The following is a 267573-nucleotide window of genomic DNA, read 5'->3' on the forward strand; positions in this document are numbered from 1 at the left end:
GGTGAATAAACTAACAAGGAAGGAACTATTATAGAAAGGCAAAGGGGAAGATAGTCCACGGAAAAGTAAGAAACGGAGGTAGCTGTGAATAGGAATGGGGATGCCTCATCCCTGGAACAATAAGGCAAACTGAAGCAGTGGGAGTTAACTGTTCTGTTCAGGAAGGAATTCGGGCACTCGGTGAGAGCACAGGCTTATGTTTTCAATTTGTGTGGTGAAGTCATCTAACAGTGGGACAGGCTCTGCTGTTTCCGAGACAGGGTGTGGAAGGAGGACAAGGAGAATGTGAGACGGGAGGTGGAAAGAGTGCCAGATGGCTGGGTTTGTCCGTGAGGGGGAAAACAGAAAGGGGGAGTTTCTTCTCAGGCTCTGTACGAACACCACTGTTCATGACCTCAGTGTCCTCTGGGCCTCTTCTGGCTTATCTCCCCAGCTCAGCGCTGTGAGGCCAACTGTGTCAGGGTTGTGATCAAGAATGATATGCTTAAGTCTGGGCATGGTGGCTCTATTCTGTAATCAGTCCTTGGGAGACTGAAACAGAAGCATTTCGGGTTGGGGGTTAGTCAAATAACATCTTTTTTCACCTTTAATAGCCTTAAGTTCAGTTTTGTGTTTTTCTTTTCAGAAATTTTTATTTTAATTTTTACATATGGGTGGAAGGGTGCCTGAGAAGGCCAGAAGAGGTCATCAGAATCCCTGGAGCTGGCGGTGAAAACGGATGTGGGTGCTGGAAACAGAACTCCGGTCTCCTGGGAGAGCAGCGAGAGTACTCTTAATCATTGAACCATTTCTCTAGTCCAGTGTTTTGTTTTTGCTTTTGGGTTTTTCTGTTTGTTTTGATTTTTGAGACAGGGTTTCTCTGAATATCCGTGGTTGTCTCCATCTGCCTCTGCCTCCCAAGTGTGGGATTAAAGGCCTGTGCCACCACCACAGGGTTTGATTTTGTTTTTTAATGAAGGTCAGTTTTTGGGAGAGAAGTTCTTGAAAATCATATTCTTGCACAGCTTATATATCTTCTTGTAAGAATTAACGATTTGGTTGTAATTACTAAATAGACAACTTTGTCTTTATCAAAAGGTTAACAGAAACCTAATTCTGAAAGATTCACTAATATAGTACTTTCTCATATAAGGGTGAAACCCAAAGCAAAACGATTCCACAGTAAAAGTACAGAGCTTTTCTTAGGCAGGGTCTAAGTGGCGTAGATCCCTCAAACTCATAGAGATCCTCTTGTCTCTGCCTCCAGAGTGCTGAGATTAAAAGCGTGGCCACCACGTCTAAACTAAGAAGCGTGGACTTTTGGTTGGCAGGTGGAGGTTAGAAATCGTCATTTGGAACAAAACCCCTTGCCCCGTGGAGGGGCCAGCTCCTAATAAAGAAGCTTCTCTCCGCCCTCTAGAAGACTGGGAAGGCGAATATCCGCAACAGACCGAGCCGCGAGACGAAGGCGACTGAAAGGGCCAAGGCTTCGCCTTCTGTCTTCCCCAGAACTTCAAAGGAACCCGGGCAGGAACCTGTCTTATCCCCTCAGTTGGGCCATCCGCTCAACCGATGTCAGCAGCACCCCGCCTCAGCACGTCTCACCCGGGTCAGCAAGCGAGCGCCGGGACGCGAAACCGGAGCCCCCAGGGGGCGCGCGCGCCACGGCCAGAAGACGGAAGTCCCGCCTCCCGTTTCCGGTGGCAGAAAGGTGTGGGGCTGGCAGCGGCTTCCTGTTCGAGTGAAGCTGTGCTTTAGGCACGTGTGTTACTTTCTCCGGCTCCTGCGTCTCCCCCTTCCCGTTGATCTTGTCTGCGATACTCCTCGCAGGCCCAAGGATGAAGGCAGTAAGTGCCCTCGGGTCCCCGGCCCCCGTGACTTACGGTTTCCCGGGTTGACAGGGTCCCCGCTTAGCTTGTCTTTACCGTAGATTTTCCACTCTGGTATAGGGGGCGGTGGCCTGTGTTGGGGCTCCTGGCGGTTCTTTGCACCATCAGCTTCGGGTCCATACTGGGCTTTTGCTTCCTCGCTCACGGTGACCAAGCACGGCCTCACGGAGCAGGTGTGAGGCCAGCAGTGAGCCCTGCATCTGAAGGATGTCAGACTGAAGAGTCTTTCCAGACTGCCTCTCAATCCTTTTCTACACGTGAGAAGCAAGTCCAGACTTCTTGAACCGGACCCGGAGAGGACCCGTTTCCCACTTAAAGTTTAAGGAGATAGGAAGGCTGGTGATTTCCGAGATGGAGAGGGAAATTTAGAAGGAGTCTTGGGATTTGGATTATAAAACAACTACCAGCAAGAGAATTGGAATCCAAACACATAATTCAGTTTTACCCTCCTTAGATCAGGGATCTTCATTGAGTTGCATGATTTCTGTAACCTTCACTTCCTCTGTTAATGTGACGATCATTATATGGGCGATTGAGAAGTCTGAGTGCTTTGGGATTAATAAAACACCAAGTAAATGCCAATTGTTATTGTTAAAGGTAGCCATTATTTTGCTCTGTTTGTGTTACGGTACAAGTGTTAAGCTACTCTTGAATAACCATGCACCGCAAGATAAGAGATTCATAACGTTCTTCATTTCAGGTAGAATCAGGTTATGGAAAATTCTGTCATGAGTCACCGATGCTCTAGTGCTATCCTGTGGGATGAGTTACTACTGCCTTATGTTGGTTTTAGTTCTTATACAGGATCCACAATTGTGTGACATTTGTGAAATTGGTCTAATTTGTAAGCTATTTTCCTTAACGTGATTTAAGAAATAATTTAAGTTTCTAAGTTGCAGTGCCCCTTCTATTGTTTTCTAGAGGAGGAATAAAAAGCAGGTCCCAAGCTTTCGCAAGCTGATAAAAACTAGTAAAGTGAAACTCGAAAACAAACTGAAGAATAAGCAATTTAAGCAACAGAGTACTATCAAGAAGTACCGAAAAGAGCAGAGGAAGCTAAGGCAAGCTGTCAAAGATGCCGTGTCCAAGAAACCAGTCCCCTTGGAGGACCCAAAGAGCAAATGGCCAGGTAATGAGAGCCTTCACTCACCCTAGTTGTCTCTGGTTACGCTGAAGTGTTCTCTGTGGAGGTGACTTGTGTTCTCGTAACATTCGTCCTGTGTTCATGGTCTAGGTAATGATAGAATTCCTTTATGCTTTACCACAGTCAGTATGAGAAAGCATTTCAAGATGTATGCACTGTGAGAAAGCTCGCTTCTGCTTTTAGTTGGTCTAGACAGCAGATCTAACAATGTAGTACTTGGCAAACACCCCGAGTAGCTGTGTAAATAAATTCTGGGCTACGCGTCGGCGCTGTCACCTTCCCATTCACCGAGAGCCGAGTTCAGACTGCTTTGCATTCATGCATTCTTCACCATGTTGCCAATAGGTACTTCCTTTTCTTTTTTTTATTTTTATTTTTCCAGACAGTTTCTCTGTGTAGCCCTGGCTGACCTGGAACTCGTTCTGTAGACTAGGCTGATCTCGAAGTCACAGAGTTCTGCCTGCCTCTGTCTCCTGAGTGCTGAGATTATAGGCATGCATTACCACTGCCCAGCTGGTATTTCCCTTTCTAAACTGGTGGTTTTCTTTCAGCTTGTAGACTTGGGCAGAAATTCAGCTCTAATTGTCTGGGTTATTTTGTAGAACTATCCAAGAACTTCAGATACTCAGAATAGGAAAAGAATGTGACCATTTTGAATCAGGCCAGTTCTGAAGCTGATTTAAAGAACTATTTGTTTTTTTTCTGTAACCATCTTAATCTCTTAATCCTGACATATTTGACCCAGTAGTAGCATTATTGTAAGGGATATATGATCATTTGCTTGGAAGTCAGGAAATGTGGGCTCTTCTTTTGATTTGTGATGGTAACCATGTGGTCTTGTTTGGTCACTCAGCCTCCAGTCTAGGAACAATGAGTTGATTATAGATACTTTTAGAGAAAGTATCTAAAACTTCTAAAGTTTTACAACCTGAAAAGTGTAATGTGCTGCCAGATGGTGGTGGTGCACACCTTTAATCCCGGCATTCAGGAGGCCGAGACTGACAGGTTTCTGAGTTTGAGGCCAGTTGGTCTACAGAGGGGGTTCCAGGACAGCTGGGGCTACACAAAGAAACCCTTTCTTGAAAACGAGAGAGAGAGAGAGAGAGAGAGAGAGAGAGAGGAGAGGAGAGAAAAGCAAGAAAGAAAGGGGGGGGAGAGAAGAAAGAAAGGAAGGAAGAGACAAGTGTAACGTGCTAATAGTTCCCTTAATAAAAGTAAAAGGGAAAAAAAATTATTTTTACAGCTTAGCATCTAAGTGAAATCATGAGAGACGGATGAATATAAGAAAAAGATGGAGGCAAACACTGTTAAGTCTGATATGAAGAAAATCAATGATTTTTTTTTTCCCTTGTAGCCTCACTTTTCTTACTAAAATAGCAGAGTAGGTCTTTGGATGAAATGTGGCAGGTGAAGGAGCTAGAAGTGCAGTGATAGAAAAAAAAGAGTCAACAGGAGAGAAAAAATTGGCTAACAATATACACCAATTTCTGGTTTGAGAAATGCAATGTCCTTTAAAGTAGATAGGAGTTTCATTCTGTGCCTGCTTACATAGTAGTATTTATCAGTCTTACTGCTGTTAGGAAGGTTAAGTTTTGTTAGTGAAAACACTAAGGTTGTCTTGTTCAAAGTTGAATCTAATGCACTTCTAAAAGGGTTATATATAGATATATAGATACAGATATGCACACACGTATATATCATATAGACACACATGAATAAAAAGGTGAATAAAGGGAACACAGAAAGTGAGCAGAAAAGGAAGTTAGAATGATGAGTGAGGTTGGGATTTTGTTATAGGATTAGTAACTTTAATATAGAAAGGAAAGTTTCCAAGGGTGTAAGCAGGAGAATGGTGGAAGTGTAACCCTGCAATCTAAGCCAGGGAACAAAAGCAGAACACTCTAGTGTTCAGAACAGCAATGGTTGAAGAAATAGACGTCTATATGTGTAGTTAGTAAAACAGTACATTGGAAGTAACCAAATAATACTGGAAGGACAGATGGTTGTGGTCCAAGAATGAGCACCAAGGCTTGGGACCTGGCCTTTGGAGAGGGCCGCTGAAGTGAAGCAAAGGTCACAGGAGATGAGAAGGTGCTAATGAACTCAGCCGTTGGTTCTCAGTTCAGAATACAGGCAAACACTGATTTCTAGATTTCAGGAATCAGATACTAAGCTGCTAGCCCTTTGCTGGGTGCAGAGCATCTCCACGAGGAAAAGAATTGTCACCGGCATGTCAGTAGTGCTTTCATGGGGAGTACTGGAGGAAGGGGAGGTGAGATAGAAAAAAATGCAGGACTTTAATACTTCTTTTTTCTTTTTTGATGGAACAGTTAAAAGGATGGAGAGGGAAGAGGAGGAGGAGGAAGAAGCCCTTCCCTTAGATATGATGGATGAAGATGACTTACAGCTGATGAGAGATTTAGGACAAAAAGCATCTTTTCTTACAAGAGATCTTTCTTCTAGGTAATATTTCATCTGAATTATAAGTGTTCACATTTCTGTGCGTTACAAATGTGGTTCTGAGCATCAGACCCAGGACCCTGTACATAGCTGAAGATGGACTATAACTGATGGTCCTCCTGCCTCAGCCTTCATAATCCCCAGAGGGATTATAGGCACGTATCATCTTGCCTGGTTTACAATAGATTTTCTGACGATAGCCTTTAGGTACATGTGCTGGTTAGTTTTTTGTTTGTTTTTTTGTCAACCTGACACAAACTAGAGTAATCTGAGAAGAGGGACCTTCGCTTGAGACCATGTTCCATCAGATTGGCTTATAGCAGTGATTCTCAACCTTTCCAGTGCTGCAACCTTTTAATACAGTTCCTCATGTTGTGGTAGCTGTTCGGTTGGAACCGCCAGCTCACTCCTGCTAGATCCTGCAAGCTTCATGCCTGTCTCTCCAAACCCGGGCAGCATAGAGTCTCTGAACAAAGGAAAGGCAGCAAAGAGCCCAGTTCCACATTCTTGGCTGCACTGCAGCTTCCTCCCTTGAAGTTGCCCGCTGCCCAAGTCCCTGCCTGATGCTTTCAGCTTTTGACCATATTTGGGTACAAACCCACTTTGTGGGGGATATGTCATGAACCCTCGCCTACAACCTATATAATCTCCCTGCTTTAGGTCTGTGGGCGGCTTCTCCGGCCTTGATCTCTGGGATTGGAGAACCCACCTGGGATTTGCTTTGCTCAAATAAGCCTGTTATACTTTTTAAATTCAGCTTGATCTGGCTTACTGAGGCAGCAGAGAAACATATTATTGGGGGACAGAAAACCTATTAGTGACCCCCGATCATAAAATTGTTTTCATTGCTGCTTCGTAAGTGTAATTTTGCCACTCTTATGAATATGAATTGTAGTGTAAATATTTTTAGAGACAGAGTTTTGACAAAGAGATTGGACCCACAGGTTGAGAGTTGCTGGTTTACTGGCAAGCCCGTGGGGGCATTTTCTTGTTTTATGTTAGTTGGAAGGGCCCAGCCCATTTTTGGCAATGCTATCTCTTGGCATGTGGTCCTGGTATAAGGAAAACTGAGCAAGCCAGGAGGAACAAGCCAATAAGCAGTGTTCCGCCATAGCTTCTTCAGTTTCTACCTTACGTTCCTGCCCTTCATAAGGAACTCCAGTTGTAAGCTGGGAACAGATCCTTTCCTCCTCGGGTTGTGTTTGGTCATGGTGTTTATCACTGCAACAGAGGCCTATCTAGAAGAATACCCTTTAAGACTGAAATTGAACTTGTTTCTGCAGTGAGCCAGTTCATATCAAGAAACGAAAGCATGAGAGTGTGATAGCTAAATATGAAAAAGTGCCAAGAACTCTGCAGACCGCCCCTGAGAAGGAGCTGATTCATTTGCTTCCTATCAAGGATAAAAGTGGTATAATCCCACAGACTAGGGAGAAGCCAGGTAAGTCGATGGCTGACTCCCTAGTTACAATTAGATTTTACTCCTAGAACACACTTTTGTTTTTCATTCAAAGTTTGGCATTTGGCTTTTAGTCATATCTGTAGAGTAAGAGTAGCAGCCATTAGCATATAGTGGACTTAGTAATTCTGGCCAGGGTCACAGATAGTTCTTTTGGGAATCTGTTTCATTGAGAATGCAACTAGAGCTATAAGGTTTGGGTGATTATCTCTTCAGAGAGAGGGGAATGGGGCAGAGGTAGAGAAAGAAAGAGAAAATGTGTTTGTGAAGTAATAGTAAAAGACAAAAATCAAAGACACCATTATAGTGATTTGTAGCAAAGCATGTACTCGGGAAACGCCGTCTGGACAAACACTAAATTCTGCTAGCTCCCTCCCTCCCTCCCTCCCTCCCTCCCTCCTAGTTATTGCTTAGCCTAAGATCTGTGGTAACCACCCCTCTGTTCCTTCTCTGTTCTGTTTTACCACTTAATGTTATCACAGCTTTAATATGTAAATCTGTCCTCCAATAGTCACAGACGGCCAGCAAGAAGAAGAGGATGAAGAAGAACAGGAAGTTGAGGAAGGTAATAAGACATATCTTCGTAGTTGACTGTGGTCTTTTTTTTTGTTTTGTTTTTGTTTTTGTTTTCAAGACAAGGTTTCTCTGTAGCTTTGGAGCCTGTCCTGGAACTAACTCTTGTAGACCAGGCTGGCCTTAAACTCACAGAGATCGCCTGCCTCTGCCTCCCAAGTCCTGGCATTAAAGGCGTGTGCCACCACTGCCCGGCTGATATACTTTTTATTATGGAAAAGTGTGCACAATTACATTTTTCAATGGCGAGGCAAACATGAAAAATTTTAATTGTTACTGTTTTGAATCCTTCTAATTATAAGAAAAGGACCTACTTAACAAAAACAATTACTTTTGAAAACAGCAAAATTGATTTTGTGATGTACAATCTTTTTTTTTTTTAAGGACGGTTGTGCTTAGTGTATGTCTTTTTCAGTTACTGAAATGTGTGTTTTTAACATTTAAAAACATTTAACATTTAAAATTGCTGCTTATTTAAGTTAGTAAAATTATATTTTTATTGTATACGTATGCATGTGGAGATCAGAGGATTGACAGCAGGCTCCTTCTACCAGCTGAGCCATTTCACTGTCCCCACCCTCACCGTTTTTTTAAGACGAGGTCTCATATGCTCAGGTTGACCGGAAACTTACTGTGTAACCCGGGATGGGTTCAAACTCATGGCAACCCTGCCTCAGCCTGCCAAATGCTGAGATTACAGGTGTGAGCCATCATACGCCATGCCTAGTGGAATAGTTTTAACTAATCAAAATTAACCTGGAAATACATTTTATATGAAACTACTGTTAAATTTTACTTCAATTTATCAGCCCTCATTAAAAATGTGTGTGAGATTATAGACCAACCGTTGTAGTTAGCTGGTTTCAGTCACTGATCAGATGCGCATCGCAGGTTATTCTTGTGTGTTTATTATCTAGTTTCCTCTGAGTCTTTCTCTTGGAACTCACATTGCAGACCAGGCTGGCCTCAAACTCATAGAGATCTGCCAGCCTCTGCCTCTCGGCATATGCCACCACCACCCAGCTCCTGTGAATCCCTTAACATATAATTCAAAGCCCTACATAGAGTTGAAAACAAAAGTATGGTATTTTGTAACTTAAGAAAATACTAAGTCAAGAGTGTTTCATTAGCTAATGAAGTTGTGGGCTTGTTAGGATAGTATTTAAAAATTTGAGCGTGGGCTTTGGGTCCATTTCTGTTAGGTTTTGAATTTGAAATTGAAGTTAGCTAAGCTGCTTTTTTAGCTTTAGTTTTTGCATTTGCAAAATAACATGTACGTGTGTGATAGTAGACTGGTGGGTTATGCCCAACAATAAACATAGATGCCTACTGCCATTGTTAATACTTATATAAAATGAAAGGTAAAGTAAATGAAATGAAAAATGAAATGAAAGTAAAGGAATATTTAAGAAGGAAAACCTAATTTCTTTCAGAGGTCATTGAAAACCCTGTTCCAGAGCTCACCATAGAAGAACATTTAATTGAGAGAAAGAAGAAACTACAGGAGAAGAAAATACAGATTGCAGCCTTGGCATCTGCCGTACTGTCAGATCCAGAAAATAATGTGAGTGGTATTGATTGTGTAAACCACAGATTGTTGAAGAGCTCTAGTCTCCTTTAACACACAACACCGAAAGGAATTAACTAACCATAAGCTGGAGTTGAATGAAACAGTAGACAGAATCTTAGCTTCATCTCGCATCTCAACCTGATTTCTTTCATGAGCTTAGAAAAGCCACTTAGACTCTAAGCTTTGTTTTCCTCATTTGCAAACAAAGATACAGGACTTATTTTGGCAACTCGGAGGGTGGTAAATATCTTAAAGTTACTGGATTAGGGAGGAATCTTCCTGCAGATTTGTCTCACCAGTCAGTAGAGGGTGTGTGTGTGGGGGGCAAGCTTCTGTCCCCACACGTGTGCATGCACATGTGTGAGTGTGTGCCTGCTGCTGTTCATCCACCTCTCTGATTGTGCCTTTCTGTGTCAGTTTTCCCAGGCTTGTCTCAAACTTGTGTTCCCGCCTCAGCTTCCTAAGTTTTGGGATATTAGGTGTGTATCATCATATCTACCTACTTCAAGGTTTTAGTGAGGAACATTCTGTATAAAAGTCAATGGAATTAGTTCAGAAATATTTGTAGTTAGAAAATACTGTACAAGGCTGATAGTGTACATTTGCAACCTTAGCACTAGGGAACTTGAGGCAGGAGGATTGCTACTAGTTCATAGTCAACCCATAAGTAAGCTCCTGCCTCAAAAACCCAGAGAAACAAAGAAAAAAGAGAGAGAGAGAAGGAGACAGGGATGGAAATGTGAGAGGAAGGAAGAAGAGAACAATACGAATGCAGGAAATGCTTTGAGTGAAGTTCAGCCAGAGTCTCAAAGGAGACTGCCCTGAGTCTTGGGTACATGGTGAATTCAAGAAATCTGGGGTTCAGTCTTGGCTCCCCTAAGTGCTGCTTAAGATAGGTTAAGTCCTTTTTCCCAAGAGAACAGCATTTCAACACTGTTGCGAGAATTAAATATTTCACATTAAATGATATCGTTCTTGTTATGTTGACTTTCCCAGTATCTGAGTGTGACAAGTATTTATCTATTGGATGATAAATTGGATTTTGCCTCTAAACATTACCTGCTGTTGTGGAGGGAGGGATGTGTCATGGTAATGTGGAACACCTGTGTGGACTGGATTCTCTCTTTTCCTCTTTACAAGAGTTCCGGGGATTGAACGCAGCTTGGTAGTCATGTATTTTGCCTGCCATCTCCCTAGCCCCTGTTATTTAGGGTGAGAAATGTCATGTGGGCAAACTTTGAGTAGTACTTGTCTTTTTTAGTTTAAAAAAAGGTAATATATGGACCAGAATCAGAGAGGGGAATGGGGAGTTAGGATAATTTTTCATCTCTGTTTTCTTATTTGATCACCATAGAACTATAGAGATATTCTTATTTTAATTTTTTTAAAAATAAGTTTATTTTTGAGAATTTCATAAATCCCCCCATTTCTCCCTTCCACTGCTCCCCAGATCACCCCTAACAAATCCATCTCCCAATTTCGTGACTTTTTGTGGAGGGGGTTTGGGGAAAAGGTCTCGCTATGTTACTCCAGCTGGTTTGGAACTCAGTGATCTGCCTGCCTCTGCTTCTAAAGTGCTGGAGTTAAAATCTTATGATGTCACCATGCCAGTTTTTTTTTTATTGTTGTTGTTTGTTTTATAACCCATGAAGTCTAATTAGTGCTGCCTAGATGTACGTGGGGTAGATTTGTTTTGTTTTTGAGACGGGGTTTCTCTGTGTAACAGCCAGGGCTGTCTTGGAACTCACTCAATAGAACAGGCTTGAACTCAGAGGTCCAACTACCCATTTTGATAGCCACATAATTGGGCTCAGGTCATCTGCTACTCCAGAGGCTTATGCCTGTGCTCCACAATTTCAGGATAGTAAATAGATGAAGGCCCGTTTGTCCTTGCTGTGGGAAACATTGCTAGCAAGCCAGAGTACTGCTCTTCACTCACTGTTCTGCTCCAGTAGCAGTAGTAATTCAAAGGAAGCATGTTAATTGAAACCAACTCCTTATTTATTTATTTCTAATGGGATTGTTTCACATCCTTACTGACTACTCTCTGCATCTTTCCAATTTTAGTGTATGTGCTGCTGAAGTTAGCACCAACTTAATACTTTTGTATTTTATCATGTAAATTATCTTCAAATCTTATTGCAGTTAATATAACTTGGCTCAATATATGTATATATTTTCCCTCCAGTATCAGGTATTGAACCCAGGACCTCATGTATGATGGTCAAGTGCTCTACACTGAGCTACAACTTCTGTGGTTATATATTTGCTTAATTTAGTATTAGTAGTTTTGTTTGTTTCTTTTCTTTCTTTCTTTTTTTTTTTTTTGATACAGACTTTTTTTTTTTTTCTCTGTGTAGACCTAACTGTCCTGGAACTCACTCTGTAGACCAGGCTGGCATTGAACTTAGAGAGATCTACTTGCCTCTACCTGCTGAGTGCTAGAATTAAAGACATGCACCACCACTGCCTGACGCAATAATTATTTTTATTGTGTGCACATGGGTGTACTAATGCAGTTAAAACTTAGCTCTTAGGAGTTGGTTCTTCCCTTCCACCAAGGGTTCCTAGGATAGAAATCACAATCATCAGGCATGCTCTGTAAGTACTTTTACCTGCTGAGCTTCTTGCAAGCCCAACTCTTCCCCTCTCCTCCCCTCCCCTCCCCTCCCCTCCTCTTCCCACCTTACCTATCCCCCCCCCCCAAGATATAGTCTCACAGTGTAGCTCTGGCTGCCCTGAAATCAGAACCCACAGAGATCCACCTGCTTCTGCCTCCCAAGTGAGTACTGAGATTAAATGTGTGCACAGTCACACCTGACTCCTAACCTATTTCTAATAGTTTGTACTTGCCTACATGGTTGAAGTATGGTTTTCCTTTAACTTGATGTGTCCATTGGAGTTTATTGCAGCTTGGCTCTGTTAGTCTTTAGGTGAATTCCACTTAGGATGTCAGATGCAGGGCTGTTGTCTTTTCTCTGAAGTGTTTTGCCGCCAATTCTGTAGTCTTACGAATCATTTCTTTAACAGATTAAAAAACTGAAAGAGTTGCGTTCCATGCTGATGGAACAGGACCCTGATGTGGCTGTCACTGTCCGGAAGTTGGTGATCATTTCCCTGATGGAGCTATTTAAGGACATCACTCCTTCCTATAAAATCCGGCCTCTAACTGAAGCAGAAAAATCCACCAAGGTGATGCTAGAAAAAATTATAAGCAAAAAATTTTGGAGGACTAGAGATGGGAAAATAGGGAGTTATTGTTGTTATTTAATCCTTGTTCTTCCCCCAACCCAAAGTGTAAGGCACTCGTCTTCTTGTCCGTTTTTGAAGTTAATGTTCTGATTTTTAAATCTAAAATAATTTTGGTCTTTTCAGATCCGTAAAGAAACCCAGAAGTTAAGAGAATTTGAAGAAGGCTTGGTTAGCCAATATAAATTTTATTTGGAAAATCTGGAACAAATGGTTAAAGGTATATTAAACTTAGACTTTCTCTGTGTAACCCTGGCTGTCCTGGAACTCATTGTAGAGCAGGCTGACCTTGAACCTGGAGACCTGCCTGCCTCTGTCTCCCTAGTGCTGGGATTAAAGATTGTGTCACCACTGCCCAGCTTTTTTTTTTTTTCTTTGTCTTATTTTTTTTCTCTTTGATATAGCCCTGGCTGGCTTGGAACTCAGTTTGTAGACCAGGTAGCCTCAAGTGTACAGAGAGCTGCCTGCCTCTGCCATCTTAGGGCTGGAGTTGAAGACTTGCACCATCATGCCTAACACGCAACCATGTCTTAAAAGAACATGCATATCTAACCTTATATGATCACAAAGGTAACTTTATATTCTGCTTTATGTGAGAGGCAGTCTAAAGTCAGACTGGGACTGTAGTGCAATTGGAAGAGTTCTTACTTAGCGTTCATGAAAGCTTCTGTCTCTGGCACTGTTTAAGCCAGGCATAGGTGGTGGTACACACAGTGATATCAGCATAGGGGAGGTGGAAACAGAGATACCAGAAGTTCAGGGTCATTCACACCTACATAGAGAGTTCAAGTCCGTTGTATGCCAGAATGGAGACCCTGTCTCAAAACACAGAAAGACTTCCAGAGTTCAGCCTTTCTCTACCATTTGCATAATAGGTAAATTACCTTTCTGTGCTTTTTTAAATCAATAAATAGTAATAATATTGTTTACCCTATAGGATTTACGAGAAGCAGTTTGATTTATAAACATGAAGTGTTATTAGTATTAGCATTATTATTTCTGTAGTTCTTTGTCTTTCCTTTTATGCTGCTGGGGACTGAACGCAGGAAAACATGCACACTACCATTGAGCTATGTGCTCGGCATGCTGTAGTCCTTCATAAGTAGTTATGCATTTGTTGCATTTATGAATAGTTGGGATTTCTTCTTCTTATTATTATTATTTTAAAACTGTAGACAAAAGACTATATCTTGAAATAGGTGTTCATGTTTTAAAAGCAGACTTAAAACTTAGCTAGGATGATAAGCCTTTTGAATACCCATTTCCAAAAAAAGAAGGGCATAGTGAAAATTGGGTGGTGAATGAGAAGAAACCCAGATTCCTAGTTCATCTCACTGAATTTCTTTCCTGAGTACTAGGACCAAGGGTCACATAGTTCCCAGCTGAGACAGTGCTACTGAGCCTCCTGTTGGCCCGAGTGGGACAGAGAAGTGGTAGAGTGGACACTGGGTGGAGAGGGGAGGCTTGGATATTGTTTTTATGCTTTGGTATCCATCTGGAACATACTAGGATTTGTTCCTGGAGACTCTTACCTGGCCATTGACAAGCCCAAGGACAGGCTCAGTAGAGACCTTGTCTCACAATATAATGTGGAGGGCCTGGAGAGATGGCTTAGGAGACCTAAGTTTGGTTTCCCAGACCCACATCAGGCTGCTCACAATTGCCTATGACTCCAGCTCTCAAGAATCCAGTACCCTCTTCAGACCATGTGGATACCTGCATTCAATGGTGCACATACCCACATTTACCCATTAAAAAAGTAGGGTGAAAGGTGACAGAAAAAGACAGGTTTTGACCTCTGTCTTTGGCATGCGTATGGATGTGGGCACATAGTCATATACTGTGCACACACACAAAAGAATGTAATGTAACTACACTAAAAATGAAATTAAGTTTAATATTAAGTTAAATACCAAATTACCATTTCTTTGGACGGTGGTGGGGCACGCCTTTAATCCCAGCACTTGGGAGGCAGAGGCAAATGGGTCTCTGTGAGTTCAAGGCCAGCCTGGTCTACAGAGTGAGCACTAGTATAGTCAGAGATGTTACACAGAGAAACCCTGTCTCCTACTACCCCCCCACAAAAGAAAGAAAGATACCCCAAAGTACAATTTCTTAATTTTTTCTTTAACATATATTTATTTGTTTTGAATGTGGGTATACACTTGGGTGCACAGATGGCATTGTGGGAATGTGAGTGTCAAGAGGGCACCTTGGGGGAGGCAGTTATCTCCTTTCTTCCTGTGGATTCCAGGAGTTGACTCCTGAGCCAACTTTTTAGCCCCACTTAACCATCTTGGCATGTAACTAATTTGAAAGATTAGTAAGATGATTTATGTTCTCTCTCTTTTTTTTCCTTTTGGTCCCAAGATCAAAATCCTGTTATTTTACAGTTTCTTCTTTATGTAAGTTGTAGCTTCTGTCTGAGACCATGAAGATGTTCTACACAGATCTGACCATGCAAATATTTTATAGTTTGATAAAGTTTGGGAATACATGTTAACTGTAAAACAAAAGCCAGTCAGTTTAAGCTCTGACCAGTGACTAAAGTAACTGCATTTGTGTTTTACTTAGACTGGAAGCAAAGGAAGCTGAAGAAGAGCAACGTGGTCTCCTTAAAGGCCTACAAAGGGCTGGCTGAAGTGGCTGTGAAGAGCCTGTGTGAGCTGTTGGTGGCCCTGCCCCATTTCAACTTTCACAACAACATCATTGTGCTGATTGTCCCTTTGATGAATGATGGGTCAAAATTGGTGGGTTTTTCTAAAACTGGTTTATTGCTCTTGCCCTTGTTAGGAAGATTACACACTGCTTCATCTTACCCCTAAATTCTTTATAAGCGATTAGTAGTAATTAGCAGTTTATTATGCACCTGACTTGAGCGTTAGTTTAGTGAGTAGTTCTCCTTGGAGGCTTTTAACCCAACAGCAGGGGTCCTCGGCCAAGTGTCAGCTCTACTTTACTGTCACGCTTTCTTTTTCAGATATCGGAAATGTGTTGTGAAGCAGTAAAGAAACTCTTTAAACAAGATAAATTAGGCCAAGCTTCTCTTGGTGTAATTAAAGTGATTTCTGGTTTTGTAAAGGGCAGAAATTATGAAGTTAAGCCAGAGGTAAGCCTTTCTTTTCTTACTTTGAAGTTTGTTTTAAATTTTCATTTGTTTACAAAGTTAATTTTTTACTGTTTCAAGAAATTCATTTACAGACTTCTATAAGGTGGAAAGTTAAATATATATATTCATTAAGTAAGTATTGCTGACAGTTTGTCGTGCATATCTTCCTAGATGTATTGGTAAAGAGATATATGCATCCTTGTTTCAAAACTTAAAAAAAGTCTTCTAGTCGGGACCCTTTTCTGCAGCAGATTGGTATGATGTGCGGTGAGCTTCAGCATCCCACACACAAACATACAACACCCTGCTTGGTAGCGAGTTGTCTCAAGAATTTTCCTGGTAAGCCGGGCGATGGTGGCGCACGCCTTTAATCCCAGCACTCGGGAGGCAGAGGCAGGTGGATCTCTGTGAGTTCGAGACCAGCCTGGTCTACAGAGCTAGTTCCAGGACAGGCTCCAAAGCCACAGAGAAACCCTGTCTCGAAAAACCAAAAAAAAAAAAAAAAAAAAAAAACAAACAAGAATTTTCCTGGTATAGTCAGTGTTGGAGAGGCCACTGTTCATATTATTATTATTTTTAATATCGTGAGTATTCTATAAATTCTTATTAGTGGATCCAGTAGTAATTACATTTAAAAATGAGAGATTGCCAAATGGTTTTCTAATAATGTGTCTTTCAATGTCATTAGTGATTAGAGTCATATCCCAACTGACTGCCCAATACTGAATGTTGCTATTTAATTTTTTTGTCAGTATGTAAGGTGTAAAGCTGCCCACATTGCATGTGTGTTTATTTGCATATTATATGTGTGTGATATTGGAGTTGCTAGTGTGGGTCTGTGTATGCGTGTGTTCAGGCACACATGTAAGTGTGATTGTTGATGGTACAGGTAGACTTTGAGTATATTCTTTGATTGCTGTCCACCTTTATATTTTTGAGACAGGGCCTCTCACTGAACCAGAAGCTCATTGATTTGGCTGGTCACTGAGCTTTGAGATGTGTCTGTCTCTGTATAGTCCCCCCAGCACTGGGGGTATAGGCATACTGCCACACCCAACTTTTTAAATGGGTACTGGAGATCTGAACTCAGGTCCTCATGCTTCCATGGCAGGCACTTTGGTGAGGGAGCCATTTTTCTAGTCATTTGTACCTGTTAATTAATAAAGTTTTTCTTCTCTGTATACTGTTTCAAAGATGTTGCTTTACTAAAAATTTAAATTTATATAATGAGACCAATGAAAGATAACAGACAAAAATAGAAAAGAAACTCAGTGGGAATGCTTGTGTATATCAGTGTGTAAAAACACCCACATTTCAGTAGCATTGCTAATCAGAAGAGGAAACATGTCTGTAAGTAAATTTGAAGCAGCAGTTCCTAACAGAACATAATCAGGGATTAAAAATCTCAAAATGCTAGGTGCTTAGCCAGTAGTCATTACTTTTTAAGTTTTTAATATAGCATAACAATATAGCATCTCAGTAGCATTTACTGAGATTTAAATGTAGAAAATATAGAGAAAGTCTTTGTTTTTTTTCTCTTCTCCCCTCTCATGGGTCCCATTCTAGTTTTCTGCTGTCTATTTTCTTTCACCCTCATGTAGACACAAATATAAAAACCTCCTTCCAGCCTGTTGACTCTGTGCCATCTTGTCTGCCTGTTTTTCTCTTATATTCATGAATGAGCTGTTTTGAATTTTACTCAAATACTGGTGTCCTTTCACAAACGGATGTCTGAGTGTGATTTTCAGAAGAAGACAGAACTCTGTGTTAATCTAATAAAACATTTAATACATTTGGTATACATTCTTTTCTGCAGAGTCTTTGGGGATGGTGTAAGTACTAAGCCGTGTGTTTGTTGTTGTTTTTCTTTCCAATATTAGATATTAAAAACATTTTTATGTCTGCGAATTAAGGAAGTAGAACTGAAAAAAGATACAGAGGACATTAACAAGCCAAAAAAGTTCATGACTTTTAAGGAAAAGAGAAAAACTCTATCAAGAATGCAAAGAAAGGTTTGTTTTATTTTCTCTTTCATTTCATTTAAGTATTCTGCTTTAATTGATCTTGGATATATATACACACACACACACAATCTATTCTGATTACCTTCTACTGGTTTTTATTCTTTTTTTTTTTTGTAATCTTTCTATCTCTATTAATCCTTTGCTCCTGCAGATATACACAGTAGTCTCTTTCTCTGGCTCATTTTGTGACCCATTTAGTTTAACCTGGGCCATCTGTGACCACTTGAAGTATCCATTGGAGCCTGCTTGGGTCTTCTGTGGGTATAACAATTGAAGGCAGTTTTCCCTCTCTCTAAGTCTGTTAGTAGCAAATAACTCAGCAGTTAGTGGTGAGCCTGTCCAAGCTCTTTTCCATCCAAGCCTGACTGTTGACAGGCATCCCAGGGGTCATGAACTCATGATTGCAGCGGTTATGTGTTGTTCAGAAATGACATTTCATAGATCTTCTTCCTATTTTCCCACTCTTACAGTCCTTCCTCCCCTTAACCACAGTGTTCCCTGAGCCTTAGAGAGGATGATAAAATTGTTTGCCTTGTGCACTTACTCTCATGTACTGCCGTGAGTCCATGGACTCACCACTGCTCACCTGAAAGAAACTTCTCTGATTAAGGCTGAGAGTAACATTCATCTGTGAGTATAAGCATAAATATTTGGAAGGCAGCTTGAGGCTATCTATGTCAGTTTAACTAAGTAACAGTATTCACTTCTTCCCAGTACTGTGATCTCCCCCTTCATAGTTTTTTGACTATGTTTACAGTATCAGGCTTATATTCTGTCCTGTGAAACAAATCTTAAGTCTAGGCAGAGAGCAGAGCTGCTCCTATAGCAGGTTACTACTGCTCACAAGTGTCACATTTTGTTTGACTAGTCAGTCAAAAAGAGGAGTCACAACTAGATAAGATCATTGCTTCTTTTTCTCCCCCAGCAGCTGAATAGCGCCTCCAGGGGCTGTGAAAGTTAGCCAGCAGGGAGGACTGCTCAAGCTAAATTCCAGCTTGATCTCCCCTTATTGTGAATACAAGGTGTATGGTGTCTTCAGCAACATTGTCTTATTGTTTAGCTCTAGTGGTTACCTAAGAGGAATGGCGAGAACCTGCATTGCTTAAGGACTTCTGGGGCTCTGTGATCCTGGGCAGGTAGTTTGTCCCAGCAATGGCATTTTTGTTTAAAACCTGACAGCTTCTGGGAGTAGTTTTTTTCTAGCCATGCAGGGTGTCTCCCTTCAAACTCTTGCTTTAAAACTTAGGAGGCAGAGGCAGGTGTGAGTTTAGTGAGTTCAAGGCCAGCCTCATCCACAAAGTGAGTTTCTGGACAGCCACAACTGTTACACTGAAACCCTGTCTCGAGAAACCAAAACCAAAAAAAAAAATTTTTTTTTAAAAATTTAAAAATTTAAATTTGTTTGCAAGATAGGTATCTTAGGATTTTTTTTATTGCTGTGAAGAGACACTGTAACCATGGCAACTCTTATAAGGAAAACATTTAATTGGGGTGTCTCACTTACAGTTTCAGAGGTTCAGTTCATTATGATGAGGACCATGGCGTTTATGCAGGCAGACATGGCACTGGAGCTTTGAGTGCTACATTTTGCAGGCAGCAGGAAGTCAACTGTGACACTGAGCGGTATCCTGAGCATAGGAAATGTCAAAGCCCACCCCCACAGTGACACACTGCCTCCAACAAGGCCATACCCACTTTCAACAAAGCCACACCTCCTAATAGTGCTACTCCTTATGAGATTATGGGGGCCAATTGCATTCAGACTACCATATTCCACCAGCAAGCCATTAACTGGCACTCCTCCATGACCTCTGCTTCAGCTCCTGCCTCCAGCTTAAAGCCCTGCTTGAGTTTCTGTCTGACTTCCTCCAATGATGGGATGTGATCTGGAAGTATAGCCCAAATAAGCCTTTTCCTCCCCAACTTGCTTTTTGGTTTTTGTGTTTTGGAACAGTAGTAGAAACCCAAGACAATAGGTTTTTATATTACTCTTTCATATGTCTCTGGTTTGTTTAATTCTCCCTCCCCATCATGTTTCCCCTGCTTAAATCTTTCTAGCCCCAGTATTCCCCACTCTGCTTTTATATTATTGCATTCTACCACCTCCTCCTTTAAGGCTTTTCCCTCCCAGTACCTCGTTGTAATTTCCATGTCCTGGCTGTTTTGGAACTCACTCTGTAGATCAGACTGACCTCAACTCCTCCCACCCCCTGCCTACAGGTGCTCTTGAATGCACAGACTTAGAGTTTGGAAGCTAGAATCACATATATGGGAGAATGTGTGACATTTATTTATCCATTTATTTATTTGTTTGTTTGTTTGTTTTGTGCCTAGTATAGTTCTCTTACTCAGTATAATTTTGTTTCCTGAAAATTTTGTAATTTCATTTATTCATCTATCTGTCTGTCTGTCTATCTATCAATCGATTGATCTATCTATCTACCTACCTACCTATTGCCTAGTCCAGTTTCCTTACTCAGCATAATTCTGTTTCCTGCAAATTTTGTAATTCTATCTATCTATCTATCTATCTATCTATCTATCTATCTTGTGCCTAGTCCATTTCCCTTACTTAGTATAATTTTCTGTTTCCTGCAGATTTTGTAATTTCATTTTCTTTAGGCCTGAATAAAATTCCATAATGCGGACATTCAGGCTGTTTCTATTTCCTAGCTGTTTTGAATAGAGCAGCAGTGAACTTGGATTAGCAAGTATCTCTGTAGTAGGCTATATGTCCAGGAGTAGAATATCTGGGTCACATGGAATTCTGCCTCTGGCTTTTTGAATAATCTTCCACACTGATTTTCAGTGTGTGTATCGGTTTATACTCCCACCAAGAGTGAGTGAGCAAGAGTTCATCTTTATTCCTTCCTTCCTTCCTTCCTTCCTTCCTCCCTCCCTCCCTCCCTCCCTCCCTCCTTCCCTCCCTCCCTACCTCCTTCCCTCCCTTCTCCTCCTCCTATTTCTTCTTCTCTTCCTTTTCTTCTCCTCCTCCTCCTCTTCCTCTTCTTCGTTTTTATTTTTGTTTATTTATTTTTGATACAAGGTTTCTCTGTGTAGCCTTGGCTGTTCTGGAACTTGCTCTGTAGACCAGACTGGCCTCAAACTCAGAGTTCTACCTCTGCCTCCTGCATCCTGGATTTAACTGCATGTGTACAACCGCCTAGGTGTTAATAATTTCTTGGTGATAGCCATGCTGACTGGGTAAGATGGAATCTCAAAGTGCTTTTAATTTGTGTTTATATCATAGTTAATGATGTTAAAAACTTTTTATTTGCAATTCATATTCTTCTTTTGAGAATTTTCTTTTAGATTTTTTTTTTTTGAAACCTTTGGCCCACCCCTTGTAACACACCTCCATCAAGGCTACATCTCCTAATCTTTTTTAGTTTTATTAACTGTGGACCAAGCATTCAAATGTATGAGCCAATAGGGGGACATTCTCATTTAAGCTACATCATCTCTCTATCCCCTCATTCGGATCTTTCTAAAAATTTTGACAACTAGGTTCTCTTCGTCATGTTTGGCCTTGGGACCAAACTCAGGTTATTGGGCTTGGTAGCAAATGTCTTTACTTGCTGAGCCTTCTCTCTGGCCCTTTATCTATTTTTGGCTGAAGTAGTTGTATTCTTGATGTTTTGAGTTCTTTATATTTTAGATAATAATCCTCTGTCAGATATGTAGCTGGCAAAGTTTTCTTCTATTCTATGAGCTTCACTTGACTGGATTTTCCCTGTACAGAGTATTTTAGTTTCCTAATGGCCTTATTTCCCAACAACTAAAGTTCTCTTTAGACAGTCCTCTCTTATGTCTATGCTGTACCTTCTCTTCTAGTAATTGTGGAATTTCAAGTTTTACAGTAGATCTTTGATCCATTTGGAGCTATTTTTTATGCAGGGTGAAAGAGAGGGGTCTGGTTTCCTTCTCTTTGTGGAAATCTGGTTTTCTCTGCCCTGTTTGGTGATGATGCTATCAAGAAAGGACTTATTTGAGACAAGGTTCCACTATGTAGCCTGTGTTGGCCTTGGGGTTTTCCTCTTTTGTTGAAATACGGATCGGCGGGCTGTGTCCCGCCACCCAGCTAGCTTTACCCGAAATAATTACACGGAAACTGTATTCTTTTAAACACTGCCTGACCCATTAGTTTCAGTTTCTTATTGGCTAGCTTTTACATATGGATCTAACCCATTTCTATTAATCTGTGTAGCCCACAAGCTGGCTTACCAGGAATGATCTTAACCTGTGTCTGTCTGGAGTGGGAGAACCATGGCGACTCCCTGACTCAGCTTCTTTCTCCCAGCATTCCGTTCTGTTTACTCCGCCTACCTAAGGGTTGGCCTATCAAATGGGTCTAGGCAGTTTCTTTATTAATAAGAAATTAGTCCCACATCATTTCCCCTTTTTCTGTTTAAACAAAAAAGAAAGGCTTTAACTTTAACATAGTAAAATTACATATAGCAAAACAGTTATCAAGCAAGAATTACAGTTACAATATTTATATCTATTTTATCTTTTATCATAACTAAGGAAAACTATAACTATCTATTTATTCTTCAACTCCATCAAAGACTCCAGAAGGATATAATACTACCTAAGTAAACAAGAAATAAGAAAACTCTAGAAATGAGAGAGACATCTTGCTGCCTGGACAGTCACCCAAAGTTCTTTTGTACCTTTGGGGCATCCATCTTCAGCCTTCAGGCCCAAAGTATCCAGCAGACATTTCCATGACGCAGGAAATTCCAAAGACAGTTCAGTCACTATCTGCTGTGTCCTGCAGAATGTCTCGCAGACTCTTTCATGAGTCATGAACCCTGAAAGACCATCTCACCTTTAGGCAAGTTCAGCAGTCCTCTCTCTGCGGGTTCTCTGTGTCCATTTTATGCAACAGTCCAAGCAAGAGCAGTTTCTTGCCCAAATGGCTATCCAACTCCATAAGGATCCTCTTCGATGCCCATCTTCCTCTTGAAGTAGATTGGTGCCGCCAGGAGCAGATATGTCTCATTGTCATGAAAAGTCCTAAGTTATTAAAACATTAAATGCCATATTCTGTAGTCTTTGAAAGATATGAAGAATGTCTATCTAACTGAAATGTGTCTCTATATATCTAGAAAATCTAACTAACATGACTACAAGCTTGACTATTATTGATGATTAACCATTAACCTATATTTCTTAATTATACATTACATTTTTAAATGAACTACACAATCACAATACCTTAATCAAGATCAGAAATACATATACATATAACAAAATTGACTGTAAAATCCACACCAATGCAAATTACTCATACCTATATCATTTCCCCCTTTAAATGTAAAAGAACATTTACAAACAATATTTTGGGAACATGGGCGCAGTTTTTTCTCTCCAAACTGCTTCCTGCTGAATGGGGGCGCTGTTAATCAGATCATTTAGGGTGTAACCTGTGTGCCAGGTTTATCTCAGTTGCCAGTTGAGTGAAGTAATTTTTTGAGGGTGTTCACAGGAACTTTTCGGGAGGTCGTGGTCTATCATACCATATCGGGATAGATGTAATCCATAGGGTCTGGTCCTCTGTGAAAACAAAAGAAGACCCTTTCCAAAGCATCATATCCTTAGACCCAAATTCTGAAGTCATACCCTCATGATATCCGTTTTGGTTCCACTTGGCAGCCCATAGAATGAAATGTCTCTCTGTACTTAGCTCCTTCACAGTCAAAAATTTTAAAGAAAACACAATGTACATAATCCAGACTCTCTGTGAATTTTCCATTTTTACGTGGCTTATTTTTCTTTATTTCTTTTAATTTCTTAACTATCTGTACTCTGTCTCTTTAAAGACTTTACCTTTTTTTTTTTTAACCATTAACTTTATTTTCTATATTGTTTTTATTCTCTCTCTCAAGTCTATGTGCATTCATCCAACAGTGTGGTCTTTTATGTCTGAATCTGTTTTATTGTGAATCTATAACATTTTTTTACTATCCAGGAACATTTCTTAAAATGTTAAGCAGTTCTTAAAAACTTAAGTTGCACCATGTACAGGTAATACAGTACCGTCTGTGTCCTGCCCAGTTGAAACCTTAACTGCGCTGTTTTTATGGTAATTACGGTAGTTCCTGCCTGAGACCAGCACAGTTCAGCATGGCATAGCTGAGCCCAGCTGCTCCTGCCTCAGAGCCATTTGGTGCCCCTGAGCCACACACAGTTACATGCACATAGCAGTCCACATTGCCATCAAGCAAGCCGTAGAGCTTTACTCCAAATGCTCCATTCAAAAGCTCTGTCTCCCGCAGGAGCCAGACAGAGATCGCAATGGCGGCACAGCCCAGAAAGCCGACATTTTAAAACAGCCAGTTTTTTCCTGCTGCTGAGTCAGGACAATTTCTTTGCGGACGCAACCCACAAACAGCAAAAAGCTGTCTTAAATTCTCTCTCTCTCCTTTTTAAGCCCTCTCAGGTTTTATGTGGAGTTCATTAGCATGTTGGGCGCCACTCTGTTGAAATACGGATCGGCGGGCTGTGTCCCGCCACCCAGCTAGCTTTACCCGAAATAATTACACGGAAACTGTATTCTTTTAAACACTGCCTGACCCATTAGTTTCAGTTTCTTATTGGCTAGCTTTTACATATGGATCTAACCCATTTCTATTAATCTGTGTAGCCCACAAGCTGGCTTACCAGGAATGATCTTAACCTGTGTCTGTCTGGAGTGGGAGAACCATGGCGACTCCCTGACTCAGCTTCTTTCTCCCAGCATTCCGTTCTGTTTACTCCGCCTACCTAAGGGTTGGCCTATCAAATGGGTCTAGGCAGTTTCTTTATTAATAAGAAATTACTCCCACATCACTCTTTTACCTTCAAAATGCTGGGTTGTAGGCCTCTTCTACCATGCCCAATTTTAAATCATACTTAAGTCATAAAAATAATTGAAATCTGGTAGTCATATGAGATTATATATTCCTAACTATATGGAGGGTTGACGCAGGAGGATTGCTTGAGTCCAGTTTGAGACCAGCATCTGGAACCTAACAAAATTTTCCCTCAAGAAAGAAATAAAAACAAGTTTGAAATCCAAAGTATTTAGAGAATTCCATCCCCTCCCCCCCTTTTTTTCTACAAAAACACCTTATTTAAAAATCAACTTAGACTGACAATTGTTGAGAAAGCGACAGGTAATTTTTTTAAACTATGTAGACTTATCCTTTAGTTGGTTAGAGCTATTTTTAAGCTTTTAATTATTTTTCATGTATGCATATATATGTACACACGTGGATATATGTGAATGGTGTGGTATGTATTTGGAGGTCATGTGGAAGCTCTTTCCTACCGTGTGGTTTCTGGGAATTGCTCCCAAGTTCACAGACTTGGCAGCAAGTGTCTTTCCCCACTGAACCATAGCCACCGCTCCCAATTTGAAAAAAGTTTTTCTATATTTGCTTATTTATTTACTTACTTATTTGTGTGTGGGTGTCTAGGAGAAGCAGTTTAGAGTCATGAAATACAGATTTCATTTTCCTTGACAGAAAGGGTGCACTCACTTGAGTTTTTATTGATCCACTTGTTTTATGGACAAGTTCTGGTCTCTTAAATCTGGCTTGAAATCCAGTCACTTTTCCTTTCTGACACTTTTGAAGAAGGGCAAATAGTACCTACTGTTAGGGTCAGTTTACAGTTTATATGAGATGATACGTGTAGCACATGTAAAAAGTTCATAATGCTGAGCAACCTTTTGGTTTTTTGAGATGGTTTTTCAGTAGCTTTGGAGCCTGTCCTGGAACTAGCTCTTGTAGATTAGGCTGGCCTTGAACTCACAGAGATCCTCCTGCCTCTGCCTCCCCAGTGCTGGGATTAAAGGTGTGTGCTACGCTGCCTGCTAATGCTGGGCAATCTTTATAAACATTCACTTGTTACCAGAGTTAGAGTAGGAATCCTCTCTGTCCCTCTTTCTCTGATTTCATCCTTCCACCTTTTTCCTAGGGGCAACCAGCGTTACCAATTTAGCTCGCTTGTGTATCATATCTATTTTTTTTCTGCCTCTGCTCTTATTTATATTCTTAGACCATAAGTGGTCTTACCGTGTAGAGTGTTGACACCCTACCCCATTTTTGCCTTCACTGGTATGTATTTCTTACCCACCCCCTGCTTTGTCTTTTCAGTGGAAGAAAGCAGAGGAGAAACTGGAGCGGGAACTTCGGGAGGCTGAAGCTTCAGAGAGCACTGAGAGAAAGCTGAAACTGGTAGGCACTTCCTTCCACTCTGTCATACTCCCAAGATGTTTTACTAAATGACTTTAATTATAAATGGTTTCAACTTAAAGTTATATCATTTTGGTTTATTTCATGGGTCTTAGCTAGATAATGTTTGTGACATATAAGAAAGTACAATGAGATGCCTTCAGGTTTTGAGATCACTAGACGTATGTCTTGTTTCAAAGTCTGAATTGTGGGAGGGATGAAAAGGGAAAGGAAAGCTGAACTTGTCTCACTCAGGAGAGCTACTTGCTGCTTCTAAGGTGCTCTTTTCTGATTTCTCTGCCAGCACACAGAGACTCTGAATATTGTGTTTGTGACCTACTTCAGAATTTTGAAGAAGGCCCAGAGGTCACCTCTTCTGCCAGCAGTTCTGGAAGGTCTTGCCAAGTAAGGACTATGTTAGGCTGAACCCTTTAGACCCTTTGCACATATGTACTGGTAGCAAAACTGTCTCTCTGCATGTCCCCGGTGCTGTCCTAATGCTCCCCTTCTCATTCCTTTTTTATGCAGCAGCCTTTCCTTGAGGGGGTTTTGCTTTTCTCATTTCAAACTTTTTTAAAATTTCCCTTTTTTTCTTTCTACTTTATATGTTTCTGGAATTCTTAAGATTCACCACTCAGTTCTTGATGCCATTCTACAGATGAAACTTGAAACTTTAGCCATATGACTGGAGAGATGGCTCAGAGCTTAAGAGCACTGACTGTACTTCCAAAGGTCCTGAGTTCAATTCCCAGCAACCACATGGTGGCTCACAACCATCTGTAATGAGATCTGGTGCCCTCTTCTGGCCTGCAGGGACATATGCAGGCAGACCACTGTATACTTAATAAATAAATAAATCTTAAAAAAATAAACTTTAGCAATGTTAGCCATGTTTAGCAGCAGAGATTTAGAAATCATCTTAGAAATATATCTCTGGCTGGAAGCAATAGTTCTGGTCTTTACAGCCACTTGTGACTGGAGCTCACACGCCTGTGCTTCCCTATGAAACGTAATGCCATTGTCATTGGAAGCCTCCCAAGAAGACGGAGCAAAGGAGGGATTGTTTCTACTGCAGTGATTTTGTTTTGCTTTGACTTGGATTTTACTCTGTATTCCAGGCTAGCCTAGAAGCTGCCTTTAACTTATCGCATGGAGGTGTGAACCATCATTCCTGGTTCCTGACATCTGTTTTTTTTTTTTTATGGTTAATTCCCTAATTCTTTAAAAAAGTGGGCTTTCTTATTCAAATAATATATGCTTATTTTACAAGCCCAAAAGAATATGGAATTTAAAATAAGCTTCTGCTCCCATGTATGTGTTTGTGTTTCTGTCTCTGCTTGTCTTTTTTGAAATAAGTGGAAGACTGTTTTGTAGTATCCTGTACGTTCCTTTAAGTTACTCGGGAGATTTTTCCATGGTAACATGTAGGGACCGTTTTTTTCGGACTTTTTTTCTTTTTATCTTTGGGACTTTTGAAGAAAGGCCTCAGGTAGCCCAGGCTAGCCTCAAACTTGTGTAGTCAAAGATGACCTTGAACTTATGATTATTCTGCCTCCACTTCCCAAGTGCTGGGGTTCTAGGCATACACCACCATCCAGTTTATTCAGTGCTGAGGCTTGAACCCTGAACCTTGTGCATGCTAGGCATGCAGTCTGCCAACTGAGCTACATCCTCAGACCAGAGAATACATTTATGTCTTCATGTACTTGTGCACACATATTTCCAGATGAAAGGGTGTTCTCATTTTAAATTATGGTTAAAAAAAATGCCACATTGCTTCTCACAAAATTGGTAGCAGTATGTGTGGAATCTCTCACTTCTTTGTTCAGAGGTTTACACAGCTTTAACAGACTTTTTTTTTTTTTTTTTTGGTTTTTTGAGACAGGGTTTCTCTGTAGCTTTGGGGACTGTCCTGGAACTAGCTCTGTAGACCAGGCTAACCTCGAGCTCACAGAGATCCGTCTGCCTCTATATCCCGAGTGCTAGGATTAAAGGCGCGTGCTACCACCGCCCAGCAGTACTTTTGTGCCTGATGTTTAGTAGTGTAGAGTATGCTAACACTTCCCAGCTGAGAAGATTCCTGAACTCTGCTGCCTTAGTCATAGACGCCTAGGGCAGTCAAGTGACGCAGTGTAGTGTCACACAGTCATTAGTCACCAGTGCAACAATGTTTCCATTTTATTTTCAAGCTGTAATAGTGTCTACATTCCCAGGTTAAGTACCAAGGCTTGAACCTGAGACCTTGTATGTGCACTACCTGGCTGTAGCTCCCTCAACCACCAAAGTCCATGTTCTCATAAATGGCAGAATCCTTTCTTTCTTTTTTTCTTTTTTGTTTTATTTTCTTTTTTGAGACAGGATTTTTTGTGTAGCCCTGGCTATCCTGGAATTCACTCTGTAGATCAGACTGGCTTCGAACTCACAGAGATTCGACTGCCTCTGCCTCCAGAGTGCTGCGATTAAAAGCATGCGCCACCACCGCCCAGCAGAATTCTTTCTTTTTTTACTGCTTCCTGTTTCCTAAGAAGTTATTTCTGCTGCCTCCTTGTGGTCTGTAGAACCTAATGCATTTAGTCAGGGCAGTCGTCTGCTCTTGGTAAGGTGTTTCTCAGGACAGAGTATTTTCACTGAGGCCTCATCTATTCCTACCAAGTATAATGTCTAGCAGTGTGAGAACTGTGTAAAAGGTCAGTCTGGCCAGGCGATGGTGGTGCACGCCTTTTAATCCCAGCACTCGGGAGGCAGGGGCAGGCCAGGCTGAATTAAGGGAAAGCTGTCAGTGATCTCCTATATCCATTATGACTAACAGTTTGAAGTAAGTAATATTTAAAATGCAGTTTTAAAGTCAAGCTATTTTTACTTGTTTTATTTCTGCTTTTGGATTATTTAGTAACTCAGTTTTATTTGACTCTAGGTTTGCACATCTTATAAATGTGGAGTTCTTTGATGATTTGTTAGTGGTTCTTCATACCCTAATTGAGTCTGGTGTAAGTAGCTATTAGTGGATTGTTTTTTCATGATAGAAATGGTAACAATCATTCTTAGTTGCCAATTTTTTTTTTTTTAAAGAACCTAAGTTATCAAGAAAGTCTTCACTGTGTTCAGACTGCTTTTCATATTCTTTCTGGACAAGGTGAGTTGCTGTCTTAGGTTTTATTTGCTTTATTCCTGAAGACTGTAACTTAACCTAATTTGTGTTGTCATCTCAAAGGTGATGTTCTAAATATTGACCCGATGAAATTCTATACACATCTCTACAAGACATTGTTTAAATTACACGCAGGTATGTTCTTAGAAGATTCTTTTTTGGTACGTATGTGTAGTCTGAGACTATGTTATGATCATAATTGTAGCTGATGAGAAATAGGATCTGGTGCATAAAATGCGGGCTTATTCTTGCTGTGTCTGTAGTTAATGTTATATAAGACTTGGGGGTAAAAGAACTTTTGGGGTTGACAGGGAGTGCTGTAAATGCAGCCCGGAGCATCTCTGAGCATTGCTCTACTGAGTAGGAGGATGATTTGCAGCAGGATAATGATTCATCTTGCGGGTTTTCTGGAGTTCAGGTAGTTGCATAATAAAAGCATAATGACATTGACTCTGAAGGATGTCTGTTCTAGGTGCTACCAACGATGGTATTGAGATTGTACTCCACTGCCTTGATGTCATGCTAACCAAGCGCAGAAAGCAGGTTTCTCATCAGCGAGCTCTTGCCTTCATCAAGCGCCTCTGTACGCTTGCTCTGCAGGTTCTTCCAAATTCAAGCATTGGCCTTTTAGCGACTACCAGAATATTGATGCATGTAAGTACCGGTGTGAGGAAATTGAGCCAAGTTTTCGTGGTGTGCTGCACTGTGCTTGTTTGTGTGTCTCTGTCCTTGATAGTTATCATTGTTACTAAAATAATTCCTAGCCAGGTGCAGTAGTTCGTACCTACAGTTACACCGGGGACTGATGCAGGAGGACAGCTCAAGCCCAGGAGTTTTAGGCCAGTCTGAATAGCAGCCTGGGAGCCTGTCTTTCTCATTTGAGTCAGGGTCTCACTTTGTAGTGCTGGCCTGGAACTAGCTATGCAGACCAGTCTGGCCTCAGACTCACAAAGTACCTGACTGCTTTTGCCTCCCAAGTGCTGGGATTAAAGGCACATGACACCAGCTTAGTAAGATCACATTTCTTTTAAAAAAAGGGGGGAGGGAACTCATATTTGTAACAAAATCAGGTACTAACAGAAACAAAGCAGTTTACGATACCCCCTGAGGCAGCCATTTTCACCACTTGGTGTCTGTCCTTACTGCCCTGTATGAGCGTCTGTGCAGCATACAAGCATGGAAAGGACGTGATGTGAATTGTGTAATATACTGGGTTTAGAGTGAATAATAAAAGATATTTTCATGTCAGTATAAATTTCCTACTTTATGTTTTTAATGATTAAGGTTTTTTAGTCCTTTGTTTCACAAACACAGTTCTTACAGTGCACTTATCATTGTTACAAGCTCTTCACAAACAAGACATTACTTGGTTTTTATAACTGAGATAACTCTAGCAATTCTTACTCGTTCCGCTTTTCAGCTGGGCTAAGGGTGCAGAGGAGGGAAGTGACTCAGCCAGCAGTCACAGAAGTCACTCAGCAGCGGTGCTGGTGGACTGTAAAGGTGGAGCAGCCGGCATGCCCTAGTTACTGTCCAGCTTATTGCCCACCCTGCTGCCCACTTGCAGTGTGCCCGATACACTATTGTGTGTTAAGAAATAGGCAGAAGTGGGTTCCTCATTCACAGCTGCTTCTTTGTTTTCCTAATGAATATAGAAATTGCTCATAAGTAATGCTATATGCCTTGCTCAGCCTTGATGGGGGGCGGGGAGGGGCTTGGTCTGCCTCAACTTAATGTGCCAGGCTTTGTTGACTCTCCATGGGAGAAATGGTTGGGGGAGTGGATGAGGGATGGGTTGGGGGAGTGGAATGAGAGGAGGGAGGGGATCTGTAGTAGTTGGTATGTAAAATGGATAAAAAATTTAAAAAATAAATAATGCTGTAATATTTCTGTAACAAAAATTCTTTGCCAGTTGATGGTGGCTCATGCCTTTAATCCCAGCACTCAGGAGGCAGAGGCAAGTGAATCTCTCTGAGTTTGAGGCCAGCCTAGTCTGCAGAGTTTAGTTTCAGGACAGCTAGGATTGTCCTGTTTCAAAAAGCCAAAAAAAAAAAAAAAAAAAGATTTGCTAAAGTGAGATTGGAAGGTGGAAAGAATATGCTATCTTTGAAGATTTGATAAATCTCTCCAAACCAAATGATACAGATGTAAATTATTTCTTATTAAAACTAGGCTTGAAAGATGTAAAATTGTAGCCCTTAGTATAACCACAAATTTAAATGTAAGAATGGGCCAGTTTCGTTCTTTAACTTAGTTAATTCTTCCTTTTCATGTGATGTTGCAGACTTTTCCCAGGACAGATCTGTTGCTTGATAACGAGTCTCAGGGCAGTGGGGTGTTCCTGCCTGAGCTGGAGGAGCCAGAGTACTGCAATGCACAGAACACCGCACTGTGGGAGCTACATACACTGCGGGTGAGGGGCCCTTCCTTCCCTCCGTCCTTCATCCCCTCCCCCCTCCTCCTTTCTCCTCTCTTTCCTCACATGTTACTGCCAGAGCGCTCATATATGTGCTCTGGAATGTCTTCTCTTGAGTAGTTTTCTGAAACAGGAGAGAGTGTGGTAGACTTGTCATGAGCTTATAGAGATTTATTGAAGATTCCCTAACACTATTCAGATATTTCTTACCAGGCGTATTTATACTGTATTGGATCCTACAAGGAGACTTCGATAGACTCCATTGCAAAGGAGGTTCACCTACAGTGCCAGGATCCTATAGTGAGGCCAGCATTAGAGTGAGCCCTATAGAAACTGTGGTAAATTATTTTTCACTATGAAATAGAAACTGTCTTTTGATGGTTCTTTTATATACTGTTAACTTGGTCATTTCACAAATGTGTATATATTTTTTTTACATTATTTTGTGTATGAGTGTTTTGACTGCATGTATACAAGTGTACCATGCATGCAGTGCCCATGGAGGCCAAAAGAGGGTGTTGGTTCCTCTTGGAATTGGAGCTACAGACAGCTGCCATACTGGCGCTGGGAATCGAACCTGGCTCCACTGGAAGGGCAGTCAGTGCTCTTAACCACTAAGCCATCTCTCCAATCCCCAGATATGTATTTTAATCCTGAGAATGAAGGTATTCTGTTTTGTTTGAGTCAGGGACTCTTTGTATCCCTGGCTGTCCTAGAACTCAGAGAACTCTGTGAGACCTCTCCCTCCCAAGTGCTGGTATTAAAGGTGTGCTCTACCACACCTGGCTAGTAATTTTCTTTAGCCTTTTAAAAATTTTACTTTTTAAAATTAAAGAATAGTTATATCATTTTCCCTTTCCATTTCTTTTCTCTATCCCCTCTCATGTCCACCTCCCCTAATTCCCTATCAAATTAATGACCTCTTTCTTTATTGTTTATATATATGTGTGTGTTTATATATATATACTTATATACACACAAACATACATATACAAATTATATATAATATAAATACATAAATACTTACACATAAATGCATAAATACAACTTGCCAAATCTGTTGATCATTTCGTATATATTATGATTTCAGGGCCAACCACTTGGTATTGGATAACCAGTTAAGGCAATCAACCCTGGGGAAGACTAATTCTCCCACTCTCTGCAGTCCCTAGTTACCTGTAGCGCTTTGTCTAGGCATAGGGCCCTTGTCAGAATGTCTCCTTTCACATTGGCAGGCTGCCCTTGTTTAGGCAGCCATACTGTTGAGGTACCATGGGTGAAGCTTCCCTGGCATTTGTAGGAGATTGAATCTCACAGCAAATTTCCTGGTCCAAAGGCAATACCCTTATGTGATTTGTATACATGTTTTTGTTTTTTTTAAGAAAGTTGCAAAATAAGCTGTAGCTTGTGTTTTAGGAAGTACTGACCTGCGAATAATGTCTCTTTCCTCTTCAGAGGCATTACCATCCTGTCGTGCAAAGATTTGCAGCTCACCTGCTCGCTGGGGCCCCGTCTGAAGGCTCCGAGGCCCTCAAGCCTGAACTGAGCCGAAGGTACCGTCTGATAGTGCATTGCTTTATGTTTCTGCTTGTCGAGACAGGTTCTCACTGTGTCACCTTGGCTGGCCTGGAACTCAGAAATCCACTTGATTCTGCCTCCCAAGGGCTAAAATGTGTGTCACCTGACCTGTTTAGGATTTCTTTTTGTTTGTTTTGTTTTGGTTTTTTGTGCTTGGGATCAAACCCAAAGCACCAACTTATTCTAAGACTTAAAAAACTCTGTAACTGGACTTTGCCCTTTTATATTTGTGTGTAAGTGTGTGTGTGTGTGTGTTTACAGGTGCATGTGTGTATAAGAGCTTTGAGAGGCTAGGGGTCAAATTGTCTATTGTTCCTCAGAAGCCAGCCACGTTATTATTTTGAAATAGGATTTAGACTTGCTGGCCAGTGAACCCCTGCCATCCAATTTGGGAATTACAAATAACTACACGTGGCTTCTTTTATTTTTCTTTTTAATATGGTGACAAGGATTGAACTCAGATCTGCGTGATTGTATGATAAGCATTTTAGCAGCCAAGCAGTTTGCCCTGCACCAGGTTTTTCTTTTTTCTTTTTATAAGCCCATAGATTTTTTAAAAATTTAGATATCATATGAATTTTAGGCTACTGATTTCATACTGTCTTTAAAGTCTGAACAAAAATGGAATTTTGTTTAATTGTTCAAGACAGGGTTCATGGAACCCAGAATGGCCATAAAATTAACCATATAAGAATGTATTTATGTGTGATGAACTTACACTCTTGATCCTCTTGCCTCCACCTCCCAAGCACTTGGGATTACAGGTGTGCACCACTGTGCCTGGCTAGTTGTTACCTTTTAAGATTGGAAGAATTCACTTAAAATTCACTTTTCGTGCTTGTCTTGAAATATTAGATTTAGTTATTTCAAATGAAAAAAATTAGATTTATTTGTGTTTATGAGTGTTATGCCCACACATGTCTGTGCACTACATATGTGCTGGGTGCTTCAGGGGGTCAGAAGAATGCATCACATTCCCTAAAATTAAAGTTAACCACTGAATCAACCTATTTTGTATTTTTAAATTGCTAATATAGTTAGCTGCTGTGCCCTCCAAATGAGGGTCAACTTTACTGATTTCTATAAGTCCTTTGTAGGAAATAGAGATAATTCTTGGCCTTACCAAATACAGAGGCTGCTTTTTCTTTTTCACAGCCTCCCATGTCTACCTCTAGCCTTGTTCCTTTTTTTTTTTAACTTGTGCATCACAAGGAACATAAGTATAGCTCTGGCATGCACTGGCTAAGCGCTGTTCATTGAGTCATGTCCTCAGCCAGACCCCGACTAACACTCCTTTTTTAAAAAGGGAAAAGAGTAGATTCTTCGTCATTGTTTTTAGTAATTCTTCTGTGTTTTTTCATTAATCGTCTTGATCATTTGCCTCCTCTGTGCCAGTTTTCCTTTTCTGGGGTAAGATGAAGCCCAGGTTTGTCTGTAAGGCTTGGTCAGTGGAAAATGCTTTCTTCTCTTGGGGAATGAAGCTTGGGGTGTGAGTGCAGTCCTTGCGTCTCTCATTAGAGTAATGTGGCTCCTAGTAACCCCAGCTGACCAAGGTTTACTTACATGGTCTGGGTATTGACATATTTTCTGTTGTGAATGTCCTGTCCTTGTTTTTCATCCAGGTTAATAGCTGAAGGGTTGAGTGATATTTAAAGTCAATCGATGACAAGTCTGTTTCCTTCCTCTAGTTCCAGTGACAGATTTAATTGCTTATCATCAATATCACTAGTTGAAATTGGATTCAATCATACGAGCTGGTCGACATCTGCTTAGCAATCTTCCTGGGCTGTAGGCCTGCATTTCTGAGTGTGAATACTAGATTTTTCTGAGGTAACTTTAGTAAGATAGTGTTGATACTACAGAGGAGTTAGGTTTTATTTATTTAGTGTTGAGACAGGGCCTCTCTAAGTACCTCTGGCAGTCCAAGAACTGCTTTGTAGACCAGGCTGGCCTTGAATTTGCAGAGATTCGCCTGCCTCTGCCTCTAAATTGCTAGGATTAAAGACATGCGCCACCAAGCCTGACTAGTTTGTATGTTAAATGAATGAGTTGGTTGAATGCTTGATGTTATTCTTCAGATACAGTGTAGCTCTTAAAAAGTCATATACCTAACAGTAGTTTCTCTGCAAATCTTAATATTTCTTAAATTATAGATCTTCAGTTGAACTTTTTGAGACTTACAGCATGGCAGCAATGACGTTCAATCCTCCTGTGGAACCTTCAAACTCTAAAAAGAAGGTATGTGATACTTTTTTTAATAGAGGAAATAAACATTAAATCAGTGTATTTATTATCAATTCAACTGCCAGTTTTCTTTTCTTTTTTCCTTTTTTTGAGACAAGAGTATTGCTTTGTAGTCCATGGTGACTTGAACTTCCGATTGTTTTGCCTTAGCCTTCCATGAATTGATACTACAGGTATTGACCGCAAAGGCCTGGCTCTAGGAGTTGAGGAGTTGGTTGGTTGCACGGGGCTGAAATTCTGTAGAGATGGTTGATAGTTGATAAGATTTTCTTTCACTATGGGATGGTCCAAGACCTGACTGGACATCTCTCATTACTGTATTTCTTTTTTGTTGTTCTTGTTTGTTTGTTTGTTTTGAGACAAAGAAACTCACTGTGTTTAGCTCTGGCTGGTCTGGAACTCACTTTGTAGACCAGACTGGCCTTGAACTCACAGACCCACCTGCCTCTGCCTCCTTAGTGCTGGGATTAAAGGTGGGTGCCACCACCACCGCCTAGCACAATATGAGTAGTTTTAACTATTAATTTTAACCTTTTTTTTCCAGGATAAATTTTTACAAGGAGACTCATTTTTGAATGAAGATTTAAATCAACTAATCAAAAGATATTGCAATGAAGCTGCTACTGAGACACCACTGGATTTCACCAAATGTTTGAAAACATCTTCACAGTAGCCTAAAGGTGAAGAGTCAGTGGACTGTCTTATATATTTATTTGTATGCGCATATGCAGAGACACATACAGATACATGAGGGCCTTTTTCTTTGTGTACAAGGAAAACTTTCTGGGAACGATTATATGAGAACCGAAGCAGAGGCCACAGAAGACGCTGCTTATTGATTTTTTTTTTTTTATGGCTTGCTCGGCTTACTTTCTTATACAACCCAGGCCAGCTTACCCAGGAATGGCACCGCCCATGAGGTGTGGGCTGAGCCCTACCACATCAGTTACTAATTTTGTAAGTACCCTACAGACATTCCCATAGGCGAGTCTGATGGAGGTAGTTCTTCAGTTGGGGTTCCCTCTTCATGGGTGACTTTAGTGTATGTCAAGTTGACAAAAACTGAGCAAGACAGTTATTAAATCCTCTTTATAACTAAATAAATATTGTGATTGCAGCACCATAGATGAAAGCAAAACCATTTTGTAAGGATAAAAGAATAGCTTAAAATTAGACTCTTGTTCATTGGCTTCTATTGAATGATACATGTAATAACCAGATCTGACCGTTAGAAGGAATGAGTATTGCCCGGGGTGTGTGGGTGCATCACTTTAACCCCAGCACTCAGGCAGAGGCAGGCGGATCTCTGAGTTCAAGGCCAGTCTGGTCTACTGAGTGAGTTCCAGGACAACCAGGACTGTTACAGAAACCCTGTCTCTAAGAAACAAACAAATAAAAGGTGAAGGAATGAGTGCTCTTATGGCTAGAAACTTTCAAAGAAAGTTGAATGTGATTCTGGAATCTTTGAAGTTGTGTTTATTCTTTTACACTAGAGTGATGGGGGAAAGTTGCTCAGTAGGACGCAAGTAGGGCTGAGATGTCTGTTGTGCTATAGCGACATTGGTGCTGACTAACTAGTAAAGTGGGTTTTTTAAAAATTCTTACAGATAAAAACTGTATATGCTTATAAATAGAGTTATGAACCATTATTTTATATAGTAGCTATTGCCATATTGTAGAGGTGACTTATGAAATGTGTACATAGATATTTTCTGCTATTAATAGTTGAATAAAATAGCTTCCTTTTCTACTTCATAGTCTTGTTTTTTTTCACTGTTAGTGAAAAGCAGTTCAGGTAATAGACTGTTGATTCAGCAGCACAGAAGTCAGTCTTTCTGAGCCCGAGGTCTCTTTCCTAATGAAAATATGAAAACCGAAAATCCTCCTGCCATCCAGCAGACTCGGGAACAGTGACCAGTTAACCAATTTAAAGCCAGCTCTTACTCCTTCTGAGAGTTAAGCTGGGTGTGTGGGTGTCTGGGCAGAGAAGAGGTCAGCAGGTGTTGGAGGAGAGAGCACTGGGGGATTTGAACATGGGCGTATTCTTTTTTTTTTTTAATTTATTTATTTATTAAGGATTTCTGCCTCCTCCCTACCACCGCCTCCCATTTCCCTCCCCCTCCCCCGATCAAGTCCCTCTCCCTCATCAGCTCGAAGAGCAATCAGGGTTCCCTGACCTGTGGGAAGCATGGGCGTATTCTTACATTGAGTTCCAGAAGTAAATCAATATCTCTCTGTCTCTCTCTGTCTTTGTCTCTCTCTGTGTCTCTGTCTCTCTCTCTGTGTCTCTGTCTCTCTCTCTGTCTCTCTCTGTCTCTCTCTCTCTCTCTCGTCCCACTTTATAACTTGGGCTTTACTGGAACTCAGGAGAGCTCTGCCTGCCTCTGCCTGGGATTAAAAGTGTTCACCACTATGCCCAGCCTAAAAATATTTCTGGAGCCACTTTGTTTTTGTTTTTGTTTTTCGAGACAGGGTTTCTCTGTAGCTTTGGAGTCTGTCCTGAAACTAACTCTTGTAGACCAGGCTGGCCTCGAACTCACAGAGATCCACCTGCCTCTGCCTCCGAGTGCTGGGATTAAAGGCATGCGCCACCACCGCCCGGCTTGGAGCCACATTTTTAAGACTTTATTGTTTCTTGTTTTGTGACAGGGTCTCCCTATGTAGTCCTTGCTGTCCTGGAACTCACTATGTTCACCAGGCCAACCTTGAACTCACAGAGAAACTCTTGACTTTGCCTCCCATTACACCCAGCTAAGGCTTGATTATTAATGATGAGAAAAGGTATGGTTCAGCATACAGCTTTCTTAAATTCTACTGTTTGACTAAAACCATTTCAGGAATGTTAGAAATATTTGTATGCACAACCAAAAGATCTATCTGTATATATGTATCAATTGTTTTCTAACACCGATACATTTATGCTTCACTTTAGCGACGACATATGTAAGTGAAAAGCCAGTTTTAAAATAGAAATGGACTGGTTATTTCATGACTGTTTTAGACTTTTCCGTTTCTTGTCACAGTTGGACCATAAATCTATACAGCTAGCATTTGAATGACATACATATTTGAGGGTGAACTATATGTGTACATTAACTTTTTATATAGGCTTATTAATGTTTCCTTTCTTGGAGATAACTTTATAGGCATTAATAATCACAGGCACATATACCTTGAGGGTTATATTAAACTACAGCCTTAATTCTTTTGAAGACAGATCTTGAGCACCTACTGTGTGCTCAGCAGCACACCAGGCACTTAAAAGTAAGAGTGAAATGGCCTTGGTCCTCCTGCATCTTTGATGCCAGGTCAGGAAATTCATAGATTAAAAATGCAGCGTTACCCAGCCCAGTGTCAGAATCATTTGATCTCCTTCATTTATAGAAACTTGATAAAATGTCTCCAGGATTTGTTTTAAAAATGCGGCAGTGCTGTGCACTTGTTACAGACCTATTCCTTTATTTCAAAGAGAACCGTTAGTGTCGTGCAACTGCCAAAATGAGAATAGTCTGAGTTTTGTTGGCAAGAGGACGGTGGCGCAGCGGGACTCTTCCACCGACATGAAAGCTCTGCAGTGTATTCTTGACAGGTCTCCTTTTAGAATGTGCAAAGAAGGGATTTTATTCATTCTATAATTGGTAAAAGAAACTCTCCAAGCAAAAGTCAGGATTTTTAGTGTGCTTTATAATTTGAAGAAAAATGTCTTCAAATGGAACGATGCCAATAAGAAGATAAAATGTAGGCTTTACTCTGAAGGAACACCTATTTCAGTCAGGTAAGTCACAATGTGCTTTGTTTCAAGAATGAGAAGAATCCATTGCACTTAGTTGACTTTGCTGGTTTTTCGTTTTGTTTTTCGTTTTTCAAGACAGGATTTCTCTGTGTAACAGTTCTGGCTGTCCTGCAGCTTACTTTGTAGATCAGGCTGGCCTCGATCTCAGAGAGACCCACCTGCCTCTGCCTCACAAGTGCTTGGATTATAGGTGTGCACCACAACCGCCCAGCTAGTTGACAGTTTTGTGATGGGCAGTTTTATAAATAATTTACATCAGATGGCGAGTGTGACTCGGATCCGTGGCTCTTCAGTAAATCAGACGCCATTGCACTAGATGTCTAGCACTTTTCATGCTCAAATGTTTTATTTTTAGGAAGTCTTGAAATAGATTGAACTAATGCTTGTAACCATAGCAATATCAAGAAAGCTATGTCTAATAAATATACAAGTACAGTGTCAGTACAAACATTGCAAAATAAATAAGTCTACTTTAAACATCAACTTAATCTGCTTTTGCTTTTTAAAAATGATTAGTCTTATTAAGACGTCACAACTCAGTAGATATTAAATTGTACATCATTCTAAATTCATTTTGTGAGAACTGAAATTGGAACAATCTGTGGGCATATGAATACTAGCTTTTGAAAAAAAGAATGTTTCTATTTGCAAAACGGCAGCCTAAAGAGTGCACCTTGGCACACAATATAGGAACGAATTTGAATAATTGTTAACAAACCTTACAGGACATATTTACATTTCCAGTGCCCTAGGCTTCCACTTCTCATTAAACCTATGGCCAGTTCTCGAGGTTTTCCAATCTCTGTGCCTCTGGTTCCCAGTTCTCCACGTTGGGTCAGCCAGCTGGTCCTTGGGCCAAGTTCATGTGTTTTTGTATGACCCTTAACCTTAAGAATAGCTTTTACAATCTTAAGTGGTTGGAACACTTGAAAGATTTGTGATACGTGAAAATGATATGAAATTCCAATTCATGTGTCCATAAATAAAATTTTATTTTCAGTCATGTTCATTCTTGTACCTGTTGTCAGCAGCTGCCTTTGCACTCCTGTGACAGAACTGAGTCAAAGCCAGCCGAAGCCGTATGGCCCCGACCCTAAAATGTGTACCGCCTGTCCCTTTACAGATGACGCTGGTTGCCTTAAGCTTGGGCCTGGCTTTTCCACCTGTAACATCTGCGCAATGCCCTGCGTGTCCTTGCTTCATTCCTCAGGAAGTCAGCTGGCAGCCCTGTGCCTCTCTGCTTGTCCTCCGCATGTTCCTCACATTAGGTGTGAAGAGGGCAGGAGTTGAGAAACCATCACTTTGCAGTTTCCATGTGATGGAAGTAAAGTATGTTTTCTCCGCCATGTTCATTCTTCAGCGCTTCTCACCAAGGATCTTCACCTGTAACATCCACAGGAGCTTATTAGTGGGTTGAACACAAAGAAGCACAATATTTACAGCCTACCCAGGTTCAGTTGTTCAGCTACAGAAGCCCACAGCTCTCATGGCTAGTTTTGAAGGAATCACTTTCTACAATGCAGTGTTAAAACACAGTGTCCATTGAAGGTAGAACAATGTTAATTCTGTCATGACACACATTTCTTTTTTTTTTCTAGACTTTATTGTTAATTGAGCGATATGTTTATTTCCCACTTCCCTTCCTTCGTCCCCTCTCCCCTTCCACACCCTCCCACCACCACCTCCACTCCCAATTTACTCAGCAGATCTTGTCTTTTAGACAAAGCAAAGAATAACCAGCCTACAGTCCACAACCCCAGAGTACCTAAACAACAAAGAAGAGGAAGGAGAAAAAGACAAGATTTTTTTTTTAATGATTTATTTTTAGTTTGTGTACATTGGTGTTTTGCCTGCATGTGTGTCTGTGTGAGGGTGTTGGAACCCCTGGAATTGGAGCGATAGGCAGTTGTGAGCTTCCATTGTGGGTGCTAGGAATTGAACCTGGGTCTTCTGGAAGAGCTTTTAACCTCTGAGCCGTCTTTCCAGCCCCAGGAATACCACATATAATTTCAGAGCCCAGGTACTGTGTTGAGGTACCATTTCCACCTTCATGGAACAAGCCCCTTGAAAAGACACGAGGCTCCCATCCTGTGTTACAAAGTACTTTCTGTTGAATCTTGTTTCAAACTGCTACAGTACCTTAATATACCTGAGTCAAACACGCTGCCCTCCGTCACTGCTGGTGACCCGCTGCGTCACTGGGGGACAAGGCACTCACAGGTCTCTCCTCCTTGACCTGGACACTTTCTGAGGCCACAAGCTGAGGAGGCGAGGTGAGTCCTCGGGGCTGCTTAGTGGACTTAGTGAGTTTCTTGAGTTCACTTGCAAAGGAGATGCCCCTCCTTTTATCTTCTCGGGATGCCTACATAGAATAAAAGAAAACCTTTGATGGAAATGTAAACCCAGGCTCCTGAGTCCCATGGCATTCTCAGAGAGGAAGTATGTACTCCTTTGTACTTCTTGTACAAAGTAAAGATTTGGGCAGACAGGCCAAAGGCCTCTATCCCAAGATCTTTTAGCCACACAAGAGCATGATGCTTTTTGTCTTTTCTCCCCTCAGAGTGAAAACAAAATAATTACCTTCCAACTACTCGACTTACAAACTTTCTAGAGATTTCACCGGTTCCCAGATTGAATTGATATGATGCGACTGACCATTGAGAATTTATACAGACGGCAAAGTCACTTTCATGTTACCTGAACCTGCTCCTTTAGCTTTAGGATGAATTTCCCTGCACCTTTCCACTTGCTTTGGGCTTGAAACACACACTCTTGGTCCAAAAGGATCCTCTGCGAGGGCTTTGGAGCAGAAGACTTCTTATTGGGTACATCTTTCATCACCTCTTCCAAAAGCACATAGTCGCCTGGGTTGGGGTTGTTCAGGATGCTGTAGGAATATTTGGCTTTGCATAACGTCTGAAAGATAAGTTAGGGTCAGTTTAGTCAAGCGTCTCCCACGTTTGCATCCCTCCTGGGTGAAATTTTAAGGTGGGAAAGTGGCTCAGACTCTGAGCGATGGGAAAGGTTTTCAAATCTGGTCCCTCAGTGCCTCGCTTTCATTTGAGTTGCTATGGCTTAGAACACTCATCAGGCTACCTCACTTGGCTTCCAAATGGTCCGACGTCAGACACAGGAGGAGCATTTACTCAACAGAAAAGAATCTGAGCTGCCCCCCCCCCCCCCCGGCATACCCGCCAAAAGAAGTTTGTCAGCACACTGTAAGTCAGACACAGCCCTGAGTGAGTAAGGGATAGAGCCGGGATTGAACCCTCAGCCGTGTGATCAGGGGTCTGTGCTGTTTGCCATGCGATATCACTTCTCAAGCAGGGGTTCAATGAATGCAAACCTTGAGGAGGGCATGAGGAACAGTTCTCTGAAATCATGTTTTAAAAGCAGCCTGACCTAGAGGAAAGGATTTGGTCAACAATCAAGAGTTGGCCTTCTCCTTGTGTTCTGTGGCATCTTTCAGAGATGGTCATTTGGTATTTACTTATCTGTTTCTGGGGTAATTTCTGCAATGTCACCTCCTAAACCCATTATCAGCAGAGATCCAAGCTCACTGTAGATGTTAGCTAAATATCTGTTGCACACTGAGCAGCTATTTCCCATCCTTAAGAGACATATTCCCCTATCCAGCTCCCCATTGCCGAGCCTCACTCACAAATGAACTGTCAATACCCACATGGTTTGTTCCAGTCATTTATATCAATAAGGGGCATGGAGTGAGGAAAGGAGAGACTCTTTGTGGCCCAGAACCCCGTGCCTGCCAGGCCAGAGAAGTCCAGAGCCCCGTGCCTGCCAGGCCGGAAGCCCAGAACCCCGTGCCTGCCAGGCAGGCAGTATCTCTGAACTGCACCTTGGTCCCCAAGGAGAATTTTACCTGCTGAATGACATCCTGTGCAGTGCTGACTCGGGGGGCTTTGATGACAGTTCGGGGTTGCTCTGGAGAGACATCATGAACGTGGACAAAGAAACTCTCTTCCTCCGAGCTCAAGACCGTCACCTCTTTGTCATCTTGGACAATGCTTTTCTCTTCTAGGGTCTATATATTTTTTTTTAAAAAGGAAAACATGAGTAATTGGTAAGATGATTCAGAAGACAAAAAAATTCTAGTAAAAAATTTGAGTTGTATCTTGGTATTGTGAAAAACATCACCTTAGTTGGATAGTTCATACATTAGCTAGTAGTTCATACTCTATACTAAAAAGATGTACCTGCTTGTGAGGAGAAGAAAGGCTTGATGCTGACACACACATAGAATAAACCAGTTTATAAGTGCCTGTTAGCTGTGGATTTTGAGAGACCAAATCAATTACAAACTTTTAGAAAGAAAATATACTGAAAGCCCAGTAAGAACACAGTAGGCTCCATTGAAGGGAAGTTTATTCCCCAAACACCATTAACATTTAAGGAATATTAGACACGGGAGCTGGTGAGATGGCTCAGCGGGTGAAGGTGCCTGGTATGCAAGCCCGATGACGTGTGTCCAGTCCGTGGGCTGTGTGTAAATGTGGAAGGCAAAAACCAAATGCACGTTTTCCTCTGATCTCCACCCACATGCTGTGGCGCACGTGCCCCTTCCCCCTCTTCCCCTCCCCCCCCCCCTCATTTCAAGGTACAAAAAAGAAATACTAGACATGGAACAGGAAACATGGCATACTCACCCAGGTGGGCTAAGCAAAGCCCACAGTGAGAAGGCCAAACAATGGCTGCAGGTAAGCCACACTTCGGTGGATAGAATTCCCAATACTATGAGAATTATTATCAGGCTAATTGGATTTGGATAAATTTGAGTGAAATCCAATTTCCCTCTCTCTTGTATGCATCATCTTTACAAAAGGTTTCTTTATTTAATTTATGCATCTCTGCTTGTGTACTACATGAGTGCAGGACCTTTGGAGGTCAGAAGAAAGTGTTGGAGCCCTGGACCTGGAGTTACAGGTAGTTATGAACCACCATGAGGGTAGTGAGTGGGAGCTGAGCCTGAGTCCTCTTCAGTAGCAGTGCTGGCTTTTTACTGCTGAGCCATCTCTCTAGTTCCCTACTTTCATTTTATTAAAAAAATCGAAATGGACTGGAAAAATAGCTCAGCAGTTAAGGGTACTGGCTGCTCTTCCAGAGGAGCAGGGTGTGATTCTCAGTACCCACATGATGGCTCACAGCCATCTGTAACTCCACTTCCAAGAAATATCCAATGATGTCTTCTGGTCTTCACGGGCACTAGGCATGTATTTGGAAACAGATATATGTGTAGGAAAAACAACCAAATGCATAAAAAACTTTTCCCAACAGTCAATGTTGTGAAAGTGTCATATATCAATCTGTTGATTTCATTGGTTAAGTAATAAAGAAACTGCTTGGCCTCATAGCTTAGAACATAGGTGGGTGGGGTAAACAGAACAGAATGCTGGGAGGAAGAGGAATTGAGCTCAGACTCGATAGCTCTGCTCTCCTGGGCAGACGCGATCAATGCAGCTGTTGTTAGGTGGTGTATCCCTGTGAACATCATCCATGGATACATAAGTGCATCTTCCAGCGTGTGAATAGACAGACACAAAATCCTGGAATTGTGTGGATAGGGTTATGATATATATAATCTTCTTCCATTTATCAGCCCCCCCCCCCCCTCTTTTGAGACAGAGTCTCTCCGTGTAGCCCTGGCTGTCTTGGAACTCAATCTATAGACCAGGCTGGCCTCGAACTAAGAGATCCTTCTGCCTTTGCCTCCCAAGTGCTAGAATTAGAGGTGTGCACCATCACTGCCTGGCTGCACCATTTTCAAACGACAACAGTTTAAAGTTATAGTCTACAAGAAAGTGTACACAGGAAAAGAGAGACAGAGGCGATAGTAGGCGACCCTATCAGATGTCAAGACTTCATGTAGGAAATTCTATTCCCAGCATTCTTGTAACCTGATCGCCACAGACAGACTACAGAAATGATGCTAATTAGCCAGAAGAATTCAAGGTTTGCTGTCACTGGCCTGCAAGTGTCTGCTGATCCCATCACTCAGAGGATTGCTCCCGTTGATACTTAAGTCAGACTGGGAAACTACCACCAGGTGGTGCCAAACTGACTGAGCCTGGAAAGGATCTGCGCGAGCTTCTTTCAGAAACCTGAAGTCACAACCCATACAGCTTACGTGACCTGAGTTTCCGACTTTGCTCAACCTAACAGTGGAGGTGGAGCAGTAAAAGGTGTTTTGCTGGGCTGTCAACATAGCCTACTTGGTGAGATCCAAATCCTGTGAGAGATCCTGTCTCAAAGAAAACAAGGCAGATGACTTCTGAAGAATACGTGTGGTGGTTCTCTGGCCTCCACATGCACAACTGTACATATGAGCGCGTGCGCGCGCACACACACACACACACACACACACACACACACACACACACACAGAGGAAAATTCTAAGTTGCTTCATAAGATCAGCAAGAATGCATATTTTCCTAGGTGTGGTGGTGCGCACACCTCTAACCCTAGCACTAGGAAGGCAGAGACAGGTGAATCTCTGTGAGTTCAAGGCCAGTCTGGTCTACATAGCAAAGTCTACATAGCTAGTCAGAGCTACATAGTGAGACACTGTCTCAAGAAAAATTTATGGTTTTTTTTGTTAGTTTTCCTGTGTGTGTGTGTGTGTGTGTGTGTGTGTGTGTGTGTGTGTGTGTTTGTGTATGGAGGCCAGAGGTCGACATTAGGCATCTTCCTCTGTCGCTCTCTCACTGAACCTGTAGCCTGAGGATTCTGTACAGCTGGCTGGTCAGACAGCTCTCAGGATCTGTCTGTCTCAGCACCTCCATGATGGGTTACAGATACACCACTGTACTTGCTACTTTTATGGGTGACTCGAACTTGGGTTCTCTGTAAGAGCAGTATGTGCCTTAACTGCTGAGCCATCTCTCCAGCCCTTTATTTATTTTTGAGACAGGTTCATAAAGACGAGGTTAGCCTCAAATTTTCTATGTGGCTGAGGCTGACCTTATTCTTCTGCTTCCATGGCCCAAGTGACAGAATACAGAATACACCAAGCTCTTTTATTTTAAAATTAATTTTTAGGCTTAGTACATAAAGTAATGGAGTCCATGGTAGAAGAGAGTGTGTCATTTTTGAACCTTAGAACATTATTTAGAGTTTCTTTTCTTTCTTTTTTTCCTTTTTGAGATATAGTCCCTCTATGTGAGTTTGAGGACAGCCTGGTCTACGGAGATTCTCCTGCCTCTGCCTCCTGAGTGCTGGGAATAAACAGATGCACCATCATACATGCAAGAGTTCATTTACTTTTAAAGGTATTTTTTGCCTTAGATGGTGAATAGAGAAAACAACAGTGGCCTCAATGAAACACTTTTTAACTAAGCTTTCCCTACATACTGCACACATATGCACTTTATGATCACTTGGAGAGGATAACCTGCTGCTGTTTCCAGATTTTACAGGCCAGGCTAGCAAGTCACAGAAGTTAGGTGATGTGAATGCAGGTAGAGGATACACTGCCTAGAACATCAGAAGAGTATAACAGGCAGGGAGAAGAACGGAGAAGTTACCAATAGAACCTGGAAATATTTTTTTTTTTTTTTTTTTTGAGACTGGGTCTCTACATAGCCCTGGCTGTCCTGGAACTCAAGAAGCAGACCAGGTTGATTTTGGACTCACAGAGATCTGCCTGTCTCTACTCAAGAGAGTCTACTGGTATTAAAGGTGTGCACCACCATGCCCAGACAAACGGCTTGTAGAGATGATTAGTTTTACCCTATAAAAATAAATGCAAATCTTTGTAGTGATGATAGTGCCCTCTAGCATTCAATAATTAACGAGATATTAATTAATGAAATAGTAAGTATAAGGATCAGTAGATACTGAAACACAGCACCCTTGGGCAAGCTAGGTATTTGCTTTAGTGCTATGTATCACCTCTGGCCCTAATAAATATTTATGAGGCATCACTGCACCAGGCAAACCTAAATCACCAAATATGACTCGTTTTCCTTTGACATATATTTCAGTCATAAAAACCTCCTCTCCACAAAGGTATGTGAAGGAGAACTACTACAGTCTACTCACCAGGAAAAGCCTGAGAAATCCCTAGTGATTTACCTTCCCTCTCCTTCAGACTGCTGCTCTCCCCGCGAGTTCTATTAAGCATCCATTCCAGAAGGCTTTACTGCCCGCTGTCACATACATTAGGCTACACACTGGCATCATAAACTCCTCTGTCTTTCCACCTACATAACGAAGTCCATGCTGATTGCCCCCTGTTGCCTCCCATAGCACAGGTCTGTGGGTAATCCTCAGGGGCTGAGAGTGAAATTCCTGCCTTGGCAGCAGAGGATGGCAGAAAGTGCATCAAGTCACAGCCACAAGGCTCGTTCTTTCTGTCATGACCCCACCATTGTTTTAACGCTTCTGAATCTTAGTTTCCTTTTGCACAAAAGATTCCTATTACATAATGAGGACACAGAAAACGGGTGTTTGAGCCCATTCAATTCTCTAAAGTTTAACTTATTTACTGAAACTGCCACTTAGGGCCTACTTTTTTATAGGTAGCTAATTGATGAAGCGAGACATTTATAAACAGGAAAGACTTAGGGAGAAATTAAAGATGGCTTCAAAAGTCTACCTGAGCCCTTTGATGTTTTCCCATAAAGCACTGTGAGCTTAGTCTCTGCCTTCACACACCTGACAGAAAAAGTGAGGAAGATGACCATGTTTCTTTGCTTAAAGCATGACCTTTTATGGTCGGAGGCAAGATTGGAGAAGGAAAGTGGTGGCTCTGAGCCCAGACAGAAGCTGGTGTTGTGTCTGGCTAGCAGGCCATGCTTGCAGTGGCTAACTAGAAAGTGAAAATGGAAGACCTGGTGAGGAGTGCTAGCTCACCTTCCCAGCACACATGTGTTTCTGATGGGCATTCAACTAGTCAAAGCCCTGTTATACACTAAAGACCCTTGACCGGGGGAGGACCCAAAACAGGGTCATGTACACATTGGGTACTTATCAAATATGTGTTTAATTAAATTGTTGAAACACTTTGACTGTTCATCACTTGACTTGTCGCAAGGCCTGATGGTATAAGGCTGGAGCAATGGCTTTATATCCCACTGTAGAAGGGAATAGGAAGGGAGTGGGCACTACCTAGGTTGTTCTGCGAAGAAAACTGCTCCACAGACAATCTCAAACAAGGGTCAACGGATTAGGAGTCAGTATGAAAGTTGCTGTTTACCTTCCTTCCATGGGGACAACCACAGGGTATCAACACATATAAACTTGTACTAATTCTGACTAAGTGTGAGAGATGATCTAGACTATTTTAAAGACACAATGAGCGAATGTAGAAGCCAGAACCTTTCAGATGTTGATGATCCCTTGTCTGAGAAACTTGGGACCCGATGGGCTTCAGATTTTGTCATCTTTCAGATCTGGGAACCTTGGCCCAGACTGTACAAGCTGGATATGCCCGGCTAGGCAAGAGCTTTATCAGACACTAAGAAGAGAGTCAGCAGCTCCTGTGCTACGCAGTGTGGTGGCTCCCCTCACCTGAGCCTTTGCTTTCTATGGTTTAAAAATATTAAGTGGAAAATGCCACCAATAAATAATTCATAAGTTTTTTTTTTTTTTTTTTTTTTTTTTTTGGTTTTTCGAGACAGGGTTTCTCTGTGGTTTTTTTGGAGCCTGTCCTGGAACTAGCTCTTGTAGACCAGGCTGGTCTCGAACTCACAGAGATCCGCCTGCCTCTGCCTCCCGAGTGCTGGGATTAAAGGCGTGCGCCACCACGGCCCGGCAATTCATAAGTTTTAAATCACATGAGTGGAAGAACAATATTTCTTGCTGTTTTTTCTGTCCTGGGAGGTAGAGGTGGTGTAGATGTGGACATGACTCACCTGTGTCCATCACATCCCTATCGGACTACCTGCCCACCAATCTTCACTATCTTGGTGATCAGATCAACAGCCATGGCATCATCACACGTGGATACCAGTGACTGGTGCTATCTGAAGTTTCAGGCATCTATAGGGGAGGACAGCCTAGGCCATTTCCATAGGGCTGCGGGTTTAAAGCAACCCTTACAGCAACAGCTACACACTTACAAATACAGCACAGACTCACAGCGGTGGCCTCGCACAGGAATCCTTTAGGTTCCTTATTCCTTCGTTTTACAAAGGATGTTGCTTTTAGACTGAGAGTCTTCAGTTAGCTATCTGACTATGTGCAAGAAATTAAAACCATTTCCCCATGTTTACTTGAGAAGAATAATCTGAACGAGGTGTCAAAGGCCAGTCATTCAGGATCTCAGGAAGGTATTCGGTGGCTGCTGGCTGATGACACACTGAGCGGTCATCACGCATGCTGAGTCCAGGTGGCACTTACTTCCTGCTGGGACTTTAAGACGATCCTGCCTACGTAGCCTTCTTCTGGGAACCAGCTGTTTAAAATCTGCACGATATCTTCTTCTGGACCCACAGCTCTCTGGAATGGCTGTTTCTTGCACTCACTCTTCTCCTTAGATATAAAATGCTTCTCTTCCATCAGAAAACAGTCTGTGGCGGTGAGTTTGTTGTCTTGGTCTGTCACCAGAATCTAAAGAAGAAGCAAGGGCAGCATTAGGTACATCTCTGAAGAGTGGCACAAACTTAGCACGGGTCTGTTTTCCTAAGCTTCTGACAGGTTTGCTGGGCAGTTTATAAGCGATGCCTACTTGGGAGTGTGGCACAATTCTTTCCAGAGCTGTAATAATTCTTATATGTCCCAAACGGATAGTTTATGCTCACTCTGGGCAAAGGCACAATTTATTTATAAACCCCATACAGCATAACTATTTTTTTCCCACTGCTGCAATGAGAGATTCTATTGAATTAAAACCTCAGGTTTCTTACTCCGTGAACTTGGTTCTTTGAAACATTGCAACAAAGGGCTGATGCAAAGAACCCTGTGCAGCCTGAAAACACCATCTCTTTTTTCACTGTGGAAACAACCATCCTGTCGTGGAAGGCTCACAAGGCTAAGGTCTCATCTGGTAATTCTCCTTTCGGGAGATTCCTGACTCTGTGTCCAAAGAGTTGTTTCTCTGTGGACTCTGGCCTGCACAATCCGATGGAGTGGTTAAGACAGAGCTTTGAAGTTAGTCCTAGGCCTCAGATTTCCATTTAAGACTTATTTGTTTTGACTTGAGAACATCTCAGTGGTAGAGCACTTGCTCAGCTTAGCGTGCATGAGGGAGTGTATCTATAAAATGGGAATGCTCACAGTAACAATCTATTCTTTGGGCTTATGATGGAGGCATTAAGCACCATGCAAGACATTAGGAGCACTCAACAAGTGCCAGCCATCATTAGAGTCTTGCTGGTGTTGTCTTTCTCACTCCTGTCGTATAGATCGCTGATGAAGTGACAGTAATAATGAAGACATCTTCTTGTTCCCTTCCCGTGAGAGGAGGCTGCATGGTGGGAGCCTACTGCCACCACCTGGCATGGATTAAGCCAACACCATCTCTCCAGGTTCCTCAATGATGAAATGGCCATAGTTAATATTTCTCACGTGGCGGGGAAGCACAATGTAAGGTGCTAAGGGTGGTAGGAACAGAAAATTCTCCCAACTCTTATCCCTCTGCTTGAGCCCTTATCCTAAAGCTGCATGCTAGTAATTCCATGGGGGCCAAGGTAAACAATTTGGATCATGCACACATATGCTTCTATAAGAAGGAGTCAGGGTGGCGAGTTTCCAAAGGTTCTCTTGGTGCTGTCATCTCCTCACGAAACTCAACACCCCTTTCTCTCAGCACTGAGGACTCATCTGTTTATTTGAATGGGGTGAAAATATGGTTCTGCTTTCATTAGTGGCTGTGGGAAGTTCCCTTGATTTTATAGACTCTTTGTAGTGATTTGATACTGAACCTTATGAATTAATTGACTAAAAAGCCATCAAGGAAAATAAAACCAAATCTTTGGCAGTAGTTTCTGTTTGGTTGTCTGTAAAATTTGGACCTTAAAGCTGTTTACTATGATGCTACTTAAGTCAGTTATAAAATATTGGGCAAAATGCTGCACTATCCAGATAGATGTGCTCCTAAATGATAGAGATAATTAATATTAATAATATAATAATATTAATATTTATGCACTACTGCTCAAATGGCTTTTAATTCTGCCATGCATCATATGGTTCCTGCTACGTTTCACCATATACATCGACTTTGAAGGAATGCCCAGGGTACTCCTCTTGGTCAGTGCTCTTCTTGGTCTACCCTCAAGGAGTAGTAGTTCTAAAACAGGCTAACGATGAAAGAGTGTGTGGGGAATCTCCTAAGGTTGAGCTAGCCTGTCTAGTGGTACCAAGAACCCTGACACTATTCTTAGGATTTCAAACAATCCAAAGATATGTCAGCAAAGCCAGGAGGACTGTAAATTTAAGGTCAGCTTGGGGGAGTCCTGTCTCAAAATTAAAATAAAAGGTCTGTGGTTGTAGCTCAGTGGTAGAGCACTTGCCTAGCATGCTCAAGGCTGTAGGTTCAAGCCCGACCATGTAAAGATAAACAAACGGACTATAGATAAAGAAATAGAGGATGTATCATCAACATGGACCTTTACGGATTTATGTGAATACATATATGCATATATATTTGCACACACACATACGTTTTGGAGACTGAATTTCTTTAACCATGGGTTCAGTGGACTTGCCTGTTGGAGAAGCTGCTTTGCCTTGGTGCCTCCATTTATAGTGAAAACAGCAAAGGGCTCTGGACCTGGGACACCATGCACGGTGACTCTGTGAGTCTGAGAACATTTCCTCTCTTCAGAATTAAACATCTGTCAATGAAGAGCACATGGTTTTTCGTGCATCCTCAATAACACAGAAGTTCTAGGCTCTATTCAACACAACATTTCTAGGACCCACGTGTAACCTGATGCATGCTGATGCGGTGGTCTCCTCACCAGCCATGAGGAAATCCAGTCACCAGAGTACTAACTTCCTGAAATGACAGCTTCTTTCGAGCATGAGCGGGGATTGCTCTCCTATGAAACACGTGCTGGTTTTCACTTTTTAAAAAAAATATTTATTTATTCATTATGTATACAATATTCTGTCTGTGTATATGCCTGCAGGCCAGAAGAGGGTACAAGATCCCATTACAGATGGTTGTGAGCCACCATGTGGTTGCTGGGAATTGAACTCAGGACCTTTGGAAGAGCAGGCAATGCTCTTAACCTCTGAGCCATCTCTCCAGCCCCCTAGTTTTCACTTTTTAAAAGCTCCTTGGGTGATACAAACGTGAGCCAAGGTTTTTATAGTGTGATGCAAAAAAGAAAAAAAAAAGGAGAAAGGAAGGCAACCCAAGAAAAGAAGGGCAGGGGTACACAGAGAAGAAAGAGAGAGGCAAGGGAGAGAGAGGCAAGAGGAGAAAGCAGGACAATATAAGATGAAGGTGGTCCAAGAAAGTGCCTGAGCCTGTGAACACAGAGGGAAATTGGACACACTGTCACATATATTTTTAATTTCTAGAGGAAGAAAAAATAGAATTAAGCAGTAAATTAGAGCAGTGCCCTTGTTTAAATAAACGACCCCAGCTGAGAGGGGCAAGCCCTGGTCCAGTGGCTCTTCAGCATCACTGGATGTGGAGTCTTAACCAGTGCATTAGGGCGGATATAAGCACCAAGTGTCAGCCATTGGTGTTATCATTTCCATGGCTGCCTAATTAACGACTCCTTGGCCCCTCTGTTGTACCACAGGGGAGTCCCTCGTCAATGTAGCAGTCCTGTAGATGTATGCTGGGTGAAATAAGAACTTAATTACCAAAGAGGCTGGCATGCTACTGCCAGAGGTATTTTCTTCCATCCTTCTGCTGTTGATGAATAGGCTGGAGATTTCCAATATTTCGTTGTGGAGGTTCCGCAGCTGAAGATGTCGATAACCTGGAGGGATGCGGAATTGGGGAAAGCCTGTTAAGCAAGCCCAGCTGAGCTCTACAGATATTTCCATGGACGTCAATCCATTTCCAGAATGGGCAGTGGATGGTAACAGGCAAGCCAGCAGAAATCGTTTCCTGTGAGAGAGAGCTGTCCCCTGGGGGAGGTTCCTGCACTGTCAATGAATAATCAACTTGTCCAGTACTCTTTCTAACTTAGACTCAAATAGGCAATCATTAAACTCAAACGACAAAGAAATAGAGAATCCTGATGGTTTTGACACCAAAGCAGCTACTATCTCTGCTTTACTAAAGGTTAATATCCACTTTAGAAAACCTTTCATTATAAAATATTTTTTTTTTTTTTTTTAAAGATTTATTTATTATGTATACAACATTCTGCCTCCATGTATGCCCGCATGCCAGAGGAAGGCACCAGATCTCATTACAGATGGTTGTGAGCCATCATGTGGTTGCTGGGAATTGAACTCAGGACCTTTGGAAGAGCAGACAGTGCTCATAACCATTGAGCCATCTCTCCAGCCCCCTATAAAATATTTTAATAGCAAGAGATCATATATAAATATAAAATGCAGCAATATGCAGACAGTAAAAATTGTACTGGAGCTGTATGATTATTAATATAGGAAGGTGCGCACTATACACATTAAAAATAGAAAACCAGGAAATCTTAAAACATTAGGATTAGGAGGAAGTCTATTTGCTAATCGTGTATCTCATTGCCATACACATGGGCAGAGGAATAGAGCTTGCGATGGATGCTTATCTAAAGTGATTAGACTGGGGAATGACACACAGATACTCTTGAAACAACTAACTTTTGCTTCTCTGTCCTTCCTCACACTTCTCTAGTAATTGTGAAGCCTTAATTATGGACCCCTGCTGGGAGCCGTGGACTTCTTTGGGGAACAATGCCTGAGAATAGCACTATTGGCTCTCCTTGGGGCAAGACCACCGCAGGCTCTACCTCGTTTTAAAGCTTTGAGTGGAATGATTCTCTGAGCTGTTATTGCCGAACTGTTGTTTTCCACAACTGCAAAACGAAGAAACACAAGGTCTTCAAAGTGAACCCGGAAGAGAAACTGTTCGTTCCACATGGGGTTAAGAGTGTTTCGGTGGATGGGCTTCGTGCGGAAATGGCAGCTGTCCAGCGGCATGCCCAAGACGTCAACCTCGATGCACGAACTTCCGGTGCTGTTACTGGGGCACACGTTTTGGCCAGAGATGATCTGAATAAGGACGATAAAGGATCAAGGTCACAGAGACAGGAGAGAAGCACAGAAACCACCAGTTCTCTTAGCTTCTGTCCACAGAGAACGCTGCAACGGATACGGTGAGTGATTAGTAAAAATCCTTGAACAAACACAGAGATTGTCATCAGGTAATCATGTGGCTAGAAGGCTAGAAAATCCTATTGTGCTTATATCATTCACCTGAACTGAACCTCTCGCTGGACAAAGTTTGAAATATGATAAAAAAGAAACAATGACATGAAATGGCATTTCTTAGATGCCAAGAAGAAAGAAGACCTATTTCATGCAAACAGGAGTTTGCCATTTATTTTCTATTTTAAATGCTGCAGAATTATATTTTACAACTACAAAATCTTCTTCAATAGTTTTGAAGCAAGTCATGGAATACTGCTAACAAAAATTAATTCATAGCTGAATAAAAGAAACAGATGAAATGGGTGTACAATGCTCTAAGTATGGGTCTGAGGAGAAGTCTTATTGTAGATGTGAGGGAGAGTACAGTCAGAGGCATCGGGAATGGTTCAGACTGAACATGGCTGGTAGACTGAACTGGACCATGGGATGAGAGGGGGAGGGGAGAGGGGAAAGCCAGAAGCCAAGAGCCAGGAGAGTGGGAACCAAGGAGAGGCAGCCAAGAGACAAAAAGGGCAAAAGGACCGAGTAGCCAAAGTAGCTAGGTTGTATAGGAATCAGAGAAGCTGGGGATAGGGAAGTCCAGCCTTGGGCTGGAGAGTTTAGGATAGGGGACAGGGTAGACATCTCTGTTGCTGAGAGAGGCTGGCAGACAGCGACCACTTTGCTGTTAATAGGCACCTTAGTTACCATTCTCCCGGGTTTCCGTGAGACCTACAGTAGCCTTCGGTAGAAAGATAAACCAACATTCTACCCTTACTAAAACGGTCTAATACAAAACAGACAACTGCTCTCCCAGCCTAGGGCAAGAGACAAAGTAAGTTAGGTGATGGGAGAACGTGTGAGCAGAGTTATCGCGGGGATTTGGAATGTCATGAGGATACTTCCTTTGGGAAGTGAGGAATGAGATTTAAAGATGGAGAGAAGAAATAACCTCGGTCTCTCTCTCTCTCCCCTCTCTGTTAGCTAAGAGGGAACAAATTTTTGAGGAAGTAGAGGTGACTAATGACCTGCAGTCCACTATTCGAAGGCAGCAATCAGCAATCTGGAGAGTTTTGCCAACCATTTCTAAGACAAAGCAGGAATCAAATCGAATAATTCCACCTGCTTGTCTCAGAAACACAGAGTCTGTGACAGTGTGCCAACCTCAGCCACTGCTTTCTGAGAAACAAGAAATTATTGTGGGAACCTGCATGCTCTGAAACACGAGCAGTTCATATTTCTCCCAGAGGCTTACGTGTTACATGGCTCTGGCAACAGGAGTACTCACAGTTAAAGAATAGATAGCTGGGTCCATGTTGTCCAGGTCTCTTTCCAGGGGAGAAAACTTCTGGTACATGGGGCAACTTTTATCCCACAGGACCGGGGGCTTCAAAACGTAACCGCAGCCACCATTTGCCTCAAACATTGCAGCATTTAAATGTAAAGGAAGATCTGCAGAACAAACAAGGCCAAGATTACCCGTTACTTCATGAAGAAGAGACAATTAGCCATTTGCTCTGGGCTGGCTAGTTTTTGTCAACTTGACACAGCTGGAGTTATTTGGGAAGAGGAATCTCAGCTGAGAAAATGTCTCCGTCATATTGCCTGTAGGCAACGCTGTAGGCTATTTCCTTGATGAGTGACGTGGGAAGGCCCAGCCCACTGTGGGTCATGCCACTCCTAGGCAGGTGGTCCTGAGTTGTTTAAGAAAGCTGACTGAGCAAGCCTTGGAAAGCAAGCCAGTGAGGCATGTTCCCATATTGCCTCTGCTTCACTTCTTGCCTTGAGTTCCTGTCCTGACTTCCCTCGGTGTGAAGGAGTGTGAACTGGGAGCTGTAAGCAGAAACATACCCTTTTATTCACCGTGCTTTTGGTCATGGTATTTTAGTAACAGACACCCCGAGACACACTCCGTAGCAACTGATGGTTGCTAACTATGTTCCAGCTTGTGTTAGCAGGCCCAGAGGTACAGGGGTGCAGCAGGTAATAGGGATGATGATGATGGTGATGACGATGACGATGATACCTCACCACCACCAGAAAAACCCTTTCCTCATAGTTGCTGGAAATGTCCCATGTTCCAATGCCAAGCTAGGTTCTGCCCTTAAAAACTCCTTTTACAAGGAAAATATCATCACATACATCAGACATCTTGCGTAGAATCCCTTATTTTATGCTGGTTTGGAACAAAAATCATTATTTTGGGAAAGAATCATTCGATTTTCTCATCTATAAATACCAAACCATGCAGATAATTTTACGGCAAATTCTCGCTATTTCAAAAGTAAGATAAAATGTGAAAATCAAAAGTAAGATAAAATCTTAATGATACAAGAAAGAAAAACGGTATTTTGTTGAAATTGTAATTTCAGGCCATAATTCTTTTTAACCTCTCTTTATAGTTAAATATGAAAAAGTCGTGACATATGATTCACATCATTTCCAGTCTCCTCAATCATAAACTTTAGGAACCCTTACAAAGATTTTGAGTGTTTTGTCGCCAGATTTTATTTGGCGCAGTTTTTGATGAATGACTGCACCGTTTCTGGACTCTTCCACGCTCACATGCTCATCTGATGGCTCAGTCTGTATGAACGTGGCCCAAGTGAGCAAAAGGTTTATGAGACACACCTGACAAATGTTCCCGCTGGTAGATTCCTTCCATGTGCCGAATGAACTTTGCTTCATGAGCCGACATCAAGGAAAAGTGCACTAAGTGCGTTTGAACAACAAAGGCTTGGCCCCTACTCTGGTGTCTTGAGTATAAATTTTTTCTACGCATCTGAGGTTGGCCAAGAGCATGTGCAGGAATTCCTGGAGAAGATGTACTAGGCACATCAAGCTCCTTGGGCCTTGGTCTCATCTGTTGAATTGGTGCAAAGCACCCATTTGTCAGGTTCCTTCCAGGGCTGATGTGACTGGACTTCAAGAGGCTGTGCTGTCCCTCCCCTGGCCACTCTGTGACCATGAAACAGACACAGCTAGGGTGGCTGAGGGAGTGAGGCAAACGAGCTCACCTGAGGTGGTTAACTATGAAATGGATATTTACCCAGTTTGGAAACACAGCATCCGTAATCTCAAAATCCAAAACCGGATGCAACTTTATGAGCACCGATCTGACACCACAGTATAAAAATCCCTGTCTGATCTCATCATGATCAGGTGCAGTCAAACAGTCTCTGTCTGCATATATTCAAAAAATCTGAAAGGGGGGACCCCAAACCCACAAAACTTCAAGCTCAAACACTTCTGGCCATAAGCATTTTAGATAAAGGATAACCAATTAACATTCTTAGCAACAGTAACAGTGGCTCAAACTTAACAACTTTAACTTCAGGGTTTGGAGCCAGACCTTCCTAGCACTGTGTCTAACTTAATCACTTTTATTTTATTTTATTTTACTTTTCAAGACAAGGTTTCTCTGTGTAAAAGCCCTGGATGTCCTAGAACTAGCTCTGTAAACCAGCCTGGCCTGGAACTCACAGAGATCCCCCTGCCTTTGCCTCCTGAGTGCTGGGATCAAATGTGTGCACCACCACTGCCTGGCTCTATTAGCTTTTTAAAACTTTTCTTTTTAAGACCATGTAGACCATGTGTAGACCTGTGTAGACCATGCTGGCCTCAAACTCATAGAGACTGGTCTGCTTCTGCCTCAGGGTGGCAGAATTCCAGAGACAGGGATCTGCCTAAGTCTCATTAAGTGTGCCACTTCCAGCTTGTAAAACCCCTAAGGCACCTTTTTTTTATTTAATTTTTTTTTTAAGCTAAAATCCCCTTTGGTACTACAATATGTAAAACTGATTTCTGTGAATCTTCTCAGTTTGAAATGAAGAGGAGCTCAACTCAAATCTAGTCTTCTTATTGTCTCCTCGGGGAGGCCTAATGGTCATCTGCATTTTGGCAACCTGTGTTTGTAACCAAATGCAAGAAAGTACATGAATCAGTCCATCCTGATTGGCCCATCTGAATCAATGACTGTGAGGGCAAATCAGACGTACCACTACCTGCATGGTCTCCTGATGCTAAAAACACTGTGGTAGGCAGATAGATGCTGCACTATGAAAACTGCATATCTAATCCCATAAAGCATAACAAACGCCTTTTAGAAAGTTCTTCTGACTGGGGTTGCAATGCTTACATTCTTGTGGGATCTGTGTATGGAGTGGTATTCATTCTGGCCCAGAGGAAAGAACTGGGTGGAGTGTTGCCAATAGTAACCACAGCTTCACATATGAGCTTTAGGTTTGCAGGCTCAATGGTCACTTTGATTGAGCATGGACCTGCTGATCTCTCCTGACCTTCTTGGAGTTGACAGTGGGCTGGAAGCTTGGGAACGGAGGGTCCTAGTTTCATAGACACCCCTGGAAGACACCAAGCTCCCCTGACATCTACAAAATGGCAAAGTAACTGAGCCCAGTGAGATAAGGAAGCTGCCGGGCACAGGAAGAGTCTTGGAAGATCAGGAGCTTCTTCACCTGGGAATTATTTTGAATAACTGAGAAGTAGTTGTTCTGATATTGATGGCCTAGCTGTCTGGATTCTCAAGCCATAGAGAAAGAAGTACCTGGAAGATGTCAAGTTAGTGTTTGAAACTGTAAGCTACCATCTCAATTAAATGCTTTCCTTTATAAGGGTTGCTATGGTCATGGTGTCTCTTCACAGCAAAAGAAACACTAAATAAGACACCTTTCTTTCCTTCTTTCTTTCTCTTTCGCTCTTTTTTATAATTTATTTACTTTTATTTTATGTACACTGGTATTTTGCCTGCATGTATGCGGGCTGTGTGAGGGACTCAGACGATATGGAACTGGAATTACAGACAGGTGTGAGCTGCCACGTGGGTGCTGGGAACCCCCATTTTTTTTTTTTCTTTAAGTGGCTTCTTGTCAGGTATTTTTGTCACAGTGGGGATTAACTAAAGTGTCAACATGAAAAGTAACAGATCTGGGTCAAAAAACAAACAAACAAACAAAAACCCCCAGACCCATAGGTTCAGATTGCAGTGAGGCTGACCAGGACAGACTGCTTCAGCTCACAGCAACTCATATTTATTGATCATCTACTGTGTACAAAGTGTTGAATGAGACTTCAGTCCCGATCGCATGAATGAAGGCCTGTCTTACAAAGGGACCCGTAGATGCTGCACGTGGCTAGTGCCGTGTACAACAGCAGTGCATGTGAACTGAACCGAGAGGGATCAGAGGAGAGCACTCCTCCTTGGCTGCCAGGCTGTGCAGAGAACCTTGCGGATGGCCACGCAGCAGTCATCTGCGTCCCTTGAGTGGGGCAGCCCCAACAGGTGCTCCCTGCTTGATCTGGGGAGACTGGAGTCTGCAGAGGGGAGTGGAAGGCACTCAGGTTCAGTTTGCGTTGGGAACTGGTGTGTGCTCAAGAGTGGCAGCTTCTTATGTTCCCTTTAGCCAGGGTGCCCTTTGCCATCCTTGGAGCCAGCATGTCTGCGCCAGTCCTGGCACTTCAGGAGCAGGGCACGTCCCAAGCCAGGCGTTCGTACATTTCCTTAAGGAAAGCTTTCTGCTAGCTTTTTCAGTGCATGTAAAAACTTAAGTAGCATAATAGCCCAGGAAACCCTGGACCCAGGGCTACAGACAGAGCCAAGGAGGTGAAGCTCAGGCCACTAGCGACAGAGAAGAAAAGAAAAAGAAAACTTTTACGACTCTGAAAGTATTTTGCCATTATTTCCATTTGTGAGTCCAAATCATCCTGCTTTTACAGCTTATCAAATGCCCTTAAGGAGAGTGAACATTTGAGCCGCGCTTTTCCTGTGCTAGGAGCTTTTTGAGTTGCTGCTGCTTCTACACCGTCCTAGCTACGCTCAGCTGGAAACGGTAAATACGATTGAGGGTGAAATAAAGCATGGCGAATATTGGTAAGCTGGTGTCTCTGGTGTCTGACACCAGAGACAGGCACCTCGCTAACCCGGAGCTAAGAGCTGTGGTCTGATCTCAGCTCCAGGCGAGGCCACACTGTGGTTTCTGGGTCAGCACAGGTTCAGATTTGGGTCACGTGAGATGAGCCGTGGGGCTGCTGGCACCTCCGCTGGTCAAAGGAAAGGCTAGACTTCGCACGAGTTTCTAGGAAACATCACTCATTTTCTTTCAGCACCACATGCAAACAAAATGTCTTATTCCCCAGACTCGCAGAGATCCTGAACTTAATCACTGCAAGGCTCTCGGCAGCCTTGGAACCAAGCATCTGAATCTACTACGTTTTTCTTTGAGACAAGCTCTCTATGTCGCCATCCTTGGGCGTGGCAGCTTTGCCCCTCAGCTTCTGGAGTGCTGGAATTTGAAAGAGGTACGGCGCCACCCTAATCACAGAGCTTCTTTCTGCATTGCTGGAACAAGGGGTTAATTAAGCGATGGTAGGAAATTCCTGCCCTCGTAAAGCTTTAAATTTCAGCTGGCTATAGGTCAATCAGGAGCAGTTTGAGTTTAAAAGGTGCCCTTTAAAAAGAGTCACCGCCCACTTCTCTATCAGATCAACTCCGAAACATCAGGGGCTCAAGCCCTATCAACTTCCTATTTCCCATCCTTTGTCTTCCTCCCCCACAGATGTGTGCCCCAGTCTGGGACTCGATCTCGAGAAAACAGATGTTTATGGGATTGTGTTTGCTGAACATGAGAAGATGAAGAGAGAGGTGAGGACACAGGTCCCTTACCATCCGTCTGGTAGTTGAGGGCTACAAGCTGTATGCCGTGGAGCCAAAACATGATGGGGTTGGGATTGGATGAGTCGATTCGGGTCGCCGCGGGGTAGGTCCTCAGCAGCTGGCAAGCTGTGTGCTGGATCAGTTTCTGAGAATACCTGCGACACAGACGTTTGGCGGCATTTTCATTCAGTGATGAGATATGATAGCATTTGGGAGTTCTAATGATAGCGCTGAGGGACGTGCTTGGGCTGAGTGGAGAAGATTCCTCCCAGGTTTGTCGAATTCCTTCAAAGGAACCTAGACCCCCCGAAAAGATCAGCCTCTGATTAATGTCAAAAACCTCAAAGATTTTAGAAAGAGGAATCTCAACAGCACACCAAATGCACAGATGCAACAAAGAAACAGAGCAGATTACACCTTAAATTTTACTTGTGAGTTAGTTTGCTGCCTTGAACATGGTGGTTATTGAGTTTTAAAATGAGGGTAGCAAGATGGGGTGTGACTCAGTGGTAGGGCTCACACCTAGCATGTACAAGGATCTGGATTTAATTGCCAGCACCAATAAGTAAGTAAGAAAGTATTAAATAAATAAACAAATGAAACAAGTAATAACATAAAGACAGCAACACCAACTTAAATTGGACTTCTGGAAGTCCTTTTGCCTCAGTATATCACTTCTCTGTGGGTAATCTTTACAAACACAAAGTCTGTGTGTAACTGTATAAAACCCACAAGAAAACAAAGCCCCTAAGCAAAACAGATATTCTATCAGTGACATAGATAAGTATTCTTAAAAAAGAAGTAGCACCCAGGCACAGAAGGAGATAAGGCGGGAAAATGTGCAGACAGGTGTGCAACATCTGAGAGCAAGCAAAAAGTTACACAACTCTGTTGGATTGCATCCTGTTCGGATTTTCTTTAAAAGAATTTTATTTTTTCAAATAAATTGTAATGAACATCCCAGTGTTCAACTCTGAGAAACAGCATTAGGGCACTGATAATAGACAGGAACTTTAATCATCTTATGCATCAGCGGGGCTTTTAACTAGGGGGAATTTATTACTTTTGCAATAAAAGGTAATTAGAAATAAAATGATGTATCTTGTGGATAAATGGCACGGTTACAGGAACCGTTTGAACGGTGGAAGGTGCTTCCAGTTTTATTTTTGAAGCAAACAATGTGAGACGGTCTTCAGTTTAAAAAAAATGCTATTTTTAGTGAGTTAAAAGGATAAATTAACAACCAGAAGATATTTATGCTGTACTTGGATAGTGTAAACATCTATGAAAATAAAAGTGAATTTCAAAATTCAAGGGAAGTTAGACAGCAAAGTATCTGAGTCACCCAGCATGCAAGACCAAGCGAAGACACCGAGAGAAGGTGAGTTTACTTTTTCCACATGTTCTGGTAAATGATGCTGTCTCCCCTGGGCTCATTCTGCCAGGATTGTTGCCAAAAATGGACTTCCTGCTTTTTCTTTCTTTCCCTCTGCTAGAGCCAGATGAATTTAGAGTTGACAGGCCTGTTCTCATAAAAAGAAAACAAATAAGCCAAAAGCCACAGGCAAGAGAGCCCCACATTTTCCATCCTCATTAATGTTTATATTGAAGTCCTACTAGTCCCCTGTTCCACAGCACAGAAGACCCATTACACTTCAACATGGCTGATAACAGTATTGTAGGCAATTAGAGCAAAGTTTATTTAATCTCTAGACAGATGCAACCAACATTGTGTGGTTATTAAAGAATAATCCCTAAATTACAGCACACATACAACCACACACACACACACACACACACACACACACACACGCCTAATAAACTGCGTGCCTGAAAGAGTTTTAAAATTACACATACAGAAAATGCTACAGTTAAAATTTAATTCCTAGAGGCTAACAACTTAACTTGGGGAGATGAAAGAATGAGTATGAGCCAGGGAGTAATACTGTCGACATTATGAGCCTTCTGTATCCTTTGTTGAGGCCTTGTGGGCTTTCCCCCATTCATATTAGCATGCTTATTGCTGCTGTCTTTGATCAGTTCATGCTGATGAGACTTTATGGGTGTAGCTTCTGACATTCCTAGGAAACACAGTTTCATAGCAAACTCTCGGGTCCTCTGGCTTAGTATCTTTCTGCCCCTCTTCTGTAGCTTTTTAAAAATTAATTTATTATTTTATGTGCATTGGTGTTTTGCCATGGGTGTTGGGTCCCCTGGAACTGGAATTATTCAGCTGTGAGCTGCCATGTGGTTGCTGGGAATTGAATTTAGGTCCTTTGGAAGAGCAGTCAGTGATCTTAACCACTGAGCCATCTCTCCAGCTCCAGCCCCAGCTCCTCTTCCACAATGATTCCTAAGCCTTAGGTGCAGGAATTGTTTTATAGCTATATCCTTTGGGACTGGGCTCCACAATTCTGCCTTCTGATTGGTTGTGGTTTTCTGTAATGGCCAATTAAGGAATGCTGAAAGAGGGAAAAATATTCATTCCCAGGGAAGAGCACACCAACTGGTTGTCTGATACTAAATGGTCATCCCCAAAACATATAGAAAAGTAACATTATAAGACTGAGCAGGTTGTACTACATTTAGGAATATACATGTATGCATGCATACACATACATATGCACACACACATACACACACACACACACACACACACACACACCAACAATTAATGAAAAAAACAGGCCATAAGTTTGGAAGAGAGAAAGGAGGGCAAAGCAGGATGGTTTGGAGGGAGAAAAGCAAAGGAGAAAATGATGTAATTATAGTCTCAAAAAATGAAAGAAATAATTTTAAAAATCCTTCTGAAGCCGGGCGATGGTGGCGCACGCCTTTAATCCCAGCACTCGGGAGGCAGAGGTAGGCGGATCTCTGTGAGTTCGAGACCAGCCTGGTCTACAGAGCTAGTTCCAGGACAGGCTCCAAAGCCACAGAGAAACCCTGTCTCGAAAAACCAAAAAAAAAAAAAAAAAAAAAAAAAAAAAAAAAAAAAAAATCCTTCTGGCATAATCTTTGACCAAATCTTCTGTTTTTCTGTATCTTAAAAAAAAAATGGGTGGGATTATAGGAATTTACTCCCAGGGCAGGTCTGAGGGTTCCGTGGGAAAGATAATATGATGATGATGTTTCATATCTTTTCTTTCTCATTTCTGGTCCAATCACTCCCTGGACCGTTTATGTCAGGCATGGTGCCCGGCGCACAGCAGGAACTTAGTATATATTTGCTAAAGGAGAAAAATGAGTGCACACCACAGACCCAGCTCTAGCATAAGAAGAATAACTTACAGGCTCCAAGGAAGCCAGCTGACACAGAATCACCCCTATTGCTCATGGCTACACGGTTGGAGAGTGACTCTTTATGCTGCACAGTTTGGAGGGCTTCTTCAGAAAATGGTGACCCTTCAAAGAACACCAGCAGACGATCAGATCCAATGCTGTTGGGGTGGCCAAGAACCAGGGACCAGATAGCCCAGAGACAAAGGGTAAACAAAAGTCTATCGGCTAAAAAAAAAAGAAGCAATGAAATGATCCCTAATGATATTCTGCAATATTCAGCCATCGTCAGAGGAGCCTGAGGGGATGGAGGGCACAGGAAGAACAAGGCTCTTTAAATCAGCTGAGCAAAGGTCATAGGAACTAACAGACGGAAGCGGCAAGCAGAGGGCTTGTCAGGTCTGCAACAGGCCCTCTGCCTATACGCTCTGGTTTTCAGTTTAGTGTTTTTTAAGGGACTCTTGAGTGTGTGAACAAGTGGGACTCTGATTCTTATACCTTCTTGGGCTCTTTTCCTTCTGTTGGTTTTATGAGCCAACTTTGATGTGACAGCTCTTGCTTTATCTTATTGTATTTTATTGTCGTTCTGTTGCTATCTCCTAGAAGCCTGTTCTTTTCTAATGAGAGACAGAAAGGGAGTGGGTCTGGAATTTGGGGGATGGGAATCTGGGAGGAATGGAGGGAGGAAAACTGTAACCAGGATATACTGATGAGAAAATAATCTATTTTCAATAAAACCAGGGGGAGGGGAGGAGTACAGACAATGGATTCAAAAAACTAAGGCACAGAGAGGATATTGGTGTTGGCCAAAACCACAGATAAGAGCCATGATAAACCTTGCCTAATAATTTTCTCTGCACATACACACACACAAACACACAACTTGGTAAGTACTGGGGATATTTGCCATCAGAAATAATTAGAGACTAGGCAGGGACACAAACACATGCCAATAACTACATGCAGAGGCCTGCAAAAGAAGGCACCAAGATGGGCTGAAGACTCTCAGATTCTTCATAGAGACTCTTGGTCCTGGAATTTGGGAATTCGTAAAGGGGATTAGAGAGGATTGGCCGAACTGAGAGCATTCTTATTTATTCTTTATGATACTGGTTGGTTCAGGGCCTTGCGAATGCTGGCAAGAAGTCAACCACTGAGCTGCATCCTCAGTTTGAGTATATTCTGTCTAAGCAAAAGGCCAGGGAATGATAAAGCCACAGAGTATGTCTGATGAGAGTTGGGTATACAGGAGGGCTTGCTGGGAACTATCCAAAAATTGGGAAGGTGAGTAACGTGAGAAAATACCATGCCTCCCTCTGCCCTTTTCCTATTAGAAGGAGGAGGAAAAGGCATGTAGATGTGATGTAAGGATTAAATGTAACTGAGAAATAAATCCTATGCAGATATAAAACACGAAGCCTCAATTATTTCCTTGATCCCAAGAAAGACCACATCTCTGGGAATTGAGACACCCAAGCTCTGCTTCTTGCTGGGCCAATGAATAAGTTCACAACTGCGCAAAAGTTATTTTACCCTATTTTTTGTTGTTGTTTTGTTTTTTGAGACACGGTTTCTCTGTGCAACAGTTGTGGCTGTTTTGGAACTTGCTTTGTAGACCAGGCCGGCCTGGAACTCACAGACATCCATTTGTGTCTGTCTCCTGCATGCTGGGATTAAAGGTGTGCACCACCACTGCCTTGGTAGGTCACCAAGGTTTGGGTCACCCTGCACTCAGTAGGTTTTGTGGGGTGTGTGTGTCTGTCCGTCTGAATTTTTAGCACAGGGGATTGAATCTTGAGTCTTTACAAACACCAGAAAAGTTTACTGGGCTAATAATCCCACTTTAAAAAAAAGTTTGAGAAAGGGTCATTTTAAGTTGCCTTGGATGGTCTTGAAATCATTCTGTAGATAAGCTTCCAATTCATAATCCTGCCTCAGCCTCAGAAGCAGGTGGACTACAGTCTGTGCTCCTGGGACCAGATTAGAAAATGCTGAAAAGTGAGATTCACTGAAACTGATAAGGTAACATTAACTCATCAAACACAAAACCAGCAAGGTAACAAAAACATTTTATAATTTTCTCCTGTACATCGGAAAAATTTATAATAACAGTTACTTTTTAGAAGTTATTGTATCAGTGACTTGAAGGACATAGTTTTAGTTAGTCTGAGAAAGGAGATTAAAATTATAGACAAGGGAGAGAAACTTCAGTTGCTAACAAACAGCACATACAGTCTGTGTGCTGTGTCAGGTCGGAGGAATGGCTCACTGGCGAGGAGCACCTGCTGCTCTTGCAGAGGACCTGAGTTCAGTACCCAGTACCCATATAGGGTGGTCCACAATAGCTTGTGATGCCAGCTCTGAGGATCTGAGACCCTCTTCTCATCTCTTGGGGCATGTGTGAAGCATTAACATTCAAGTGCACACACACCACACACACACACACACACACACACACACACACACAGCCCAAAATAATAAAAATAAAATCTTAAGAAGATAATAGGTGCTTTGTAAATGTTTTAAAAACAATATGCCAGAAACAATAGCCTGGCGTGGTGGTGCATTCCTTTAATCCCAGCACTCGGGAGGCAGAGGCAGGTGGATCTCTGTGAGTTCAAGGCCAGCCTGGTCTACTTAGAGAATAGTCAAAGCTATATAAAAAACACACAAACAAACAGACAGACAAAAAACAACTACAAGCTCATCCTGTACTTCAAGTCAGGAGTTGGCCAAATGACCCCCTAACACTATCACAGTTCTCTACCTGTTATAACTTTATCTTTCCCACTGAATTGAAATATCTATGGGAATTTGTGCTCCTGGTTTCCTCAATACTTGAGAAAAGACAAAGCCAGTTGAATTGTTTCTGTATTTCTAGTGTTACCTGTATTTATAAAGAATGAAACATGAAGCAATAGTGATTTTTTTGAGACAGGGGCTCACTCTATATAGTTCAGGCTGGCCTGGATTTACTACATTAGACCACACTGACTTCAAACTGTGGCAATTCCCTTGGCTCTGCCACCTGAGTGCTAGGATTACAGGCTTGTGTTGGATTCTTGAACAATATGGCTTTCATACATGATCTGATGCTGACAGGTTAACTTTCTTCCTCTGTAATGAAATCATCTTTACTGGAATTAAGTATGACCATAGCATACTTAATCATATGATATAAACTATGCCCTGTGGAACTAAAACGTTTAAAAAAAAATTAGGTGCATGTACGTGTGCCTACTTGTGGGTATGTGCAACATGTGAATGTCTGGAACTCAAAGAGGCCAGAAGAAGGCACTGGATCTCCTGAACTGGAATAAGAGGTGGTTGTGAGCCATCTAATGTGAGTTGTGGGACCCAAACCTGTAAGACGAGCAAGTGCTCTTATCGCTGAGCCATCTCTCCAAACACATAAAGCTAAATTTAAATGTTACCTTCTTGTATGTTTTGAAATATTTGCTGCATATTCATTTATATCTACTTCAACAGGATTTACTAGCCAATGAGCAGTAGTAACTGCCAAAAGTTTTATAGTTTCTAGAAGAAAACTTAAAATTAAGAAAATTCTATGATCTTTTTCTTATGGTGTATAAGATGGGCACTATTATCTTAAGATCTACATCTCCAGTATTGTATAAGACAGCAGCTGACTATCTCTGGCCCCTTTGCCATGTGCAATGTGAGAAGTGATGCTTGCCAGGACCTGATTTCAGCACATCTTGAAAACATGAGGGTTGGCATTTTGACTCCTCTGTCCAGGCCAACTTTATATGAGCCATATCCCGACATTCAGACAACCCTCCGATCCTAGCACTTTTCTCTTCTCAGAATCTTGGGCACCAGAGTTTTTTTTTTTATTTGTTTTGTATGAGATTATTATTTGCTGACTTCTACCTTTTTACTTAAACTTAATTTTTCCCCTCTTGGTCTCCATTTGTGGGACACAAGATTGGGTTGATAACACACTGATAATACACTCTGATGAGAAAGGCAGAGTAGATGTTGTTTAGGGAAGGACTTTGGAGACAGGCTTTAGATTTATAGACCTATCATTACTAAATGATGAGTACACCTTTTCTCTTTCTTTCTTTCTTAGACAGGGTTTCTCAGTGTAACAGCCCTATCTGTCCTGGAACTCACTCTGTTAACCAGTCTGACCTTGAACTCACAGAGATGGGCCTACCTTTGCCTCCAGAGTGCTGGGATTAAAGGTGTGCACCACCACTGCCCAGCTGAATACATTTTGGAAGCAGTTCATCACATTGAGTTCTTTGTGTGTCTAGAAATGGCCAAGTGGGAAAACTTCCTCCTTTCCCACAACTTCTTTCAGTTGGTTTGGGCAGAACCTCAACTCCACAGTTTAGGTGTGGGACTACAAAGCCCAGGCTAGCCTTGAACTTGTGGCGATCCTCCCAGTACCAGACATTCAGACTGCAGCCCTTCAGTCACAGGAGTTGGTTAAGGTTTGGGAAAATAACTCAGTGGGAAACAGTAACACTTCTGCTGGGGATTCTGAAGAAATCTCAGACTGAACTTGAGTCTGGAAGTCTCTGGTGCTAGTTTGCTTTTGCTGCCCTTCCCAAACACAGTGACTGGCAAGGGAATGATGGAGGGACGGCGTCTGCCCTGAACGGAACTGGACTGGAGACCTGAGTATCTGAGCGCTACATTTTTTTTTTTTAAGTACATCAGCTGCAAAATTTCTTTCTTTGCTAAAGTGTGAAGTTTTCAAATAAGACTCTTTGCAAGTATGCTCTGAAATCTTGGCGAAATTACTTGTTTCTGAGAATTTGTTTTATTCAGAAATGTGTGAGAGGAAGCTGGGATGCTGGCTCGCCAGTGAACACTTCCTGTTCTTGTACAAGATCTGAGTTCAGTTCCCAACATCTGTATGGTGGCTCACAGATGTCCATAACTCCAGTTCCAAAGGGTCCAATGCCCTTTTCTGGTGTCTGAAGGTACCGGGCACACACAAGATGCATACATACCCACACAGACAAAACACCCCTTGAGTATAAGATAAACAAATAATTTGAAAAATACAAGTGGAAATCCACTAACCTTGGGGAATTATTATGAAAAGTCAGAGATCATCTATGGGAATTATTTATTTCAGTCACACAGTTCAGTATTCATAATGCCCCATTAGACAAGCAGTGCACTTTTAACCTTTAGTACTTTAAATGTTAGAGACGATATTGACTACTCTTACCGGGAAATTTTACTGCCTGGCAGTAGATGATGAGGTCAGAGAGCTCCGGTGCAATCTGCCTGCTTTCCTTTTTGTTCTGAGGGAGGTAAAACTCCTCTCCCAGTTCCATGTCATACACCTTTCAAGGGAAAATGACACCATTTAACCAGAAGGTAGAGTTCCCTTCTTCCGGATCCCCAAAGCACTTTCTCTGTAGTCTGCCATGTTGCTAACCTGCTTCCTGGTACTCAGTATTTCTTCACATTCATACGCCAGCACCTTTCTGAGAGAAAGGAGTGTGTCTACTTCATCTCCTATGTCTTCAGGAAGAAGCCATTATCTTATATATACATAGTCTATGAACATTTCTTAAATTAATAAAAGATTGATGATTTACAGGTCTTGGCCCAGTTTTCTGACACCGCGGCTGTCTGAAAGGATTTTTTTCAGTGTCTATAGGCGATGAGGCACCTGAGGACGAGGCCTGGGTGCCTCATGTTATCTTGCTAACTCTTCATAATCTGCTTCCTTTTATTTTCTTGGTGTAAATGACTTAAGAACCTTCCACAATTTCTTGAATAACCAAGTTGTCCTCTTAGCCTGAATGCCCTGCTGGGCAAAACTTCATTCTTAAACAGCGTCTTTCATGACAGTCTGCCCTTGATCTGACCGACAATACAATGGGATCACTCTGCTTTTTACTTCTCTCCAAACATGATTTCCAGGTCTGTCTCTACCACTAAGTCATCCATCCCCTGCCCACTCTAGTGCCTGCCACACATATACCTCCAGTAGGCACTGACCGAGGGAGATAGTGACAAGTGGCAGGCAGGTGTCTCACAACATCACGACACGGTGTTTGGCATGTGAGGAGTGGAGTCCCAGAAGAAAGGGACAGACTACCACGGTTCAAGAACCCATGAAGAAGAGCCGTCTCCTACCTTTCCCTTACTGCAAGAAGAGTTATCCGCTTTCTTTATCCTCTTGGGGATTTCTTCATTGTACTCAAACTGAAGCTTGTCAGCACACGCTTTGTTTTCAGGTTTGTCTTCCAGAATATTGTCTAGAAGTGAGTTATTAGGCCTCAGTGAAAAAGAACTGAATGTGTCCTTCAGGGCTCTGTGAGAGGGTGTCCAGCCACCTGCATGTACTTCCAAGACTGAGGGGCTGGCTATGTGCTACTAAAACGATAGCTTGAAGCACAATCTTGAAACTTGGGTTATATATTTAGCTTCCGTTTTATAGGCTCATTCACCGGTAGTTTTGGTACCATTCAGACATCATCTGAGTGAAAAGGCTCATCTTGCACAGCTGGTTGTATCCTGTGTCAAGAACCTGAGGGCATTTGTAGGTCTCAGGAGGAGCTAGAGGCTGAATCATTTCTAGGTGGCACATTCATGATCCAGCCTTCCTCCGAAATGAAGCTATTTGCTTCTTGAAATGTCAAAGCCAATATTCATGGGAGAAGACTTATGTTATGCATGATACAAAGCTTCCCCAAATTAAATTAATTGGAAAGTAAAGTTTTCATGATTGTTGCTTTTAAGTTATAATCTTAAGAATGCAAATATTTTTCAAATTTATTTATTTTTAGTGCATTAGTGTTTTGCCTGCATGTATACCTGTATGAGGATGTCGGATTCCATAGAATTAAGCTACAGACAGCTCTGCGCTACCATGTGGGTGGAATTGAACCTGGGTCCTTTGGAAGATCAGCCAATGTTCTTAACCACTGAGCCATCTCTCCAGCCCCAAGAATGCAAATATGTCTAAGCATAGTAGATAAGCTTAGATTTTTGCCATATTTCACATCTCTATTTAGAACAAGTGTAAAAGTCTGAAAAGTATATTATGATTGTACTCTTTTAAAGTGAAAAATAGGAGAGCTAGTATCTCATTCTAGATTTACCCTCTTTTTGGACCACAAATGCTTAGAGCAAAATATCCTTATAGCAAATTAGGGCCATGCAGCTTACCAAGAGAGCAACAATTTCACTGCATTGCTATGCACAGAAGTGCCACAGCTTCATGCTAACCAGACTCAAGACAGTAGGGACATAATGCAGACATCCATGCAGTTAAAATACCAGGTTCAAACGGTGTTTACCTTCCTGACTGTTAGGAACAGGGGAAGCAGTAAGGAGATCTGCTACAGAATCAGAAAGAGAACACAGGTAAGGAGAATTAAGACAGAGCCAGATAAATCGAATGAAGGTGTGGAGCAAAGCATTGGTTACAGCAGCTTAGATCACAAGACAAGTGAAATGGAAGTGTCTCGGAGACCTAATATTTTGACTGTCGCAGATACAAGGACTAACAATAAAAGAAATGCAGCCAGTCCTGGTCCTTGGGTAGTGAATGCAAAAGGACCAGGACTTCAAGGTCATCTTTGACTGCATAGAACATTCAAGGACACATTGGGCTGTGTGAGACAATGTCTCAAAAAAAAAAAAAGAGCAAACATTGTTAATGCTAATCATACCATAAGCTGCCCACTCGTGTTACTAGTTAGTGAGGACTATAACATTCCGATTCGTCTTTAATTAAACTCAGAGAGATGACAGAGGCACTGCAACCACCATCAAAAGCAGGTTTGCTAAGGCATTTAACAGTTGCCTATGTGAGCTGTCATGGGACAAACTTCACAAGGCCTATTTGGAAACCAGCTAGCCAGAGGGATCTTTGAATAGCAACGACAGTTGACTTTAGCTGTTATAGGTCCCAGATGTTTGTGTTGGAAGTGTTTGTGTGTGTGTCCGGTGGGGGGGGGTTGGAGAGGAGGACATCACCAAACATTGGATAGAACTTTTTCATGACATATTAGAGAGACTTATGGCTCATAGTGATGAGAAATAAGTGTCTAAAGTCTCACACACCATGGGAGTAGAGCCTGGCGGGCTTTCGCTTTCAACAAGTCCTCTACCCCAGCTTAAACAATGCATACAACTAATTCAAAAATTCAGTGGGGAGCAGAGTTAAATTTTACTCCTCTGCACAAAACTAAACCGGAAAGATCTTTCTCTCCTAGATTCATTTTGCTATTTGCAAACAAGCAAACAAATAAATACTGAGAATGATAATTTAAAATGCCTGCATTTCTGTTCTCAAAAGTACAAAAAAACCCAAGAGTAATTAGTGATTGAGAAGAATTTATATTCTGGAGGGCCAACTTATTACAGGAACAAATAACACCTGAATTGATTTCCTCTCTCTCTCTCTCTCTCTCTCTCTCTCTCTCTCTCTCTCCCTCCCTCCCTCCCTCCCTTCCTCCTCCTCCCTCCCTTCCTTCTTTCCTCCCTCCCTCTCTTTCTTCTTTCCTCCCTCCCTCTGTCCCTCCCTCCCTCCCTCCCTCCCTCCCTCCCTCCCTCCCTTTCTTAGTCTGTGTTTCTCTGTATAGCACTGGCTGTCCTGGAACTCACATTGTAGACCAGGGAAGCCTCGAACTCAGAAATCTGCCTGCCTCTGCCTCCCAAGTGCAGGGATTAAAAGCAGCAGATTGGCTAATTTCTTAAGTATAATTGTTCATTTAATCTCTGAATCAATTTGTTTTGCTATGGGGCATGCATGGGTCAGTATAAAACGTTTTGCATTCTCATGACTTTTTAGGACTAGGACGTTAATAGATTGTCTTGACTCCATTCAAATTTTATCTTTTTTATTACCTCATGGCATTTCACACCAAATAAGTACGCCTTTAACTGATGGCATGAACCAATCAGCTATTGTGAAGGCTAAATTTAAATGGATATTGCTCAGTATCGTATTTAGACTGTCACCAGTAATGGAAGCCCTGAACTGAACATAACTGGAAATAAACATGAGATGAGAAGCTGACATGTGGGGTGGCTTAGTGGTCTTTACATCAGTGGCTACTAGTGTGGGGTTACTACACATTCAGCAAATAGTCTACTTTAAGCAGCAAGTCTGTGCCAGGGATTACAGGGCCTTTGTTACATGAGACAAATGCTCACCACTGAGCCAAACCCTCGGTCCAATATATAAAGCGATGTAGGAGATGAAGTCAGGAGAATCAAAGTTCCAGCCCAGCTAGTACTAAACAAAAGAGATGTTGTCTCCTTAAAAAAAAAAAGTTTGGCATTTTCTCATATGAATACAGTTGCCCCTCAGGGGTCAGCAAAGTGAAAGCCCACTATCAGGATGTTGCAGGAGAAAAACTTTGTCATCTCCAGCTAATAACACTAGTCACACGCAACTCTGACTTAAGAAGAATGCTTCACTAGTAACCTTTAGTTAACATGATTTATTTGACTTTTAAAAATTGTGTCGTTAGCCATTGCTCACGCTTTTCTCTTTGGTGGGGCCGGAAGGAAATGTCTGGTTGGTTTAGTAATCTGAGAACAGAGAGACAGGAGAATGAAACTCCTCTGCTTGGTGCCAGACTGTCAGAGAGACAGCAAACGAGGAAGAGAACATAGAGCAGCGAAGCTGTCCCCTGCGGAAGTCGCAGGAGAGAGAGGGGATTTAGGCACAGTCTGAAACGCCTGCGCCAAGAACTTCTACCACTTCATAAACGCAAAGGCTGAAAATGTGTGCACGTGCGCATGTGTGCATGTGTGTATGTGTGTGTGTGCGCATGCATGCATGTGTGTGTGCATGTGCGTGTGTGTGCACGTTTGCTATAATTGCATCTCTTCCTCTACACGCCCATTTTAGGAATGACACCACCACACCCCCTCTTCCCAATGCTTCCTGTGCTGTCCCTGTCTTCCTGGGGTGTGGCTGTGATACTTAACAGAGCCCTCATCTTCCTTAGTCCTCACTAAGTGACTGGATTCCCAGACTCCCAGACATTATTAAAATAATCTCTATTGCTTATCTGTGGAGCTACAGATTTATTTTGAGGGAAAAAGAAAAATCACCTAAGCATTTCCCTGCTCACAGAAGTCAGCTCTGTTTCTCTTACCATCGGAAAGGGATTCATAATCATAATCGTATTCATCCTCTTCATCTTCCTCTTCCTCATTACTGGCAGGTGGGGGGTTGGTGTTCCCACCAGTGAAAGCCTGTGCTTGCATGGATGCTAACTGATGAGCCTGTAAGACAGTAATAATTAAAGACCGCAATGTAACCTACTGAGCTTCCTAAACCTTTAAAACCCTCACCTGGTGCTAACGAGGGTGATAAAAGTGGATTGTCCCTTTGGGTTTGCTTGAGAGAGGAAGAACGTATCTGGATGCAATAGAAATGGTGCCCTCACTGGAGGCTTTCACTCCTCATTTGGGCCCACAGATAATGAAAACCACCATAGCATCTTGGATTTCATTTTGTGTCGGTTTCTTTACTTGGTGTTATCTGCTTCTCAGGCACACAGGCATGACAAATCACTCAAGCAGTGTCTACCTAACCTGTCTTAGCTCCCATCAAGACTAAGGAACAGAGGTAAGGCACTGTCCTTAACCTTTCCTCTTAAGTCACCTTGGATTCTCAGAACAGTAGAAGCTCTTTGAATAGACCTCCCCTTCCCCCATGAGAGCAGGTATCCACGATGGAAGGCTGCTCCCTGAATCAGCAGTATTTTCCCAAGGATCTCGTTGTCCCTCAAGGAATAAGCCCTTCTTAGGACCACCCGACAGGTCTAGAGCTGAGACAACAATGAGCTGACCACACCGTTACCAGGACTGGTTAACAGTGCAGACCTCTTGCCTTCCATTTGAAGTGGAAGTTCCTGCCAGTGCCCTCAAGACGGACTTGGGGTCCCTGAGTTTCTCTATCTGTTCTTTCTCCTAGGGGAACCACACTAAGTGGATCTCTTCTCATCATACCATTATGTGAGCTTCTAATTGACACATTGAGAGCCGGTGGTTGAGCTCAGCTTGTTGCGGCTGCCATAGCCTAGGCTTTGACCCTAAAACCTATGGATACAGCTTTTTAGGCAAATGTCAACATCCTTGAAGAACTTGGGAGCTATTACAAAGAATCACAAGGAATGTGTGTGTGGTGTCCAGATTCCTAGGCTCTTTGAAAAGTCCTGCAAGATAAAACTCTGATGCTTGGAAAACTAGCATCAGTCCCAAGGGACTGAGTGAAACAGCCTGTCAACTTTAGAGCAGGAAGTCTCAGCTAAGAAACCATTTTTTTTCTGTCTTAAAATAATATTGAAAGTCCTCTGACCTAGAGAACAATGCTAGAATCCCTGCGGACAAGCAGACCAAAAGAACAGTTGCTAGTTTAGAAAACACTTTTTCAACAGACGTTATCTGAACTATAAATCAAAATAACAAAACAGGCGTAGAAATGTTAGGAAACCTGGGGTTAGATAAATGGCTCAGCGGTTAGAGTGCGTACGTAAAAGTTCAGTTCCAAGGCTGGGGAGGTAGCTCAGCACTTAAGAGTACTCGTTCTTGCAAAAGATCTAGTTTTGATTCCCAGCACCTATGTGGTAGCTCACAATCACGCATAACTTCAGTTCCAGGGGATCTGATGCACCAGGCATGCTCACAGTGAATAAACATACATGTAAGAGAACACTCATTCACATAAAATAATATAAAATCATTTTAAAAAATAGTAAGTTCAACTCCATGCTTCTGACTGCCACAGGTACCTAGGCCTGCAGTCATGTGCACAAGTTCTTTCAATCTCTCTCTCCTCTCTCTCTCTTTCTCTCTCTCTCTCTCTCTCTCTCTCTCTCTCACACACACACACACACACATGCATACACACATATATAAAGATAATAAAAATAAATCATTACAACAAAAATTTTAGGAAATGTGTCAAAACATGTAATAATGGGTCAAGTGATAATTTTTGAATAGGATGAACATAAATAAATCTTGGAGGTATTATCAACATCTGTAAGACAAAAACTCTGTCATTTCTCCTGGTAAAAAAGACACGCATCAGGTACTGCCTAAACTACTGGGTTTCTCCCTATATTTATAATCAGAGGAACTGCTAAATTCCAGTTAGAGATGATTGAAAATAAAGATAGAAGCTATGAAGATGGCTCAGCGGTTAAAATTCACTTGCACACAAACCTGACAGCCTGAACTGGATCCCTGGAACCCATGACGGAGAGAGAAAACTAACTCCTAAAGGTTGTTCTTTGACCTCCACATGTGAACTCTCTCTCTTTCACTAACAAATGAATTAAAAGACAGTAAAGACGCAGTTTGTTTTCATTTCTATTCTTGGACTCTATGCTGGCTAGCTTTTTGTTAATTTGACGTAAGCTAGAGTCATTAGGGAAGAAGGAGCTTCGGTTGAGAAAATGTCCCCCTCAGACTGGTCTCCAGACAACCTGTAGAGACTGTGACCGAGCCCATGGGACATGTTCTTGATTGAGGACTGATGTGGAAGGGCCCAGTTCACTGTGGATGGTGCCATCCCTGGCTGGTAGTCCTGGGCGTTAGAAAAAATCAGATCGTGCAAGTCGTGAGGAGCAAGCCAGTTAACGGCACCCCTCCATGGCCTTTGCATCGGCATCTGACTCCAGGTTCCTGCCTTGAGTCCCTGCTCTGACGATGGACGATGCACTGTGACCTGAGAGCTGTATGCTACATTAAACCCCTTTCTCCAAAAATTGCTTTTGGTCGTGGTGTTTTACCAAAGCAATAGAAACCTAATTAAGACAGACTCCCTTACTTGTAGCTATGGACATTACCAAAGTTATCATATCTTTTTTCATGATAGGGTTTCTTTGTGCAGCCCTGGTTGTCCTAGAACTCGACCTGTATACCAGGCTGGCCCCACACTCAGAAATCTGCTTGCCTCTACCCCCCCCCTCCCCAAATGCTGGGATTAAAGGTGTGTGCCACCTTACCACTAATTTTACTTTTTGAACATTTAAGAAAAATTAGAAATTACATTTATTGATTGATTGGTTGATTGTACATTGTCTGTGTGTGAATTCATGCTACAGTATGTATGGAGTTCAAAGAACCCCTCCAGGGAGTTGGTTCTCTCCTTCCACCATATGGGTTCAGGGAAGTAGACTCAGGTTGTCCTGATTGATTGCATATTCCTTTACATGCTTGGGCACCTTATCCTCTCATATTCCCTAGTTTTCAAAAAAGAAATGTGGTTGTATTATCCTTATAATAAAAATGTACAAATAGGGAAGATACAGTGGAAGCTGTGTCTACATCTAGATAAAATATTCTACAGTGCCGGCCTAGATTATTAAATGCTCACTGGCTAGGCTTAGATTTCTCAAAGTGGGTTTAGGGAGGTTTGTGGGTGTTAATGGCCAGCATGGAAAAACTGAGAGCTTAGCCACAAAATGCAAGGCAAGCCTGGGAACAGCAGCTTAGCCAAACACAACTCAGAACCAGGGCTCCACAACCTTCTTTAAACATGCTAAAGGCGTCTTGATCGCCAGTGCATCGTTTTGCATTTTACCCTGTCCCTTCCCCCTTCCTCCCTCCCTCCTTCACTGGGACAGTATGCAGCATTCTCTAAGATTTCCTTTTATACACATACCATCTGTGATGATCTAGGTCACACTGCACTTAGTCATCATTCTATATGAACTGCTGCTTCTAACCTACTCCTATGCTCCTTTCTCCTTTTCTCCCCATTTTTTTTTAAATAAAGTAAAATGTAAAACAAACAAAAATTGAGAAGAAGGAAGAGGAAAGGAAATTATCTTCTGGAACAGTGTTCTGGAAGCAACAGCATCTCCTGCTGGGAGGCCGGTCTCGGGCATTTAAGGCAGGCCAGTTACATGCTTGGGCACCTTATCCTCTCATATTCCCTAGTTTTCAAAAAAGAAATGTGGTTGTATTATCTTTATAATAAAAATGTACAAATAGGGGAGATACAGTGGAAGCTGTGTCTACATCTACATATACACATGCTAACATCTTAGTTAAAAAGTTTCACTACAAAGCCCATGTGCAGTTCTCACAGCTTTCGGGACTGAAGTAAAAGTCAGCCTCCTGGAGAAGCCTTAGAGTGAAATGGTCATAGAGAAGGTTTGAAGCTTTCAGGCCTTGGGGAGCTTCATCTCCAAAACAGTTTTCTGGCTTGCACAGTGGTTCTCAACCCTCCTAATGCTGTGACCCTTTAAAGCCATTCTTCACGTCGTGGTGACCTCGATCATAAAATTATTTTTGTTGCTCCTTCATAACTGCAATTTTACTACTGTGATGAATTGTAATACATATATACATACATATATATATAAACAAACGTTTGCCAAAGGGGTCGACCCACAGGTTGAGAACCACTGGGCTAGTACGACATCTTTCTTTTTAAAAGAGACAGGGTCTCGTTGTGTTTCTCAGGTTAATCCCTAGTTCTTGGGCTGAAGCAACCATTCTGTTCCAGCCTTCTTAGTAGTTAGAATTACATGGACACACCACGGGTGCTCAATGGAGTTAATATTTTCAATTCTTTTTTTTTTTTTATTTATTTATTTATTATGTATACAATATTCTTTCTACGTGGATGCCTGCAGGCCAGAAGAGGGCACCAGACCTCATTACAGATGGTTGTGAGCCACCATGTGGTTGCTGGGAATTGAACTCAGGACCTTTGGAAGAGCAGGCAATGCTCTTAACCGCTGAGCCATCTCTCCAGCCCCCTTCAATTCTTTTATAATAATTTGATTAGGGCTGTTCAATTGCACAGGGGCATACACGCTGTCCTCAGTCCTATCTGTCATCTTCCCAGGGCCTTCTTACACTGGTCTTCCCGCCTGGCTCCTGAAGGTGACTGGCGGCACAACCCTTGCTGGCCTTCAGGATATAGGAATTATATCCTATAAATGTTTTAACTTGTGATAAGATTTTTAACGTTCTTAGGAATGTATAGGTAGGCTTGGGAGCACACACCTTCAGTTCAATATCCAAGAGGCTGAGGCAGGAGTCACACCAACCCGCTTAGAATGAATTAAACAACGGAGGTACATTTCACGTGGGTACAATTTACAAAATAAAACTTGAGGTTAGTGGGAGGAGAGAATCTATTGGTGTATGAATCAGAACTCCCCAAATCAAGTGTATCAGTTAAAGGATCTCAAGGTTCATAGCTATGCAGCAGATCATTTGAAAAGTTTAAACGACATTAATTTCCTTGTCCCAAACCCATGGCATATTCCTAACTTGCTTAACCAGGGAGGATTACCTTTTGTTTTAGGATGTCAACTGGCGTCTGATGGGCCTTTAGCTTCTTGTTTTTAAGAAGCACTTTCCTCCTAAGTTGGTCAGGTGAGGGAAGCATTGGGTCATCTGAGAAATCCGTCTCGAATAGGAATTTAGCCACCAGCTTTTCTCCAAACACACTCTACAAAGCACAAAGGGAAACACACCATCAACGCCGTCTGCCGCTACTTGATAAATACATTTACATCCCCTAAATGTACTGGATAGCTCATTTTAGTTGAGCTGTTTGAGAAACCCCAGGAAAAGGAACTAAGAAGAGGTTGTTTATTCTCCTGGCAGTTTCCTGCCGGAAGGAAGGGGGATGTGTTCAGGGCAAGGGGGAAGGCCTAGGTCAGACTGTAGAGGGAGCCAGCTGTGATGACTTAGGAAAATGTTGCAGAGTCTAATGCATTAAAGAAGAAAGCAAGCAGAAGTTTGATGAGTGGCTGTGGTTTTGCAAAATATGGTTTAGTTCTAAGTGAAGAGAAGAGACAAGAGGCAACAGGGAGGATCTGTTCCAACAATGAATGAAAAATAGATACCATTTTCACAGGGACTTATGAGCACTGGTCTCCAAAGAAGATTGTCTCTCTTAAGGAGATCGTGGGTGGAAGGTAGACACAGGGTGATCACTCAAGATAAGGATAGAAAATATGGCGATTTTTATTTCTAGCTATTTTTAAACAAGCAAAAACAAAAATTTCCAAGTGCAGGCTAAGGCAATATGAAAAGCCAAGGTTTTGCTGGTATTCACATTGGAGGATGTTTCTGTTAGTGCTCCTTTTGTGAGAGGTCCATTTCTACAAGTGGTTCTCCCACTGGAGAAGGGGTTGTCTTGTGGAATATCTGCTCCTTAACTGTCTGCATTACGTTTCCCTTGTATAAAGAAGCTTACTATTAACACAGAAAGTGTTCTGAACCGTCTAACTTGCTCACTTGGATCACTATAATACAGTGTGGGTCACAAGAATATGTGACTTTCCTGGAAACAGTTTCAGTTTTTCCACATACAATTGCCAGGTGACCATTTGTATTATAGGCGTACTGGAGAGATGCTCTATCCTTACCTCCTGAGGCTTTCTGGAAAGGGTCAGGAAACCAGAAAAAAGGACCATTCTAGAAAAAAGCCTAAGCTCTCTGAGCAGTGCCAATTTTTTTTAGGTCTTTACAGAATATGCCTCATGGCTAAAGTCCAACTGTGTTGTGGTCCACATCTGTCCTATATAGATACCACCACCAACTGAAAGACAATGGTGTCTTGGAGGAAGCTCACCTTGAAGATTTCTGCCATCTTTCGTTGTTGAGGCAGTGAGCAGTGGTTCTCAATGGATATGATAATTGGGAGGTCAGAGGTGATGAAGGCACTGCGATCGATGGCTTCCACCACTTCCTGTAAGAGCCAGACAGCTCCTTAGAGTCAGGTGTCTGTTCAGGGTAGTCAGAAATCTGGTACTGAGCCATAGAAAGTGTCTAATTGTCGCACTCTGTAGGTTCTGGACAAAAGCAGTTTTTATCTTTTCAAAAGTATAGGTACCTCTCTAGATCTGTGGGAGAATAATTCCAGTACCTCTGCAGATACTAAAATCTATATGAAACTCAGATCTCATATAAAAATGGCATAATATTTACATATAATCTTTATAAATATATCTTCCTATGTACTTCAAATAATCCCTATATATGTAGACTCCCCAGTATAATGTGAACATATTATTTCCAAATGATGACAAGAAAAAATGCCTACAAATTCACTACAGACATAATTTTACCCCACTTTTGGATATATATATATATATATATATATATCAAACATATACATACATATAGTTGTATGGTTGAGTCCATAGATTGAGAACCCATAGCTAAATTTACAAACACTAAACGAAAGACTAGGATGTTTTGTATAAGAACATCAAATATTGAGCCTTGTTTCTATACTACAAGGAACAGCTGTTACTGTGCTGAACTGAAAAAAAGACCTAGTACATATCAAGAAAGAATACCTTAAGACATTGTTTTTGTTATAGCATACAATATAATAAAGCCCGAGACACACTGAAACAGTTAAAACTCTATATGTAGCAATATGGCATACACCATAACTTTTAATGATAAACATAAACCTTCACCAAAATACAGTGCAAGAGCTTTATGAATGACAAATAGAAAATGAGTTGAAAAAATACATTTTAGCTACTACCCCATATAATGGTAATATTCCTTCCCAACCTTGCTCTAGCTCAGAGAAAAATGATGTTAGGTAGCTTAAGACCCTCTGAGGGAGGAGCAACTGCATAGCTAAACTAATAAGCTATGTAGAATATAAAATAATCCAATAAGGCCAATTGTCCAAGATAATCCATCTTCCCAGGTGGAACTGGTTCTTGTTACTTTCTAATGGTGATTACTTAATCATCTCCTGATATCAGGACATCTTCATGATAATTTCCTTTGTCAGCCAAGATAGCAGAATAACTGGCCTTTAATTTCTCTAGGAAGAGAACCGTCTCTGTCTTTATTTATCATTATATCATGTGAAAATAAATAGCAACAATATGTACCAACATGAGGTAACAGTTATAAAAACTATAGTTACATAGGGATTTCATAATAGTTTTTTTTTGTTTTGTTTGGTTTGGTTTTTGTTTTTTTGAGACAGGGTTTCTCTGTATAACAATTCCCGCTGTCCTGGACCTAGTAAGAGACATTGTTTTTGTTATAGCATACAATATAATAAAGCCCAAGACACATTGAAACAGTTAATACTGTATTTGTAACAATATGACACACACCATATCTTTTAATATGTGTAGATTCGGCTGGCCATGAAGAGATCCACCTGTCTCTGCTTCCTGAGTGCTGGGATTAAAGGTGTGTTCCACCACCACCCGGCTAGGAGTTCTTGATCAAATCCCAGAAAGAACAGACCTGTTCACACCCCCCACAGTATCGCAAACACTCTGAAGGCCTTTCAGAGCTATCACAAGAACTTAAGGTGTAATTTGTAGAGTGATTTACTTAATGAAGATAATGTCCCTGAGATCTGATGGGAAGCGTTACCTTGAAGGGGATCTTGGTCGTCAGTGTATGTCCATGATAAATAATGGGCATGCCGTCATCTCCATCCCAGCAGTCCAGCTCTATGCTCCTGCATCCTTGCAAGAGGACCTGTGTGACCAATGAAGGAATCCACCCAGATGATGAGCACCAGGAGATAAAGCTTCAAACTGAACCAAGCATACATCACATCAGTCAGCATTTGCACTTATGAATAAAGAAGATGGATATTAAGTAAAAAACAGATAATTGGCATTTTTTGGTCAAAGATCATAATTAATACAGACTCAGGGATGGAGAGAACCAATCAATGTGGGAAAAGTGTTTACCAGAAATGGAGACTGTTGGAAGGTAAAGGGGATGTAAGAACATGTCATCTCTCTCTTTTTTCTTTTTAAAAGTATCTTTCGTTCTTTGAAATGAAATATCTTAAAATTAAAGGCTCCATGTTCTTCCACATGCAATCCCCCAGACTTGTCCCTAATGCTGCAACTGAACACCAGCTGCACTCTTTTTTCTCTACTGCCCGCATCTCCTGTGGAGGTCACAGACCATCCCCTTCTAACCTCCATCCCCTCACTCTCCCACAACTCCAGTAGTAAGCCACAGGCCATGGGTGGACTTTCTCCTCTCTCTCTGTTCCACCAGATTTAATCTCCCAGTCTCCTCCCTAGCACTGCAACAGAACGCCAGCTGCAGCTTTCCCTTATCCCTGCCCACCTCTCCTATGGATCCCGTAAACCATCTCCTCCTAACCTTCCTTCCCCAACTTGTTGCTTTGTCCCAGACCCCAACTCCAGCAGGCACCTCCTGCTAACCCAAGGGCTGCTCTTCCCATGGCAAAAAGTAGACTTCAGGCAAAGCCACACCTCTCCTACAGCTCCTGAAATCCAATCACCTCAATCTCATCCCCAACTCTGTTGCTGGAAACCTGTTGCAGTCTCCCTTTCCTCTGTGTCCCTGTCCCCAAGGGATCAGAAGACCTTCTCCCTCCAGCCTTCCTTCCCCAACTCATCTGAGTTACCCCGCCTCCCACACCAGCAGGCATTCCCTGTGAGCACACCTGCTGAACAGGCCAGGAAAATAGGCAATCACAGGCTTTAAAAATCCAGAGGAGAAATAGAAACCAAGGAACAAAACATTCACTGAATAAAGACAAACTCAGAAATCAGCACCTAGACCCATCAGCAGCCCACACCCAGATTCTTAGACACCAGCATAAAAACACAATCAATTACAGGTGGGGTAATGTGTCTCCACTATGGCCTAGCTATCCTGCCACAGCAGGCTCTGAATATTCCAATATTCAGAAGCCGAGGCACAAGAAAGAGATAAACCTTAAAATCAATTTAATGAAGATTATAGAGGTCCTTAAGGAGGAAATTAATGAATTCCTTAAAGAAAGCCAGGAAAACACAAAAACAGTGTAAAAAAAAAATAAGTAAAACTGTTTAAGACCTGAAATTAGAAATAGAGTTTAAAAAAAAAAAAAAAAACCTCAAACTGAGGGAGTTCAGGAAATGAAAAATTTAGGATTTCGAACATGAAGTACAGAGGAAAGTTTCACCAAGATGACAGCTCAGTGCTTAACATCTATGCCCCAAACACAAGGCACCCAAGCTTGTAAAATAAACACTACTACAGCTCAAATCACACAGTGACTTTCAAGCACTGACAATGGAGATTTCATACCCACTGTAACCAATGGACAGGTCATCCAGACAAAAGCTAAACAGAGAAATACTGGAGTAAACAGATATTATAAACCAAACAAACCTAACAAATATTTACAGATTATTCCACCCAAAACAAAAGAAGTACTTTCTTCTCAATACCTCATGGAACTTTGTCTAAACTGACCACATGTTTGAACACAAAGCAAGTCTCAACAGACACAGGAAAACTGAAATAACTTCCTGTATCGTATCAGACTACCATAGATTAACATTGGACATCAAAAACAGAAGCAACAGAAAGTTAACAGACTCATGGATATTGAACAACTCTCTACTGAATGAAAATGGATCAAGACAGAAATAAAGAAATTAAAGACTTTCTAGAATTTAATGAAAATGAATACCCAAACTTATGAGACACACAAAAGCAGCACTAAGAGGAAAGTTCATAGCACTAAGTACCTACATAAAGAAATTGGAGAGATTTCACACTAGCGACTTAAGAGCACACCTGAAAGCTCTAGAACAAAAAGAAGCAAGCTCACCCAAGAGGAGTAAACTGCAGGAAACACTTAAACTCGGGGCTGAAATCAATAAAATAGAAACAAGGAGAATAGTACAAAGATACAATGAAACAAAGAGTTTGTTCATTGAGAAAATCAAGATAGAAAAACCCATATTCAAACTAACCAGAAGATGGAGAGAGAATATTCAGATTAAAAAAAAAAATCAGAAATGAAAAGGAGGACATAACAACAGACACCAAGGAAACCTGGAGAATCCTAAGGACATATTTTTAAAAACCTGTACTCCATCAAATTGGAAAATCTAAAATACATGAATAATTTTCTTGATAGTAACCAAAGTTTGATCAAGATCAGATAAACAATTTAAGTGGACCTGTAACCCCTACTGAAATAGAAGTAATCATTAAAAGTCTCCCCCACCCCAGAAAAAGCCAGGGCCAGATAGTTTTAGCACAGAATTCTACCAGACTTTCCAAGAATAGTTAACAACACGAACACCAACCTTCCTCAAAATAGTCCACAAAATAGAAACAGAAGGGACATTGCCCATTTCATCTCATGAGACCACAGTCACCCTGATACCCAAACCACATGAAAGCTCAACAAAGAAAAATAATTATAGACCATAGAGAATTTCCCTCATGAACACAGATGCAAAAATGCTCAATAATGTACTTGCAAACTGAACCCAAGAATGAATCAAAAAGATCAACCATCATGAGTAAGTAGGCTTTATCCCCGAGATACACAGATGTTTTAATATATGAAAATCAGTAAATGCAATCTACCATATAAACAAATGAAAGAAAAATCCACATGATCATCTCATTATATACAGTAAATGTCATTGACAAAATTCAACACCTCTTTGTGATAAAAGTCCTGGAGAGGTTAGGGATACAAGGGACAGTTTACAGCAAGCCCATAGCCAAGATCAAGTAAAACAGAGCAATTCAAAGCAGTTTCACTAAAATCATGAACAAAACAAGGTTTTCCAGTCTCTCCATATCTATTCAGTATAGTACTTGAAGTTCTAGCTGGAGCATAAGACAAATGAAGAAGATCAAGGAGACACAAATTGCAAAGGAAGAAATCAAAGTATTGCTATTTGCAGATGATATGATAGCATATGTAAGTGACCCCCCCAAATTCCACTATATACATGGATATAGATATAACTATGAATATGTGCATGTGTATGTACATATAAAATATAGAGAGCATTTTAGATATGAAGATATACACACATATATTAGCCACAGAACAATGGATTTTAAACTTTACAATTTACATTTATTTATTAACTGATTTGTGTGTGTGTGTATGTGTGCGCGCGCACATATGAACGTCATGGCACATGTATGGAGGTCAGAGGACAACTTGCAGGAGTTTTTTCCTTCCACCACGTGGGTTCCAGGGTCTGAACTCTGTCATAAGGTTTGGTGGCAAGTGTCTTAACTCACTGAGCCAGCTCACTGGTTCCACAAACATTTTTTTAACTTTGGAGACCCTTGTGCAAATAAATGGCCAACATGTGAAGCACACAGAAGACTGGCCGGTACACTTGCCAGGGTGCAGCGCCTTCTAGCTGCGGCTTTTCTCATCTCAGTACAAAGCAGCTGAGCAGCCCTGACAGAGTCCTGTACACTAAGAGCACATTTCCATTTCATTATAAAGATTCCTTAGAATTCAGAGAGTAAAACACACATTCTGTGCTAAGCCAAACTTGGAGGAAAAACTGTGTCATAGTCTATAGCATGAACACTGGACTAATCTGGAGAACAAAGGAATCTCACTGCTGCTGGCTGGGGTTGTGCGAGTACAATGTAATTACAGTTTCTGAACTCGTATCCACAAGCACAGACCCACACACTTCCATCCCCTGGGCCTAACCTGGCTCTTTCCTGCTCTCTGGGAGGAGTGGAGAAAAGAGACGTTGGAGGAGGAAGCTGCGGGCAGTGTAACAGAGACAGGCACGTAAATGACCGAGAGCTGGCTGGTCAGGTCAAAGGATGTGCTTTTCCCACTCCGGGGAGCCCACTGGTTCCCAGAGCATTCCCATGAATTTCAGCCTGCAGGAAAGTGCCTCCAGTCTCTGCAGCTTTTTCTTTAGTTGGTTGCCATAGGGATGGGTTGATTGTCTAACAAATTGCAAAGCAAAACAAAACAAACAACATTTTGGGATTAACTCTGCAAGAAAGTTGCATTTCTACTATGCTTTCCCACCGCAATCTATGGATTTATTTAGCATTTAGTGAAATGATTGGATAGCTTTCCCATGGGAAAATTTAATTTTAGTAGGAGTGGATCTGACTAAGATCTAAAAGCTGTGAGTCTCAAACAAATGCTTTCTTTTTCCTTTGCCTACTATGAAGGGTAAGTCTGGACAGAGGGGAAAACAAACAAACACACACAAACAAACAAACACACACACAAACAAACAAACGGCAGGAAGCAGCAAAGAAAAGAGCCCCCGTGTGTATAGCCTGTTTCCCCACACGTGACAGCGGCTCGGATTTCACAGCACAGATTACAAGCTCTCCAAAGGAGTCTGGGGGTGAGTTTTTGTGACTTGGGGGCCCACACGCCTTGAGCATCCTCTCTCCGTACCTGGCTGTAGAGCTCCACAGAGGACTCCCCCTTGAGCTGGTGGCCTGTGAGGTAGGTGTTGTGTGAAGATTCAATGTAATAGTACGAGAGGGGTAGCTGCAGCTCTTTCTTGCTCTCCCGTGACTCGTCATTTCTCGAAGCGAAATTGTCTTTATCCATCAGAAACCTGGACGAGACACATTGTCGGAAGGCTGCGCAAGCGCAGTCTGTGCCCTTAAACGCTGTGCAAAGGGGATCTGAAGAGTTACCTTGCAAACCCTTCAAACGACATTAGGCCCTGATGACACATGCTGATGCTAGGCTCGAATTTCTGCAAGGGATTAAAATAAAGGCATGTTTTAGGTAAAGAAAACCAAGAAGGGGGAAATAACACCACATCATTTTTTTTTTTAAAAAAAAAAGCTGTTCTGTTTTCATTAGGAAACGTCTAAACCAAATATTTGAACTAATTTAGTTATGTAGTGGTAAGATGTAGTTTTTAGTCCAAAAGAAAATATTTATTATATGTGAGTTTATTATACCAAGCATATTTATTTAAGAGAAAAAAGGGAGCAAGAGAAAAGAATAAGGCTGATTCATTCGAAACCACTGTGCATTTCTGAGGGGAAGATGAGGATAATAACGGCAGCTATGTACCAGCAGCGAGGGGGGAAAGAGCTGATTCTTTTGGTGCACCCCCTACCAAATATGCGCTCAACTGAGCCACAGTGGACCCCCGGTTTTAGCGTCTTTAGCGGTTAAATCTAAAGGCTACTCAGCTACTCCATGGATTCCCAAGCAGGGGACTAACCTCATTCTGCTGTATTGTATGTGACCCTGCCACAGTAAAGTTTCACTCCCTAGAGATGCCACCTGCTAAACTGCTACCTTCCCTTGCCTGGGCTCTGGGGGCAGTTTCCACTGCTCACCAGTCCCCATCCTTCATCAGCACAGTTTATTCCCAAATGGGCTCACAGTGACCTCTTGGAGCATAAATCATGCACCCTCCTGCTTAAAATTTCCCCAAGCTTCCCGTTTCACACAGACAACCTCCATCCGTTCTGTAGTCTGAAAGTCCTAGATGAGCTAGTCTTTGGATACCTGCCCGAAATCGCATCTGCCAGTCCTGCTGGTCTCTGACTATACTAGACTTTTTTTTTTTTTTTTTTTTTTGAGGCTCTTCATAAGTCCCTAGTTCGCTCCTACCCCAGGGTTTGAGCTGGGTTCTTATGTTTCTCTGAGAACCCTCTTCCCTCAGAACTTCAAAGGACGTAACTCACTCAGAGCTCAGCCCAAATGCCCCTCTCCAGCTTAGCCTTCCTGTTATCCCTACCCTGCTCAATTTAAAAAAATAAAAACAAACTTATTCTTGCAATTACATATTTCTTATTCTTTACCTTACAGACCAGAATGTTTACATATTTCTTATTGTTTACCTTACAGACCAGAATGTAAGATGCATAGAAGAATGAGAATTTATCCAGTACTGTATTCCCAGCTCTTGAACACAGGATTGCAGAGTGGGAGCTAAAAATTAGGTGTGAAGTGACAGGCTGAAAATATAGACTGTTGCATGTGTTAGAACAGCAAGAAGGACTAGGGCACAAATTCCTTGTAATTGTCATTGCGTCAGAGACGCCCTAGGACCCATGTTAATTATATGATAAATAAGAATACCTATGGACCTGGCATTGAAAGAAACTCTATTTGGACCCCAGATCAGAAGGCTTTGGGAAGAAGTGTAAACAGAAGAAAACGCTTAGCATCAAATGAGGTCAGTCAGAGAGAGACGTGCCATACACCTGGTACCTGGATGATGCTGAGAATTTCGTCGTACGTGCAGTGTTCTCCTTGGCAATTCACCAGGAAGTCATTGAGCTGGAGTATGCCAACCCCGAATATGCCCAGGGATGTGCTCTCAATCCCAGTGCCGTTGGTCACAATGCTGGCAGCTGCAATGGCATCGGATATCTGCCTCTGGTTGTCCGAAAGCTGCTGTTTACTCTTAATGAACAGCCCCAGGTCTGAGACGTTTCTGGTCAGCAAATCTGAAATACAGCCACCCACAGCAATTGATTATCCAGAAATCCTTTGACAGAGTTCACCTGGAGATAATGATATTGCAGAGTCAATGCCCTGGTGACGCCCTAATCTGTTAAATAAAGTGCCAAAGTCAGTGCGTGTTGCTGGCTTCCCACAGTAGAGGAAAACAAAAATGAACCAATGAGTAAATAAAAGAACCCAGGGGCTGGAAAGATGCTCAGCTTGGAACTCACTCTGTAGACCAGGCTGGCGTCAGACTCAGAGATGCACCTGCTTCTGCCTCTTGAGTGCTGGGATTAAAGGTGTGCACTATGATATCTAGCTCAAATTCAGATTAAAAAAATATTTAAAACTATGTGCATGTGTGTTTGTGGGCGGGTATGTACATGTGAGGGCAGGAGCCCTTGGAGGCTAGGGTGTCAGAGTCCTTAGACCTAGAGTTACAGATGCTTGTGAACCATGTGATTATGGGTCCTGGATACTGAACTTGGGTTCTCTGGAAGGTCAGCAATATTTTTTTTTTTTTTTTAGCTCTGTGACATCTTTCCGGCCAGGTTTCTTTGTTTTGGTGTTTTTTTTTTTTTTTTTTTTTTTTTTTTTTTTTGGTAGAGACACACTCATAAAGCTTTTCTGTATTTTTAAATTTGTAATTATGAACATCTATATGCAGATTTTGCATCAATATCATTTTAAAATTTATTTTTGTAATAGAAACTCTTGAACAATAAGTATAATATGTAGAAGAACAAAAAAATAAAATTAATTTTGGCGAATGATCAAAGAGTTGAATTCTATGTAAAGAGTATGTTTAGTTCAACAAGAAGCCACCACTGTCATTTTACATTTTAACCAGAAGTGTTCTAAGCTTCTCATTGCTCCCCATTTGGAGAAACTTGGCAGGGCTGGTTATTTCAATTTTAGCCATTTGGGAAGACAATGTGGCAATTTCTTACAAAGCGATAACAGAGGCTTACCATAGAATCTAGCGCTTCTAGGTACTTAGCCAAAAGATTATAAAACATACTTCCATATAAAAACATGCATACAATTGTTGATAACAGTGTATCTACACAATGGAATATTATTCAGTTTAAAAACAAATTAGCCATGGATTTGAAAAAAGAAAGAGCAATGTAAATGCACATTGCCCAGTGGAAAAACAAGTCATCCTAAAAGACCACACACTGTTGGATTCCAGGGGTATGGTATATCCTGGGAAAAGCACAGTTATAGAACAGTAAGAAAATTGGTGACAGCCAGGGGCTTTCAGGGGAGGAGGAGAAGCTGAAAAGGTGGGACAGAGATTGTCAGGGCGGCAAAGCTGTTCTGCCTAACACTGCCGTGTATACATGTCACCGTCTGTAGAACCCACGGAGTGTACAGCTCTGAAGAAAACCACGGACTCCAGCCACAGTATGGATTGATAGTGACTGGATTGTCACGACTGCACTTTACTAGTGCAGGGCATCGCAAACAGGGAGAGTTTGTGTGCTCAGATATCCACACAGGTGTGCAGGGGGCCAGTGTATGGGAAGGCTATGATTTCTTCCCATTTTCCACACACCTACAAGGGGTCTATATGATAAAAAGTGATGATTTAAAAGATGCAATTACTTGGTTAGTCGGTAGGTATGCATGTTTTGCAAGTTCTACAATAGTTAATAAGGACAATATAAGTTTATAAGTAATTATGAAGTAAGTACACGAAAAAGGATAGTGTGCGTGTGTATGTATGTGTACACTCTTTAGTGTGTGTACTCTCTAGTGGTTATAGTTCTGTCAAGAAATTAGGAGATAAATGATAGGCTTAAAAATTCATGGGTGACTAAATGGTATAAGTAGGATAAAGGGGGAATTTTGGTTTACAAAGAAGGAAAAACATCCTCGATGTTCAGACAGGAGTGCTATGCTGAGGTGATCAAAGACTCCCCTTGACAAAGTGCTTGGGCCTGAGCAAGCACTTATCTATGGGTAGCATAGATACTGGTGTTTCTCAGTTAAGACCCAGTCCAAACCCTGTAGACATTTGGAAATGGTTGGGAAAGGGAGTAAGGTTGTCAGAATGACCAGAAGGCATTCTTAGTTAAACAGCCCAATTTCAACTGAGTGCCAAAAGAATCATGTGACAATGGATTTCTTACTGTTCCTGCCTACCCCTTACTGTCAAATGACCTTGGAAACAATTCTCAGTGTTTCAAAGAGCTCCAGGTAAGAGCAAACTGTGAGTAACAGGCTGAACGGGTGTGTGTGACTGGATCTCCCACCTTGGTTTTGGAGAGAAAGCTCCCAAAGGGAAGTCCTAAATTGTTAAACCAACCTAGGTCAGGCTGAAGGTCACTGGTGTTTTCTTCAATGGTCAGGTTCGTGTACAGGGGGGCTGACTCAGAGGCAGACCGATTGCAGGGCACAGAGTAGATGTCAAAAATATCCTTCAGGTCCTTGCGGCTCCTTACGCTGAAGGGAGAAGAGAGAACATCTCCCGTTTAGAGCTGCCGCCCCGGTGTGGGCTGGAGAAAGAGTGAGAAGGAAGTGCGCGTCCTACCTGAATGATTTGAATAGCTCGACGAATTCAATGAAGCTCATGTTACTGTCTGAAACCATAAAGCTCTGGAAACCCTTCATCCCGCCTTTGATCCGTCCATGCCAGCTGCTGCTGCTCCAGGCACTGCAGAGAAACATGGCTGTCACTGGTAAGTGCACACCCCGAGTCATTCTGCCTCCACAGTCTCTGAAGGCAATCTGAACAAGAAGGGAAATGATACTATATCCCTTAATCAACATCATCTCACAGGTAATAAAGATGTACCGGTAACGGTGTTCCTCGTTTACTCAGCTGGGACAAAACAGTGAGGGCTAATATTCAAGCACAAATCGATAAATCAGGGGGAAATCTCCCAAATTCAGTGTGTCTAGGGAAAAGTCATGTTTTTTAAAAAAAGGATCCCCAAATTCCTTGTTCGTAATTTGTGGGAAATCGTTCATGTTCTTCTCTGTATTCTAAACTATGCAAACACATCCAGGAGGCAAGTTTTGAAATGCGCCAATGTCTTTCTTTTTCCTTTTTTAACCAGTTCTTCAATGAAAACAGGGAAAAGCTTTTAATATTAATGGAAAATGTGAGTCAGAAAAATATTAAGAATGGAAAGACGCCAACCCCGCCTCGGAGCCCATCTGCACCTTCTTCCAAGGCTGCATCCATTCACCATAAAAATATCATCGCTCTCAGGCAAATATGCAGTCTGGCCATTTTACTACACTTTTTATTTTCTGTGTGGATGACTCAAAGTAGTAGAAGAAATGTTTTGATGATGGTTTTAAGTCAAATCAATTAACGTAATATTTCTTTCTCTTTTTTTCTTTTCTTTTTGTGAGGAAGGCTTAGATTTGGGGGGGGGGGATATTTTAAGTGTTAATTTGTAAGAAAATACAAAGAGCACCGAGCAGTCAGTCTACTTTTAATTCTGCTCCTAGTGTTCATGCACTGAAAATGTTGAGAGTTAAGATCTGACGGTCACCTCTCTGGGCGGGAGAGCATCACAAACGGAAGGATTTCCAGCTGGGTGTGGGCAGCTTAGGGTACAAGTTCAGGAAGATGTGAATAGTTCTTTATCATTGGAACACACTGTAATTAATTGCTCAAGTGAGTTTCCTGTCTTCCTCTTTTCCAGTTCCACTGTCAGGTATGGAACTGTCTCTCTGTCTCAAGGGGCTCAGTCTCTCTCTGTCCTTTAACACGGCTTAGGCTGGTGTTACTTCTGCCTTCCTTCCTTCCATCCATCCTAAAATTGTAAGCAGGGACTGGCCCTGCACCCTGGGGCTGAGCCTTTGACTTTAGACTTGGTATGTGAGCTAGTTTCTCCTTCAAAAGACTTCCCTTTATCACTCTTCTCTGCCTTTCTCTGCTCACCAGCGACTTAAATAAAAGGCAAACACACTATTTTATATATTTTATGTATTTAGGTTCCAGCATGGGCTGAAAGTATAAAGGATCCCAACTATTTTCAGTTTTACTATAAATCTGAATTTATAGAACAGTTTCAAGAGCAATAAAGAGGGCCGTCCAGCCTTTGGCCCATCTTTACTAACTCTGGGACTGAAGGCACAAAGGCTAAAGTTAAAGATTGCCACTCAGAGTGTGGGGGAACTCGTCCCTTTAGAAGAGAATTTACCGTGGAGTTCTTACCAATAGCATGACTCACGAGAGCAATTACACAGGACATGTGTGCATCTGTGCACATGTGCATAATGTGGGTTGAAAGGAAAGCTTCCAAAGCCAATGTCTGTCTGCTGAGCCTCTGTGGCACAGGGAACAGGACCTGCTTTCCTCTGGTTCTGCCTGGATCTTCGCATTTCTTTAGCTGCTGTGTATGGAGTGGTATCTCGGCTCCCTTTCGTCCCTTTTCATCTTATTATTACTTCTGGTTCTAAGATGTAGATTTTGTTTGTTTGTTTGTTTTTGAGATGGGGTCTCACTGTGCAGCTCAGGCAAGCCTGGTACTAGCTATGTAGGCCAGCCCAGCCTCTAATTCACAGAGGTCACCCTACCTCTCCACTGCTAAGAGTAAAGACAAGCGCTGTCATGATCAGCAAAGGCAGAGGTTTTTAAAAGTCTCTGGTCCTGACACCATCATTTGCAACAACCCCAGCTTTGGCTTTAGGTAAAGATATCTAACTCATTGCAATACTTGCATTTATTTCTCCAGGCAAGCATAACTTCTACCGCAAGTCAAAAAGCGTGACTTGTGTTTCACTATCAGCAAGGTCCGGCAGCTAGATCATTTCATTGTTCCCTTGAATGGGACTACCCGATAGAGTGTGCTTCAGTGACACACATGTTCTCTAGCTACAGAAGCCTTTAGCCTCCTGGGGTGCAATTAAGATGTGATTCAGGAACGGATTGCCCAATTTAATTTAATTTTGAATAATTGAAGCTTGATGTTAAAGGACTCTAGGTGATCAGCGGCTAGCCAACTAGAGGGAGCCGATCTAGAGAATCACTGCTTGGCTTTTTATTACTTCCTTGGACCTCGGAAGAATTGGTCTCTCCAACAGTGAGTAGGGATGATAGCAGTATGAGAAACTATGATGACAGAATCAGGAAAGTCAGAATCATTTTCAATTAGGGGTTTTTCAGTTTAACTATGAGTTAGAACTAGAGATGGGCACAGCTGGGCTGACGTGGGGATTCCCTGTTTCATCATGGTAAGGCCCCACCTGGATGGACTCTTGTTTGAAGAAGACAGCACAGGGGAGGAGACTGGCCTGATGGGAGATGACATCCCGGTAGCCAAGTTGGGGGACCCAGCCGTGGTCAAAGAGTGAGCTCTTCTGGAATGGAGGGGGTTGGGAGGGTTAGTGATGACATTGGCTTCTGCAGGGATGAAAGAAAAAAAAAAAAGAGGTGATGACTTAGCGCCTACTTTCCCTTAAAAGCCAGCAAAACAATCCACACAACTGAATTTTTATATAAGAAACATCTGAATACTTTGATGGATGGGCCAATCTGGTGGGTTCTCAGCTGGCTACAAGTTAACCTGGGAGCTTAAAAAAGTACACAGAACCCAAGGCCTCGACAAAGAATATAGAAATGACCCGATCATGGGCGTGGTTGTGACATCCAGGCATATTCTTAAAAGCACTAACACCCAGTCAGTTGTACCCTGGATAGCTAATATTATCTACCAGTAATGGCAGGTTAAGGAGGCTTTTCCTTTAAGTAGAGTGTGCTTGTAGAAATGCCTCTCAGGTTTTACATCTCATCAAGACAAGTAATTCTCAGGACGAAGGATTCCCAGCAGGGGCTAAGAGATGGCTCAGAAATTAGGAGCACTTGCCGGTCTTACAGAGGACTCAAGTTCCATTTCTAGCACCCAACATCAGGCATTTCATAACGGCCTGTAACTCCAGCTCCAGGGGATCTGATGCCTTCTTCTGGCCTCTGGAGAGGCCGTGTGTGCACACACAAAATGTTTTTAGAGAGATGTGAAAAAAGGAATTCCCATAATATCAAATTGAAATCACATCAAAACGCCAAATCTGAGGAGCTTTTTTTTTCCCCCCATAAAAGTTAAAAACAGAAAGGCTCAGATGTGAGCACAGTGCATTACCCAACTCTTCTTGCTCGTTCACGTCCTGGGGGTCAGAACCGCTCCGGCTTCGACACTCCCTGTACATCTTGGCCTTGCGGGTCACCATCTCGTCGTCGGTTGCCTCTCCACTCTCTCCCTGGGAACAGAAACCTTACCATGGCTCCTGGACTATATTGCTCTCCCCCAAGGCTTTGTTCAGTTCAGGTGGGTTTCTGTTTTCTGACCTAGGTCCTTCAATCTTGTCTCACCTCGTGAGACCAGTAAAGAGCTACGTTAAGGCTGCCCAGGTGACCTCAGGTCATTTTATCTAGTGTGCTCTTCAGTATGAAGCAGTGTCCCCCAAGAAAAGGAAGCTAAAAAAAAAAACCCCACACTCCTGGAATCTCTGGGGACAGACACAATAAGAAGCAATGAAGTTCTATGAATCTTCATGAGCAAAGCACAGGACGGTTTTAGATAGCTATGAAAGAAATGCATTATGCCATAATGAAAATATAGCCAACAATATTCAGTGCTACTATGTTTTTAACATTGTGGATCTTCATAATGTGATCTTTCTGCTTTTATTGGGGGGGTGATTTTATTTGGAGACAAATGTCTTACTCTGTAGCCTGAACTTACTGCAATCCTCCTGCCCCAGCCTCGCTACGTTGGGGTTACATGAGTGAGCCACCATGCCTGCTCCTGCTTTCTTTTCCAGTCCCCCTTTAACCACCACAGAAATGGTGCCCTAGCCTTTCACACACACTTCTGTATGTGAGAGCAATAAGCGAAGCCTTTCAGCCTCTCTGCTGGTTCCCCTGTGGCCGATGCTTTCCTTTGTGTTTTGTTTGGAAACCCGGACACACTTCAAGACCCACTGTGAGCCAGCCACTCTGAGGTCCTTCCTTACTGCTTCTCCCCTGTGGTTCTCACTTCTCTACTGATACAGCTCTTTGCAGGTGACCTAACAATGACTCACATTTGCCACGCACGGGGTTTGAGCCAATGCGGACTTTTAAGGTCCTTGGTTTTTCCTTGGAGCCTTCTCCTTGCCTGATTTCTGACACTGACCCTGGCACCTGTGAGGTACATGTCAAGTTCTTGTAACCATTGTTTTGTAATTTTTCTTGCCCATAACTCAAATAACCTCACGTGGCTTATGGCAGTGTAGACCCCATGGTAGTCCTAAAAGGCCAGGTATGGTTAATAAACAAAGTTACTCTACCCTCATGAGCATCTTCTTCTTTTTCTTGGTGGTGCTTATGCCCAAGGTGTTGTTTCTCTGCATACTGGGCTTCTCAGCATTCTTTGCTGACATCCCAGGGCTGGGGTTTCTAGCGTTCCATCGTCTGCCACCAAACAACTCCACAGCATGAGCCAAGGTTGGGCCTTCATACCGACCATCCTCCTACAAAGAACCATACGCTGAACACACAAGCGAGCAGCAACAGGTAGTCAATATTAATGGTCCCAGTTGATTCCCAGAGGTGAATAAGCTCAGGCATTTACAGAAAGAAGCATGATCTGGCCACCTATGTGTGCCTCTGTTTGGACTCTGGGGACTTCCTGTTGGCGGGCTGATTGTTTCCCCGGTTGTCATTGAACAGTTTTCTGGCTTTTGTTATGTTTTTCACTATGAAATCAAAAAGTTTATTTTTATTTTCTATGTACACTTTTTCCAAACTTGGGATAAAGTAATGTTTTTATAGGGTTGTTCCTAGAGTTTTGGAGAAAATCCCACAGATGTTCAAAATATTTAACTTATAAATTAAAAAAAAATTGGTAGTAGTGCAAGACAGAGCATTGTGTATTAATATGTATAACCCACTTACTTGATATTCTAATGTTATATATCACAGAGCCAGGTCTAGTTAATTCATCTAAAATGCAAATAAAAGTACCTGCTTCCTGTGTGTTCTACAGGGAGTTTTGAGCCTGAAGAGCTAGTTGGAAGAAAAAAAAAAAATCTCTGAGCATTTCTATGAGGGGCTTTCCAGACTGGGTTAAGGGAGGAGTTAAGAGCCGCTCTACATGAGAGCAGCACTATTCCACGGGCTGGGGTCCTGGACTGCAGAAAAAGGAGACAGTGAGCTGAGCACCAGCGTTCATATCTCTCTGTCTCTGACTGCAGACGCAATGTGACCAGCGGCCTTACGCTCCCATTGCTGTCACTTCCCTGTCACGATGAACCGCACCCTCAAATTGTGAGCTGAAGCAAACCCTTTCATCGTTAAGTCGCTGTGGCAAGGCATTTTGTCACGGCAGTGAGAAAAATAGCCAATGCAGGGACTGCAGGAACAGCTGAGTTCAACAAAGTCCTCGAAAATGTCTTCAAGCTCCTAGTGGCCTATGACCTTCCTAAGGAGGCCCCTAGCATGGGGGCAAAAACATCATACTAATTAATTTAAAATCCCTTGGATTACACTTTCGGAAGAAGCTAGGGAAGCCAGCTTGCATAAATTAGTTATCAAAGCCTTCTCTTTAGCCTTCCTCGTCCTCCCAAGGGTTGGGATGATAGGCGTGTGCCTGCATGTCTGACTCACAGAGCTTTCAGCTAAACCTTCAGTTGGTGAATGCCTGCATCAATTGGCTTCTTTGCAGACGTGAGAACTTCAATGACCACAGTCATTGCTTTCATATATAATAATAACAGACATGCACATTCATTTACACATTGTCTTTACATGCTATGAGCTCAGAAAAGTCTTGGAGACAAATTATGCACAAGTCCAGTTCATTTTCAGTTTTCATATGGGGAAACTGTGGCCCTGGGAGGCTAAAGAAAGCTGTCCAAGTTTTCACGGAGTAAGCGACAGGTCTGGAAACCCCGTAGTTTTCACGCCAACTGTGTGCTCCCGAGGGTTGCATTACTCGAGGGAGAGGGCTGGACGCATCCCTTACCTGATAGAGGCTGACATACTGTTTCCGAAGCCACTGCTGTCTTTGGTCAGGGAACCGCCTGATCTTTCTCACAGCTAGCGTGAGCTCCAGCAGTCCACTAAAAAGCATCTTAGCTGTGTGCTTCGGTGCCACAAAGTGCAAAAGTCTATTGTCGGTGGTCTGGAGCCCATAGAGCAGGGTCACTCCAGCCTCGGAGAGAAGCAGGCTGCTCAGTTTGTTCTGAACACACACAGTGTGTATATCAATGCCTGGGTGTCCCATGTACACCGCCTTCACCGAAAACAGATCCAGGATTCCCTCGGTCAGGCCACTCAGCCCAGCATTGCCTAGTGATGGGAACTTGCCAGGCTCAGACATATTGCTAAGCATACCAAGCTTGGGTCTGGCACCGGCCGGGGAGGCGGTGGGAGGCTTCATCCAGGTTAAGGTACTATTGTCAGGCTGTAACTGGAGAAAGCAGCGGGCAGAGAGATGTGTGTCCTGGTCATAGTGGATGACAGTGGCCCCCTGCAATAGGAACTGGTGCACATCAGCTTGGATGGACAGCACGTACCACGGGATGAGCTCTGTCCCATGGTCGAAAGCCTTCTGGGACTCATCTGACCCATGAGGGTCGCATTCTTTGGACTTCTCAAAGATATCATTTTCAGAATCCAGCAAATCTCCAATTATAAACCTGATGAAAACAGATAAAAAGTTACTTATGATCAGAAGGGGACCAACACAAAATCTTCTTCACACACAGTAGCTTCTGCTTCCTGAGTGCCGCCACTGACCGACTGAGGTAATTTATTTATAACCATATTCTACAAGCCGGGCGGTGGTGGCGCACGCCTTTAATCCCAGCACTTGGGAGGCAGAGGCAGGCGGATCTCTGTGAGTTCGAGACTAGCCTGGTCTACAAGACCTAGTTCCAGGACAGGCTCCAAAGCCACAGAGAAACCCTGTCTCGAAAAACCAAAAAAAAAAAAAAAATAAATAAATAAAAATAAATTCTACAATCTTATATTTATCAAGGTGCCTGACCGTAGCAGGCTTTTAATCATCTTGACAGTTTGGGGAAGTACAATGAAGTTTTTGTATAAAGACTAGCATTTGTCTGGCATTTTGCTCAAAATTAGATGAAGATCATGGGGATGGGTGAGATTAAGTATCATTATTAACACCCTTTATAAACTGCACATACTCCCAACATGGTAACCCACTGATACCGACCTTAAACATGACAGTGATTATTAGTAGTAGTAGTAATTAAAGTTCTTTTCCATATATACTAATTGGAAGCAAGTCACTGTGTCTATATTACACTGAAGGAGAAGGGTGTTATGTCCTACCTCTTAGGGAATTGAGAAGCTACATAAATCACATTTTTTGGAATCATTTTGCAAGGGAGACCTATCTCTTCTCCCCATGTTTGCCTCTTCATCAAGTTTACACAGCAGCTCCTTACTGGATGGCCTTGGGGATATTTAGATGGTGCCTTGAGTAGGTAATAACACTCCTTCCTTGAGTTGCTTTGGCCACTAGGCGCTCCCTTGGCCGCGCTTCTTTCGTAGACTCCAGTCGGTTTGCTTGGGTGATTTGTTGTTCTGCTTTTGATCACGTCCTGTGTTGTAGGACACCACAGGCTCACCCTTCCCCTCTTCAACCCTAGATTCAGCCATTTACCCAAAGGACCTTGCTTCTTTTTGACTGAAGAATGGTATTAGAAACCGGTGTATGAGTGCTAGGTGCAAAGCCATAAAGTTTCATGCATTTTTCTTGATGTCACCTGCTATAATAGAAAACTAGAAAGAGAGAAAGTCTTGCATGGGTAGCAGCACACCCCTGCAGGTTCTCTCCGTGACACTGGAGGGAAGCAAACGCTCATGCGTGTCTCCACTACTGCCCCATACTCCACATCCTCTGTGGTCACGCTAGGAATGATGTATCAGTCTGCTACCTGCATTTTGTGTGATGTGGCCAAGACATCCAAACTCCAAGACTCCCTCCACTTACCTACTTGCTAAATGGCAGAAGGAAAATGGTCACCTCACAAAGCAGGGGTGGGCATCAGACAAACATTTTTTTTTGGCTCAGTAAAAGACACCAATATGACTAAACGTAAGGAGCCTGGGCGTTGTTCATTTGAAATCTGCTCTACTATCTCCGTTCCAGACTAGCCAGCTGTTCCAATGGAGTGGCTTTCCTCAGAGGTCACGTCTAAGTTTCTCTCTGGGGCCACTGTCACATTCTTTCTGAGGTATTGGTGGTAGATTTTTAAGTGAAAAGGCTGGGGTCTGGAGGCGGTGGTGGCTGACACCAGTAATTGTAACACTAAGGAGACCAAGGCAGGAGGATTGTCATGATTTTAGGCTAATCTGGATTACACAGTAACTTCTAGGACAGTCTGAACTACAACGTAAGATCCATTTTCAAAACAAACAAACAAACAAAGTTAAAAGAGATACAGGTTGTGAGCGTCGGTACTGATTAAAACAAAATTTATTAGTTTAAATATAGAATTTCTGATTTTAATTTATTAAAGTTTTTCCAGTGAAAAACTACAGGTATTATGAAAAAAGTATCTAGATAGAAAAAGATGATACAGCTTTTCTGGAGGCTCTTTTTGTTTCCCTGAGATGACATAAGCCGTGTTGTGGGGAGCTGCCTTTCTTGGCATTACTTTGTATTTTAGAATACAAAAGGAACTAATGCCAGATGGCATTCAAAAGCATTCATCCAAGGGATGATTTCCATAATAAAATCGACAACTGTTTGTAATGAAATAAATTCATTCCAAGCAGGAAGCTATTGGTATCTTTTGTCTCTTAGATGAGAGTAGATTTTGTATAGTTCCGAGTCTGATTCTCCTGGGAGAACAGTTTTCTGTGGGTACATGAGAAGGGAGAAGATGGAAAATTAAGATTTATTTAGAAACCAAGCAATGTTAACCAAGATCAGAGATGTGGTCAACCACCAAAGAGACTACCTCACTCTCAGGCATGAAAGCTGAAGGAAGGTTTGTACCCGGCTTTTGAAGCGCTTCTATGGCATCCCACATGAGAAACCAGAAATCCAGAGCTGAACACTTTTCTGGGGATATTTGGTGAAAAAAAAATATCTTATTTTAGGTGAAAAAGGCTGTTTGTTAACCTGTTTATATATTTTTTTGGCAAGCATTCATTACTTTGTACAAATTTACAATGACTATTTGAATATGAATCACCAAGAAATAAAGCCTAAATTTTGTTTTAAAATAGGAGAAAAATCACCTTTACCACATGATTTGTTACACCTGTTCCCTGTAATAAAAATCTACTGTGCTTAAGTTGCTTTTTAAAAAAATTTGTGCATTAACTATCATTTTCCCCTCAGCTATAGTCAGTTAAAAGCATATATTTCCAAAAGAGACCTGTACTGGCTCATCTTATGTCAAGATAGAATCATCTGGGAAGAACCAGCCTCAGTTGAGGAAACAGCCCCAACAGACTGGCCCGTGGGCAAACTGTGTTACTTTTTTGACGGATTGGGAGGGTCCAGCTGTGGGTGGTGCCATCCCTGGGAAGGTAGTCCTGGGTGCTATAAGAAAGCAGAGTGAGCAAGCTATGAAGGGCAAGTCAGTAAGCAGGTTTCCTCCATTGCCTCTGCGTTAGGTATTTTATCACAGCAATAGCCCAACTAAGATCAGAACTGTTCCAAGTCCACAGAACTAGGTATGAAGAGGAGTCAAGGGTTAGCTCCTTCCCAGTTACGTGTCTCTAATACTGCTGGGCAGAAGTTCCTGCTCAGCCTCATGCCCTGGCCTGCTCTTTATCACTAAGGCTACTGACTGCAGCTTTCTGGGCAGCCCTTCTTCACTGGTACAAAGGATATACAAACATGCTATAGATGTCAACGGCATTTTGATAGTTTCTCCATTCTATTCAATTTCTGCTCAGACTGTGTGTGTGTGTGTGTGTGTGTGTGTGTGCGCGCGCGCACGCGTGTGCATGTGCGCACATACATAGGCTGGATGTAGAGGTCAGAGGTTGGTATTGAGTGTCAACTGCTCCACCTTAGTCTTTGAGACACGGTCTCTCACTGCACCCAGAGTTTACCAATTTAACTAGAGTGGATGGTCAGTAAGTTCTGGGAATTGTCCTGCTTCCAGTTCTTCAGGTCTGGGATTATAGGCACACAATGTTGCTATTGTTGTTGTTTTACCAGGGATGCTAGGGACTCTGAACTCAGCTCCTCATGCTAGCGTAGCAAACACTCTATCAACTGAGTCACCACCCCAGTCACAGACTACCCCTTTTCTGGGTATTAAGTGTTCTGGCAGGAGTACCTGAGGGCTTTGAGAGGAATTCTAACACCCTGCACACTGGGTAAATTGAAGGACTGTGAGATAGGCCACTTGCTTCCCTACTTCCTTCTTTCTCTCTTTCTTTTCCCTCCCTCCCTCCCTCTCTCCTTCCTTCCTTCCCTCTACCTTTTCCCTCCTTCTTCTCTCTCCTCCTTTTTTATCTTTTTTCACTGAGTTGGTCATTGCTACATGAACAGGGGCTAAAGGTTATTGTTTTTAAACTCAATAAAGCCCAGTTCCTTTGTCCTTTAGGATCTGCAAAGCACTGTGCCTACGACACTCTGAATGGGACATTTTCACAAGGTGCTCTGGACTGAGGTAAATAAGGAAACAGTACTTATGGGTTGGTTTCAGTGCATCTATTAAATCCCACCCCCCTGGTGTATCCAGGGCTTCTTTTTGGAGTAGCAATCATTTAAGGGCCAGGAAACCGCTTGCACTACTTAGGTACAAAGATCTCAAAGTGAGGATTTCAATATGTCTTCCCAAGCCGTGTGAAATAAATATTTGCATCTTTGTGGTTTTCCTCCCCCATTCTCAGGATGTCTACAACCGGATCTGGAAAATGGACAGTGGAAGAGAATGTTCTTAGACTATAGATGATTAAATGCCGAGGAAGACGACAAGGGAATACACAGAAAATTAGAAATAAAAACTTCCCAAGGAGTAACTTCCGCGTCAGATGGCTGACTAGAAGCTACCTCCCTGTGACCCTGAGAAGAGGTGTCAGGAAAAGAGAAAGACTATTACTAAGGATGAGCTCTGGAAATCCATACAGGGGGTGACAGGACGTTGAAAGGTGCAGAGGAACAGAAAGGCGACACACCAAAAAGAGGGGTGCCTTGCAGAACACAGCACCAGCGGTGGGACTCCCTGGCGCAGGGCAGCAGAAACAGAAATGTCATCTGGAAAGTGACATCACCGAGTGTCTCTGGAGAGAAGAGACTGGCAGTCCCACCCGTAGACAAAGCCATGGTTCTCATGAGCCTCAGACCCACTTGTAGGTCTTGCTGAGACAGTGACTTCTTTGCTGGGAAGAGTCCGCAGCTGGAGAGAGTTCAGCCAACTCAGAAAGGTCCTCCCATCCCAAGGGAGTCTGTCCTTCAAAACTTGGCTACTGGGCAGCTACAGACAAGGGAATTACGAGCTGAGGTTTCAGATTCAACTGGCCCTGGCACCAAGGGTGAGAGACAACCCTGGGAGGCAGCTGTAGAGAACAGAGGGCTGAATGCTGGCAGGTAGCAGAAGGCCAGAAAATGAAGTGTTTAGGAAAAGATAGCACCACCCTCAGTGGCTGGCAGCAGAATTTATCAGCTGAGGACCATTTCGGACGTTAATAGCCTTGAGCTCAAGGTCATCAAGTAGATCAACCCCTGGAGCTACTATGAGGTTGCAGCCGACCCCTTGACATCTAAAGCTGCATCCCTCCATCAGGGATGCAACAAAGCGCAAAGACAGATCCACCTGTATAAATCTCAATGGTACGAATGTTTCTTCTACTCCCAGTGGACTTGAGAGGAACCTGAGCTAGAACATTAGCCAGCACATGGGGTGTGAAATGAGGACTCTTGGGGGGAATGGGGGAACCTGCCTAGTCTATAGATGGCAAAGCTAAGTGTGGCCAGCAGAGGCCCCTGGTGTGCAAAGAAGGGAAGCTAAGGTATGAGAGGCCTGTCCCCAGAGGCTCAATGCCTGCATAAACCATAGGAAGTAAAACCTTCAGGGATCTGGCTCATCCTCTCCTTGTTGCATATACCTGACATTCTCCCATTTCCAAGGTTCCAGAAATAAGTCGTTCTAACCCTTCACCTTCCTCCTCTGTCTTTTGTCCCTTGTGTTTCCCTGTATTTATTTATTTTTTTAAAATAATGCTTTTTATTAATTCTTTGAGACTTCCACACAGTGCACTCTGATCATATCCATTGCCCTCTCCCGAGTCCTTTCAGGTTCTCCTCCACATCCCTACCTGGTGTAGGAGCTCCTTCTGTTTGTGTGTTGCTTTTATTGGCTAATGAATAAAGAAACTCCCTTGGCCTAGCTGATAGGGCAGAACTTAGGGAGGCAGAGGAGACAGAACTGAATTCTGGGAGGAAGAAAGCAGAGTGAGGGAGAGAGGCCATGAAGCCGCCAGAATCAGACATGCTGAATCTTTCCTGGTAAGCCACGGCCTCATGGTGATATACAGATTAGTAAAAATGGGTTAAATCAAGATGTGAGAGTTAGCCAATAAGAGGCTAGAGATAATGGGCCAGGCAGTGATTTAATTAATACAGTTTCTGTGTGATTATTTCGGGTGTAAGCTAGCCGGGTGGCCAGGACGGAACAAGGGCCCTGCTCTCCGTGCAACACCTACCTACCCAAATGTTTGCCACCCACGCCCTAAACCGGCTAGTGTTGGCCAACTAGTCCTAGGTGTGGCACCTGCCCTGGAGTGTGCTTCAATATAGCTGGAGCTACTCCATGAAGAAAACTGACATTTTCCCTCCCAGCAGTAATTCGATGTTCTCTGGGCCCTAGTGGAGAAGCAAGCACCATAACTCCGTTAACGATTAATTGCTCCACCCATAGATCAGCGCATCTCTCATCCCTCATCAGAGAAGTTCTTTGTGGTAGACAACAATGAACTCAGAGAGGGCAGAGAATAAGAGCTATCAGAGTACCTAGCCCCAAATGTTTGCATTTCCTCTCTCCCCACATGGCTCAGGGATCTTTGCAGAAGAAAAGATTCCAGGAGCCAGAGGTGCTGACCGACCCTGCAGACAGTGTTTTCTGCATGTTACAGGCAGAGGCACATGCGGATGCCCAGCAATCATGACAGCATGCTTCAGACCGACTCAGCCATAAGCCAGACAAAATCCCAGCACAAGGAGAGGTTGTTCGTACCAAATCCCCTTTAAACACTTTACTACTATTTTACTTTGTCATATTTTAAAGGGCTTTATGTATTTATTTTATTCCCTTTTATACATTCACACAGTTTTGCCTATGAATGTTATTTTCTGCAGTCAGTCTCTTTTCGGATCTCCCATATTGCCGCCCACTTCAGTTTTTCTTCTTACTACACTTTTAGTAGTGTTTGTACACATTGGCTAAAAACAAGAACAAACAAGAAACCAAAAACATCTCAGATTTTAATTTCTCTTCTTTATTAACTTATCTACTTACCTAATTTTGACAATGGGTTTTCTCAGTGTCTGGAAGTCTTTCTTCATTTTTCCTAATTTCCTGTTCTTCCCTCTTTCCCTCCATTACACTTTCCTCTACTGCTCTCCCTTTCTTTGGTTTATTTAACTTTGCTTCTCCTCCATTTCCCCTTCTCCCTGTCCCATTCCCTCATTGGTTTTATTTACAGCTTTGATCCTAAATAAAATTTAACTTAATAGCAAAACTTACAATAGTTTCCCCATTTTCTGACTTAATAGTCATGAATTACATGTTAGTTGGCTTTTCTTTTTTTTTTTTAAGAATGTCTGTAGCGTGTATTGTTTGGTGTATGGTGACAGGCTACCATTGTTTGTCCTATCCAATATGAGCCACACTAGAGGTGCAAGCCCTCAAAAGTGAGCTGTTCAATAAGAAGATGGCCACACAAATACAGAAGCAATATTTAACCCAATGAAAGTATGGGTTACAGCGGATTAACACACGGTCAGCACCCCTCCAAAGAAGTATGGCTCTTTAACTGCTGAACTCAGAGATGATGGATTGGGTAAAATGGTGAAGGAAGATTTTAGAATTTACTGGTGAAAATGATCAATGCCCCCAACAAGGTACAAAGAAGCAAAAGAAGACTGCAAAGTATCAGGATACAAAATTAATGTACAAAATTCAGTAGCTTTCCTTTATGTCAGTAATGAAATTATGAAGAAAGAAATCAGGAAAAACATTCCATTTACAACAGAATTACAGTTAAAAATACCTATAAGTGGAACATGATGGTTCAGGGCTTTAATTTCAGCACTCCAGAGACAGAGGTATTTCTATGCATTCAAGTCAAGGCTAGCCTGGTCTACACAGTGAGTTTCAGAACATCTACATAGTTAGATCCTGTTTCAAAACAAAGAATTGTCCTCCCAACACAAAACAATCCCCCCAAACACCTAAGAAATAAAATATAACCAAGGAAAGGCTGCTCAATAAAAACATTAAAACTCCAAGGAAAATGAAGAAGGTATCAAAAGATGGGAAGGGGTGCTGGAGAGATAACTCAGAGGTTAAGAGTACTGGCTGTTCTTCCAGAGGTCCTTGATGGAGGAAGGTTATTGGTTAGAGGATAGGTGGGAGGAGTAAACAGAACAAAATGCTGGGAGGAAGAGGAAGTGACGTCAGACTCGACAGCTCTGCTCTGGGGAGCAGATGCCTCAGAGAGACACCATGCTCCTGGCTCCTAGGCAGACGCACGCTATGAAGCTCCAACCCAGGATGGACACAGGCTAGAATCTTCCCGGTAAGCGCACCTAGGGGCGCAACACAGATGATTAGAAATGGGCTAAATTAATATGTGAGAATTAGCCTAGAAGAGGCTAGATAGACATGGGCCAAGCAGTGATTAAATGAATACAGTTTGTGTGTTGTTATTTCGGGCATAAGCTAGCCGGGGTGCTGGGAACGCAGCCCTGCCGCCCTAATTATTACAGGTCCTGAGTTCAATTCTCAGCAACCTTATTGAGGCTTACAACCATCTGTAATGAGATCTGGTGCCCTCTTCTGTCATGCAAGCATACACAATCAGGCAGAACACTATATACACAATAAATAAATAAAATTAAACAAAAAAGATGGGAAGACTTTTCAAGCTGGTAGATTAGCAGAATTAATACTGTAAAAAGGGTCATATTACCAAAAGCAGTCTACAGATTTAGTTGTATTATATAAATCATAACAACAGAAAGAACAAGCCACTGACATATAAATATATAGAATATAATAGAGGAACCAGAAATAAATCTACACAGTGAGTGCCACCCAATCTTTGATAAAGATATCAAAAACATACACTGAAGAAGATACCACTTCTACAAATGGTGCTGGGAAAAATTATACCCAGTGAAGAACTCAATCCCCGAATCTCACTCAACATAAAAATCAATTTGAAATAGAGCAAAGACCTTAATTTAAGAGCAGAAACTTTAAAATAGTTAGAGGAAAACATGGGTAAAATGTTTTAGGATATAGGCATAGGTAAGAACTTTTTAAAATAAGACTCAAAATAATCACACAGTTTTCCTATCCTTATTTTCATTTTTCCTAATAACCTTCTTAATTATTCATTTTTACTCATGTAAATATGCACAAATCTTTGTGGTGGCAGATACACACATAACCATGTGGTGGACTGGTAGAGGTCATTTGAATGACTGGGAAGTGCTTCCTGTAGAGATGTCCTTCTTTGTGGATGACCCTGTTTCCACGTAAAGATTTCTGTTGATGTCAGCAACCTGCTACTGAGAACATATTAAAGCGTTCTCTAGTTTGAGACACAGCAAAACAACAGAAGAACTAATGGAAAATATATATGTGAGATAATTGAACATTCCAGCCAAGACATTACGACAAAGGTGGCACTAGCAAATCTTTGAGCACAACTCCTTCAAGATGGAGAGAGCTAGAAAATGATGTGTGGAAGAAAGCCCAAGGGCCTTGGAGAAATCTGGAGTTAGCTTTACTCCCTTGAAACAAAGGAACAGCAGAGACTCAGATAAATGCCGCTCACTTCTACATTGGCAACAGAGCCCAAGGATCGAGCCTAACTCTAAAGAAGTCCTTTTCCAAAGCTACTGAGACCCTTGTCACTCTAGAGCTTACCACAATATGCACACACAGGTTAAGGACCAAGGCAGCTATGATGAGTACCTGAGAAGATTGACTACGCGAAAAACCTTGACTAGCAAAGCCAGGAGACCTAAAGGTTTGGGGTGCTTTGAAAGTATTCCTCCCCTTGAGCCAGGCTCTGCTATGTGTAAAAGGCTTTAAGAAAAGCCAACAGGTGCCCAACTGAGTCCTCGTCTTTCATTTCATTGTGGGTGACCATGTTTGGCTAGACTGTAGCGTGTGTGATAAGCAGCAAATGAAACAACTAAACAATTGTAAAGTATCAGCTCCCCGGTCCCCGGTATGTGGGGCTAACTAAAATATCCCCTGGCGCAGGGTAACTCAAAATGAGATGTTAGAACCCCAAATCCCAAGTAGGCCGTTGAAGGTACTGATTTCTGAGTATCTAATACCTATCACACCAGATATTTTATTTTACAATGTTTTCTAAAAGATTTGCTTATTTATTAGTTTAACATTTATTAGTATAACATTCTGTCTCCATGTATGACTGCATGCCAGAAGAGGGCACCAGATCTCATTATAGAGGCTGTGAGTCACCATGTGGTTGCTGGGAATTGAACTCAGGACCTCTGGAAGAGCAGCCAGTGCTCTTAACCTCTTAGCATCTCTCCAACCCTATTTTAAAAAAATTTAATATTCACCCAGGATTTAATAGGATCCACCATTATGAAAACTATAAAGTAAATACAAGATTGAGGTTTCAATCCTGAAATCCAATTATTGATGTTTTAGAAATGACAAGATAGCCATCTTTTTAAAGGGATAATATGTAGCCCACTAATATATACATTTCTAAAATTTTACTATCAGTTAAAAAACAAAACTAATAATTTTTTTCAAAGGCTACAACTCATGGAAAAAGTAAAATGTACATAGTAATTTTAGAACAAAGGAGCAACACGGGAAAGGCTAATTCAGACTCTGAATTGGTAAGGTTTGTAGAGGACCCTTGGTTAGGTATGAAAGGGACAATGTTTCCATTAGGTTTTTATGTGAAACTCCACGGAGTAGGAAAAGACTAGTCAATGGTAAGGAGAAGAAAGGCGTCCACCCGCATACACATCGACGCGGGAACTTACTGCCATCGGGTTCTGTCCTTCAAGGAGTTCTTCCTGGAGCCAGTCCCTTCGCTGGAGCTGTCCTCCTCCTCCATCTCCAGGCTTCGACTGCAGCTCCGGATGATCTGAAAGATGCTGTTGACCGTGGACTCCTTCTCTGAATTCTTCAAGCCATTCTGCCCCACTCGTTGTAAGAAGTTGTCTTGGCCACTGTAATCAGCTACAAACTACAGGAGGAAAGTTCAGGAATGCACTGTGGCAACCTAAAAGGTCTGATTTTAGGCTGGGAGACTTAATTATAACAGTGGTAAATAATGACATCTGTGCTTGCTTTACTACAAGAGACTCCAAGACAAGTTTTTATTTCCTGTGTTTTCATCCCACCACGTGAAATCCCAAAACTTGCCCTTTTCTTGCTGCTACAATCTCAGCACCTCTAGGAATCTAAACTGCACTCTGAATTTATAACACAAAAGGCAATATTATCTCATGGCTCCCTCGGGACAAGGTTAGCCACTTCACAGGGAAGGGCAGCTATTTTATTCTTGTAATGGGAACTGAGGAGAGAACCACGGTTAAAGAGCACCAGGACACGGAACAAGATGAAGTGACCTGGCTCAAGACACACACTTAAAAAGCTGCCTTTTGGCTTTCTGGTCCATGTGTGCTGTAGGAAGACAGTAGCTTCTTGGTGTTTTTTTTTTTTTAATATTTATTTATTTATTTATTATGTATACAATGTTCTGTCTGTGTGTATGTCTGCAGGCCAGAAGAGGGCACCAGACCTCATTACAGATGGTTGTGAGCCATGTGGTTGCTGGGAATCGAACTCAGGACCTTTGGAAGAGCAGGCAATGCTCTTAACCACTGAGCCATCTCTCCAGCCCCCTTCTTGGTGGTTTTTAAGCTATTGGCGTGGCTTCATCTTGACCAGGAAGCTTCCAGAATTAGAGGGAAGACCCACTGCCCAGGCAAGAGAAGCAGCGCTCCTTCTTCACCACAGGCAGCAGAGGAGAGCGGAGGGTGGGAGGTTTCCTAAAGCTTTCTCATCATTTACTGGGCGTTTAATACCACCTGCTAAAACCAAAGAAATATTAGCCAGTGGGTATCACTTGTGCCTGTTTGTGGACCTCAAGTCTTCCTGGACCAAGTGATGCCTCTGTTCTCAGGTGACGTGAAATGGGCTGAAGTTTTATGAGTCTTCACACTTCAAGTAAGAAGGAACACGTTTTGTACACACAGTGCACGTGTGTGTGTGCGTGTGTGTGTGTGTGTGTGTGTGTGTGTGCGTGTGTGTCCACTAATGAGACTGTGAATGACCCTGGATTTGGTCTTGAGTTTTCCAAATACATAATGCCTCAACCACCTCCCTAACACATTTTAAAAAGACTTTTATTTCACTTTTAAACAGAGGGAGGTTTCCTTATTTCTTTGAGCCTCTCTATGTCCCTTACTCAATGTCTTGATCAAAGCTTACACTGTCCTCTCCACTTCGGCAGGAGTTAAGAGCAGAAGCCACTGGTCTAGGGGGTGGGTCAGAGCCTATGTGTCTGGTTGAGGCACCCGTGCTCTTGGCATCTTCTTACATGCAAGAAGAGAAGACAACAATGGTTTTCCCAAGTACTCTACCCACTGATTTGGAAATTATTGCTCTCATTTGATTTTATTCTCTGAATCCAGACAGTTTTACCCTATAGCAAAAATTTACCAACTTTTAAAATTAAAACAACAAAATTCCAATGACATTTTCTCCTTTGTGTTCAACGGTGTCATATTAAATCTAAAGTAACAATATTGAGTTTCAAGTAGCTTATATTACTTTCTGCAGAACTTTCAAGGACCTCCTCTGCCCAGGAACAACACACCAAGGATTACTCTAGACTCAGGAAGTGATTTTCTGCACTAAGGACCAGGAGGGCATCTCAGGGGGTTACCCACTTGGAGACACTTACCTCCAGAGCTTCTTCTTGGGAGCTGTACCGTGGGCAGAGCTTCAGGAGGCTGGAGGCGCCATCAAGCACTTCACAGAGCTCCTTCAGGAACACCCCACAGAAGGGAACCACCTTACAGCCGGGGATGTGCAGAGCACGGGTCACCATCTTCTTGTACTCCAGGGAAGACTCATGCTGAGCCATGGCATCCTTCAGGCTCCTCATGGTCTCAATGTCAGACTGATCCATGAACTGCCACATCTTTAGAACTTTCCTTGACCTATTGCAAGTAAATTATATATATATATATATACATACATATATATTATATTTTTTTACCCACCCCCCAATATATTATATTTTTAAATATATATATATATATATATATATATATATATATATATATATATATTTAAGCCCGAAGGGGTGACAACGTATCTTACGGTATGTAGACAGAATTCCATACAACTTCAATGTCTTTAACCTTCTTAGGGATTTTTTTCCTGTGTTACTAATTGGTTTATTGAGGATTTCTGTCTTCAGTTACTTCCCAAGATGATGAGAATTATTATTTATGTAAAGTAAACTACAAAGTAAGGGCTGCTTCAGAGGGTAAAGGCACTTAGTGCACAAGTCTGAAGACTTGAGTTGGGGCCCGGGATTCAAGTAAACACAGAAGGAGAAAACTAACTCCAGAAACTGTTCTCTGACCTCTGCATGCACAGGCTCCGTATATGTCATACATAAAATAATAATAAAGTTAAAAATTAAATAGCACAGACTCAAATAGAAATAAGGCTAATTAACAAAGCTGGAAGTTATATGTTGACTTGAGTGTATTATCAGGAGGAAAACAAGGTTGATGATACTGGTGTAAAATGACTACTCTTCAAAGGATATAGGAAAATGGCTTATTCTGTGCAAATATGAGTGAACATGACCTAGAAACATAGGTTCTTAATCCTCTGAATGACGTGCCCCACCATGGAATAGGTTATGTGAACTTTTATAGTCACAGAACAAAACAAACTCATCTATCAATATATATTGCTGGGAATAGCAGGTAGGTGAGATGGACAAAGTAGAGAAACCTCTTCTTCAGATTTCATATGCTGTCTTCTGATATTCTTAGCTTTAGGGCTAGTGAAGGATAAAGATTTGTGAAACTTAGCAATACATTCCAAAAGTTTCACCTAAGAGTCACCTCAATGTTAGGGGTTGACAATAAACTGATATAAAAGAGACTAAACACAACCCAAGATGATGTTGACTCTTGATTTGCAATATTCCTCCTCTCCAATCAATCAACATGCTTTAGTTAGCCAAGCTGTTTTCTCAGGTATTCACGACAGTGCTGAGAAAGCTGGAACACTAGGTCATCATGCCCTGGCACAAGAAGCAGGTGGGCAGACAGGGAGTCACTGGGAAGGAAAGTGAGAATCATCCACACCTATGTCTGTGAGGGCAGAGACAATTACAGCCAGCCAAGTAGTACTTTTAGCTCCTTCAACACCTGTTCCCCCTGCCCTGTTAGCCCCCCTCCCCTTTTCTTCTCCCTCCCTACCTTCCCTCTCCTCTCTTTTCCTCTCCCTTCAAGGAACCAGGGCTTTGGAGCTGGAAGAAAGTAGTGCATTTCCCCTTCATGATAACTACCAATTAGGTACCTTGGTAATTTGGCTGGCTGCCCAGGGAATTAATTCAGAGATATCTAAGTAGACAGAGAAACCTGTCCAGATCGCCATACTTTCTTACCTGAGGCCAGCCAGGAACTCCATAACAGCGTTGTAGTTGCCCATGTTCCAGCAGCATTTGGCCACATGCACCAGATGTGAGAAGACTTCCCGCTTCTCCTCCATGGAGCCTGCTGTGAGGATCAGCCATGTCACCCAGGAACTCACCTGGAAGATGGTGGGGGGAGGCATTCACTGAAGACATGTCTGGAAAACTCAGTAAACACTGTTTGTTTGTTTACTTTTGGATTAAAAAGAAAATCAGTTTGGGAACTGGAAAAGAAAAGCAGAGAGTTCTAACGTGAAAAACCAGCTCCATTGCTGTTTTGATATGCCCCCTGGGAAGTCAATCTGTTTACATCTTCATATCCATCTTGCAATAAAAACCCTCTTGATCTACATGATTCCTTGAAACTCCAATGTGTGTGTGTGTGTGTGTGTGTGTGTATGTGTGTGTGTGTGTGTGTGTGTGTATATATATATATATATATATATATATATATATATATATATATATATATCCATCCCCCATGGATACTCTTGATGGAATGTGGCTGATGGACGTGAAGATTAAATTCAGTCATTGTACTTAGCCCGTAAGTTGAAAACCCTTATCAAGCAATGAAATGTATGATATGATATCAGGGCTTGTTAGATGGCTAAGCAAGCAGAAGCACCTGCCATCAAAGTCTGACAGCCTGATTTTCATCTCTGGCACCCACATGGTGTAAAGAGAGAATGAAAGTTCTCCAATGTTGTCTTCTGTCTCCACGTGGATGGCATGGCATGAACTCTTGTGCATGTGTGCACATACATACACACACATGCACACACACACATATGCATAAATAAATAAAAATCTTAACAGAATTAGAATGGATGGTACCAAGCAAAAAAATACAAAAATATTTTGAACAATCTCTTAAACATACTAATTTATTATCTTCTCCAAATGACAAAACAATGAGAAGTGTAAACACGCTTCTACAGCAGGAGCTGTTCTAAGTGCTCTCATTATCCCACCTCACTTGTCTCTCACAATAATCCAGAGTTAGGGAGGGTGAGTACCCACGAGGCCAGCTGAAGATCCTCAGGCCATAGGTAGCAAAGGCTTACCTTGGACTAGGGGTTGACATTTGGTGGCCCGCCCCATAAAACCCTCACCACCAAGTGAGCACACAGAAAATATCATGTTTGCTGGCTTCCAGATTACATTTTTCTACTGTGACTTGCTTTTTCTACCACAGAGTCCAGCGGATAAAACTTGGTGATTCCCATCTACACCCCCTTTATGGCATCAGTGTCTAGGTCACCTCCTCCTGCTCTGAGATTATTTTCCTATTGTTCATCCTGGTGCTTGGCCACCGCTCTCCACTAAGTTGACTTGCCTTCTCCACCCTGGCCAACTCACGGGAGGGTGACCAGTTGTCTGTTGTTGACGATATTAGTTGCATATGGGTCAGCAACAGAGCTGACACCTAAGGAACAACTCTTTCTTCAGCCTGTGTGAAAAGAGGCCTGAACAGAGTTCATGATGACCCAGACATCTGAGGAAATAGGAGTTCAAGGCAGAGAACACACTGCCCACAAATGGAAACAATAAGAATTAATGACACTTAGTGTTGGCAGCAACCAGAGAGGGATGTCCAATGGCAGTTTTTCAGATCTAGAATCTATGGTGTACCAGGCCCTGGGTTTGAGCCCCAGCATCGCAACCAAAACAAAAGAAATGAAACAAGACCAAGAACAAAACAAAGCAAACAAACCAAAAGAATACACGTCTCAGGAGAAATAACTTCTTAAAGACGACGGCCCTCACTTTAGTGCTCTTATTTAGCTCATGAAAGGTGACAATTTCTTTACTTATTTCTTTCCTGGGGGGACCCTTCTGAGCGCTCAGTTTGGAGCTTTGCCTTTGAAGATAGAGACAGAGAGAGACAGGATTAAAGGAAAACACACCAAGAACTGTACCCGCAAGATCATTAAAGAAAAACCATCACCATCAAAACCCCAAGCCAAACCACAGTGTAGAGGATGGAGGCTCAACCCCGCCACAGAAACAAGTAGGGCAATGGGGCAGGGCAGTGATGAGGCAGGGCTGTACTCTGGCAGTGGGTTCACTGGAGTAAGAAGCTGCTGATTTCTTTCTGAAACAGGCTGAAGTTTAAAACCTGTTGCTCCAATGCCCAGGTGGCTCTGGGTATGCTCTGGTAGCTCCCTGCTCGGGAGGATGCCAGCTGCATGCAAAATCAGAACAGACCTGGAATCAGTCTGTCCTGTGCTGCTCGCCTAGGAAATTCTCTGGGGGGTCTCAGAGCTGAGCTCTCCTGCAGCTGCAAGCAATCCCCTGCTTGGTCTCCAAGCCTTGCTTCCCTCCTGAAACCTTGGCCCTGCTGGACCAAGAAGGTATTTGCCCAACAGAGACTGGCCGTGGTTGGTGCTACTAGCCAATTCTTCCTTTAGCTCGGTTTGCTTTTGGTGGACCTTAACCTAGAATGGGGAGCCAAATCAAATTTTTCTTTACAAGTAGAAATGGGGTCCTGAACACTTAAAATGGCTCCGCAGAGTCGAGTCACCCAGTTCCTGCCTGAGGCCAGGGGCTGCTTGAGTCCTGCGGCTTTAGGGCCTTTCAGACTGAAAGTCACTGTAACATTCCTGCCATGTAGTGAGTGGAAAGGGTTAATGCTCACCCAGGAGGGGCCTCCTCTCAGAGCAGCACAGAGCACTACTTGTTTGTGTCTCAATCCTGATCACGCACACAGATTTATTTCCTATCAGTCAAATCATTTCCCATACACTTTCCCACATGCTAGGGAAAAAATAGCAATACTGTATTTCACATGGAAACATAATTTAAACCAACTGTTCCAAGCCTGAGTGTGAGTCCCTAGGGCCCCTAGCTGTTGAGATTATATAAGCACTGTTATCATAATCTCTCTCTCTCTCTCTCTCTGTGATATCTCCCCCACCTCTCTCTCTCTCTCTCTCTCACACACACACACACAAACACACACACACACACACACACACACCATCAAGTTGCAAACTGCAAAGGCAATCTTGTGATAGCATAGTGTATTTATGATTTTATTGGTGCTAAGTGGTGAGAGTGTTAATAATGAAACAAGATAAATGAAAAAAAATAGAGACAAAACTTTTGGTGGTATCAAATGTTGCCCACAACATAAATGGCAGTTACACTTACCAAGCAGAGGGGAAGTGTGCTGCCAATTTAGAGAGAGTTTCAGGACATCAGTCACAAAGGAAAACATGAAATAGCTCGCAGTACTGTTACTCTACTATAGGGAACACCCAGAGCCCAGAGTGCAGGGGAGTTACCTGTAGGAGACTGTTTTACCTGATTTCAGTGGTACAACATGAATGAGCAGAGAATCAGATTCTGGGCCAGTTCATATATACATAAACATGATTTATTGATAGAGTTATTTATATGTGCCTGTCTGTGTGAGTTTCTCTGTGGGTATGTGCATTGGACAGATCCCTCAGGGCTTATGCAAAAAGCACTCCCTGCTGCTAAGTCATCTCTCCAGTCCCTCAGTTTAAAAGAAAGGTGGGGACAGATGAACGGGCTTCTTAGAACAATGCCCTTAAATGATTGTGGTTTTGGTGCCTCAAGCCAAGAGAAATTTTGGCTTCACTAATCTGAAAAGAAAAAATTTAAATGTGTTTGCAGACAAATAATTTTTGCCTAAAACAAACTGTTCAAGTTGTTAAAATGCATTGTAACTCTAACGTTAAATTGTATATCCCACCTAGAAAAGTAAAATGATTCATGTCTCTCAAAAAAAAAAAAAAAAAAAAGCTTGTCTCAGAAGGCTTGGGTTTGCTCTGATGATCCTAACCCCTGAGCCATGCCTACAGCCTACAGTTTCTCTACAATTGCTCCTTTCCAGATATATCCTTCCTTCCTTCCTTCCTTCCTTCCTTCCTTCCTTCTCCTCCTCCCTCTCTCTCCCTCCCTTCCTTCCTCCCTGCTCTGTCCCTCTTTGTCCCTTCCAACCTTCCTTTCTTCCTATCCTGGAGACTGACTTCAGAGCCTTTCATAAACTAGAAAAGTACTCAACCACTGGCTTACATCCCTGGCCATTCTTTATTTTGAGACAGAATCTCAGTAACTTGTCTAAACTGTCCTTGATCTCACAATCCTTATGCCTCAACCTCCCCAGTGGGTATAATTATAGTTGTATGTCAGCATGTGTGACATCATTTTCATCATCATCATCATCATCATCATCATCATCATCATCATCATCATCATCCTTATCACTCCCCTTTCAGTACTCGTAGGCCTAGCCAAACTGAACATCTTGCTTTCTCTTCCCACATCAAGTGCCATATTGGCTGCATCATAGTTCAACCAGGAAGGAATGTTCTTGGAGTATTCAAATGATCTTTCACTGGTCCATTATGTCTATGTCTTCTATACAGTCAGATCCTTCTCTTGACCCACAGACTCGTGTCCATTCTCCAGCCTCATCTCCTCTCACACCCCTATTTTTAGAGTTAAGCCAGCTTTTTCCCATCTTGGAGACCTTGGGATGCTACACCTCCTATGGAAGGCTCCCTCATGCCTAACTTATTAGCTCATGTCTACTTATCCATTAGGAAGAACTTCTCCTAGATCTGTCATCAAGATTTTACCTCTGGGACTCATACCTCAGAAAGGTCCCTACTGTCCCTTGTCCAGCTGTTGCCCCTCTAATGGGAGTCTGTGAGTAGAGAAAACATGACTGTCCACAGGCCGAGAATCTATCTTCTAGATCATTGCTTCTCTGTAAACCCAGACCTCCCAGTTCAGTGACCAGATGGTACCAAACCTATTTCCATGTCCACAAAACACTTTTTATGTGTCTTAGTCTTCCTGACTGTAGACATAAGAGGCCATTGGGTGGCAGTGGTATCTGGACAGACTTGACATGGGATCTGAAATGTCCATTTACTGGTACACAAGACAAGAAGAGAGGATCGGGGAGGCCACTAATCTAGAACTCTTGTTCTTGTGCTCTCGGCCCCAGAAGACAGGCAAGCCCACTTTTAGGACCCTGACAAAAACATCACTGTTTTTAAGGCATCACTGGTTTCCCTTTTGGACTACGTGTACGTGTTCTGGTGCCCACCCCACTCTGACCCCAGGGCACATGTGGTGTTGTGTCCCCATGAAGGCAGATACTGAGCCTGCTGTAATTTCAGAAAGCAAACATTTCAGCCATTAGCTGAGATCTACCCTCTGCAAGTCTGATGAGAATCGGGAAACAAGTGGATAAATAAATATCCATAAATAATGCATGCCTCCTTTGGAAAGGCAGTCTTGGTGGTTCACCTGGCACCTTCCATCCCGTTCTCTTTAACTTAATGCAGGATGTCGAGGCCACAGTTGTGCTGAACTGGGCTTCTCGCTGCCGCACGTGTGTACGTCTAGTTTATTTTTGTTATATTTGTGTGCCTGACTTTCACATGAGTCTGCTCTGTCTGTCTCAGCAGACCCTGAGTTCTCAAGGACAGAGACCATCTTTCCCACATTTCCAGGACAGGGATGCTTGGTGCCTCTGGCCAATAGGCAGGCCATCCAGAGTCCCAGGAGGCCATGGGTAAGGGAGGATTCTCAGAGCTCAGGAATTATATGTGGGAAAAGCCTAAGTGCTTCCTATTGCTATTCCCAGGTCCAGTAAAAGGAGACAGATGAATTTTTGCCAAAAAAGTTTTTGAATATGCCAGTGTAAATTTAGTCAGAAAGAAGTTGTGTTGCAATGGGTATCTGGTCACTCTGACGGCAAAAGTTGGGCTAAAATGGGCTAAAATGGTGAAATGAGCAGAAGCCAGTGAAAGTCGAACACAGCTCCAGTAGTTAGATAAAGTACACACATCACCACCCTCCACAGACTGAGGCAGCCAACACAGGCACCCTGACATTTGTGTCTGTACACACCCATGTCTACCCTGTGCCCCTACATATGTGTCTGCACACACCTGTGTCTACCCTGTGCCCCTACATATGTGTCTGCACACACCTGTGTCTACCCTGTGCCCTACATATGTGTCTGCACACACCTGTGTCTACCCTGTGCCCCTACATATGTGTCTGCACACACCTGTGTCTACCCTGTGCCCCTACATATGTGTCTGCACACACCTGTGTCTACCCTGTTCCCTACATATGGGTCTGCACACACCTGTGTCTACCCTGTGCCCTACATATGGGTCTGCACACACCTGTGTCTACCCTGTGCCCCTACATATGTGTCTGCACACACCTGTGTCTACCCTGTGCCCCTACATATGTGTCTGCACACACCTGTGTCTACCCTGTGCCCCCTACATTTGTGTCTGCACACACCTGTGTCTACCCTGTTCCCCTACATATGTGTCTGCACACACCTGTGTCTACCCTGTTCCCTACATATGTGTCTGCACACACCTGTGTCTACCCTGTTCCCTACATATGTGTCTGCACACACCTGTGTCTACCCTGTTCCCTACATATGTGTCTGCACACACCTGTGTCTACCCTGTTCCCTACATATGTGTCTGCACACACCTGTGTCTACCCTGTTCCCTACATATGTGTCTGCACACACCCGTGTCTACCCTGTTCCCTACATATGTGTCTGCACACACCCGTGTCTACCCTGTGCCCCTACATATGTGTCTGCACACACCTGTGTCTACCCTGTTCCCCTACATATGTGTCTGCACACACCTGTGTCTACCCTGTTCCCTACATATGTGTCTGCACACACCTGTGTCTACCCTGTTCCCTACATATGTGTCTGCACACACCTGTGTCTACCCTGTTCCCTACATATGTGTCTGCACACACCTGTGTCTACCCTGTTCCCTACATATGTGTCTGCACACACCTGTGTCTACCCTGTTCCCTACATATGTGTCTGCACACACCTGTGTCTACCCTGTTCCCTACATATGTGTCTGCACACACCTGTGTCTACCCTGTTCCCTACATATGTGTCTGCACACACCTGTGTCTACCCTGTTCCCTACATATGTGTCTGCACACACCTGTGTCTACCCTGTGCCCCTACATATGTGTCTGCACACACCTGTGTCTACCCTGTGCCCCTACATATGTGTCTGCACACACCTGTGTCTACCCTGTGCCCCCTACATATGTGTCTGCACACACCTGTGTCTACCCTGTTCCCTACATATGTGTCTGCACACACCTGTGTCTACCCTGTTCCCTACATATGTGTCTGCACACACCTGTGTCTACCCTGTTCCCTACATATGTGTCTGCACACACCTGTGTCTACCCTGTGCCCCTACATATGTGTCTGCACACACCTGTGTCTACCCTGTTCCCTACATATGTGTCTGCACACACCTGTGTCTACCCTGTTCCCTACATATGTGTCTGCACACACCTGTATCTACCCTGTTCCCTACATATGTGTCTGCACACACCTGTGTCTACCCTGTGCCCCTACATATGTGTCTGCACACACCTGTGTCTACCCTGTTCCCCTACATATGTGTCTGCACACACCTGTGTCTACCCTGTTCCCTACATATGTGTCTGCACACACCTGTGTCTACCCTGTTCCCTACATATGTGTCTGCACACACCTGTGTCTACCCTGTTCCCTACATATGTGTCTGCACACACCTGTGTCTACCCTGTTCCCTACATATGTGTCTGCACACACCTGTGTCTACCCTGTTCCCTACATATGTGTCTGCACACACCCGTGTCTACCCTGTTCCCTACATATGTGTCTGCACACACCCGTGTCTACCCTGTTCCCTACATATGTGTCTGCACACACCCGTGTCTACCCTGTGCCCCTACATATGTGTCTGCACACACCCGTGTCTACCCTGTGCCTCTACATATGTGTCTGCACACACCTGTGTCTACCCTGTGCCCCTACATATGTGTCTGCACACACCTGTGTCTACCCTGTGCCCCTACATATGTGTCTGCACACACCTGTGTCTACCCCGTGCCCCCTACATATGTGTCTGCACACACCCGTGTCTACCCTGTTCCCTACATATGTGTCTGCACACACCCGTGTCTACCCTGTGCCCCCTACATATGTGTCTGCACACACCTGTGTCTACCCTGTTCCCCTACATATGTGTCTGTACACACCCATGTCTACCCCGTGCCCCCTACATATGTGTCTGCATACACCTGTGTCTACCCTGAGCTCCTCAAATGTGGGACACCCAGATGGGGATCATTGGTGACCATGGCGTCTGCAAATGTCGATCCCAAGGTCTCATCTAAGCTTAGAAATCAGACTCTCAAACAGCAGGGATGGGCCAAGCCCAGGAACCTGCATTTTCAAATAAACTCAATGGTGACTCCTAACTGCACCAGAGTCCTGGAATGGGTACAGGGGCTCAGTGTCCTTTCTCGGCACTCTACCTTGGGTGCAGAGCGGAACTCTGTGAAATAGTCCCACACTGCAGACCAGCTGCTGTGGCCTCCCCATTGTACTAACTACTGGGTCCACCTGGAACTGGGAAGAAGCAGAAGCCAGAGAGAGGCATCAAGAAGCAGGGGTGGAAATCACAGGCGTCTGAGGGGAATAGAACTGCATTCGACCTCCAGTTCTGCTGCTTCTTTGGTCAAGTCTCAGAGGCAAGCTGCTTAACTGCTCGACGCCTCAATTTCCTGCTCAGTAAAATGGGAACAAAAATCATAAAGTTATCGTGAGAGTGAAATGGGAGAGCAGAGATCTCAGCAGGCCCTGCGTGATAGACAAGAGCTGGGTGGATGTTTTCTGGGTGACCATGGCAGCTGCTGCTGCTATGGCTACGATTAATCTTGTTATGTGAGAGATGGGGAGGCTGAATTCCAGATATGGACCTCGGAGACCAGAAGAAAGAACTGCTAAGTCTCCCTTCTTAACTACAGGGCCAGACCAGAAGAATTCAGGAGCACCTAGGGTACAGTTCCTCCCTCAGGGAAAACTCACGGGTCACTTTTTCTTCATTCCTTGTTAGGAACAGAAAGGCATTTTAAAGTTTTATGTTACCCAGTCTCATTCATTCAGATTCCTAGACCCAGCCATTCCTGAATCTCTTCAACAACTCCATATATATATGTGTGTGTGTGTGTGTGTGTGTGTGTGTGTGCTTTTTGTGGGAGGGGTGCTGTTGAGCGGTTTTCAATTGAGTCACCTCCAAAATGTGACTGTAGATAAACTCCTGGTAAGTATTTTTTGGTTTAAGATGGTTCTCCCTCTAATAAATACTTGCTGTGTACCATGCACCATGCTGGACCAGAGAAAATAAAACTAGCCCTTGGAGCCTTGAGGGAGAAAAATCACACAAGCCACAAATCAATTAATAATCAGTTCATTGGATGAGTACAAGGTCCCCTTTGCCCATTCATAAGTTGCATCTCTAGAAGTCTGATTTTTCTACCAGTGCTGGGTCGTGGTTGCCCTCCTGCGGTGGTCTGGATGAAAATCGCCCCCATAGGTTCACAGGGAGTGGTGTTATTTCAAGGACCTTGTTGGAGCAGGTGTTGTTGTTTATTTGTGAATCCTTCAGTTACAAATGCCTTAATTACTCAGAAATTGGGTCTGCATCCACAGTTACTCAGTGTCTCAAATCAACTACAGAACGTATTCTGACTGAGATCCGCAAGCATCATTTTTAGCTAAGCAGGCTTGGGAGACTCCCCAGCAGCTGTAAGGTGGCATTACTCTCCTCTCTTGCCACACCCAGTGGAACTGAATGAAGCATTCAGTCTGAAGCTAATAATGAAATGGGGCTCAAAAGTAAGCCTCATCTCATACACATCCTACTTTGTAAAAGTATGTATGGATACCCTTAGAATAGGACCTTGATCACTTCATCCCATTTAACTATGATGGAATTAAAATCCATAACTAGCACTTCCATGAAAAGCCTTGAAGCAAGGGAGCTGTGAGGTCAAAATTAGCCTGATCCCACGTGAGGGTTATTTATGAAACTTTTTCTTTTCACAGGATCTTTCTTGGTGCTAGAGATCAAAGATAAAGCCAGATGAATATTAACTTTATGCTCTAGCACAGACCTACATGCCCAGTGTCTCTATGCATGGTTTTAAAGACCACAATTACAAGGATAATAGCTTAGATGTGTTAACATGTATTTATGAAAAGCACAAGACTTCTACTCCCCCAGCCCTGCAAGCTGATACGAGTCTTGTTCCCACTTTAAGATGAGGAACCCAAAGTTCAGAGTGGCTACACAAGCATGTCCCAAGACTATCCACCTATAAACTAGGAATGATCCAAATGAAAGCTGCGCTTTTAAACTGCCAGGTTCTGACACCTTCCATCTTCTCTTATAGGAATTTACAGTGAATTAATTATAGCTTTGACCCTTTGGAAGACATTCTGAGCTCATGTTAATAAAAAAAAATGCCTCTTAGCAAAGACTTTGGGGAGGCTACAAGGTCTGAGAAAGGTAGCTGGTCAGATCTCCTTTAGAAACAGAAAGCTTGTGCACTGAATGTACTGGGATTGTAACACTTGGTCTTGATAATGACCCTGGCTGGTCACCCTTCTATCTCTGGCCTCAAGAATAGGGCAGGGACTCCCTGAGCTCCAGAGTCTTGAAGAGGTAAGGAGGTGTGGGAGAAAGCATGCGAGAGAGTCCAGCCTACAACTCATCCCGAGAGATGACTCAAAGAGCTCGTGCTGGGTCTGCCATCTCTCTCTTGGCTTATAAAACACTGAAACACAGAGAGGTTCCCTCACAGAGCTGGCAACAGGCAGAGGTAGGATCCACGCCTGCCCCAAGAGCTTCCCACCCTGGACTCTGATGGCATGAGTAGGTTCTGGAACACTAATGTTTAAGCGGTACTCATCTTGAATCTCTTTGCTTCATCCTCTCCATGGGTACCACTCCTCACGCTGCTTGGTCTTGCCTACCGTCTCTACAGTCAGACTCAAATATGCATCTCTCGTTAAGAATATATAAGAGTGAACTGGACATATGTTTCAGGAGGGCTCAAAGCCTCCTCAGACCCATCTTATCTCCTGTCCTGACTCCTTCACCTCCATCCTTCCATCCAGTAGGTTTCCTGTAGTATCTACTTTAGCAAGCCTACCCTAAACTCTCAGAGAGCGAAGAGTCCCTCTGTGCTAAAATAACTTACTGCTGCATTTACTACCCTGCAGAGTGACCATTATCCCTCACGGGAGAAGGAGCTCCTTGGAGCAGGATTACTTTGCTCATGTCTCCCAGCACAGGTCTGGCACAAGCTCACAAGCATCTCATTTTGTGTTATGCGTGAAATACAACAGCGGACTCCCTGTTAGTTCTGCCCTTCTCAGAAGACAATACATGGACCAAGGCAGGCCAGTGTACTGGTGGTTGTGGTGCTCAACGTGAGGCAAGGTCCTTGACCCCAGACCTGATGGTGACTCATCACATCACAGATGTCAGCTTGCTCTTTACCCAGAAGGCTGGTATTGGGGAAATACATACAGGAAGTCAGGACATAAAAAGGCTGGTGGATAATTTGGTTCATGCTAGAAGATTCTGTTTTCCTGAGACACTTTAGTACTGAAGAATAAAGGTAATTGAAGACTTCTCTCTCTCTTTCTTCCTGGAATGTCTTGGACCCATTCAGAGGTTCCCTAGCTGAGTTTCTTGATTGCAGAAACCATTGGCCAGAGGCCAGAATTCCTGGGCTAAGGGAATGAGTGAAGTTTGCCTGCCAGGATTACTGAGAAGGACCAGGAGCTTTGGAGGTATGCCGTGAACCTCGAAAGCCCCCATGCAGGGAAACACCTGCCGCACATAAGCCAAAGAGAGTCCAGAAAAGTCTGTATGTCACTTGGTATAAAATGCAAACTTCCACCCTGCTACGCAGATGTTGAGCAATGTGGTGGGGGCTAATCCTTGACCAAGCAGTCAGAAAGCGGGGAGGGGAAGGAACAAACAGCTTGCATGTGTTGGCAGATGTTCCCCAGATGTTCTCCCAGCCCTTCTAGACATGGGGAGCTGCCATAGACCACCAAGACCAGTCAATCTGTGCAGTACATGTACGTAGGGTGATCTGGGCACAGGACTCAATGGGGGATCATATGTGATGAAGCACATGTCGGCTTCTTTGCTTCTCTTTCTATGGGCAGAGAGATAGAAGAGTGAACCAGATGGCCAAGAACACAGGACTTTGAGTCAAAAGCAGGAATGCTCATTTCTTGGCTCTGTCTCTCATTATTTTTGTGACTTGGAGCAAGTTTTCTAATTACCCCGAGATTCAATTTCTTCACCTATACACTAGGCATAATCAAACGGCCTCTATTTTAATGGGTATGGTGACTAATAAAAGGAATAATGTATGCAAAGGTTCCAGTGCAAAGCGCCAAGTACATCTCAATAAATGCCAGCCAGTATTGAGAATTAAAAACAATGAGCAGCTTCCTCGCCACACTGTGGACCTTACGGAAACACGGCAGCTTTGCTCCTCCGCTTGACAAAGAGAGACTTCCCACGGATAGGAGCCTTCAGAGGAACCATTCTGCATGTCTTTTAAAGAGTCCTGGAAAGAGGAAGAAAAGGGAGGCAGAAGGAGGACAGGAAAAACCTTCATAAAAAGCCTGCCAATCCGGCTGAGTAGACGGCTCCGTGGGTGATGTGCCTGTCACTCAAGCATGAGGATCTGAGTTCGGATCCACAGAACTCATGTAAAAAGCCAGGGGTCCAGGGTGCGTGTCTATAACACCAGTGATGGGGTGGGGAGGCACAGGGATAGGCAGATCCCTTGTAGTTCATTGGCCGGCCAGCCTAGCCTAATTGACGGGCTGCAGGTTCAGTGAGAGACCCTGTCTCAAATAATAAAGTTGAAGAGCTAGCCAGGTGGCCCAGTGGGTAGGGGCACTTGCTGCCAAGCCTGATAGCTCAAGTTTGATCCCTGAGACCGACATGTTAGGAGAGGACTGACACCCACAAGTTGTCCTCTGACCTCTACATGAGTGTCTTGGCACATGAGCATACACACATACATATGTAAATAAGCAAATGTGGGTATTTGTTTGTTTGTTTTTAAAGGTAGAGAGTGATCAAGAAAAGACACTGGACATCCAAGTCTGGCCTCCATGGATGAACATATGCAGAAACAAGCACATATACTATACACTCTCTCCCTCCTCTCCCCAGCCCCCAGATTCACTCCTGGGTGTTTGATAGCTACCGTATTAGTAATTCTCAGGGTGCAGCTGGAACTGAGGTCTCTTCCTCTCCCTCTCCTCCAACTCTCTCTCTCACACAAAAGGGGACATTAATAGACGGTCTAAATAAAACTGGCAGAGAGGGGTTGGAGGCAGATGAGCAGGAGGCCAGCTTGAGGCACTGACTGAGAATGTGGAGACATATAGATAAGGCTTGCTAGAAAAAGAAGCTCCAAAAAGACATGGGAAGTCACAAACTGTTGCTCAGTATCCCAGGTCCTGGAAAGATTAATTGCATGGGAGTATGGCTATAGCTTGGATGAGCTGGGATTCAAACATCCACCTGACACTTGCCATTTCAAAGTTTTCCCTGATTTTTGAGAAGGAACTCATTGCTGGGTGTGGTGGCACATGCCTTTAGACCCAGCTATTAAATAGTCTGAAGTCAGAGGGCCACACTAGCGCCCAAGTTCTAGAAGCTTGGCAGCACAGTGAGCCCCCATATCAACAGACAACAGCAACAACAAATGAATAAATAACACAATAATCTATAGAAAAATGGAGAGTAGGAGTTGGAGAGACGGTTCATCAATTAAGAGCACCACATGCTCTTCTAGAAGACCTGGGTTTGATTCCCAGCATCTACATGGTGGCTAACAATCATTTATAACTCCAATTCCGGGGTCATCTGACCCTCTTATAGATCTGTGGGTACCAGCCACACATGTGGTGCACTGACATACATGCAGGCAAAACACCCACACACATAATATAAGTAAATTTTTTAAAAGGAAAAAAAAACCCAAAAAAGTGGAAGTCATATTTTGGGGGAGAAAGAACACATTCTAATTCTGTGTAAAAACCAACAGAACTGTGGCTATCTAGCACAAGGTACAATTATGCGGAGGTCCCCAGCAACTCCAGCCCCTGTAAAACAGACAGTGAGTGTGCTGTGAGACTGTGGAATTCGATACCCTGGTGGAGCAAAGCAAAGGGACAGCAACCACACTAGCAGCGGGCAGCACAGAAATCAGTTCAGACTACCAAACAACGAACCAGTGCGTTCACACTCCTCCCCTCTATGCGGTACTCATATCTCCTGTTTGCTGCCTGTTCACATGCGCTGGTCCCTCTGTAGCATTAGATTTTGAGATCTTGATGGACAGACACTTGACCTGACGACTTAGAAGTCTGCCATGGGCTCCAGGTAGTGGGCCCTCAGTGAAGAGCCCAGCAGCAGGTGCTATTCCATCCTGTTCTGAAGAACAATAGGTCAGCAGTGTGCTGACGTAATGTTTTGCAAACTACGCTCCAGGGCACGTATTCTGCCAGATGTTACACATTTTGCAAAGACGCGTCTGGGCCGTATAAGTCCAGGAAACACTGGGATTAAAAAAAAGCTTTTCTTCCTGGCAGGATTTCTTGGAGTGTTTAAGATGCTGATGAGGGGGATGAATCTCCAAGGAAGATTAGGTCTGTGTCCCCTGTTCCTGTGGCTATGTGATTTTATTTTTTCTTCCAGCAGCCAGAAGAGTTTGGAACATGAGCCTGGAATCTCTCTTAGCCCCTTGCACCTGGTGTGGATACAGTCCAGGGCTCCTGCCAGGATACAGGAGGTTGGAAGGGCAGCATAGTGTGCTATGATTGGTGATGTGGGATTCCCCTCTGTCTGCTGTGAATATCATTGCTTAATAAAGGAACTGCTTTGAGCCTATAGCAGAGCTAAAGGGTAACAGAGCTAGGCAGGGAAAACTAAACTGAATGCTGGGAGAAAGGAGGCAGAGTCAGAGAGAAGCCATGTAGCCCCACCAGAGACAGACGCCAGAAACTTTGCTGGTAGGCCACGACCTCATGGAGATGCACAGATTAATGGAGATGGGTTAAATTAAGATGTAAGAGTTAGCCAATAAGAAGCTAGAGCTAATAGGCCAAGCAGTGATTTCAATAATATAGTTTCTGTATGATTATTTCATGGCTGAGCAGTTGGAAACAAACAAGTAGCCTTCCCTATAGATTGGTGCCACAAATTCAGAATCAGTGTGCCACTGGAAAAATTCTAAGTCCAAGATACCAAGGAAGGTTTTCCTTGTAATGCAAAGAGGTGTTTGAGGCACACAGGTTGCTACTGTTTCATAGTCAAGACAACAATGAGGCAAATACCCAGAGAACAAAGCAATTATTTCCAGGCTCTTATGCTATGATATAGCAACTAATCAGCAAGGACTTCAGAATGCTTCTATTTAAAAAGGCTTTATATTATTATTTAGCTCATTTTCTTTGGTTGATAGACAAACGGGGGAGGGAGGGGAATTAAGTGTCTTGCAAAGGTCACTCAGCAAATGTCAATTCTCGGCCTAGACTCCAGGCCTCCTAACTCTGGACATCCTACTGGCATCACCTACTGAATATCAGCTATCTCCGAAGAAGCCCTGATACATTTGCCCTCCTTCTGTGGGTCCTCAGACATAGACACATCCTGCTGGGAGAAATGGTGCATGTCGGGAAGATCTGATGGCAAGAACGAGGGTGGGGGTCGGGAATGGCAGCATCTGCTATAGATAACCAACTTGAGTTAGTGGCAATGCCAAGGAAAAGCCTAGGACAAAAGGCAATACAAACGAGGGTGCCCTGCTCAGGAGCTGCTAGCACGCAGCTCTGGAGGCTCCCAAGAGGCAGTTGTGGAAGCAGATCTGTCTGCAGTACTCCAGGTCTGCTGTGGCTTCAACTTCTGTTTCTAGCTCCAGCCAGGGAGGAAGACCAGCTATGCCCTCAAGACTGGCTGTGGGAGGAAGAGGATGGGGGAGGATGGAGAAGGGAAACTCCAGGGAAAACGGCAGAATTAATGATGCAGTCACCGTTCATCTAATTACCCATGGGAGAAAGGGAGAGACCAAAGGAAGAAAACTCCCATGCTCTCATAAGCGGGGGAAGGCAGCAGGAAGAGGACCCCGAGAACCTTCTGGTTAGATCTACTTCAAAATGGTAGGGCACAGCTGTCACCACCCACGGTGCAGTAGCGACTCAGTGGGCACACTCAGGGTTAAGAGCTGCAGACGCTCAAAACCTTGGCCCTAGGCAGGCTAACGTGAGCATCAGAGCTGCAGAGGAAGGGCATTTGTTCTGGAGGCTGGAGCCATCAGCAGGCAGGACTCAAAGGGCTAAGTGGAAGCCTGCTTGCTTCTTTCAGCACAGTCAATCAAGGCAGATTAGGGACTTACTGGCAGTTCCTGTGAAAGTGACAGACCCCCTAGGGCAGGGCAGGGACTGTCTGCTGAGCCTGACAGTTAAGGGCTATACATGTCCCGACAAGAAAGTGTGTAGGAGTCAAACACCAGCCTGTTTCCTTGTAGAGACGGGGAATATCAGCCTCAGGGGTAAGGATGTGTTTTATGCCTGGTTCAGGCAATCCCTTTGAAGAAACATTTTCTTGGTAAGTGTTTAGAATGTAGGTGACAGAAACAGACAGAACTAAAACAAATGCAACACTGAAATATTAGAAGATGGCATCTAATGATTGGAAAAAATACTCAAGCCGAAGGCAAACAACAGAAGGTTGTGGTTTGGGCTTGCTGTCTGGGCAGGTGCTCAGCTCTAGGTGCCAAAGGGAACCAGGGGTGCTGGCTCAGCTCTCGTGTTTACTGAGCATGCAATACCATTTCTTACTCTTCTCTCCTTGTCTTCAGCTTAAAGATGAGCTATGAGCAGGACACCAGGTTTAAAGGAAACAAAAGAGAAGCCCTTTCTAGCCACAGAGGCACAGCAAGAAGCTTAGCCAACTTCGCTATTAGCAATAGCTGCATAGCCAAGGATGTCTAACTGTGCCATTGGGATTGGGGAGGCCACTACGTGTCATGTGGTGTTTCTTTACATTTGTAACAACGAATTTCAAACAACGTATTACATGTCCCTTGCTGGCTATGTAGTACCCTCCTGAGCTCTCTGCTAGATGGCATCATTCCATACTCGGGTATGGAATATGCCTTCATTATACTGAGCCCGGGCTTCAGATTTTACATATATTTTTCATAAGACAGGGGGGAAACAAACTAATAAAGAATAATGCTTTTAGGTTCAAGAGATACCAGAAGCAAATTTATAGGTTCCAAGAGGAAAACCAAAGAAACTTTTGCCATAGGTTGATGAAAGTTAAGTATATAAAATGAAGAATATCTGAAAATTACACTTTCATGGAAAGCTAACTAAGAAACGTCTCTCTCTTTCCTCCTGTTTTTCTAAGTGCTTGGCGGTGGAGTAAAAATGTAAATGCTTAGCTAAAAACTTTGCAGAAACAAAATGGGTATGTATAGTTTTTTTAACCTTTAAACTCCAAATAAGTAGATCCAGCCTTCTAGTAAATACACCCAACACCTGTGGCATATAAAATCTGGCCTAAATTTCCTAAAGTCAGTGGACCTGTTTTAGTATTTTAATGATAAAACCCAGATGTTCTAGTTTACATGCCCTGGAAGGAAAGAAACATACAGCCTCACAGCGAACACTTACCAGTGTAAATCTGATTAAACACGGTGCCAAAGAAGGATTGGAAAGAGAAGGATATTTGAACAAACAATCCTTTAAAAAAGTATTTTTCAAATCCACTTAAATGTTCTAGAAAACTCCTGAAATGTGAGCCAGAAATATTTACTTACATTCCATGCCTGCATTACAGTATTAGTTTGGGGTCACAGGCTGGCGCTCAGAACCAGAACAGTGCTGGCAATTGATTTGACTCTCTAGTCCGTGTTCTGACGTCTGAGAAGAATGGCTGTGGATACTTTTACAAACGGCAGTGCCATCTGGAGAACAGGGATGCTTAAAATGCAGTGCATGTAAAAACCATTGGCGAAAGACTAAAAAATACCCAAGCTCACACTCAACACTGTAGAGTCTATAGTTGGCGATCTAACTCAACAGGCAAGGAGAAGGGAGACAACGTTGTCTTGGTAAAGGCCTTCCGAGTTAGTCTCATGAATCTAGGTGTGCACAGGAGAGGCTGACGGTCTGGTTCAAATGAGAATTATGACTTCTCGGTGAGTGAGTTGTAGGCAGAGGAGCCCATATTTCCCACGAGCTCTCAGATGTGGCAGTCACTGGCAGTTGCATTTTGTTCTTAGGTTTCTTTGGTCTCTTCCAACCTAAAGTTCTGCCATTGTCCCCTCAGTTTCCTGTCCTCATGTAATTTCAAAGCCTACAGGCCTTCCATTCTGTAAGATGGTTCCTCACCCTGTTCTGATGGCAGGACATCCTCATGACCAGACTTGGGTGATGTTGGGAGAGCGGTGGATGAGACTGGCTGCGGACAGCACACAGGGCAGGTGTGGAGGCCCCTTTTCCAGCTGGAAAAAGGAATCTTTATCTGACCAGACGGTGTCTTCCTGGTCTTACCCAATCCATGTTATTTTTGCAACTTATCGTGTCTCCATCTAATTAAAATGTGAGTTTCACAAGGGTCAGCATTTAGTTTAGCTTTTACTACAGGATCCCCTGAGCCTAAAACAATGCATGACATTCGGTCGGCATTTCTGGATGAATGACTGAACGACCAAATGGATGCTATTCCAGGCGTACCCTCAAACAGCAAGTGGTGGCTGGCTGACGAAGACAGGAAAAGCTTGTTTCCAGCCAGGCTGGAGCAGAAGAGCCATCTCTGGCAGCCTACCTCTGAAATGGAATTCCAGTTGACAGGGGACCCAGAGGTATACTTGAGACTGATCATCTTGGAAAGGGTATAGTAATGCTGCCCTCAGCACAACAGAGGTTTAAAGGAACCACAGTAGGTTATTTCTCAGGTGAGGTGGCTAGGTAGCATCTACCACCAGACCCTTGCCAGCTGATCCTCCTTGCTGTGTCCATTTCTTTAGTCATTCAATTATCTGTGGTACAGCATCAAAGTAACAAGACAGGTCTACGCTTCATGTGTTACACAGACCTTTTCAGATGTGTTTCTATGCAATGATCCTGCATCTCATTCTCTTTCTTTTCCCTATCCCTGTTCCTGGCTTTGTCATCAAAAGTAATATAAGCTTGCAGAAAAAAAAAATCCAACAATATAACATCTTATATGTTAGGAAATGAAGTCTCCTCCCTCCTCACCTTACTATGAGTTAACATAAAAATTCAGTTCATTGATCTCAAGAGAACAGTGACCAGGAAACTGAAAGCTGGTAGGAAGTGTGACCTACAAATCTGGGCTGCTTTAGCAGGTAAAAGACTGCAACTGGAGGTTGCTCTCCTGCTCTCCAGTTCCGGAATAACCACTCAGAGGCTTAATATTCATTGTAATTGTTTGGCCAACGGCCCAGACTTATTTCTGGCTATCTCTCACGTTTAAATTAACCCATTTCTATTAGTTTATATTTTACCATGAGGCTCATGGCTTGTCACCTCACATCTTGTTTTTCTGGCAGCGCTTTCTTTCTCCCTGTATTTGTTTGAATTCCCCACCTAGCTATATTCTGCCTCCAAAAGTCTAAGTTCTTAAAACATTTTAAATGCCATATTCTATAGGTCTTTGAAGTGTTTGAAGATTACATAGCTAATTGAACTATATCTTTGCATATCTAGAAAACCTAACTATTAACTTGTATTTCTTTCTTTTTTTTTTTTTTTTTTTTTTTTTTTTGGTTTTTCGAGACAGGGTTTCTCTGTGGTTTTGGTTCCTGTCCTGGAACTAGCTTTGTAGACCAGGCTGGTCTCGAACTCACAGAGATCCGCCTGCCTCTGCCTCCCGAGTGCTGGGATTAAAGGCATGCGCCACCATCGCCCGGCTAACTTGTATTTCTTAACTATATATTATATTTTTAAATGAGGCACATAAGCATAATACCTTTAACAACAGTAGATATATATATATATATATATATATAGTATAAAATTGACCTTAAATTTATATCAATAAACAAAAATCTATACCAATGTAAAGTATTTTGAGATTAACAATTTGTTGGATTAAAGTAAATTTAATAATCTATCTTTTAAATCATTTCTATGTCCAGAGACCTTTCCAGAAATATCAATATTAAACTGTCTGCAGCATATCACACTTGTCTAGACTCTGGGTCAGGCATATGGAATTCTAGGAAGAGACTCTAAGGTTCACATCAGGCATCCATTCCTTAGATTCTCCAGGCCTCATCCCTTGGCCAAGGAAGACAGTCAGAGAGCAGCATACCTGGGCAGGCCTGGATCAGCGCATCCGAGTACTTAGAGTCATGTGTTGAGCTACAACCTCTGCTAAGACACAAGACAAGACACAGTCCAAGGGACATTTGTCCTAAAATGCTTCTTTCCTAGAAGACATCAGCCACGAGCCACAGGACACACATCTCCAGGAACTATAGGAGGCGTCATGGACTCTGACTTGGCTTGCTTCTGCTTCTTTGCCACTTTTCTCTCTCTCTCCTTTTCTTTTTCTCCCCTTTCACTCCCCTCTTCTTTTTGCAAAAACAACCTTACCCATCATCTTATCTTTTTGGGGGGGATGAGAGGAGCTAGGTTTTCAGATAACTCTGACCAACTTGGTTACATCTGTTTTCTTATTTGCAAAATTCTAGAACTTCTTATCCTATGATTTTTGAAAGCTTCCTCAAAATACTCCCCCCCACCCCCGCCACTTTACAAACAGATGGGAACATAAATAAGACATCAATAGTTTGATGCTGCCTTTTATTATTTACAGGAAGGGGAAATAAAGACCAACCAAGTTCCCTTTGCTAAAGCCGAAAACAGCTGGTCGGTGGGAGAACTGGTGAAGGTCTGAGGCTTCTTGTCCTTCTCGTTTTCTGGAACTGTTTCAAACTAGAGACTAACAAGTCTTTCGCCTGCACATGTTGTGCTACTCACTGCACTTGTTTTGGCTTCTGCTCTCTTCCTGGGAAGGGCAGCCAAACATGAGGCCCTAAGACTCTTCTTTCTGTCACTACCTTGAGCACAAGAGGCTGAGAGTCCAGGAGGGTGGAAGACACACCCTCAATCTTTGTTTTATTCTATTCTTTTTTTTTTTTTTAAATAGAGATGGCGTGTATTTCACACTGGCCAGAGACAAAGCTTGAACCTTGCTCCTTCTGACTCCACCTTATGTATGCTCGGGGCAATCCTTACATCCAGGTTTTGAGGATCAATCTCAGGGCTTGCATTATGGGCTAACACTCTACCAACTGAACTACACTCCTAGCCTACTTATGTCTTTTATTTCTTCATATGGAGACTCAGATCCAGCATCTTAGCAAATCCACATGGAACTGTGGGTATAGTTAGGATGCCACAGATGAAACAGCTTTAGGAGTCAAGGCCTTCCTGATTATTATATTTTGGTCTCAAAATGTATGTGCTCATCAGAAACTAAGAGACAATTAGTTGATTGTAACCCGAAGAAGTCTATGTCTCATTTCAAGGATGCTTAGCATGCATTCAACCTCTAGAGTCACCCACACTCGCAGGCACACAAAGGCAGGTTAGACTACCACACCACTTATAAACAATGAGTTGGATATAAGCTAATAATTTCTCCATAGAACTGCAAGATGAAGTAAATATTCCTTTTTGTATCTTCCTGTTTTGCTGTATAGAAAAGCATGGCATATGTAAAAGGAGTCCAGAAGAAATTCTGGTGTAGATAAATATTCGGGATGGCTGATGGGAACTTGAAGGTGTTGTAGAGAGGAGCGTTACAGTTGGGAGCAGAATATGTGACAGACCCACAAGCCACCTGTAGTGTCACTCTGTACGGGAGCTCTGGAGGCACACATACTACCCCGACTCCTGTAAGTGCTCTCCCATTTACCACACATGTCTGGTGAGTTCCTGAGCTTAGTCCATCTGTAATACGAGGAAAACTCTAGCTAGGACTGTGGGGAGCACGCGACAGGGTTTCACAGAGCAGCAAAGCATACAGCACAGCTGTAGCTCTGAGCATCCTAACTGCTAATTGGAGTGATATGGCTATGAATCGAGTTAGTGCTACTGCCATAGACCAAATCGGTTTCATTTTACCAAAGAGGCAAGAATCACAAAGAGAACCCGAAGGACAGAGTAGTTAGGGGAGATGCTAAATGGATGCAGTGAACAGCCTCGACTCCTTGGATTGGGCTGCTTTGGGGGTGCGGTTTCAGATGGCCGCTGTGATGAGACAGTTACGATAAAACAAGCCAGTGGATGCATGCCACGGCAACCGCCTACTGCTGCTGTGCCTGTACTGATTATACCGACCAGGTTTCCTCATACTGTCACCAAGTATAAAGAGTGAGCTGAGCATAGACCTTGCCAAGTAATCTAGAGAGGAATACTGGGTAGAGATTCCAAGGGCCACCCAGGAGAAGAAGCTAGACGAGAGGATGTGAGAGGGAGGGAACTATGGGGAGTCCCAGTTTCCACAAGGTGATAGTGGAGCCCTTGGCTCATTCAGACCCATCTAGATCTGATTGCAACACATGCTTCCAGAACCTTCCATACAGGAAGCTCAGTCGAAAGCGAGGGTTGAGTGATTTGCTACACAGGCTTTAATGGTATGACTTATACCTTGGCTAGCAGGGGCAGGGTGCTTGCCTTCAGGAATGAAGTTGGTAAAAGGTCCAGGTTATTTATTGTGCAGATCTCCTCTACGTGTGGCAGTTGCATTAAACAAACGTTCAACAGTCGCATTAAGCAACCTTTTTAAGTTGATGTTATTTGCTCTTATTCATTAAGGTGAAAGGAAAAAGTAAGGAACATTTGAAACAACAGGCTATAGCCAAGCTGGATTTTGTCTTTAACCTGGAAGAAGGACAAGCCTTTGGCTTCCTGCCTGATGTTTGAAATGGTGATCTACTGTCTTTTAAAAAAAGAAAAACAATTTCTTCTCCATATTTCTTTCTGTTTTTGAAACAGGCCATTGGTCTGATAATAAATATTTCATGTAAGGCTTATTAAGTTCAAAGCCCAAGAGCTTTTTCATATATTTTGTCAGAAATTTCAAGATGCAACTGAAATTCCTCAGAGAGGATTTTTCAGTGGGGCAAAGTGTTACTGGAGGCCAAGCAGTGATGGCGCAACCTTTAATCCCAACACTCAGGAGGCAGAGGCAGGTGGATCTCTGAGTTTGAGGCCAGTCAGGTCTTCAGAGTGAGTTCCAGAGCAGCTAGTGCTACACAGACAAACTCTGTTTCAGGGGGAAAAAAAGATATTGGAGTTATTTCTATTTCTCTTTATGTTGGAAGAGGAGATAGGTTTATGAAAAAGTATACTGGGCTTGGTATGCTGGTACATGCCTTTAATCTTAGCAGTCAGAAGGGAGACACAGGTTCTAAGCCAGACTAGCTCAGGCTACCCAGTGAGACCCTGTATATCTCTCTCTCTCTCTCTCTCTCTCTCTCTCTCTCTCTCTCTCACACACACACACACACACACACACACACACACACACACACCCCAGAACTTCATTATCTTGCTAAGAAACCTATAAAAACTTAAAATCCTGTTTATTTCTTGCCTAATTTACTTTAAGGTTTTAATATAAAAGAGAGAAACTGAAATTATACCAAATAAATTAAGTAGAATAGTTTTAAGTTTGTAGACAAAGAAAATTCGCATGCACCCGGCACTCAATATCTGCTTGCAAGAAGGTCTTAGTTTACCGTGGCATGATTATCATAAGTAATTAATGAATATATACTTATACACTAGGGCTAACCACTGTATTAAATGGTTTTAATAGTGCAATGTACTGGTGGCTACTGTGACCAAATGCCCAGCAGAACAAAGGTTAATTTTCAACTTACTAGTTTGAAGAACCAGTTCCTGGTTCCTTAGCCCATGTATGTGGGAAGAGCATTACGGTGGCAGGAATGTATAATAAAGGGAATTCTTCACCACATGGTGGGAAGGAAGAAAAGAAGAAGAGAGGAGAGGAGAACAGAGGGAGGGAGGGGAGGAAAGAGAGGAGAGCAGGAGAGAGAAAGGAACAGGGACAGGGAAACAATGAGAACTAGGGACCAAGTATGTCCTTCAAAGGTATCCCTGGGGACCTACTTCCTCCAGGTAAGCCCCACCTCCCAAAGTCTGCACATCCACCTAGAACAGAGCCACCAGCTAGAACCAAGCATTAGACTGAGTCTGTGGTGGAGCGGGGGGTGGGTGGGCATTTCATGTTCACATGACAACGGGGGGTGGGTGGGCATTTCATGTTCACATGACAACGGGGGCTGGGGGGCATTTCATGTTCACATGACAACGGGGGGTGGGTGGGCATTTCATGTTCACATGACAACGGGGGGTGGGGGGCATTTCAGTTCACATGACAACGTCTACATTCCATCCTCTTCATCTTTAGTTTTTATCTCATATCTTCCTTGTTGGTACAGGCTCCCAGCTAGAATATCACATTTAACTTCATTATTCTTGTCTCCTTAGGCTCCCCTCCACCCCCCTCCATCACGGTGGTTTCTCTTCCACAGTCTGAATGACCTTGACAGTGTTTAGATGCACTGGTTAGGTGTTTACATAGATACTGGTTAGGGTGTGCTTAGATAGGGCTTTGTCTAACACTTTTCCCGTTGTCAGCTTGGTGTTAAGGGGTTCCAGAAGACCTCACAAAGGTAAAGGGTCATTCACACAGCATCAAGGCAACAGACTAACAACATACTGCACACTGTAGTCAACCTTGATCACCTGGGGGAGGTAGGTTTGCTAGGTACCTCTATTTGGGATCCACGTTCTGTACTGCACCCTTTGGAAGGAAGACATTGGGCATGCATACTTCAGGAGGGAAGCCTTATACTCTACCTCCTAGTATAGACGGTGTGGTGGTTTAAATAAGAATGGCCTCCACAGGCTCACATAGCTGGATGCTTAGTCAGTAGTGAGTGGATCTCTTTTATAGAATTATAAGGATTAGGAGGTGTAGTCTTGTTGGAGGACGTATGTCACTGGGGGTGGGCTTTGAGGTTTCCAAAAATCATGCCAAATCCACAGTCTCTCTGCTTATGGATCAGGATGGAGAACTCTCAGTTACCTCTCCAGCACCATGTCTGTTTGCACGCCAGTATGCTCCTCACCATGATGATAATGGACTAACCACTGAAACTGTAAGCAAGTCCATAATTAAGTACCTTCCTTCAAAAGAATTGCCCTGGACATGGTGTCTCTTCATAGCAATAGAACAGACTAAGACATGTGGGAATGTTTATGATAAGCTATCTGGAATTTTTTAAAATAAGAAACATGTCTATTCATACCCATTTATTTGCTTCTACATTTATTCAATCAGTATAGATTCAGAAGTGTTGATTTTATATTCTGAGTTATTTCCAATACCTTAATTTGCTTCAGAAGCTCCAGCTGTGGCCCTGGGGAGCCCTTTCAGCTGTCTGCCGGGGCTCTTTGCCATGTGCCATCACTGTGTTTTGGTGTGAGCACTTCCTTACTGCCTGCCACTTCAGAGGCTCCAGGTTCATTCTGCATACTTTGTGTCTCAGTACCAGATTCAGTCTTCCATAAAAATCCTTGGTTTTTATATTATAGAATAGTATTAGGAACCAAGACTTGGCTAGGTATGCCCATTGTCCTAGAGTATTAGCTGTTTCTGTGCCTACTTAGATGACTGATCAAGGGGCTACCCATACAAATATTAAAAGATCTACATGTATTTCTATATGTCACCACCTCTGTAATAAACCAAAAATAGGAGTTCATTATAATGCAAAGGGGATAACTTCTGGCTCACTTGATTCTTTTCTATTTCTAGTTTTATAATGGAAAAAGTAAATATCAAATTTGGAAATGGTTGAAATTGAATCTTTAGTTCTGTTTCTTTACCCATGTTTCCCACCCGACCATGGAGACATCCATGTTGGACATCCTCTTATAGGCACTGCACAGGTAGCCTAGACACCAGCGCAGAGGAGATGGCCTGGTTGGGTTGGGACTGCTCTGATGTGTTGACTCAATCCCTCCTGACTTCCCTCACACAAGCTCAGTTTTCTTTACAAAACCGATTCACACTTTATGATTTATACTTATGTTTCTGTAAGTGTTGGAAGACAAGAGCCAACAAAAATTCCTGAATGCTTCTAAGACAAACCTGCTTGCTGCTTTAGATTAGGGATAACTCACTTTGCTAAGATGTAGGGGGGAAATGTAGCACAGCCCGTAGCTTTTGTGGGAAACACATTTTATGTGAGCACTATCACTTACAGTGTTTGGTTGGTTACAGCACTTTACAGTTTATCAAGCACTTCTGCTTATGCTGGTTCACTTTTTAACTATCTTTACAACAATACTAAGGTCAATAACTGTCTCACTTACAGAAAAGGAGTCTGAGGTGTGTGACATCAGAAAGTGCTTATAGATGGATGGAGAGCAACTAGAACTATCATCCATTGCTGCTGGAATGCCAACTGATACAGCCACCTTACGTGACGCTGCATAATACCTTAGAGAAACGAAGGCCTGCATTTGTTTGTTTCAAAATGTTTCTGGTGACTTAATCAGAAAAACACGGGAAATAATCCATAAGGACCTTAACTGATGAACGGATGAACTGTGGCAGATCCGTACAATGGAATACTACTCAAATCCTATCAAATTATCAATACATGTAATAGCACAGAGGAACTTCCAAAGCATCACATAGGATAAAAAGAACCTGCTGTAGGATGGCATTTGATGACATTCTGAGGAAGGGGAAAAGACAAAGACAGCAATCTGGTAAGAGATGATGAGCTACAGAGAGAACCTTTGGAGTGAGAGGGTATTCTCTATATTGACTATGGTGGCCACTATACAGCATGCATTCCTGTATCAACTCAAAATACGGGACTGGAGAGATGACTCAGTGGCTAAGAACACAGACTGACCTTGCAGCGAATCCGAGTTTGGTCCCCAGCACCCGTGTCAAGCAGCTCACAACTGCCAAGAACTTCGACTTCAGGATAATCTCAAGAAAGCACCTCTATACCTGTTGTTCACTCGAACAATTCACGTCGTGCACTATTGTGATTTCGGGTTATATTTATTGATCATAGCAGTTCTGTGAGAACTAGAGCAGCCTCACTAGAGGCCATCTGCTCTGACTAGCCCTCCATCCCTTCTTTAGAGAATCTCAGCTCTGGAGCAGGCAGCGACCATCCTGGCTAGAAAGAGCAGAGCAAGGAGGGATGACATATGTTTATAATTATTTCCACAATAGATGTTTTTATTCATGTTATCAACTATATTTTCAACTTCCAATCCACACTGAGTATGGCTATAAGCTGCTGAGTTTTGTTTAGTTTTTAAACATTTGAAAGGAGGCATGGGGAAAGCCTGTTGAGGAAGGTTTCCATCTCGTTTCTGTATCCTATGGATCCAGCTACAGGCAGTAGATCCAACACTGATATTTGTAGCGTGTTGTCAATCATGCAAAGAGCCCACAAAAGCGTGTTGAATTTCTCAACATGCGGCCCTTGTTTCCCTCAAATCTTGATGGCTTCTATGGAAACCCAGCCAACTACCCAGGGCTAGTGAAGTCATGGATATTGGAGGAGAACTTAGAACCACCACTTTACTAAACCAGCATAATCCTAACTACAGTCTAAATATTTGTCCTTATACCCACAGATAAGTGTGGTCCTCACCCCTCATCTAGGAAACTTCTCTTTGCAACAGATGGAGACCATTACGGAAAACCACAACCAGTCAAAATGCTGAGATGTAGCGTCCATTCCCAATGGCTACATTTAGAAAACAACTCCTGTACCTAAGGCTCTAGGGAGAGGGAGCAGAACGATTCTAAGAGCCAGAGGATCATGGATTTTTCTGTGAGATCGTGTGTCTCCTAGTAAAGTCAGAAGCTACACCCATAAAGTCTCACCAACAGGGCTGACTAAACACGAGCTGAGCAAGGACAGCACTACCAGACACGCTAGAGTGAACGCAGGAAAGTCTGATGCTAGACCTCAACTCTACACAAAGGACTATAGGGAATGAGGAATGCGGAGAGCAGGAACAGTAGTCTTCCCCAGGGAAAGCACACCAACTAGTGATCTAATACCAATGATCAGCCCTGAAAACATACTTACCAATAACACTGTACAGACTGAGCACGTTATAGTTATATACACACATGTATGTGTGTGTGTGTACATACATGTGTGTATACAACAACAATTAATGGGAAAAGAGGCCATGAATTTAAAAAAAAAAGCAAGAAAGGGAATACGCAGTTGAACAGCTTTAAGCGAGGAAAGGGAAAGAGGAAATGGTTTGATTATACTATAATCTTTGTTTGATTGTTTGTTTTTTGAGATAGGGTTTCTCTGTAGCTTTGGAGCCTGTCCTGACATGTGCTCTGTAGACCAGACTAGCCTCGAACTCACAGAGATCCTCTTGTCTCTGCCTCCTGAGTGCTAGGATTAAAGGCGTGTGCCACCACCACCTGGCTTATATTATGATCTTAAAAAAATAAAAGAAATAATAATAGAAACTTTGATGGCTTCTCTATGATGAAGGCATCAAGATTCTTAAACTATGACAGTATTTGAAGCAAGGGATTATTTTTTTGTTCTTAAAGTAAGTGATCTAGAGCTGCTTTTTAGATTTATTTTCCTTTGAGCTATTTAATGGGTGCTTGACTATGGGTTATCTACCTCAAAACACACCTCCTTAAACTCTCTTTGAAGCCCTTGCAGAATTCCTGTGTACTGATGGACTTTGCTTGTGCTGCTTTACAGATGGGCACCCTGGCTCGGAAGCTTCCTGGGGCCTACAGGCAAACAGGTGCAAACCCGGGATTTAAATGCAGATGATGTTCTCTGCATGATGCGAGGGGTACCCTCTGGAACTCTGAAGCCTCAGGCGTATCTCATAGAATTCAAGGCATCAAGGCTAATGTGTGTCAAGGGCATGAACAGCCTAGAAGGGGAGACAGCAAGGCGTGTGTCTTGTGGCAACAACTTTCAAGTGTGGGTAACATACTTGGATGCCACTTGGTCTCCCTACTAAAAAGTTAGGGCTGCAGAGTTATCTTAGTTACCTGGAGATGAAGAATAAATGCTAAACTCAGGTGAATGGAACTGTTTGTTAGCAATTGTCACATAATCACCCCAAAACAGGAGAACCTAAACTAGACGCCAAGCATTATATTTGTTTCTGTGTGGGTTTTTATGAGCAGAGTACCTGCTTCTCTCTTGCTCGCCTTTGACCGGGTCATGAGTCTCTTACGTAAAGTGCCGTGACTGAGCTCCAGCGTATGGACTGCGGTTCGGTCTCCAAGACCGTTACACCTCAAAACAGGGAGAAGCAAAGATTTTTTGTGACTGTTACGAGATGCTGATAAAAATCACACTGCAAAATACAAGGAAAAAATAACTTTTATAAAGCTATTTGTCCAACATTTTCAGCAGTCTTACACTGCTTACCTCCCTTGTTGGTTGGTGAGCAATCCACGGAGCACCCCGGCCGGGAAGTCTCTTTGTATTTATGTGACTCCAGAGGGTGTCAGCTAAGGTACTTGCAGAAGCAGATTTTGGAGGAAAGGCCCTGACAGGGTTGCTAAGCCCAGTGGAGGCAGAAGAGGAAGGCTCATCACGTAACTGAGCATGTAGCCGAGCAATGTCAGTTTGAAATGCGCCTTGGCCCCGGCGTATAAATACACTTCAGAATTTTTGTTACGATTGCCAGAGAACCAGCAAGTGCTCACTCTCTTCGGCCAACAAAAGCATGACTCTATGTGCAAAAATCTTCTGCACATTTATAAACAAGGACATTTAGAAAATCCCCTCTGGCTGAGATATGACAACAGATATGTTTAACTGAGCTGTAAAATAAAGCAGATATTGGGAATACTATCTGTTCATCAAGAACAGAAAAAGCTCTTCTGTTTCTTCTACACAGACGCATGTTTTCCTACCCTCCTGAAACACCTTCCTGGTCTGCAAAGACACCCGCTCATTCCACCTTCTCCCCTCCCTGCATTCCCTTCCCACAAGGTGCTCATCTGCTTTATGAAGACGGTGACTTTCTACTATGACAGCTAGTAACTAGCTAGATGAGGGTGAGCTGTTAGGGCATGCCTGCGGGGGACTCTCTTGATTGTTAGTTACCCAGTGAACTGTGGGCAGCGCCATTCCCCAGGCTTGGCCCTGCTCCTTACAGAAGCGAGGAAAGCCTGCTGAGTGAGAAAGTGAGCAAGCAGACAGCATGGACGCACTTGTTTTTCTCTGCTACCGGCTCTGCATGTGGTGTGACCAGCTGTCCCACAGTCCCGGCCCTGTGACTTCTCTGTTATGACGGATGTTAACTTAGAACTGGAAGCAGAAAAAAAATCTTTTCTTCCCCTATGTTGCTTTTTGTTGGGATATTTAACACAGCAACAGAAATGAATTGAGGATACCTATCCAAAGACAAAAACCTGCCTCCCTCACAGAATCTTCCACTGGATGGCTTGGATCAGTAGTTGGCCTCCCCCCCTTTATTTATTTATTTATTTTGCTATTCTCTTCTACCACTGCAGTTTGAACAACACACTAACAAGTGGGCATGGTTGCTATTCCTACAATATTTTGTTTATGGACACTACAATTAGTTTCCTATAATTTTAACCTGTCTCAAAATAGTTTTTTATTGAATTTTTTTTTGAGAATTCTATATAGGAATACTGTAGTTGTATCATTTCCTTCCTCTCCCTTCAAACCCTTCTGTTCTGAATCAGTCCCTCTCAAAAACTGTTTTGGTTTAGAGGATGCACAAAACCAGGTTGTGGGATGAATTGGTTTTACCTAGTCCAAACTTCTTATCCAAGTCGTAAGTTTCATCCCAGCTTTTGCAGCCAGTCAGACAGACTCCATGTAAACCTCCAGCTCAAGAATCTCACGCCTCCAAGGGCAGCTTGCTCTAAAGTGGAACTTTCTCAGCCAAAGTCACAAATAATTCGACTTCATCTCCTTCAAACACAGAAATGTACTGACCTTAGAGGCCTCATACCTGAGCAAAATTGCCTCTTCCTTTCTTCCTCCCTCCCTTCTTCTCTCCCATACTTCTTTCCTTTCCTTTTTTTTTTTTTATGATAGGGTTTTATGTAGCCCACCCAGGCTGGCCTAGAACTCAATATGTAGCTGAGAATCACCTTGGATTCCTGATCTCCTTGTCTCCAAACCTTCCAAGTCCTGGGATCAGAGGCACAAATCACCACACCCAGCCTGTGCCTTTAACTGTTGGTATATACGCTGTCTGTCTGTCTGTCTGTCTCTCTCTCTCTGTGTAAGTGTGTGTGTGTGTGTGTGTGTGTGTGTGTGCGCGTATACTCTGTTGTAGTCTGTAGAGATCTTCTTGCAAATTTCAACTCAGGATACACTTCCAGTGTGCCAATTTGAAGGTGAGGCGAGCAATTCTGTGCCAGCCTGTAATTGGCTAGTCACTCTGAACTCTGCATCCATGCACTTCTCAACCTCATAGGCTCAGTGCGATGTGATACTCAGCTTGTAATTTCTTCCTCTCTGGGTTCCCATTGCTCACTCTGATTCTCTTCTGATGCCCACACCCCCACTCTTCACTAGATCTCTTGTTATCTATCAAGGCAGTAGATGTAGCCAACGCTTTTCATCGAAGCCTGGAATTTCTCTTATACTTGATATCTCAGAGAACAAACTGAATGCCCTGGTGCATTCAGCCCTGCTGGAGGGTAGACTCTACAATTATACCTATAGCCCAGTCTAACACATCATCGCTAGGTTCCTACTCTCTGCCTAGAGAAGGCTCTTTAGATTATATTTTACAATCACTGTAAAACCCGCATACCATATCCGACAGGATGACAATAACGGTGATAATGTTCATAACAAAAGAAACAACATATACTGTTTGTTGAGCACCTACCATGTGTTAAGGCTTTATCCTAAACTAAAGATTCGCTGTCTATTACAACCACTTACTGTGAGCGAACTATATAGCCCTCTTTCATAGTTAATGGTATGAACTCAGCTAAATAATTTGTTCAAAGGCCCTGCTAATAAATCAGGGAGGGAGCAGGATTTGAACATATGAATGTCTGAAACACAGTGAACCTTCTTGATTGTCTAACTCTGTCTTTGGAACTATCTGAATGATGTCACAGACACCCTATTTACTCCAAATATCCTTCTTGGAAAACCTGAGTCAGTCTTGACTGTCTTCTGTCATCCATCCTTGCTACTCAATAAGCCACTGGCACACTGGGATTCAAAAACACCTAAGCATAGTTTCTCCATTTGTTTCCACTATCGTCCTGAGCATCCCCCATCACCTACAGTTTGCGGCCACTCTCTTCTGCTGGGTCTTCCTGGATCCAGGTCTTTCTTCAGTCTACAATGTGTCATCCTGCCTAGAACGTTTGAGCAGGCTGTATCCTGCATCTGACATCCTTTCTCTGCTGTCTTCCTCATGGGCTTCCTCTGGTTATTGCTCAGCCCTGTCTAACCTGGAGGGAAGAGGTGAGTCCCTCCATTATCGGATACTTTAAATATTTGCACACACATCTCCTGCTGTGTGATTCTGTTGTTGTTTTGGTAGTTCTAAGAAAAGCGTGTTCTGCAACTCAGGGGAAAGATCAGAAATAACATAGTGGTTACTACACGTCCAGAATGCTGGCAAAGTCAAAGAGCCTGTCTGAGGACTGTGAACGTCACTCAGTTGCTAGAGCTTGTCTGGCATGTACAGACCCTGGACTGTATGCCCAGCAGCAGAAAAAAAATAAGCCTTTCTTGCTGGGTGGTTGTAGCACACGCTTTTAATCCCAGCACTTAGGAGGCAGAGGCTGGCAGATCTGAGTGAGTTCGAGGTCAGCCTGGTTTATAGCAAATTCCAGGACAGTCAGAGCTAGCTCAAGAAACCAAAGGGGGAAAAATGCCTTTCTTGCTGGACAGCTTTAGCATGGATTGGGGTGTTGTATTATAGGGGGGTCATCTCTAAAAGAGCAGAGAAATGATGGTGGCTGTGGGCACCTGGAGAAGGGGGAAAATAGGGTACAGGCTGGGTGTGTTGATAAATGTCTGGGCTGCATCTACTCCAGAGCCAGTCTTTTTCCTTCAACCCTAACGATGTACACACAATTTTACTGTCTGTATAACTTTTAAAGTATGAGGAGAGAGGAGAAGGAATGAAAGTTGCAATTGCCTTAGGCTTGAGGAATTTGAACAATGGGATTAAGATCTCACTTTGTAAGCCCACGAACAGGACTAGAGGGATCTAGACCTCATTCTGCTTGGCATCTGTCCTGTTCTGACCTCCAGTGAAAAGCTCCGCCCTCTCTGTTAATTCCATGCTTCTCAAGGGACTCCTACGCAGGCTTCTTTGGCAAGCAAGGCCCCGAGGCCTCGGCCCGCCTTCTTCCTACCCACAGGGCTTCCCATGCTGGTTCTAGAGTGAGTGCCAACCTCTAGGCACTCAGAATTTTTGTGAAAGGCTCAAATGGGAGAGTCCTCATATATCCTGACATAACTAGAAAAAATAAATCCAACAACTTCCTTCTCATTGTTTGCTCACAGTGTGGCTTATACGTTAGACCACGGGCACTGCCTCTCCACAGAGTACATGCAAACATCCCACAGGACTTGTGCTGGGAGACAATATCCTGATCTCACTGGGTTACTCTTAAAAATTAAAATGAACAGCATTCCATGATACACATTTATTTTGAAAGATGCAATCTCATATGTATGCACAGAGTATATATAGGCTTTGATGTCAACAAAAGCCTGTGATGGAGGAAGGTCATTGGTTAAGTAATAAAGAAACTGCTTGGTCTCATAGGTTAAAACATAGGTGGGAGGAGTAAACAGAACAGAATGCTGGGAGGAAAAGGAAGTGAGCTCAGAGGCCATGCTCCCCTCTCCTGGGCAGACGCCATGAAGCAAGCCGCCAGGTCAGACAAGCTGAATCTTTCCCGGTAAGACCGGTGCTACACAGTTTATTAGAGATGGGTTGATCGGGATATCAGAATAGCCAGTAAGGGTTAGAGCTAATGGGCCAAGCAGTGTTTAAAAGAATACAGTGTCCATGTAATTATTTCAGGGCATAAGCTAGCCAGGCGACCAGGAGCTGGGGAGGCAGGAACACAGCCCACAGCTCCCACAACAAGCCTGAGTCTCCTTTTGGCCTAGCCACTTTGTGGCTATGTATTATTGAGCAAACTGTGTATCCTTTCTGAACCTCGGTATTCTTATTATCAGAATAAAGCAGTGGTTAACCTTGGTTGTCAACTTGGTTGGACTGAGGAGTGCCTAGGAGGAAGGGGTTAGCTGGAGGAAAAAGTCACTGAGGATATGTGCTTGGGGACTGTGTATATCCCTTCTCTATTTCTTGGTCACCATAATATGTGTTCTCTGTTCCAACTCCCTGCGAAGATATAGTCAAGTCACTGAAACTGAGTCAAAATAAATCTGATCTTAAGTTGCTCCTGTTGGGCATTTTGTCACATTGATAGAAAAATAACCAACATACAGCAATTCCATCTCTTCAGTGCCATGTGAAAGCTAAATGTGCTAAGGAACATGAAGAGTTCATAATTCTGTATATACATATACAGTTTAAAGGATGTTTTCTCGTCTGGGCTGACCAAGCTTCCCATAAAAGCCAACCGCCATCTAACAAAAAACCTCAATATCAGGCATGAGAAGTCCTCCTTTGAAGAGTTAGGGTTGTCCAAGAGATCCCCAAAGCATTAAAGGCTATTGCTGTTTCCCTTCATTGCCCCACAGAGGTGGAAGGTAAGCTTCTAATCCTATAGACACCATGTAGTTCAGAAGCAGGGTTCAGAGACCCCTGAGCGCTAGACCTGACCAGAAACTCTCCTTCGTGAGGACTAGCTTTGACAGTACCAGGTGGCGCCATGGAAGCTTCCAAAGGAGGGGAGCGACCTACAGTCCTATTCTGCTATGACGCCTGTGAGCCACAGCAATGACTACACAGGAGTGGCGCACATGTCTTATTGGTAACCAACAGCTCTCTAGTTGGACTTAAGACCCACTCAAGAAGAAAAGCATGCCTGGAACTGGAAATCTACCCAAATACCCAGGGCTATTGAAATTGCGAATCCTGGAGAAGAACTTACAAATCACCATTTTGCTAAACCAGCATAATCCCTAACTACACTCCAAGCATTTTTCTTATACCCAGATAAGTGCAACCCTCACCACTAGTCAAGAAACAAAATAAAACAACAGTAACAAAACCTTTTTTACAACAGAGACCATTACAGAAAGCCATAACCAGCCAATCAAAATACAGAGTTGTGGTTCCCATTACTAATGGCTACATTTACAAAGCAACTTCTGCACCAAAGGCTCAGGGAACATTATGGAAGGTGGGGCAGAGAGATTTTAAGAGCCACAAGATCAACGTGTTTGCTGTGAGATTGTGTCTCCTAGTAATGTCAGAGGCTAGACCCATAAAGTCTCACCAATATGACTGCTTATACATGAGTTGAACAAGGACAACACCAGTAGACACGTTGAAGTGGAGGGGAAGGTCCATGAGGCCTCAGGCCTCAGTCCTACAAAAAGAACTACAGGCAACCAAGGAATGTTGAGAGCCAGAGAAATAAGTCCACCCCAGGGACGAGAACACCAGTTGGTTATCTGATATCAAATGGTCATCCCTGAAAACATGAATTGGAGAGTATACGGGAGGGTTTGGAGGGGGAGAAAGGAAGGGGAAATGGTGTAATTATAATCTCAAAAACTTAGAGACATATGTGTTAGATGAGTGTAGGCTCAGCGTTTCCAGGAAACTTTGGTGAGAGAATGCATTTGGTGAATGATGGCATTTCATGGCCCTCAAATCTCCTTGAGGCTGAGTGAGTTAACATTGCTCCTGGGTAAAGCCCCGTTTTCAAGCTGGAGCACCACACTGTGGCCAGGAGCACCACACTGTGGCCAGGAGCACCACACTGTGGCCAGGAGCACCACACTGTGGCCAGGAGCACCACACTGTGGCCAGGAGCACCACACTGTGGCCAGGAGCACCACACTGTGGCCACGCTCAAGGGAAACGCTCCGTGTGTCCTGCACTTCAACTCCACAAACATCGCCTTTGTCTCCCACTTGGCTTGAATCACTCTAGCTTCATTTCCTGAGAACCTGTCCTGTGCTTTTAAATACATTAAGTGTCCTAAGAACCGTGTGCTATTGATAAAATCATCCCATTTTAAAGGCGGGAGACAAAAATTGAGGTCATGTTGTTCACTTGCTGTGTCAGTTACTGTCATCATTACTGCAATCAAGTAACTGGCAACAGGGAATTACTCAGGCTCACGGTTCAAAGTCCATCAAGGTAGAAGACACTGGGTGGGAACATGAGGCATCTTGTCACACTGCACCCACAGTCAGGAAGCAGAGAGAAATGGATGCTGATACTCAGCTTACCTTCTTCCTTCTCCCTTTAGACTCTAGCCTATGGGGTGGGACGTCCCTTCCTAGTTAGTTAAACCTTTCCAGAAGGGTCCTCATTTGCATTCTCAGAGATGTGTCTTCTAGGTGATCCCAAAGCCAATCAACACGACAATGAAGATCAACTATCACACTTGCCTGGAGTCCCACAGTGAGAATAATTTGGATTCCAGTTCTATGCCCAGACTTCACATAGAGTTCCCCTTTTCCCAATAACCCAGAGTGCTTGGTCCTTACTGCCTCTCCCATACTGTTAGTGTGTGTCTTCAATATTTTAGAGCTTATATGCCTTAAACTAGATTGTAAATCCCTTTAAAAAGGCATGTGTTGTTTTCCTCTGTATTTCTAACAGCATCCATTTCAATAAATAATTAATTCTCAAGTACTTATTTATTGAACATGTACTACATTCTGGCACTAGGTAAGGAAAGAGAGATACAGTCATGAACAAGTTACAGGAAGAGCTAGGGGAAGGAGAGAAAAAAAAAGCCCAACTCAAGTCAGTAGTTTCCTTGAACTTTGAACTAAAATTTGATCAAGACAAGTCTACAGGTGTGGCATAACCCAGAGAAAAGGTTCCCGGCAGACAGAACACCGAGTACAGAGGCTATGGGGAGGAAGCTACAGCAATATAGTCAAAAAATAAAATGAAATTCTGCATGCCTAGACCAGAGCCGGAGAGACAGTGGGTGGGGCAATATGAAGTTAGAATGGAAAGGCAAGTGGAAGCAAGCTCAAGCTGCATCTCGAGCCATTAGGGGGACTTTTAGCGAAGGGACATGGTGTTTACACTCACAAACTTATCACGCTGGCTGCAGGGCTGAGAGCAGATAACAGAGCCTGACAGCAGGCTAGCAGGACAGCTATGGTGACCTGATGCAGTGGTGGCCGCCTCCAAGGTGGTGACAGATGAATCGGAAAGAGTTGTCCAGTGCAGGCTGCATTTAGGAAGAATGACTAGGCACTGGGGGCTCAGAAAAACAGTAAGCCAGGGATAAATCCTAGGTTATTGGATGGAACACCTGGGAAGGGAGCGACACTGTTAAGTAGGATGGGTATGGAGAAAGAGGACGTGTGATGGGGGAGGAGAAGATCCTGGGTGCAATGTGAACTGAGAGGAGGAGGCCAAAGTTCTGTTTGGGGCATATTTGAGAACATAAACTCCGCCAGGGCAGAAGGCTGGCCTCTATTGCACTCTAATGTACCTTTGTACCCAAACAGCAGTTGAGACATAAGCTGGTAGAAAAAAATGCCCAAGAGAAGCATTGAGATGGCAGTTGGATTTATGGCTGTTTAAATCCTTTGGGCAAATGCAGATCCCTGGCAGAGCATAAATACATTCCTCCTTGGCTCTTACATGAGCAGTAAAGATCTCCGAGACCGTGGTTTCTCAAAGAACTGAATCAAATATCCTAATAGGGTCAGCTCATACAGTCACAGACAGGCTCAAATGCCCAGTCTCTGACTGAAGCTCGTGTGAGCTTTCCCACCATGTCCAAGGCCATCTAGGTAGTCTGATCTGCAAGGGCCAAGGCCTTGAAGGGCTGCTGCAGCTTCTCTGAGTCACTTTTACCATTTCCGATAATAATGATAGTAATAACGTACTTACATGTGTCCTAATTCTCACCTATCCTCCTTTCCACAGGTCCCGTTCTTATTTCTACCAGTCTCAGCCCTGACATGTTGCTGGATGCACTTTTACTATGGGAAGCAGGCCTTCAGTAGGTCCTCCTGTGTGTCTCCCCGTGTGAAGGAGGTGAGGGATGGTTTCAGCTTCAGAAAAGGAGGCTAGGGTTTATGTCAACAGTGTGCTGAAGTCAGAGAGATGCTCTGAATCCTCTTGGGTAGAAAATGGTTTCCTTAGGAGGAAGACAACCGACTTCAGACATAAGATGTTTCCAGCGTTCAGTTAAGAAGCACACCACCAAGAACACGGCTCAGGAGGCCGGAACGCCTGTGTTCCCATCCTAGCTCTCAGAGTACAGATCCTTAACTTAGTGGGTCCAAGCCTATATTTCCTTGCTTGCTAAGTGGCTGATGAACATAAAAATACAGCAATAGTGGAATTTGTTATCAACAGTTATTCTGGAAAAATACAGTTATTTTAGTGGGGTTTTCTTGTTTTCTTCTAACATTGACTAACTACTGTGCCTTTGCTCTCTGATGATTGCTTTGCCCACACCATCTCTCTGGGCCAGGTACTATTATCACTTGGGATGTATTACCTTGATTGTCAATATGGTTGGCTTGAGAAGTTCCTAGATTAGGAAGGTATACCTCTGCTTCTAGGTGTGTCAGTTAAGATGTTTCCTGAAAGGGTTTCCTAACAGGGGAAGGCCTACTCTGGATGTGGGCGGCATCACCCTGAAGGCTGGTGATTTAGATGGGAAAGAAAAGGAAAAGGAAGAGAGCTGATCTGTTTAGGCATTCCCTCTTGGCTTCCTGGCTAGCTTGAGGTGAACATGTCCCCAATGTTATGAGGTACTGCCTCACTCTGGGCCCGGAAACAGAGCCAGGTGATCGTGGGCCGAACCCTTTGGAACTATGGCCCGTAATGAAACCTATTCCCTTAAGTTACATTTCTCAGGCATTTGACCACAGCATCTCGAAGCTAACTAACACATTACCCCCTTTGAAGAGGAAAGATTCGGGATGGGGCTGTTGCTCAGTGGTGGACTTTTGCTTTGCATGCATGAGACCCTATATTTGATCTCTAAGACTGAAAAGGTGAGGGATTATGTAGTTGGTTCCAGGTTAGATTAACAGGGCAAGAGAAATTAAATCAAAGCAGCTAGTCTTCAAAGCTGCCTCCAACTGACAATGCGCCATCTAAACGCTACTGTGAGTGAGATTTGCTATCAGCTAGCTCCTGTAGAGATTAGCAGCCAAGAGATAAGTTGGCTCTTAGACTGCTGAGCACCAGGCTGAGCGTCTGTGCCGTCACTGTAGTTTTTGTGTTTAGATGGTGTCTTGGTATGTTGCTGGGAATGTCCTCAAACTCTTGGGCTCACGTGTTTTCTCCTGTTTCAACCTCCTGAGTAGCATCCTATCATACCAAGTCAACACTGCTCTCAGAGAGAAAGGCCCTTCTGGGGAGACACATACCCCTGGGAGGCATGCTTTTGTCAAGGACAAAATGGGTTTTCCAGTGAGCTGGAATTTTACTTCCTCATGTGTCTTTACCAGCTTCTGTGACTCCATATGTATTCATTTGAAGAAGAGAGTTTATACAGAGGCCCCAAACAGACTGCTCAGCTGCCTGCTTTTACAAAATAGAAACATAATTTGATGGGAAACATTTTTTAACGCAGTTGGCTATGTATGCTTAGAACTCTTTTCCCCCAAACATTTAAAGTGAAGGACCATACCTCACCACCACCCCATGCTCTGTATTCTGCTTTCTGGAGAAACTGTCTGTCCTCAGTGCCAACAAGGCAGACTTCCAGGTGTCAGAATCTGCTGCAGTTAGTCCTGTCACTGGGGAAATACAGAGGGAATTGGGAATACAGAAGGAGCTGGGGGTGGGGGGTGGGGGTGGGACAGACACTCAGCTCTGCTTTTCTCAAGAAATATGGTTGTTTATTATTATTATTATTATTATTACTTGTTTTTCAAGACAAAGTTTCTCTGGGTAGCCCTGGCTATCCTCGAACTAGATCTCTATAGACCAGGCTGGCCTCAAACTCACAGTGATCTACCTGCCTTTGCCTTCCGAGAGCTGGGATTAAAGGCGTGCGGCACTGTTGCCAGCTGAAACATGGCTTGTTTTTCTTGTTTATCATTTCCCTAGGAATACCACTGTGTCTATTCTTTATAGACATGGGACCTCTGAGCTGCTGAACTGATGCATCTCATAAAATCTGCAAGGTGGAAGGGACAAGCAAGACCAGAGTGGCTCTGGCTCACCGAGTTTGTGTGTCTGAGAGACGCAGGCTGGTGAATGACACAGCCGCACACGGGTGATAACAGGAAGGGTCTAGGGGTCCCTGGGGTCCCTGTGGTACGCAGGGCTTGGGATCTGCCTCCACACTAGCCAGTATAGAAAAGGTGCTCAGAAAAGTGGTCTTGCCAAGGACTACTCAATAAGTAAAACCTGCTGTTACAGGCTCCTGAAGCTGAAAGAGACCCTCCAGCCAGAGGTAGCAACTATCTGTGACATGGAAGAGAGCATGGTCAGGGTGTGAGCTGTGGAGTCCAAAAGTCACTTTCGGAACAGATCCTGCAAACCAGTCCCCACAGGGGAACAGCACCCAAGGGCAGAGGCCATATACAGAGCATAAGATTTTGGGAGTAAAGACTTGGAACTATGAACCTGGAAAACTCGCCCCTTACCCCGTTGTCACACCGTGGACAGGATGAGAAAAAGGGCAAGGAAAAAGTAAGCAGGGAACTTCAAATTCCACCTGCCTCTTCTCAGCTGCTTCTGATCTCTGTGGTAAAGAAAATACCCCTGTCTCCTCTAGAAAAGGAAAATGGCTTGGGAGTTTATTGTAAGGGGAATGAAAACAAAGCAAGATCAAAGAGAATGCTGGCTAGCAGCAGAAACTGGGTGAAGGAAGAAGAGAGGGAGATGAATGTGATTTGAGACTCTCCGAGAAAGAGGCTTCGTGTGTGGGCAGGAAGCAGGGCAGCTCATCCAAAGGAAGAGGGGGTATTTGGGCTCATGGGACAGATATGGCCTGAGGGACAGGTCCAGCTGAAAAAGGTTCAGAAAGATCTGTCTATCAGACCAAATACACAGGGCTGAATGCAGGATAGATCTGATGCCTATCTGCTTACGGACTGTCTCCTCAGATGGGATTCTGGGTATTCTCAAGGAGAAAGACATGGTAAGGTGTCTGCCTAAGGGGCACCTTACTCTTCCAGAACAGAAAAAGGGCATGGGAAGAAATGCTGCCAGTGATTTATCTCCTGGCCTTCCTACATGTCAGTCAGTAAAAAAAAAGTCCAGCTGTTTTACGGTTCTGCTCTGAGCTGCATTTCCGCCATACTTTCCTCAGAGCAAACATTATGCAACATTGCATCAGGAATTTTCTTCCCTTTCCCCTCATTACAGACAAGTCTGTGCACACAGTTGTTGGGATGCGAGACATGTCTAGCTCACAGGTTCTCCTGGTGCTCAAGTGTGAGCTACCTCACTATGCCAGGAAGTCTTGCTTAGAACGGAAAGCATTCAGAGGATTGCCTTCCTGGTGCGATGCCCCTGCCTGTCCCACAATTTCTCCCTCTCTGGTATCATCTGTCATTCAAGGCCCAGCCTCAGACTTCGGAGCTCAGCAGAGGGGGCTGCAATCTCTCACGGCAGCCCCTCCACCCACACCGTCGGCGGCACTCACACCATGTGCACTTGCTGCCTTTTTTGGTAGTTATTTGTGTCTGACCCTGGTAGCTTCTGGCAGCTGCGGACTCTTATTTACTTTCCTTAGAGCACATCCACCAACTGGCCCGCTCCTGAGATGTGCTGAATAAATGGGCCAGGATGACTGACTGCACCAATAAACGCAACTGCCTCTGCCCGGGGACTCATGCTCTGCAATGGCTGGCGTTCTCTTTGGGATCCTGTGATGTGCTAAGGAATAAATTCCCTATGCTTTTGACAAGACCAAAGTATGAGTTAATGAGTTAATGTTGTTAAGTTCCATGGTGAAATATTGCTAGTTTTTTTATTTTAAAATGTATGTTTGGCCTATCATTTCGGGAAAGGAGAGAAGGCAAAAGCCCAGTATCTTGCATAAATGAATGAATGAATAGGGGTCTGGTGGCAGAGGTCTAGAAAATAGAAAACAGATAAAAAATAGAAATAGAAACAAAGAAAGAAAAATAAATGCTCAAGAGACTTAGAGAAAAACATGGAAAGAGATTAAGGCTAATTAAATTCTGAATCAGAACTTCCAGTTTTAGTATGAAGTTGGTTTCATAATTTAAAAAGCAGAAAGGCAGTAAGAAAGGACAGACTGAAGAGAAACCGGGGTCTGATATCTACTTAGCTACTGTGCGACCTTGGACAAGTGACTCCGCCTTTCTGAGCTCATTGTGATATTTTAAAACTTACTTTGAAATTGTTTTAAATTTACCAAAAAGGTGTAGAAACAGTATAGCATTCCCACATATGCTACACCCACCTTCCCTGGATGCTAATGTTGTTCACAACCACAGCATCAGTAAGAAAACCAGGACATAAACAAACACCAACACCGCAATGCACAGCTGAATTATTGTTGACTTACAGTTGAATATCGAAAAATATAAAAATGGCATCTTCCTATTTTCACATCACTTTCACTTTATTTTTTCAAGTCTCAAGCTCACTAGAATTTGACACTACATATGCTAGTCAAGTCTCCTCTCCAATGCTGAGAGCGACTCGGAATTTTCACCTTTCATGACCTTGACACATTCTAGAATGTTTCCTGTCCCTCAGCCTGGGTATGCCTGACATTTTCCCACCACTAGAGCCAGGTCTGCCTCTGTGGCAAGAACACACAGAGGTGACATCACACCTCTTTAAAGCAGGATAAGTAAGGGCACAATTGGATATGTATCTTTACTGGTCAAGGAAGCTTCAGATAGTATCTGTGGCTGGGTTTCTGCGCTCTTCTATTCTTCCACGTGACTGGCAAGGATCTTGTGGAAAGTTGCTTAGGGATCCTGCCAATACACCCACTTCTCATCCATTTCTTTGTGCTTAATAACTTTGCAATGCATCAGTGGTTCTGCACACAGAGTTGGTGGCTCTTGTGTTTTCATGTGGACTTTAATTGCCTCAATACCATCGCTGTTTGTGTTGCGGTGCATGTACCTAGATAGCCATATGTATATGTACATGTGAATGCAGATGTGTGTCAATGTGCGCTCGCGCGCACACACACGTAGAGGCCAGAGGTCGGTGTCCAGTTCAATTTCTCTCCACCTTTTTTTTTTTGAGTATTTTGGGTATCTCATTGACTCTGGAACTCATCAGTTCAGCTGGGCTGCACTGGCCGGTGACCTCCAGGCTCCACCTGTTTCCCCAACACCATGTTCTTTCATTCCACTGTGGAGAGGCACTCTAATTTGGAGGTAGTCCGTTGTAAGTATTCGAAAGGTGCTCTTGTATCGTTCCCTTCGAATGTTACACAGCCTTTTCACATTTTAGTACAGGGTGAACAGAATCAACCCCGCCCAGGCTGGCTGGTGGCGACCCCTTGGAATCTGCCTTTGATCGCGGCCCAGACTGATGCGTTCATTAGTTCGCCTCTGATTTCTATGAAAATAGATGCTCGAGGACACTTGAAAACACTCTATTCTCATAAGCAGTTCCAGTGTTTTCCCAGAAATCTTGTTTACGTTCTGAAGTTACTGCTAAACTATTTTCAGAGATGCTCCGAAGCGTACCTCACCCCAGATGTGGGTGCCCCATGCCTAGCTCTGCTCCCTCCCAAGGCTGTGGCACAGATGGAAAAAGTCCAGCTGTGATTTAAAATTAGATTTTAAAACTTCTGGCAATTCACTTGTAAGTTAAGGTCTAATTTTTTTTTTTTAAAAAGGACAAGAATAGGGTCTTAAAGACACGAGAGTAAATAGAGCTGGGAATTTAAAATAAGTCACGAAACAGTAAAATCACTCCGTTTACGGGAACTTTCATTTTCCCGTCCGTTTTTATCAGTAAGAAAAATCAAGAACACCAGGAGATTTATTTATTAAAAAAAAAAAAAAAACAACAACTCTGGCTTGGTGTGGTTTCCAAGGTCTCCTGTGAACTCCCAGTGATTCCATTTTAGTTTGGAGTGCATGGACAGCCACAGCTACAGCAAATATCACCTTCCGTGCAGGAGACAGGTAGGACACTGTAGTGGCGAAAGCCCGGCATATATGGGTTTGTGTTTCACAACAGCCACCCATCCCTTGTGTAGTCTGAGCTGGTGACTGTCCTTACACCCTGGTTTCCCTGTTGTAGGATGGGAAAGCTGTTCCCCACGGTCACTGTGAAGAGATCCTAAGTGACACATGTAAAATGGTCATCGTGAATCTGCCATTGTGGACACAGGCTTCTCTCTGAGGAATGGGCTTTGGGGACATGCCTGGACATGGAGCCCTTTGGGCTCAGCCTCTAAAACTTCTTTAATTTACTGGGCTTCATCCTGGTCAATAGTGTTTACCACCATGGACAGGGTCTTTTCTGGCCATATATGGAGGCTGCAGACTGAGGCCTGGAGGTAGGAAGGGCATACGCAGCAAAGGCTGACTGGCCCTCTGTCAACCAGAGATACACATGACCCACAATGAGAGTCCTCTTAGCATTAGATGGTGCTCACTACTGACCCAAATCAGAAACTGTGCTATCTGTGGAATTCAACTAACCAAGAACCTACAATAGCCATATTAAAAATGTGTAACTTAACAATTGGGGCAAAAAGAAATACAAGTATAAATAGAACAACAACAACAACAAAAGGAACTCTATGGGTGTGGGGCACATTATGGAGAGAGAAGGCTCCTTTAAGACAAAGACCTGCATCCCCTTCCTGTCACTTCCTCTTTGACTTAGGCCATAGTGATGCCAACCATGGCCTCTCCATGCCTGCTCCATCTCTGAATGCCACACAGAAGCTCCACCTTCAGTGTTCCCAAACTCCAGTCACTCTTCCACTCTTTAGAACTGGCATCTGGCATGTTCTCTGAGGCCTTAAGGTGACTTTCTGGTGGTGAGGACTTTGAAAGGCTGCAGAGAGTGGAGTGGAGCGATTCACTCCCCTCAGTAACGACTTCCGTGTTTCCTTACATGCGGAACCCCAGGCACTAGTCTTCTTTGTTTCTGAGGAGAAGTGATAGATGTGGCCAGGGTTCACGCTGTCAAAGCTCACAGTTGAGACACAGGTCTTAGAAACCCTGCTGGGAGTGGGTGGCGGGGAGTCTAGGGGCTGAAATGTTTGTAGAGTCCATCAGATTTGCAGGCAGCTAGGCTGCAGGGAGAAGGAAGAAGACTGTGGTGGCTATTTCAGGGCCTGGAAAGAAAACTGGCCTTCATAGAAACAGCAAGACAGATAGATAGAAGAGTTATCAAAGACAGACCCCAGACGAGAAATATGCTTAAGAATCACAGATGGTGGCTCAAATATGGAGATGTCTGAGTGGTTCCTTACCTCATTAAATCTCATCACGAGGTCTTCAAGGGCATTGTGCTCGCCATTCTGAGAGGTGAGGATGGATGCTGAGATGGACGCTTTGAGACGGGGCAGGGAGCTCTGGCATTCAGGGGAGCTCAAGTCCCGGGTTAAGAAACAAAGGTAGTCTATGGGCAGGACCCTTCGGTAAATGTTCTGCTCCTGTTCTGTCAGGATGCTCGCCACTTCCTCCGGAAACTGAATAAGGGGCTGGAGATCAAGGAGCTCCTTGCTGATGCCAGCTGAACTTGAAGGAACAGTATTGGAATTGGCCATAGAGATGCCCGGTTGGCGTTCTGCGGGGAAAAAAATAACACAACTTATGGTTATACCAAGGCTGAGATCCCTGTCAAAAAGCCAGTTAAAACCTTGTAGATTTCTCAGTCAAATCCTCTGGTTAGTGAGTAACTCTATACTGTCATGATGACCATAGAGACTTTTCTCACATTTGTTTCCTGAATCCTCAGGATGTGGAGGCAGGGGCTTATCTTCCTTTAGTAGCGGCATTAATTTAACACATAATTATCCAACAAGCTCACTAAGAAATCTTATATACCATCATCTGCTTCTTTATCTTCCTTGGTTAATCATCAGAGCTAAAATAAATAAGGTTGATTGTGGACACAGGTGAATTTGAGGACAGAAGAAGGCTGCACGTGCATGTGCATATTTGTTATAAAGTTGTAGACTAGGTCCTTAGACCCTCTATACACACAGTTCCCAAGCATCATGTATGCACTCGTATGTGCATATTTGTCATAAACATGTAGACTAGGTCCTTAGACCCGCTATACACATAGTTCCAAAGCATCATGTATGCACTCGTATGTGCATTATTTGTTATAAAGATGTAGACTAGGTCCTTAGACCCTCTATACACGCAGTTCCCAAGCATCATGTATGCACTCGTATGTGCATTATTTGTTGTATGTACATATTTGTTATAAAGATGTAGACTAGGTCCTTAGACCCTCTATACACACAGTTCCCAAGCATATTAGTATATTCTACCATCCCACCCCTTCAAAAACTGTATCACTGATATTCACTTGGGAGTTTGCAAGAACAGAACCATCTATAAAGGTAAGAAAGAAATGGCTTATAAGGAGACACATTCAGATAAATAATCTAATTTCATATTACAACTGGAAACAAGAAAGTACAGAAGAATGCAGGACGGGGTGATGGGTGCACCAAAGTACCAAAAGTACCAAAGGCAGGGGTGTTTAGGTTCAAAACAGTTCACTTAATTAGCACTAACACACACGTTTTCTCTTTACTTTGATGCCCTCCTACTAATTTTTAGCTACCTGCCCAAATTAATTCATTCACTGAGCCATTCATTTACTGAGCCATTCTCCATTTTACGGAGGATGATCCCAAACTTCTCGTCTTCCTATCTGTGCCTCTTAAGTGCTGTAATTACAGGCGTGTGTAGTACTGGAGTTCAAACCCAGACTTTGTGCAAGCTCAGCAAGCACCTTACCAACTGAGCTATATCCCTAGCCTTTGGAGAACATCCAGTTTTGTGTTACATAAGTTTGGGAAAAGTTAAAACATTCATGTCCCATGCTGTCTTCTCGGAGATACTTCAGACACACTGGTACATTGCTACAGGCTCTGAAGGGCCCATTTGCATTATCTTTGCCCAGTATGGCCCACATTTTATCCACTATCTATTGCATCATTCTGAATGACTAGTATCCTTGGAGCCTCTTCTAGAAACACAGCTACAGCATCCAAACTGTCCATGATCTCCATCCTGTGTATATCTTCTCTTCTGGCAGACCCTCCTATCCTTCTTCTTTATATTCTCATGCTGCTACAGGAGGGATCATGTGCTGGAGGGATCCAGAACCATCCTGCTTCCGGTTACAACACATCTAAGTGGTCCTAGTTAAAATAAATCCTACCTCTTTTCTTGATGACGCCAGTCTACTGGACTCCCACCTATAGTCAAGCTGGGACTCGGGGCAGTTATAAGTCACAGAAAGAATCCTGTGACATTCAGACTTTGGTGTTCTTCGAATCTCTTCAAATCTCTCTTGTGGAGATCCTTGTGTGTATCACTACAAATGGCTCTACCTCTGAATCACTGCACATGGCGGACAGCATTTGGCTTCTCAAACAAACTATCGAAAACCTACAGTGGCAAAAATGGGGACCGCCTCTTGGCTCATCTAAGCCCATATTTTACAAAGTCTAATGTGGATTCCAGAATGGCTCAGTAAATGAATGGCTCAGTTCAATTCTTTGAATAGTTTAGAAAATGACCAGATTTCCTGAAAATTGAGTCACAATAAAGCCAGGAGACAGGGACAGTTTTTTGGGTACAGATATTTATGTACAGTGGAATTAGTCATATACAGGGACTTTTCCAAGAAGTACCCAACTGGAAAACATGATTTCAAAATAAAGTACTCTATAGAGGAAATGAAATAACAATAAATCTTATAAAGTAATAACTTATATAATAGAAGAGATGATGAAACAAAAACATATAAATAACAGTAAGATGATATATTTGAAACAACAATATATCTTGAGGTATGGATCATTGTTACAATGATGAATCTAGTGATAAGTGTCATTAATGGAGATTAGAATAAAATAGTAAAAAAAAAAAAAGGAATATGGTCAGAACAGCCATGGTAAGTCTAATGGTCTCATGACATCACACCCAAAGAAAACACAAATCAAGGCTGCAAATCTTGAAACGATTTAGTTTTGAAAAGGAAACATGTATATGCTTCATCATGGGTTTTCTGAAAGCAGGATCACTGGGGGATTTTGTATTTTCACAACAGGCTAACATCACACAAGTATCCTTGGGACATAAGTTTCTGCCCAATGTAGCGCATGCGCTACCATACAGTTCGTGAACCAGGCAAGGGGCTGGAGGTTGAAACACACAAAGACTCACAGACAGAGACACGGGTCATCCTTGATGCCAAAATGCCCCCTTTATTGTGTTCAGAGCTGCTTATTTAGGGAGCCTTAACTGATAGCCACGGCCCAGCCAAATGCGCCACAAACCACTCTCCTGCCATTAGGAACTCTGAGGGTCTCGTGCTCAGAGCAGCTGCAAGCATCACAAGTTGTTTACCAGAACTTCAGGATCTGGGGGTTTCACAGATCCCAACAATCCACCATCTTCCACACTCGGAACACACATTATATTCCCTCTTCTCTCATCCTTGCTGGGCCCTCCCGCCATTTGCCTTCTGCTCCACAAGCCACACTGCCCAGCCTCATCAGTACCTCAGTCCAGCCCCCTCTGTACAACCTGGTGATGCTCTGGTGACCTGAAGTTCACAGCGTCTAATCTTTCCCACTTCCTGTGGGCCCACTGGGATCTAGAGATATTCTCTTACAAAAACGTTTTTAAAGAAAGTTTCTGGCAAATAAAATTATCTGCCTCAGCTTGAAAAAGCCTAGATTTGGGGGACGGAAGCAGGATGATCCCTGAACTACGGGTCTCTTGCTCAAGAAACAAAGCCAAGCCCCAAATTATCCAGCTCACTTTTTCAGCCATTGTTCTCAGCTGCACATCTTCAGTAATGCTCGCTCTACAGCTGAATATAGAGACTATCACAGCCCAGACAAGGGCACTGGGGGCAAAGTGACTTCAAATTGTCATTCTCTGCTCAAAAGCTTTCTATACTAAGTGCTTTCTCTGGATTAATTTAGGAGATTCAGTATTTAAATTTGACATTTATTGATTGATTGATTGATTCATTCATTCATTCATTGATTGTGTATGTATGTGGCTGTGAGGGTGTCATACCATACATGTGGAGGTCAGAAGGTAACTTGTAGGACTCAAGTCTCTCCTCCCACCATGTGAACCCCAGGGATTGAACTCAAGTCTTCAGGCTTGGTGGCAAGCCCCTTTTCCTGTTGAGCCACGTCACCATCTCCCAGGAGATTCGGTATTAGCATCCAAATTTGACTCACACGAGTTATAGCTTATAAAAGTCGGAGCTGCCATCTGAACAGGGTCTGTTTGGCTCCAGACCCCATGTCCTCATCAATCAGCATGTTGTCAACGTTTCAAAATGCGTTTCAAGAGATCTTGGTCAGTGTAAACCAATTTGTTATCCTTGTTACCTAGAGTGATCAAATCAAATGGCCTCTTTTCACTTTAAAGATGAGGTGTGACTCAGAGGGTAGACAATTCTCCTCTTCAGTCGGCCTGAGATCACCACACTGTCGCATGCAGAAACTCAAGCGGGCCCTTGTGAGTTCGTAGGAATGCCCTATGTTTAATATCAGATCTGCCTAAACGACCTATACTGGGTTTATACAAAGCATGATTTCTAGATTAGTAATGTACAGGAAATACTGCGTTAAAACAAGGGCAAAGAGAGGCTCTTTTTGTTATTAAAATGTTTTCTTAGATGTATCCATCCCAATTTTGTGTGTGTGAGTGTTTGGCCTGCATGGATGTTATGTGTACCGTGTGTATGTTTGGTGCTTGAGGAGGTTAGAACATGGCATTAGATCCCCTGGTACTGGAGTTACGTTAGATTGTGAACTGCCACGTGGGTACTGGGAACTGAACTCAGGTCCTCTGCAAGAACAGCAGGTGCTGCTCTCAAGAACTGAGCCATCTGTCCAGCCCATGAGGCCCCTGTCTTAACTTTTTTCAAAGCCTTTAAGAACTCCCACCAGGAAGAGGGTGTACTGTCACACGGCAGCCCTCCCTCCTCAGTCTTGCTGTCTGTCTTTGTATCATTTGCAGAGGGACTGGCGTTTCTTCACAGTGTCTCTCATCACTCTCAGCTGTCTGCAATAGGTCTGCGGGGACCTTCGGATTTTGTGAAGTTTATGATCCTAAGAACTTGTGCTGCGCTTCCGGGAATCTGTGTAGAGATGGAAGGGTGAGAGCGGCTGTGCCGGCTCAGGAAACAGTAGTTTTCCCTCCACGACTGAAGGACTGAAGCCTATTTTAAGAGAGAAGGGGCATCGCTGCAGAAAACAAGGGAGCCCCAGAATATGTGTGTGATCATGGAGAAACCAATATGTGTGCATTTAGACGTCTGGGTGTCATCATCTGTCTCAACAGCACCTTGCCTTGGGGAGGCCAAGCCCAGGCCAAGCCTGTCTTGTGAGATGTTACTCTGAATGCTCAGGAAGCCCTCCTCTCTTTCCTGCCTCTCCGGTGATCACCAGCCCCTGACTTTGATTACTACCATTCCCAGGGGCCAGTCTACAATAACCTGAATTACCCACGAAGACCCAGGGGATAAACTTCTAAATTTAAGAGGGGCTTCCACAAATACATCCATCTAGTATATTTTGGAAATTTCCTACCCTATAGGAATTACATTATTAAAAAAAATGGCTTGTTCAGCGCATGATCCCACCCAAGTCCTTGAGCTACGGTCCAGCAATGATGTCCACTTCCACTTCTCATTTTGGTTATTGTTTCTTAATAAAAGTGAAGTCATTTGGTTTTCTTGCTATGCTTCATATAATCATCCAGAGTTCCAAAGTAATCTCACCATACTGTGAGGGAAATACTGTGGTTTGAATAGGTATGGCCCCCACAGACTCGGGTGTTTTAATACTTGGTCCAAAGGAAGTGGCATTATAGGAGGTGTGGCCTTGTTGAAGGAAATGTGTCACTGTGGAGGTGGACTTTGAGGCCTTATGTGCTCATGCTATACCCAGTATGGCACACAGTTCACTGCCTGTTGCCTGTGGATCAAGATGTAGAACGCTTCGGCTTCCTTTCCAGACACGTCTGCCTGCAGGCCACCATACCTCTCACCATGATGATAATGGACTGAACCTCTGAAACTATAAGGCAGCACCAATACAATGTTCGCCTTTATAAGAGTTGCCATGGTCATGGTGTCTCTTCAGAGCAATAGAAACCATAACTAACATGGGAGCCACTGGTCACATCAGAGGTGGGCATTGATAGTCTTATTTTGTATATGGTAGAGCTAAGTTGTTGTGCAAAGGCCCAAAAATCAGCAGTCTGCAAAAAAAAAAAAAGAGAGTCAGAACCTGAAGATCCTGACTTCTGGTAGAGCACTCTGCCAAGATGCAGCTATCGTGTGTGTTCAGTGCTCAGAGACCAGCCCTCACGGTGAACGGGTTGTATATCTGAATAGATGTAAGAAAAACTATGTCAAAATTTGTCTGTTCATTTACGGAGTGCCTACTGTGCTCTAGTCTTATGTTGAGGTACTCTGATGTTGAGATTTAGTGAACAAGAAAAGATCACTGCTCATGTAGAACATCTTGAGAGAAGACGTGGACAAGCACAATGAAGTACGTAGAAGGTGATGAAAGCGTCATGGTGAAAATCAGAAGGCAGCTTCAGAGTGTGAGTGGGGAAGGTGTTACGGAGTGTGTACTAGCCAAAACGGTAGCACCTTCTGTGCACCTTCCATGTGATCAGAACAGTCACTCAGGATACTCTTGGCTGGGTCATTTGTTGGGAGCAAGAAGGTCCTTGCACACATAGATCAACAGGGAAACCAGGAATGTTGAGCATGCAGGAGCGACCTCTCAAAGGAAAGGATGTAAGCTGGGAATTAAAGGTGTTGGATAGCCTGGTAATCACTGTTATCTGTAGGGCTAGGCCATATTCAAGCTCTCACAACCAGGACCAGAGGTGGCTGGTTGTCTAAATGACCCTTAAATTATCAGTATAGCCAGGGGCGCCCCCCAATCTCCCACAACCAGGACCAAGATGGTTAACAGCCCAAATGATCTCTACATTATCTGTATGTATGACCGAGACCACACGAGATCCTTCCCTAGGCTCTTAAGCTAATCCATAACCTATTTCTAGAACCCATCTTCCTGGAAGATGTGACAGGTACTTTGAGTTGAGTTTTGATGTAATTAATTATGCCTCTTTCTGCACTGGAGATTGTACTAAAACCAGGAAACTTTTCCCCAAATTGTACCATGTTCAAACACACTGGCAATAAACTGCCTGGCATCAGACTCCCAAGTTTGATTTGACTTGATGAATTCAAACTGAACCAAATCTTCATTCTCACCTCTTGCTGGCTCATTTTTCTGCCTGTCGTGACATTTGCAGGCACTTCCCACAGTCATCCTTTTCTCATCTCAAATAATAGCCACTCATTCCAACCCTTGCTTTCCAATTCTTACTATCTTTTCATTCCATGACATTCCTCACAGAGAACATGTAATGGGTGTAGTAATCTCCATTCCACAGACTATGGAGCAGAGATGGAAAATGTGAAGCAATTTTCCTAAAGATACAGTGTTCCAAAGAGGTGGAATTAGAATTTTAACCTTGTTCTGACTGAAAAGACGGCCAGTTTTGCACTAGGTATTTTTATTTTTATTTATTTTTTAAAATTTATTTATTTATTAAGGATTTCTGCCTCCTCCCCGCCACCGCCTCCCATTTCCCTCCCCCTCCCCCGATCAAGTCCCTCTCCCTCATCAGCTCGAAGAGCAATCAAGGTTCCCTGACCTGTGGGATGTCCAAGGACCGCCCACCTCCATCCAGGTTTAGTGAGGTGAGCATCCAAACTGCCTAGGCTTGCACTAGGTATTTTTAAAGGATCTCCTGCAGAAGAGACACACTGTCTCCTGATTTCTGCGTGTGTATGGCGTGTCCATACACACACACACACACACACACACACGCACACTTCCTTTTCTGGGTAAGGAGTGAGGTTGGAGAGTTGGATTTCACCTTACAGAATCTGATTTCCAACTATAACTTTAAAGGAGATCAGATTACAAACCAGAGAACCTGTTTATTGCTTTCATTCCCACTCCGAAAACAGCGAGGGCTTAGGATGGCTGAGAAGACAAGTCATGCTTGTAAGCGTGAATCCTTGGCTGTTCTAATTCTAGTATTTTATCCAACAGAGATTCTTGTAAAAATATAGACTCAGGTAAATTAATCTATACTGAACTAATTTTTTTCACAAGTTTGTGTGAAAAAATTAAAGAGAAAACAATAAATACGATGCCACCGAGGATCAGGTATGTTTGTATTGGTAGGCCTATGTTTCCATATCTGTCCGGTACATGGTTCTAATTTGCTAGTTTCTTAGTAATATACAAACAACAGTATTTTTTTTTAAAAAAATAAGTACATTTGAAAGGTTTCTGAAAAATTTATCCAGGGGACAAAACTCCAATATTCTCATAACAAAAAACTGACTCAGTTTTCAGGGTGTTCATATTTTTTCTCAATATATGTTGCTGGGGATGGAGGGATGGCTCAGCAGTTAAGAGCACTTGCTACTCTTACAGAGAACCTATGTTCAGGTCCCAGTTCCCACGTAGCAGCTGAGAACAGTCTGTAACCCCAGTGCCAGGGAATCTAATGTCTTCTTCTGACCTTCCTAGGCAGTAAGAACACACATGGTGCACAGACAGGCAGGCTGGCAAACACTCCTACATTAAACAAGAGACTAAGTAGTGCTTTTGAAACATAGTTTACTTAGCGAAGAAAGCAGGAAAAACCTCTTTGTATAGACTTTATCTTTTTCCTTTGAAAAACTTTAGTGAATTTTGTAAACAACGTTATTTTAAAAAAGCAAAACTTCAGATTCTCAAAGCTCCAGAAGCTCTAGTGGTGAACTCCCAATTACATAAACTAAGACGCAGAGAGAAGGGCATTGATTCTTTTTATAAAAGACACAAAATCGGCTTACAACCACTAACTCTCAGGCAGAGCTGAAAATTGTTTCATCAGGGAAGTGATAGTCTTAAAAAAGGTTAGTAAATTGGTGTGAGTTTTCCCCTTTGCTGATTGTTATTGGCCTTAGAGTAACAAAATCAATCTAACAATGAAGGTGTCTGGCTTGCTCGCAGCCTCCCCAACAAAGATGAGCTCACGGAGTCAATGAAGCGTCATTATTGCTGAAGCCCCACTTAAAAAGAATCGCTAGATTGAGAGACATTTATTCATTGACCACTTGTCTCAAGGTCTGGTCCTTCCCCTTCCTCTGTCCCCTAGCTTTCACCTGCTTATGTTGCCATCGGCCTCTGATTGTTCTGTGCTATTTAAAAGCAGGGGGGGGGGATATTTATAAAATTTCAATTAGATCAAAGTATGGGGGCCTGGAAAGGCCCTTTAGCCCCGTGAGGTGATGTTCTCGATGGCAGCGCCAGGCAGGAGGAGGATGGCGGTCAGCCCAGTGAACCGTGTAAAGAAAACAGCACCATTCATACAAGTCCGGGAGAGACCTCGCACTTCCTTCCTAAAGTTAGTTTTTCTGATTTGGTAAAAAACAGTCATCGGATCTGAGAAGGCAACTCTTGGCGTCTCTCTTTAGGGCCTGAGCAGCACACACAGCTGAATGTGGACAGTCCAGGTTGCAGCATCTGGTGTCTGTAAGCCCCTCCTGAACTGCTGCCACTGCCCGCTGTGTAAGCCAGGGCTGAAGGCCTGAGAATCCTGGCACCTTAACTCACCAGAGATGCCTCCTTCCACCGGGACCCTCGCCAGCCTCCGTATCACATAAACAGTGCTCAGGAGTGTGGGCCCTAAAGTGGGGGCAGACCCAAGTTCAAACCATTCCTTAGTTATTTAACCCTGAAATCAAGATCTCTGGGGAGAGACATTTATCTGGAAACTTCCTTTGACTCCTTGCTGAGAAAGATGATACAAGTCAATATTCTTGAGCTTTCCACACTTACCAACATATCCTATGTGTGTCTATGTAGAACGGAACAGACACAACTGAAGGGATCCAAGACCTGGAGTCCTCCATGGGGTAAGTTAGAAGGTTCTAGAAATGATATAGCATTGGCAGATTCTTCCCAGCCAGTTGACTTTCTCCAAGGCCATTCTTCACAGTTGAGGATGAGAGATATCTTACAGCCATCTAAAAGCAGGCCTGAAATATGCCACAACAGGGGTACCTACTAAGTTTCACTATAGGGCTTCAGTTTATGGACTGGAGCTATCAGGTTTGGATCAAGAAGAGAAGAGCTCTAAATAACAGGGCTTAAAGATGTGAGTTCTCTTTCCTTTTCCCAGTCTCTATACATAACTAATACTTAAAGGGACACCAACATAGTGTCTAGATTTTAGTGTTTTCATTTTTGCAGTGTGACTCACGTAGTTGTTCTGAGAATTACACAGAACATGACTGAAATAACACAATGACCAGGCCAATGACGGGAGGTCCACATGTTTCTGCGTGAACGCGAGGCAGGTCATCCTGTACCCTGGGCACATGCTAATACTTACTTACGTACATGGATGACTGTGAGTCGATTTTTAAGAAGGTGGTCTCTGTGCTTTCTGGAACAAGTCTGCTTCAGTGCAATTTCTACGTTATTGCCTTCACTTTGCTTCTCCCCCTCCGATTGTCTTCTCCTATCCCTTCTTCCCATTCTCCCTTTATTCCATCTGTTCTCTCTTTTCTTTGGAGAGGGTTATGTCTATCAAAAAAAAAAAAATAAAAACCAACGTTTTCAGGGCTGAGCAAGAGCAGGAGAAAGGGAATTACAATATTGCCCAGTTGAGTTTTCTGGGAAGATGGAGAGAGACCTAGGGCAGGGAAGGTGCTGAATGTGGTTGATGCCTCTTGGAATTATAGGAGATCCTGGTGTGGATGGGAGAGATGAACTCTGAAGGTGAGATCCAGAAAGGGTTACAGTCTCACATCCCTGTTCTCCTGAGATTTTCTGACTTAGCACCCAACACAGCTCCAGAGGCCTCCTCCAAGGCTTTCCATGTTCCCTCCTTTTGGCAAACCTGACCTTACTATCCCCCTTCCTGAGACCCATCCTACTATTAAAATTTTGTACTTGCTATTTCTGAGTGTCTTCTTTGCTCCAGTTTCACTTTGGAGGACAGTATTCTGATCAATCTATAGTCCCTATTTATTCAATCCCATTGTACTTTCTAAGATGAGTATATACACTGTCCAATATAGGCTAAAATGATGAAATGCAGAAACAGAGAAATTAATGATCTCAGATCACTCTGAATACATTTGGGAATCTTACTATATCTCACATGCTTTTTAAAAAATGTACAAAAATATGTATTTTTAAATTTTAAATTATTTGTAAAGTTAGCATAAAAAGTAAAGGGTCTCATTATGACATTTTCATATATTTATACATGAAATTTAAATATATAAGGTATATTATTATATTTAAGTATATTAACATTATATATAAGTATATAAGTGTATTAATATGTATAATATATAAATAAATATATAATACACATGCTATTATATTTTGTTTTGATTAGTTCCCCTCCTCCACCGCCTGTTGTGAGAGGTTGCTTGTTTGTTTCTAGGCCTCTCAGACAAAAGATTATCACCCAGAAACTGTAGTAATTAATCACTGCTTGACCTATTAGCTCTAGGATCTTATTGGTTAGCTCTTACATCCTAAACTAACCCATCTCCATTAATCTGTGTATCGCCATGTGGGTGTGGCTTACGGGTAAAGTTCTGTCTCTGGCGTCTGTCTCTGGTGGTGACTATTGATGAAATAACTCTCCAACCTGCCTGCCCAGTGTTCTTCCTTCCTCCCTCCCTCCCTCCCTTCCTCCCTCCCTTCTGCCTCTCTCTTTTTTTTTTTCCTTTTTTAAAATGGGGTCAACATGTCCTGAAAATGATACCACTTAGCCGTTAGGAAGAGACAGCAATAATGTTCACTCTGTTGTGCATATAGAAAACTGAACTATTTAGCAGGGAAGAATGACAAAGGATATTGAAAATAGAAATAGAGGTTGGGAATGTACCAAGACTCCATCCATGGAAAATGTGAATGCTCTCTGGAGCCTTTCCAACTTCGGAATTTGCATCACAATTCCAATAGATCTAACTTGGTTTTAACATCCCATTTTCAGAAAGAAAAAGAAATGTATGTTATTGGTTCAGAGCTTCCACCATCCAGTGGGTTGGTAACTGAGATGTTATGCTATTTCAAAGGACAGACTGAAATACCCCGTTCTCATCAAGATGTTAACCCACTCAAAGACCCTGGAGGTTCCAGCCTTTCCCCTTGGATAGCTCTGCAAGATGTCCAGCGAGTTCCAATTTGGGCAGGGGTTTGTTTATTCTGCTTGGTTCAAGTCAGGGTTACAGATCCCTAATGGTTTTAGCGTCCCTAAAGGTTTTCCACATTTGGGCAAGATCTATGTCTTATGTCAGACTCATGGAGGCTTTGCTCCCAGCTGCTCAGTTGAGCCAGATATGCCAGAAGCACTCAGACACCCACACTCAGGGTAGAAGCTATTCCTTGGCTCAGATGTGGCGTTTTTTTTTTTCCAACAGTGCCATGTTGCAGTAAAAATGCCCTGTTCTTAACCAACTATATTTTTCATTACATTTCATTTATTTTACCTCAGTGATATTGGATTTTCTAAACTAGTCCTTTTCCTGCGACCACTATTTCATGCCAACCCAAACTAAGAGGACTCACACTGACTCTTGGATTTTCGTTTTGAGCTCCCTAATTCCTAATGCAGGAACAATCAGGTTTGCAACTGCCATTCTTCTCACAGAGACTGCCTCTCAGGCTCTGGGTATGGGCCACTCACTGTGGGTAGCATGTTCCCCAAATCCAACCTGCAAAGACCTGCATGGACTCTTTGAAGGATCAGGGCCAAGTTTCTGCCAAACTTTCTGACTTGTAGCCACATCTGCCAACCGAGTCTTCTCTTTCACTGAGACACTGGAATACTTCCTCGTTGTCCCCTAGGTTCTGCACACATTCCCCCTCAAATCTTCCGCATTAGTATAAATATAAGTTTACCATTTTAAAAGAATAATTCTAAAACAATTTTTGGTATAATAATTGTATAATAATATATGTACCTGTGTGTGTGTATAAAAATTCTGTATCCACAGTTTTATAAAATTTTTCAGGCAAAAATGGGTCATGCATGGAAAAGTTCAAGAAGTCTTATCTTAGAGGTGAAGAACACAGATTTGAGAATCAACCAGAGTTGGGATTATATACTGCATTGGTGCGGGAGGTCCTTCTGTCTATGTGTTGCTTATATTAGTTAATGAATAAAGAACCGTTTTGAGCCTATGGCAGGGAAGAACAGAACTAGGCAGGGAAAACTAAACTGAATGCTGGGAGAAAGGAGGCAGAGTCAGAGAGACACTTTGGAGCTGCCGCCAAAGTCAGATATCCCAAAACTTTAGCCAGTAAGCCAAAGCCATGCAATTTACATATTAAATTAATATGTAAGAGTTAGCCAATAAGAAGCTAGAGCTAATGGGCCAAGCAGTGATTTAATTAATACAGTTTCTGTGTGATTATTTCAGGTCTAAGCTAGCTGGGTGGCTGGGAGCCAACAAGCAGCCTCCTACTACACTGCATATACTGAGAAACTTGGGGAAACTCTGGTTGAAGGAGTATGTTCTCAGCTGAGCAGTCCCTAGCCCAGAACTCGAAACACCAACGTCTCTAAGACTTTTTGCACACCCCCTTCCTCTCTGTTTCCCAGACTGTCTACAACATTTGCTTGAAATGGATACTCAGATGTTTATTAATCAAGAGAGTGACTGAGTATAAACTGGGGGAAATACCATATCCTCACAGAGAGCCTCAGGAATTCTGAAGCATAAGTTTGTTCGACTTTCTACAGAATTGCTTGTTAGTTAGTACATGGAAAACATTTTTTAAGTAGCATTTGTTGTCAGAAGAAATACGAACTTAAGAAGACTTTAAAAAAAGAATTGAAATAGTCAGCTTATGTTTCTATTTGGCAAAACATTGTAGACTTTCCTGCACATGGTTAAATATGTTCTGTGAAAATTCATTTAAACAAAGCACAACACTCTTAGTCCAACTGTGCTACTGGTTTCTCCATTAGTTCTTCTAAGGGGGTTCAGTTCTGACCCAAGTTTAAAGAATGACTCAGGCTATTTTGAAAATTTTCTCTCTTTCCCAATTATCTGCTACTGACCCACACTGCCATTATAAACAGATTGTAAGCATATTCCATTATGTTCTATAAATGTTCACATGGACAAAAATGTTCATAGCCCATTTAAGTGAGTTCTATCCTTTAAGGCAATCTGGAAACACAAAAAAGGATTAATTTCATGTAGTTTAACAAAAAACCTTATTTAATGTTTACTGTAATGAGTAACTTCACTAAAATATGCAACAATTTTTTTTTTAACTCGAATGCTAGATTTTGTGCCAATTACAGATTTTAGATTCAGCTCCTGTCTCTGGGAGGTTTTCTGTTGTTGTGCTAAAACACCATGACCAAAGCAACTTGGGGGGAAAAGGGTTTATTTCACCTTGAAGCTTTGGGGACCATACTCAATCACTCAGGGAAGTCAGGGCAAGGACTCCAGGCAGCAGCCGGAAGCAGGACCTGATACAAAGGCTCTGGAGAGAGGCTGTGTACTGGCTTGCTCCTCACAGCTTGCTCAGCCTGCTTTCTTTTAGCAGGACCATCCTGCCACGGGTGCCACGGGTGGCACTACTCAGTGTGAGCAAGGCTCCCCCACATTAATCACCAGTCGAGAACACACTCCAGGCTTACGCACAGGACAATCTGTTTAGGGGCATTTTCTCAATCGAGGTTCCCTCTTCCCAGATGATGCTAGCCGTGTCAAGCTGACATAAAAACTAGTCAGCAGAGCTCCCAATGCCAGCAGTGACCATGTAGTACATTTTCTCCCGTTGTCGGAACAAAGATATTCAGCAGAGAATTAAGTAGAAGCAAAAAGAGTTTCCTAACGGAGGCCAGAGGTCGCCCCTTGTTTAATCCTGTTTATGTTTCTTTTGGCTCTTAAGTAATGTTAGAACTCCCACACTTCTCTCAAGACAGTTCAGGGACGTTCTTCGGTGCCCCTAGGTGCTATATTTATTTCAGATACAACCTTTACACCACGTTAAAGCTGCGTGCTCGTTTGTCATGTTCATCTCCTCACTGGCAGTGCAGTCCTTGAAGTAAAGGCCACATCTTGTTTACTCCTGTAGTTCTGGCATAGAGATGTTCAATACATACTGTTAATTAAATGACTGTATAAATTGCTAAATGCATGAAAACTAAGGGAAAACTAATGAAGTTACATGTGGCTGTCAGAAGCCTCTAGATAACCCCCTCTCAGGCATCCCTCAAGTTGCTGGTGCAAGGGTACAGAGCCAGGAAAACCCAGGGGGGATTTCCTCCATGACTGAGCTCACGGGAGAGTGGCAGCATCGCCACCGCCATCCTCAGTGACTGTGCCTGTCTCTAGACTGATTGAAGACTGTTGTGCACCAAATAAACATTCCTTGTATACATTATCACACCAAACTGGAGCTATTGGTCTCATTTTTGTTCTACCGAAGCAGAAACCAAGGTTTCAGAAAAGTAAAGCTGTTTTAAATGAGAGCACTTATGTCAAGACTCAAACCCAAGATGGAGTGACGCTCATATACAATGCCTCCTCAGCAACAGCACAAATGATATTCCCAACAGGACTAAGAGAGCTTAAGGTAAGTCACTCACGTCTGAACATCTTTTATCACCTCCCACCAACACAATCTCTCTGCCTCCTCTCTCCTGATTTCATTTGGATGTGAAGCCCAAATGGTCTTTATTACAGCCACCGACAACAGCCATGCTGGAAATGGGGGGCTTGAACTCATCAAATTCTTCACATCGGCCTCTTTTCAAAATTCTAAATGTAGTGTGTGCTCATGGAACCGGTAGAGCAATTGCACATGGCGCATGAATGGCCTTTCTTGGTCATAGCCACCTTAATGGCCCTTGGAACCAGTAGAGCAATACAGATGGCGTGTGAACAGCCTTTCCTGGCCATAGCCACCTTGATGGGAGATTTGGTCCTTTCTCCCAATTATTCTAGGGTGCATTTTCTGGCCTTGCTTATCTGTTGATATTCTCTTCAGCCTGAAGTTCTAGCTTTAGTTTCTAGTTCAGATGCAGGTCTTGACTCCTCCAGGGTTATCCAGCTGCTGTGTTGTTCCTCTGAGTAGATTTGCATCTCCCTTATTCTGGGTGGGACTTTTTTTTTTAAAACATTTAATTAGCAACCTTGAAAAATCATCTTTTAGAACTGTATTCATTTTCAACATTTAGCAATGTTTTGTGGGAAAACGTTGGAATCTAGTCATCATTAGATTAGACCTTGGTGTAGCATTTCCGGTAACTCTGGTGGATGAGGTTCTGGAATATGTAACCAAGACTTGCCCTGTTAATTTGAAACTCCAAGAGCTGCACTGGCACTACAGTTCTCGTCAGTCACTTTTCTGGATGCACTGGTTGGAACCCAAAGGACTCTCAGTTTACGAGACACCCTGCCGTCCATCCATCCTGTCCTCCCACTGTGTCAACACTTTATTGAGATGCAGGGCAGCATGTCTTCCTTATTTCTGGGCATAAAGTGAGGCTGAATAAGAGGTGACTGTGACACAGATAACTCAAACCAGAGGTCACATCTGATGGCAAACTCACTGCTGGGGTTACCCTGTGTGTGGGTTCTCTCCTTCGGATGTCACCTGACTACTTGGGGCCCCACAGTAGAGGCTTTTGTCCTGTGCCCATCAAACTTCCTGATACTATGAAGTACTGCCCCACATCAGTTCAGCGGCCCAGGGCTTTCTCACATGAGCTGGTCAGGGCTACTTCGGCTGGCCTGAGACCAAGCATTACGTTTTTCTGGACTGAGAAATACTGTTCTCCAAACTGCAGACATGTATCTGCATTCTCCTCATAGCTGACACAGCTCTAGGACACCATGGGCAGCTAATTGAATATCCCTTAATTAATTAACTGCTACAGAAATATACTCAGCCTCACATTAAGGTATATTTTTATCCACCGAATAGTTCCAAAGTAGCAAAACTAATAAGTCAGGACATTTCTTTAAACAAACAGAAATCTGGAATTGGAGCTATGTGCATACCTTCGCAGCCTGGTAGGCATGCAAGGGCTAACTGTTTTGATTAGGAGGAAGTCAACCAAGACAGCCGTTATAAACAAACCTATTTATGAGGTATAGTCATGCACTTCCAATGTCTGTGTTTTCCTACTATGATTTCTGGTTTTAATAGTCAAAGCTATTAATCCTTGAAGAAGGACACAGGTAGAATATATTTATTGTAGTAAAAGAAAGATAATATGATTTGAAAATGTGTCCAACTTTTCTATCAGAAGCCAATTACCCTCCATTTTCAAATAAGAAGACTAACTCTATAAGGCACTCTGGTTTTCTATCACTGTTCTAGCTGCAGCCAAGGAATGACCAATAACCTGAACAGTTCTTCACAGATGCACAAACGCATGCAAAGTCATTAAAAATGAATGGTGCAGCTTTTCCTTCCTGCCACACACTTTAAGGATCAGTAACTGGGCTCCATTCTGGTAAAGTGTGACATTTAATTTTGTCACTTACAAACTTAACAAGGTAGGAAGGAAAAAAAACTGTGTTTGTGGCACTGTTAATTTTATCAACTGATGCCATGCACATGTGAAAATACTCCGATTGCTTTATTTGAAAAATTCTCATTATCACATCTTTATTAGTTTTCTTTATCAGCAGTGCATATTTCCATGGCTCACCTGACCCTTCTCTCTCCATTTTTACCTTATCTTATATTTTTGTTGTTTCGGTTTGGTTTTGGGTTTTTGTTGTTGTTGTTGTGGGTTTTGTTTGTTTGTACTTCGTTCCACTTTGCATTGGGAGAGACAGGCCTCCTAACGCTGCCCAGGCTAGCCTCTAACTTGCCATCCTCCTGCCTAGGGCTCTCAAGTGCTGGAATTGCAGGTGACTTGGCTACTTTCTGAGACTATTACAGGTAGTGATTCTCCTGACTGCCATTTCCTCACGGTTAATCCTGAAATTCTAATGAGGTTAGTAGGGGAGAGGAGATGACAATAAAGACAGGAAGTGAGAGATTAACTGTGTCAAACACTTGCTCCATCAAGAGTACCTACTGTCCACTTGCCCGTGTAGGGATAGCAAACCCTTGCAATTAAGGGTATATCTGGATGATCAATGCCTTATATAAGAACGTGTCTCTTGAGGGGACAGAGAGAGACAGCCTAATAATTAGGAGCAATTTTATCCTGAAAATTGTTTTGCTTTCTGTTACTCTGATAAGCACCAGGATCAAAAACAACCTGCAGAGGGAAGAGCTGACTTCACTTACACTTCTGGATCATGGTCTATCTCTGAGGAAAGCCAAAGCAGGAACCTGGGGTCAGGAACCAAGGCAGAGACCATGGAGCATGGAGGAATGTTGCTTCTTGGCTTGCTCAGCTTGCTTTCTTATACAATCCAGGACCACCTTCTCAGGGGTGGCACTCTCCTCAGTGGGCTGAGCCCTCCCACATCAATTAACAATCAAGAAAATGCCCAGAGACTAGTCTGGGGGATGCAGCTCCTCAGCTGAGGCTTCCTCTTCCCACGGGACTAGGCAAGATGACTCTAAAACCAACTACCACACCGTGAGATCACGAGGACTGGAGTTCAGATCCCAGTACCCATGTGACAATCGACACAAAGAACACTCCTGTCACCCAGGCTCTGAAGAAGTCTGGAGACAGGAGTGTTGCTGGGACTTGCTGGCTTCCAGCCTAGCTCAAACAGTGAAAGACCCAGGTTCAGGGAAAGACTCTGCCTCAATGAAAATGGGGGGGGGAGTGCCAGAAGGGGACACCTGATGCCTTCTTCTGGCCTCTGTGCATACACACAGGCAAGCAAGTACACCTGCACACACACATGTATAAGCTCATACATAGATACACATGTGCATCAATATCTCTGAATTTTGGAAACTTTTAACTTAATAGATATCTGAGGTGATCTTAAAAACAACAACAGCAACAAAACCCAAAAAACCCAAAGAACAAAAAACAAAACAAACAAAAAGCCAATCTCCCCCCCCCCCCCAATAACAACAAAACGTGCCAGCTTCGATCATGCTCTAAGTGTCGACTGCCTCCATCCCATCCCATAAGCTATGGCAAAACTAGAAGCCTGCAGAGCCCCGTGTGAGCACCTTGGCTTAGGCATGATGAGGAACTTCTGGGCAGCCTCTCCCCCTATTTTTTCCGGTAGGTTGCTGCGACACCCATTTGTAATCAAAGCCACTTTCAAAAGGAATTGCTTGGTTCTTTGTAAACTCATGTAGACCTGGGGGGGGGGGCGAAGATCAGCATAGGGTAAACCTTGCTCATAGCCACCTCAGTTGCTCTCAATTGGAGCAGAACTTTTTTGAGTGGAGCTCACAGGTGTTAAATACGGTCACATAGCCTCGTTGCTACCCATCTACAGGACGTTCCTTTTGCGAAACTGAAACTGTGCCCTCTAACTCCATGTCCCCGTTGCCTCAACTTCTATAGCCACCATTCCACTTTCTGTCTCCTGGCCAAGATCATGTGCCTCGCGCAAGTGGAATTTTCTGTCTCCTTCATTGTCTCTACCTCCCCCAGCTCATGTTCACAGACTTCAAACATGAATTCTCCCTTGGAGAGGTCATCCTTTGACCCTCTTCCTTCCCTTTTCTCTCTGGGGAAAAGATCTGTGCTTTTCCATCTCTCCCACTTTGTTCTACTTTCTTTTCTTTTCTTTTCTTTTCTTTTCTTCTCCTTCCCCTTCCCCTTCCCCTTCCCCTTCCCCTTCCCCTTCCCCTTCCCCTTCCCCTTCCCCTTCTTCTTCTTCTTCTTCTTCTTCTTCTTCTTCTTCTTCTTCTTCTTCTTCTTCTTCTTCTTCTTCTTTGTAACTGGTGTAATTTTTTGGTTCCTCTATCCAGGTATGAGCATCGGAGTACAATCAACCATAATCAAGAAAGAGAGCTGCCACCAACTAACCTCTCAGAACCGACTGAAAGTTCTTCACCAAGCCCAGGGAAAGACTTCACTTTCTATCTCATCTCCCAGGAAAATGATATCCCCTTGACAGGAAATGCCATTTAACCCACTTCTCATGTTTCCCACCCCACACTCTGTTGAAGACCAACTCTCTGCATCCCACGGAAGAGAGAGTACATTTCTATTGGGTGCAGGTTGAAGGGATTCTGAGAACCAAGCCTAGGAATCAAACCACACTGAGTGCGGCTTCTCTCAGAAAGAGTCTGAAGGGCCACAGAGCTCCTGAGAAGTAAACTGCTAGAAACTGGAGACAGAATATGTGTTACACGGTCTTTAGAACTTCCTTCTGCTTTCTTGGTTTTATTTTAGGCAGGATCTTGTGTTGAGCTGAGGCTGGTCTCAAACTAAGCGTCCTTCTGCCTAGGCCTCCTACACGCCATCACGCCTGGGATCTTATGAGCAACTTTTCATTAGCAAGTCTCAACTGAAAGCTACTGACCGAACGCATGCCACAGAACACACACCCGAACAACAAAAGAAGTGGCCAACTGAAGCATAGCACCCAGCCCCTTCCTCCAGGTCCCCTAGTGGTTCAAGACCTGCTTTTCGCATGAGGACCCTACAGATCCTGACGATACCCCGTGCCTTTGAAGTCTCACGTGTTTGGCCTTTAGTCTTTAAATATTAATTTTTAAATTAAACTAAATATAAATTTTGAGACAGGGACTCACTATGTAGCCATGACTGGCCTGGAACTCGTTATGTAGACCAAGCTGGCTTTGCTTTGGAAATTAAAATTGACAAAAACTACATGCATGGGCTGTTTACAATATAATGTTTTGAAATATACACGCACTGTTTGAGTTAGCTAACATGGTTTTACCTGACAGTGTGTGTGTGTGTGTGTGTGTGTGTGTGTGTGTAATGATAAACCCCCTTTTTGATGCATTATTTTCCCACTGCATGTTGAAGAAGCACTATGTAACTAAGGCACTTTGAAACTTTGCACACCCCATGGAAGAGAGCACCACAGTGGAAATTGCCTCCAAGGCTGCAAACTAGAAATGACAGAAATAAGCCCAGAGCAAAAATCAACCCGCTAATATTATTATTTAGCAGACACTAATTTGACAGGTATTAGAAACCACTAAGAGGCTGCAAAACTGAAAATTAAACTCCAGCGCTTGCTTACGACACCAGCTGAAAGCGTTCACACCAGCTGATGGACTAGTGCAGCTCCAGGGGAAACCATGTGCGAGATGCTGTTCTGAACAAGAAAGTACAGCAGCAATCAAAACAAGTTACTAACAGGGCAACAAGTACGCTAACCAGTGCTTTTGCTCTCACAGGTCTCTGGAACACCGTTAGCACCCCTAGCATAGTTGGGGCCCTAGATATTCCGGAAGAGGAAATAAGGTAGTTTGTATTGACTTTGATTTTATTTCAGGCCAAGTCATTTGTCAGATTAACTTCTCCACCCTGTGAACATGTGGTGCCTTTTACATTCCTTCCATGATACTTAACTCGACACAATATTATTCTTTTACATATTATTACATAGTCTTTAATTACTTCATGCATGCAGATCTTGCCTCCTTGTAAGTATACGGCCATCAAGCTGACTGGCGACATTTCAGTGGGGTCTCCCGCAACACCTCCACTCTGTGGGGTACAGCATGGGTATGTGGTGAGTGTGGGTTCATGAACTTTCTTTCATGAGGCCCTGCCATGCATGAAGCACAAGGAAAATGTCCTGCAAGTGTCCAGGGGCCACATCAGAGCAGAGAAACCTTCAATCATGTGACGGCAGAGGATTCCTGTGCAGACAGTGTAAGTTCCGTGAGGGCGAGGGGAGGCTTTACTCCCTTGCCAGCAGGTGTACCTGGCACTAACTTTCTCCATATTACTGTTTCAGATTAGTGTTCTCACACTGTGTGTCTCCCGTCTATTCCTCGTTTGAAGCCGATGTCCAGAAGTTAAGGAGATGGCAGGAAACCTTCCAACATGGCACACCAGATAGTGGTGTTCCTCTTCAGCATAGTAAGGATGAGCGTGATGGTGGAAAGGAGAGGGTAAAGATCAAGGAGCAAAGTCACTGACCAGCTAACCCCAGTCTGAGGGCTCATTGTGGAGGGACAAGGTCTGTGACAGAGCAGACGGATGTCAGATGGGGCTCTTGGCAGTCCCCAGGCACTGGAACACAACCTTGCATGGTCCCTGTCTGTCTGGTCGCTTCCTGCCAGGGAAGGTTGCCAACAGTTTGTGACAGCTGTGTCGTGAGCGGGTGTCTGAGGTTCTCTAGTGACTGCCACTTCTGATCCACTTGTCTGTGTGTCATGGGAAGACACAGGGAAGTTTGGATGCTCGGGACCCTATTTTCTACTGGCTCCTATTTCTCTGTGCTATGTCTGCCTTTCTGGGCTTTTACAATGAGACACGTTGAAAAATCGTTCTTTTCTTCTCTTGTGGCCAGAAACCTATTGGTTCTATATGTGAAAATATTAACGTTTCACTCTGCCTTCAAGCATGGCTGCTTTTCAATGCAATCATGTGATCATATTTACTCACTAGCATCTAGTCAGAGTAGTTGACGTCTCTCATGGATTATTACTTGGAGAAACTACCCACCTGCATAATTATTATTTTTTTTTTTTAAGATTCAAAAGCCCAGTGAGAGGCTCAGTGGTAAAGGTGCTTGCCACCAAGCCTGAAACCCTGACTTCAGCCTCTGCAAACCACAGTAGGAGAGAGCCACCATCCTACAGGTTGTCCTCTGACCTCTGGATATGAAATCGTGACATATGTGCACACACCCATCTACCCTCACACTCAAAATAAACAAACGCAAAAATAATGACAGAATTCCAGCCACATAGTATTTTTGAAAAAAAAAAAGAACTTTTAAAAATTAGTGCTTGCTATGTGTTGAAGTCTTAAGGGATTTAATTTTTCTGTTTACACAAAACAGCTACTTTTGCTTTGTTTTCTTAACGTTTCTGTTGTGTGGACTCAATTTCCCATCAGCAGCTGTATATTGAATGGTTATCAAAACAAATATGAAGAGTTAAAAATAAAATTCCAGACATTACCTTTCAGCATTACTCGTCCAGTGGATCCTCCGAAGGTACTGAGAAGGCCGCTTCTTGCTCCTAAAGAGGTGGTAGCCTCCAGAAGAGAGCCAGTGATGTACTGAGCTACGGATGTCCTTTGGGGGGTGGCACGGAACTCACACTCAGTGTCTCGTACACATCGCTTTATGCGTGGGCCGTCTCTAATTCTTCCACAGGCTGTCTCGGAGGTCGGGAGCTGTCTGGAGCAGTGCAGGAGAGATCCAACCGTAGCTTCTGCTTCTTCTCCTCTTCTCACTGCACTGTAGATCTGCGAATAGCACAAAGCACAGGAAGTATTAATCTAGTTTCTTAGAAAAGCAAATTAACTTGTTGACAAAATGCCAAGATGACTTATGAAGAAAGAAGGCTCGGTCGGTCTCCGCACAAACACCTTTGAGCTCTGCACTCATGCATTAACCTGGACACTCTGCAGACGCCATCTGTTTGGAGAAGCTTTGTGTAGTTATGAAATAGGCCATTCAAACAACTCTGCTATCAAACAGAGCACTTAAGGTTGCACCAACCAAAAATACATTCAGCTCAAATTTCTCCTCCTCCACAACGCTCTTCAGTAGAGCCACAAGGACAAACCTTTCTCTCATCCTTTTGAACTCTCCTGTATGACTGACCATGTCTGCCTGCCCCCATTTATGCTTCAATCTGACTTCCATAGGGAATTCCTGCTCCATGAACAAAAGTGAAGAAAGGATGAAAGGGTCATGGAGAAGGATTTCCCTCATGGGCAGACTCTTCCCATCCATCAATAGCATCAAAGTCTTCGATGCTCTTTTTCTCTTCCTCTTCCTTCGTCTCCCACATACAGTTAGTCCCTGCCCAGGGTTCCTGCTCTGTCATTTTTTTTTTGAGTCCTTCTTTGATCACTTGTGTGCATCAAGTATGATCTTATTAGAACAGGTCCTCAATCACATCTTCTGCCCATTTAATGTAGCCATTCCACACGCATGGGCGTAGACCCTGCTCTGTGTGATTCACTATGGCAGAAAACATAGGCCAGTGAAAAGGGTAAAACATTCTGCTTGCACTGCAGTGTCCTCACATTGCTTTAGAGGGTCCTGAGTAATATACAGTTCAAGGAAACTGCAGAGAGATGTCGGGTTGTGTGGAATGTTCTGGAGTCTGTTGGAGTCTTTCTGATAGTAGGTGAACAACATGGAAAAGGATATCTGTAGCTTGCTAAAGGAGGAAGGAAGCCTACTTTACCATGAATTCATTATGACACTTGGAACAGCTTGCTTTGATTTCTTCACCATCACTGAGTCAAGACTGGGCAAATCCGTTCCTCATCATACAGAGATCACAGACCTGCAATGAGCTGTGCTTTCATGGTTCTGTATGCTCTGAATTTTACCTTAACTTTGTTGCTTAAGAGACCCCTGTATTCGGTCCTTATGAAACCCTACAATAAACCCAAACCCCACAACACTCAAACGGGATAATCTAGATTTCTACTCTGCATGCTCATACATCCTTGCCGACTGGAGTCAGAGTGGGAATTCTTAGCTTTATTCTTTGTCAGTAAACTTCCGGAGACCAGTATGTCCAAATGAATGGTGTATTGTGATTGCATCCGCACTCCAAGGTAAGGTATCGGGGGATAGATACCTGGTTCTGCCTTGCCTGGCCAGAGAACTGGTTGTGAACATGAGTAAGTGACTTAAAGGTTTTAAAGGTTCCTCTTCTGTAAAGTGGGGTCAATAATACCCCTTGTTAGGGACACTGTGGGATTCACCAAGGAAACTCATGTAACATACCCGACTCAGCGTTAAGAAACAGCACGCATTACTGTTGGGTAACTCTCTAGGAGGGAATGCACTCCTCCTCAAGGAATGCTGGGAGGCTGTTAACTGGAGAATAGAGTCTGTGTTATTCAGCATGATGTAGTTATTAGTGTGCTTTGTGTGTGACTGGACAATGTTATCCTAACCCCATCTTGGCAAACACAGAGCTCGGGGTAGGTCTTTCTTCTCAATGTCTGTCTTTTCCTAGACGCTGATGTTCTTAAAGAAGGACTACGACCTCCATTGCCACCCTGCCATACATAACAAACCACACAGGCACTGCATACCACAGTAAGTCCCACTCAAGCTCTTCAAGAGTAAATGGTCCAGAAGTTCAAGGACAGGAATCTCTTGGGAGAACTAAGAAAGGCTCCACTAAGCAACGCAGAGTTTGGCCTGAATCTTGGAAAGCAGTTGTGACTCTAACTGTAATAAGTGGGGAAGGTAATTCAGGAGAGACTCCATGTAATGAGGCTAGGAAAACGCAGACTCTGTCCGGTCAACAGCAAATAGAGCGGGATGTGGAGAGCAGAGAGTGGAGGGTGTTAAGTGTGCACTGAGGCAGGCCAGACAGCCTGATAAAAGAAAGCCTGAACTGTTTTAATCCTTTAGAGGGAGCACCCCTTGACACTTGGTATTTGTTTGTTCTTAAAAGAGGAATGAGGCTAAAAATGTTTTGTTTAAAAAAATGAACAGACAGTACCCAGTTGCTAATATGTTGCCTACCCCCATTTCTTGCCAAGCTGCCCTACAGGCTTACAGTGCCCATAATCATTGCCTTATGAACTCTTCCTATGATAATGCTTTCATAGATTCCTAGTGGTCCATTTAGTCCTTTCTCTGGATTTTCCAATGTGTTTTTCTCAAAACCTTAGATGGAGAAGGAACGACGTCACATACAGACTTCATGATCACAGGAACTTGAACACAGTAAATAGTGCCCCTTTTGGAGATTTATACTGCCCAACAGAATATTAAAGACAATTACAGATGTTGTAAAGAAATTTATTTCATTTTGCTTAATTGGATGTTGGAGTGTTTCTCATATTATTTGACAAAGAATTTGTTTTCTAAGGAACACTTAGCCTACAGGTGAAGCGTAGTACAATGTAATTTGTTTGACTATAATAGACTTTTTTATTTTCAGCTCCTTGATCTTGTTGGAATCTCTGAACTACCACCCACATCCACAACTTTCTTGATATCCTTTCTCTCAGTCTACAATTCCATCTTCACCTGTCCAATTTCTCTTTGCCATGCCTTCAGGATAGTTACAATGCAATAGAGAAGGGCCATGAAGTACCCAACATAGGCAGGTCACAAAGTGATGGCTATGAGCCAGATTCAGGTACCAGATTGGCTTCATCAAACACTGTTTAAAGATCAGTGAAGTTTATATATATCTGTGACGGTACAGCATTCCCTGAACTCCTGGACAGTGTAGTAGCACTGAGCTTCCCACAAGGCATCATATGGGCAGAATTTCTCTGCTGTCATGTGGAGCAAAAGATTTTACAGGTTGGTACCAGCGCCTACCTCTCTTTAATTATCACATCTGGCCAATATCTGGTTGTTGGTAGTGTGTAGGCTATGGCTCTTCCCTCAGTGGTTTATGGAGAGGAGTGTAGATTTGCACAATAGTTATGCATGGAGCCTTTCCAAAGTGTCCTCCGTGTGGTCTTCCTGTGCTGTTGCTGACTGTAGATAGAGAAAGCCAGTCTGTGATTTCAAAAGCCTGCACCCCATGCTACGCAAGCTACCAAGGGAAGGAAGCAACCAACAGTCTTCCCTTGCTGTGGTACCCATGAACTAACAATGATCAGCATGGCAAAATATCCCTAAGGGTGCAACTGTGGCATTGATATCGTAGCAGCAACCAACAGCTGTCTCATTAGACTGAAGACTTACTCAACAGGAGGGAAATCACGTCTGGTACTAGAAGCCTAGTCAACTACCTGGGGCTAGTGAGGTCATGGATCTAAGAGAAGAACCGACTACTGCCATTTTACTAAACCAGCATGGATTCTAAACATCCTTATATCCACAGATAAGTGTAATTCTCCTCCCTCATCAAAGAAGCTTCCCTTTTCAGCAGAGAGAGACCGTTATAGACACTCACGACTGGTCAAAATGAAGAGAACAACTGATCACGGGGTGCCCAGCCCCAATAAATACACCTACAACACAAGTGCTGCAGCAAAATCTCAGGGTGCATTTTAAAAAGGGGGGCTAGAAAGATTGTAAAACCCAGAGAACTGGGACTCTGTGTTTGTGAGATTCTGTCTCCTAGAAGGGTAGGGAAGCTTCAACCTGTGATATCTCAACAATACGGTTACTTAAACAAGACCCAAACAAGGGCAGCAGCAATAAACACGCTACTGTGCAGGTGGGAAACCCACAGGCTCCCACCCGAGACAAAGAACTACAGACCACTAAGCAATGCTAGAAGCAGGGAATTTAGTCTCCCTAAGGAGGAGCCCCTTCACTGGTTGTCCTGGGATAACCAGGTAGTCAGTCTTGGGATCAAATACATGCAGGAGACACTAAATGAACTCAGCAGATTGTGTTTGTATATTTACATTCATATGTGTATGTGTGTGGGTATGCACACAGAAGGAGAAAGAGGGCATGAATTTGAGAGGGATAAAGGAGGTACATGGAGGGGACTGCAGAGGAGAAATGATGTAGATATTTTAATTAAAAAATAAAATAGAATAGAATAGAAATGTTAACCTCACTTTAAACTTGAACAAAGAGATAGAAGGCAGAGCTCCAAGAATGCATGCCTAGCCTTCTGCTATCTCTACCCCCAAGGCCCACAAAAACGCTCTGAGTTAACAAGCCCCAGGCAGCCAGTCATACCAAATTTCGACAACCAAATTCAAAACATTGATTAGAAAAATGCGGAGTGTGGTCAGAGAGGTAGTACATACAGTAACAATCAGGGAACATTCCCAAACCAGGCTATTACCAGATGACTCCCTTATGAAAAGGAAGGAGCCTTGGGCATCTGTTCCATCCAGAGCAGGAAGACCAGTACTCAAGACTTACGAAGGCTCAGAGCATCGCTTTAAATCCCAGCTGCTCGCCCCACCTTCCAGCAGTGTGATCTTCCTTGGATAAACCATCGCTGTGCCATGCTGAACCTCAGCTGCTTTCTCTACAGTATACGGACATAGACATATCTGCCTCATAAGGTTGAGACTAGAACTACAGTCTCTGATAAAGACAATGCATCAAAAGAGCCTTTGGCACCTACTAAATGCTCAACAAACACTAGGTTTAGAGCGACGGTGATTGTGGTGACTGCCGATTGTGGTAGCTATAAAATTTGCCTTTGTCTCATTACTACCTTTGGCTAGCCTTGCCATTTGCTCCCCCAGTGGGAACCTACTCAAGCACAACTTTACAAAAAAAAAATGTTTTTGTAATGGGGTTTGCTCCCTTTTGCTGCTTTAGGTTTTGGAACAACTACCATGTGAAGACACCTCAGATAGCCTGCTGGAGGATAAGACCCCAGCTGACAGTCCACCAAGATTCAGCCTCACAGCGAAGCTGTCCAGTTGCTGCTACAGATGCACAAGACAGCTACGGAGATATGAATAGATCCAGATGAGGACAGCAGCCAGCTAACTTAGAGAATTGTGGAGCAAGTACAAGTCTACTGTACAAACCACAGACCAGAAACCACCAGGTGTTGGGCACGTTTGTTGACTCCACATGGTAGCCCATTTAGACTGATTTTGTTTTACAGTTGAGAAACATAGCGAACCCTATGCAGCTACAAGCAGCTAAGCCAGGGTTAGGAGCCATGCTTATTCTACTCCTTTACCCAACCTAATCTACTGCCCCAGGGCACAGTCACACCGCTCAACTGTGGGATTCAGGATCCCATTGTTATTTGGCAAGAGGTCTCAGTGATGCTTATGCTGATGTTGTTTTTATTCATGCTTTTCCTTTTCATGCTGAATTACTTTTTCAAATAGTCCCGTTATGACTAACGACCAAAAGTGTTTCCTTTATATGGAGATTTATAGTTTTAAAATCACCGAGTGAGAGCACATATAAACTTTATCCCACTTGATTAATGTGGAGGGGAACGTGCTGAAAAGAAGACCGACTACTGCCCTGCATGGATCAATATTGTTTTTAAGATAAAATGGAAATGTCACAGTTTAGCCACCAAGCTTGTTAAGCGGCCATGTATTCATTTCCTTCTTCGATTGTTTAACAGTCGATTTGCATTTACTGAGCACATACACCATGCCTACTCAAACTGGCAAGCCATAAAGAAGTGCCATGTCAATAAGGAAAACGACAATAGGCAAAAAGACCTAGTTAATTAATTAAAACTTGACAACTGTCAAGAGTGATGATCTGAGTTCAAATTCAAAGAGCCCACATAGAGACAGATGTGTGCCTGTAACCCCGGTGCCCTATGGCAAGATTGGAAGCAGAGACAGAGTCCCTCTGAAACTCCCAGGCCAACTAGCTTGGTGTACCCAGCAGCAATCAACAATAGGATCTTGCCTGTCTCGAAGTGCTGGGCGAGAACTAACATTCAAGGTTGTCCCGACCTCCACACATTCACACCATCGCATGTACGAGCCCACACTCACAAGTATAAACGTGCCAACTTATAACATATATGCATATAGGTATACATATATACACACATTTACCTCACTGTGTAGGCCAGGCTGACCTGAAACTCACAGAGATCTTCCTGTCTCTGCCTCCCAAGCACTAGGATTAAATGTATGTGCCATCATGCTCAGCACCACAATTATACTTTTTAAAATTATATCCTGGGCTGGGGCTATAGTTCACAGTAGAGCTGCTGCCTAACATAGAAAGGCCCCAAACTCAAATGCCAGCACTGAAAAAAAAAAAAGCATAGTGTTCTATACAACCAAGATACATTTTGGATAAATGACACAGGTCTTGCTTAAATTGCTGTAAAGAAAAAAAGAAAGAAAAGGAATTAACCCAAGGGTCTACATTTAGCCATTGTTAAGTTTTCAGAGTGTTAAGATGTATATATTAAAATCAATGCTGTGTTCAGCATCACCCAGGCCTCCTCAGTTCAGCAACTGTGAACGAGTGATACTCTCTACATTTATCCTGATGTAACAGGTGCTGGGGGTGACATAGTTGGGAGCGGTTGAAGCCAGATGATCCTAAATTTTAAAGTCACTTGTTGAGTGATCATCAATGCTTAGCAACATCTGTAGAAGACATAGCAACACGTAAAGACCCTTGCGCTTCTAGAAAGAGGGATGCCTTGAAGAAACCAATGCTGAGATATGGAGTCCACATCCAAAACAGAATAAAACAACATATAATGGAGGTCAAGACTGCACCACGACACAGGTGGAAATGTAGCCAAGCACTGGAGAGCCCAGGGAGACACAAAGCAGTCACACTCACCACATGAACAGACCTTACTGGGGAAGCAAGCTTGTTCTTCTGTACAGCAAGAAGGGACTTGGTCTTCACTTGAAGAAATGGAAACAAAACATACAGCTTTGTTTCCAAAGCTGTCTTTCTGGGTTCGGAGTTACAAAAAAATGATACTTTAGGTACAGGTGACACACTTTCTGAAATCTTCCAATAGGAAGAAGATATATATGTAGAGGTCCACCAACTCCATAATGCTTGCCATCCCCTCAACATCTCTGGTGTGCACAAAATGAATCGGGCACGGAACACTGACACATGATTCCATGTACGGCTGAGAACAGCTCAATAAAGAGGTCCTACCATTACCAGCATTTAAAAATAAGATGCACATGGCTAGGATTTGGTGTCAGGATCCTGTAACTCTAGCACAGTGCTACTAATTACCGAGCCGAATCCCTGGGCAGTCCACTGCAGATGGAAAAGCATGAACCATCAGGAGGGAAACAACATACGAAGGATCCCCCACTCTATCTACTCCTCCTAGCAGCTCAGCTCATGGGGATTTGGGTTTTCTTTGCTACATGTCCAGAGCAGAGGTTGGGTACTATAGCATCTCAAAAAACACTCCTGGTTAAATGAATGAGTCTCTCTATGATACATCTTCAAGACAAACTTTCTGAGAGTCTTTTGATTTTTGAGGCCGTGGATGCACTGGATTTTTCTGAGCCACAGACAACATGGTACTAGCAACTGTATTTGATGAACATTAGATAGAGAAATAATATCAAACCGTATCAAGTCCTCACAAAGTATTCAGAACAGATATTGCCAAATAAGGCTGTCATTGTTGCTAATAAAATGTGTCCAGCCTGAAAATTTCATTCATAGTGTTTTTTTTTTTTTTTTTTGGTTTTTCGAGACAGGGTTTCTTTGTGGTTTTGGAGCCTGTCCTGGAACTAGCTCTTGTAGACCAGGCTGGTCTCGAACTCACAGAGATCCGCCTGCCTCTGCCTCCCGAGTGCTGGGATTAAAGGCGTGCGCCACCACCGCCCGGCTCATTCATAGTTTTTATCACTATTCCATTCTCATATGCTGATTGATTTAGAGTCAAGGATACTAAATTTCTCTGTTCTTAGTTATAAATTTTCATAAAAATGATTATTTGGAAGGATCATAGAGCCTCATTAAACATAGCATGAGAATTTATGAGTTGACTTTCCTAAATCAAATTAATTAATACAATAAACATCTTTAGACTTACGGACTTTAAGATTAATGACTGAGAACAGTGACTTCTTTTTTAAAAGATGAACCTAGAGACCATTCTCTCTGTGTCTCTGTCACTCTCAAGACAGGCTGGCTGACTTGAAATGTACCGTGTAGACCAGAACTCACGGCGATCCACCTGCCTCTGCCTCCCCAGTGTTGAGACTGGTCCAGTATTTCGTTGACATGAGAAGGGCATCCCAGACTATCACCAAGTTCCTTTCAGGGTCTGTGTTCTCAGACCTATGCTTACCTTCTTAAGCTGGGAAGGTGGGTATTAGTTGACCTTAATACTAATTTGAAAATTTTTTTAAAGATTTTTTTAAAAACATTCATTTATTCTATGTGCATGGGTGTTTGTATCTCTGTGTGTCACATGCATGTGGCACCTGCAGACATTCCTAGAAGGTGTTGGATTCCACTGGGAGAGCAGCTGGTGCTCTTAACCACTGAGCCATCCCTCCAGCCCCAATATTGATTATTTTGATCACCATTATTCTCTAATCCAAGTTGATTCTGTGTCCCCCTCTTTCTTATCAGTGGTCTTCAATATCAGTGATCACTTCAGTAGCAACTGTGCATCTACTTCTAACAGCGTCCTTACCCTCCCCCAGTCTATGGTTTTTAGAGTGTCCTGCCCCAGGAAAAAAAATAATCACAGATATTTGAACTATGTTAATCATAAAGTGAATAACAAGGTGGGGGCCTGCTTTCCAGGGTGAAATAAAAGACAGATATGGTACATTGGTTTGGAATCCCCTTTTACTGGCCTAATAGAATCCTCTTTTAATGGCTGAAATCTAAAAGCAGTGTTTTAGAAGGTTCTAGAAAATTCTCAAAGGTTAAAGGCCTTATCTCATGGATATTCATAAGTAAACCAAAGGCAATGATTAAAAAGAACTCCCAAATTGCCTAGGGGTAAAGAAAATCAGGAGGGGTGGTGACTGCCCCGTGGCTCAGAGACCTAATGGAAAGACGGGGAGCCACATTTTGGCAGCAGCCTGTGATTCCTCAGCTCCTGATTCCACATTCCATTCCAGAGCCCGTGCGGAGAATTCCATTCTCTTGAGAGTACTGAGACCATGCACAAGACACTGACAAAACACAATTCCAAAGATCCAAAAATAAAAGCTTTGTGAGCACCATGCCAGTTGACTGGAGCTGTAGCATTGACTCCAGGAAGTGAGCCGAATCTTCATCACCGTGGGAAGCATCTTAGGAGCATAAGAGGATGCCCCACTGGTGATGATCTGGGAATTTCACAGCAACAAATAACCTTCCCCACAACGTCTCCCAGGCCACATTGTTTCCTTTGTGCAGTCATCAGCAAGAAATGAGCATGTTCTTCCCGGTGCCCAAACCACACTCCGAGTGGAACCTTAGACTAGCGGGTGCTTCTTGTGAACTTCAGACATCACCACTCCTTTGCCATGCTCTTAGCACCATCTCTTATTGAACCCTTTGCTCCCAACACAGGGGCACACTGCAAATGGTAGAGAGAGGGTACAACAGAGAAATAATTGGAGCCTTACAGCCTTGGATCTCAAAATAAGGGCAGCAGACTTGCAGCGGCAGGAGCATCCGGGAACTTGTTAGAATTGCAATCCCAGATGTGCTGAACCAAAAACTTCTGGGATCCTTTCTACAGGAGGAAATGCATGCCTGGCACTGTAGGTCTGGCCAAGAACCCACAATGGACAACCTCATACGTCTCACAGGTGAATCTACAACTATTCTTTTGCTAAGTAGACATGCTATTACACTGCCTTCTAAATTCATATCTCAGTATCCATAATGGGTGCAGCTCTCAGACCTCATCAGAGACATTTCTTTGTGCAGTGCATGGCAGTTAATGCAGAAACTTACAACACAGTGCAGAAAATAAGGCTCTGTAGAGTGTTCAGCCACCAGTAGGACAACTGCATCCCCCTTCCCTGCAATGTGCAGGGACCGTCTCAGAAGAGGGGGTGGGAAGATTGTCAGTGTCTTCTGGACATGACAGGACCTGCACTCATGAGCTCATAGCCATTGGTTGCTTACACAAGACCAGCACATGGTCAAACCAGTCAGCATCCCAATGGGGGTGGGGACTCCTGCATCCCTCCCTTAGCTCAGAAGTTGATAGTTAACAGCTGCGGGGGGGGGGGGGGGAGGTAGGGAGAGTCAGTTAGAGGTTGTGGCTCCGGGAAGGTTTAGCACAACCCACTGGGTAGCCCCACTCCCACATTATGTATACAACACAAATGGAGAAAAGGAAAAGAGGAGAACACATGACTGGAAGGGGGTGAGCGAGTGAGAGGAGGACCTGAAAGGAGTTAGAAAGGGGGAGGATTGAATGTGATCAAACTACATCAAATGCATGGCAGAAATTACCAAATAACTAATTAAAATCTCATATTTTAAAAACTCTGAGACCAGAGCCCAGCAATCTGTGTTTAACCAGCTCTCCACGGGATTCTGATTCCTGCCAGCATTTCAGATCTACTACCCTGGACTTTAAGGAGACTAGATTATATTATACTATATTATATTACACTGTATTATATTTCATCTCTGTGCTCCTCGGATGATCCTTCTCATCCATGTCATCCTTCTAGAATGAGCCATGGAGGACATTGCTGAAGTCCTGTTCATCTCTCCCGCTGCAAAGCTTCTGGGTTTAAATCTATTATGGGGCAAAACTAACAAGTGCCAGCGGGCGGGGCACCTCTCCGTGAAGTTACTCACGGCTGTGAGTGTAATGGACCGTTATAAAGGAAACTTCCAGCTTAATATCTGCTGAGATGAATCACGCCTCAGATACTTATTCTAATGGGAATTACCACAGGGATGAATCATGTCATAATGAGAAAACCTAGCTGCCAAGGAAGCCTCTGGAAAAGAAAAAAATCAAATTAGGACAAATGGATTATGCTATTAGGCCTGGGATGTCAGGCGGTGAATTAGGCCTACAGAAGGGACTTAAAGGCTTGACCTGCCAGGCTTCTTGTAGCTCTGCGGAGCAGTGGGTCTCCTAATGAAGCAAGTGAAACAAAGCCCCTGCAAGAGAAAAACAAACTTCCACAAATGCTGTCATCCTTTTCCCTGGCTCGCAGTCCAAAGCCTCTTCCTTCTTGGGAAGATGTACACATGGGGAGCGGTGAGGGACAGAAAGTTCTGGACATCCCACTGCTTGGGGATGTCGCTGGTTCTGGACAGGAAGAGGGGATCAAAGCCAACTGTGGGACCAGGCTATGTGCCTTCTGTGTGTCACTCCTTTTATGACCAGAACCCTGGCTGCCCTTGACACACTTTCTGACCCTCCTCCTTTGGGCCAGCAGGAAAGAGCTATCATGGCCGCTGTCCTCACAGTTCTGAGGCCCCTCTACCTGCCTCACTGCTTCTGGACCAACACCCCATTTTTTTCCTTGACTTATTTTTATTGTGATATTTGCTCTATTTTCCTCTTGTAATTAACATAATTATACACGTATGTGGGGTGCAAGGTGAGACTCCAGCATGTGTACAGAGAACACAAGGATCAAACCGGGGTAACTAGCATGGTCGTCTCCTTATCCTTGGGGCTCAGGATCTTGGAGCTAGCTCTTCTCTTCCAGTTCATCCCAAAATACATAACAGGCTACGTCCCTCCACTGAGGCACAGTGCACAGAGCTTATTCCTTTTCCACTTGGGCCTTGGAACCTGCTCTCCAACTCTGCTGAACTTCCCCCTTCTCTTCTGAACCTTTAAACCACACTCTCATTCTCTTTTCCTGTCAGACCAATTGCTGTCGTGTCCACAATGAGGGAGAACACGTGATATTTCTCTTTTTGCTCCTAGCTTATCTCCTAGTCAACCCATCGTGCTGCCGATGACAAGATTTTGCTCTTTGTAACAACTGGATAATACGCATCACATCTCTTTATCCATTCAGCCATCAGTGGATGTTTCCTTCTAGCATCTTAGGCTTTTGTAGGTAATGCCTCAGTGAATACAATGGCAGGGGTTCGCTTTGATGAGCGGTCAGCTCCCTTTGGGCGTGCATCTGAAAGCAGGGCAGCTGGAGCAGATGGAAGATCTACTTTAACTGTTTTGAGGAGTCACCACACTGCTCTCCAGAATGGCTGTAGGGATTCACATCCTCGTTATTTTAGAACAATTGTTTCTTAAGTGGTGGCCTGTTCTGTTCTGACAAGGCTATTGGGCCTTTGGGAAGCAGGGCCAGCTGGAGCAAATGGATTACTGGGGAGTGGGCTGGGAGGTTTATCACCTGATCTTGCTTCTCGTCCTCTCTCTACCTAGCTCACCATGAAATGAGCCAACAGCCTCGTGCTTCCGCCCTCGTGCCTTCCCCACCACGCCGCACTTTAACCACCGTGCCATGGCTTCCCTACCAAGACAAGACACAGGCTCTGCCACTGACAGACACAGGCATTGATGGAATGGAGCTAAGATTTCTCAGAACTTGACAGTTTTCTTTATGTTTTGTACACACACACACACACACACACACACACACACACACACGAAAGTACAAAGTGCATTGTGCCTATTACCAGCCTGCAACTGGAGACCACCTCATTTGCACTAACACTGTAACCCGCAGAGACACCCCGCAGGGTGAGAAGAGACTCAGAACTTCTGCTGAGTTGAAGGTATAAACCTGAAGAGCAGCAAGGGCACCTCTGTCTTTGGAAGACAGCAGAGGAAGGAGAAACCATCAAGGCGTTTCTAACGTGTTGAAGAACAAAACAACAGTGACGGTGATGGGAAGGACAGTGCCATGACCTGGTAGCTGGTGAGGATGACCTAGGGGCTCTGACCATGGCTGCGAGGTGTGCCTCTATCCTGTCCTGTCACAGAGGTTCTCAGTTATAGCGTGTGTGTGCGCGCCCATGCGTGCATGCATGAGCCGAGAAACCCAAGGTCAAAAACAACATACTTGACCTTGAGAAGACGCAAGGGTGTGAGAAAGTTATTATCTCTTACATCATCTGTCCTCATGATGTAGTCAGATAAGATATAGCCTCCCTCCAGAGACCTCCATAGACGCCAGACACACAAAGTAAATACCCTACAGAACCCTAAAATTGAGTGAAACTTAAGTGTTTTTTTAATGAAACTATTTAATAATTAACAAAACAAATATTTTTCTAATTTATGTTCCCCAAATATAGCGTTTTAGCTCTTATATCTTGTAATTTTAAAAGCCTGTTCTGTTGTCTCAGTGAGTTTAAGGTTTTTCTTGGCTATCAAAACAAAGAGGTCTTTTGTTGAAAGAATCAGGCGACAGTGTTTGGTATAAAGAATGATTGTGTGAAACACCAATGTGTAAAAAGCAGACTTGAGAGTTTCCCTGTCTCCATATTCTTTGGATTTCTTGCAACAAATCAAAATACTATTGTCCTTTGCTTTGAAGAAGCCTAAACAATTCTGTATTGTCATGTTTTCTGAGAACATAAAGGACAACATGCAGGTGTGATTTTATAGGATAAATTTCAAGCATCACCAATTCAGCAGTATCAGCTACTTGTGGGCATTCGGAGGACTTTCTTCCCTTTATGCCCATGCCAATCCAGTGATGTGGCATATTATATTGCATACAATTGGAATTCATGAAACATTCCTTGAATGTTATCTGACCTGTATATACATTTACTGGGCATAACTAGCATGCCAATGACAAGGAACAAAGTCACTGCAGCCAGCCTTAGGCATGAGTTCCTGGGCTGTGTGGGCCAGAAGGCACATAGGACCACAACGGTTCACTCTGAGCAGAGTGGTTAAGAACCAAGGAAGATAGAGTGCTGAGCCCAGAATGGAGTGTGGTTTTTTTCCTTTATTTGTTTTTATTTGTATTACATTTCTGTTTAAATATCAGTAGTTTAGAAGCCGCACTGGTTATCAAAGAATGATGTTTCAGAAGCAAATGCTGTTCAATTGGACGGTTGTGCCATTACTCAAGGCCCATCCTCAAAATTTCTTCGATTCTTCACTTTGAAGCCCTGGAGGGAGGCAAATGCAATCTCCTTTGGGAAAATAGGGAGTCGCTTTCTCTCTCACTGGCTGAATTTGGAAGTCCACCTGTTTATCCAACAAGTTTCATAATTATTTCTTCTACACTGCAGCTTGAACATACCATAACATACCATTCAGAACTCCCAAGTCAAACTGACAGTCTTTCCCTGACAATGCTCTGTATCCTTTCCACACTTCAAACATCAGCTAGAGCTTCCTAGCCCATGTGTTATCTGTGTTGGTTATTATCTTTTACAGACACCATAGAAATATAAAAACCCAAGCCTGTACAGCAAGTAAGAGGATAAATGACTCTTGAATATGATTGGCTAAAGAACAGGGTTGGGAGTGGGTTTGCATGTGTTGGGGATGGGGATTTGGTGAGGAGAAACTCAGAGGACGAAGCTTTCCAGACTGTAGAGAAACAGGAGGCAGAAAAATAGAGGACAAGCGTGTCTGAGGTTGGTGTGCTTCAGGGACACCTGCTGCTCCCCCCAGGTTTGGGACATCAGCACAATTTTCACCCTTAGTCCCTGCCTCAGGAAGCATCCCCTGATCAATCAATGACTCACACTCATCTCGCACCTCCTCCATGACTGGGGTGGTCAGGAAGGCGGGTAAGAGGGAGAGTCAACTAATGGGGAAAACATAATAAGTGAGAAGGCAGAGGTTGAGACAACGGGGGCTCTAGGAGTTCAAAGGAGGTCAACGGGGGACAGGCTGACTGCCCTAGGAGGAAGGGCTGCTGCAAGGGCAAAATCGTGAAACGGGGTATCATACGACTGACCCAGGGTCCGGAAGAAAAGACATAGAGAAAGAATAGATGGGCTGTGGACTCTTGATTGGAGGGGACATGGGGACCATGATGCTGAGCTACAGTTGAGGCACTGAGGCTTGGGACACAATTCCAAGGACAGGGAGTCAGAAGAGGAAGAAATGCTGGGAAAACTCTCAGGAATGGACTGTGTTTCAGCTGAGCAAACTAAGAGGAGAACGTGGAGAGAATGTGTTTACAGGGACTGAAAGCTACTGGGGCCGACATTCAGAATCTGATCAGGAGATCGACCGTCAGTCTGAGACTCTAGAGCAGAGGTTCTCAACCTTCCTAATGCTGCAGCCCTTTGATACTGCTCCCTATTCTGTGGTGACCTCCAACCAAAAAACTATTTTGTTGCTACTTCATAACTGTAACTTTGCTTCTGTAACTTACCTGTGCTTTTTGATGGACTTAGGCAACCCCTGTGAAAGGGTCATTCGACATCCCCCAAATGTGCCACGACCCACTGGTTGAGAATCGCTGCTCTAGATGGACACAAACTCATCTGTCCTTCCCTTCTCCATCCCCATTACTTGGGCAAGTATCCCATGAGGGAGGAAGGGAAAAGCTGAACTCTATTTCCTCCTTTTTGTGGGGAGTGAAACAGGCGTTTCTTCTCCAGTTCCATCCTATATGTTAACCGTTCGAGGAACTGGCACTTTCTTTGGCTGTCTCCTTGGTCAGAGCTTTGCTACCACAAGCAAGGAAGAATCATAAAACAGATCCTAAGGAGACTTCACTGCTGCCTCAGGCGACGATGACCTCTTGTTTGGTGGCTGTCCCCTAGAGGTCATGCCACAGAACCATATGGGATGGCAGGTCTTGTGATTATGTCCACCCACGTACCAGGTGAGATACTGGAACAGACCCAGATAAACTCTTCTAGATAGGCACATGTCTGCACACTTAGCCACCATGCACGGCCTCTGCAGCCCAGCTTTAACCCAGCTGTCCTCAGCGATGCATTTGGGTTCTTTAGAACAGCCAGGGGAGCTCAGCAGCCATCCCCGCAAGCGCCTGTGGCCACATCCTCTACTACAGCTGAGCCAAGCTCACAGTTAGGTACTGCCGGTCCCACTGGCACACTCATGTGTCCTTGTCCTAAGTCATTTCACACGCTCTCACCTTCACACTCCTGTCCGTGTCTCTCCCGCTCTGTAAGATGTGCCACATGCTGCCACTTAACTCACCCACACTATGACTTTGAGCCAGGCCCCTTCTGGGTGCCTTAGCTTCAGTTTGGTAAAATGGAGGTGGCTGTGTGATGACCAAATGAATGGCTCTAATAGAGATGGCTTACAGAAGTGCCTGGGACAGGGACCGCCCTGAGCACTCCTGTCCGTTGATCACGTAGGACATCTCTCTGCCTTCTGGACCCACTACCCGCTCAACACCCAGGAGCTATCTGAAACACAGATGCCAGTACTAAATGTCTCCAAGTAGGTGGTTTTGGGTTTTGGTGACTATGTGTTCTAAGCTCCACCCTCTTGAAGGGAATGGGTTACTGTGCACAGTGTCTCCCTTATTGTTCCTAATTTGCTTAGTTGGTGCTTGGTCTTCCCAGAAAAGACAACTTCTGGCTTACAATAATAGGACTGTTAGCGAGATATAATTAACATTCCATACAATGCACTCACTTAAAGTGTACAAGTAATGGTAGGTAATACAGTCACAGAATTGAGCCACCATCCCCACACCATACAGACCACTGCAATCACCCTGCACCTCCACACCCCCCAGCAGTCCACACCGGCCCAACACAGCCACTAATATGCTTTCTATCTTTATAGACTTCTCTCTGAATTTCTTGCTTAGTTGCTTGGCTTTTTAAGGAGGCCAAATTTCTCTCCAGACTGTCATGATTTTCCAAAAATACTCAGCCATGGGATCAAGCTCCCAATAGCTCCTCAATCGATATTCTGTTGAATGAAAATCGAAACAGGAGCTGACCAAGTTAAGCTTATTTTACATAGTTTGTCTTTGGGTCTTCTGGGTTCAAAGAAAGATAGGGAAACAGGCCAGAAGGTGAGGTGGCATAGAGAAGAAACGTAGACTCTTCCCGAGGTGAAACCGTGGTACAGCAACTCTCAAGCCTGGCTGCACCATTATGCCGCCTACAGAGCCAAACCCGCCAAGGGCCAGCCATGCCCTACCACATACCCACCCCAGAGGGCTGACTTATCAGCGTAGGGTAGGATCGGTATTCTGAAGGTCCCCAGGGATTTTGTGAGCAGCCAGAGTTGAGAACTCTTGTTCCAATGGAAACAAGATTCTAAACAAAAATAATGTGTTGAATTCCAGCCATGCCCAACAAGATACACAGCCAAAGTTTTTGACTCCATCTTCAGGGAAAAGAAACTCTGATTTTTTTTAAAGCAATAAAAAAATAGAATATTCACTTCACAAAAATTTCCTTTATAGCCAACATTAGTATTTCATTTCATTGGCTGGGCCATGTGAAATGCTGCTACTAGATAGGTTTTGACAATATTAAATGGAAATTTTATATCATTCAGATTAACTAAATAATTTATTTCATTAAATATATATTACTTAATATGAACCATTATCTTTATAATCCCTATTCATTTTCCTTATGCTCTACATTATTAAAAAGGAACACTTCAAGCTTTATTATATCTAGCAGAGGATGAAAAATAAATTAGCTATTGGCCATGGAGGACGACAAGGGCACGAAAATTCACACATAGAGAAAGCAAAGCCCAACTGCATAAGCAATCTTTTTCCACACATTATTTCAGGAAAATTCATCATAAAGGACATTGCAATAAAGCAGGATACATTTTCCCATAGGAAAAAAAAATCTCATGCTTAGTATTTTGTTCCTAGACTAGGTCTCATATAAATCAGAGATATGATCAGTAGTAGGGTCATGAAAGGAACAGGCAGTCAGAAACTTCTGCAAACAGTGACGATCACAAGTACATTATTTGTGAGACACACACACACACACACACACACACACACACACACACACACACGAGGAACTATAAAGCGCTCAAAGCACATTTTCCTCATTGATCATTTTGAAATCGCCACTCACTTCTCCAGATCTTTCCTAGAGGAAAGCCAGCTCTCTTTCTGTCCTCCCTTCATACCAGATCCACAGGTCATCATCCAAGGCCCAGGGAGGCTGCGCAGGTGGTTTTCAGCTACCCCCCCATCCACCTCCAAACCTGAGGTCCGGCTTCTTCCACCCACATGCTGAGAACTGCCCCCAGCTCTGAGGACAAGCCTGCTCCCCGACAGGAGGAATTTAAGGAGCTTTAGTTCTCTGGTGCAGGCTCCACAAAGTCTAGTCAACAGCACTTCTGCTTTCATTCTCCTCTCAGGCTGGGAATTCAGCTTCTACCTCCTCCCTGTGAACTGTACCGCTGGCATCTCTGTTCTCATGAGCCTTGTCAATCACCAGACCCTGTCCTCATCGGACCTTTGCTTACAAGCTGCTGCGTTCATCCTAGGGCATCCTATGCTGCAGAGGGAAGGGCGAGGGCTACCTGCTGCCATGTCTTTCTCAGACCAAACCCCTCTCTGGCGAAGAATTATTCTATGGATAAGTGAATGAATTCCCAGATTCTCATAGCCTTCATTACTGTGCATACTCAACAGTCCCTGCTACCTCACATGAGGTCCCCCAGGGTTGAGCACTTGGGAAAGTATCAGCACATGATCCCAGAAGAGTGTTTCTCAAATAGGAGTTCACCTCAAGAGACATGTGGTGACGTGTGAAGAAATTTTGGGCAGTCACAATTGAGAACAAGTTATTGTCATCTCAATACACAGAGGCTAAGATCCAGCTAAACACCCTGCAATGGATAAAGGTGCTCCTACTGCTAGTCAAGGTCAAAAATCAGTTTCTAGAGAAGTCTCAAGGGCTGCATCATTAAAAACAGAACTGAAAATTCCCAATAAAGATGTTACTTCTGCTTTCAATGCATATAATCAAAATCCATGCCCCTTACAGAAAAGCTAAAAAGTAAAGATGAGTAAAAGACAGCAGCTAATAACCCCATCACTGTATTTTTACACAGTTGTGGTGACATAAAAATTATATTCTGCTTTTTCTATACTATGTGCTAATGAGCTTTTCTCCATGTTCCTAGAAGCTCTCAAAACTACACTTGCCTTTCTGTGTGAGATTCCTTTCCATGGCCAAATCAGTGTGACGACAAACCATTTTCATGGGGATTTGAACTCAAGTCCTTATGCTTGGTCAACAGCTTTTATCCACTGAGCCATCTCCCCAGCTTCTGATGTAATTTTGAAATTCATATACAATTTTCTAACAAATTCTACATAACCTTAAAGTTGGTTTGAAAGATCCTCCTGACTCTAGCCATGTTCTACTGTAAAAATCCATGGCATCCACAGCCTCAAGTGTACTCAACTGAGGAACATCAAAAGAGCCAGGAAGGAAAAATAATTCAGAACTTTCTGAATAGAGCATTGCATAGAGCATGAGAACAAGAATGAAAGGTCCTGTGATTTTTGGCACAGAGAGACAAGATTAGTATGTCCTTAAGATGCTAGAATTTGTTGGTCATGAAGGCGAAGGATTTTATTTAAAATGTCTTTCTTTTAAGCACAGTCGATTTTCTGTTCATTCAAGTAGCTGATTTCTTAAGCTTTGTTTGTTTTTATTTTTGATCGTATTTTCTCCCTATCATGGGTCTTTATTTTGACTTGTGAGACTGCATTAAATGAAACAAAAGTCAGTTGTTTGTTGAGATCAGTTTAGACCCTTGAGCCAAGAGAAAGTGAAAAGCAAGTCCTTTTCACCGACACCCGGATAGTTTTGTCATGTTTCAGTACCTTGTTTAAAGTCTCAAAGGAGAAGTTAGGATCTTTCTCCCTGACTCAGATTCTTGGGGGCACAAGTTTATACAAAATAAAAGCAAAACAGCACACCCTGAGATGTAAATGAAGAGGTGCAGACAGCAGCGATAGAAGAAGCAATAGCTGTTCTGCTTGCCCTTTGGAAGTCACAGACATGTCTACATTTCAACTGCAGTTGTCAAATAAGATGACCAACTGCGCTGTTCCTTACAAGGCAATACAATAAAAGACAACGTGCTTCTCTAAGGACTAATGTATACAGGGGGGGCTGCTGTTACAGGTGCCTGGAAATTGCACACTGCTCTGTGATGTCAAATCAGGTGTGGGCAAGGAAGACAGACACACCACCCGCCATCACTGGTCAGGTATCAGTGCAACTGAAGAGGAGCAGGCAGATGTGCAAGCAGGGAGTCAGAAGAGGCATGGTGATAGGAGTCAAAATTCCATTCTAAGTCACAGGCTAGAAACAGGCTATCAGCAACAACAGCAGGCAGCTATGGCAAGGACCACCTACCAACTGCAACTACAAAGGCTGATGTACTCTGTGGAATGCCTTGCAGACTGAGGGGAGCATTATATGCACAGACAAGGCAGAGGTTTACAATGATGTGCAGAATGCTGCCGCATCTTGCAACTGTGGAAAGTAACCAAGAAGCATCTAATTAATGCAATGATTTACAGGTTTTATCTTCAACAACAGAACTTTTACCCCCAAGGGGACTCTCCTATGAAATCTAAGAACTTAGCAGGGATACGAAGTAGAGAGATTCCAGTTCAAAGGGATGAACAGAGACCAGAGTGTTACATCCCTTTCTACCTCCTTCACGGGCATGGGGACTGGAAGCGTCAAGACAGATGATGAAGACCTCAAGCATTCTAACCCCCTCAGTGATCCAGTGGCAACGCTTGACTGTCTTTCTGAGCTCCCAACCTTTCTCAGAAGTTAACTAAATTGTGCATATGTGTCAGAATTCTGACCGCAGCACCCCTATTTAGAAGTTCCACTAACACCCTTCCTCTCTTCCCAGACTCACTTTTCTAGCTTGGAGTGTCTTTTAGATGGTTGCGCTACAACAGTTTATGGCTTTAGGAACTGTGTTCTTGTCCCCGTCCCTGCTTCCATACAGAACATTCTGGATCTGTTTAGTCTGCTCCCACACAATCATGTATGGAAAGACTCAGCAAATGGGGGAGGGCACAGAGAGAAGCTCAGAACATTCTCTCATGTGCTTCCTCTCTCATCCCCTTGCTATCTCACAGACCCACCCCAAGATGGACATGGGGATGCATGCCTATGTCTCAGGAGCTGGGAAGCTGACAGGAGGGTCCTAAGTTCAAGGTTACCCCAACTATAGCCAGACTGTTTTTAAGAAAAGAAGCCCCCTATCTAACTTCACCAGCAATCACAATCCTTTGTTCCACTATCGGTTCCTCCTCCCACTGTTGTGCTCTAAATAAAGGAGGCAAGGTGGAACCGCCTTTGCCAATGCAGACACACACCAGTACTGCAAGTACCAACCCCAGCTGATAAAATGCCACCTCATTCAGGCGCACAGTTTGTATTCCTCTGGGGGGCCTCTAGGTTCTCTCAGTATGAATACTGCTTCTGCATTGTAGTTTTACACAACAGAGAAAAGAGGAAAAGAGAGGGAGGGAGGGGGGAAAGAAAGAGGAAAGAATGGAGATTGAAAGGAAGAAGGAAGGGGAGGAAGAGGGAAAGAAGGGAGGGAGAAAAGGAGAGAAGGGAGTGAGAAAGAGGGAGAGAAGGAGGAAGAAGAGAGGAAAGGAGAGAGAAGAGACAAAGACTATGAAATCAAGAAGCGGGCAATGAAGATCTGATGCAGCCAAGCAGCATGGGAAATGAAAATAAAAAACACTCTGAAAAAGAGAGGACAAGCTGAGAAATTGAACGTGTGTGCAAACGACACCAACAAATCTCTGGAAACTGCCACGCGCTGTGAGAAAACTCAGAGACCATGGCCTTGACCATCAGGTTAAGAAATGAAAACTTATCAATTCTTGATTAATGAGAACTAATCAAGTAGGAAAAAGAAGACTTTCACTCATCCAGTAGGTATTGTGTACCTTCCAAGTGACAGAGATCGTTCTAAGTAGCTGGGATTCATCAGTGAATGAAATGGGTAACAGCAGCATTTTTGAGAAAGACTAAGGCAGTCAACAGGAGTATATGTCATACAGTGTGTGTGTGTGCGCGCGCGCGTGCGTGCGTGCGCCTGAGGGCCAGGAGTTACTATGCTGTTCGGAGGAACACTGGTGAGGTTCCAATACAAGGGACCCCAAGCCTGAAGGTCAGAACAGAGGTCTATGAGGTAACATCACAAAGGGGGGCACTGGTATCTGGGTAGTGACAGGCTGCAGGAGACAAGACAGGTAGGTGCTTTGGTGGGGTGGCAGCCTCTGCACCCCAGCTCTTCACAGTTCACCCATTATGACCCACCTCAATTGACTTGAGTCCTCGTCCTAAGCTCGGCACCATGCCTCAAGAGACACTGGGGACCTGAACTCTTAGATACTTCTGACAAAATGAGAGGGTCACTAGGATGATATATAGGGAACACAGGCTCTAGCTTCCTACAGTTTCCCTATCACCACAAAGGCTTCCTTTCCCATGGCCAACATACTATATTACAGGTCAAAGGGAAGCCATTAGAACACAGGATTCCGATGTGCAGGGTAATGTATGAGGCTGTTTATATCTGCTTCGTTCTTGAGAAAATGCATGCTGCATTTTCAGCCAAGCGTGTGTGTCAGGATCTGAAAATAGGTCACTGGAAGGATTCTGTCCCATACATGCAGCTGTTGGCGAGTGCAAACCACGCTCCTCTAGTAAAACCACCATCTGTCCTGCGAGGAATCCTCACATCCATCCCGCCCTTATTTTTAGCATGAGGGGTCAAATGCACAAAAGTGAAGTGTAGTTGAGTCTGCCATCCCAGATGCAGAAATGGGGCTGAAGGCATAAATGGTGAGATATGAATTTGTGGGTCCTGAAACGAAATGACCCAGAGTATCGAACGAAGCAAGTCATGGCATCAAAGTGGCAAACAGAAACTTCAGACAGCCACAGGTCACGTGGTCATTCACTGGACAAACCTCCCTCACAAAATAAATCAGCCACGTAAATGGGCCCTGACTCATTTCCCTCTGCTTGCTGTGGTTTCGTTAGGTTCTTTATTATGCCCAAGGTCACAGGATACATGAGCTGCAGGCTTGGTGTCTGTGTGAGAAAAGTCCAGAGTACAGACAATGAACTTCCTGGTAGAAGAAACTGCAGCTTCCCACCCCTCATCAGTAGCCCCCAGGAGGCAGGCTTTCTGAATCCTGAGCCTGCTGCTGGTTATGTCAGTCCAGGCAAGCCACCGGGAACCCCTTGTCTCAGTTTCCCCTGAGGGCTGTGAGGTGGAGGCGGAGGCTAGATGCTATTTACATATTATTTTGGGCAGTGTCTGCTGTACAGTGACTGTTGTGTATATGTTTATAAAATAAACCTTAGTTGCTACAGGCAACGCAAGGCAGCTAAGCAGTCCTACAAGGATTCTCTTAAATGGCACTTGTCAGCTCATCAAGGAAAACCACACATTAAGAAAGACAAAGATTAGCTAGCTCTTCAATTTTACTTAGGGACAGCCAAAAGGAATCGACACTGAAAAGTCTCCTGCAACTACTGCTGAAAACAAAATGCCTCTTCTCTTTTAAAATGGAGATAGCAGTCTGCAGGCAGAGATGGGATTAGAATGCCCTGGCACTGTGCCCGCCAGCCTTGGAGTCTGTAATTTCAACCAACTGTTGGCTTGAGTTATTTGAACCATCTTATTCTTAGCTCTTTGGTGTGTGTGATGTATAGTGTGTCATAGTATGTGTCTGAATGTGCAAGCATGTATGTGCATGTGTGTGCATGTGCATATGTGTAGTAGGAGCGGCAGGCAGCGTTCCCAGCGCCCGGCCACCTGCATGGTTAGCTTTACACCCAAAATAACAACACACAAACTGTATTCTTTTAAACACTGCTTGGCCCATTAGCTCTAGCCTCTTATTGGCTAACTCTCACATCTCGATTAACCCATTTCTAATAATCTGTGTAGCACCACAATGTGGTATCTTACCAGGAATATTCTTAACCTGCATCCATCTCGGAGAGGAGAGCTATGGTGACTGCCTGACTTGGCTTTCTTTCTCCCGGCATTCTGTTCTGTCTACTCTGCCTATCTAAGATGCTGTCCTATCAAAGGCTAAGCAGTTTCTTTATTAATTAAGCAATGAAAGCAACAGATAGACAGATGACCCACCTCCATCACATATGTGTGCATGCATGTCTGTGTGTATTCATATGTGCATGTGAGTATACATGCACAGTGAGGAGAGATAGCACAGAAGGCAACAATATACTTGATTTTGGATCACACCAGCTGATTTCTTGTATCTTGATTAGGATAGTAAAAAATGTACTGTTGCTGTTCATCTCAAAGAGGGGTCTCAGCAAGGTGTCTTCTCTGGGTCAAGACCTACTATTTAAATGTCTGGCCAGTCGAATGTTTGCAGCATTTGATCTTGCCACAGACCACATCCTCAGCATCCACAGCAGTGATAAGAACAAGTACTGCCTTCCAGCGCGGGTTCAAGCCCAACTTGCTATGTACCGTATTACAACCTTCTCAGGCTCAGTTTGCCGTTCATATGCTAGAGCTGATGACAGGGGCAGAACCCTTCTTATTAGGCAGTGATAACGACCAGAGGGAAGCTCACAAAAGCAGTGTGCTGTCTAGGGTGCCCACTAAACCAGACTTGCACAGCAACGACTGCTGGAAGGGCTTCAGGGAGTTCTTGGGTGTAACACAAGTTTATTAGTTGTTTTCTGCTGGCTTTTAGAAATCTCCAGTGACATCTCCTTTAACACCTATCATCTACTCCTCTGCTCTTTTTCTCCTCTGCTTTAAAAGAAATCAAAACAAACCAGCTCCCACAAAGCTAGTACGTGCAGTAGGATCAAAAACCCATTGCCACTGTTCTTGAGTTCTCAGTAGTCCTCATTGTCTGCTATGTTCAGCGAGTCCGGTTTTATCCCATGCTTTTTCAGATCCAGGCCAACTGGCCTTGGTGAATTCCCAATAGAACATCCCCATTGTCTCAGTGTGTGGGTGCACCTCTCGTGGTCCTGAGTTCCTTGCTTGTGCTCTCTCTCCTTCTGCTCCTGATTTGGACCTTGAGATTTCAGTCCGGTGCTCCAAAGTGGGTCTCTGTCTCTGTCTCCTTTCATCGCCTGATGAAGGTTAATATTCAGGAGGATGCCTAGGCAGTTTGGATGCTCACCTTACTAGACCTGGAAGGAGGTGGGAGGTCCTTGGACTTCCCACAGGGTAGAGAACCCTGACTGCTCTTCGGGATGATGAGGGAGGGGGAGTTAATTGGGGGAGGAAAGGGAAATGGGAGGCTGTGGCGGGGAGGAGGCAGAAATCTTTAATAAAATAAATAAATAAAAATATAAAAGACTGGGAAAAAACAAACCAGCTATTTTAAAGTATGTCTGAGAGGATTGCTATTATTCAGAGACGAGATCCCAGAGCTTTGTATAGAAAGGACTCCAAGTGTGGATGCTCTGGCCAATGCTGTCTCATTCTCTCTTTATCCTAGACAGCCCAGGAGACAGAGTGAATTCTCATCTCTGAGTATGGGGAGGGGCTGGGAGTCTGGCTCGGGGTGGAAGTGTGGAGACAGTCAGGAGAACTGAGAGGATCAAACTAGATCTTCACTTCTGGCCTTGGCTCTTCTCTAACTAGCTGTGTGACCTTGGAGGAGTCCCTTAAATGTGCTGGACCACCTTGTCTTCCTCTGTGACACTGGGGGCTGGACAATTCCCCTGGGATCACCATCAACAAACAAAGTGTATCCCTTTGCTAGTTATCAAAGGAATGCAAACTAAAGAAAAGAGAAATCTCATTTTATATTTACTAAAGTAAACATTTCAAAACAGTAGTACTTGGAGTTGCTATGCTCTGCATCACTGTAAGTATGGACTGGGGAAGGACTCAGGTTGTGTCATGTGGAAGAGGTAGAGAAAAACTTGCTATGAATTTTTTTTTCTCTGCAATTTACTACTAGCTTTGAGTCACGACCCTGTCAGGCTCCCTGGAATATACAGTAAAGTGGGGATTAAATACATGGAGTTTTTATGAGGTCTGTGGCCAGGGAGCTGATGGGCCTGGTCTGACATCTGGCAGGCAGCAGATGCTGTTGTTGCTGCCATGACTCGGGAGACTGTGCCTGGCTGTGCATCTGGCTCATGTTGGATGCCACAGGAGAGGAAACCCATTTGACTCTCATTCTGGAAGTTCTCGCTCCGTACCTCCTCTCACCTAACTCTTACAGCTTCCTGTGTGATTCTACCACTTAACCACAAGGTCTTCAGGTAACTCCAGGGAAGCGCTCAGTACAAACGTCTGCTGTGATAAATCAGTACACACACGCAAGCGCACACACACACACACACGCACGCACGCACGCACGCACGCACGCGCACACATCACTTCTGCCCAGTGGCTAACGTTCACGCAGTGCCTCCATTGGCCTTCCTCCTCCTGCTTTCAGCCTCCAGTTTCTCCATCCAGAACAGGCAGCGGCAACGCCAAGCTTCATCACCCTGGCCTGTGCTTTCAGGAGCCTCTACTCTCTGGCACCCGTGTCAGTCATCCAAATCACCCTGGCAGAGGCTCCTGTGACAGCCCATTGGTCACCGTATTTCCAAGCAACTCAGCCCTCCCAGCAGAGGCTGCAGGCACTTGTTTTCAATTCCCTCCAGCTCCTGGGAGGGCTTTCCCCCCTTCCTTAGATTTCTCCTGTGATTCACGTCCTGTTTGTTGGTAGCTCAGGCTTGGCGCTGACGAGAATTGCCACGGTCTTCCTACTCAATATCAAAGATATCTCTTCTCAAACATTTCTTTGAATTCCTTCTCGATACCAGGTTCTGTCTCTGCAGCCTAATAAGGACCGAATCTGTTCTCGCTGGTTACGCGAGTCTTTCCCCCCTCAACTTGAAAAAATAATTTCAGAGCCCCAAAGAACCGAGGGACAGAAACTATGCCGTGGAGTCCTCATTTCATTCATGAGAAAATACTCCAGAGTGTTGAGGTGTGCGCTGCTCACACGGGTGGGTGAGCAGGCAACAGACTCCTGGAAGTCCTCCTTCTGTGTCGTCTATCCTAGATCCTATTTCATCATTGAGCCAAGGCCATGTTTCCAGGCCATCTCTTCTACTGAGATATCTGAGAACCTGGTGATGCTGTAAATTAGCTCCCCATGGGGTCCCAACATCAGGGATTCATTCTTCTTTCCCACTTCTAGGGTTTTTTGTTATTAACATATTAATTACACAAATGATCGTTTCCTTATGACATTTTCATACATACATATATAACGCATTTTATTCATATTCACCCTTCATTACCTCTCTTAACCCCCTTCCACTCTCACTGATCACTTCTTCTTAACTGGATCCCTTTTGCTTTCCTAGTGAATTTTTGTTGTTTTGTGACCCAGTGATCTTGATTACAATTGCTTACAGAAGTACAAGTGGGGGCTAATTTACACAGTCAGGCCAGTTACCAGTGGCTACAACACTGGAGAAAACGTCCCTCTCTCTGCCAGCAAACATTAAATGCCAATAAATCTTGTCCTTGTTCAGGTAAGCAATCACTGTTGCCAAGAGTCCAGAGTGCAAGGGCTGTGTCACGCCCGGAAGACAGTATTCTGCCTCTAACGCCGTTTCTGCCCGCTCCTCCACAATAGTCCCCAACCCTTGGGGAGTGAAATGGATGTTTTGATTAGGGCTGAGTATTTACCAATCCCTTATTCTTAGACATGTTATTTCCTCCTTCCGGTCACTATGGTTAAGTCCCACTCAATCTCGAGGTGCCTTTTCCTGAGCCTCCAGTTCCACAAGGGAAGCCTCTCATGGGATACATTACCTTCCTTCACTCGGGGCATCACTCACCAGCATTGCCACAGACCATTCTCATGTATACCCATCTCCCCAGTGGTCTGTTTACGGCTTGAGAAAAGAGCACGTACAACAGGCACACCACAGGGTGGTAGTGGTCTCGAACATCTCTCCTACCTGCAGAAGTCCAAGCACTGACCACCTGACTCCTGGCGAAAGGGAATAATCCAACTAGCAGCCAGAGCCCTACTGCTAGAAGCTTCATTATCTTCCACCAAATGGCCTTCTAAAATTTTCAAGAAGTTTGGGGGAGAAGTTTCTTGCTCAAGGAAATACGGGGAGCAAAAGTAACTGGACTGGCTGAGAGCATGCGATCCCCTCTTCTTGATTCTCTTTTTTCTTGGGGTTCTGATTTGTGGGAGGAGTGCCCTTAGCACATGCCCACTCTGCTGGCTTAGTGGTTCCCCCAGGGTCCTGACTGCCCTTTGGGGTAGGGAGTGGAGAGACAGCACTCCTGACAGACAAGAGGGCAACCTAGAGGTGGGTGGGAATGCAGTCACTCCAGCATTTGGCTGCTCATGGTTCTGCCCTGGGGGTCTTACATGATCTCACGTAGTTCACCAAGCAGCCCCAATACTTCTGTCCTTTCTGACTTCCCTTGACCTGGGACAAACAATAGGATGCAAAGGTCAGTGGCAAGCTGAGACCCCCAGAAGCAGGCAGAGGCTGCAGTGAAACTTACCAGGAGCACTCGAACCTGGGACAGGGCAACTTTCTATAATTTTTTTTGCATAGTCTGTTTAAAGGGGTTAGGAACCTTTTCTTTCTGACCACTCAAATATTTACTGTATTAAAAGGTCTAGTGTTGGGACTCCTCCCCCACTTCCTAGGGATAGGATTTTTGGTTCTCCTTATGGCCCAAGACCCATCAGGTCCAACCCACCCTCCCTCACCATAAGGGATTAATGTCACCATTTTCCATATTCTTATCAGGTTTTTAGTTGGCTCTGCACAATTTAATAACTGCACAGAATTGTCTCACCATTTGTATAAATAATTTATTATTTTTAACAATCATAATAACAAATATTTTTGATCATTTGCTGTTTGCAAATATTTCCTTAAGTTTTATGATCATTCCACCCAATAGATAACAATTTACAAGGATACGAATAATATCCTAAAAAGGAAACTGAGACTTATTCACCTATATGGAGACATCTACTGGTTTAAAGTGTGAGCACTCGGTTCTGAATCTGCCTGCCTAGGCTGAACACCTAATTCACTGCAGAGGTCAGAATGCACAAACTGGTCCTCTAAGCCTTCGTCTGTGGACTTTACTCAGTCGCGCTGGCGACCGTGGGTCCACACTCTCAGGAGAAATCAACTCCCTCGGGGCTAGAGTCAGCTCCAGTGTTTAATGTCACAGCCACACTCCTGTTTTTAATAGAATCCTGAAGCCAGCAGAGTTTTTCTCCCTCTTTTAAAGAGGAGGGATTAGGCTCAGCAATGCTAGACAACGTGTTCAGGACCACACAGCTGTTAGATGTCAAGGCCGGGGTTGAGCTTTACCTGACTTCCCGCCTGCACTGCCGTGCTAATCTGTTCATTTCTGTTAGCTCCTTCTAACTGAAGGGTAAACTCCTTAGAGTCGAGCCTAGACGTTGTCACTTCCCCTGCATCTCTTAGATGGCATCATACATGCTGTCCCTTGAATACAGCACTGGGAAGGAAACTTCAGGCTGTCTTTAGGACTGGAGATTTTGTTTGTTTGTTTGTTTGTTTGTTTGAGGCAGTCTCATGTGGTCCAGGCTGGCCTCCAACTTGTTACACAGCCAAAGTCAGCCCCGAACTGCTAACATTCTCGCCTTTACTGTCCAAATGCTGGAATTATAGCTGTGACTGCCATACTAGGTTCTACGATTTCCTTGGGCAGAAATCCCATCTCTTCTCAGAACCACACACAGCACCAAATAGGATGGCTGAGAAGCCAAGAAAGAAGAAATACAAGAAATATTTCAGGTCATGTGTAGTAGTGTGCATTGTAACCCTTGCTACACAAGAAGCTGAGGAGGGAGTACTAAGAATTGCAGGCCAGGATTTATAAATGAAGTAGGATATAAAATCTTGAGCTTAATTTAAGTACTCCAGCAGAAATAATTTTCTCAGTAGGTGGGGTTGATGAAACAAGATGGCCAAGACTGATAAATGCTGAAGTTAAGAGATGGGCATATGGGGTCCATATTTTTTTTCTATATTTTTAAGATTGAAAATTTATACAATAACGAGTTTCTGTTTAAAAGGAACAAAACTGAGCATAACAGCCCTCTTTTCTAATCCCAGCACTTGGGAGGTGGAAGGTGGAGGATCAGGAGTTCAAAACGCTTGACCACATAGTTTGAAGTCATCTTGGCTACACGAGATCTTGCCTTAAGACAAACAAACAGTGACTGCCCAGCAATGTTCTGCTTTATTCTGTGCCTCCTGCACTTCCAGTTGAGTTCAATGCACTGACAGCATGAGCAGTATCTTCCTTGTAACGCTCTGGCTGAGAGCTGAAAATGTGTGGGGACAGCAGCTCCCCTAACTCACTGCCGTTCCTGGCCAAGCCATCACTTCAAACTGACCCATTTCCTTCCATGCTGCAGGTTCACTGTCTCTGCTGTCTCAGAGAGGCCACTGCTCTCTCCCAACCACTTCAGGCTGAGAAATCCCGCTGTCACTTGTAGCATGAATAACAAAAACCCAGAGACAGATATTGGGGTTCAAGCTGAAGATCAGAAAATCAAAACAGCCAAGCCACTAAAGAGTTCTTAGCTCTGCCAGGACTCAGACAAAGGGGTGATTCTAACCTCAGCGTGACTGTAGACTGCAATGCACCCCACCAAAACTCAGACTGCCCTGAGCTCCTGTCTCCTCCTGCCTTATACTCCTCTCTCTGCCCAGCCAATCACTCCTGTCTTCACCTCCCTAGTGCTTGGAGTAAAGGCGTGGGATCCCAAGTGCTGGGATCACCTTTGTGTGAATTCTATTTCTCTTTTCAGACAAATTTAATCTCGTGTAGTCCAGGGTGGCCTTGAGTTCTGGGATTAAAGGTGTGTGCCACCACTCCCGGGCCTCTAGTGGCTTAACTCTGCTCTCTGATCTTCGGGCAAGCTTTATTTATTAAAATACAAATAATATATCATTACAGTTACTTTTCTTTCCCCTTTAGCTTCTAGGGCCAAGCAGCCAAGAATACACCATAATGTTAACTCAATTCTCCCTCTAATAATATTCTCACCAACAGCAGTCCTAATCATATCCACACAGAATACCTCCAACCTCCAGTTAAATCCTTAATAAGCTCTTCCAGGAGACTGTATCAAGGTCATTTGAAAGGTCCACGCAGACCTTTACTGACATGCCATACTCTCTTAGCTTCACCTCAGCTTGCCTGAGAATCAATCACCAATGTCTATAACCTGTTTCATCATCAAAGGGAGAAGACTAGTTGACTGGATCCTTTCAATTATTTTTGCTTCTTTGATGGTTTTTGGTAGTTAGACATATACCCAAAGCCTTCTGTACATAACTGAGCCCTGATCCCCACAGCCTTATAAAAGACACTTCTTTTATAGTATGTATAATATTTGCACCCAAAATGCCACAAAGCACCCTTTACTGTAGTTTCCAGCAGCTTGCCTGAGATAGGATAATTAGATTTGCATTCACTCTTCAGCAAACTCGTGATCCCTGGGTTTTTTCCTACTGCTGAGATAGCATCTCCTTCCAACTGCACAGCACACATCTTTGTGGAATGCTTTTCTAGCCAATATACTATTTCCTGCCCAGGGCAACCTATAGAGAAAGTCAGTAGGATCATGAGCGGTTTATTATTTTGAAAATGCGTCAACAACACAGTCAAAACCAAGCAGAAAGTGAAAAGCAACAGAAGCCAGAAACCTGAGCTTTTGAAAACTGTCCTGGCCTCCTCAGCTTCATTTCACGCTTCCCCTGAAGCAGGAAGCTGGAGAACTCTGAGGATAAGGGGAAGGAGGGCGCACACAGCAGGCTGAGGATGAGGCAGTGATGTGATGGTACCCGAAAGGATGCCCCTGAGTCGCCAGAGCCCTGACCATGTGGAGAGTCCCTCACTATTACTCCTGGAGGTTACCCAAGTCCAGACCTGCCTTTGAGGTAGACAGCTTCCCCACGACCCTGTCCTATCAGCGGGGAGTTGGGGCTCAGTAGACACACCTATCAGTCTTGGCGGGTGGCTCTTCTAAAGAAGAAGAGAAGCACGAGAAGGCTACGGAGTCTAGCACACTGGCGGGGCTCCAACTGCACCAATCCCCGAGTTACCTGAAGTGAACCACCCTTTCACGGGGATCACCTAAGACCCCCACATAGCAGATATTTCCATTACAATTCATAACAGTAGTAAAATGACAGTTAGGAAGCAGCAATGAAAATAATTTTATGGTTGGGGGGATCACCACACCATGAGGAGCTCTATCAAAGGGTTTCAGAGTTAGGAAGGTTGGAAACCACTGCTCGAAAAGCAGCCAGCTACGGGAGGAGTGGAGAGAGAGAAGACGGAAGTTCCAAGGATGCATAAAAGGTGCTTTGGCAAGATGCTGCCAGAATGGTGTGTGGGTATCAACAGTTGGACTCAAGCTTTAGTAAAGCCGAGAAGAGGTTTTGCTAACAAAACTTTGAATCTTGGTCTAGCAGATTTAGCTAACTGAGAGTCCACATCTTAGCTGAAAGGGTAGCTGACTTAGTCAAAATTAGAAGGAAAGTTCAGTAAGAAGAGGGCCAGAACCTCTTATACACTGAGAACAATAGACCTAGCGCTGCTGAAGCACATCGCTCCTTATCCACCGTGTAGCTCCCAAAGGCTGGTAACCTGCCCCCAGACGCTGAGTGTGAACTGAAAATAGTTAAGGTTGAGCTCAAAAGTGCAGCCCAACGTCCCTAAAATAATTACCCCAGGCTGGCCCAGAACGTCCTCCTTCCCACCTTCGAAGTCTCCAAGCCTAGCTGATTCCTCCATCTCCATCCTTTTCCTCCAAAGGTCCTAGGGCTTTCCACCCTGCAGGTGTCCTCCAGGACATGACTTCTTCCGGCAAGCCTTGCCCAGGGTTCGAGACACCTCCTGTGAACTCAAATTACAGCTTGTGCCTTTCTACATGGGCAGTCAACAGGGTATACTCCAGTGGTTCTCAGCTGGGGGTGGTTTTGCCTGCAGGGGAACCTGAGTACCACACAGAGATGGTTTTTGGTTGTCATATCTATGGGCAGGGGACACTGCTCTCATGCAGTAAGTACAGGCTAAGGATACTGTCATACATCCTACAGCGCATAGCACTGACCCCCATAACACATAGTTATTTGGCTCAAAATGTCAAATGTGCTAAGGTTGAGACACCCTGCTCTACTGTAATTGTTTATGTATTTCCCGTTCTCAGAGAGGCTGTCTCATTCATATTTATAACCCCAGTGCATTTTTTCCAGGCGCTCAAAAAATATCTATTAAATGACTGAATGACCTTTGGGAATGCAGGTCACAGCTCTTGTTTACTCTTGCTAGTTTTTGACTGCGACCAGCCCCCTGCACTGAGCTTTTCGTCCTGCCCAGCACAAATTTTAAACTCACTGACTCTGTCTAGGCCCCCTCCCAAATATTCCCGCTGTACACTGCAGGTCACAGATGATAGAGAATTAGAGCTACATGCAGAAAAGCAGAACACAGGGCATCTGGGCTGTGCTGGCCAGAAGATGGGAGCGGGGCCTGGCCACCAGGCAGATGGAACAGAGGGATCAGGGCCTGGTCACCAGGCAGATGGAGCACTGGGATTGCACAGGGCTCAGATGCTGAAATCTTCCAATTCTTCCCTGGACCATTTATTGACTTACTCGAAAGGGAACATCACTTCTGAGCCCACAGACGTCCTCTCCCCCTTATGAAACAGCCGTGAATGATGAGCGCATTGTCAAACCACCGGCTACTGACCATTCACTTCCCTGTGCTTCTGCTCCTCAGTTCACATGAGTTATGATAAAGCTAATTTTACATGATTGTAAGGAGCTGGTAACTCTCAGCAATTTCAAGACTGCAATGTTCATAAAGACATTAAAACATGGTGAAATACGGGGCTTGGAAATTCAAAAGCACTGCTATCTAAAATTTGTTACTCTATTATATTTTGCACACGTAATCTAATTTATGTCCAGAGAAATGGAGCCAGGCAGTTTTACTCATCAACCAAGGTTGAGGGTTTGCTGGGATTGTGAAGGTAAAACGTAGCTGCTTTACTAACAGGCCCATGAATTCACCCAGGAATTCCTTTATAACTTTTGGATGAAGGCCAACCTGTCCTTGTGATTTATTCAAATCCAGTTGTCAGCTAGGTCTAGAACATTCTGTACATCTATTATGACTTGATCTGGTATCTCTGTTTCTAGAGAAGATTTGAGATTGGCATTCCTTCTGACATAGTCTTCTGAAAAGGGCAAAGACCCGCGTTGCATGCTGGCTCCTTTTCCTGTTTTCCATGGCATATCCTGACAGCTACACCTACAAAGAGTCCAGTAGGACTGGGGCTGGTTGCTCCAGGTCAATTCCTTTAAAAGACCCCATAAGTGTTAGTTCTGCTCCATTGTCAGTGCCCCATGAAATGCTCCTTAAATTAAAATTAAAACCTTTTTTCACAGGCTTCCTACTTGAGTTTCCCAGTTTTTCCAGTGAATTATTTCTTTTCAAAATGTCTCCTTATTGTGTGTGAAAAGTCTCTGCCTTGAGCTGCAGCTGTAAATGGCAATTATTCCAACCAATAATCCTACTTCCAGAGTCAAAAGGGGTCAATAAATTAAGACACATATGGGTTTCACACGAAGCTTAGAACAAAGACAGTAACTCACTTAAGAGTTGTTGATTTTTCTTTTGGACAAAGGGTAGAGAAAGGAATTTAGTTCTAGATCATAACTCCCTATAGGATTTTCAAATCTCATCACACTTTCTACTTCCCATAAGACAGTTAACCGTTTAAGATACTTAGTTGGTTGAAATCCGCTAACGCTTTCGTAGTTACTCTTTTACCATGCACACTCTCCCGGCTTTCTGTTCTTGCAGGAGACTGTTAGCCCGGCACTCAGCATGCTGTTAAATCCCAGGGGTTCTCACACCGATACCCTGCACCTTCCATGACGCTGCCCTTACAGGAAATGATCATTTGTCCTAGTTCAGCCCGGGGAGTCGTTTTGCAAACCTGTGAGTGAGTAAACGCCCTCATTATTACCAATTGACCTAATTTTCAAACTCGGACAATCAGATTCTAGTTTTGGCTCAATCTTATTATCCACGTCAGGTGGCCTGTAACCAGTCTCTCCTGGCATGTTTCCATTAACTTTTGGCTAGTTCCGCCTACTGGACATTTCCTGTTAGTATTTGTTTAATTGCTGAGCACCCAGTGCTCTCTAGTATCTGTTTCATGACCCTGTCTTCATATGCTTCTTTGGCGTCTGCCTCAAGAAAGCCTTCCATTTCTGAGAAACTCAAACAGCTTCTCTTTGTTCCTCTGACTCTGGGTCTCACTAGGACACTCAAGCTCCACCAGTCTCGTGGAGGCTATGGACAATAGATTTTTCTGTGTATGTAACTATCTGTGTATCTATCACCTATCGATAGATTTATCTATATCTATCATCCCTCTCTTTATGTATCTCTCTGTCTATCTTTCTGTTTATCACCTATCTATTTATCATCCTGAAATGGATGCATTTAAGGCAAAGCACAGGCAGCTATGTTTAAGCCCACTATGCCATCTTGAAATGGCAAATGGATGGAGCTAGAAAATATCATATTGAGTGAGGTAACCCAGGCCCAGAAAGACAATTAGCATATGTACTCACTCATAAGTGGTTTTTAAATATAAAGCAAAGAAAGCCAGCCTACAAATCACAATCCCAGAGAATCTAGACAACAATGAGGACCCTACAAGAGACATACATAGATGGGAAGTAGTAAAAGACAAGATCTCCTGAGTAAATTGGGAGCATGGGGACCATGGGAGAGGGTAGAAGGGGAGGGGGGAGGAAGGGATAGGAGTAGAGAAAAATGTATAGCTCAATAAAATCAATAAAAAATAAACCTACTCTGCCATGTTACTGATACACACACACACACAAACACACACACACACACACACACACACACACACACATATATATATATATATATACTTAAGATGAACAAATACCTTTCAAAAATACTGCTTGTGACTATGAAATCCTCTCAAGGATTGTGCCATGGAAGGGACTTCACATGGATCACTGTTTTCAAGCTGTATTACTTTTCAGTCCTGTGTCTGCCTTATTATTTCAATAGAAATAAAACAACACACAGAGCCTTTACCAAGAAAACATTAAGAAGGAGGAGAGCAAACTAGCAGCCATCATCCCTGGATGCTCCTGGCAATCATTCCTCAGCTGTTTACCTGGACACGTCTCCCTCTCCTAAGGAGCGCTAAGGAAGAAGAAGGTAGAATGAGCACACAGGAATACTCCGGGACATTTCTGTTTTGCCTTTGTCTTCTAAAAGTAACTGAGAACCAAAGGTGTCTCTTAAGATGTTATCAGTGACAATGAACAAATCAGAGCAGCATCAGGAGTTCCCCCCACGCACTTCCCCACTCCGAGAACATCATTATAAAAGTCAGTTATGAAGAGCATTTTCTGCCTAGATTCTCCAACAATCAAAGAAAAACGGATACATAGCAATTAAGTTGGCATATTCTAATCCTGGAATATTTTTCTTTTCTAAGAGATTATAGCTGTTCTCCCGTCTCCTCAGATTAGGACCCAAATCTACCATCCCACCACTTCCTCAAACCACTTCCAGCAGTCATTCCACCAAACAAAAATGCCCACCGTGGTTAAAATGCTTTAGCAATGCAAAATGCGAGAGACTACATGGCTGCTTGGATTCTCGTGAGAAAAATAGGATTCCATGAACTAAAAGGGCTCATCAAACAAAAACAACAAAAAGAAGCGGATGCACAGCCACCCTCCCACAGCCACAGCTGTAACGGGCCCTCTACATTCCATGAGAACATCCACTTATTTCCAATAAATTAACATGATCAAGTGTCCCTACCTCCTTCCGTCTGACACCCGACTACCGCCATTCGCTGCTGCCATGGTACCCCACGCACTCACTGGACCGAGATCTGCCAAATACCCCCTTTCCACATGAGTGTGGACAGAAGCTTGTATCAGGAAATGAGCACAGCTTCTCCCGTTATTTTCTTAGGGTTGCTTCCCTTTTCCTAGGGCTGCAGAAAGGAGTGCTTAACTGATAATTTTAATCCTAACAGCCATAAAACACACGCTCTCGCGGAAAGTTATGGGCGTTCGCAGATGGGCTCCTGCGAGCCGATCTGAGAGAAGTCTTCATAGCTCAAATTCTTTACACACAGCGCTTTGCAACGAAATTAGCCAAATACAGAGAAACAAAACAGTTTTCAAGTTTTATCCTAGGGTTATTTTTAACTTCTGATTTTTTTTTTTTTAAACAGAAAAGAAACAGCATTCGGAATGGAGTTGGGGCTGAGCACAAAACTCCTCTCACAAAGATCTGTTATTGAGCTAAACTTACCAAGAACATCTATAAACATTTTAATGCATGTGGATAAATAGCTTAACTCGTCAGATAACTCAGATCAGTCTTTCCACAAACTATGGGTATTTACATTGACATTTTGAAAACTGCAGTTTATTTGAATGACCAGAAAAGCATGCCTCTCAATTTGATGAGAAAAGCAAGAGATGTGTTTGCAATGAGTTCTTCCGTGTGGGTTTCTCTTCTTAAACTTATACTTCAGGATATGCTTTGCCAACGTCAGAATTGCAAAATACTCAGGAGAGATGGAAGAATCAAATCTGAGTAAACAGTAATTTATTAAAAATCTAGTACTCTAGAAAACATAATGAATTAGAAATTTTCACTAAAAACAAATGACACAGAGCACACCGTAGCCATTTGTAAAAGCAAAATAAAACCCTCCAAACACACACCTCACAGAGTACCAGGATCTTTTTCAAGATTTCACAGACTAAAAAGGGAAATGAAGGAAGGAAAGAGAAAGGCAGTCTCAAAGCCTTCATTATAGAGCAAGAAATCTTCAATGAAGCGTTTCAGGTTAAAACAGTCTAGAAACTTTCTTAACATAGAAAGAAACTTTGCTGATTTTCTCTGCAAAATGTCTCAGAAGAATTGTATTTGGCTAATACTGCACCAGAGAAGGAACAGTCAGCCTGATTCCAATCACTAAGAACCCCAGGGGACTTCAGACAATGAGAGTGCTTACCTGATCTTTAAAACTCCAGCATCCAGATCCATCCTTTAATAAGGCAAATGTGGGTACCTCTGGAAAAAACACGCATAGAGAGAGAAGGTGGGGGGGGGGGGGAGATCGAGCGATTGAGAGAGAGAGAGAGAGAGAGAGAGAGAGAGAGAGAGAGCCAGCCAACCACCCTTCGAGACTGGCTGGGAGTGTGCAAAGCCCCAGCTGACACTCTGCTCCCTCTCCTGGGGCTCTCTGCCTATGAGGCTGCATAGAAACCCAGCCTGGTGCCAAATCTTAATCCTTCTGCAAAATCTCACATGGAGCTGCCTCACCTCATCCATCGCCGCAAGGCCTCTTCCTGCTGTACTTCTTTCTGAAACCATTCATCACCACGGCTGAGCAAATGAGGCTGAGAAAGTCTCAACCTGTAGAGATGGATCCTGCTACATGCAGGGTGATGAGTGTTTACATTAGCCAAAATAAAATGATGTAATATTCAGAATCAAGGGAGGGCTCAGATCCAGAGTCAGGGCAGGAAAGACCTGCTGGGAAATACAACTTCTTCACCGGGGTCGGGGGAATTACCCTTGAGTTATATTAATTTGGCCCCTAATTTTGGGGTCATTTGAATTGTTCCGGTCTCTTTAAGAATATTAGTTTCTAAATAGAAATGAAAACTCCTCTGCTATTCCTACTTTCAGCCAAATAATAATAGGAGAAAGCAGCAAACAGAGCCTACTATGTAGATACGCAAAGAACACAGTATCATAGGAGTGTGGACAGAATATGAGTTCCCAGAGGGTAATGGAGTCCCTACTCTGTCTGTCTCTGTCTCTGTCCCTCCCTCCCTCCCTTCTTCTCTCCCTCCCTCCCTCTCTCCCTCTCTCCTCTCTCTCTCTGTCTCTGTGTCTCTCTGTCTCTGTGTCTCTCTGTCTCTCTCTGTCTCTGTCTCTCTGTCTCTGTCTCTCTCCCTCTCTCTGTGCGTGCATGTGCTTGTGTGTGGCAGAGGTGGCAGGGTGAGGAAGCCAGGCATCAACTTCAGGCGCTGTTCCTCAGGGCCTATGCAGATCCTTGTTTCTTGAGACAGAGCCTCTCTCTGGGACTTGCCAGTTAGGCTGGGCTAGCAGTCCTGCAAGCCCCAACACTGGGATTACAAATGCACAGCACCATGCCCGGCTCTTTATGTGTGTGCCAGGGATCAACTCAGAACCTCAGGCCTTCACAGCACTTTGCTGACGGAGTTATCTCTCCCCACTCTATTTCTGACAGCCCACTTTTATCCATCATTTCAGGGATTTTATGGTCACTGAGTAGGGTAGAACATCAGAGGTAAAAGGGCTTCCATTTCTGTATGAGAAGGGACTTTGAGAGGGCAGGGGAGAACTCATCAATAGCATCTGCTTGGGAGACCAGGTAAAGTCTTACAGCCAGTGAGAGGTTAGCTTGAGGTGGGAAGTCATGGGGAGACTTTTTACAAAACGTGTTATTGATCATAATATTCAATTTTAGAGAGTGCCTGAACGTACCACACAGCATCACCTTTGTGTATGAGTGCTGCCTCTCACTTTCACAGTGACTCTAGAAAGCAGGTACTGTTGACTATGTTCTGCAGATAAAGCAGCCAAAACTTAGAGAAGTATGGTAAGTTGCCACGTGGTGGAACCAAGTTTGCCCGACTGGCTCCTTGGCCACCGCCCTGTATTGCTCCCGCCAGCTTTGTGAGCTGTACAACCACTGTGTGCTCCATACTGGGCAAAGGGACAGTGGGACTTCACAAAATGTGAGACATGTGTGCTTGCTTCTGCCCAAATGCAGATCTGGGGCCCTTGCTGTTGTATCGGGAGTATCCTGGCTCAGTGTTCGTGACCTATGTGCAAGGGATCTGGGGCCCTTGCTGTTGTATCGGGAGTATCCTGGCTCAGTGTTCGTGACCTTTGTGCAAGGAAAGCAAGGCCTCCAAAGGCAGAGAAATCAGAAGCCACATAAATGCACCAACTCAGTGCTCTTCTGTCACGTGCCAACCGGCTGTATGACCTTGGGTCTCAGGACGGTGGGATGGGCTCTAGTGCTCCTTCAGCATAAACATCTCCTGACCCTCTCCTCATCCATCTTTCTCCTCCTTTTCCTCTTCTTTTGGTTAGGGACTGAGCCCAGGCCTTGCACAACCTAAGCACACACTACTGCCAAGCTACACCCTCAATCTTCCAGCTTGCCTTTTTGGCAGTACACGACTTTAAAAGAGGTGACTGCTCCCAGGGACATCAAAGGAACACCGGAGACCAGCTGGAGATGGGGGAGGGGCAGTGGATCTGGAGAAGAAGGGAGATGGGGGACGCTGGGATGAGTGGAGGGAAGGGAAGCTGCAGTCAAGATACATTGTATGAAAGAAGAAGAAATAAAAAAATTTTCAAAATGACTGCTAATTAAATTCTTATATATTTTTTTTAAATTCTTATATTTTTAAGGACAAATGAAACATCACATGAAGTTTCAATCCATATGACATTATTCATTCTTTCAATTCGTATTCATCCAATATGATAATAATAATAGCTCCCATTTAGGATTTGTATTTTAGAGATGGGAAATTTTCATCCGTCAGGAAGTGTTACTGTTCCCATTGCACAGATGAGGAAATTGAGGGTCAGGAATAGGAACTGACTACATAGGGTCAAACACTTGGAAAAAAGAGTCTAGAGAAAGGCCTACTATGTTCTAGAACCTACTGCATTGTTCATTGTCCCAAAAAAGTGTTCTTGTTAGAACAATACTGAGAGGCCAACTTGGAAAGTTTCTTCAAAAACTATATGTTCCATTTTAATAAGCATACATTTTTTGGACACACAGACATATGGTCCTGTCCTCCCAAGGATTCTAAACTGTCGGGGAAGAGAGAGGCAGGCAGTCACTGCTGCAAGAGAGACTGGATGTAGTGTTACCACAGAAGAAAGCACCATGAGAGGCAGTAAGAAATGACTTCAAAACGATCCAAATTACTGATAATTGGCTCAGCAGTGGTAAACACCCAGCCTCAAAGAGTGGATGCAGTTTGGCTCAGAGGCAAGTCCATCAGAGCCAACTCTGGAGAACAAAGTGGGTCATCAAGCTGGCAATTCCATTTTTGGTCACAAGCTAGGTGTGGCTATAAAATCAAACAGTGAGATGGTGTCTCCTGTGTGGCTTGGAGCTGCTGCAAAGGCAGTTCCTGAATGGTGAGTCCAGAAACTGTTTCGAGCAAGGATGTGAGCTCCAGGCTAAAGGTAGAGCCAGCCAGCCAGGTTCAGAAGCACAGGGGCTTCCCCAGCATAGCGTCTGCCTATGTTGGAAACAGAGGTCCACAGAATTACCCGCCTTTCTTAGCATCCTATTGGCAGGTTTGATCAACTTGCTCAGAACTGTGCTCCCAGTATCTGGCAGGGTACATGCATGAGGGTGACTGGTGAGAGGTGCTCAATAAATATTTGTCAATAGACTAAGATCATTTTGAAAGTGAAATTTTTTTGTTTTTTGTTTTTAAACTTGCCATGCTATTTAGTCTCACTTAGATGGTGACTCTGAGCACTTTCCCAGATGAGCATTACGGCCAAATTAAGAATGCATCTGCCAGTTCATTCAGCCAGGCCATGACTTCAGTGTCCTACATATACATGTGACCAGTTCTGCATTCAGGACAAGCACAGAACACCTACCGAAGATGCTATCATGTTGAATCTGGGTAAGACTTTCAACCAAAGGGGCTGACTGGTTCTTCCGTCACTGCCAACTCTGGAACCCAGGCACTCCCTGGGGAATGTCCTTATATGTCAACAGACATGTAGAGTACTCTGTAGCCAGCATGACCTCCTAACATACCTAAGTCTGCAAGAGCTTGGGATACCCTAGCAAGTATCCGGCAAGCATAGACCTACCACATACACGCCACAAAGTGGAATGATGCCTCTGAACCCCCAGAGACACCTCAGAATCACAGAACCCCATCAGTTCAGAGCAGGTCTCAGGACAGTCAAGACAGTAAGGGTTCCCCGGACCTCTGAGGGCAGCTGTTCCCCATTCCTTTCTTCTCTTTGTTCTTGGCTGTTGGCTTGCAATTGGTTTACTAACTAGGAATGAACTGAGATAATACCATCTGGCTACAAGATCCCAAAGAAAAAGGAAAGTGAGTCCCCTACTTCTACTGCACACTATTAAAAGAAGGTGGTATCTCACTGGCCGCAAATCATTGCTGAGCTCCCTAAGCTGCTTCACTTTCTTCATTTTTAAATAAAAACAAGTACAGCACTCCTGAGTATAACGCTGTTAAATGTAAACATGCACATAAGGGACTTAGAGCTACCCCTGGTACAGGGTAGGACCCTAGTATATCTAGCTGTTATTCTAGCCTCCCTGGAAAGGGAGAAAACTCCAGATTATGGGTGCAGAGGGCAGCAGGGAGGCGTGAGCCTGTACGTCTGCACTGATTTACGGTGCCACTCTGTAGCGATGACTTATCCCATTTATGACATGAAAGGATCTGGTGTGGTTTCTATATTAAAGTACCTAAATAACATTTATTTCTATGGGAGATTTTGAGGTCTGAATTATTGGAGAACACCCACAATTAGGGACCACGGCATTTAGCCGTGAAGCGCTCAGCAGATGGAAGGCTAAGTTAAACACCTCAAGGTGTATCACCGATACTGTCTCGCCAGAAACAATGTCAGAATTCAAGAAGAATTGCAAATGTTTTTCATGGCATCAGATTTATAAGTTGCGAGTCTTCAGTACCATGAAACATAATGGACAACATGACCTGTCCCCAAAACCCTTCTTTGATAAAAAGACATTGAAGCATCTTTTCCTTGGCCCAGACTAACACATGAGGTGCTCACATTAAAGTGTTGCATGGGGCAACTGTTACCCAAGTCACCTGTTCTAATGGAAGTAGAATAGCCTGCAGGGCCGAGGGGACAGTTGTCTGAGGACAGAGACTCAGCTTTTCGTTCAGTGATGGATCTCTCTCTCTCTCTCTCTCTCTCTCTCTCTCTCTCTCTCTCCAGGGTCTCTCTCCATAGCCCTGGCTGTCCTGGAACTCTCTATGTAGACCAGGCTGGCCTTGAACCCAGAGATCTGCCTGCCTCTACCATTCCAGAGCTGGGATTAAAAGCATGACCCACCGTTCACAGCTCTGCACTGTGGATGGTGGTAGCGGCTTGTGCAACTGTACTTCTTACCTGAAGTCCAGTTTTACAAGGTTGTGTGTTTCATCTGCTTCTAGTCCTAAAAGCTTTCTCCATGTCCCACAGGTTCTAAGCACCTTGGTCCACAGCCTCCTTCATCTTTCCAACATGGTAGGTGTCTGTCATGAAGACAGGATTTGAACCCACCTGATAGGCTCTACAACCCAAGATCTTAATCCACAGTGCTTTAGTTCCCTGGGCACAATGGACGTCTGCCAGATAGAAACAAGGCCTGTCAATCAGCCGTGTTAGTGCCTCGGCTCTGTTTAAGTAATACACTTTCTTAGGCCAACATTTGGCAAATATCACACAAAGTGTACTTGGGTTTTGGTTTTTGTTTATTTGGCGTTTGAGACAGTCTCACTTTGCAGCACAGGCTGTACTAGAACTTAATATGTAGCTGAGGCTGTCCTCAAACTTGCAGCAATCTTCCTGCCTTAGCCTTGCAAGTACTGAGAGTACAGGTGGGAGCCAACACATCCAGTTTGTTCGTGCTTATTCTGAAGTTCTAAGGTGGTCACCTGGAAAGATGATCTTAAAATGGGGACAGTTGTTTAATTGTGGTATTCTGATGATGGCATCAAAACAAGACCCCCCAAATATATCCAAATTCCATATTTATGGGCCAAACATTTCCAGCTTGTCATTGGACACCACGGTTTGCTATGACCAGGTCAGAAAGCAGAGGAGGGGATGCGGGTGAAGAACACATAGACTGCCCAGGTCCCCAGCCTGATCCTGTTTCTGGGTATTTCCTCTGCTAGAGAGTAACCCTGGACAAAAGGCTTAATTTCCCTGGTCCTGTGGGGCATTATATATAGCAATATCAATAGAGCTGCTCAGAAACATGACAGGTGCATGTTAAAAACTCAATAAAGAGTAGCTAACAATCATGGCAGATGCCTATCTTAGATATCACAATACCAATTCATGGGTAATCAGTAATGCTGACTGTCTTTAATATAAATTACAGTGTTAAACACTTGAGGCAGTTTTCTATATAGAGTATGATTTTATTTTATCCAGCATACACCTTTCTAAACTGGGAGAGAAACTCAGTGTGTGTGTGTGTGTGTGTGTGTGTGTGTGTGTGTGTGTGTGTGTATGTGTGTGTGTTGGGGGTGGTATTTTCCAGGTATGTTTGAGGTCCTTGGTTTGATCCCAAGGCTGCCAATAAATGGAGTGTCCCACCAGCTTCTCCACAGTGTTTTGCAGTTTCTGGTGGATAAATTGTCCACTCCTTTTAAAAATATAATCCTAAGTAATTAGTTATTTTTGATAATTTTGTTCATGGAATTAAAAAATATTTCCTAAGATATCCTTTCTAGGTAGTTCATTGATAGTGTCTACATCCATAATTAATACAAATGTTATTCTAGTCAATGCTTTTATACAGATAAGTATTTTATTTAATAACATTCATTCCCCAAACCTATTATCAGAACATATTGTTTTAGGTACTGTTCATGATAAAAAATATCCTTTCCCTCACAGTGCTGGAGTTTGAACAAAATAATGTAGTCCATGCAAAATCACTTCCCACCACCAAGAAGACCCTGCTGAGCACTGTTCACTGCAGTCCAATGCCCCAAAGTTTCTCCCCAGTCTCTGAATCAGGACACACTGGGTGCTCCCTTAGCAACTGTTCTATTTCCATCCCATGCCCACTGTGAAACGTGCAGCTGGACAGGTTTTCTTTGCTTCAGTTGCTAGGAAGCTTAAGGCCATGTTGTGGCCAAACTCCAGAAACGACTCTGAGGAAGAATATGAATTTACCACATTTGTTTTCCTTTTGCCCTGGTTTTCCCTTCTTTCTGGTCTACCTTGTTTTATGCACATCTTAGTAAGATGCCTCAGCTTTATTAGGAACAGAAGCTGGAAAGGGAGGGAAAGAGGAAAGAAAGCAGAGAGGGAAAGAAAGGAGACTTTTTTCTTTTCTCAGAATGTTAACTTCTATAAAGAGCCATTGTTTCTGAGTTTCCGCTGAGATGTGATTACATTACCTGAGAGAACACTTACACCATCTGGAATAAGAACCATTCCACACTTATGGGGTTCTCTGATCTACTTTTGGCAGGTCTAAATTAAACAAAGTCTATTAGTTTTGCTCAGATGCATTGGAAGTGCTTCTCTGGCATGGCATCAATAACATCCCCTTTCCTTATTAGCAACAGAGAATCTGGGCACCAGCACACAAGGTGGGAAGGGTGAGCTCCTCCCGAGTCAGCCGTGACCAAGGGCCAGAAGCAGCAGAACTCTGACATCTCTCAGATGGGTTTCCATTCAGACTCCATTTCCAATGGCTGTGCAGTTATGCAATGTGGTCCCAGTCACATCACCTGTAAATCCGAGATAATATCCACATTGTTGAGACTGAGGTGGTCAGAGTAGGTGAGAGCTAGCGTGTGGCTGAGGGTGTGTGTATTTAATATTAGTGTTGGAGATACTGGGCAGTGCGATAAGACAAGAAAAAACAAGAGAGTGGTACAAGTACAGCAAAGGCAGAAATACAGCCACACGATTTGGGGAATTACAGCTAAAATAAGTTGTATTTCTACACAACAAAAATATTCATTCCAGATGAATGAAAGATTGAGGTGTGAAAAGAAAAACTTTAAAAATGTTCTTATAATACATTTTTTTGCTGCCGGACAAAGCATAAATTCTTTAGTAAGACATATCACACACACACACACAAATACTGTAAAGAAAAATAAATAAATTAGATCACATTATAACTTTAAATGCTTACATGTTAATAACAGATGATAATATATACAAAGAGAAAAAATAAATTACAGTCTGGAAGTAGCTGTCTATAGCAGGCAGAGGAATAACTGAAATATCGATACTTTTACAAACCAAATAGTAAAAACAATCAAATAGATAATGGATAAACGGACAATTTGCTGAAGCAGATCAAGTAACCAATGAATACAAAAAAAATGTTCAGGATAAAAACAGGAATGAGATTGTATTTCCCATCTGAAAATGGGGTTAAAATGTTTTCTAACGCTATCTACTTATGAACCTTCCAATAACCCATCTAACAATTGTTCGCCTAGTAATTTCTTCTGATGGGAGAGAGAATGGTAAGGAATGGGCCTCTTATCATCTATATCATCTTTATTTGATTAAAAGCTTTGGTTGCTTCTTGTCTCTTACTTTTGGCTTTGTTGTTGTTGTTGTTGCTTTGTTTTCTTGTTTTTTTTTTTGATAAACATGAAGACATAGGCACTTGCAAGTCTAAACATTGGTACTTCGCACTTTGTCCTAAGTTTCTTCTTGATTTCCCAGTATGCTCAGAATTTCACAATGAGTAAACACAAGCAAACAGCAAAACAAAACAAAACCACTGTGTAGAGAAAAGTGCCTATCAATGTCAATTTTCTGAGTGACCAGGTTAGGGCGAGGTTGAGAAGACCAAGAGTGCCCTAGAGAACAGCGTGACTGCCTGAAAAGGGGACAGGAGAATGATGTGAGGAGACACTTTGGAAAAAGCTTTGATTATTATTATCATCAAGATAAAATCCAGTTTTAGACGATATGGTTGAGAATCCAAAGACAAACAGTACTTTCTAGTTCACAAAGACTTACTGGAACTTTGGAATATTGGGATCACGTTGTTTGGATTTAACAGCATGTCAAACCTCACAGGAGAGAAAGAGACTTGTAGAATAATTACAGCCAATAGTCAATCTCCGTGAAGCCTGGGAAGCCTTCACCAGGTATAAAGGGGTGCTACCAGGAAGAGAATTTTAGAAAGGGATCAATGGCCATGTGGGTATGTCTTCCTTAAAGACCAAAGGGCCCAACATAACTCACAAGCCTGAAAGACCCTTGGTAAGAATTAAAACTAAGCCAAGAGAGAGCAGGAGAACTGAGCTAGCCAGCACACACTTCATTGTGGTGATATTTTGTTTGTGTGCTAACAAATAGAGCTTGCCTGAAGATCAGAGGGTGAAGCTAGTCACTAGTCAACCATAGAGGTCTGTACAGATAGACAGGGAGTGATATGGCTGGGAGGAGACAGGAGTTCAGCCCTTTTTAGACTGAGGAATTAGCAAGGCAAAAGCTGGTTGTGGCTTCCTACTTTCTCTCTCTGATCTTTCAGCATTTGCCCCGATATCTTGCTCTGGGTCTTTATTATTAAGACTAATTAGAACTCATGTAACACTTCACACCTAGTATTATGGTCTGGTGTGGGAGAATTGTCTGTGTTCTGTCAATCATGTTTTAAATAAATGCTGATTGGCCAGGCAGGAAGTAAAGGCGGGTCAACCAGACAGGAAGTAAAGGTGGGGCAATGAGAACAGGAGTATTCTGGGAAGAAGGAAGCTCCCTTCCCAGTCCTGCCCAGATCACCAAAGAAGCAGGATGTGACCTGCCCCGCTGAAAAAGGTACTGAGCCATGTGGCTAACATAGATAAGAATAATGGGTTAATATAAGCTACAAGAGCTAATCAGAAGCCTGAGCTAATGGGCCAATCAGTTTATAATCTTATGGAAATTTCTGTGTGATTTTCTTTGGGGGCTTACGAGCTGTGGGAACTGGGCAGGACATAAAGCCTAATAAGCAGGCCCTCATGTTACACTGGTCACTGTGGCAGAGTCAATGGAGTACTTGTTTGAAAACACATCAGTAGACTGGGTTTCAAGGCAGAGTGGAGATGAAATATTGAAGATTTTGCTGAAAACAGGAATGTCCCTTGCTTATAGTTTCTGGAGAAACCTCAGGGGCATCTCAGAACTAGGAACATTTTTCTTGAACACTACAGTCTGGGGCTAACCTGGACATGGACACACACAAAAATTCTTGGGTTGGCTCCACTGGAGAAAATTGAAGATAATATTTTGTACACCTGCAGCATTCATAATGGAAACTGGCAGATCCAACAGCTTGTTGGGATTAAACCAAAAGAAATAAATATATCTGGAAGCTTCCCTAATATCCCATAAAATACAGGCTCCAGGCAGCTCCATTGATGTTTTCTCATTTCAACTTTTGCTTAGCACTGGAGTCTTTGGTGGAAGAGCTTCGTGACCCCAGATTTGTTCCAGCGACTTTTTTTTAGTATTATGATAAAAATATATGCTCAACTAAAATGAAATTTGCTGACTTCCCCAAGTCCAAGAACAAACTCTTTTTTGTTTGTTATTATTGTTCTTTGTTTTAATTAATTTATTTTTATTGAGCTATACATTTTTCTATGCTCTTCTCTCTTCCTCTCCTTTCTCCCTATACCCTCTCCTATGGTCCCCATGCTCCCAATTTACTTAGGAGATCTTGTCTTTTCTATTTCCCAAGTACATTAGTTCCATGTATGGCTCTCTTAGGGTTCTCTTTGTTGTCTAGGTTCTCTGAGATTGTGAATTGTAGGCTGCCTTTTTTTTGTTTGCTTTATGTCTAAAAGCCACTTATGAGTGAGTACATTTGATAATTGTCTTTCTGGGTCTTGGTTACCTCACTCAATATAATGCTTTCTAGAGTCATCCATTTGCCTGCAAAATTAAGATGTCATTATTTTTTCTGCTGTGTAGTACTCCATTGTGTAAATGTACCACATTTTCCTTGTTCATTCTTCAGTAGAGGAGCATTTAGGTTGTTTTCCAGGTTCTGGATATGACAAAAAAAATGCTCCTATGAACATAGTTGAGCACATGTCCTGTGGTATGATTGAGTATCCTTTGGGTATATACCCAAAAGTGGCATTGCTGGGTCTTGAGGAAGGTTGTTTCCTAATTTTCTGAGAAATCAGCATACTGAAATCCAAAGTGGCTGTACCAGTTTGCACTCCCACAAGCAATAGAGAAGTGTTCCCTTTACCCCACATTCTCTCCAGCATAAGTTTTATCAGTGTGTTTTATCTTGGCCATTCTTACAGGAGTAAGATGGAATCTCAGAGTTGTTTTGATTTGTACTTCTCTGATGACTAAGGATGTTGAGCATTTCTTTAAGTATCTTTCAGCCACTTTAGATTCCTCTGCTCAGAGTTCTCTGTTTATGTCTGTGCCCCATTTTTATTGGATTATTTGTTCTTTTGATGACCAATTTCTTGAGTTCTTTGTATATTTTGGAGATCTGCTCTCTGTCGGATGTGGGGTTGGTGAAGATCTTTTCCCATTCTCTTGGTTGCCGTTTTGTCCTGTTGACCATGTCCTTTGCTTTACAGAAACTTCTTAGTTTCAGGAGGTCCCATTCATTAATTGTTTCTCTCAGTGTCTGTGCTACTGGGGTTATATATAGAAAGTGCTCTCCTGTGCCAACGTGTTCAAGTGTATTTCCCACTTTCTCTTCTATGAGGTTCAGTGTGGTTGGCTTTATGTTGCAGTCTTTGATCCATTTGGACTTGAGTTTTGTGCATGGTGACAGATATGTATCTACTTTCAATCTTCTATACGTTGATATCCAGTTATGCCAGCACCATTTGTTGAGTATGTTTTCTTTTTTCCATTTTATATTTTTTGCTTCTTTGTCAAAAATCAGGTATTCATAGGTGTGTGGATTTATACCTGGGTCTTTGATTCAGTTCCACTGGTCCTCCTGTCTGTTTTTATGCCAGTACCAGGCTATTTTCAGTACTGTAGCTCTGTAGTAGAGCTTGAAGTCAGGATTATGATGCCTCCAGAAGTTCCTTTACTTTACAGGATTGTTTTGGCTATTCTGGGTTTTTTGCTTTTCCATATGAAATTGAGTATTGTCCTTCTGAGGTCTGTGAAGAATTTTGCTGGGATTTTGATGGGCATTGCATTGAATCTGTAGATTGCTTTAGGTAAGATTACCATTTTTACTATGTTAATTCTACCTACCCTTGAGCTTGGGAGATCTTTCCATTTCCTGGTATCTTCTTCCATTTATTTCTTCAAAGATTTAAAGTTCTTGTCATACAGGTTTTCCATTTGCTTGGTTAGATTTACTCCAAGATACCTTATGCTATTTGTGGCTATTGTGAAGGATGATGCTTCTCTGATTTCTTTCTCAGCCCATTTATCATCTGCGTAAAGGAGGGCTACTGACTTTTTTGAGTTAATCTTATATTTTGCTACATTACTGAAAGTGTTTACGAGTTGTAGAAGTTCCTTGGTAGAATTTTTGGGGTCCCTTATGAAAACTTTCATATCATCAGCAAATAGTGAGAGTTTGACTTCTTTTTTAACTTGTATCCCCTTGGTCTCCTTTTGTTAGCATATTGCTCTAGCTAGGACCTCAAGTACTCCATTGAATAGATAAGGAGAGACTGAACAACCTTGTCTTGTTCCTGATTTCTGTGGGACTGCTTTGAGTTTCTCTCCATTTAGTTTGATGTTGGCTTGCTGTATATTGCCTTTATTATGTTTAGATATGTTCCTTGTATACCTACTCTCTCCAAGACCTTTGTCATGAAGGGATGTTGTATTTTGTTGAAGGCTTTTTCAGCATCTAATGAGATGATCATGTGGGTTTTTCCCCCAGTTCGTTTATATGGTAGATTACACTGACAGATTTTTATATGTTGAACCATCGCTGCATCTCTGGGATGAAGCTGACTTGATCATGGTGGATGATTTTTCTGACATGTTCTTGGTTTCAGTTGGCCAGTATTTTGAGTATTTTTGCATCAATGTTAATGAGGGAGATTGCTTAGTAATTCTTTTTCTTAGTAATGTCTTTGTGTGGTTTGGATATCAGGGTAATTGTAGCCTCGTAAAAAGAGTTTGGCAACAAGAACAATCTCTTGAAAGAAATTCTATGTTAAGATGATTTTTATTTTCTACAAAATTTAATAGCCATCAATGTAGAAATATTAAAACTGTCTGCCCAGTGGTGGATGAATTGCAAAACATGGGCATGGATGCAGCCCAAAGAACTACAGCCTGGGGTTCTGACTCAACCCAGGTAGGTTTTGCGTTACTCAAGTCTGGTCCCCCAAAACCTCATTTTCTTAAATATAAAACAAAACAAAACCCAAAAAACTACCTCTCAGAGAAATCAGGTAATTGTGAAGGCCAGATTTGGGAATTTTTATTAAGGATGAAGCACTGTAAGTACTTAGTATGCCTTAGCCTTGCCAACATTTTAAATAAGAAAGAGATGCTTCTCAAGGGTCATTTATGAGTCTTGGGCTGTGATGTGGCATTCCCCTTTGAATACTGTGATTACCATTAATGAATAAAGAAAGCTGACTTGAGCCTATAGCAGGGCAGAACAGAGGGAGGTGGGGAAAACTAAACTGAATGCTGGGAGAAAGAAGGCGAAGTCAAGAGACGCCACATAGCTACTACCAGGAACAAACATGCCGGAACCTTAAGGGTAAGCCACAGCCACATGGCAATACACAGAATAATAGAAATGGGTTAAATTAAGATATAAGAGTTAGCCAATAAGAAGCTAGAGCTGATGGGCCAAGCAGTGATTTAATTAATACGGCTTCTGTGTGTGGTTACTTTGGGGCTGAGCAGCTGGAAACAAACAAGAGGTCTTCCTATAACAGGGATGGGTGCTAATTTGCATAGAAAACCATAAGACAGTGGCAAGAAGGGTGACCTGAAGACTTTACCATTATCAGCTTCTGAATTAGATGAAACTCAACCTGAAAGGGAGATTTTTCTATTTTGTTTATTGTAGTGCTGGGACCTACTCCAGGCAGCGACATATGATAGGCAGGTCCCCAGCCTGAAGAATTGCTGAAAACAAAAATCACTAAAGTCACCAGTGAGTGCTCATTTCTACCTGCAAATGGATTCTAGGGATGAAATTCTGCGTGCCACTGCAGTACTAAGTTCTTGGCGTAAATATTTCTATATGAATTCATTTATCCCATAGTAGTGCTTATCAAAAGCTTCAAAATCTTTAAAATTTGCTTTTCAGATTTAAAAAAAAAATCAGTGAGGGACTGGTTCCATATATTGTCTAATACTCCTATGAGAGACAGAGGTGATGGCCCATAGCCAAACACATTAATGTTTTAAATTATGTTTATAATTTCCTTAAATTAATTAAGAAAACCTGTAAGCTTACACATTAAATGCAATAAAGACCAAAGAGACCTGGATCAGCTCTAACCAACATCTGCCACAGCAACCCGTGTTTACTGTGAACTTTAACAACCTCTGCTTCTAGTACTTTTGATTTGAAAACTGGAGAGAGAGCTAGGATGCAAATATCATGTTTATTGCTGTTATTGTTATTATTATTGTGTGTGTATTGGAGTGAAAGGGGAAGTCAAAGGACAACTTTTGAGAGTGGGGTTGCAGGGATCAAACCTTGGTGGCCAGGTTTGTGCAGCAAGCACCTCTATCTGCTTTATCTATGCCTCTTCATCTTCCAGAAATAAAGTCTCAAAGTGTACAAAAGCAGAAGGCAGTGTTCACTGCAACATTGGTTTTGCTGTCACTGCCTTGGGAACAATAGTGACATACAACCGGTGAATGTAGGACACAAGCTCTAGAGTGCCATATTCTGCATAGCAAAGAATGCGGCTACTAGGCCAGGGTTCTTCAAGCTTGGCTGGAGAGGTTAGGGCTGGAAATGCTCAGTTGTAGAGCTGACCTGACATTGTAGGTGAGCAGGTGGCCTCTGCTCACCAGGGACGAGTAAATAGCACCTGCCAGCCCAGTTGTGGTGGCCAGAAATGTCTCCAGAGGTTGCCAAGTGCCGACGAGGGTAAAACCACCTGAGCAGGAAGGAGCCAGAACTCATCACTTTCCTGCGCAGCTCTGGACCTGCTTGTAAGCAAAATGCAGCGCCGCAGTTACAGCGTGGTTTAGAGGGAACTGTGCATGGTAAATATATATGCACAGAAAAAATTGAATATTCACATACCGTGTACTAGGCAGGAGCACATCTGGACGGTGAGGAGACTGTGAGAGCAGACGTCCCTTTATTCCTTATGCATTCCTATACTCTTAGGAGTGTTTTATTTTCAAAACCATGACACTTATAGAAATAAACATGATGTGCACACTGGTGCTAAAAGTAATGTCTTAAAACTGAGGGGAAAGTCTTTGAAAATGCTAATAGTCAGGTCAAAAAAAGCCCCCACTCAGCAGTGTCCGGTAAGGCCCACAAGAATCCACAGCTGCCAAAGGCTGCCTCAGGCACCCTGGCCTCTAAGAGGTTAAAAGCACCACTGGGCCATCAGACTGGGGGATCTGTTCAGGTCTGACTGCCATACTCTAAACTGTAGCTCTGGACTTCTCCCAAGGATTGTCTTTCTTTTCTTCTCTCCCGGCTTTTCCTTTGAGGGAGAGACCAAAGCAATCCTTCTAGGATTCAACTGAAACACTCAGTTCTATTTCCACCTACTGGTAGGAAAAAAGACAACAGCTCACTGCACTTCAGGAGGGACAACAGGACCGGCAGGGATGCAGTTTCCCCTGGTGTCTTTTTAAGGGCTCTCCTGGGCAGGAATGGTAGCAATTTAGAACGTAGGTAGAGAAAAACAGACTCTATGTTCTGAAAGACATGGATTCCACTCTCAGACTTTAATCATTGGCCTCAAACACCCCATTCACCCTCCCTGCACAGCTGTTTCCTCTCCCGTAAAGCCAGGTCCTAACGCCTCCATCTCCTAGTGCTCCTGGAAAAACCTAAATGAGTAAGCATTCAGCTTGGCTCAGGAAAGGAGCACCAACTAGTCCTGCTGCACAGTGAGTCTACTGACTTCCACCCATTTGCAATATGGAACCGTGAGGCAAAAGGTGATGCTTCAGAGGAAGGGAGCTTGGCCAGCAGGATACAGGTTTGGTGTGGCCCTCTACTCCAGGTCATGATGCAGGCCCCTTCGCATGCCCAGCCTCTGCTGCTTCACTCAGGAAGCGGATAGCACCTGCTGTCCCAACAGAAATGCTAGCATATTTGTCCCATGACATGCATGTTTCCAGCCAGAGATTCTGAGTGTTCCCTTTACTCCAATGGAGGTAGGCTTAGCTGGAAGCAGCTGGATACCAATGCTGCATCACTGCAAGAGACAGCCAGGCTTCTATCCGGAACGAGTAGTCAGCTTTCCACGTGAATGGCTCTCGCAACCCAGTTATGGATTCGATGCCTAATTTTATACCAATTATATTTTCTCAGGTAAAGCAGCATGAATAACAATACCTCAGAACAGAAAGAAAATTCTAGCAGCCTGGTGCTGTAAAGACGATTTGCTGCTGCTGTGTGTCATTAGTTTCTGTCGATGGGAAAGGATGAAGCTGTGTCTACAATGTGATGGACGATGGATAAAACAGGTTTGGGCTGCCCTGAAGGGGTTCTGAATCCAGATGGAGAAAAGGTCCCCAGTGTCAGCATCTCGCAAAGTTGTCAAACAACACGCTACAGCACCTGGAGAAAGGCGGAGCTCAGCTGAAGAGGGAGTTTGGGAAAGATCTTGCGCGGAAGGTTTCTGCTCCAGTTTTTCTTATTAATATTTTCTAAGTTTCTTTTTTTTGCCATTAAAACATTTTTTGAGGGAGAGAGGGAGGGAGGGAGAGAGAGAGAGAGAGAGAGAGAGAGAAAGATAGATAGATAGATAGATAGAGAAGAGATAAAAAGAGAGAGAAAGAGAGACAAGTGTGCATGCCAAGGAAACAGAAGGAAGGAAGCTTTTCTAAGTTTCTTAAACATTATTCATAGTTATCATAACCATGTGTGTGTGTGTGCGCGCGGCTCATGCAAGCACATGCCACAGTGTGTATGCAGAGGCTGGAGGATAATTTTGGGGAGCCAGTTGTCTCCTCCCACATGCTGAGTCCAGGGGTCTCAACTTGCCCTTATCCACTGAGCCATCTTGCCAGCTTGTTCCATTCTTGAAAGACAAAAAAGTTAAGCAAGCCAAGAGAAGAAAGGGAAGAAAGCAAGAAGAAAAGAGACCCACAGGGGGCAAGACCGGAAGCTGGGAACTGACTTAAAGGAAAGCGTATGTCTAACAGACCCCGTGCTGTCAAAGGATTCATTTTCTACTTGATAAGAAAGGACTAGAAATTACTAATATAATTGCCTCACTTGGTATTCTTAGAAGTATTCTTTAGGAAAATCAGTGCTACTTCTGCAAAATGGAGCTGATCGATACAAAATTGTGATCTGGGGAAGTGGAGCAATTAGCATTGAATAAACTGACTGTCATCTTCTAAAGAGGCTCATTACGAAGTGGACATGCTAGAAAGATGGTATTGTAATGTAGTTGAACAATTATATTAAAGCTGTCATAATGCCCATTTCAATTTCTCATTCAATAAACTGGCACATAGAACAGCCTCAGCTAAAGTAAAACATGGCCAGGTTGACTAAAGCCAAGATGTGACATGAACAACAGGGGATCTTTTGTATCGCGTGTCACTTTAGCTAGTGGTGATGCCCGATGAAGGACTTTTAGGTCACATCTGAACTCATCAGGACCAAGCTGTTATGATTTGTTATCATAATAATATTTGTCATGGGTGCAGTAGACAGACCACAGCATCAAATGCGCCTAGCAGTGCCACCCCTGACTTAAAATCTTCAAGGAGGCCGGCAGGAAGAGTAGATAATTTAATTTCAGCCGGTTCCTAGTTATTGAGAACTGGATATTTCTGACATGTTTTGTCCTCTTCATGGTCCTTTATCCACTCTTTCTGGACTCCTCTCTCCCCAGGCACATCTCCTGTTCAAATGACCATTTTCTGTCCATCATCCAAGAGCTAACACCAGACCCAGTTTTCCTGAAGCCATTCAAGACGAGCCCCAGTCCTTGCTGAGCTCCGCTTAGCCTCAAACATACCACATTCATATCCACAAGTCAGTTATTTGTAAGTAAGACCATATCTACCACAGAAAATGTAATATAAACATTGGTCGGTATCCTAAGCTAGTGCGGGGAAATAAAGGTAACCAAGAGAAAGTTACTGCACTGCTCATTTAAAGACAAACTATACGGACTGCTTGGGGGTAAAGGGAACTCCACTCAGGAGATGGTTAGGGTTGTGAGTAGAACTGGACATGGCGGGGAGAAGATAGAGCAAGGGAAGCTGAGTGTTCCCTGGAGCAGTGGGGAGGGGAGGGAACTCTTGGTGCCATTGGACAGAAGAGAATCTGTAGTTGGAAACGTTGGGATGGTTGGGGTTGTGTCCTGAGGGAAGTAACCAATGGGCATCCACACATCCAACCATTGCTGCTGCACAGGGAAAGGGATACCTTCATGGTGAGTTCAAAGAGGAGAGTCACCTCCTGGCACCAAGTCATATTTACCAAGCCCTCATTGCTAGATAAGAATCCGAGACAGAAAACTTAGTGCAATGCTAGGAATTCAATATAATAAAAACAATACAAACAAGTGTCATTGTTGATGCTGCAAGGGAAAAAAAAAAAACCTCACTTATTTGTTCAAAAGCAAAAGGTAACAGATGGAAACGTAGGGAGATATCTGAAGAGTTCCTAAGCTTCCACCACAAACTTAGACATCGGCAGGAATCGTGCAGCTATCAAAGGGTGATATGAAGGTAAACTGTGAAGACGAAGGGTCCTATCGAGTTCAAGAACAAAACAGAACAACAGCATCAAGATAAAAGGAGCAACACACTTCAATCTCAGTATCCATGGGAATCGAGGAAGAGAGTTTTAGCCGTGTGCCCAAGGGAAAAAGCAGTAACGTCACCCCCAGGCAGTAGCTCCTGTGCCCTAGTCAGCTCTGAAGCAGCCCTGTCCTTCTCAGCCACATTCCAGGGACTTACTTCCCTGGCTCCTCAAAGAAATACAATGGATGAAAGAGAAAAAAGACAGAAACAGGAGGGCAAGAGTGAGGATAACAGAGAAGATGAAGGCAACACGAGGGATAACAAACAGAAGAGGGAGCAATGGTGGGTGAGCCAGAAAAAGACAGTCTGGGGTCTAGATTCGCGAGTGGGGAGAGAGAGAAAGAAAGAAATTGGACTACAGCCATATACACAGGGCTAAACACTGTATGCTGGCAGTAGAGGTGTTAACTTTACATGCCTGACAGGATGACTGGGCTGTCTGATCTGGGCAAGCTGCTTAGGTTCCCTGCACTTCACCTGGTTCATCTGTGGAATGGGCATGGGGACATGTCTGACGTAAGGGACTGCTCATTCAGTCCCAGCCGCCCAGATTAATTACAACACTGCTTGACCAATAGCTTAGGCATATTTCTGGCTAACTCTTACATCTCAAATTAACCCATTTCTATTAATCTGTGTATGACTATGAGGCTGTAACTTACTGGTAAGGATCCGGAGTTCTGGTGTCTTCCTCCTTTGGCAGCTACATGGTGTGTCTTTGACTGCACCTACTTTTGATATCCTGTCTGACTTTACTTCCTTAATAACCAATGGTAACAATACATATTCATAGCATACAGAGAGGAATCCCACATCACATGTCCTTCCGGATTTGTGGGCAAGAGTAAGTGACAACGGTGTGGAGTGTTCAGCAGGGTGCCTGGTATGCACCATAATAAAGGTGGCCATCATGACAAAAGGATAGCTGTTAGCCTGTGTGATCAAAGGAAGCTTTACAGAAAGAGAAGGTCATAAAGTCAGGCAGGAGTTCACTAAAAAAAACAAAGGGAAAATTGAAGCTGAAGGAGAAGAAGGTACAGGAAATGGGAGACAGCACTCAAGCGACACAAAGCTGTGGTTCTCCAAATGTGAGGCCCAGATGGAAGCCTTCCAGTCGCGACAAGCAGCGGAAGTAGCTGGGGGAAATGCTTCAGGTTATAGAAGGGCTTGGAAGTTTTGTTCAAAAAGGTGTTTATCTGTGCCATTGTGTGACCTGCTGAGCACACTTGGGAGGCATCACTAACAACCTTGTAGCTAGGTAACTAGAGCCTGGCCTGAAAAGAGAATAAAAAAAAAAGAGAAAAATGCCAGCCACTTGGGATCTCCCCATGTAGCTCCGAGTGGTCTTGAACTCAAGGATGCTCCTGCTTTAGTCTTCTGGGCTCTGGCTTCTCAGAGTACAGAATCAGGCTTAGCCTCACTGGGATTGTACCGCAGTCAGTCAGCCCACATTTATTAAGGCAAAGACAGAAGCTTGCCCTCCACTAACAACAAAATAAGCACCTCACACTTAGCCTTTCAAAACAAGAGAAAGCAAGGTGGGCCTTGGGGGGGGGGGCGGCATGCCTTTAATCCCAGCACTCTAGAGGCAGAGGAGGGCAGATTTCTGTGAGTTCCAGGCTAGCCTGGTAAGCAAAATGAGTTACAAGGCAGACAGGGATACACAAAAAACTCTTTCTCAAGAAGTCACCAAAACAAGCAAACAAACAAACAAAAAGCAACAACAAAAACCCCTGTTTTCCCTTCCTTCCTGTCTTCCTTTTTGCCAAGGGAAGGCCGTGTAGCCCAGGCTGGTCTCAAACTGAATATGTATGCAAGGCTGACTGTGCATCGAGTCTTCTGTTCACTATTTTCCAAATGTTGTGATTATAGGTGTTTCCCTTCATGCTCTCAGCTCAAAATTAAAGATTTCTGATTGGTTTTATGCCATGGATTGTTTGAAAATTAGGTAAGGGGCCTGAGGACATAGCTCAGTTTACAAAGTACTTATCTAGAACGCATAAACCTGTGTTTGATCCCCGGCACCACATATATCTGGTGCACACGCCTGATTTCAAACTCGGTAGGTAATAACAGGAAAATCAGAAGTTCAGGATCATCTTCTCTACATAGTGAATTTGAGGCAACCCTGGGATATATAAGACCCTGTGTCCAAAGAAATAATTAGTTAGATAAGCAGATATATTTTTATTATATCGTTTTATTTCATTTTCACAGCTAACAGTACATACTGATGTCATGGATTGGAGTTGAAGCCTATGGCCACATAGTTCCTCTATCCTTAGGGACTGGTTTGCTCTAGTAGGCATGTTATTATACAATTCTTTCTTGGAAGAAGTCTTACACGACGAAGGACAAATTCTTCCTTACTAGTCACTTTAAGATTGCCATGGAAGCCTGGTTGGTGGTGGCAGACGCCTTTAATCCTAGCACTCAGAAGGCAGAGGCAGGCAGATCTTTGTGAGTTCAAGGTCAGCCTGGTTTACAAGAGTTAGTTCCAGGACAGGCTCCAAAGCTACAGCAAAACCCTGTCTCAAAAAGCAAAAAAAAAAAAAAAAAAAAAAAAAAAAAAAAAGATTGGCATGGAATGCTGAATTAAGAAGAACTTTATTTCCAGTGTGTTTGGGTAATGTTTAGCATCCTTTATGGAGCTGGAGCCCTAGATATGGCTTCTGTTCTGGCTTTGATTGGGTCCTATTTTCCACCTTGTAAGATATACTCCTTAATCACGGTCATCAGGATAAATGAGTCTTATGAGGACATTCAACATCCAAACTACAGCATCTCGGGCAGGTTTTGGGGGAAGTTTGACAGTTGTCGGGTGAGTAAGAGCAGAACATGCATTCCACACACTGGAGGCTGTATGAGCAGAACATGCATTCCACACACAGGAGGCTGTATGAGCAGAGCATGCATTCCACACACAGGAGGCTGTATGAGCAGAGCATGCATTCCACACACAGGAGGCTGTATGAGCAGAGCATGCATGCATTCCACACACAGGAGGCTGTATGAGCAGAACATGCATTCCACACACAGGAGGCTGTATGAGCAGAGCATGCATGCATTCCACACACAGGAGGCTGTATGAGCAGAGCATGCATGCATTCCACACACAGGAGGCTGTATGAGCAGAACATGCATTCCACACACAGGAGGCTGTATGAGCAGAACATGCATTCCACACACAGGAGGCTGTATGAGCAGAGCATGCATTCCACACACAGGAGGCTGTATGAGCAGAGCATGCATTCCACACACTGGAGGCTGTATGAGCAAAGAGACCGAACAAAGCTGTAACCAAAGAGCCAGCCTGGGACTGGAGAGCCCCTGAAGTCTGCACAGAGGCTCCATGGATGGTCAAGGTGGGAGAAATCCTGGGTGGAAACCACACTAACTACTTCTGTTTGTATGACCTCACTCCTCCAAGATACACAACCCCCCTTCTGCTGTTCCATGAGCTAGAGACCGACAGATTAGCCTTCACTAAGCTCCTTTGCCGGCATAGGTGTGGACACTGGCAGGAGCTCAGAGGAAGAAAGCAAGTGGAGGAGAATTTTGCTTCCTCTGCTCTTTCCCACCACTGGTTTTGAGTCGAATGCCTCTCTGCACTAATCACAGGTCAGATGTCTTTCTAGACAGGAACTCATTCCTCTTCAGGCCCCTTGGTGCCAGCCTTAGGACATTACCCTGAGGACACTACCGTGACCCTCATTTGTTTTCTGCATACTGCCACACCTCTCAAAATATCCACTCCACTAAATACTCTTCAACTCATCCATTTTGATGTTCCACATATGCCCTACCTTGAACATTTAACAGGGGATTATGAGAGCATTTCCCACAGCCCTTTCTGACTCATAGTTGGAGGACAGTTGAGGAAAAGAAAGATCAAAGGCAGATCTTTATAAATAACACATTCCAAATGGTAGGGGTATATGTGTGTGTATATATATATATATATATATATATGTGTGTGTGTGTGTGTGTGTGTATATATATATATATATATATATATATATATATATATCTCCAAAGACAGATCCAGTAGGTCTGGAATAAGAGCATCTTTTAAATCAGGACTAAAATGTCACGGTTGTTTGGAAATGCTGACCAGTGTCTTTGTTGGGATCCACACAGATGAAAGGAATGGGGAAAGAATATATGAAGGACATGGAAGGACACAGAACCAGATAGAGGAAGTTTAGTTTCAAAAAAACCAAAGGACAACTCTTCTTTGCAGGTGGACCAAGCATGCGTGTAATAAGGTAGTTAAAGGATTTCTGGCTGTCTAAACTTCAATTTCCCACCCGAGACTGAAGGGGAAAACTAAGGGACACATGGCTGAAGTGACACTGGTTTATACATTTATTTTTTTCATGCTGTATTGTTATATGTTTTTGTATATATACAAACTTTCCACATACACATGCATATACATAAATATATACCTTTTCTATATTGTTGATGTTACAATAACATGGGTTTTGTATGTTACAGTGTAATAATGATGACACTGGTTTATAATAGTCACTGTTGGACTTGTGATAGAGAATGAGAGCTATGGACATTTTCAGACTTCTTGATGGAACTGAGATGAGACTTTGGAACTATGGCCATCTAAGAACTTCTGCCCTTTGTCTCCAGCAGTGCTCAGCAGCATCCGCATAAAACTGGAAGAGAAAGTCGTTCAATAGATTCCTTATGGGAAGGTTGCAGAGCAGGCACAATGGAAAGAAAAGGACACAGGATGTTGAATGTGTGTTGTATGCACAGGATCATGGGAGTAGTGGCAGGAAATGAGAGCATCCCCTCCAGGGACGAGGATGCTGTCCTTGGTCCTGAATCAGAGGCCCAGACAAGAGCATGGCCATTGGACTGTGAAGTTGGGAGTGTGCTGGGAGGTGTTTCCCTGCCTTCCCATAACACTTCCACCATTTCAGAATGAGGATGTTCAAAGATCCTGCTCCCAGACCTACAGTACCAAAATGGTCTGAATATGGGGCCTGCAAGCTGCATTTAATCATTTGTAAGGATATAATTTCAATAGTCACAACTATTACTTAGAAAAGTAATTCAGTATTCCCTGAGAGTTTTCCACATGCAGAAGATTATGCTAGTTGCAAAGGACAAAGACTTGTTTTAAAGACAGGGAAGACTTGTTTTAAAGACAGGGAAAGTCTATTGCTAAGTGAGGTCTTTATTTTCTTTGAGACAGAACACCAGAAGATCCTTTACATCACCATCTCCTCCCTCCCCAGTGCCTGCTAACCTTGTAGCTGCTCTTTGTCCCCAGGCTCACACCATGCCCACACAGGCATTTGAGGCATCTTTTTCTCTCTCTGTTCTGTTTGCTATTATGCAACAGATGAACCTGGCTTCCCTCTCAGCTAGGCAGAGTACCACCCCTTTCAGAAAAGAAAAAAAAAACAGGACACTGCAAGGTAGATGCATGCTTCAGTAGTCAAAGGAGGAGAAAAGCTGGACACACTAGTTTTTAATGTCATAATGTTGTCTAGAAAGTCCTCAAGAAGAGAAGGAGGCTGCCTCAAAGGTTTCATCAGTTGAAGGATCCTCTCCATAGATAACTGTCTCTAGGATTGCCCCCTTTGTTTCCATAGCAACCAACTATCTTCTTTGTGGTTCAGACTGGCTAGTCTTTTCTTGAAGGATTAAAAACTCTAATTAATTTTAAAAACCATTCGTTAAAGGCCTTCTTTTATTTTGGATAGCCCCAACAAAGTTCTGATTATCACAGAGATAATTAAATCTGGCTTGCTGCCTTTGAAGAATTGCACAAAATCATGGGGAATGCAAACTGTGCATCAGGCTTTCTTCCTGTCACCTGACCAAAGCTCGCAGAAAGGCCAGATGTGGTGCCTAACACCTGCAATCCCAGCACCCCAGCACATGGGGGGGCGGGGGAACAGGATGGCTGCCACAAATTCTAGGCTGGCCTGGTCCATAAAGAGAGTTCCAGGCTAGTCTGGGCTATACTGTGACACTTTGTTTCAAAACAATAACATCAAAGCACACAGTGAGGTATGTGGAGGGGAATTTTGTTTTTGAATATATTCTATGTGAATATAGAACTGGAGGTGGGAACTCAAGAGCCATGTCTCTTACCCAAAAAGAAATAAAAGCAGTGGTAGCATGAAGTTTAACATGTAATGCATAAAGACAAGAGTAGGCCAGGCACGAATGTGGAACTCGGATTAGAAAAGAATTGTTTCCCTAGTTAGCAAGTGTCAGAAACAAACAGTGGTCCCAGAGCTGAGAGGTCATAAGGTACATACATCAACAATCCAGTGCAGCCCAAGAGTCATGGTTAATAAAACACAGAAAGTCATATTCCAGTGACCAAAGGAGACAAAGTTCCAGAACTCACATCAGGTAAAAGCAGGTCAAGTGAGGAAAGTGGGATGACAAACAAAACCATGACGAGCAACCTTAAGAAAAAAAGCTAAAAGACCTAAGACTGGGTGGTGTCCCTGAGGATGCTGAGTGGGGACTATATACATGGGAGCCATTTGCCTTCAGAAAAGAACAAGGGATGAGGGGAAAGTTTTCAGATCTCCTTGAAGGAAGTTAGAGACCAGACCATGAAAAGCGCTGGCCTCCCACCTCAGACAATGTAGGGGTTCTCTCAAGACAGATCAAGCTTCAGCTAAGGAGCTCTTCACTTCCTACTGCAATGGTCTTCAAAGTTCCTCAAGAAGCATGAGCCCACAAGGAAGCCACACAGCCACAGCTGCACTCAGTACTCCTGTCACATTCCCCTATTTAATCTCTAGCATGTCCATTGTCATTGATGGAAGCTTTCTTTTGGGGCAGAGGCCCAGAGAGGGTAAGTAACTTGTCCAAGATCACTCCTTAAGAAGATGATGAAGCCAGGACTAGCGCCAGCTTCCACAGTCAAGAGCAGAGAGAGCATGACTGCATACATGCACACTACTCAGCTCACTCTCTCCCCTCTTACACAGTTTAGAACCCAAGTCTAGGAATGGTGATGCACCCACAGTAGACCATATCCTCCCACACCAAAAAACTTAATGACACATGTGCCCACCGACCAATACAATCCCTCATGGAGACTCATGTCTTCCCAGGACGTTCTAAATTGTTGAGTTAATAATTAAAATGAGTTAGCATACTAATTGGCCTCTGATCTCATCAATATCATCACTCCAAGTTAGAGACAAGGCAAAGATAACATGGGGCAAGGAGACATGGGTACAGGTAGGGAGACATGGGTACAGGTAGAGCAGTCAACAGGCATGATGTAAAGAAAGATCGGTGCTCAATCAAATGGATGCAGAGGCCTCCAACTGGGTCCTCATTCACTTCTCCATTCCCTAACTTGTCTCCCCACTCTTCTTCCTGCACCTCTGGCTTTTGTTCAGCCCATGCTGATCTTCCTGGAACACACCGTTCTCTTCCAATCTCCCTTGACTTAGCAGCAGCTGCTGCTGTTTCTCATACTACAGAAACCTCACGACTACCACTTCCTTGTTTTCTTGATTGTTGTTTTTGTTTTTTGAAATACAGTCTCTCTATGTAGCCATGGCTGGCCTGGAACTTGCTGCATAGACCAGACTGACTTTGAACTCACAGAGATCTGTCTGTCTCTGCATCTCCAGTACCGGCTTTAAAGGCGTGCGCCACCTATGTGTCAGGCTCTATTCTAGGTGTTAGTTGAGGATGACAGCGATGAGATATGGCAATACTACAACAAGGATTTCATCCTGTGACAGCCACAGGGAAGAGGTCATTCAGTTATCCACTCCCAGGAAGGCGAACCCTGACCATTCCCTAAGAAGGCAGAGCTTCCACACACAGAGACAGTGAGATTCGAGACGTCTATAGTTAGAGCAAAAGTGCCATACAAGAACGGAGCAGGACAGGATAAAGTAATGAGAGAGACAGACCTGTAGAAGGTGCTGCCAGCAGAGAAACCCTTTGAAGAGAAGAGGCTGAGGCAGAGGGAGGGGTGAGGTAGGAGGAGTCCAGGTAGGAAGGGACCGTACCAGTTTGGGGTCTGTGCTGAAGGCAGTAGGAAAGAGGGTCTGCACATGGAGGCCAGGGAAGAAAGGAGAAGGATTCGGGGGATGGGAAACTAAAGGAAGTGCAGACACCCGACAAGATGGGTGTTAGGAGATCTGGTAACAGCATTGCATGTTTTCATGAGGTTCAGAAGTCCGGTGTTGAGAGTCCTGTGGTGATTCATGTGCTTTCCTGGAACGGGATGTGTTGCCAAGATCGGATGCAGAACACCGTGGTCTGGAGAGTGAATTCAGAAATGATTGACTGTTGTTCAGCAGCCAGCTCAAAATCTGAGAAGGATCGTCCAGAGGCGGAAGGTGGACACCAACCCCCAGAAGGCCACGACACTCAGATTTTCCAACTTTTGGCTTAAGGGCTAAAAAAGATGCCACTGCAATCTAAAGGAAGGCCAGGAAACCAATAACTAACACAGACTGACAATTCCATATCTACCAGGCTCAGTAGGAATTGGGATGCACTCAACAAATTCTCACTGAATTCTCCCATCAGTCTGATGGGGAGGATGCAAGATGCGCAACCATTTAACAGAAGAAAGACTTGCCGAAGTCAGCTCACAAGCAAGGCATTTGGGACCCAAACTCAAGTCATATAAATCCACTGCCTACACCCTGAACCCACAGCTCAAAAGGACGGAACGCTAACCTACAGGCACTTAGTATCAGGATTTTTGCGTATTTGTTAACTATTTTAATGCTTACAACTCTGAGATCTATTCCTCCAAGGTCAAGAATTTGCACAAGGGCACATGACCCTGAAGAGGCCGAGCCTAGATTCCAGCCTAGAGAGCCTGCCTCAAGAGTTTGCTCCTGGTTCTTGTGCTGACCCTGTCACATGACTGTCCTTCCACATGGTGACATGGGAGACATAGAAAACTAAGAATTAGGCTCTACACTTTAGTTTTTAATGTGCTGCACCTTAGATATTACTGGGGGCTGGTGACATACTTGGGTGGTTAAAGCCCTTTCATAGTGTGCACAGGGGAGATATGGGCCATTTCTCTTAAATACATCACCCCTGATATCCTCACTTCCTTTCATCTCCCCTGTCACCCCCTCCACAGTATTCTCCTCCCCTTCCTGATCGCCATGTCTAGGCCATCCCTCCTATGTAGCCTAGTCTTCTACTCAACTCAATTGCTAGCACCAGAAAAATAAATAAACAAGATAAATGCACAGAATCAGGCAAAACTTTTACTTCTTTACTCACTTGAACAAAAATAATAACACTCTTGAGACTATCATCTTTCTTAAATTTTATTGATTTTATGTGCATGGGTGTTTTGTCTACATGTGTGTCTTTGTACCCCATGGGTGCAGACTATCATCTCCCTTACATTTTACTGATTTTATGTGTATGGGTGTTTTGTCTGCACGTGTATCTGTGTACCGCATGAGTGCTTAGTGACTTTGGATTCCATGGGACTGGGGTTACAGATGATTGTGAACTCTCATGTGGGTTCTGGGAATCAAATTCAGGTCCTCGGGAGGAGGTAGTGCTGTTAACTCCTGAGCCATCTCTCCAACCCCAGACCTATCTTGAGAGCAACACTAAAAGCTCAATTCTCATTGGCTAATGACCTTCTCTCAACAAGAAAACAAAGCTGTGTTATCACCATGACAGGAGCCTCAATCTGTTACAAAACTGACTTCTTGAGCTAGTCTCGGGGGGGCGGGGGGGGGGGGGGGACAAGACTGGGTAAGGTTGCTCACCCTGAAACAAAACTAGAAAACAGGTTTTCCTTGTACCATGCCACCCGAGCATCCGGCACCCTCACCCATGGCTTCCTCCCCACCGAAACTGCAGAAGCAAGTTCTCTGCCATTCCCTCAGTCACACGGCAAAGAAACACACAAGTTTCGTAAAAGCTGAAAAGGGGCAGAAAAAAATAGTCTAAATCCAGTCATTGTGCCCAGGCTCACGCTAGCATTAATATATCCCAGCTGCAAAAAATATTTCCTACTTTGCAATCAGAGTCCAAGAGTTCAATATAAATTCACTAATCCTTGTAATTTTCTTGTAAGGCAAGCCACAGAGTACTCATTTCTTCAAGGCGCAAGGAAATGAAATCTTGCCAAGTTCACAAAACTAAGAAACAGACATTTAAAGTGAGGGAATCTTATTCCTGATACTCTTCTTTACTCTTGGTGTTCGTTACTTTCCCAATAACTACAGCTTCAAGCATTTCCATCTGTTCAGTACATTATCTAGTTGAGTTTTCCAAACTAATGATGCTGCTGTCATCCCTCTTCACTGAGTTCTGAATGCGCGGCAAGTGTCAGTGTCGTACACACATCACCACTCATGACTTCGGGAAGAAACAGCACCACCGCATCTCCACATTGCACAGGGCCGAAGATTAGACAAGCCGTGTAACCTGACGAAGATCGACACACACGGAGCCTCGATCTCAGTGCCACGTTGCCTCTTATACCCACCCAAGCCCTGACCTACATACTTCGTGTAATCATTAACACTATGAAAATCAGAGAAGTGACTACAGGATATTGATTTTTAGTTGCCTTTTTAAAAGGCACACAAAATGCATACGTAACCCTTGCACTATAACTTGACGTAGCTTAATCAAACCCAGTCACTTTCTTCAAAATCCGTTAAAAAAAAAAAAACAACAACACATCAAAGTCAAAGTCATCAAGGAGCAAAAAGTGAACACCACTGAAGAGTCAAAACAGGGACCAGCCATATATTCACACACAAAAAGTAGATGGATAAATTAAATAGAGCAAGGAAAGCAATATGAATTGCAACATTTTGGCAATGTAATAAATCCACCCTTCAACAAGATGGAAGTGTTAAATGGTGAACAAGGACAGCTGTCCGTCCAGTATAATAATAGCACACAAGTATGTAGGATCAGCATCCACTGCAAATAGTTTCCATACATGAAGCAACTATGTCATTTTCTCAGCCCCACATCTGAAGGTGTTCGTGCAACCTGCCAGTTCCACCAGGCTTCTCACTATCCTATGAGACTTCAGCATGCCATTGTACCTCTGCACACCTCTTTTGCAGCCAAAAGCACATGGCTGGGTCTTCCTTCTCTCTCCACAACAGACCTCATGAATAGCATGACACCACAACCCTTCCTCTGCATTTCTACAGACGCCAAACTGGTATCTGGACCTCAGTGCCAGTCTCTGAAGTGATTCTCTTTTGGTGGAGGTGAGCCCTGAGTGTTACAGCCCAACCTCTTCTTGCCCAGCTGCTCTGTTTCCTAGTCAGTACTATGCTATGAGTGGTTACCTCAAGCCCCCACCCTGCTGGAGAGCCTCGGCGGTCATGTCTCTTCTGCCATAATGGACTATGTCCTCCCAAACTGTGAGCCAAAACAAACCTATTCTCCCAGAAGTTGCTCCTTTCAGAACCTGTATCACAGAGGCAAAAAACAAAAACCAAAGAAACAAACAAAAAATGCAAATCCTCCTTAGAGGTAAATGTGGCCCTGAGTATCAAGAATCTATACCTTTCAATCAGACACTCTGCCTCCACTAATTTCGAAGAAATAACTATAGGTGCAGAGAGATGCCTGAGTTCGGGAGCAATGCAGTAGGGTAAAGACAGCAACTGACTGGGAAGGGGAAAGGGGAAAACTACAGGGTTGGATTTAATGCTGGTTCCTCTTTTTCTGGAGTAGAGCTTAACAAGGAATGTTGAACAGCTCTCCGTTCACAGAACTTTCCAGGGAGCTTGCATCTTTAACTTTGGGCTTGGTTTAATCTTTGCTGGGGAAGATCAGCAGGGCTATGGCCATCCACAGCTGAAGCTAGAAGCTATAACTGCCCCCACTTGTCTTGCGAGCCTCCTTAACTGTGTCCCAAGACCCTGAGACTCACTGGTTTACCTGGATGAGCCAAACATTTGTACTGACTGTAGGAATCTACTCTTTCTCAATCTGCATTAAAGAAGTTTATAAATCTGAATCTCGAGCCTGAATATATAATTTGAAATGTTTACTAGAGGGGCTAGGGAGATGGCTCATTGAATAAGGCCTTTGCTCCACAAATATGAGGCATTTAAATTCCCAGAATCCTGGTAAAACTGGCTCTGTGTCTTATCATAGTGTTCACAGCAGGACAAGAGAATCTCCAGTTACACAAACAAAAAGAGAGCCTGACTCAAACACGGTAGAATGCACTGACACCCAGGGGGGCCTTATGACCTCTACATAAACACCATAGTGTAGGGACACCCACCCTCTCATAACTGCCACCCCCACCCCTGCAACATACATACACCACTCATAGCACACAAACATTAAAAATTAAAATAGAAGTCATGAAAATGACCTTGAGAGTAAAGTGGACTACCTCTGTTTACCAAGAATCCTTGCCATTCCAACCACATTCAGACACTAGAAAACTGGCTGCTACTACTCGGGCTAGACCCATAGTAGCCCTAATTCTTGGTTGAAACACCATCCCTATCTGCCACCCTCAGTCGGCAACTCTGAGAACAGCTCTAAGACAGAGCCCTCACCATGGAGAGGCCAGGACCCAAGCTTCCACCTCTTCATTCCTAGCGCTGTCCTATTTAGTAGTCTTTCTTGGAGACCTGCTACCCGTAAAGCATGCTGGGAGTCCAAAAGCGAATGTGTAAGAACTGGTTATTCTGGCCAGAGGCTTACAGTTTAAGAGAGGCGACCTACATAAACAAGTACCATGTGGCGGGGTAATGATCCCCGAGGTGCTAAAGATTGTTCACTTGTTAAACCAGTGCGCACACCCTGCCGCTCCAGCATAGTCCTCAGTACTGGAAGTACCTGAGGCATGCATAATAATAATGGCAATGGTTCGATTCTGCAGAGCAAATTTCCACCTGCCATGTGTGCAGTTTCTGCAGCTCTCTGGTCCTCAAGATTTCCTGGATGAGGTGTGATTTTCATCCTCCTCTGATTGCAGGTGAGAAAAACAGGGAGATCAAGGAAATCAGCAGCAACTGCACTGTTGCAGTTAGCGGGACAGCCAGAAGCCTCAAGAGCCCAACCCCTGCGTGCTTGCTAGACTGCCTGTGTGACACTTGCCCTCACCATGTGACAACACCAAGAAATAAAAGTTCTTCCAGCGCTGTTCCCTTTAGAGATGCCCCCTGAGACAGCGCACTGCCGTGGAAGACTTAGAAACCGACCCGGAGTGACTCACTCACGGGCAAGGGCAAGTGGCTCCTTCTGGCCCAGCATGTTTCAATTTGCAAGCACAGAATAAACGTTTAGTTATGGAGTCAGAGAATAATAAAATAAAAATGAAAATGAATCCCTGGGGAAAATAATATGAATCACACCTCACCGCTGGACGTCTTCAGTCTTCAAAACTCGCTGTTCTTAGGTTTTAAGGCAACTGCTAGTTAACTAGAAGCAAGACACGTTCATTCCCCTTATTCCCAAAGTGATGATTAACTCTGCAGCCCAAGAAAAAAAGACACTTTGGATGTCCTTACCTTTTTTTTTTAAATTAAATTTTTTGTTTTTTTAAATTAAAAAGAGAGAAAGGGAAGGGGGGAATTGTCTGCCTTTGAGCTTAAGGAAATAAAATACCAGTGTTTAAATTGCAATGCAGCGCCTGGATGTGCTTTTACCAGCACAATCCCAACCTTCTTCAGAAACATCTGTAAAAGAAATCACTCATAAAAAACACTCCACGGCAAATTTTACGATCAAGAAATACAAACTAACAGATTTATAGTGTGCACCTCGCCCTTCCTTCACTCTCTAAGAAGAAAGAAGTAGGGAAAGACAGAAAAATTGCAGTTATCTCTTTTTAAGTATTTATTCCATCTTCAAAGGTTAAGATCTAGGGAAAGGAAAATAAAAGACTAGCAACAATTGCGCTTTGGGTGTCATGGAAGCTTTGTGCCCACTGTAACCAAGCAACACTGAGGTGCTAACCTCCTTCCTCATCCTTGGGCCCTCCCCCACCACACTCCTGACCCCGGGTCACTACCACACTGACCTTCAGGCTGACACTGCAGGGAAGCTCTCTGTGCAAGGCATTATTAGGGACAGAAAGAGTTATCGAGTTAAGTAAGAAATATATGGCTCTTGATCAAACCTAAAGCAGAAGAATTCGTGGGGGGAAAACCAGAACCAACAAACTTCGAGAAGGACAGGAGTCCAGAGAAAATAAAACAGGAAGAAACTATTCATTTTAAAATTGTATCCAATGCTCTTTTTTTTATTTTATTGTTTTTACAAGAAATGTGTATTACTTTGGTGGTTTTTTGTTTTGTTTTAGGCCCCCTCCCCATAACTGAAGCTTAGAAAAGAATAAAAAGCATTTACCTGAAGGTGTGTAAGGGGCAGGTCTCCTGGTCCACAGCCCGTCTATAGGGAGTGTCTGGCTAATAAGAATGCTATTGTTACGCAGATTTAGCTGACCTCAAGAGCAGTGGACTGTGACCAGGTGTAATCCTAGCACTTAGGAGGCCAAAGCAGGAAGACTGTGGATAGGAGACAAGCCTGGGCTACAGAATAAGAAACTATCTGGGAAAACAAAATGAATGAGAAAAAAAAACAACAACAGCAACAACAAAGTCCCCAAGAGGCTAGGAATGTTGCTCAGATAACAACGTTTCTGTCGCATGGGCTGTGTGGAAAACATCACCCAAACAAAAACCCAAAGGTGAATTTAAAAATAGCCCCAAGCTAGCTGTATGTACTTGGCCCCAGCATATCCCAGTTCTGCATCCAACTTTAGCCCAGTTATGACTAAATTCTGGAGTTGTAGCAACTGTTCTGATAAGGCACAAGTGGGACCCTGGCAGGTCCGCTGCTGGTGATGGCTGTGGTGGGTATCTGATCATTTCATCAGACGCATCTAGTAAGTTCTGGGGTACACAAGCTTATCTCCAGAGTTTCTGCAATGATGGTTCTTGCTGGTGAGGATAGTTTCTTTTCAGACGGAACTGTTTCTCTTAGGTGAGTTACAATGATGATGTCTGACTCAGCAGATCCAGGCTGATAGAAAAATTGGAAACCATTGCTCTCACTCATGAGCAACTGGGAATATCTTTGGCAATTTCAGTTTCTTCTAAGTGACTCTGGGAGTTGTAGTTTTTGGTTGGGATTTTTTTTTTTAACCTTAACATTTTCTAATTTAGTATATCCAGATGCCTCGTTCTGTGGGGGTGAAAATTATGCAAGTTGAACATTGACCAATTTACAAAGACCTTTTGATTCTCAAAGTACCCGAATAACCTTGACAAGTTTCCATCGTCCTATGGCATCTTATGACATTTAAGTAAACTGAGTGAGTGTGTAGTGCTTTCTTTTCTTCTCAGTATCCAGGCCATAAAACAGCAATGAACGACTAAGCAGAACACATCCGTCATTAGCAAGCGTCATTTTCTGCATCACTTCATGCTGTGAGTCTGGCACGTGCCTTCTCCCAGACGATGGTACAAATGAAAGGTGGCAATGCCAACCATCATGTTGACTTGAATAAACTCTGGGAAGCTGTTTATCCCTACATCTCCTTGAGGATGACTGAAAAGAATTCAGTGTCTACATGCTTGGGAAAACCTAATTGAATGCCTTCTTGCAAATATAGCCAGAGTCTGTCAGTTCATAGTTGCTAGAAAATAAATGTTTTAAAACATCTTTTCTTTTGTGAGTGAGTGCGTGTGTGTGTTCCAAACACACGTGTGGGTGCCAAAGGAGGTCACCAGGTATCCTTCTCTATCACTCTCCATCTTATTCCTTTGAAATGGAGTCTCTTACTGAATCTGAAATGAAGTTTGTAGCCGCCGAGCCCCAGTGATCCTCCAGTCTCTGCCCCCCACAGCACTGGGGTTACAGTTTTTGTGGGATGCAAACTCAGACCCTCATGTTGACACAACAAGTATTCTTGACCACTAAGCCATCTCTCCAGCCCTCCAGGACTTTTGTTCTTGCTAAAAGCCTTCGGAGGATTGCACTTGAGAGATCAACTCACAGGGGACAAGTTTAGATGCCCAGCAGATAAGAACTTGGAAGATCCAGGATTCCTTCACAAAAGGGTGGGATACATACTTGGACTTTTTAAATGTCCAGGATCTTAAGTACTGGAGTGACTAGGGTGTGACAGGAAGAGGGGGTTCACTTGGGCAAGCACTTAAAGCTGCCAGAAAACAGACTAGCACTATTCAAAATACCCCCAAACCAACATAACCCATTGACTATCAACAGAAGAATAGATTAAAAAGTAGAATATTCATGAAATGGAATAGGCAGTCGCCATCAAAACACATAAGCTGCAGGTGTGTATCACAATATGACTGACTCTCACAAATACAGTGCAAGGGACTCACCAAAACCCACCCTTGCAAAGTTCCAATGAGTCCACACGTTTGCAAGCAGGACTGGTTACTTTTGTGGCTGGGAGAGAAAGTGATGGAGAGAAGCAAGCAAGAAATCAAGGAAGACTCTGGGGTGTGAATGTTCCGTTTGCAGGGTTTGGTCCTGATGAAATCAATCAGTGTTTAATTTGGGAACGGCTTTGACCTTTATACTTTTTACAGCTCATGTATGCTTTTGTAGGTGTGCTGACTTCCATAATAATTTAAAGACTGTGTGTGTGTGTGTGTGTGTGTGTGTGTGTGTGTGTGTGTAGGGCCAAGAACGATAATGACACTTCATAAGGAAGCTGCTAGGATTTCTCCTGTCACTGTCACAGTGATGGGTAAAGCCCATACCCTAGGGCTGGGAGCTTGGAGAAGGCCCATGCATGCATGTAATCTGGAATAATAATTCAGGGACTGGCATGGCAGATGAGAGTTACAAAATGGGCATTAATATAGAAGAGAAAACACAGATTTGTGCCTTCCACTACATACAATATTAAGCATCCCAATAGGTTAGGGGATTGGTTGTGAAAAGCAATGTGTTAAGCTTCTTATGGAAAATGATTATATCTTGGACCGCATTTTTGATTATTGTGCTATTTAATATGTAAGTTACATTGCTATACATTAAATAAAGCATGGCTTTAAAGGAAGATATCAGTGGTAACAACGCGCTGAGCTTCAGAACTTGCTCTCTACAGTCAGTCTATGTGCTGGAATAGCAGTCAGGTTACTGAAGCATCTGGACAAGTACAGCAAGCAAAAGTCATCACACAGCTGCAAGGCAAAGATCCTCCACCGTGTTTCAGACATCAGGATGGCGGTCTTCTTGGTTGGAGACACTGCTGTGGCGATGACACACAGAATAATCGTGCCTAGTGTTAGGGCTTCCAAGCGAGGGACTAAGAATTTTATTTCCATCCACTTCTAGTATGGAAAGGAATGAAGATAAATTTTCAGGTGAGTCGCTGCTATTCGAAGTCACGCATCGGCAGTAGCTGTTTTTCAAGATGTCTATTTACGTATAGTTGTGTTCTCAAATTCAGTGAGGAGTTTGAGATGAGGGAGATGTACTAGATGAGGGGATTACTAGATGGGGAGATGTACTAGATGGGGAGATTACTAGATGGGGGGATTACTAGATGTCAGGATTACTAGATGTCAGGATTACTAGATGTCAGGATTACTAGATGTCAGGATTACTAGATGATGGGATGATTACTAGATGGGGGATTACTAGATAGGGGGGATGTATTAGTAGGCGAATGTACTAGCTGGGGGAATGTACCATATTGGAGGGGGTATTAGACAGTTCTCATTTTCCTTTTCCCTGTCAGTATAACCACAAGATGTAGCCAATTGTATGCTTGGAGCTGAAGTAGCGATTAGGTAATACTGTGGCATAGAGGTGGAGATTTTACATGTGTGCAAATAATTTAAAAAATTATTCTGATATTGTTTTGGATTTTATACTTGACTCAATGTGAAAATCATCCTTAACATGGTCACACTAAAATGGTTGCCAGCTATGGCTTGAGATTTTATATGAGTGCCTACAGATCAATTCTCTAAAGATATTTTCTTCAAGCTGTCTTATTTTATAAATATAGGATGCATATTGAGACAGGATTCCCATAGCGGAGTGGCAATAATTTCATTTGCTAGTAATAAGCCATGTAAATAAACTCACATGCTTCTGGCATTAAGAGGATGCATGTGGACGCAGCATGGCGTCTCGGGGGCAGCATGTGCCGTGGGCAGCATGAACACTCATCTGTCATATATACGTCACCTCCCAGTTTGCAGACTGAGTTTTCAAGCGCGTCTCTCTGCACTTGGGCCCCACTGTGATTCATACTTACCTCACTTTGTTTGTTTGTAGTTGTGGTTTTTGTTTTTGTCTTTTGCTCATAAAGCAAACTGTAACGAGCGTGAGTGTAGACATTAAGAATCAAAGCAAAATAAATTTAACAGAAAGAGTAAAGACTATTTTTCCTACTGTCAGCGTTCTGTGGTTGCCTGAAGTTCTTTGTGAAGTCTAAGAGAACACTAACTGGCTATCCGACACCAAACATATATACAAATGACATTAGACAGACTGAGAAGACTATATTTACATATTTAGGAATACATCTGTATCTGCATACATGTATATTAATGAAAAAGGAGGCCATGAATTTGAGAGAGAGCAAGGAGGGAAAGATGGGAGGGTTTGGAAGAAGGAAAGAGAAAGGGGAAATGATATAATTATAAGCTCAATAAAAGTAAAAGAAGTAGAAAAAAGGCAACTTAAACTGAGAAAATACTAGTAATATATGCAAACAAAAACCAGATAATGATAGCAATGTATATTTTTCAAACCATAAAAAAATCAACAAGAAACTTAGGACCCACAGAAAATGGACCAAATATTTCACACAAAAAGGAAGATGAAAACATGAAGATACAGTAATTCTCATCAAATCAACCATAGGGAAACACTTCTCAACCTGTTGGCAAACCTGTAACAGGTCAGAGAGCATCACGTGCCAGAGAGGGTACTGCTATTTCCTACACCACTGGGGAGAACAAGGGTTATGTGGTACAATGATGTTAGAAAACACGGCCCTGCTATCACCCAATACGCGTATACCCTGTGTTTCAGCAATTCTAGTCCCTGGAAAGAGAAAATTTGGGGCCTACTTACCAAGCAATATATTAAAGAATGTTCGTGGAAGGAGGGCTTACATTTGTAAAAGTATCTAACTATTCATCAGCTAGAAAACACATGAGGAAACTGATATATTCACACAAATGACTACAGCAATACAGAGCAGGGCACATCGAAAGGAAATATAACGTGCTTGAAAAAGCCCTGAAAGATGGCATGCACTCTGTCCTTATAGAAAGTTAGAAGTAGCTAAAATAAAACATCTACAGTTTTGGGCTGGCGAACTCACATAAAAATGAAGCCCTTTGAAGTATTACTTCAGTAGCACGCATTACAAATGCATTGTTCCCAAGAGTGCCCCTGGGTAAAACTTCTTGTTTGGGACAGTAAGGAGATGAGAGAAACAAGACTCACACAGTGGTACCTGGGATGGGAGAGGCAGGCAGATGTTGGGAGAGGAGAACCGTGTGTCTCGATGCAGACTTGCTGAGGTCCAGCTGGGCTCAGGGCAGTGAGCTTATGGGGATTTGCTTATACCACTACTCAAAGCCGCCAACTGCATAAACGGTAGGGCTGCTTGTTGCCTCACATCAACAGAACTTGTAAACAAGTTTTTGCGAGTGCAGAAGGAGAGTTTTATATTGGGTGCTCGAAAACAAAGCAGGAAAATCCCTGCTCTATTGGCAGTAATTGCATCCCTTCAATTTTTATGTGAAGCAGTAAAAAGTGGAGGAGGGAAAGAAATGGCTCATATGGAATGGCCAAGGGCCTCCGGAATCAGAATCAACCACACAGACTCGCTCCCACCAAGGGGTTTTTTGGGGGCTGGGGTGGAACATTCTGGCTTCTCATGGTGGAAGAGACAAGAGCTGGTACCATCTTCTCCAGGAAGCTTTCTCAGACGGTACCAGTTCTCTCGAGGCTCTCACAGTGCTTTGAGACGATCTACTACAATGTATATGATTCCATCACGGAACCCCCTGGAGAAGACTGTTTACAGGGAGGTGACACAGCCTTGTGGTTCAAACTGAGCTCAAGAACCAGAGGAAAATGTTCACACCATGCCAGATATTATAAGAGATGCTTCAACTTTTAAAACCACTTTTGCAAACAGATGTTAACATTTAACATATGAAAATCTATTTCCTTCCAGCAACCTTTAAGAGAGCCATAAAATGATTACACCCACCTAGAAATAAACTGAGACCCAGTGAGGTTAAGGAATCTGTACTAGGTCCCAGAGTTGTTAAGGGCCAGGGCAGAATACGAACCTAGGCATATTGGCTCCCAAGCTTACAATCTTAAAGGCTATGCAACTTCAGGCTCTAAATAGCATCACTTCAGCTCCACACATGGCTCAGGAATAGTGTTTGGTATTCTTCGCCAGAATAGGAAACTGGCTTGAGATCAAAAAGGGTGCCAGTACCAGCTCCCAAGATGATGCTTGACCAGACCTGGACAAGACTATTTTGTCTTACTTTCAGCCTCGGTTTCCTTCTCCACAAGAGGAAAGGTTAAACTCACTGGTCTCAAGGGCTCTTCCGGTGCTGTCTCATGTCTTGGCTCCGTTCTTTGCAGCCCAGACAATACAAGCTCTTCCTGGGCCAGGTCTAGTCTCTCCTGCTGGGCTGTGTCTCACATTTGGCTCTGCTTCTCATAAATAGGAGAAAAAGAACAAGGGAAATAATCCCTTGAGAGATTGGGAGGGATCCCTTCAGCTGTTTTACATGCCTTGGAGCACTGGAGTCGTCAGCCAGAGAGCAGTAACTGCCAAGTCAAGGATGGAAAGAAACTAGACTAGGGGGAGAAATGAACTCACAAAACCTGGCCGCACTCAGAGTGAAGGACATCTAAACGTTCTTGAAGCCCTGACAGCGCTGTTGCCAGGAGATGAGCCAGCCCTGCAAAGCACAGAAGGCAGAGAACGGAGGCTGCGCTCGGTTAACAGGGTGCTTGCCTACCATGCACAAAGCCTCGGGTTTGATCCCCAGCACCACATAAAAAAAAAAGGTAAAAAAAAAAGGTAAAAAAATAAAATAAAAAAAAAAAAGGTGTGGTAGCCTCTGCCTGTGGTCCCATCACTGGGGAAGTAGAGGTGGGGGCGTAAGAAGTTCAAAGTCATCCTTAGCTACAAACCAAATTCTAGGTCAGCCTGCCAGACATTCAAGCCTTACAAAAATACTCAAAAACAAATAAGCAAAAAACCATCCCGGGCACCCCCCCCCCCCCACCAAATAATCTCATGAAGGTGGGACATGCTGTAAAAGGCAGAATGAACCAGAAAAAGCAGGACAAATCTGACAAGTGATGCATCAACTGAGCTACTGATGCTCTGGAAAAGACTGGAAGAAACTGGAGAGAGCCCCCCACTGCCGCAGTAGCCCACGGTGAACTCCTCCTTAGCTGATGCAGCACATAGGAATCTATGGACCTCAGGAGTCTTGAAGTTGTGGGGTTCAGAACTTGCTGACACAAACAGAGCATCTACTGTGTGGCAGATGGCACCACAGTTCATAGTTTTATCCTACTATAGAGTTGAGGCGATAGAAACCAGATTTTTATTCTGGGTTTCTCCGGCACTGGTGATGTGAACTCCATCCAGTTACTTCACCTGACCAGGGCCTTCCCCACCCATAAAATGAGCAACTGAAATAAAGGAGAGCAAAATTGTGTTATTTACAGGAAAGTGCAAGCAACTGGACCTCATCATGTGAAAGGAAACCGGCCCGTCAGAAAAAGACACATTCCAGATGTTTTCTCTCAAGTTAAATTCCAGGGGAGACTTTGTATGCAACTTAAAAATTAATAGAAATAGATTAATGAAAAATTAAAACAACAAAACTTAGGGAGAGGAAGGGACAGGTAAGTACGGAGGAGACAGTAAAACAGAAGAGGAGAGAGAGAACAAGAACGGACATTGGAGGGGGTGAACGCAGAGAAAGAACATTATTTGTGCTATAGAAAGTCATAATGAAACACATCACTTTGGGCATTAAATATATGCCAATAAAAAGTGAAAATAAAATGAGGAGCTGATTAAGTTTGTGGAAGATAGCCTTCAGCTAAAAAAATTCTATAGGTTATAGTTATTAAACACTTATTTTATGTTCACCAAGAAAAGCAGGTGCTGGGCCAGTTGAACTTCTTTCTATTTGGGGCCATAAACTCTCAATGGGATCCACTATGCTGAGCATGGAAGAGTTGATACCAGGAGCTGCAGCTACAGTCTTTGCCTTGGCAGCTTTTCTAATTCTGTTCCATGTGGTGCTACCCCATGACCAAGCATGGTGAGGCGTGTTGTGCCCTGTGTAAAGGTATCAGCCAAGGGAGGTCAGGGAAATGGACTGAAGTTCCAGTTTCCCCAGTCCAAGCCAAGGTGTAATATTGGGTTGGAGCTGTCTTTGGACTGTCCATCAAGGAAAATTAATAGACAAGACTGGAAAGCTCTGGCCAAGCTTGTATTGAAGTTCATGTTGTATACAGACCTTATCATTTAACCTTTGCTCAGAACAGCCCCACAGTTCCTTCTTCCCCCTCCAACCAGTTGGTAAGATACCCCAACACAGCCAACCCCGTCCTTTAAAGACGCTGCAATGACGACCTGACCAAGCCACCCTTACCCTGGATGACAGACTAGCCTGTTACAAAAATCTCACCCCAACCTCAGAGGATGAAGATGTTTTGCTTAGATAGCTTAAGCAGAAACTGGGGGCAGCCTTTCAAGGTGACCCTGAAGAAGAAGACACCCCTGGGTTAGTGGAGACACACCTTCTCAGATGTACTTTATCCGTGCCGTCATCTCCACATCTCCTAATCATGGTAGCTGCTGAGTGGATTTGGCAAAACCGCCAGCACGGAAAACTGGTAACACTCACAGAGATTATTGCTGAGACATCTTCACACACACAGCTGTCCTGAATCACTACTCAGCTTAGGGAATCCGGCTTCTGTTTGTTTGTTTGTCTGTCTGTCTGTCTGTCTATTATTTACTTGTTCATTCATTTATTCATCCATTCATTTGCAGCAGTATCTTACTCTAATCCAGAACTGGAAATCTTCTTGCCTCTGCCTCCCAAGAACTGGAAATAGAGCATGACTGGCCAATCTAGGCTACTCCTCCTCATGTTTCTAATGAATTAATTATATGCACAGTGAGTTAGTCACATTCTTCCCCCTTCATGTTATGATTAGACGCTACTGAAACCACTTGTTCTGGATTTCCTAGTTCATTCTTAATTTCAAATATTTTTTTCTTTTCTCTAAATAACAAGTTACCCCCCTCTTTGTAAATGTGGAAAATATGGTCTCCAGGATAATGGCATTTGCTTCAAAAATTATCATCTATACCACCATCATTGTGCCCATGTTGGGTTTATGACTATTTAAAGAAGAAATAGCTGATCTACCAAGGGTCTAAAACCCAATTCTTACCAAGAGAAAAATAATGTATTTTCTATTCAACAATTTAGAACTCAGATGAACTTTCCCCTTGCTCTGGAGGAGAAAATTTTCAAGGCTAAGGAGTTCCTGGTTGATGGAAGGGTTCACAGTTTGGAAAATCTGAAGCCACAGGGCTTGCCAGCTGCCAGCCTCCTACATGCTGGCTCTTGAGCACGCTGCAGTCACTATGAAAGTGTCACCATTTATAATTTGGTGCTAAATCTCTCTGAAGCTAAGCTACTCGATAGGGTCCGCCTACAAAGTGATTCCGTGTTAAAATATAGGGGTGAGACCAAGTGGGCGTCGGTGATAGGGGTTCCCTAATCTCAAACCAGAACTGAAGCTGCCCATTCAGACCAGGACAAGGAAAAAGAACCCCAGAATAGACTTGGGAGTAAGACTGACTCTGCGCTTAGGACATGAAGGCCAAACAGGCTGTGTCTGGCTTGGCTTTATGCCTCTGCAGAAGTTTTGCGCCCATCTTCTATTGTGCCACACTCTGCAAGAAACGACAGGAGGGAGGTCGCCCTTGCAGGGGGACTTTTGTAAAGCTTGCCCGCTGCCCCAGCACACCCAGGTCCAGCTTTTCTCCTGTCTCCTGACCTTGCAAATGAAGGCGGTAACAAACTCATTGTAAAGGCATGACTTTGCAAAGAGAAGTGACCGAGTCATGTTCTTGTGCCTAGGCCAGTTGGTCGGACCGCTCGGAGATCCTGGAACACTTTCAAATGGCAAAGTTCTCAGTTAAGTTCCCAGCACTGGCGGCCATTTCAGCGTGACCATGAAGAAGCTATGGATTCTGACTCAGATGTGTGTGTGGTTTGGTTTGAACATTGTTCCTGCTTACTTACTTGTAAAATGTGGTAAATGTACTTTACTTCTAAATTACAGCAATCCAGAAAAAAAAAAATCAAGCCTTGAGCTTGGTTTCCTCCCCTTGCTGGCTGAGTCATAAAAAGAAATCGCAGCCGTTTCAATAGCCAACACGCCCCTCACATTAAGAGCTGGTATTGTTCCCCACTCTCCCATCTCATCCAAAGGTCACACCCAGCTCACATTTACAGAGAGATCCCCTGACCTTGTCTAGCTCAGCATTTGCACATTTAATAAGAGAGTAGAGCCCCTGCCAAGGCAGAGGGGTGAGTCGCAGCAGAACTTTCTAGAGGAACTTCTGAAGAGAGGCTGCGGACATGAACTTCAGAAGCAGCCAGATCTGGGATGGGGTCACTTCTTGTTCTGAGTATTCAGTAAGAATGTTGATATCCCTCTGCTCTGACAATGAAAACGATAGCCCCACCAGTAACACTGAATATTCACCATCATCAAGCAATGTTTGCCTTTGTCTGCTTGCATATACATATATATTCACGTGTGTGTGTGTGTGTGTGTGTGTGTGTGTGTGTGTTTCTTTGAGACTGGCTATCACTATGTAGCCCAGGCCTCAAAGGCTCCTGAAAGTGGTGAGATCACCGGCTTGTTCCACCACATCTGGAGTGTTTGCTTTTCGCTACATCTGTGCACTTAGAGATTTGGCCCATGATAAACACTTGGACTTCACTAGTCATCAGGGAGGGACAAGATTCACTCCAGTCATATCTCAAGGTGATGCTGCAGGAAATATTCTCTCAACCCCAAATTAAGGGTTGGGACTTGAGCGAGATGTCATGGACTGAAGGGAGTCTAGAGTCAGGAGGGTACGTGTAGCTTCTAACACATTAAATACACATGCAAATTGTCTTCAGAGTTTCTGACCAGCAGAAGCCAATGAATGCACATATAGCTGCCTTCACTTGTTATACTCGATGTAAACAAAACCCCAGGCTCTAAAAGGACTTCCTTAAGGACACTCAGCAGCTAATGACAGAACTGGAACTGGTCTTGGGTCTTTCCGGGAGAGGCCTTATTGTCAAGAGTAACGGGATTAGACAGTCTCAGAAATTGGCCAAACCCCTTACAAACCCTAAGAACAATCTTTGCAACTTAAAATCACAGTGTGTTGCCCTTTGTCCTCAAAGTAGGATTACTTCTGGTCCATGCAGAAACTGCTCCATAAGGAGGGCAGTGTGTGTATATGTGTGTGTGTGTGTGTGTGTCTGTCTGTCTGTCTGTCTGTGTCTGTATCTGTGTGTGTCTGTGTCTCTCGGTGTGTGTATGTGTGTCTGTGTCTGTATCTGTGTGTGTGTGTGTGTGTGTGTGTGTGTCTGCTGAGCAGAAACAGAACTTTAGAAGGCCTCTTTTCTCTGTCTCCATCTCTGGAAAGCCTCCCGGGGTTTTTACAGCCAGTTGAGAAAAGGAGCCAGAGACAAAGAGATGCTAACATGACCCTTCTTTGTCTCTCTGGCCAAGTCTGAAGAGGTGAGAGCACGATGTCTGGGTTCCTAGGCCTGAAAAAGATCCCTTTGAATTTCAGTGGAAAAACCCCAATTCTGTTCTAGGCAGAGCACAAAATGAGCTACTTTCCCTGACTTTGTCAAGAGGAGGCTGGCTGGCAAGCCTGCAGTGGACCTGGGAAGGAGAGAGGAGAGAGAGAGAGGGAGAGGAAGAGAGAGAGAGAGAGAGAGAGAGAGAGAGAGAGAGAGAGAGGAGGGGCGGAGAGGGGGAGAGGAGGAGAGGGGGAGAGGGGGAGGGGGAGAGGGGGAGAGGGAGAGAGAGGGCAGGAGAGCATAGAAACTGTGTGTCTCTCTTTGTAATTTACAGAGCCGGTCAAGAATGATGGGCAGAGCGCTCACTGCTGGAGAAACTCTAGACCAGGGTGCAGGGTGGCACAGCAGACCCCTGAGAGGATGTGATAGGAAACCCAGATCAAAAAAGGTTGGCCAGGTGTACAGGAGCCTCTTGGCCAGAAAAGACAAACTTCTGCTGTAGAAAACCACAGGACAAAGGCTGTGTTTGCCTTTACAGCGCCCAAGCTCCCCTGTGACAACCTGGAAGCAGCTGTAGACAATATGGAAAGGAATGAGGGTGGCTGCGTTCCAAACGGCTTTATTAAACCTTTACCAGCACGGACACTTGAGTTTCATTTAATTTTCACTTGCTGTGAAATAGTTTTCTTTAGATTTTTTGCAACCTTTTAAAAATGTAAGAGTCATTCCTACGTGTGTTTTAAGACTATCCTTGCCATGGCTTATGGGACCCTGTGGAGACCATTCCTTAACAAAAATGATCTACGTGCCTAAGCCACAGGCTTTCTTAAACCCTTGTTGTGCCCAGGGCTGGGATCAAAGTGAGTCACTTGAGCTACCCAGCATTCAAAATTTAAGGAGGCAGACACTGGTGAATATAAGGTTGCCACCCGTGAGACCTGAGAGCATAGTGCCTCCTTAAACTTTGCATCCTGGACACCTTACCTTGTCCTAGGTGGGCCGGCACCTGTGCTTAACAGAGGGTTTTGTCCTGGAGTAGTGACCTTCACCTGAGCCATTATGGTGCCCTTCTGCTGGTGTGCTCCTTTGCCTGCTGAAACTATGATTTTCCAACTCTTCCTCTGGGAAACACAATTTGCTTAATAGGGAAAATGATCTGTGTAAGAAAATCTCGGGGCAAATGTGGAGGAGAGGATGAAAAGTTGCCCAAATTGGAGTGAAGGGTAGTCTAGTGGACAGGTAGGATTATGGAAAATAACTCAAAGTTAAAGCTATTGCTTGCAGAGGGCATGAGAAAGATCAAGAAAGAGGAGGGACAAAGTGATGGCCAAAGGTAGCATTTAACAAGTTTCACTGGACATTAAAGCTGCAAACCATGTTGGCAACTTTCTCGATCTCTATTCATTGTATCTATACCCTTAACTAATAAATATAGCAAATCATATGATCATAGACTTATATCCACAATATATATAGAACTCATAATGAAAGACAACACAATTTTAAAATGGGCAAAGTGACTGGGGTTGTTCAGTGGTTGAGTACTTGCCTAGCATGGGTGAGGCCCTGAGTATAGTCCTGGGATTTGACTAGACATTTCTCTGGAGAAACACAAAAGGCCAATAAATGCATGAGAAAATGCTCAGAGCCACTATCAGGAAAATGCACATAAAAGCGATAATGAAATTATCACTCCACATCTAAGTAGGATGGCTATTAACAAAGACAGAAATAATAACAAACACTGTTAGGGATGAAGAGATACTTGTGCCTTGTGCATTGTTGTGGGGATGAGGCAGATGCTTGGAGAAACTGTTCAGGGACTCCTGAAAAGATCAGCTGTAGAGGGATAGCCCCACTTTCAACACCTAGGTGTACACTGACAAGAACAGGAAATGTGTGTCCTCACAGATGCCTATGTGGAATGTTTGCAGTGCTGGATATGCAGGTAGGTGCATCTGCCTGGCAAGTCAGAGGCCCTGAGTTCAATCCTAACCCTTCAAAGAAATAAGTTCACAGAAGCACTGCTCATAATAGCCTCAGAGTGGAAAAAGCCTGATGTTCAGCATCTCATGAGTGGATAGAAATAATCCAATGAAATATTATTGCACAATAAAAATCATGAAGCCGGGCGGTGGTGGTGCATGCCTTTAATCCCAGCACTCGGGAGGCGGAGGCAGGCGGATCTCTGTGAGTTCGAGGCCAGCCTGGTCTACAAGAGCTAGTTCCAGGACAGGAACCAAAAAGCTATGGAGAAACCCTGTCTCAAAAATCCAAAAATAAATAAATAAATAAATATATCATGAAGCATGAATACATGTTATAGGATTGAATGACTTGAAAATGCCAATGCTAAGTGCATCAAGACATTCCCAAAATATCGTATACCCTGTAAGTTCAAGTGTATGAAAATCCACAATAGCATATTCAATACAGACAGAAAGAATAGTGGGTGCATGGGGTTAAAGAAGAGGCCAAGGGTAGGGCTGGTTCTGAAGGGCACATTGCTTTCAGGGAATGGAAGTGGTCCAGACTGACTGTGGTGAAGGGTGTACTTATCTTTAAGTACAAATGGGTAAACTGTATCTCAACAATGATGTTTTAAAAGAGAAGACGTCCAAGCGCCCCTTCCCTCAATCAAGGAGATATGGTTTGTGCTTCAAAGGAGAAGGAACCCTTCCCATCCCTGAGAGACCAGCAGGATATCATTGCTGGAGGCTTGAGTGGGCGATTTCTGCTGAGCTTTCTGAGGGTTTGAAGGGCGAGAGCCTGCAGGAGGGAAGGGGTTGGAGTTCAGGGAAGGACCTAGTATAAGAGTTAAATATTTGCACTCTTGAACTCTGGATGTATCCAGAGCACCAAAGGGAGCATCACGTGGGT

General features: G+C 43.3%; 2 protein-coding genes across 2 annotated transcripts; one reads left to right on the forward strand and one right to left on the reverse strand.

Moving 5' to 3' along the window:
- The first annotated feature begins 1688 nt into the window (after positions 1-1688).
- Noc3l (NOC3 like DNA replication regulator) lies at positions 1689-36814 on the forward strand. Its single transcript, XM_041661349.1, has 21 exons — positions 1689-1826; positions 2790-2997; positions 5343-5475; positions 6756-6913; positions 7443-7496; positions 8938-9068; positions 12105-12266; positions 12450-12543; positions 14898-15073; positions 15304-15432; positions 17313-17444; positions 25601-25681; positions 25983-26083; positions 28593-28665; positions 28748-28811; positions 28890-28961; positions 29299-29480; positions 31111-31239; positions 32698-32795; positions 34974-35058; positions 35609-36814. The coding sequence occupies exons 1-21, from the start codon at positions 1818-1820 to the stop codon at positions 35735-35737; spliced, it is 2400 nt and encodes a 799-aa protein (XP_041517283.1). The 5' UTR covers positions 1689-1817; the 3' UTR covers positions 35738-36814.
- A 3018-nt stretch (positions 36815-39832) lies between these two features.
- Positions 39833-182328, reverse strand: Plce1 (phospholipase C epsilon 1). Its single transcript, XM_041661310.1, has 33 exons — positions 182221-182328; positions 181676-181964; positions 158786-159102; positions 113151-113296; positions 111420-111678; positions 109489-109694; positions 98248-98923; positions 96572-96754; positions 95383-95500; positions 94538-94646; positions 91818-91940; positions 91593-91729; positions 89042-89280; positions 87502-87563; positions 87254-87419; positions 82444-82551; positions 80657-80773; positions 79367-79525; positions 74199-74328; positions 71382-71423; positions 70216-70337; positions 69296-69413; positions 62199-62330; positions 60817-61104; positions 55426-55589; positions 53738-53999; positions 52638-52756; positions 51524-51652; positions 49215-49424; positions 42738-42899; positions 41555-41773; positions 40997-41219; positions 39833-40240 (listed from the first exon to the last, which is right to left on the reverse strand). The coding sequence occupies exons 1-32, from the start codon at positions 182326-182328 to the stop codon at positions 41031-41033; spliced, it is 5808 nt and encodes a 1935-aa protein (XP_041517244.1). The 3' UTR covers positions 39833-40240; positions 40997-41030.
- Positions 182329-267573: the final 85245 nt, after the last annotated feature.

Source organism: Microtus oregoni, unplaced genomic scaffold (genome assembly GCF_018167655.1).
Source record: "Microtus oregoni isolate MIOR12 unplaced genomic scaffold, Mior012 000012F_ref0000307, whole genome shotgun sequence".
Classification (NCBI taxonomy): Eukaryota; Metazoa; Chordata; class Mammalia; order Rodentia; family Cricetidae; genus Microtus; species Microtus oregoni.

Excerpts from the sequence above, each read along its gene's own strand:
- Noc3l (XM_041661349.1), top strand. Across the intron at positions 5,476-6,755 it reads ACAAGAGATCTTTCTTCTAG|TGAGCCAGTTCATATCAAGA; the intron begins GTAATATTTCAT and ends TTGTTTCTGCAG. Across the intron at positions 17,445-25,600 it reads TATCAAGAATGCAAAGAAAG|TGGAAGAAAGCAGAGGAGAA; the intron begins GTTTGTTTTATT and ends TTGTCTTTTCAG.
- Plce1 (XM_041661310.1), bottom strand. The coding sequence starts at position 182,328 with ATGGTCAGTCATACAGGAGAGTTCAAAAGGATGAGAGAAAGGTTTGTC. Across the intron at positions 91,730-91,817 it reads GAGCTATTCAAATCATTCAG|CGTAAGGAGCCGCAAGGACC; the intron begins GTAGGACGCGCA and ends TTCTCCCTTCAG. Across the intron at positions 52,757-53,737 it reads ACTCAAAGCTTTAAAACGAG|GTTATCGACATCTTCAGCTG; the intron begins GTAGAGCCTGCG and ends GCATCCCTCCAG.